The sequence below is a fragment of the Ascochyta rabiei genome, chromosome 12 (assembly GCF_004011695.2).
Source record: "Ascochyta rabiei chromosome 12, complete sequence".
Lineage (NCBI taxonomy): Eukaryota > Fungi > Ascomycota > Dothideomycetes > Pleosporales > Didymellaceae > Ascochyta > Ascochyta rabiei.
The window spans coordinates 123,832-351,544 of NC_082416.1; the positions used below are offsets into that span (position 1 = coordinate 123,832).

Below are 227,713 nucleotides of genomic sequence, written 5' to 3' on the forward strand. Positions count from 1 at the left end.
GCCTAGGTTAGGTCTGTAACTGTTAGTGTTAGATCTGTCTAACGCCTTTTACTCTATGCTGTTTTTCTAGGCCTAGCTTAATATGTAACTGCTTACTAGACCTATCTTTTTAAATACTTTATTATAACTGCATAAAAGGACATTATAAAGGAGATGCTGTTTTTCACGTACTGTTTATTAGTGTCCTATTAAGTACTAGCTATAGTAGCCTTAGAGGTCCTAAGGCAGAGGTTTATTAGTGTTTAAGTTGCATATTAGTTACTATTTTTTAGGTAAGAGTATTACCTAATGTAAGAAGGTGGTTGTCTTTAATAGTAAGCCCTAACAGCTTGCTAAGATTATCTAATATACCCTCCTAACAATCACGTACCTCTAATCCCTAATAGCCCTCTAAGCCCTTGCTAGTTTACACCCCTTATAATCACGTGCACCTAAACCCTAATGGCCTTCTAAGCCCTCGCTAGTCAACCCTGTACTTTTACTCCACCACAATAGCTAAGTTTATTAAATTTAGAGTTTTAAAATTGCGTAACGTACTCTACGGGCGAGTCGGACACACAGGCGAGTCGGACACTCAAATTCACACCAAAAATCACAATTCTTAAACCTTAATATCTCCACAACTACACAATAAAATTATTTAAAAATTAATATACTATGCTGTATGTATATAAAGATAAAGACTATAGAAGCGCTTAGCTTTCCTCCTATTAATGTAGAAGTTAGTAAGTAAGATATAAAATACAGGGATTATTTTAGCGTACTTTTAAATACCTCTATGTGTATCTATAATAGAGCTTAGTGCTTCTAGACTCTTTATTCTTATATAGATGCAGCATAGATTTTAAATTTCTAGACAATTTTATTGTGTGGTTGTAGAGATATTAAGGTGTAAGAATTGTGATTTTTGGTGTGAATTTGAGTGTCCGACTCGCCTGTGTGTCCGACTCGCCCGTGGAGTACGTTACTATTAAACTTAGAGCTAAATTATCTAAGACGCTCTGCTAAGGCTGCGCCTCCTAATTAATAAGAGTGCTTTAATTAGTTTATATTTACGCTAGTCTTTAATTAGCTGCTGGAGTCTGCTGGAGTTTGCCCTATTTTAGCGCCGACTTAGCGGAGCGTCTGATTTATGAGATAAGCTTAGGCGTAAGTAGTTCGTTCGGGCTGTCAGCGGCGCACGCAACTCCATTGTGTTGCTTATAGGCAGCCTGTCCGGGGCTGGTACGTAGACTGATGCCAGTATGTCGGCCGATGCCACGGTATTTGACCCTAATGAACCTGGCTCTCTCTGTCTTTCCCAGGCAGAAAATATCATGCTTGCACTTGCATCGACAACAGTCCTCACCATGTCACGCAAGACTCTTCATCTCAGAGCCGAAGCGGCCCCTTTAGAACCCGCGCCATCATCACCCCTGAAGTGGCAAAACAGCTCCTCTCCGACGGCTACCATTTGCACATAGAACGAAGCAGCATCCGTTTCTTCTCCGATGACGAGTACCACTGTAGACCAGCACAATCTACACTTGAAGCGGCACGGGCTGGTGCATCGTCTCCCACTCCAAGTTATCGAACCAGTTCAAGAAGGTTTCCGAGTCGACGCCGTGCTCTGCCAGCATGCTGTAGTCCATGTCCATGGCCCTGGGCGACATGTTGCCGCTCACGCCGCCGCTCATGGTGCCGCTCACGGTGCCGCTCGTGCTCATCTCGCTCCTCTGGTCGGAGCTGTCAAGAATCTCTTCCAAAATGCGCGACAGCGTCTTTGCCGCCCCGGCGCACAGGTTGTGGTTGCCGCCAGACGGCTCCGACGCCCATTGCAGCGACGCGGCGAGCACGCTCGTGTGTCTGATGACTTCAGACTTGGATATGGAGCGTGGAGGGTTAGAACCCTGCTGCATGCGCATGCGAAGGTCGATGGCAAGGACGCCGGCGCTCGGGAGCGCATAGTACAAGAGCTATATACACGTGTCAGTGACATTGGCAACAAGGTACGAGGAAGACGGCTTACCATCCACGCACGATCGCGATGTATGTTGACGCTGTCGACTTGGATGCCGGGGAGAATCATGACCGCTGTGAGCATGCGCATGCTGATCTTGATCAGCGCGTCCGAGGCGCATCTTTGTTGGCGGCAGAGCAATCTCTGCAGCTGGAATTCGTTCTGCAGATGTTCCAGGTAGACCAGCAGCAGCATCAAACATGTTCCCGGTGGGGTACCATCGTTCCAGCAGCTGTGTTTGTACTGCAGATGGCTCGGGATCCGGTTCCACGTCTCATTACAGCGAGTCAATATGTCCCTGACACGATTCATCAAACGCCTACAAGTGGCAAAGTTGGGCGAGAAGGAACTCACTGTACTTTGCAAACCAAATTGTCTTGCGCGCCGCCTAGAGACAGCTCCAAAATCTCCTCTGTGACTTTGCCAAGGGTGTGACGCATGCGAATCCAAGAAGCTGGGCGGATCTTGCAGTCGATGTTCCAACCGGCCATGTCGAGTACGGAGCGAAGGTGGTCTACACAAAAGTTTTCTTGATGGAAGAGGTGATCGTCGACGTCTAAAGGAAGACCGATGTCGCAGTAGTGACCCGGTATCCGGGGTGGCCGGCCAAAGAAGGTGGAGATGCTCTTGTCGACACGAAAGGCGGCGGAAAATAGCTTCTTTCGAGCCTGGACGAGGAAGATTGGCGAAGTGCTCGTCGCCGCGGGTTCCTTGTGCAGACCGAGGGCCAGAATGTCGGTGGAGAGGTCTCCAAGTCGCTGCCAAGAGGCGTGGCCTGCCTCTCTGTTAGAAGCTGAATGGATACAAATGGGTTGTTAGGTCTCATGCTCACTTGCTTCGCCGTGCTGAAAGGTTAGTAGAATGAGGTTCTCATAGAGACACCAGGAGAGTAGGTCGTTGGTGTGGGCATTTTGGCGGCAGAGGGTTATGCACGCGTCACTGCAAGCGGTCAAGAGCTGGGCAAAGGAGGTTTTGCTGATTCCGTCTGGGGTCGTCGCAGAGCCTTTTCCATTCAGCAGAGACATGGACAGAGACAAGCCGGCCCAGGCAAAAACGAGACCAAGAAACTCCCAGCGCAGGTTGTCGCCGGTGAAGAGTGTGCTGAAGGTGCTTGCGTGCATTTCAGGGGGTACCTGTAGCGGCTTTTGCGTATTCCTGGTGGTCTTTTGCGCCAGAACATGCACGTCTCCACTGGCCAGGTGCTGCAAGGTCTCCACAGCTTTCAGAGGGATCAAAGTCGCCGTGGGGGATACTTGGCTTGTTCGAATGTACATGTCGACGAGGGACTGGATAATGGAGACGTGTTGGAGGTTTTGCAGTATCCAGGATCCAAGTTGAAGTGAGCGGCTCAGGCCGGGGTCGTCTTGGCGTATGCCTGCAGAGAGCGTGTCGCCAGCGGGTCTAGAAGGCTGAGAATCTGTGGTAGCGGTCGGCACGTGGTCGACTCGGTCAAAGACAGAGTAGTAGCTGGTGGGGCCATAGTAACCAGAGCCGGCAGGCTTGGGAGCACTCTGCACGTTGAGCTCTACGTCACTACCACCGAAGAAGGAGGGAGGGCGCGAGTGCATGGCGTTGGCTGGTGGGGCCAGGGGGGGCAGGGGGGCGGGGCCAGGGGGCGGTGTATGAGGCTTGCGTGCGGGGAAGTGCCGGCTCGCTCAGCCTGTCACCGGACAGATCCAGGACTCCGAAGCAAGTTTGATATGGCTGCGCGGACAGCTTGTGGGTCCGCCAAGGCGAGCGCGTCAAGGGAGCCGCGTGGTAGACGCATGAGGCGCTGATGCCGCGCGCTTCGCATCTTTGGCAGAATGGGGAGCGATGGTCGCATTTCACCTTTGCCTTTCGACAGGGCTCGCACGAGCTGCGGGTGCCGTTGCGACGCAGCATGGGAGAGCTGGGCCACGAGTGTTTGCGCAGGCTGGACCGCGCGCAGAGGGCCTCGCAGGCGAAGTGGTCAGGCAAGACTGGATGCCATGTGTACGTAGTCGGCGAGACAGGCGGAGGCGAGAAAGAGGGAAAGTCTAGGTGGCATAGCGGCGCGTGGTATTCGTTTGCGTACTTACTAGATGGGGTGTTGGCTGAAAAGCACCGATCCCTGAAAGGGTTCTTGCCCTGACTCATTTCCGACTTGGTGCCTTTACATCCCGTTTCCGTCCCACATCTTGGTCAGCACCTTCTAATTCCTCCCTGTACTTAAAGTATAAAAGCATAAGAAGAATTAGTCTTAGATAATTAATTTTGAAGTATCCTTTAATAGGAATAGAAGATTCTCTGTGTAACCTATCCCAGTGCTCCCATATACCTCGTAGCGGATACCCACGCCTTTTAGAGCCTTTTATCATCCTGTGTCGTTACATTAGCAGGATTCACAGAGCGGCGCAGAATTTACGGACCATAGTTGGGCAGATTTACCAATTAGTAATCACTAAGTTGCTAGCAATTACTAGTTAGTAAGCACCAACAAACTAGTAATTACTAAATAGTAGTTACCAAATTCAGTAAACGAGTAATTACTCATTACTAATCAGTAAAAATGTAAGGGCTTAACTTAAACTTACCTTAGCTATAGTAACACAGACTTAAAATGGTATAGTAATCCATTAGATTAATTAACAAGGGTTTAAATAGTATAAATACCTGTAGCATTCTACTACTACTAACTAGTAATTACTTAGTAACTAACTAATACTAATTAGTAACGTACCCCACGGGCGAGTCGGACAACAGGCGAGTCGGACACTTTTGCCAAGCCCCCACCAAACACCTCCTCCTACACCAATGTCTTCTCAACAGCACTATTTAAACGCGTTAAAGGAAGCGCAGATACAGCTTGCGCTCCAGGCTCTTAAACAAGACGCGACTCTATCTCTGTGACGCGCTGCTGCTATCTACAAGGTCCCTTGAAGCACACTAAGCAACCAGCGCACTAGACAACCTTTACGCGCTAATTCTATAGCTAACTTACAGAAGCTGGACAATAATAAGAAGAAGGTAATTATTAAACATGTTCTTAAGCTAGATGTGCGAGGATTTTCCCCTTAGCTCTTAGATATAGCTACTATAGCTAATTCTTTGCGCGCTAAGCGTAATCTAGGCCCTATTAGCGTAAACTGGCCTAGTACGTTTGTTAAGCAACACCTAGAACTTAAAGTTAAGTTTAATCGCAAGTACGACTACAAGAGATCTCTCTGTAAGGATCCTAAGGTTCTACAGGGCTGGTTTAGCCTGGTAGCTAATACTAAAGCTAAGTATAGCATCTAGGATAAAGACACGTACAACTTTAACAAGACAGGCTTTATAATAGGCCAGATCTCCCTAGAAGTAGTTGTTACAGCTTCAGAACAACAAGGTTGGCCAAAAGCTATCTAGCTAGGCGACTAGGAGTAGGCTACAGCTATAGTGAGCATTAATGCTAAAGGATAGGCTATTCTAGCCTTCCTTATCTTTAAGGCCTACTACCACCTCTCTGCCTAGTACAAGGAGGAAGAACTGCCTTAAGACTAGGTTATTAGAGTCTCTAATAACAGCTGAACTACTAACAAGCTTGGTATAGACTAGATAAACCACTTTAACAGGCATATAAAGGAGCGTACTGTTAGCACCTACTGTTTGCTTATTATTAATAGTTATAAGAGCTACAACTCTCTTAAATTCCAGCAATACTGTAAGGATAACAAGATTATTACTCTCTGTTTGCCTTCTTACTTATCACACCTTATACAGCCCCTTAATGTAGGTTGTTTTACTGCTTTAAAGAAGGCGTATAGGCGCTAAGCTAAAGTACTTATATAGAACTAGATTAACTATATTATAAAGATAGAGTTCCTGCTATGCTTTATACGCGCCTATAACGCTGTAATTACTTCTAAGAATATCTAGGGAGGGTTCTAAGGTGCTAGATTAGTCCTATTTAACCTAGACTAGGTTATAATGGCCCTTAATGTGAAGTTGCGCACTCTATTACCACTACTACCTGTTAACAACAAGCTCTGGCAGTCGCAAACCCTAAGCAACAGCCTTAAACTTAGGTTGTAATTAATGCTTATAAAGACAAGGATTTAGAAGTATATAGATAGTTCGCCTACCTCTATAGTTAAGGCGTTTAAGAAGGTAGCAAAGGGGGCAGCAATAATTGCGCATAAGCTAGTGTTAGCGCAATAGGAGATTACTTAGCTTTAAGCTGCTAATAAGGCAGCTACACAATAAAAATTACATAAAAGAAAGTAAGTTTAGGCAGAAGGGACCCTAACAGTTAAAGAGGGCTAGCAATTAACAGCTCTTAAGGAGTTTAGGGCGCGTAGTAATAGGAAGAAGGCAAAGAAGCAGGTGTGCGCTGAAGGAGGTGAGCCCTCCTAAAGGCGCTGTGGATGGTGTAATCAGACAGGATATAACGCGCGAACGTGTAAGAAAGAGGTAGAAGTAGTTTCTGAATAGTATTACAGACTATACTGCACGTTGCAGCACTAAACTAGGTTGTTTTAGGCCATAATAGGGTGGTGTTTGGTGGGGGCTTGGCAAAAGTGTCCGACTCGCCTGTTGTCCGACTCGCCCGTGGGGTACGTTAATTACTAAGGAAAAAATATATTATTTACTAAATAGTGTTTACAATTTGGTAGTTACTGAAGCGCTAAGCTACTTTCAGCGTTACTAGCTAGTTGCAAAGTAGTGACTAAGTAATTACTTAGTAAACCTTCATCTATGTCACGGACGGACTCAGGACTGATGGTTCAGTGACGGAGTGCTGCGATCCTTGTGAGCTCCACCTTCCGCACGTGGCTTAGCGCTGATAGTCCAGTTGATAGGTACCGTCCATTTACATGTTACGAAGGGCGCCCTGCACCCGGCCGAGCATCGCAGTGCGCGGTCAGGATCACAGCAACGCCAGACGCAACGACAAAGCCCAGACGCCCCTTGAGCATCATGGCCCCAACAAACACACACAGCAGTCACGGGTGGGCTTCCTGGCGAACCCATCACCATCCGGCATGCTATCATCCGTGCCACAACACCCTTACAGATCACTAGACAGCCTTGTCCACTGCCGCCCCACGTGTTGAGGGAGTGGTGCCCCTTCAACACACCTGACAAGGTCGGAGGAGCTTCGTGCGAAAGCGCTTGTGCTGAGCGCGCTTAGCGGCACGCACGAGCGGAGCATCGCGCTTGTGGAGCCGGGAGCCGCGTTGCGACGAAATGCTGCTGCCGCTGCGTCTGGTGGCAGCTCACACCACACAACACAGCTGCATAGGAAGGGAAACATGCTAGAAACGCTCGCAATGGGTTGGACCTCGGAGCGGACACTATACCTAGTATGGTCTACGCCAACCATCTTGAAGTCGAATCGGCTGTCAGAGTCGCTCTTCTCCACCTGCCCAATTGACATGCCGCACTCCGACATGCTCGTCCCAATGGGGTTGCCGCGCATTGCGCGTCAAGTACAGTACCTACGTGCTTCAGCTGTCCACTTGCGACATTTGCAATTCAGTCTTGCACCAGCTCTTGCCCCTTATCGCCGACAACATGTTCCAGGAAAGTGCATCTGCGTTTGCGCCTCTCCAGCCAGCACAAGACACCACCAAAATGCCACCACCTTCCCAGAACATCCTGCTGGCCAGTCGCGAGGGTAAGGCGAGCAGCACCCTGAACGCCGGTAGCTGCTGACCGGCACAGGCAACGTCGTGTGCGAGTGGGCATTGGAGATGGCGCGTTCACCTCAGCCCGCCTACTATCACGTGCTCCGGGTGCACATGAGCCTTCCCCCCAAGACCGACGACTCCTTTCATGGCCAGACGATTCAAATCGCTGAACCTCCGCCTGGCTTGAACTCCCAGTGTTCTTCTGCGCTCGACTTTCTCGATTGGGCTGCACGCCTCGTTTGCGTGGGCAGCGGCGGCAGGCATGCAGCCACTGTACAGATCATCTTACCCGCCCAAGACGGATGCATTGTGCGTGCAGACATACTCCGCCAGCGCCTGGCTACCAGCAAGTCCATGGAACGAGTCGAGGAGTTGGTCTCCCTCGATCAGCATATGACTGCCTTTCAAGAGAGCCAAGGTGCAAGCACAGATCTGCTCAGTATCCTCAGCTACGCCGCTGGTGCCATTCTAGAACAGCAGCATATCCAAAGCTCGCCAAGCGTGAACCAAGAGCTGCAGGCCAGGCTTTCTTTCCCATGGATCTGTCAGCTACCTCGCATCTCGGCCAGCACTTCCGTTGTAATGCTAACCATTACCAGGCCCTGCTCCATGGACTCCGAAACGGCTGGTCCTCGTCGGCTGCAGGCCTGAAGTCATCATGGAGAAGTGGCTGACAGCAGCCTTCAACCTTGGCATTCACATCACCATCGTTGGACAGCATGGCCGATGGCTGCAACACCAGGGCTTTTGCCAGCCTGTGCAAAAGTATATCGATATCGACATGGAGCTGGACGGCGGCTTGGCTGATCGCATTGCCGACGCCCTCATCAGAGATGGCACCGCCTACGACGGCATCACCACCTTCACCGACACCTATTTCGTCGACGTTGCAAGGGTTGCAATTCGTCTCAAACTGCCCACAGCGCCCTTGTCGGCCGTGGAGACCGCCGTCGACAAGTACAAGACTCGATCTCTGTTCCCTGGAGACTGCAACTCTTTCCAAGTCGACAGCTCCGCACAACTTCGCCAATCCATGTCAGACGGTCTGGTCACAGCATACCCGCTCATTGTCAAGCCCAGCCAGGGCTGGGCCTCGGAGGGTGTCTCCAAGGTCACTAACGAGGCAGAGCTGTTTGCTGCCGTCGCTGCTCTCGAGCCTGCAAAACACGGCACTCGCATTGTCATTGAGACATATCTCGACGGCCCCGAGGTCGACGCCAATTTTGTGCTGCAAGACGGAAAAATTCTCTTCTACGAGCTGGTCGACGACTTTCCCTGCACATCGGAGCGAGACGATCTCCCCGGCCAAGAGAATTTCTTGGAGACTGAGATGCTCTATCCTTCGAACCTGCCAACCAACGAGTCAGACATCATCAGAGACGAGCTGAGGAGTATGCTTGTCAAGCTGGGATTCCACACCGGCGTCTTCCATCTCGAGGCCCGAATCACCAACTCTTCAATGGCTTTTACATCGGCCAATGGCGTGGACCTGCGGCCCCATGGCAAGCAGTTGACTAAGGCTCCAACCGCCACACTGCTCGAAATCAACCAGCGCGCGCCTGGCATCATGGCTCAGCATATCACGGCATTCAAGAGCGGGGTAGACTGGACTGCTTTGCATCTGCTCGCAGCTTTGAAAGATACTGTGCGCTTCACTGCGCTGGCGCACGAGTACGCGCCCGAGGCTCAACCCATTGCTGCAATCGTCTTCATCAACACCGAGTTTCCAGGAACTTACAACGGCGAGTGCTTTGCTGTTGATCTGAAGAGGCGGCGCCCTGATCTCGGCGCCATGGTCTACCAAGGTGGCTCCTACTACCACTATACCAATCCCATTGCAACAGCACCCAAACTCGTTGGTCATTTGCTTGTGTCATCTGACAAGGGCCGCAATCATATTCTTGCTGCGGCAAAGGAGATGCGGAGAGAAATTAGACTTCCCATTACACCATTCCGGGCGTAGCTAGTACTCCAGTGCATAGTAGATGAATTGAACCCAGAGAAAGTTTGCTCGGCGGACTTGCAACCGATAATGTGCATTCCCTTCAAGCTGACATGATCAAAGCCCTATAGCACGTGTCATAATGGCTAATGATAAGCAGTGGCTAATGCATTTTAGGTAGTGGAGCTGCCGACGGGACAGAGACTTACAGGGGCGCATTATCGGAGTAAGTTGGGCGAATTGAGCGTCTACTCCGAAAAAGAGGATTAGATTTTACTCCATTCGGCATACCGTATCCGACGCTCGAACTGAACGACCACAAGCATTGGGTAGATGCATGGAAGGTATCGGTCTCGTATGCTTAGTTCGGAGCCATATGCTCTGTCGTCTCCTATAAATCACTCGACCTGTCACTTCTCCCACATTCCTAGGATGATAGCTCCCTGCATGCTCCTTTGAGCCGCATCCAACATCGATCATGGACACGCCCGAGGAGAAGTATTCGTGAGTCTCACGTTTTTTTGACGCAAAAGATAAGACACTGACAGTACAGATTCCCCATTAATGAAGGCTCTGCGTCGATGCCCACAGCCTGCTCTCAGCAGCTTATTGCTGAGACCAATTATTTCGAGGAACCGACCGAAGAGGATCTGAGGACATGTCGACGAGAGGCAGATAAGCTGCCTAAAACGGCTATCCTTGTGGCCGTGGTCTCTCTATGCGAGCGCTATGCCTACTATGGCTTCTTGGGCATTCTCCGTGAGCATCACGACTCGTTCAAGAAAGCAACTGGCTACTGACCCACGGGCAGAGAACTAAATTCAAAATCGCAGGGACGACCCGTTGCGCCCTGGCGCCCTGGGACTCGGCCAGGACATTGCCTCCTTGATGATCAACTGTTTCACTCTCGTTAGCCAAGTCACGCCTCTCGCGACGGGAGCTATTGCAGATTCATATCTTGGTCACTACAAGACCCTTCGCACCTGTTTCTGGTTAGCTTCAACTCTCGTGCAGCCTCTGCTTAATACACCAACTTACTTGTTTGCAGCATGTATGCCGTCGGACTTACCATTCTTCTGATAACGTCTCTCCCGCCCTTGCTGAGGCAAGGCTCCGGACTTCCCGGTCTGATAGTCGCCCTAATTATAATCAGTCTTGGTGTCGGAGGTGTCAAGTCCACGTTGCCGCCATTCCTAGGTCAGTCGAATCGCTACACCCGCTTGTCGCACAATCTCGTTGCAGCTGCTAAACTATGACGACACTTAGCGGACCAATGCCATGCGTCCAAGACTAGAATCAGCATCTCCAAGACAGGAGAGCGAGTCATTGTTGACCGAGAGGCAACCGTCGAGTATGCTTTCAACGTCTACTACTGGTAAGAATTCACAATTCTCTTGAACCACGGTCGGGTCTGACACAAAAAGGTGTGTGAATATCGGTGGCCAAGCCATTGTTGCATCAACATTGCTCGAAAAGAACATTGGTTTCTGGGTCGCGTTTCTGATATGCACGTGCGCCATCTTCCTTGGCCTCACTCTGCTCTTCCTGGGCCGAAAGCATTATGGTGAGACCTTTTAAACCAGTCTGTCAAGCGTCGCGAGACGGAGTCTTAACACGCTTCAACAGTCAATCTTCCTCCAGACGGCAGCGTTCTCCCATCGGCATGGAAAGTCATCTGCATTGCCGTCAGACACGGGTTCCGGCTAGACGCCGCCAGACCTAAAAAGGTGGCCGAGGATACTGGCAAGACAGTAAAGTGGCGTGACAGCTTCATCGAGGAGATGAAAAAAGCGTTGGTCGCCGCGCGCATTGGGTGAGTGGTCGTCCTTGATCACCCCTCCAGAGACGCAACCATATCTGACTCCCAATAGCATCGCATTCGTCGTCTACTGGCTCTGCCAGAACCAACTCACCAGCAATACAATCTCCCAAGCAGCCAACATGGAGACAGGCGGGATCCCCAACGACTTGATGCCCGACCTCAACGCCATTACTGTCCTACTGTGCCTCCCACTAGCAACGCACGGCCTGTACCCGCTGCTGCGCAAGCTGCGCATCAGCTTCCCGCCGGTGACGCGCATCGCGCTCGGCTTCCTGCTCGAGGCCATGGCCATGGGCTTTGCGGCGGGCGTGCAGGGCTACATCTACGCGTCAGGCCCGTGCTACGACCATCCGCGCGCGTGCCCAGCGTCGCCAGACGGCAGCCTGCCCAATCGCGTCAGTATCGTTATGCAGATCCCCATATACGTCTTCGAGGGCCTCGGCGAGATCTTCTCAAACCCGGCCATGTACGAGTATGCCTTCACCGAGGCGCCTCAGAGCATGAAGGCTGTGCTGCAGGCTTTCTTTGCCCTCACCGCCGCAGCTGGCTCTGCGTTCGGCCTCGCTTTAACCCCAACGTACAGGGACCCTCACTTGCTGGCCATGTACGCGTTGCTGGCTGGCGCCATGTTTGTCGGCGCCGTTGGGGTGTATGCGCTTCTACGGCCGAGGCGGAGACGCGGCGATAGCGAGGCTGGCTCATGAGTATGAACGAGGCCTGGGAATACTTCACAACTCGCGGCGACTGAGCCTCCGACCATCAGCGGCGAAGATGCGTTTACTGCGATAATGTCAGGCCGCTACCTGGAGAAAAGCTTGACAATCGACCCCAACGATCCATCCGTCGGTTCCTAACACTTAGACCGTCACCATACATGTCAGTGCTTTGGCCGACACCTTGTTTCTAGCCTCCCTTGCTGTATGTTATGTTTGTGCAGCAGCTTTTCCATACTAAGAGATGAATGTAGAGATTCGATATAGGAGTGCTAGCGAGGTGATGTCGTTGATCTCGCTCTATTGCTAACAGTGGTTCCGTGGAAAGGCGTGCCTAGCTCTACGCACAATGAGATAGGTCCTATCTTACTCCTAGGTGCAACTATAACATAAGATAGAAGCAAAACAATCTACAGCGGTATGTCTGTCTGCAGTTTGTAATAGTGTATGCTCTCTGTAGCAGAACCGACTATGGAAATCAATCCGTCGCCGTTATGACCGGAGTGAGGTCCTTGTATTGACAGGAGATAAGAACAAACCAAAGCTTATTGAGGACGATTGTGGGGGAGATAGACCATGTTGGTTCAGACGAATGCTTCTTGTCTTATACACATCTACCCATCTCAAATGTACGCTTACAAACAAGAACAAGCCCAATGCAATCCTTTTGTATACTCTACAAAACACCCCAAGTTAAAGCAATGCCCAACCACTTATTCAAACTTAAGCGTTTCCCTGTTCCCGCTTCTCCTTCTCTCTGATCTTCTTCGCACCATCCTCTCTCTTGGCACAGGAGTAGACCATCTTGTAAGGTCCAGGTGAAAAGGGCGACAGGATCGCGACGACCGGTTTACTCCAAGTAAGGACATGGCCATCCGACAGTATTATGGAAACGGAATGGTAATCGTTGGACAAAGATCCACCTGAGCTATCCGCAGAGACAACGCTCGTGTTGCGGTCCGCTTCTGGAAATGTCGCAGGGTCCACCTCTATGCCTAAGGTACGCTCTGAACGGCCAGAGACAGGCGGGCAGGGGGCGGGTGCGCTGGGAGGCGCAGGAAGATACTGGAGGGCTTCTTTAAATAGGGCTTCGATGGCCTTCGTGCTCCTCACCGCCAGGGCTGGTGACCATTGGAGATGAGGATGAGGATTGGCTGCTAGATCCAGCCTTTGAGATACGCAGTTGCTGCGGATAGATTAAGATGTAAGGAGGTATAGAATGTCGTGGATTATGATATATGTGCAGCTGAACATTCACCTGTACTCTTAGAGGCTCACTAGCCTGACCAAACACTATTAACTGCCTGATTCTGTCTGCTTTTCGGGAATGGTGGGAGGTGTGCAATGCCAAAGTCGGATTTTGCGTTTGGCCACTTCCCCCAGCACTTAGCTGTCGTGTACTCGCCTACAATCCCTATTTTGCCTAAGGATCTGCGTCTGCTCTATATACTTAAGGGCCTTAGCAGCTAGCTGTGGCGTACTTAGGATAGTCTGGATGTTGTCTCATCCGGACAGGTTGCCGAAGATGCGGCTTTGGAGGTCTCTGCGCTTGCTGCAGTGGAGGAGAATGTGCGTGACGGTCTGCCGTCTCGCTCCGCAGTCGCAGCGCGGACTGGTGACGTCTGGCACTCTTCGGGCGAAGAGTAATTCGTTGAAACCAGGTTACGAGATCATCTTTCATGGTTCTCTCGAGCATGGACATTTATCACAGGTGATTTTGATTAGGCAATAACATTATGATTCAAGCGATACAAAGGTTACGAATCAGGTGCAACCCTCCCCCTCCCCCGGTTTCTTTCGCAAGCGAATGCCATACCTTAGCACTGGTCTCATTCGTCGCTCGTCTTGTTCTGCCTCTCAACATAGATGCGATGGCCTGCGTAATTGCCATTGTCATCGTGATAGATATGCACGGTTTGAGATTTGTTGCTCTTGACCTGTTCCTCAGTAGCCAACAAGACTGTGGCGTGCTGCCTAGAGTCTGTGTGACTTGTATGGGTAGGGTTCCTGTTCCAAGCGTTCAGTGAGCTGACTGACTCTTAGACCTGGTCCAAAATACATGCATACTTCAGCGTAGCTACGGTGAAATGAGCTAGATCCGGCTGTTTGGTAGCTTGGTGAATCAAGTTGAGCGTTTTGTGTCGAAGGACCGTATCTCTTATTCTCTGCGTGAACTTGACGGCACTATGCGCGATGGGAGACATGTTGAAGCTGGAATTGACGGCAAAGAGACGATGAATTCCGGCGACGTGCGGTTTGTGGTGCAATCTGGAGCGATATTGCCACAGATGTGAGAATGCATCTACTTATACGCCATCTGTTTACAGGACTCGGTAAGTGCCCTCTCCGAATCATGTTTTTGGATGTAAGCAGCTGCACATGTCTTCGTTGGTGTGCTACTACCCGCAGCCGCAGGGTTTAGCGCTTAAATGCCGCTAATTTTCTTGGCATCACATCCCTTTCGCCACTTGCTTTCAAGTAGTTAGACGCCTCTCGCAACCCAACCCGTGCGTGCGAAAGCATGAATTTTACTAGAATAAGCGCTTGCCCTCGCAGCATAGCAGCTCGGAAAGCGCTGGCATTCAGACCGTTTTTGTGGGCGCCTGCGCCTTTACGTCCACTTTCTTCTACGTCAATTCAACCCTTCCAGCCTGGTCTGCCGATGGACTGGTCCACACATAGTTGTGACATTGACGCCGAACCTTTGCATCGTTACCACAGGGGTGGCTATCATCCTGTCCATCTGGGAGACTGCTTAAATAATGGCCGGTACAAGATTCTACACAAATTGGGCTGGGGTGGATACTCGACTGTCTGGGCTGCGCGTGATACAAGGTCTTCCTCTCCGCAATATATTGCCACCATTCAGGCTGACGTACTGCTAGGGAAAAAACTTTTGTTGCAATCAAAATATCAGTATCCGAGCCTAATCACCAGAGTCAAGAGATTACCGTCTTGCGTGCCATAGCGGCGGCACATTCGAACCAACCTGGCTACCACTATCTTATGACCATGCAAGATCACTTCCAGATCAATGGTCCAAATGGAACCCACAACTGCCTTGTGTTGGAACTGTTGGGACCAAATGTGGCCGATTTCCTTGACGCTCATCCGGGCATAGACAGGCTTCCTGGAACGCTCGCGAAAGCTATTGCAAAACAGACCTTGCTTGGTTTGTGCTTCCTTCATGATCAGAAGATTGCGCATGCAGGTACGATATAGCGTCTCAGCGTTCGTACTGACTATGCTTACTACTCCCAGATCTGCATACCCGCAACCTAGCCTTCACAATTCCTTCGTTACATATTTTGCGAGAGGAAGATCTCCTTCAGAAACTGGGGAAACCCGAAACAGGACATGTTCAAAGAACCGATCGCCAATCACTTGAGCCTAGTGTACCCCAATACCTTGTCAAACCCACTTCCTATCCAATAGATGCTGAATCTTCATTTAAATCGATCAAGATCATTGATTTCGGCCAATCTTTCTTGAACCATGACAGCCCTAGCGCCCTTCACACTCCACTTCCTTTTCGCGCCCCTGAGATTATCTTCAGAGACAAATTGGATCATCGCGTTGATCTCTGGAGTATGGGCTGTATAGTAAGTTCAACTTCTGGGATACAGAGCCCTAATAAGTATCAATAGGAGGCTGACGATCTTGGCTAGTTGTTTGAGCTTATTGTCGGACAACCGCTGTTTGACAGCTTCATGACAACGCCTGCAATTCTTGTCCGTCAAATGCTTGAGACAAGTAGCGACACTTTGCCAAACCGTTGGCAAAAGGACTGGCATGCTATGAATGGAACATTGTTCAGCGACAGTCCCGCTAATACCCTCCAAAGTTGGCTGGAGGAAATGTACTATGATGGAGAGAGGACTGAGGATATGAGCCGAGAGGACATTGTACGGGTTAGCGTGCTGATCGGAAGTATGCTACGGTTGGAGCCTTCCGCCAGGGCATCACCGAAGACCGTTCTTCAGGACGCTTGGTTCCAGAGAGACTGACGCAGACGGTACGGTAATTCTGCTTCTTGCTTCCACAATGTTGAGATGGCGTGGTCACGATGGAATTTCATTGTCTCTGCACTAACGGCGACCATATGCATGCGATAAATTAGGCTGATTACAGTAATTACATTATCGCTGTTTGCGACGTTTCGTCAACGCCAGCAGTGGCCCCATTTTTGCTTTGCTGACCCTCGAGTTTTTGAAATAACAGCGGACGCAGCGGGTGTGGGGAGAAGCTTCTAGAAGCAATCGCCACGATTTGACCACTCTGGTCAAGCCGAGGTGCAGAGGTAGGTCGCCAACGTATGCCCCTTCGCTCTCGAATATTGCTACTAAATGCCAAAGGATGCTGAGCAAGAGCTCTAAAGCCCCTCCCTAGGCCACGGGACACCCTCTGCGCTGGGACATGCAAGGGGTACCTTGACTTAGAACATCTCGTTTCTTCGCACACACGGACATCTGCTTTAAATCAAGGAAGCTAAGTTCTACCGTTAGTTATACAGGTCTACAGGTCGGCATACCTCAAAATTACGTTACCTTACTACCTTTACACCAAAGTTACAAAGACTTTCTTTTGTGTCTAATGATGTTTCCGTGCTATTATACAACTTGGAGGCTTGCCGTCTCTGAAAAATGCGGTGTCTAACGACAAGAGCCTTCTGATAAATCGTCTAGCACTAATCAGCCTCGTGTCCGCTGTCACATCTAACTTCGTGCAAGATCGACACGATCATCGGTACCTTGGCCCGCGCTAGAAAGCCTTGCGACGTACTACGTAATCATCGCAGGTTAATTTACACGCAGTAGCTGACAGCTTTGTGGTGCTATGTTTGAAAAGTCTGAGCAGAACGCTACATGCTGAGTGTCTGTAGAATAGCGTAGAATAAAATACATCACCAACTCTTTTGGAAAACCCCCAATGAGCGTCAGCGGAGATGAGCAGGAAGCAGGCTCTGTACTACTTGATAAATCATAGTATAAGCCTCACCCCAGGCCTTCAGGCCTCCGCGGTCACATGCTCCGAGCGGAGAAGAGCCACGAAAGGCTTTCATGCGTTGCGTTATGGCTCTAGCTCCTAATCTTGTGACAGGATGTGCGCTTGGCGTACTATCTATAGCTATCCTAGTAACGAAAGGATATTTCATCTACATCAAACTAAGTCACCGAACCACAAGACAATCGCTATTGACGAAATTCCTCGAGTTTTCACCGTTAGTGCTCTCTTTCTGCTGGGCAGCTTACCATGTCACGCGCGAGCTCACGCTGGCAACTTCCCTTGATCTTACCTTCGTACTTGCGACGAACTGGACCAAATGATGAACCCAGACATTGGAGAAATTGGTACTTGACTCTTGAGTGTCATCTACGCGCCTGAGATCATGACATTGATCTCAATGGGAGTGGGACACTGGCATAACAGGGGAAACGAGGTAGATCAAACCTGTATTGTGATTATTATTGGTGTGTTATGCAGTTGGAACTTTGGGTACTATGATGTTGCAGTAAAGGGTCACGATCACGCAGGGCAGACCATAGACACAAGCCGGCCAGATCAGGAAGACCGAGATTACCAACCCACCCGATCTTAGTCCTAGACTAGTGGGGGATCAGACAAGTATATATTCGTGATTCTAAACCATAGAAATAAGACAAGGAACTTATTTAACTCTTTATCACTTTGATCCCCTTCTCTAGTTATCTTGGCTCTAATAGTTATAAATAATAAGTCTAGCGTTATAAAGACTATATAGTAGATTCTCCCTACGTACTTTATATAGCTAAAAAGCTAGAAAAGATTAATTATATACTTTTAAAAATCCTCCTTCATAGAAAAAAGAATCTAATTGATCGCACTAAGCCTTGATTAAGTCACGTGTCTCCTTAGTCCCTGTCACCTGACCAAGCGCTGACACTGTAATTGCTGCTTACTTGTTGTCCTGTTGTTATAATTACTGTGCCGCAGGCACATGTAATTGGTCTGATCCTTCCCGTGTTCTGAGGATCGTAACAGACTATCCCTTTAAGAACCCCTGTTACCGTGCTTTTTCCTAGGATCTAATTGAACAATTACTTACGGACTTTGTGTAAAACGTGAAACTTAACAGTGCCTCAGGCTGGTAAACTTGCTGCTCTTGTGCCTTGTATAATATGCCCCTGTAGCTTATCTGTAGGTCTTGCGCTCTGGAGGAGGTAGCTTTCTCTCTGCAGCACTCTCTTTTGCCGTCTCACATGCTCCTTCTCTACTCTCAGCTCTTGCTTCTCTCTTCTCAAGCACTCCTTCTCAAGCCTGAGCTCTTCTTTCTCCAGCCTCAGCTCCGCCTTGTCATTCTTCAATTCTTCCCGCTCCCGCTTCAAGTCTGCCTTCTCCTCCTGCAACTTGTCCACCTCTTCCATAGCCTTGTCACAGAACTCATCCATCTTGCACCCCACCCGCTCGACCTCAGCCTCCCCGCACTCCTCTATCATGTCTTTGAACTCGCCAAACCTGTACTCGGCAACGCACTCAAATTCCAGCCTCTTGCCCTCGAGCTCGTCGAAGAACTGCGCGTCCGCGGCGTTGCGGAGGTGGTTTGCATGGCTCACCGTGTGGTGGTAGAGGCTGCTGAGTTCGTGCTCAATGCGGTGCGTCATATGTTCGCCGAGGGAAACGCCGAGGGCTGAGAGGACCGGTGGTGGGGGGGTGGTGGAAGTCTGGCTTGCCATGGATTGCAGCGAGGGTGTGGGCGATGGCGATGATGCTGTGAGCAGACGTGGCAGGAGCGAGGGTATGAGGGTTTCTAGCATGCTTGGGATGATAGTCGAGGCTGTTTCTTCGATAACACGTCGGAGATCTGGCTTGTTTTGGGATAGAGGGTGCCCTGGGCAAGATGCAACGAAAGGTGCAGGCTTCTGGCTTGTGGTGTCAAGGTTGATATACGAAGGTGGACACTGTAGGCTGGATGCGGTGGACTTTGGCAGGTCTGGAGGCAAGGCGGGGAGGGGAAGAAATCTTGGGTTTGGTGTTGTTGCAGTGGAGGGCAGCGGCTTCGGACTTGGTGTGGCTACGCTGTCCTTCTCAGTTGGACTCGTATGTGTATCTGGATATGGCGAGAGCAGCACTCGCTTCGGCGGCGGCGAGGAGGGCGTTGGGGTGACTGCAGAGTGTTAGCTCGATTTCCATTAAGCGCTCCTTCTCATGCAAGACTTACCATGTCTGGGTCGTTTATTGCCCTCAGTGTACATAGGCGGTGCCTCCTCAACTGGCGCTTCGTCTTCGGTCGTGGCATCGTCTCCAGCGTTTTCAGCGTTAAACACCGACCAATCCTCGCGCCGGTACTGCTTGCTGTAATGTCTTGAGACTGGGAAGCCAATCAGTTGCTCCGGATGGTCAACAAGGGTTTGGAAGATGTTGTGGTGGTCGCGGTGCAGCCAGTTGTAGTCAAAGAGGATGTGGAGCTTGGTGGCCTTGGCAAGGTTGGCGAGTAAAGTGAAGGCAGCCTCGTGGTCCAGCTTGGGCCTCACGGGTCCAAGAGATGATGGAGTCCACACAGGGCACATCTTCTTCAATGTCAGGGACAGCGTCCGTATCTGGGGGTTGCCTTGACGCGACACCTGATCCAGCCGCCATTGGGGAAGGGGAATGGTCGCAGGTCCTAGGGAATTTTTGCCAGGCTTCAAGTTATCGGCATCATACTGCATAATGAAGACGTGCTTAGCATCGTAGCCATGAATGAAGAGCAATGATTGCAGCAGGAGGGAGGCCGTCGCGCGGCCCTCGTTAAACCTGAAGATTAAAGATGATGATACGGGCGATGCATGGGACGCTGGATAGACCAGTACAGGAATGCCACTCCTGCGAAGGTCATGTGTCATATTGCTAGGCTACGAGACTACTCACTAAGACTCCCCTTGCGATACAATCAAGAGGCGCAAGGAACCCACCCACCCGAGCTTTGCGCGTAGCAGAGCAGCTCTGACTCGGCCACAGCACTACCTGGTAGCAACGCCTTTCCGCGCAAAGTACAGGCCTGATTGTTGTCCTTCGTCCGCGCGAGGACCGGCGCCTGAGCAGGCTGAGTCGCCGGATGCTGCGCGTCCGAGGCCTGGTGAAGTCGCAAGGATGGCGGACTGAGTCTGGCGACGTGGGGAGAGGACGAGGGCGACAGGATGGTGTGTAAGAGGAGGCTCAAACCCGAATGCCTTCGCGCTGCTGGTGCCAGCCTGAGTATCACCCCTCGTCCGCGCGGGTGGCCAGAGCCTGTGCTGGGCAGAGTCTCTGAGCGGCCGCGCGAAGAGGCCTTGTGAAGTTCGCAAGGATGGTGGACTGAGTCTGGCGACGGGCAGCGACAACAGTAAAACAGTCGACAAAAAACACAGCGTCTGGGAGTTGTGGTATAGACGACAAAGATCGTTGGAGGTCGTGGCGTTCTGCAGTCGGCGATGAGAGGCAAATGTCGCTGATGATGTTGTCGAGGCTCAAGTAAGGAGGCTGGGAACACACGGCCGCTTCGCGCAGGCACGTGATACCGCTAACCAAAATGAGATGCAATGCTTGGCATCGACAAAGAAACAACGACGCGTTTTTCATGTTCTTTTCCGCAGAGATGCTATCTCTTTGCCGAACCTTAACGGCTCCTCCCGCTCTTATAAAGATGCAGTTACAAAACGACTTGAACCAAGACCTTTGATCATGACTCCCCCCACAATACAAGCGCACCACAAGAAATCATCGCTTTATCTAGTGTCGTAAAGACCCTCTTCTCCTGAGGCTGTTTTCTCTGGTCTTGTCACTTCTGTTCAATCTCAAGCTTACTTAGATCACTTGAGTCTGCCTTCTGACCTTCGTTCTCATTCAAATTTCAACCACCATTGTCCATGTTTTTCCCGCTCGTTCTTTGGCTATCCCAGCTCTCCGTATTCGACTTTTCCTCTTCGCCTTAGCCTTCTGCGCTTTTGACATCATCTTTGTCTCGTTCTTCCTCTCTGATGTCCCCTTCCTCTTCACTTTTCGCATCCTTCTCTTCCTTGGCTCCTCCATCCCCTTCAGACGCTACTGCCCACCTTTTAGGATCGCAACAATATCTCCACTACTCGCAGCATGACTTGGGTCTGCATATTGTGACCTAAATCCACTCTTTGGCAAGGTCCCAGCTAGCGGATTATCCGGAAATTCTTGCTTCCATTGACCTGGGCGTGTTTGTCAACATGGTCATCTAGCCAAAGCCCAGCACGGTCAAAGCGGCCTTTCTCTTTCTTTTCTGATGTCGCAGCAGCGATCTCATCAGCAGCAGTCCAAAGGAGACAAGGCTTTCGCTTTTTTCGCCGTGATCAAAGTCACTGTTGCAGGCAGGCACGCGCCAAATTCGGCGCAGCTGGACCGGCCGCGCCTTGCACGCTTTCGCGAGATCCCAATTACTAGTGGAGCATGCGAAGGCAACGACACGTTAATGCATTGGAGTCCAAGTACACAGGGAAAAGCTGTTACCCAGGTCGTCGGTGATAGCTGGGTGAAATACCTGTGGCTACTGAAGCACAAATAAGTTTCTTGGGAAATCTTTTGCTACTCAGATGGTTTACTAGAGGACTGCATGATGAGGATCAAAGCGGAGCTTCCATCCAGGGCCTAGCGCTGTTGCAGCTAAAAGCCCAGGACCATTGACTAGTTGAGTGTAATTCTCAGTCAAAGGTAACTAAGTGGATGACATGTCAGCTCCACTAAAGCTTCCGTTTAAACAACTCTTAAGGGGTATCAGATATTTAATAACAGACTTGCTGTTCGTTGGTCTACAGGAGCGCACTCTTCGCCAATAACCCTACTAATTATACCAAGCCTGCTGCAATTAGGATGAATGTTCCAGACATTGGAGAAAAGGAGTCAGTACTAAGACGTGAGCTTGGAAATCTTTTCTATCAGCTCAGGTGACCAGTCCCGCATCAAGACGGTACCTTCAAGATCAAGATGGCTCGCTCTTTATAGAAATTATTCCCCTTTCAGATGACCCATCTTCAATCTCGTATGGATCATTTGTTCGGCGATACTGTAGCTCCCAACCGCTCTCACGGTGTGGGGTCAACATGCGGGCAGGCTCTGAGTCATCAATCAAAGTGGGCGCCACGTGTCGCAAGAACAGACGCATGGTTGGGAGCGTACCAGTAATGATGATGAGGCTGGCTTCAATCAGGCTAGTAAATAAGGTCAGAGACAAAACCAAAATCAGCGGAAGAGCTGGAAGGAAGCAGAGCATGGATGCGTGCTCAAAAGGGAATCTTACATCCACAGACTAGGGTACACCGTGTCCCAAGACGAATCTTTCGAAGTGAGCATTGGAGGAAGTAACGCGACGCGTACAGCACTCGTGACACATGTACTAGCTCACGAGTTAGTCTATGCACTCTATACGAGCCATAGCGCACTGTGAAACCTTACATGGAGCCGGCGCTGAAGAGCAGGATCAGCATGATCTTCCGGGATTTGACCATTTGCAGTGCCAAGACCATGGGGATAGGCAATATCAACACGATGATGTCCGTAATGATGTTGAGTACCCAAGTAGCGATATACAATGCCGCCTTGTTCAAACATAGTCCTTCTCTTACTGTGACATCTGTATTCTTCGTAAATGGTCTGCAGGCTGCAAGCAGCGAAACGACGATGCCAACACAGGATCCGATTACGACGAACATGGTCAAATATACGCTGATGCGAAACCCCTTCCCAGGGTTCAAGTTCAAATAAAAGCATAGAAATGATGGTTTCGCAAAAGCCAGCCCCGGTGAGTATAACACTGTCGTTGCCATGGTTATCTACAGTGATGGCTGTCAGCAAGTAGCGAAGCAGGTACTGATCGCTAGAAACTGACTTTGGCAACAGTGTTAAGTTGGTGACCGGTTAGCTCCCAAGCATGTATACCAATCAAGCCAGCGGAAGCTCTATCTGTAGTGCGTTGGTTAGTTTACGGCTTATGTTACAATGGACTATCTCCTTTGGTCGTGACTCACAGACGATGAGGACTTGGACGGGTATGGAGAAGATCTGTGCCATGACAATTGCGATTCGTCAGTTCAGAGAATAACGACGATCGTGGGCTTGATCAAGCACCCACCCACGCGAACAAGAGACACCCTGGTGAATGTGTTAAGTTGGGTTCAGCGCAATATCTTGGAGTCAAACCTACAATCTTCGGAAGCAATCTTTTTTACCAGCACCAGCTTCGTGTACGCTCTGATTGTTAACAGAGTCGTGGCAAGGATAATGCCAACAACACCAACCCAGGTGATGATCGCTTTTCCGCGTCGCTGCGGGTTCTCAAGGTCCACGATGTAGTCGGTCGGCGCAGGAAAAGTAGGCCTGTTGAGATCAGACATCGCTACGTGGGCAAATTTACTTCCAGAAAGCTTCCACAGAAAAGAATAATCAAAGAATTTAAGAAATTCAGCTTGAGAGACGGGGGCATTGGATTGTCTTTATTCTACTTCAGATCATAGGATTGAAAGCATAAAATTGGACGGGCAAGCGCAAAACAGGAGTCAATCAGCCATAACGATGCAGGATTGTCGATTTACCCAACTGCTTACCGTATTGCTGGAAGCCGCCAGGCATTGAGGCACAGTACATTACGTCCCACTATCCTAGATGTCACTTCTTGTAGACATTAGATGAGTCTCTGACACATAAGCTTGCACGATTTCGACTTTGCTTTGTTGGGTATATGCATGACACTTCCCTCTTCCCTCTTTTCTTGACTTTGCTGTTTCGATCATCTAGAATTTCTTGGTCTATAGATTGAGACAGCCTACTCTGCGGTAAAGCACCATGCGGTGGACCACCATAACGAGCGGAGTTGAACTACCTCTAATTAGATTTCTTCATGATTACTCGTTTACTGCAAAAATCGAAATGCTTCGGAAACTCCGGTGGACAAAGCATTGGGTTTCATCTGCCTTAAAGTCAGTAAGTGACTGAGGAGTGGGAAAATTGTTCTTCTACTGGTGTTCAACAGTACAAGCAAAAATTGCGCAACTACCAAGTACGGGATGTTGAGGTATGCCAGGGTTGCGGAAACGGTACTAGGAAGCCGAAGGGGACGAAGTGACCGGGTTGTGGGGCAAGGATGTGCTCTAGGCGCCATGATTGGCCAAGGTGCCTCCATCTACAGGATCAGATCCTTAGCGCGTAGTTCGGAGACCGGGGAGGCCCTAGGGTTTTCAGCCAATACAAAAAGTTCAGTTAACTGTTGTGCCTAGTCATACACATGCCACGCAAAGGAAACTAACGATCTGTTCGAGGAAGGACAGTGTAGCTTAAGAAGATGGTGAGAAAGATGAGAGGCCAAACTCTTTTGAGCGGGTCTTTTGACAGCCGCTGTCATTGTAAATGTGCCATCAGTGCAAGACCTACCATTAGACTAGTTATAGTGTCCCTAGAAATCACGGTATGTGCGTCTAAAGACACCCTTTGCTTGCGTTCTGTTAGCCCTGGTCCGCTGGTTCTGCCCATGTCACGCGAAGGAACGCTAAGGATCCGCTTAGAGGGAAGCACAGTGTGGCACTCACAATCCTTTCGCATTGCTGTCGCCAACTTAATCAACGTAGCCCCACTTCGCTCCATGGTCGTATGGTACCGCCGACATCAAGAGGCACAGGATGCTTTCGCGAAATACTGAACTTGGTCGATCCTCTGCGCTGACAATCAAATTTCGCTCATCCCGGCTGAAACAGCCCGTCATGCTTCGTTTAAACTTTGCTGTACTCGCTGCAGCACTTTTCAACGTATCACATGCTCAAAATCAGACTGATACTGAGTCCACTGTTCAGTTTCTCCTTCCCGGCTACTGCGTAAGTCACCCCTTACCTTGAATTACTGTTCTTATCTTCTACAGTGCACCGTTTTAACCCTCAGCGCTGTTTCCAAGCGTGTCACTTATCCCGGACAAGATGCATACGAAAGTAGTCTTGATTCGTACTTTGACGGAAAGAGCCGGTTGACGCCTAGCTGTATCGTGCAACCAAAGACCGCTGAAGAGGTCTCTACAACTGTGAAGGTTCTTACGACCGCAAATCTTCTCAAGCCTTGCCAATTTGCCATACGGTCTGGGGGTCATACTCCGATCCCAGGCTCCAACAATGTCGAAGATGGTGTGACCATTGATCTGCTGCACATGAACAGTACCACATACAACGCCAGTACCAAGATAGCAAGTATCTTACCAGCTGCGCGATGGGGTTCGGTGTACGAAGCTCTTGAGCCACTAGGTCGCATGGTAGCTGGTGGTCGCGGCTCTACTGTTGGTGTCGGAGGTTTTCTTCTGGGTGGCGGAATCTCACACTACGCCCCTCGTGTTGGACTGTCCTGCGACAACGTGATCAACTTCCAAATTGTCCTTGCTGATGGGCGCATCGTGAATAGTAACAAGAACACAAACGCGGACCTCTTTACCGCTCTCAAGGGTGGAAGCAGTAACTTCGGCATTGTGACCAGATACGATATGGAGACTTTCCCGAGCGAGAATTTGTGGGGAGGTATCGTCACCTATCCCGCATCGACCGCCGACCAGCATTTCAAAGCTCTTATCAACTTCGGTCTGAATCCAGAAAGAGATCCTAACGCCGCCTTAATCGTCTTCCAGGGCTACTCGACCGCCAGCCCCACTGACGTCGTACGGGCTGCTTTTGATTACACAAAGCCTGTGGCTCGTCCGGATGCTTACAAGGAATTCTTCGCCGTCGCCAACAATCTCAGCGACACCACAAAAATACAACCAATGAGTGCAATTGCCGCTGAATTTGGCAGTGATACGACTAAGAGGTCGGTCTCCCTATATTTCGTCGTCTCCGAAAGCCTATCACTGACCCATATGCTTCACAGGGTCCAATTCCGCACTCTTTCGTTCAAGATTGACCTCGCAACCCTCCAAGAGACTGCCCGGCTTTATAAAATCATGCTCACAGAGCTTCAAGCCAAGGCCTCTGGCCAGTGGCGCGTGTCCTGTCTACATCAAGTATGGTCCACAAGTTACACTGCAAACAGCACAGCCAGAGGTGGTAACGCTCTTGGGATGGAGCGCTACAGTGAGAACTTCATCATGTACCAGTCATATCTGTCTTGGTCCGAGGCCAAAGACGACGAACTCTTCATGAATCTCGGGGTCATGTTGACCGATGGCATTCAGAAGTTTGCGGCTGACAAGGGCACCGCTGTGGACTACCTCTACCTTAACTATGCTGATAAGGACCAAGATCCTCTTTCCGCTTATGGTGCTGACAAAGTGTCGTTCATGAAAATGGTCGCACAGAAGTATGATCCTCTTGGTGTCTATCAGAAATTACTTCCTGGAGGGTTCAAGATCTCTCGTCTGTAAGAAGTGACAGCCTTCACACTCGTGTAATTATTTTAAAACGCAAGACCCTTCAGTACCACACCGTTGAGCTAGGGCATACATATAACATAGTAAAACATTGCAAATACAGTGCTTGGCCTACGAAACACCCATCGCTGGCTTTTATGGGCAGAATTTTTTTCAAATCGTTGCTTTCTGAACCCTTGTTTGGACTGCTTGTCGCTTTTGAAGGTTCTCATGCGCCACAGGAACGACCTTGGAGCAAACAGAGCAGACTCCGGGACCATGTGTGATCCGTCTACTGAGTAGATCTCGACATAATGCTGCATTTCCATTAGAAAGCTTCCCAGCCATCCTTAAAGATGTATATTATTCTTTGCTCTCGGTCGTCACAGTTGTCTTGGAACCCACGTACCAGGGTCTGCACCCTCGGTACTTCAGTCTCGTGGTCCTTTCGAGACCTTCGTTTAACGAGCATCCAATCGCCTTTGTCATTGCGCAACAAGCTTTCAGGTTCAATGGTGTGACGCAAATACTCAAATTTGAGCTCAAGCTTTGAATAGCAAGCCTCGCATGCAAAATACTGTAGGGGCCCTGCGCCGTAGAAGTGAACTCAGCAGCGGGCTCTCTACTCTGCATCGTTGGGGAATTAATATAAGCACCTAAGATATTAGAATAGGCACTCTCATTGCTCTAATGTATTGGCAGATGGCTGCACAGGCAGTTTTAACAACAACTAAATAAGAGTGAAGGTACCTACATTTCTCCGCTTTATAGGATATCGCAAGAGGTAGAAGGGAAAATTGGGTTCCCAGCTAGGGAGCGAGGTTGAGATACTCCCATAACAGTCGCAATCTGGTTCCGCGCTCTACCAACACATGGTGATTGACAACGATCATAACCCGGGATCTGACCGTGATTGTTACGATCCAGGTCACTAAGCCCAAAAGATCTAGGCGGTGCGGAGAAGATTACTCCTAGAGAATCCTAAGCAAGCCTCTCAGATGGCACGTTGTCAGTGTGGGGTTGATAGTGGCGTACAGCCGGGTAACGTTGTTTTTGCATTGTTGAGTGGTCTGCACAATGCGCCGCGGCGGCCGTAAGTGCAATCAACGAGAGATTTCTTTAGGACAAGCTGGTCTGCAAGATTTCATTCATAGTCTTTTTTAATTGGAACAGGTTTTTCTTCGAACGCCTTGGGCAATTCTCTGGTATCGTTAATGACCCGGCATGGATCCAAGACCGTGGCCTTAAGCTCGATATCATACTTGATAGCCATGGCTTTTGAGTCGCCTGCTAGACCGTGCAGAGCATAGACTTTGTCACGTATGTCTATAGAGTGATATAGCTTAAGCAAAGTTGTAAGATCTTTGCCTCCCTCCTACTATGCTTTAGCTCTGATGATGACTGCAGCCGGACTGTCCAATACAGCCAGAGCATTGATTACATGTGTCGCACGCCCCCAATTTAGGATTACTTGAAGGTTATTAAGAAGCTGTTCCAGATTGTTCCATTCGAGACTTTAGTCCCCACACATAGTTGTCGCTCTTTTTGCAAGCATGATCTCTTGCACGATCCACTTCCTCGTCCAGTACTTGCGTCCGCACAAGGTCAGAACAGCACACGCTTGTTGAGCCTTGCAGCACTTGCCAAAGTTGGTGTTTCCGGGCTTGAACGGCTCACGTCGCTGCAAGTAACGTATTGTGAGATCGCTGTCATCGTTCGCAGCGCATAGACACACGTATACGCAATGAGCACTGCTGTATATCTGACGCATCAATTGTGCCTGTTGATTGCGCTCTCGGTTGTTACTTGATTGATAGAAAGGGCGTCTATCCATAACAACAAAGACTGCGGCTGACGGGGTAGGTGACCCCGTTGAGTTCGATCTCGTCGTATCGTTCAATAGGACCCCAGGAGTATGACAACGCGACGTAGGGAGTACTCTTATCACTCAGTGTACACTTACGTACGGTGCATTCGATAAGCTTTGAGTCGTGTTGAAGCTCTAGCTTGGTCAACCTGATCTCTCGATTTCTGAGTTGTATTGGCGCCGTGGCGTAAGGATCTCCCACGATTCGATCGAAGCACAGATTGGAATACCAGTGACAATCATGTCCAGCGGATGGATTATTTGTTCGAAGATTAATGCAGGTTGGGAGCTTACGCTGCAAGACACGAGACGGAACCTGACAGCAGGCGTAATAAGCGTTGTCACGGAGGCTGTGCATTAGGTACAGAGTCTCGAGACCCGAAGGCTGCCACATTACAGCCTGAAGAAAGCGATCTGGAACAAACCTTAGGCATTACCACTGTATAGACAGATAGTAGATCACAACAGCAGCACTATTGCCAGATTTTAGGCCTTTCCTGGTCCTTCACTCATACTTGATGAGTGACTTCCTAGCTGGAATTGCCTCGAGGTTACTGTGTACTTTGGTACATAATAGATAGCTAGCTGCTACAATAACGCAACCCTCTCTTAACTGTAGATAGACGATAGAGCAGCTATAAGCATTTCCAAGATAGTATACACCACTACACACAAACCCAGCAGTTAGAAAAACGAAGAAACGAAGCGTGCAGTGATTAGCTGATTAACCTACGCATTAACGTTATCCTTCCAAGACTTCTATGCACTTACATTAGTTGCGAATACACGACTGCCTTTTAGCTTCATTCCTCAGTGTTTTGTAATGGTTGAGTCGGCTATAACTATTCGTTCTATATTATTTTCAAGCACTCAAAGAATATGCGTGTGGAGTAAGACAGAGAAAGTGCAAGCAAGAGAGCACAAGTCTCGATCTTAGAACAGTAGCGTGCCACTCTCGGCTATGGGAAAGTGATAGCAAAGATCAAAATCTCTTGTTCTGATACTTCCAGCGCACCCTCACGTGCTAACCTTCTCAAAGCGCATCCCCTCGTTCAAATCGCAATGCTCCGCCTTCCAGCTATCCTTGAAGTAATACTCCCTCGGCGTCCAGGGTCCCGAGTTTCCACACTTTGGCATCTTGCTCAGACTGCTCTTGACGTAGGTACTGCTCAAGGGGCTGATGTTCAGAGGGTCCTTCTTCTCTTCCTCGGAGATGGAGGGGATGGCAGCCGTGTATCCGTTTTCATTCATGTGTTTGATTACGCGCGTGAAGAGGCGTGATGCAGTGTCGGAGCCCAGCGTCCATGAGGCGTTCCAGTAGCCGATGATCTGGCCCATGTTGGGCACGTTGGAGAGCATGGCGAAGCGCCACATGTACTCGCTGGGTACGTCGACTTTTTTGCCGTCGACGGCCAGATCGATACCGCCCAGGAACCGCAGGTTCAGCCCGGTGGCCGTGATGATGATGTCTGCGTCGAGCTTCTCGCCGCTGTTCAAAAGGATACCATCGCTGACGACGGACTTGATGGTGTCGGTTACGATGCTGGCTTGTCCGCTGTTGAAGCATTTGAAAAAGTCGCCGTCTGGGCACAGACACAGACGCTGTTCCCACGGGTTGTATCCTGGCTTGAAGTGTGGGTCGATGGGGAAGTCGGGGGGGAGTTGCTTTTTCGCGGCGCCCCGGATAAAAGCGGCGGCGCGATTGGGGAAGTGGATGCAGAAATAGTAGAGCAGGATTGGGACAAGTGTAAACTGGAAGCCTGTGACATGTGAGCGAGTGGTTCAGGCCGGAAGTTTGAGAGGGAAAGGCAACGTACGCTTCCACTTCAGCACCATCCACTGCGGCAGCAACCTCTGCCAGAGCGGCGGCGTCGAGTTGTTGCCTGGCTGCGGCAGTCCCATGATGTACGACGGGCTTCTCTGCAACTGCGTGACATGGCCGACCCCGCCGTCGACCAGCGCAGGAAGCAGCGTAATAGCGGTGGCGCCGCTCCCAATAACCACGACCTTCTTGCCCTTGTAGTCCAGATCCTCGGGCCAAAACTGCGGATGGATCGTCTGGCCCTTGAAGTTGTCTGCGAGCCCGGGGATGTGTGCAAACATGGGCTTCTCATAGCTGTAGTAGCCGGTGCCGAGAATCATCCACTTGGCCCAGTACACGACTCGTTTCTTCTCGCCCTCGCCGCGGCCAACGTCGACTTGCACCTGCCATCGCTGCTGCTCGGAGCGCCAGTCGGCCGAGGCGACTTTGCTGTTGTAGCGGATGCGCGGTGCAATGTCGAACTTCTGCACCGTCTCCTGCAGATATGCGAGGATGTTGTCGCCGGTGGCAATCGGATTCCGCGCCTTCCATGGGTTGAACTTGAAGCCCAGCGTGTGAAGGTCCGAGTCGGAGCGCACGCCAGGGTACTTGAACTGCGACCAGGTGCCGCCGAGCTCGTGGCGGCCTTCGAGCACGGCGTACGAAGAGGTGGGCAATTCGGTTTGTACGCGGTAGGCGGCGTTGACGCCAGAAATGCCTGCGCCGATGACGAGCACGTCGAGATGCGTTTCGTTGTCAGCATAGCCTGCTGTGTGGCTTGTTGTGGTGGTGGTGGTGGTGGCGTGGCGGTTCATGCTGGCCGTGTGAACCCCTGGTACCTGCTGACTGCTGGCGCAAGGTTTCGCAGACAATCTTCCAGGCGAGCTCGTGGTGAGAAGGATTGGGCAGTTGAAGTGTTACAGGAAATTGAAGTGTTACAGGCAACACTCGTTCAATGCGGTGCCAGGGAGGATCTGGAGCGTGGACTGGGAGGCACAGACCTAAGTATGTCGCACGACTCCGCACTCCGCAGCGCCCGACGCTATCGATCTTCACCTTTCTTGACCTTTTCCCACCGGCAGCACGCTCGTCCGCAGCCAAGGCCTCCGAGAGCGAGCGCCATCATTGGGTTGTCTTGCGCGCGTGCTGGCTCGACATGTTGTTCCACTCCGTCATCGCTCCATTTCTCTCGACATGTGTGCCTCGGCACGTCCAAATGAGGCAACGTGGCGCAGTGCTGGCCGCATTTGGCCTGGCTCGCAACACCAACACCATCGCCGCTGTCTCTACCCCACACACAATTCAGGACAAGAGAGCGAAGTCTAGCTGTGCCTAGGTCCGTGGCAATTGAAACCTCCGAGGCTCTCGCACGCTTTTGCGCTCTCGGCTGCCGAGCGAGACGCGCCACCACTGATCAGCCATCGTAGAGCACATAGTCTCCCAACGTACCACGGCATACGTGGTGCACATATTTCGAGGGTACACTTGCGACCATCATGGCGAAATATCCATCATTACAACAGTCGAATTTCCGATGCTAAGAGATATCATTGCGTGGCCATCGAGGCCTACTGGTTTGATAGAAAGTTTCTTCTTTAAAGACTTCCAACGTTATCCCCCACTCAACGCAAGTCGAATATATACAAGAAGTCCGTACCGCTCACAATCAGTTCTCACAGGAGTTTCCACCCCTACAAGTACCTCGCGAACCTAGTCCTGCTGACCCAACCAAGGGCAGGGACCTCGCGCTTGCTCATCTGCTTCACGCTCTCAGCGTAATCGCTGGTGCCCTTGCTAGGCTCCGCGTCTGCGCTCTTGCAAGTAGGCCGCGCACCGTTCTTGCCCAGCTTACCATCCACGGCGGCGAAGTGCTGCTTCTCTGATGTCGTGGCAACCATGTTGGTAGCAGCGTCCTCGGTCCATCCATTGATGAAGTCGCCGTGGCTGCACCACGCAGCACCGCACGCCAGCTTACCGGGGAACGTGCCAGACCAGCCGTTGGGCAGGACCTTGCGCAGGTCGTAGCGCACCGAGAAGCGCAGCTGCGGCATCGATTTCATGCCCGTGGGGCAGTAGTTTGCGGTGCCGTGCGACTTGGACTTGTACGCCGTCTCGAGCGTCTGCTCGTTGACGCACTGCGGGAAATAAAGGAGCTGCTGCAGGTGCGTCGAGCATGCCTTGGATGGAAAGCCGTTGCTGTCCAGTGCCGAGGCGTCGTCGCCTTCGCAGAACCACGTTGCTTTGGCGTCGGCCGGCATGGCGCTCGCGCTGGTTGCGGTAGCGTCGCCGGCGACCATCTTCACGTTCTGGGGGATCGCGACTTCAGCCGGCGTCTCGCCCAGGTTGTAGTACGCACTGAAGCGCATGACAGGGATGGGCTCGTAGGTCGAGCCATCGGCGGTGTAAAGCGGTGTGGGGATCCAGTACACGGAAAAGTCGTTGGGGTTCTGGGCGTTTGTGCAGCCGGCCTGGAGCTCGGCGGACGTGTTGGTGTTGGCTGTGACGGCGTCGGAGCCGAAGAAGGAGTGCAAGTGCGACTTGTCGTACGAGCCAGGAAACACAATGGGATCGACGTTCTTATACATGAAAGGAGAGGCGACGTTGACCTGAGTATAGGCGCTGGCGAGCTGGGCGAGCAGACCGGCGCTCAGAAGGAGGACGTTGGAAGGAGACATCCTGTGTCTGTTGTGTGAAACGAGTGTGATTACTGAAGGTAAAGAACGAAAGAGGTAGAGAGAATGGAATGAGTGAACTGCTGGAGACCTAAAACGCGTTCGCACCGTGAGTATTTATTCCTCAGATAGGCGCAGCAATGCATGCCGCTGCGCAGAAACATACTCTTCCTCTTTCGTGCAGCCTCTGCTAACTCGGTTTCAAGATGCTCGTCTGTCTTCTGTTAAAGCAACCATTCTGAGCCGCGTTGCCGCGCTACTTCGCCTCGCCTTGATTTCAGCACCGATTATAGAACCACAGCCTGCCTAAGAATGATCGTGCGGTGGAGACGGAGCATGAGTGCGGGACGCTGCTGCGATCCGCTTGCTCTGTGACAGGCGCGCTGATTGGCCAACGTTGCGGCTCAAAACACTAATTCCCGTGTTGACAGCACTGAAACACACCCATTCATTTTGTTCCAAACGCCAAGAAAGGGAAGCGGCAATGCCTTGTAAGGGTGCTTCTGTGGCTCAGTCATCTTCATAAGGCATATGCTCCGCGCGCTCGCGCTCGATGCGTTCCAGATGTGATCGCTGCGGGATAGGTTGTGACATTCAACGAGATCTGAGAGCGACGCACAGAGCAAAGTCCGAGAGCGAAGTCCTTTCAGCTTCTAGCCATTCTGGTCATTTCTCTCCATTGCGAGTCGATATGCACAACGGATGACTTGTGACGACAGTTTCACTGCTAGTATTGATGTAGACTTTGCTACGCAGTGACTGAGAACGACAATCGAGACATCAGACATCAAGAAACTGACTCGATGACAATGGTCGACCGACCTTACCAGAAGCGGCTAATGCAACGTCGCTTACATCAGAATCTACCTTAGGTAGATACAACACTTCCTCTCTCACGACTTCGCATCCTTGACATCGGCCCTCTTCACTTGGAATTCCGCGCCATGAAGATAGTTTGGCTGCGTGTAAACCGCAGACTCGCTTGGCCGGGGCTACTGGCTTACACCAGAATAGCAACCAAATCTCAACGAAAACCCTCTTGACCCGGACACTTGCAACTCTTTGCGCGGCATCATCGTTTATGATTGCAAAACGTACTAAGTCAGAAAAGCCCATCGATCACGACAGCAGAGTCGACTACCACAGAAGCTTTTGAGCAAGACACCATCGACCATAATGATGATGCGGCTGAGTTCACTCCCGGTAAACAGGAACAGAAGGGTTTTTCTTCACGACATTCACCTTCTTATTTATTAGGGTCTACCACTTAACTGAAAGCATAGTTGGACTGTCTTATATCGGCTCAAGAATCGGTCTAATGAGCGATATGCTCTTTTACGGCTTGACTTCAGATCAGCCGATCCAGCATCTCACCAAAAAGTACGGCGTTGAACGACCAAAGCCAGAATACAGCCTACCTCCCACCATTTTTGGGTCATCTTTATTCCCAGCTAGCCTCTCCATCTACGGCCAGACGTCACTTCCACTAGGCGGTGATACTGCTGGGAACTCCTTCCGTCGGTTTGGGCCCATCACTGTGGTGTCGTCCATCGCCAATTATATGATCGACACTTTCACGGTTCAAGCTGCGTCCGACATGGCTGCGGTCACCACTTTATGATCAGTGTTTACCGCTGCCCTTCCCTTTGCCTGCCCTGCACATGTACGGCACATTGAACGGGGGCTGAGGTAATTGTCTGCTTGGACTCGTCGCCTTGGCAGGCTGTGGTATTCTCCGCTTTTTTGGCTCTACGGTGAGGCCCTACGTCTGGATACTTGATTTCAGATGAACTATGAAGTTGCAGTACACTAGTAGTTCGTGGGATAGAAGGTCGTTCATTCGCCTGCGCGATCGTTTCAAAGACGGCGAGTTCAAGTGCCAGTTAGGCTGTGTTATTGGAGCTTGCTTTTCGCTTTCGTTGAACAGTGCGAAGAACAATCACCCTCAATACAAAGATAGGGTTGGGAACAAAGACCGAGAAGATGTTTACGTGTTCGGCCACACAGAATCGACAGCTCTCGTCACGATGACTTTTCGCATTCATGTGAATTAAGATGGTGCACGTGCACTATGGTCTCCGGCGAAAGTAGAGTCCCATGGCCAATGCGGTGGGTCTTGTGCGGACACGCCTGTCAATGTATACAACAAGCGCGCACAGACGCTAGTACAGTTAACAAAGAGAGAAGATGTCTGCTAATTAGTGTAAAGCCAAGAAAATCTTGGAAGTTGGTCTTGCTAATCCCCTGCTTTTCCTCTACATTGCACTGGTCACGGGACTCTACATCCGCCGGAGACCATAGTATGCTGCGGGCGAACTCAGGGTCCGATCCGTAGCGCCAGGGTGGGGTGACGTGGGGCTGGGTTATTTTCCGGCAGCTTCGCACCAACAAGCTTTCGGGTGCAATCAACGAATCACGCAAAGATCGGACGTCACATGGACATGGAGCGCGTTTCTGCAATTTAACATCGGCGTAGGTTACGCGCCAGCGAGCTTTCGTAAAGAGTTCCTCTGGTGCAGCGTATGTACCGGCTTTGATGCGATTTCGGTAAACCCCGTTGAACTACAGACCTACGACTTGAGCTTTCCTTACCATCAAAATACACTTAAGAGGTTCAGGAACTAATGTAACGAATAAGAGGTATGCTTGGAAATTTGGAGTAAACGATCCTTTTTGGTGATGTGTGCGCACGTGGCGTACCAGTAAGATCTTGCTTTTGTCCTCCATCCAAAAATCCCTCAACCTCTACCTGCAGTCCCCTGCCCAAAACACCATCCGGCTAACTGCACGTGGAAAAATGCCTCAGACGATAAGCTTCCTTGCAAGGAACCAACCAAGGCTTTTGACCTGTCAAGACATTCAGTTGTCACAGATTCTGTCAGTGCTTAGGATCTGGTAGAGATAACGGCGTAGTATAAATGTCTTCTTAACGAGTAAAGATCGTGTTCGACGGTAATACTACGAAACGCGATGGAAAGCTCAGATAAAGCACCAGGCGAGACACTGCAACCAGTACGGTCCCACAATACTCAGGCTGTTGGTGGAGTAGTTCACCTACGATCTCATGCAAAGTTACCCGGTCACAAGAATTCCGTCGATCTCGCCCAGGGGAAAGAGCTTGAAGATCCCGAAGACGAGGATGCAGGTTTACGCGATGAGCGCGATTTTAAGCGCAGTCAGGTATACACAACGTGCGTTGGTTCAACGAACTTACTGACGACGCGCAGGCCTTCAGCCTTAGCCAGGTCTTCTTACTGGCGTACCAATCGGTCGGTGTGATCTACGGCGACATTGGTACCTCGCCTCTTTACGTGTTTTCATCCACGTTTACAGAGGCGCCGAACCATGCGGATCTGCTCGGGGCCTTGTCCCTCATTCTCTGGGCAGTGACTTCCATGGTGACGATCAAGTATATCCTGATTATCCTTCACGCAGACAACGATGGTGAGGGTGGTACATTCAGTACCTACTCGCTTCTGTCAAGATATGTGAGCATCCAGAGATCGAAGGCTTTAAACTCGTTGCTGAAAATGAGTAGGCAAACATTGCTAATCGCGATCCACGAGAAGCTACTATGATTCGTTCGTTTTGTCTTCACTGGATTCGGTGTTGGTACTGATGTTGTGCAGGTATGCAAAGATATGCCACCGACGATCTTGGTCGCTCCACCAAGACTATCCGATCATCCATTGAGAATTCTAGGTTCTTCCGCGGCCTCTTGAAGGCCATCGGAGTACTTGCAGTGTCCATGGTCATGGCTGATGGCGTCTTGACTCCCGCTCAGTCTGTTCTTGGTGCAGTACAGGGTTTGACTGTTGTCAAGGAAGACATTTCAAGGTCGACTATCGTTGGTGTCACATGCGCAATCCTTATCATGCTGTTTGTGATTCAGCCTCTGGGAATTAACAGACTCACAAGAGTGTTTTCGCCCATTGTCATAGTTTGGCTTTTGTTGAATGCCGGTTTTGGAATCTACAATCTGGCCAAGTAAGTACCTGGACTCCATGCCATGTACTCATCCATCTCTAACATTCTCAGGTACGACTACGCAATATTGAAGGCGTTCAATCCGTACTATGCTTTCGATTACCTAGCACGGAACAAACATCACGGGTGGAGAAGTCTTGGGGGTATATTGCTCGCTTTTACCGGTGTTGAGGCACTCTTCGCGGATATTGGTGCTTTCAGCCGCCATGCGATTCAATTGAGTTGGCTTAGCTTTGCTTACCCTTGCCTCCTGCTGGCCTACAGCGGCCAAGCTGCTTACATCAGCGAACACCCGAACGCTTACTCCAACCCGTTTTACAACTGCGCTCCTCCGGGCTGGCTCATTTTCTCCCTGATAGTGGCAATTGCCGCTGCCATTGTGGCTTCGCAAGCCATGATCACAGCAACATTCCAGGTAATTCCATCCTGCGAATTCTCTGCTTGTCTCACTAACACCACAAAGCTACTCACGCAGATCATGAAGCTCTCGTACTTCCCACAAATCAAGGTCGTGCATACGTCTACCGTTTACCACGGTCAGCTCTACGTGCCGAGTGTCAACTGGCTACTTATGATTGGAACTGTCCTTGTAGCTGCGATTTACAATAACACCACATCTCTCGGTAACGCTTATGGCGTGTGTGTCATGTTCGTCACATTCTTTGACACCTGCATGGTGACGCTGGTTGCCATCTTGGTATGGGGAATCAAGCCATACTTCGTCTTTCTTCCTTGGCTTGTTGTAGCTTCTTTGGATGGCGCTTTCTTGTCATCTGCTCTTACGAAAGTTCCGGATGGTGCCTGGTTTACAATCCTCCTGGCATCTATCCTCGCGTCTATCTTCATATTGTGGCGCTTTGGCAAAGAGCAGCAATGGTTTGCAGAAGCCAGCGACCGATTTCCGACTACGCACTTTGTCAAGACTGGCCAAGATGGTCGATTGTACCTGACCGAGCTATTCGGCCACAAGCCTGTTGGCCCTATGGAAGGCTTTGGCATTTTCTTCGACAAAGCTGGCGAAACCACACCGATTGTGTTCAGCCAGTTTATCCGCAAGCTCGCTGCACTGCCAGAGGTTATTGTGTTCTTCCATCTCCGGCCCCTAGATCAGCCATTCGTCGAACCAGAAGATCGTTACAGTGTTTCTCGGCTGGCAGTTCCCAACTGCTATCGACTCGTAGTTCGACATGGCTACATGGACGAGGTCATCACACCGGATCTCGCATCCTTGATCTTCGAAAAAGTTCGCAATTACATCGTCGAGCGCGCCCTTGAGCGCGAAGGCGAGAAGCTTGCCACCACATCCAGTACTCATACTGTCAGGCAGCTCGCTGATATGGAGGGCCTCAACAACACGAGCAATGCATCCGGCATGTCTGCAACAGGAATCTCTACACCACCGCGTAGTTCAACAACATCTTCCCGCCTGGAAGCTTTAGAACGCGCGTACAATCACGAGGTGATCTACATCATCGGCAAGGAGCAGATGAAAGTCTCCGTGGGTACGAACATCGTGCGTCGGTTCTTTATCAACGCCTTCCTATTCATTCGAGATAGCACACGAACAAAGATTGCAAGTCTCGACATACCACTCGATAGGGTCATCGAAGTTGGCTTTGTGAAAGATGTTTGAGTACGTAGCTTAGTTTGTAACATTGACACAATCACAAAACGTCTTGCCGTTTATTCGATGGAAGCGTCATATGCGAGACCAGCACTTTGTCATATCTTTGCTTTGGCCGGTGCCGTAGTCCGCCGTCCATGCACATAACATATTCCCCTAATCCTCTCCGCCGCTTCACCCCACAGCTCGTTTCTCAGCAAGCTGTACACGCCCATCTTGGCCTTTCCTTGCACCTCTCTTGCCTTCTTTAGCGCAACGTCCAGCATCGTTTTTGGATCAGCGATTTGGTCTACGATACCGTCCTCCAGTGCCTCTTTCCCCGTCCACCGATGCGCCTCAAGTAGCATCTTTCGCGCGACTTGTGGTCGCAATTTCAAACGTGGGAGGTATCCGATGCCGGGGAAGTGGAGGCCAAGGTCGACGGGAGGCATACTGAAGAAGCCACGGTTAGAGTTCATGATTCGGTAGTCGTGTGCTAGGGCAAAGGGACAGGCGCCACCGAAGGTGTGCCCGGTTAGGAGCGCAATCGTAGGGAATGGATAGTCGAGGAGTGTGGCAAGGAGCTATCAGTGCCATGTTAGCAATGCTTTCATTGGACGCCAAAGTCGACTGCTATGTGTTTGAAAAGACGAAGGGGCGTACTGGGAAGAAGCCATCACTGTTTGCGTGCGGATTGGTGTCAGACTCATCCAGCTCCAACCCCGTGCACCAAAACTTCTCATCGTTACCTCGAGTGACGACGCAGCCTTCCGAGTCGGAGCCCAACTCTCGCTCAATGTCTCTTAGTGTGCACACTATCTCTTGTGTAAACTTCACGTTGAGCCGGTTCTCAGGCGGTTTTTTCATCGTAATGACGAAAACGCGGTCATGGCGATCGACGCGCAAATTCGTATATGAGCCCAACGCCATTGTACCTACGAAAGAGTATTTCAGTGCAGATGTGCAACGAGGCTGCACTATTCAGCTAATTAAAAACAGCTTTAGGCTCGGTCTGGCGGAATGGCTGGCTGGTCACGCATCTGTTCTACGTAGGCCTGAGGATGCTGTTTGGACTTGCGAACCCGCGACAGCGGGAGCGAAACCTCGGCACAGGAAATGCGGAGATGTGGGGTACCGGTAGCTCGGATCCCAGTCCATGGGCCCGCGGTTTTCGGTAACTGACTCCCACAGATGACTCGATTCATTTTGGCCCAGGAGCGCCAAAAGTGGATTAGGAGACTATCGTGCAAGGCTGCTGGCAGTGGGTCTTGCGATGCTCTACAAGGGGGGTGCCTGAACGGAGTAGAAATACGATTTGCCACAGCTGGGGTTTTCTTCTTGTAAAAGATCACTAGATGCTTAGTGCAAGCAGCTCGTGTTCCTGCTCCGTTCAGGCACCCCCCCTTGTACCAGCCCAAGCCGCCCTGGTCCCAGTCGGTCATCAACCAATTGCCCATAGCATACGGGTCGAACCATTGTTGTGACTGCAGTAAAATAGGCTCAAGAGAAGCTTCGGTCGCAACCTGATTGTTTATCTTGTGTTGTTGAGCAGCAACGTCGGCCGCAATGTCGTGGTGGTTGTTCGGCGTACGCAGACCTTGCAGTATACCGGCCATTTCAAGCTCCCTCAGCGTGAATGTTGCAGACTGTGGAAGCCGATGGTGGATCGAGTGCCACATGTGACAGAGGTCAAGCCCAAAGCCTGAAAAGAATTGTGCTGTTGTGTTTGGAAGACTGCTGTCTGGAAATTGACCAAGACAAGGGCTTTGTGTTGCCTTCTCTCAGATGTCCATCCTAGTAGCGGATTAATACAAGCGAAAGATCCAGGAGTTGATTACAATCTTACAAATGCTTTAAACTGCCTACAGCTGTAGGCCATCGCTTGCTCAACCCTTTAAATGCCCGAGCTAAGACACTGAGATTCTGCTCGGCTAGACCTACAGTTTCTGAATATCGATAGCATGATTGCTGGGCCATACCAGCCGTCAAGCAGTAGAACGGGAAAATGGGACCTAGGTATCGGAGTTCATCGCGAGCCATAAAGTTTTCGAAGATGCCCGCAACATAAGACGATGCTAAAAGAGAGGCTGTTGAAGGTGCTAGTTTAGGATCAAGTGGTCGATTCAAGATGATCAGCACAGTGAAATAGAACGTGAATTTGCGTGCCTCGAAGTTGTATGAGTTAAGAGGCCGCCTTTCTATCGGTTTGCATAGCTGCAGGTGCTCCGGTAGGGTCCTGAGCTATCCAAAAAGCCCATCTTCGAGAGGTAGCTTCTGCTCCTTTAAGCCTTATTTCCGCAGATAGCTTTGGGTGAGATCACCTAGAGAGGCTGTCAAAGACATATCTTCTTGCGGGGAAATAACATGCCTAAGATGCACGAAACGCCCACATATGTTGAAAAGAGGTCAGCAGAACTTGTCGCGCCATCGAAATCAAGGACAGAGATGGGCGCAACAACGGCAAGTTTCCGATCGATGGCACGAGTCCTTCCATGACTAGCATTGATCAGACAATCGCGCAGAACCAACGACCACCAAATCCGTTTGCGCAGTCCAGTATCAGCTTTGCCCGTAGACTTACAAGGCTGTCGGTGCAAGCCTACCTGATAGGCAAGACCAACGCACAACTCGTACCCAGAATCCACTAGTGTCCAGCGACACACGCTTAGGCCCTTCAGGGCTCCACCATTGTAACAGGCAGGCAGATACAGTGTTAATGATAGAGTCATCTTCGGCACCCATCTAGAATAGGAGCCTGGCTTTCTTGTGGAAGTCTTCTGAGGCATAATCCTGTACTGGAGCACTGACTCTGCTACCAGCTAGAAAGATTGCATGTTGAAGTAACAAAGATGTTGTGCCAGGGCTGCGTTCGTCTTTCCAGCTACGCTCAACGACTGGAGTCCAAGGATAGCATCGCGTCTAGAATGCATCAAGCACATTCCCCCAACCTTCTGCCGAAATCGACCTCGGACCTCAGGTCGTGGTCTTCCAACAAGGGTGCTTTACCTGAAGCGAACGAGATGCTGGTTCTGTCACAGTAGCTGTCACTTGCTGCATGAGTTGTAGTCACGTCTTTGGGGACATTTTCTGGCTGTGCCGGGATAATGTCTTGTTCGACTTTTTTTTTGGTTCACGGGCGGCGGAGAACGGCTGAACGTGAACCTTCTTTTTTTGCACTCTCGAGGTACGCATCGTTGGCCAACGACTTCATCAATATCGCAGCGCAATTTCTTCTTGTGACAATTCACACACGCTTTGATGGTTCGGCGCGCCTGTTGCTCCTTATCTATTGGCGGGGCCATCTGCACACGAGACAGTCTGATCGAAAACATATTGGCATCAGGAACAAGAATTGAGTCCATCTCCAGGTGCCACAGATGTGACCGGGAGAAGCTATCAAAGGAGGTGGAAGCTGGAAAGAGTGTTCGCGTTTGTGTTCATGTTTGGCGGAAACTCTGGCACGCGACCCAGAGCGGAGCTGGCTGGGCTTTTCTGCACCCCAGTCATCTCAAGTTGACGTCAGAACAACTCTTTGATTTCCAGCAAGGTAGGCATTTTCAACGATTGCTAGAGACAATGAGCCTATTCTGGGGGGGGGGGCTGTGGTTGCCAATACAAACATGCTGCTTCAAGCTCAAGATCAGCCACCAACAACCGCCCGGCCCAGCTGCAACACCGCCCCCTTGCTTCCCTCACTGCCTCTCGCTTCACCCATCAGATCCGGCTCACCAAGCAATATTGACTTCCCTACCAGCCTCCATATATCCGCTCCATCATCGCCTTTCCCTGGTCGTAAAAGCCACACTCGCAGTGGTATGCATGACTCACCCACCAAAGCGGTTGGCACAGCAGCTCTCAGCTCCTCGACCGGCCCGTCACGGAAGTGCTTGTTGACGTGCGTTGTAGTAGCAAAGCCTCTTTGGCCGTCTGCTGTGCATTGAAGCCGGTATGTAGAGGTGCTGATGTAGTACATGGACCGCGGGTCGGTGAGCCACGTTAGGAATAACTGGGCATCTTCGAATGAGAACGTGGCAGGTGGCGGGATGCTTAATAGCATTGAAGTTGGTAAGAGTTGCGCTATGAGCCTTCGGGCTGCGACGTGTAGAGTCGGGTTGGGTGCTAGGTCTTTGAACAAGCCCTGATTGTAATTTGGACCTACGACGTCTGTTTTGAGTTGTGCCCAAAGCCTCTCTGTGAAAGAATAGCCATTTGTGATGCAAGAGGCGAGAAAACTGCGACGCGAATTATCAATTTCCGCATCAGATTTACATCCAAACGTGTACGACTCTCCTACCGGGCCATGCGTCCCTGGTCGTGTGGTCGCTATTGTCTCGGGAAATATTTGGTAGGTAAGCCTGAGTTCTGCCTCCTGGGCCAGCTGCCATGCTGCGGGTGGCTGAAGGAAAACCACATCTAGTTCGATCTCCTGTTTTGAGATGCGATGAATGCCGCGAAGTCCTCCGAGCTTGAATTTAGGAATCGAGGTATCATCAGCTGCGACGTGCCTCTGTAACCAGGTTCGTCTGTCAGTCAGCTTAACACTCGTTGTGCCATGGAACATAGTTAGCGGATAAGGTTCTCCTGCTGCAAGAGCCAATAAGGCACTCAAGTAAAGAACCTCATCTGTAGTCCTCAACGAATGTCCATGGTACGCGAGTCCAAGCCCACACATGTTGATCATCACGCTCAGCCTGTCCTCCAGATATAGGCAGCCTTTCCGCGCCACACCATTGTACCTTGCCATAAGGCTACCTCTCCATCCAGGTACTCGTTCAGCCGTGTCCATGGCTGTGAATATGGCCTGCCCTTTAGCATCTGTCACCACGCTGCTCACTAAATCAGGGAAGGTCTGCAAAGCAACCACCATGATATAATGCAAGGTGTACCATTTAATCTTTACGGTCGATCCTTTGGGTCCGTTCACAACAAATGTGGCGTTATGTATTTCGTTGCACTGTCTCTTGTCGGTCCAGGGTTCGTTGACGCTGAACTCATGAAAGCACCACGCCCTCTCCCACCACCGCGCAGCGTTGACCTTGTGGTAGAAACTTGCAAAAGCGCCCCATTCATCTTCAGGAGGAACCCATGCCCGTTCGTATTTCGTCTTCTTTTTACTGGGATCGTACTTCTCTGGCAACGCAGCTTCTTGCTCGTCAAGGTACACTTCTTCCAGAAGCACTAGGAGCCGTATGCAGGATCGATATATTACATCCATGGCTGCCACCGACTTCTGCTTATCGACGGCAGATGCTTGGTCGATGCAGAGCTGGTCCATCCAGATGCCTTGGCGGGGGTGACGTTTGTCTTCTAATATGGCGTCCACAAATGGCTTGCTGATTGGCCAGTCGCCATACCTTTCGTATCCTTCTAGCAAGAATTCCTCAGACCGCCAGCAATACGACACGGCGACATACTGTCGAACGTATAGACCCGACTCTTCGAAGGAAGAGAGGTCGGAGCTGGGGAAAATAAGGCGGAAGGGTGTGCTCAGGATTGTAGACGAGGAGCGTAAGGTGAATAGGCCCGCAGTATGTGGATCCCATCTAGCGAGGTTCTCCAGTATGGTGGACGCCTCACGTTCGCCTTCATCTAACTTGGAGAGCGCGTACTCAAAGATTTCGGCTTTGTTTTCTCGCGTTAAGATCAATTGAAAGAGATCGTTGCCGAGCGGTTTATAAGTAGCTGCACGAGGCGAGGTCTCAGGTGCCCCTTCCAGTTGTTCCGACATGGCGAATACCTGCGCTTTTGTCGTGGGAGTCGTGCGGTCTCCATTTGTTGCTCAGATCACCTTGGCAAGGCTGCAACATGTGGGTCCTGTGAATCAGGTTTTTATTTCGCTTAATAGGTCCGACTTGGTGATAGGATGTCTACTTCCTGCATATGCAATCGCGCCAATGCAGTACACTCGTATACTGGATTGTCGATGCCCAAGGCACTGCTCTTGCCTCTCAGCTTGGCAGGCCAACAACCTGGAAGTTGTAGTTGCACAGCGAAGCCGAATCCGCGACATGAAACAGGTCAGCAGTCTTCTCAAAGACGGTGATTAGAATTTTGTACCGCGATCTTACCGTAGCCTCCACCAATCAGGGTACTGCCATCCCATACCTCAAGCTGCACCTTACCGGTTGTCAAGCCACCGAACTTGAATTTGTTGTAACCCTCAACCAAGTTCTGATTACCCAGTTCCTTCGAGCCAACATTGACAACAGCGACGAGGTTAGTCTTGCCTTCTGCCACAAGCACAATACCACTGACAGCGTCTTCAGCGACTGTTTTGATGTCTGCGGACTTTGCTAGAGGGTCTGATCCACAGTCGGCATCGACAGTAAGTGTGTGGTGCCAGAAGACACCTTGAACAGGGCTTTCGCTGGTGGGTACCATGTTCGCGGTTGTCCTGTCGCCACGCTTCCAAGCTTGGATGAAAGCTGGAAGAACCTGCCAGTACCCTTTATGATCACGGTCCTTGACCAGTGCTTGAATATTGGAAGAGCCCGACATGGGCTCATCCCAGATGTTACCCATATAGTGGCCTTCGCCAGCATCGTTCCAGGTCTGGAACTCTAGCATATCAGGTTGCAAGTCTAGAGCTTGGCCGAAACGATACTCCAGGTTGTCTTCACCACGACGATACCAGTTGTTTGTGGTGTCGAGATGCTTGAATTGCATTGGTGAGATACCCATCATGAACAGCTTCGATGCACTGCTGGCTTCGGATTGGAATGTCTTATTGTCCTTGGTAGATACGACGTCCTTTCTTCAGCGCTCTCTGTGGGAACCCATCAATCAAAGTCCAAACACCACGCTGCTCAGCAACGCCGGCGGTAGGGCATTTTGCCATTAGGCTGTCGACGGCAGAGTAGATTACAGACCTATGCATCCTCGATAGCCTTTCCGGTACGATCCGAGTGGATGTGGTGGGGTGTGCAGCAGAGACGTGCAGGAGATACCTACTATGTATGTATCAAAATCGCCTTAGCAGCCAATCATCTACGACAACGCAGCCGTGTCCGAATTAAGCCTTGCACGCCCAGCCAGACTACAACTGTTAAGCTCCGGTCGTGCGCTAGAAGTTCAGAGGGGACCTTCACCCATCTTTGTGGATTAAAAACTTAGCAGGTGCCGTAAGATGAATGCCCTCCCAAGCTTCTCAGTGAGGAAAGACACGATCCGACATTCACAAGCAGATTGATTGTCGATGGGTCCAGGAGCACATGCACAGAGAGGTGGTTAAGATGGTTGTTTCGTCAGATTGAGCATTTCAATGTCAACGCACCGTGTATCTAGTGCAGGTACTCGTTGAAAAATCCAACCGCGTCCCTCTTCGCCTTCTCCAGCGCAGCCTTCTGTGTAGGATCAGTGGGATCACCACGCGCTGCAAAGCCGTGCTGCACACCGGGGAAGTAGATGTATTCCCATGGAATGTTCAGCTGCGGCAACTTCTCCAGCGTGTACTGCTTCAGCTCCTCGGTGTAGGCGAAGTCGTTCTCAGGTGCAAGGATCTGGATAGGGACCTTTGTAGCGTCGATCTCGGCCTTCTCGACCATCGACGGGTGGGCCATGGAGATTGCATCGATCAGTTGGGGGTCTGCACCGAGCTTGAAGCACGCCCACGCTCCGAAGCAGTAGCCAATTGCAGTGACCTTCTTGTACTGCTTCTTCAGGGTCTGCGCGTGCTCCTTGATCGCAGGCCAGCATTTCTCCTTGTTGTGACGACCGATGAAGGCCATCAGGTCGAATGTCTTGGCCTTTTCCGGGTCCGACATTGCGTCTGGGTCGACGACCTCGCCATCAAACCTGCAAGACGTCAGTGTGTGGTCCTCTAGCACTAGCTCCAACAGGAAGCTTACAGGTCGGGGACGTAGACGGTTGCCTGCGATTCTTTTGCGAAGTGGTCGGCGATCAAGCGGATGTTGGGAAGCGTCCAGCCAAAGATGTCTGTCAGGATGAGAATGGCAGCATCCTTGGACTCGCCACTGACGTAGGCTTTGGTGTTGCCGAGAGTGGTCTCCTTGCCAGAAGCAGTGCCGTTCCACTTGAAGCCCGTTTTGCAGTTGTCGCAAGACATCTTGTGAGACTAGTAAAATATCGAGGTGTAGATGGATCTGGTGGTTACAGCCGAGTTTCGCGGAGGATCAGGAAGATGACGATTGAGGGGCTTTTTGCTTGTACTTACAGCCGTTGGTGGGGTAGGACGTATTCCGATATTGAAAGCTGCTTCGTCAACCCGCCAATCGCGTCACAGCATCGGGATGTCTGCGGACGTTATTTGACGTTGTGGGACCTACTCCGTAGTGACGACGAGAATGCTCCGCCATCGACGGAATTAAGCTTCGGCGAGATTAAAAGCCGCCTTCAATCTTGCCGGTGTTGGCCGCAGTCCGTTCTACCGACTGATACTGTGGACGAGTCCGTTCTATCTTAGTGCACCGGCCGCTTGAGGGCTGAACTGTAACTTGCTGAATGAGGGTGGGTTCCGGGTTCTTATGCTTTAGATGCCTGATGCCCGCGTCCTGTAGTTTAACAAGTGCATTGATACACGAAGAACAACACTGCGACACCGAAGGTCAGACGACTGAACCACGCAAAAGGGTACTCTTCCGTAGGTTGAGAAGAGACCAGCTGAAGCCCTGACACTAGATTTCAATGCCGCGGCCCTTAAGGTGCTGCTAAGAGCCACCAGTCCAGCATAATTTGGACACGCGTGTTATCTCGTTCGTCAGCGATGAAGACTGGCCACTCGTTGCCGCGTATGCCATGAAGTTGTGTCCAGATATGAGGTCGGTGTTGGATGAATAGTGGCGGGGAAAATTCGTTGGTGGCAGGTGTAGTGTGAGCCGACTGAGGCATGATTCCAGAGTGTTACGCACGACCTCAACAGTCGAATGGTTCGCTCGTCCCAGGTAATTGAACAGAGGATAGCAATGTTTGGCCTGAGAGAACTGGCGTGTTGTCTTCTGGAGATACTTTGTGATGTGACCATTTGCCCGTGCATTTATTGTCACCACTCAAGACACTTTCTCATTGAACAGGGTCCATGTTCCACGGATTGTGGATGTCGATCCTGCTGCACACCTTACCAATCATCCCAGGCCGACGACAGCGATTCACGATCACAACTTTGCTAAACGTGAACGCGGCATCACCCACTGCTGCACTTCCGGGCACGTCTCATAGTCAGATGGAAAGAAGGGCGGACCCAAGACCTTCTTCTGTACCTTGTCGGTTGCTGCCTTTGGGAGCTTGCCCGGAGCAATGCGAAGCAGCGACGGCAGCTTGTACCCTGAAAGCCTGTCGCGCAAGTCCCTCCGTACATCCTCGATAGTGATTATGTAATCAGCGTCTCCATAAATTTTGAGGAACGAATCTGTCAGGTCTTCTTCCTGCAGCGCGACAAAGGCCGCAACACGTTGTCCAAATTCCTCATCAGCGACACCGACTACCATAGCTTCAGAAACGTGCGGCAACCCTAGTAGCTCGCGCTCGATGTCCAGGGCCGAGATCTTGCAGTCTCCAGATTTGATGATATCCAAGGATGCCCTACCAACTATGTAATAGTAACCACCTTCTTTGCGCACTATGTCGCCAGTCCGGAAGTATCCATCGTCATCGTGTGCTTTTGCAGTGGCTTCTGGGTCTTGCAAATACTTGGAAAACATATGCTGGTGTTATCAGTGGAAGCCGAACTGCAAAGTCGCACGCAAACCTACCGGAGATTTCACCAATACTTCGCCCTCATCGCCATCTGGCAGCTTGACGTCGATGCCGCTCACAGCCTGACCCACGGAGCCATCAGGGACGTTCTTGTCATCCAGACGGACTTTGAAGATGGCTTCAAACTCTGTTGCACCGTATCTCTGAATTGTCTTCTTCTGCATGAGAGCCGACCAGAAGTCGTTAAACGGCTGTGGTAACGCTGATGTCCCGCAAAGGCACGCACGGAATTGTCGTGCACCAGCTGTTTACTTTGCCAGTTCTTGCGAAGTTAGCTTGGCCAGGGAACGTTGGTAGTGTCGCCGCATCCGCATGTATATGGTTGGAACCCCCGAGAAAAAGTCAGCCGGCGGCTAGGATTGGTTGCGCCATGCTTCCACCGCTCCCACATACAGACCTTGTCGAAACCACCACTACGAAACTCGATACGACTTCCAGACATGAGGAAAGAGAAAAAATCAATTCCGACTCCTGCTGCATGATGGACGGAGAGGACGTGTGGTTTGACATCATCTTCAGCAAGTCTGTAATGGTCCGCGATGGACAGCGCGCAGTCGAAGACAAATGACCTTTGCATAATAGCACCCTTAGGAGGGCCGGTGGTGCCGCTAGTGAAGATGACGACCCCAGGTGCGTTTTCCTCTAGGGCGCGATCTGAGGATATCAAGAGGGCCGAAGGAAACAGCCTTGGTGCGTATGTACATGAGCCAATGGGGACTCCTCGAAAATGCTCGTTACTTGTCGATGTAATCCTTTTCTCCAGCTCACAGCACTTTCTAAGATCCAGTGAGCTGACAAGAGCCAGCGCGGCTTGAGCTTTCTCGACGAAGTATGCTGCCTCCTCTACCGGCAGTGCAGGCATTGTAAGCACAGCTGCTGCACCCATTGCAAGCACCGCCAGCATGGCAACAGTGTACTCGTAGCCACCAGCTGCTACGGTTGCGATATAAACCTCGCCTCTTTGGTTCAACGTCTCGAGAGATGCCGCATCAAGCGTGTTCAACGTCGTCTCCCGCAACGCCAACACGTCCGAGAGCAGTTCCAGGTCAGTTCTCTGATGCTCGGATCGCACATCATCGATTGCAATGTGAGCAGGCGTCCGACTGGCGTACCTCAACAATCGACTGAACAAAGGCTGTCGAACTCAGCAGGGCGATGACATAATTGCGACGAACACTCACGGTATTGGGGAGTACGTTGTGACCACTGTGCTTTGGCACCATAAACGAGCGGTCCTCCCGCCATCCTTGTGTGTGATCAATGTCGAACAGCCACCAGCCTACAGGAAATCTGCACCAACTAGCGTTTTGGAACGTATAAAGTTTGTCATCACATCACGCCGTATGTGGGCATACGGATGTCGAATCGATTTAAAGTTTCGCCCAGTTTAATGGTAAATGTCGGTATCTTGTGACGAAGCTCTCGACGCCGACGGGTTTCCGAACAGCTACCCCGCAGCCATTACTCGCTCCCGGCGCTAGCGGGCGCAGGGCCGCAAACAACACCGTCACCTGTGTGCAATTGACCACATCAACCGTCGTCAATTTTTTCAGAAGCATCAAATTATGCTGCCAACACTCTACTATCTCGGCTGTTACATGACAGCCTTGGTCAAGGGATCGCCAATGTACACGAAGAACTAGCAAACGCTTTTCACTCACAGTGCAGCTACACATATTTGCAATGCACGTGCGAAGAAGCTGGGTAGCATCGCAGATTTCCAAGTCCAAATTCAGGCAATGCTGACTCTACCTGGTACGACTGAGTATCTCCAAAATGCCTTCGTATGTTACTATCGTTATTCCAGCGAACGTCACCAAGTGACACAAGGTTGGACCAAGCAACCTCACGATGCATCTTTGAGAGCGGCCTACGGTTGCAGAATTCCAGAAGAATCAGAAGAACGAATAAGCCGGGACCGGTGAACAGAGGAGATAAGCCCTCTACCAGTTACTGCGGTCCGCAGCTGGGGGTCTGTCCACCGTCTCATCCGCATGGTCCCCGGAAGCACGGAGGAAATTCCAGCCACTTATGTTTTGCGGATTGTGCCAGAGGCCCGAACATGTCCTTTTTGCATTCCTTGGACGGTTTCCATATCAGGAACCATGCACTGTCGCGCTCCTACGCCTGTGCCTCGAGCACACATGCATACAGGACAGAGCGCCTGCATGTGGCGAGCAAACGAGTCCCCTACAACAAGTCTGACGGCTTGCAGACATGCACTAAGGCTGGTATACTGCTCATTGGACTTGTAAAGTTGCACGAGACACCCATGCGCTACGTGGCGCTTACTCTTGTTGAGTCACGATCACAATTCTCTTCATACGGCGCCCACCACCCGGCACGTGTTCTTGGGCGACATGCTCGAATTTCCTGTTGTTCTATCGGTGTTGTGCTGGCAAAACAACGGCCCTCGGCCCAAGCTCACGAACTCCACTTGCGACGTGTCTGTCTGTTGCGCGTCCACCGATGACGCATATTTGCTTACGATGTGGTCCATGTTCTCCAAAGACGGTCACAATGCTCACCGCTACGCAACGGCTGTGCTGTTTTAGATTGTGCAGAATCCACATTTGATTGTGTTGTATTCGTTTCAGATGCTGCTGAAGATAGACGCTTTCCAAGCACCTGGACGGTGGTAAGCACGAAGCGCGACATGTGTGCCTATTGTCCGGGATGTTGGTCAGTACGCGCTCGCTGCGCGATGGGCAACACGGCATCTATGTGTGGTGACGGACAGTAGCTTCGCCTCATTAGTCGCTCTGTCGCTGGCCAATACAATCAGCTGCTTGGCGTGACAGGCCCTGCATTCATATTCCAAACTCTGCCCCAGCATGCCGCGCCGAATCCAATCGATGGACGTCAGCCTAGCCAAGAAGCAGACGGGGCAAACAAAAGGACTATTGCTGCATTGCTTTGTCCTTCCCCGAACTTGCGCAGTGGCCTACGCGGAGGAGACTGTGTGTATCTCAAGTGCCCGTCACTCCGTCCCGTGGCAACGGTCGATGCTCAGTGGGCAGCCGAAATTGATCATGCCCTTGCCCTTTGGATCCAGCCTGGTGGAGACGCAAGTTGAACGATCCCACAGGCGGAAGCACATCGCCCGCATCCGCAACGTTTTGCTCAGGAACGATTGAATCGTAGGGCGGACGGGGAAGACGGGCGCTCGACGTTGAGCGCCGGGTGTGACCCTGGAGCCCCTGTCTGGACGAAGCTTGCACGGGGATGCGGCTTGAGGCCCGGTCATGGCACCGCCATGGCACAGAATTGGAATAGTGACCATCGTTAGCGCGATCGGGCCGTATGCCAAACGTCTCGGTCAACGCGGCCTAGCCGTCACACAGGCTCGACAAAGGGACCTTGCGGTGACAGCTCTCATGATGTTTCTTGCGTGTTTGTTGCCCCTTCACCGCAAGGTCTCATTGTCGAGCCCCCGCAAATCCACGGTATGTGTGACTGTTCTCCCTCTTGGTATATATACTAACGGCGGCAGGCCCCGGATATGTCCATAGTCCTCGTTCTGACAACGCGCAATCTTGACGCTAGTATAGTATATTGTCGTGAATCGTAACAGCATGATCGTCAAATCAGAATCCCCACCTGCCGAGGACGTCAAGTCGTTCCACCTTTCCTTCTTGGACCAGAACGCAGTTCGAGTGTACACCCAAACCTTGTGCATATTTCCAGTGGGTGTCGTCTTCGTCTTTACGTGGAGCAACAACTGATCAGGTCTGTGCAGTTCCCCGATCAGAACCATGCCGAGACCGCCATTCGAGCTCTCGACGATGGGCTACGCCTGACCCTCCAGAAGTTCCCGTTCCTCGCTGGCATCCTCAGTCTCGCTGGTGATGGCTCAGGAAGATTGCAGCTCCAGTATCCTGTTGACGTCACGGATCGTGGCATGACGAAGGGCCTGTTCGCGGCTAAGCAAATCCTCTCAGACGACTTCCCTCACCCTTACGAGACACTCAAAAAGGCCGGCATGCCACCGAGCGCGTTCAAGAGTGCCACGTTTCTGCCAGACGACTTCGCAAACTGGGAAGGGGTTCCCGCTACTGGCGAAGGTCTTTGCGACTTTGAGATCAGCGACGTCCCTGTCATGAGGATTCAGGCATGCTTCATTCCAGGCGGGCTCGTCTTGAGCGTTTACGTCCACCACAGTGTGCTGGACTTTCATGGTATCTCGACCTTTTGGGAATGTTTCGCCGCAAACGTCTCTCATGTCGCACGCACGCGTGGTTCCAGAGATATGGATCTAGGTAACCTCTAGCACTGGCCCCGACTATCATTTGGCTAACCTCATTAGTACCTCTAAGTATAGCCGACTATCAGTCGTCGCTACGCGCGAAGCTCGATAAACGCGTGTCTTGCAACAGAGCACAACGTCTAACAGCAGACTGCTACTGCGACGGTACTTTACAGTACAAGAAGACATTACCAGACAGTACACGGTGCACGCAACGACTCTTTGTCCTGCCCGCAGCTCGCATTCGAGGGTACCGTGAACAACTGCGCCCGCACTTCCCGGAGTCATCGCCTCCTACGCTGTGCAATGTCCTAGCTGCTCTGGTTTGGACGCACGTTACACGCGCAAGAGCAGCACGCTTGGTGGAGCACGGATATGCAGAAACTAATATTGGCATCGCCACCGACCTTCGCATGCGATGGCAGCCTCCGGTTGGTGCAGACTTTACAGGTAACTGCGCCTTGTTCTCCAAAAGCACAGCCGAGATCTCAGATCTGACAGCGGAAGAATGGTGAGTTTGCTTTTGTCCTGCATCTGTCGACCCTTGCACCTCACCTGCATGCCTGCACGATGATCACAGTCTAGCCCTTACGCTATCCCGATATGTCATAGATGCCAAACTGACCAACAATGCAGTGTAACCAACACGACCATTCTTCACGTCATCCGGAAGATCAAAAACACCATAATGAGTGTCAACAACGACTGGATCGACCGGCATTTTGCCTTCTTCAAGGGCCTTGAAGAGATCAAGGACACAGAATGTGCTCTGGCTCTAAAGTTTGGGTCTGACTGCTACATTGTATGTCAAGTAAGCCGAGTAGCTGCGCATAAAGCTGACAGCAACAGACCTCGTGGCTCAATTTCGGTGCCGACTACCGCTGGGGCATTCCCGGCACAGACTTGGCCGAAGACTCCCTCGGAGGCCGACCTGAGTTCATTAGGCGAGCATATGGTCCTGGCGATGGCGGCATGATCTTCCTTCCGAGGAGGAGACATGTTGCCAACGATGCCGAAGCGCCCTTTGAGATCCTGGTCCGCCTTACCGAAGAGGATATGGACCGCGTTTTGGAGGAAGATGGTGGCTTATGCAGCTGGTCTGAAGCTGTCGTTTTATAGGCTCTTTACTCGTCGGCAGACGCGGTTTGACACCGCTGTCCCTGTCGAGTAGTGTGGATGATTGGCCCTGTTGTGGCCCCTTGGGTGCCTGGCGCACCTATGTCGACGATACCCCTACGCTACACGCGTCCTCGAGCATCATTAAACGGATATGGTTATTGGCGTTGCATCGCCACGGTTGGGCTCTAGGGATATCCTGTACAAATAGCTGGTCGGTTTCTGGGCTAACTCTGTTTTCACCTTGATGAGGTTATTGTTGGATCCTGGCGCTCCTTTACGATTGTTCCCTTAATTCCGTAACCGCTCACCTCGGCTACCCGCCAGCGGCCAGCGCTGCTTTCATTTCAATTCATGGCAATTCCTTATCACGTCCAATGTGTATCGGGCGAAATCTTACTGCTACTCACTCACTCCATCTTCGGTAGCGTGAGGAAGCGATCCGATGTTGGTGGACTTTGATTGCCGAGAATTCCCGCCATGCGCGACACCGTTCCCCGCAGCGTGAACGCGCCTCACGAATCTTGTAGCCATGAGCTGCAGTGACAAGTAGATCATCACCAACCGAGGTTTTCCATTCTCGCATGATGATGCGCCTCCACGCTACTCTAGTGAGCCATCCATCCTCATTGCTCACCTCGGTTGTGTTCGTCAAACAGCACGCCCTTGCACGTCGCAACGCTCTGCTCAGCCCAGCTCCAGCGCAAGCGACGTGAACGCCATGGCCGACTTCACCGATCACCTCAAGCCGGCTCACGACGGCACAGCGACTCTGCAGATCGAACGAGATGGCTCTGCAATCGTGGTTGATGAGCTGGCAACGCACTTGCTGTCTCGTGACGGCTTCCTGCAGCGGCAAAAGAAAGTGCTTGGAGTTTTGAGCAACGAAGGACTGTTCCAGAAAGATCAGCAGCTCAATCTATCTCGGCCGGAGCGGTATCATCTAGGGTTGTTGGCACGGGCAAAAGCAATTCAGAGGATTCTTCGCAGGGAAGACTGGGAACATGCGGACTACAGCGTGGTGGCGTACCTGAATGACGAGATGTCGCCGTATTTTCTACACATGTCCATGTTTGGTCAGAAGATTCCTTCTGGTTATGCGACGTGGGCCTCAAGCTGACACCGCCAGTGACTACTGTCAGGGAGCAAGCCTCTGAAGAACAGGAAGCCTACTGGATGCCTAAGAATCTCAACTACGACATCATTGGCTGTTATGCCCAGACTGAGCTTGGGCATGGCAGCCACGTCCGTGGATTGGAGACTACCGCGACATGGGGCCCCAACAGCAAGGAATTTGATATTCATAGCCCCTACCTGACCGCAAGCAAGTAGTGGAACGGGTCCATGGGTCGAGCAGCCACACATGCTGTACGTCATTTTGTGACACCCCAAGGGCAGATGGTCCAGCTAATCACCACACCAGATCGTCGTCGCACAGTTACTTCTGCCTGCCCAGGACAATCCCACCGCCAACACCTCACACGGCCCGCAGACATTCTTGCTGCAGACTCGGGACACAAAAACTCACCAGCCGCGCCCAGGCATAGCCGTAGGTGACATCGGCCCGAAATATGGCTACGCTTCCAAGGACGACGGCTACATGCTCTTTGATCACCATCGCGTCCGGAAATCAGCGAGGTTGTCGCGTTACGCAGAAGTGTCAGACCAAGTTGGGGCTTTTACACGGCGCGGGCATCCGGCTGTGGTCTACGGACCCCTGACCTACGTTCGCGGGCAGATCGTCATGTATGCACGTCTCGTACTCGTGCGCGCCGTAACTGTTGCGGTGCGGCACTGTAGCATTCGTCGCCAATTCTCTGATCGGGATGCCAATTCACATCGTGCCGGAGAGGAAAGTGCTCGACTATCCGACGGTGCAGATCCGCCTCTTACCGTTGCTGGCCACCACCTTCGCCTTGCACTATACTGGGGGGTATCTCCATGAGCTCTATGCCGAGTCACGCTCCATGATTGGGAAAGGTGATTTTGGACCTCTCGCGGAACTGCATAGTGCATCCAGCGGTCTGAAGTCTCTGTGCACGACACTGGCAGCGGATGGCATCGAAACTTGTCTTCGCGCAATGGGCGGCCACGGCTTTGGCGGTGGGAGTGGCCTCGTCGGCTTGAATGCTGACTAGCTTTCGAAGCCCAGTGTGGAAGTTTTTTTTTGTTGCTTCTTCTGATTAACATACATTGCGTTGTGTCTTGAGTGCGTCCTCGATATCAGACAGACTAGCAGACGAACGACATCGTGGACCCTGACAACGCGAATGGGAAGCTCCGCAAGACGCCGCAGTATGCCATGTACCAGCAGCGGAATTTCTGGAAGAGCAACGAGGGGGAAAATCCGCAGTTTGATACGGGTCCGTCTGCATGGCTGTCCCATGCGTTCCCTGCGTTGGTGGGCAGCAAGGAAGCTAACCTGTGCAATAGATCCAGGCCAGCTGGAAGAGCAGGCCAAAGCCAAACTGACGCAAAACGGCTGGTTCTACGCCTCTTCCAACGCGGGACAATCGCACACGCACACGGCCAACCGACAGGCCTTCTACCTGCACCGCATCATTCCGCGCATGCTCGTCGACACGCGAACCTCCCTCTTCGGCCACCATGTCAACGCCCCGATCGGCTTCGCGCCGGTCGGCATCAACAAAATCTACCACCCGGCCGGCGAGCTGCCCGTTGCGCGCGCCGCAGGCGGACTGGTGCTGCCGTAAGCACTGTCGACGGCGGGATCGCAGTGCGCTTCTTCCAACTGTACCTGCCGCACGAGACGTGGCAGCTGGGGTGGCGCCACGATGATATCGCGACGAGCAATTAAGCATTTTACCACAGCATGGGCGCAGATTTAGGACTTAGTGATCCCGTCTTCCAGCAGCGGCTGAAGGAGAGGGTGATCGATCCTGTGACGCAGCCAAACCAGGCCGGTGCGCTGTGGATCGATAACGTCTGGCATGGACGCGCACACACGTGTGAGAAAGCCGTGTGGGCTACAGAGCTGTGGAAAGAGCTGTCAGGCGGGAAACCGTTCCGTCTCAGAGACGTCCAGAGCGTCGAGGATGCAAGGAAATGCGATGCGTCGAGTGTGGATTCGATGGGATCGTTGGGTCGAACCATGCTGGGCGACAGGTAGATGGCGCGGTTGCGAGTCTCGATGCGCTGGAGAAGATTGTGGATGGTGAGTCTTCGTATCTACACAGCACAAGTGCGAAACAGTCACTGACAGTGCGAACAGCCGTTGGCAACAGAACCTACATCGTGTACGACTCGGGCGTGCGCTTCGCCTCTGACGTGTTCAAGGCGCTCGCGCTCGGTGCACAGTTCGTCTTCGTCGGTCGTCTGTGGATCTGGGGCCTGAGCATCATGGGTGAGACGGGCGTGGACCACGTGATACGCGCGCTGCTTGCTGATCTAGATATCCTCATGAACGTCGCCGGCTTCACGTCGTTTGACGAGATCAAGAAGGCGGGCAGGGCGGCGCTGGAGAGCGGGGACAAGAACTACCCGCTGTTGCCGTTTCCGAGCAAGCTGTGAGCTGTACGTGGTGAAGGAGTGAGCATGGGCTGCAGATCTAGTGGAAATGCATGTTGTCGCTGGGCATGGGCGCGTGTGCGTCATGAGTGGTCGTGTGAATCATGAGGAGTGTTGTGAGTCATGAGGAGTGTTGTGAGTCATGAGGAGTGTTGTGAATCATGAGGAGTCGTGTGAATCATCAGGACTCGTGTGAGTCATGAGGAGTCGTGTGAATCATGAGGAGTTGTGTGAATCATGAGTAGTCGTGGCGAGGAGACTTCCCACACGGCATCACCAACATCGAGGAACAAGCTAGGCAAGAGGTGAATCAGAAGGATAGTAAGCTAGGATGGCGACAGAATACGACGCCAGGTATCTTTGATCGTAACTTTGCAGCGTTCTCTTCGTGCCCTCGTCCAACGCACTGCAACAAACATGCCACCCGCAATCATGATAGGGAAGACACTACTTGGGACCGTCTCGTCGTAGCACCTATTTGCTGTTTTCAGGCTTCGTCTGCTCGCCGGTTGGGTTCTTGTCTTCAGACTTGTCGGTCGCCACCGAGGACGGCGACTCGGTGACCTCGGTGGGGTTGGGCCCGGGGGTGCCATCGCGCTGGGCGTCGTCTTTGCTGAACTTGCTGACCTGGGAGTCGAGGTCCTTCTCCTCGTCATCGTTGTCGAACATTCCGTTGTCTGCGCCGTCGGTTTCAATTTCAGTGCCATCGCCTAACAGAATGGTGCGGCCACGCGTACCGGTATTCTGCCCAAACCGGCTGTCAAGGTCCATGTCATGCTCATCGGGGGAATCGTCAATGCGGTGGTGGTTGCCAGGGCCGCGGAACTCGGCTGCATTCATGTATTAGACTCGAGTTACTCTTCAGCCTCTGAGGCGGACGGAGCTGGATCTTCAGACTTGCCGTACTCTGGCGGCGCACATGGACCCTCTCCATTTGCAACCCTCTTGGCAATGTCCTCGTACCACTGCTCCTTGGTGCGGCCCTGGAGCAGACCGATGATGGTGATGGTCATGTTGTCGCAGCCAACGCCGCCCGTGTCGCTGTTGGAGGCCAGGCAGTTGTCCATCATGTTCTCGCAGATGGACGCAAGGTCCTGCTTTGCCACGATTCCGCGCCTTACAAACTCGACGACGGCCTGGGAGGACTGTACGTCCCAGATGCCTGGCGCGGTTAGCACGAGATGCCATCGGGGAGCGGGGAGCGTGGGTGTGGCTTACCGTCGCAGGCGACGACAAGAAACTCGTCGTCGGCGTTGATCTCGTGTATCTCGACGTCGGGGAAGGCAGTGACGATCTGCTGCTCGGGGGGGAGATCGGCGCTCTTCTTGAACTCAAAGTCGCCAATCGCGCGGGACAGGGCGAGGTTGCCGTTGACGCGGCCGAAGTCGACGAAGCCTCCAGCGGCCTGGATGCGTGCCTTCTCGGCTGGCACGTGTCAGCGCTGGTGGGGGGAGGGGGAGTTGGAGGTCATGAGGAGCTGGAGCTAGGGGGCCGACTCACCTTCGTTCTGGGGCTTGTGGTCGAAGGAGAGGGGCTTTGCGCGGCCCTTTACGCCGAGGACGGTGCGCGAGTCACCGGCGTTGGCCTGGGTGTTGTCAGAGGGAGGGCGGTTGCAGGGCCGGGGCGCAGGGCGGGGCTACTCACCACGTAGATCTTGTCGTTTGAGAGAAGGCCGACGGAGGCTGTGCAGCCCGAGACTTCCTCCTCGTATCGTGGATCTGGTGGACACGGGTCAGCGGGGCGGTCAGCAGCCGGGCGGGAGGGTGTCGGACGTACCGCTCAGGATGGCGCGGTCGGTGGCGAGGAAGCCGTCCTGCAGGGCCTTTTTCAAGTCGCCGGCCTTGAAGGCCTCCTGCTTTGCGATGATCTCGTGCAGGTGCTCGCCCGTGTAGATGGCGACCTTGTCGCCGCCGTGGCCGTCGTAGACGCCAAAGTAGGCCAGCCGCTTGTCGGCCTCGGTGGGCTTGCCGCCCTCGACGGCGGCCTGCAGGTCGAGGATGCAGGCGTGGGCGTCCTCCATGCTGATGCGCCAGCCCTGCATCGACGAGGTGCCGAAGATGAACGTCTCGCCATCGCCCGACTCTGAATGCTGTCACGTGTCAGTCGGCGGCGGGAAGGGAAGGGCGCGCATGGGCAGCGCGTGTGCGCAACGGCGGGCGTGGCGGGCTGGACCAGGCGCAGGTTGCAGAGCGCGGTGCGGGGGGCGGGGCGGGACTGGACCGGAGTGCGGGCGCCTACCTTGTCGACGACGGGCTCGGAGAGAGTCTGACCCATGGTGCCTGGTTGCTACGAGCACTTGCGGGCGAAGAGGGGGGACGAGTGGACGTGGTGCAGCGAATCGCGCGTTGCGGTCATGTATTTGCGAGCCGTCACTCGGGGCCTGTGTGGCGTGTGGGTGGAGGGGTCACGGCAAGCGCGAGCGGAGGCGGAGGCAGAGGCTGAGGCTGAGAGGTGTCCAAGTCAGGGGAGGGAGGGGGCGAGGTGGGCAGGAGCGAGGGGCGAGGTGGGCAGGAGCGATGAGGGAGGAGGGAAGAGTGTCTATCGCGCCAAGGAGCAGACAGGTCGTGTTGGTGTTGAGGCGGACTGACAGCCGCAGTTCTCGAGCGCTCCCAGCTAGCGCGGGCCTAAGCTTCGAGACTGCAGTGGGCGAAATGACGGCAGCACATTTTCTGCCCGCCGCCCTGCGCCTGACGACACGGGGGGGCACCGTGGGATGGGACGGAGGCGGCAACAGCTCAACGCTCAACAGGTCAACAGGTCGACAGGTCGACAGCGCGGCCTCGGTCTGCTGCCTGCAGCCTGCAGCCTGCAAAGGCCGCAGCTCGAGCGTGGACAGACTCGTAGCCCGCGTGCCATCGCACAGCGCTGCCAACGGCCAACTGCTAATTGCCAACCCAAATCAACCTCACTTCACTCCACTCGCCTCCAGTTCCAAATCATGACGACGCGCCCGCTACTGCGGCTGACAGTACCGCCTCAGGTCCAGGCATCTCTGCCCCAACGTCTCCTTCCTTGTCTGGCTGCACTCTCTTGGCCGTCTGCAGTAGCGTCAAAGTATCTTCAGGAAAATTTCAGGGGATTTTCAGCATGGTTTCACACTGCCTTCAGAGTTCAGACCATCTCCAAGGCACCCAAACCGTGAAGACGGTAGGGAAAGGAATCCCTTCTCGTCCCTCGTGCGTCGATACCGCCGTCATCGTCTGGTGTCAAAAGGCAGGAACAGCCTGTCAGCCCCACATGCACCCGTCCCACCCGTTCAGAGGCCTGCCTTTCTTGCATCCTCGTCATGGCCGTATTTTCGTGTCGCACCCACCCATCCCACGCGGCCATGGGCAATCGTTTTCTTCCCATGCAGCTTGCTTGGCCCTCGACGTGGCAGGCAGATCTGTGGCAGCACGGCTACTGTCAGATGTCAATGTCAGGTTACTCACCAGGCAAAATCGCTCACTAGCCCAATCACCGCCACAGCACAGCGATGGAGGTCATCGCAGCACGGCAATGAATGTTTTCTTGCTGTCGAAGCTCGGCGTGCAGTGGCTTGCATCCATGTGTGCTCACCTTGAACACGTGACAGGACCGCCGTTGTCTTCACATGCCTCTGCCTCCGCCTCTGCCTCTGTCTCCAGCGACGTCGCACGCAGGCTTATCTGATCATCTTATCAGCGCACGTGAGCTGCAAGTCGAACATCGAACCTCGGCATCTTGACTGGGCTTGCCTAACCCAATCCAGCCACGTCCGGGGCAAGACACACGGGGAAGCGCAGAGCAGCACGTCCGGCTCCGGAGACATCGTGGAGAACGCCGACGCGCGCTTTACCGCAAAAGCACGCGTCTCCCGAATACACGCGCTTTCTCGGCGCTTTTCTGTCCCCCAAACCAAAAGCCATGGGCTAAAGGACCTCGGTGATTGCTAGCGCGCTCCCAGCGAGATCAGCTGCCGAGGGATCTCGAACGTCTTGTCGTAATGCATACAAAGATCCGCTCTGCTACACTTCGCCCACCTCCCGTCCACCACCACATTCCACAGCCATCACCATGTCGCCAACACCAGACTGGGTCAAGCAGTTGAAGCCTTCGGGCGCTCAGGGCCACGAGCTCCTCGCCGCAGAGCGTGCCAATTCCAACATTCCCGTCCAGAAGCTGGAGGAGCTGCTCCACACCAAAGAAGTCATCCAGAGGCGGAACAAGATCACCGAGCTGCTCAAGTCGGAGCCCGTCTTCGACAAGTCACAAAACTACTTCATGGGCCGGACCGACCGATTCGAACGAGCGCTCGCAAGGGAGAAGAGGTTGAGGATCCTCAAGAAACAGCACAACTGGTCCTTTGAGGATTTCAGAGCTGCCACAGAGCTCGTCGGCGAGCCCGGTCCTTACGGGCTCCACGATAGCATGTTCATGGTAGGCTGCATGCTCTGGATAGACCAGCATCACGCTAACCGCCCAGGTCACACTTGCTGGTCAAGGCACACCCGAGCAGCAGGAGAAGTGGCTGACCAAGGCCGAGAAGTATGAGATCATTGGATGCTATGCCCAGACCGAGCTCGGTCACGGCTCCAACGTCCGTGGACTCGAGACGACCGCCACGTGGAACGAGGACGACAAGACCTTCACCCTCCACTCACCGCACCTGACATCCAGCAAATGGTGGATCGGCTCCCTCGGGCGCACCGCCAACCACGCCGTCGTCATGGCCCAGCTCATCATCAAGGGCAAGTCCTACGGCCCCACCCCGTTCTGCGTCCAGATCCGTGACCTGAAGACCCACGAGCCACTCGAGAACATCCACGTCGGTGACATCGGGCCCAAGTTCGGTTACAACACCATGGACAACGGCTTCCTCCTCTTCAACCACGTCAAGGTGCCACACATCAGCATGCTTGCCAAGTACACACACGTCGACCCCAACACCAACAAGTTTGGCCGCCGCGGTGCCCCGACGCTTGTGTATGGAACACTCACGTGGGTCCGTTCGACCATCGTCATGCAAGCCGGAAGCGTTCTCGCGCGCGGCGTGACCATCGCTACCCGCTACTGCGCTGTTCGACGCCAGTTTCAGGACCGCGACGCTCCCGCTGGCGAGGCCGAGACACCGGTGCTCAACTACACCATGGTCCAGATCCGTCTGCTTCCGCTCATTGCTGCTACTTTTGCTCTCCACTTCACTGGAAAGTCGATGATGGACATGTACCAGGCCAACCAAGCCAGGATGAGCCAGGTCAAGGACCAGGGCGACGCCAAGCGTGGTGCTGGGCCCGAGGAGACCGAGTCTGGCAGCGACTTGATGGCTGACCTGCACGCCTCGTCGTGCGCGTTGAAGTCGCTGAGCAGCTCCATCGCCGCCGAGGGTCTCGAGGTCTGCCGTCGGGCGTGTGGTGGACACGGATACTCGAGCTTCAGGTAAGTTTGCTCTGACGTCTGTTCACACGGCGGAAAGCTAACCGATTCCAGCGGCATCGGCCCGTGGTACTCTGACTACCTCCCTACGACCACGTGGGAGGGCGACAACTACATGCTTACCCAGCAGGTAGCGCGCTACCTGCTCAAGTCTGCGCGCTCCGTCCTCAAGGGCGAACGCCCCACCAACGACACGACCAAGATTCTGTCCGAGTTCCAGTCGCGCCGCGAGATTGGATGTGCGTTTGACGTGATTGGGTCGGACAAGGATCTTGTGGACGCGTTTGCATGGCGTGTGTCGTTCCTCACGTTTGAAGCGTCCAAGCACCGCGACACGGAGAAGAAGCCGTGGAACGACCTGCTGGTGGACTTCTATCGGCTGTCCAAGGCGCACGCGCAGTACATGGTCGTCAAGAACAACCTGTCGGCGGTGCAGGCGATTGCCAGCAGCAGCCAAGCCAACAACGAGACGGTGGACGTTCTGATGAAGCTGTTCCGCCTCTTCGCACTGCACACACTGGAGCAGGAGGGCAGCGAGTTCTACGTCAGTGGCGCGTGCAGCAAGCACCAGATCATGCTTGCCCGGACCAACGCGGTGATGAAGCTGCTCAAGGACATCAGGCCGCACGCCGTCCGTCTGGTGGACGCGTGGGGCTTTGACGACTGGGTGCTCGACAGCAGTCTGGGCCGCGCGGATGGCAAGGTCTATGAAGACATGTTCTACCGCGCCAGCGAGCTGAACCCGCTGAACAACATCACCGTCGATCCGTACCCGGAGAGCGGTGTTTTGTTCAAGAGGATTGAAAAGTCCAAGTTGTAGGGGTGCGATGACAAGGCGGGTTGGAGTCTGGGTACTGGATAGAGAAAGAGGACCGTTGGTTCCCACTCGTAGAAGTGGCTCAAGCCTCTGAGTGGTAGAAGAAGTGTAAAATAAAAATGGCTCATTCGAAGCGCTGGTACCGTTCTGCATCACCTGGAAGCTCTGGTCAAGGGCTGCTCTGTTGGAGCTTTGTGAGGTGATCCAGTCGAATATGCAAGACGGTAGGGCTGAGAGCTTGCAGATGACCTAGGCGGCCCGTGCGAGAGCGCAACAGGCTAAGTACGAAGTAGGCAAGCAGGCAACCACGACGGATCCACGGTCGCGTCCACGGTCGCGCAACAAGCCGCCCCAGTCTTTGGCCCACGACTGCGCGACATGCTATGAGAGCGTACTCTACGTGTGTCCAAGTCGCCCACATCCTCTGCCTACCCCCCTCCGCTCTCACAACCCACACGTAGCCCACGTCGCCCACCATGTCCGTGATCCTCTGCACAGGTGCGTCGCTCCCCCACACCTCCTCTGCACACAGCTGACCACGGCAGCGGGCTACGACCACACCATCCGGTAGGGCCCTCGCGCGCTCTCTCTGCTTTCTGGCTTTCTGGCTCTCTGGCTCTCTGGCTTTCTGGCTAACCAGCCCCCCCAGCTTCTGGGAAGCGCTGTCGGGCATCTGCTCGCGTACCATCCCCCACCCAGACTCGCAAGTGAACCGCCTGTGCATCTCGCCCGACAAACGCTACCTCGCCGCCGCCGGCCACCACACGGTGAAGCTGTACGACATCAAATCGACCAACCCCAACGCCATCCTCACCTTCGACGGCCACACGAGCAACATCACCGGCGTCGCGTTCCACTGCGAGTCCAAGTGGCTGGTGACGAGCAGCGAGGACGGCACGGTCAAGATCTGGGACACGCGCAGTGGCAATGTGCAGCGCAACTACACACACGGCGTCCCCGTCAATGATGTCGTCATCCATCCCAACCAGGGCGAGCTGATCAGCTGCGATCGAGGGGGGAACGTGAGGATCTGGGATCTGGGGGAGAACAAGTGTAGCCATCAGCTCATTCCCGAGGACGACGTGAGTGTCGCGAGCGTCACGGTGGCGAGCGACGGGAGCATGGTCTGTGCGGGCAACAACGCCGTGAGTCCTGCCTTTCCCCGCCTTCTCCCCGGTCACCAAGCTGAGGGGCGGGCGGCCTGCTGCACTGCGCTGTGCTGTGCTGACTGCCCAGGGCAACGTCTATGTCTGGAAAATGGTGATGCGCGGCGACCTCACCTCCATCATCCCCGTCTGCAAGTTCCTCGCCCACCACACCTACATCACCCGCGTCCTGCTCTCCCCCGACGTGCGCCACCTCGCCACCTGCTCCGCCGACCACACCAGCCGCATCTGGTCCGTCGACCTCTCCTCCCCCCACAACGTCCAGCCCGGCGACGCCCTCCCCAGCGCCGCCGAGCGCGACCCGGCCGCCTTCCCGCTCGAGACCACGCTGCACGGCCACCAGAGGTGGGTCTGGGACTGCGCCTTCAGCGCCGATAGCGCCTATCTCGTCACCGCCTGCAGCGATCACTACGCCCGCCTGTGGGAGCTGGGCAGCCAGAGCATCATCAGGCAGTACAATGGACACCACCGAGGCGCGGTCTGTGTCGCGCTGAACGACACCGCCGTGGGCAACTAGGACGCCACGGATGCCCCGCTCAGAGCAACCAGCAGATCTGGAGAGTAGAGGGAGACGGGCGATGATTGGGTCTTTTATGCATCAGCGCGGCGTTGGTGTGGCGTTCTCTCCGTCCGTCCGTCCGTCCGTCGTGGACGTAGAAATAGGCTTTTGGCCTGTTTTCCACTTCACAAAGTGTAGCTAAACACAGCACGAGGTCCTGCATTACGTTTGAACAGAAGCTTAACAATTCATTCAGATAAATAGTAGAATGCTAGCTCCTACACACTGTATGCATCTTCTCCTAATCTATTTATTATGTGTAGATGGATATAGTACAAGGTTCTATATAAGGTTTATATAGAAGGTTAGTAAAACAATCAGACAAACAGTAGAGTAGCGACAACAGACTATAACGGATCAACCTAAGGCTTAGGAGCTCCTGGTAGGCAGGAGTCCTAACAGCGCCGGTATGTGGCAACGTCTACCTCTAACCTGGTATTGGCAAAAGAAGTACTGTTCTGAAGACAGGCCTTGCTATCTAAGTAAGCATTGTTTCCTTTTAGATGCCTGGCATAGTAGGCAGAGCTGTGTCCTGACGATTTAGGTACTCTTTCCTCCTCTCTTATCTGCTAATCTATCCACTACTCTAGAATTTAACAGAAAAGGAGAATAAAGCCAGGCTTCACATAACATATATCTTCTTTTACCTTTTTTTTAAGGCACTTAGGTACTAGTCTCTTCTTCTCTACTCTCCTATTAATCTGTTTACTACCCAACACACTAAACCACAACAGCCTCCCCTACCCATCACTGCTGCGATAACCACTCTTCCTGCAAGCTGCGCACCTGCGTCTACGCTCTTACGTGCTTCGCTGTTACTGCCTGCTGCAATACTGCAGTAGCAGTGTTATTAAGCTGGCAGCAGTAGACTAGTACTCCAGGAGGTTGTGGATACGCGGGACGCGCAATGCCCCGCCTAACCTAAGGTCATCTTATTGTATGCTATGCCATGCCATGCACTACGTTAATCCTCGTTCACAGAGCCTTGCGTGAGGCTGTGCGCTCCCTGCGGAATGCGTGGGTCTCGCGCTGCTGGCTGGCGAGTTCGGCTGCCCTGGACTGCGCGGCTTGGGATCCTGGAGCATGGGCTCGACAGGTTGGTTGACTGGGTTGGGGGTAACGTGCTGGACGCGCGGTGAGTTGGTGTTTAGTATCTTTGGAGACCGTGTGGGAGGGTTGGTGGGAGGGAAGTGGAGTTGCTCTTATACTTTTCACTGTTTATCTAGGCGCAGAGACTTCCATGGTTTCAGTATCTGATGCAATGGCAATGCTTCCTCGTCTGTCGATATGATTAGCCTGACAGCGTCACTGCACCTTTTTGATGCGATTAGGTAGACTGGTAGTATAAAGTTTAACGCAAACTTGCGTGCTACCACATATCGCCAGCACTGAGACTAAAGGCGAGAGTACTCACACTGTATACGTCGCTGTTTTACCTATCCTAACGTAATTGTCTTAGGAGAGCGATGCGCAGTGCTGTTCCATTTAGTAACCAGCAAAGAAGGATGTTGAGTAAAAAGGGAAGACGGGACGATTTAGCGATCAATAAAAAATCAAACCCGTAAGATATTGCCCGCGCATCATCTAGGCTAGAGCTCCTTCAGCATCTAGACACAGTACTTTGTTTGTTTTGCAAGACTTGCTGGGGCTACTCAGTGTAGAGGGCTGCAGGTAGATTTGCGCGTTGACTGCATGCTTGTCGAGCTGCTTAATCTATTGTACTATGTATGCATAATGGATTTGCAAGACTTTCACTCTCAAAGTTGTAGGCTTGAGTTGGAGACAGTGTTTCTTTAATAGCGATGAATTAAAATCACCCAGCTTCCGCAGCTACGACCGATGGTTAGTATCTGCTATCTTGTGCATTTTTAATATCTATTACAAGTCAAAATGCAGTAGAGGAAGATAGAGTGCCAAGCAGTTTGGTGCCTGATACGTACATCTCTCCAATAACTCGCCTCTTCACTCACCATTTCGTCTCTTCTACTCACGACATCACCTCTGGCGTCAACATTTACGATGCCCCAACCTCGACAAGCAATGTCCGGAATAGACTCTGTATCAGACTACATATCTGAGGCCGCCCAAGAGCACATCAACATCGACTTAATGTAAGTCACCATGCGTCTCTGTTAGGTAGCGCACAGGTTTGCTAACCTGCTCAGCACACTCACGAACCAGATCGAGTCGCCGCTCCTACTTCTCCCAGCTGAGTTGCGCAACAGCATCTATACCCTTTTCTGCGACACAGTTGCTGTAAAAAAGAACAGTCGACCGCCAGTATTTCACATCACTGGGAGTGGAGCCGCTCTACAGCATACTTGCCGACAGATTCGCAGCGAAGCATCGCTTTGCGCCAAAACTCCTACCCAACTCTGCATGCTACGTTACGCCTACCCGGGTCTAATTGAGACCAAGCGGTGTGTTGCACTGCAGACGATTGAAATGGACGACTGGTTATGATCTATAATCAAGTATACAGCAGTACGAGACCATGCTTCAACCAGGCTCAGGTGGCACTGGGCCGACCAAGGAATGGTCCTGGCTACATTCCCGAACGTTCAGCGTGTGGTGTTACTGGAAAGTCTTGTGTCTGCCTATGGAGATCAGAGGACATCACTGGAATTCTTGAAAACAGTGTTTGGGAAGCCAGAGCTAGAAGTAGTCTTTCGTTGAGATAGCAAATACCATTTAACGTCAGAAGTATATGCAAAGAATAGTGGACAGTTTCAGCTGGAAGAATTGTTACCAATGCCTCACGCCATACCGACGCTTCTAATCAATTGACTTACCACTCGGCCTCACCACCATGTCCAACCTTCCAAAGTCTTTGGAACTCCTGTCAGATTTCTTCCTCAGGTGTGATTGATGTCGAGTCTACGCACCTCAATGCTAGCAAACAAATCTTGAATGATTGACCCACCGTACTGACCCTGACTCCTGAGACGCGCACCAAGATCTACGTTTCCGTTCGAAACTCTCTCATGACAAGCATCGAATGCAAGAGGCCAGATCGTCGGCGTTGTCAGGCCAATAACAACACAAAGCTGAGATGCAAATGCTAGATACCAGACCAGTGGGAATACTGGGACCTACACTGTTTGTGTACACAGTCAGATGACTCTAGGTATACATAGCTTTATCAGCCTTAGATATTCGATCGCTCAATTAATACAGTTCTGCCATATCTCACCATCCAGCATACACGGTACTCTGCTTGCTCCTGCATTGTATTTCCAGATGCATGCCCGAGTCATCAGCGCAAGAGATTGCGAACAAAGTGAAAAGACATGGTGCACTACACCATCTTCGTATCAAATTAGATGAATCGTAAGAGTGAAGGTGGACCTGTGCACGTCATGCTGAACGCTGCCACCTGCCCCCCATTTATATCTCATCCATTTCCAACTTCAACACCTCTTCACTCTAAACCCGCATCTCCACCCAAAATTGTGTCTACAGACACCCAAATCACCCACCATCATGCAAAAACCCAAGCTGTCTCCCCGAGACAGGACGTAAGTTTTATGTGTGCTTGAAAAAACAGGTGCATTCACTGGCTTGATCCAGCACCCGCAAGAACCAGCACGACTCACCACTGATACTTCTCCCGGCTGAGCTACGCAACAATATCTATTCGATCATCTCCGGTGGCAATTATATCGAGGTGAAGCAATTATCACGAAGCAGTTGGGTCATCAAAGACATCACCCCACCCCGCTTGACCTGCCGCCAGATCAACCACGAAGCGCGCATATTCGCCCAAAACTCCACAACTCTTATCCTATGGAGACCCATGAAAGAGTCTGACCTGGCGTCACTGTCTACATGGCCCAAATGTTAGTCCATCGTTACCTTCGAGATCAAGTATTTCATCAATGTGCTGCATCACTCCGTAGCGGGTGCCGCGCACATGCCGAGTATGGATTCGAGGATGGCGTTCATGCAAGAAATTCACAGCGCGTTGACGGGCCTTCTCCGAGTTGTGGTTTGGCCAGACAACGACTTTGATACGTTTGAGACGTGGCTGCCAGAACATTTAAGGAGGCAATTAGAAATGCCGGAGTTGGAGATTGTTTTCGGCTGATATCACCAGGCTTAGGATTAGCTTTGGAAGCATTGAAGGTGGATTTGATGATGGGGATGTTAGATCATTCGATCTTCTCGTTACATCGTCTCGTGTGGTCGCATATTCGCTGGTAGATGTACTAACAGCAATCTACTGACAGACGAATCTGTTGAATGAAACTGGAAAGATTGGTCTTGGGCAAATACTATGTAGGCATAAACGTCGTGTTTGCATGTTAGCTAGCATTCATAACCTTGCTTTTCACCCTAACATGGTCTACTTCACCCCATTTCCTAGACGCTTATGCGACTCAACTTTGCAAGGTAGCTACTTTCTTCAACATCAAGTACAGTATGGGGAGGAGACGAGATTAGGCTGGCTGATTTTGTGCGGTATCGATGGGGTAGACCAACGTCAGGTCCCAAAACCGAACGTCCAGCGTTGAATTTCAGTCTGACTCCTGTGTTGGCATATAGGACTACTGTCATACTTCCGTACAACAGCAATGTAAATGCTTTTCTTCTTGTTCTACCACGCAAGTACTGCAGCATTCCCAATCAATTCGTATTTCTTTTTTCTATTTCTGTCTACTTGTAGATCCATGATATGTAGACAGCTTTACTCGTGATCATGTTCGGCTATAATAACAATCGTTACTGGTGCCTTGTGAGAGTGACGGTGAAGTGAGCTGCCAAGCCGCCGCCGCCGCTTATGCAGTGTTTTAAAACCTGTAGCAACACCAGCCTTACTTTTACACGTTTAATCACCACCTCGCAGGTCACACCCAGCTCACGCTTTAGGAGATCATGGGAGGAAACAATACCGATCTTGCAACATACGACTGCGATGAGATGTAATTAGTTACTACCATTATTAATCGATAACAGCAGACTAACATTTGTTTAAGCACCATGCTCAACCAGACAGCCTCGCCACTGCTTCGACTTCCGCTAGAGCTGCGTAACAACATCAACGAATTTGTCTTCTCCACGGCTACGCTTTGGCTTCGAGTTTCATGCTCACACGGCGTGAGACATACTCAGGAAAAGCCAAGCCGTTGCCTCTGTCTCAGAAATGCAGGCCATGGTTTGACTCAAACTTGTCGTCAGTTGCGCCGGGAAGCTGCATGCGATGGGCCGCAACATCTCACGACTCTGGTCTTACCGCTCTACGTTGAACTCTCTGTTCTGATTCACATCTTAGGTCGTCGCAAGTGCGAAAGTGTGCAGAAGATTGAGGTGCACGATAAAATGGCAAGAAGACTGCGGGGTCTCATGTTTGGGGTGTATCTCGGACATCGCGTCAATCTCTGGAAAGACGGAGAGCTGGCAGGGAAGGTGTTCTGTTCGTTGAGAAGCGTCACCGTCGAGGGTGTTTGGAAAAAAAATGTACAGAAGACGAGAACTGCGATTAGGGCCTGTTTTGGGAGGGAGGACCTAGTGCTTAAATTTTGCTAGGTTCTAATGCTGAGCAAAACTAGAGACTAACAGAAGAACAGTCTATAACATTTGCAAGTCTATAGGTGAAATCCCTCTAGACGTATGACTGATTTTGGAAGCTTATAATACTGAACTCAGTAAAGTCCATTTGAAACAATGGCTTTTTCAGATACAGGACTCCCAGCAACGTAACAGGTGACGAGTTGTAGTTACAGGTGGTGTCCCCGTTTACGAAATTGAGTAGCAGTGAGACTAAAACTCTTCCCGCTCCTACCTCTCTATAGGCTATTCAGTTCCCTGTGGAATATCTGCCTCTCTGTCGAGGTGAAGATGAAGATGAAGGTGAAGGTGAAGGACTCTCCCAACTACTGCCGCCTAGCCGCCTTCCGCATTGCAGCTAGCTCTCGAACCTCCTAATGTTTACAAATCCCTTCGCTGCGTGCAAACTCACACAACCTATCTGCTGCTTAATACACCCCTTCAGCATCCTACCACCGCCATGGACGAGCTGGGCAAGAACACTACGTAAGGTCTTCAAGACTCCAAGTCAGTCGCCGCTCTCACTAGCCAATTCTGAGTTCATACTGATTGAAACAGCACTAAGCGAAACAGAAGGAGTCATCGCTATTCCGCCTGCCGCCAGAGCTCCGCAATGAAATCTACGCCTACGCGTTCGACTCCGTCACCATCAACAAACTTCCTATAGTTGTGGAAGACTGATCCGCCGTAAAGCTTGAGTTAGAAGAAAGCCGCCATCCTGTGGCAGTACTCATGAGTGAAGATGGAGGGGCACTATCCCTCGTCTGTCGCCAGCTGCGCCAGGAAGTCTTTTCGTTCCGTGGCACGAATCTTCATCTCAAGATAGACGACGATCCTTGCTTAATCTGCATCGCCAAAGCATTGAGACGTGTGAAAGTTCGCCCTATCCTGTCGATGACACTTGGATACTTGCCAAAGCCCTTACTTCTGAAAGCTGATATTAAAGATGCTGCCACAGTATGGGACAAATATGTCTTTTGGTGGTTCTTAGCGGCAGAAAGAGCAATAGGTTTATTACTAGGATGGGGCGCCGCGTAGAGAAGGGACTCCACTCTATAACTAACATGAAGCATTTAAGCTGCTTGTTAGCCAGATGCTGCTTGCTGCTAAGAAGCTGCCTAGTGCCAATGGTCTTCTTGTTCATGGGCTTGAAGAAGAGACGCTGGTTTAACCTGTTGATAGCAAGCTACTCGAAGTCGGACACGACGCCATCACGATTTCGAAGACCCGCAGCAGCGTCACAACACCACTGATACCACATAAAGGTGGAGGGATCGGAAATTGCCGTACTTAGTAGCTGTTGTTCAGGAACAGTTTAGCCCGAACAGCTTTCCGTACCTAGGTTGAGATGGATCAGCCTGCCAATAAGATCACCGGCATGCACTGTGTGCGTGAACACGATTTTGTAAAGCTGTACATCCGCTGCAAATAAAGAGCTCCCTCCATAAACACAGTCTGCCACTGAACGAAACTGATTATGAAACACAGCTTCCAAGATCCATCCTTGTCTCCGGGCAATTCTTGATCTAACTCCACTACTGCCCTAGTAACTTGTAGCTAGCCACGCCACGCAGATAATTAAAGCGCTGCCTAAATATAAGTGCTTTACTGAGTGTATAAGGCTAAAGAATTAGATTGCGAGTATTGTCTCTCCCTTCCCCTCTCCGTCTGCATGGAACGTGTATTCCTTAGATCTATCTCCTCGCTGCTTGCTGTTTGCTGGCGCACCTCTGTGTCCATTGCTCTCTCACACATGCTAGCTATTGATAGCACGCTGCACGCTTTAAGCTAATATTCTGGCTTTCTAACTTTTCCTACAGTGGTTTTTTAGTGTCCCTTTTCCACTTATTCTAGGCTTGAATTCCGACTATTGAGAAGGCATCCAGCGAGTGTCTACACGACCTCTTTCCAACGCAACCCTTTCCAACAAAAATCCAAGCCCTAGAGATGTCCAAAAACTATAAAATAAACACAGTTAAGTCTTGCCCACCGTACGCCAGTATCAACAACTAACCACCACTATCCCCAGCGACAGCAAATGTGAAATCTCGATCCTAGTTAACTAACCACACGAAAGCAAAGTGGAAACCAATTCATTAATTACAGCATCCTCTCCAGCCAACCTCGCGGAACTAGACCAGCTACACTAATCTAGGTGAAAGGGTAACTTAATATCTATCCTAGCATTAACGTACTCCACAAGCGAGCTGCCCACCCAAGCGAGCTGCCCACTTTTGCCAAGACCACACCAACACCACAACTACTTCGCGATACTACAGTACACAGCAGCAATATACTGTACTAAATAGTAAGCTGTACTAGTCTATAGTACTCTGCGCATCTTTACTACATGTTTGCGCGTTATGCCCTGTCTTGCTACATATGCCACAGCGCCTTAAAGACTAAGTGCTCCCATTAACGCGTGACCTCTTCTTTGCCTTCTTCCTATTACTACAGGCCTTAAACTCCTTTAGAGTAGTTAGCTGCACTCCCTTACTAAACTTTAGTGTCCCTTCACGCTAGATTTGCTTTCTTTTATGTAATTTACGACGTGTAGCAGCCTTGTTAGCTGCCTGTAGGTTAGCAACCTGGTTGCGCACTAAAACCAGTAAATGCGCCATTAGCTCTGCGCCTTTAGTGAGCTGATTAAGGGCGTTAACTATAGGCATTAGTGAGCTATTAGCGTGTCTCTAAATCCTCTCTTAAATCAGATTTAATTAAGACCTAAATTCTAGGGTGTTGCTTGGTGTTTTAGACTCCTATGTGCTGTTGTTTATAGTAGGTAGTGTTAGTATGCGCAGGCGTACTTTAAGCTTTAATATTACAGCCTCTAGGTTAAATAGGACTAGACTAGCGCCTCTAAATCCTCCCTGTATGTTGCTATTAGTAATTAAAGCATTAAAAGCAGCTTTAAAGTACGGCAAGAACTTAAGTTTAGTAATACGCGTAATCTTGCTGCGCATCAGCCGCTTAGCTTAGCGGCCATAGGCCTTCTTTAATAGGGAGAAATAACCCACGTTAAGTGGCTGCAGCAGGTGCGATGAGTGTAGAGGCATACACAGAGTAATAATCTTATGCTCCTTACAGTACTAGTAGAATTTAACTAAGTTGTGGCTCTTGTGGCCGTCTAGAATAAGCAGCTGGTAGCTACTAACAGTGCGCGCCTTTGTGTGCTTATTAAAGTGCTTCAACTACTTAACTCTAAGCTTATTGTTAGTCCAGCTATTTTTAGAGATATTAAGAACCTAGTTGTTAGGTATACTAGGCTCCTTGTACCAGGCTGAGAGGTGGTGCTTGCTAGAGAAGATGATGAAGGGTGGGATAGACCAGCCCTTTGCATTAATGCCCTGGATGATACTTGTCCACTCACGGTTGCCCTGCTGCACTGTCTTTAGTCTCCCTTAACGCTTAGAGCCTGTAATAACAGCTCCTATTAATATAGTGCCTATTATAAAGCCAGATTTATTAAAGTTATAGGTGTCTTTATCTAGGATACTATACTTAGCTTTGGTATTCTCTATAAGCTAGAACTAGTTGCTAATCACCTTAGGATCCTTATAAAGCGCTCTCTTATAGTCGTACTTGCGATTAAACTTAACTTTAAGCTCTAGCCAACGTTTAACAAAGTTGGCAGCCTAGTTCTTGCTAACAGGGGTCTGATAGCGCTTAGCAAGCAGAGAATTGGCTATATCCTCTACATTAGCAAGCTGGGGCAAGTATCCTTGCTCGTCTAGCTTCAGTACATGCTAGACAATTACCTCCTCTTTAGTGCTAGTTATCCTTATTATATTAGGCTTGCAATCGCGTTAAGAGAGCGTTCCTGCGCGTTAAGTGTCTAGTGTTCTTCTAGGAACTTTGTAGATTGCTGCTGCGCGTTGCACGCTTAGCGTTACGTCTTACTTAATTACCTAAAGAGCAAGCTGTATATCAGTTTTATTAAAAGGCTTTAGTAGGTTGCTACGTTGAGGCATTATAAGTTAAGTGAAGTTTGGTGTGGTCTTGGTAAACGTGGGCAGCTCGCTTAGGTGGGCAGCTCGCTTGTGGAGTACGTTATAAACTAACTTTTTCATATTAAGCTATAACCTAACGTACCCCACAGAGAAAAGAATCAACAGACAAGAGAATCACTTTTGCCAAGCCTCCACTAAACCACCCTTCACATAATAATGCCTTCTTAATAACACTATTTAGATGCGTTAAAAGAAGCTTAGATACAGCTTGCGCTCTAGGCTCTTAAATAAGACGTAACTCTCTCTTAGTAACGCGCTGTAGCTATCTATAGAGTTCCTTAAGCTATACTAAGTAAGTAACGTATAAGACAACCTTTACGCGCTAATTCTATAGCTAACTTGTAGAAGCTAGATAATAATAAGAAGAAGGTAATTATTAAATATGTCCTTAACCTAGACGTGTAAGGATTTTCCTCTTAGCTCTTAGATATAGCTACTATAGCTAATTTTTTGCGCACTAAGTATAATCTAGGCCTTATTAGCACAAACTAGCCTAGTATGTTTGTTAAGTAACACCTAGAGCTTAAAGTTAAGTTTAATTGCAAGTACAACTATAAGAGAGCTCTCTATAAGAATCCTAAGGTTCTATAGGGCTAGTTTAGCCTAGTAGCAAACGTTAAAGCTAAGTATAGTATCTAGAATAAAGATATATATAACTTTAACAAGATAGGCTTTATAATAGGCTAGATCTTCCTAGGAGTAGTTATTATAGCTTTAGAATAACAAGGTTAGCTAAAGGCAGTCTAGCTAGGTAACTGCAAGTAGGCTATAGCTATAGTAGGCATTAATGCTAAAGGATAGGCTATTCTAGCCTTCCTTATCTTTAAGGCCTACTACTACCTCTCTGCCTAGTATAAAGAAGAGGATCTGCCTTAAGACTAGGTTATTAGAGTCTCTAATAACAGCTAGACTACTAATAAGCTTAGTCTAGACTAGATAAGCCACTTTAACAGGCATATAAAGGAGCGTACTATTAGCACCTACTATTTACTTATTATTAATAGTTATAAGAGCTACAACTCTCTTAAATTCCAGCAGTACTATAAGGATAACAAGATTATTACTCTCTATTTGCCTTCTTACTTATTACACCTTACATAGCCTCTTAATGTAGCTTATTTTACTGCTTTAAAGAAGGCGTATAGGTACTAAGCTAAAATACTTATATATAACTAGATTAACTATATTATAAAGACAGAGTTCCTACTATACCTTATACGCGCCTATAACGCTATAATTACTTCTAGTAATATTTAGGGGAGGTTCTAAGGCGCTAGACTAGTCCTGTTTAACCTATAACAAGTTATAAGCAGCCTTAATGTAAAGCTACGTACGCTATTACTACTACTACTGTTCTAGTATAAGTATTAAAGCATCTCGTTAGCAGGCATATTAGGAAGGATACTTATTATTATTATTGTTAAGGGTTAAAGAGATAGGTAATACAGTAGTTAAATTCTATAAGTAAGAGTTTCTAGTTATTTTTGTAGGTGTCCTCCCTTAATAGTTCCTGTTAAGGTCTCTTATACCCTTCTGCTGGCCAGATTACATACACTAGCTAAGCATTCTAGTTCTTACTAAGGTAGGTACTATATGCTTTAGCACAAACCTCCCCCCCTTAAGAGCTTAGCCCTATTAAGCAAATAAACTAAGTTAAAACTAAACTCTAAACTAATTACTAACCCCCCTTATTACTCTGCTTGTTCCTTTCCCTTGCTGCCTCCCTGTTTCTGCAATCTTGTTAAGGCCCTAGTTTCCTAAGTAGGTTATTAACTAGAGTCTCCTAATAGCTTAGGGGTAGGAGAGTCTAGTACGTGTCTTAATAAACCCTAGTCTAAGGCGCTGCCTAATTTGTATATTATCTAGGTAGTAGCCTCTGTTGCTTTAATAGTTAGACTGTTAAATAACTTATTAAGAGTACCCCCCTATGTATGCTGTCTGTCCTATAACCCCTATCCTTTCTTATGTTCTAGTACTACTCCCTTGTTAGTAAAGAAGGACTAATTAGGGATACCTAACTCTTTATTAGCCCTAAAGCAATGTTTCTTAGCCATCTTTACCTACTGCTAATGCCTCTTTACTATAGCAACGTTGTTATCTCTACTCTTCTAAATAAATTTTATAAGCTCCTTATTATTAAGACTAAAAATACAGAGTATCTCTTGCTAGACTAGGTAAGAGTTGTACTAAGCCTAGTAATAAATAGCTTTAGAAATCTAGGAAGAGAAAGTTAGCGCTATGTCTACTAGGAAAGTATAGGGAGCACTACTATACTTGTTTAAATAACCTAATAGTAATAAGGGTCCTAGCTTAAGCATCTAATAAGAACTGGCAATGTCCTTATATAATCCTATCTCTAGAATCTCTATAGTCTCTCTGTCCTCTGTAACTAGCACGTACTAAGGGAGTATAGTTTAATGTCTTATTGTAGATAGTCTAGTAGACCTATGTGGCAGTGCTGGGTGGGAGATCCTAACGTCCCCATACTTGCAAGGATACTTCTTCTACTTAGCACCTACTGCGTCTTGTGCTAACTTAGGGTAGTCAACTGTATCCACCCACCCCTTAAGCTTTGCAAGTGCGTTGACAATAGGTTTATGTCCACCCTCTACTTTTCCTATTACTTAAGGGTTGTGTGCGGATGCCTGTACCGTCTTAATCCCGTAGATTAAAGTAAGCCTCTTAACTACTTTAGCAGAGTCTAGCCTACTATTAACTATAAGTCTTCTTATAGTACTCTACCTGTAGACAATGTCCTTATATAGGAACTTTGCTACTGTTAATAACTTATTATTATAAAGCGCCCTTGCCTCTATCCACCCACTTAAGTATTCTCTAGCTGTAACTAGGTACTAGAAGCCTCTGCTTATTAGCATGTGCACAATATTAACAGTAACTAACTTCTATAGTATATAGGAGTAGGTACTAGTTAGCATATCCTTTATAATCTTAGTTGCTCTAAGTTAGCACTTCTTATATATAGAGATTTTTCTCTTAACACTCCTATATATGTTAAGCTAGTAGTATTATTAAGAGACTATAGAGAACACTGCGTTTATACCCCTATAACTAATAGTTTAGTAGATATCCTATATAACTGTAGTTTAGATATCTGCATTATTAACTACACGCCTAATAGCAATATTCTTTAATATTTTTTAGAATAAGTAGCTGTCCCTCTTAAAGAAGTTTATAGCTCTCTTCTTCTAAGCCCTACACTCTTTCCTACTTAACCCAACTAAGGTCTTTAGGGAGTGTAGAAAAACAGCAATGTCTTCTAATTCCTAGGAGTATTCTTATCTTAGAATCTAGGTAGTCCTTGTGTTAACCTAGTTACCTAACACTACATTTGCTATTAGGTTTTTAACAAACTCTTTAACGTTAGATTTAGGTTTATCTAGGTTCTCCTACCCCTCTAGCTTTAGGTATCTTAATAGTGCGTCTGTAACTATGTTCTTCTTTCCTAGTACATAGCATATTTTAAAGTCCTAGAGTAGAATTGCAGTAAGCCACCTGTTTATAACTAAGCCTAGAAGGTCTAACAACAACCTGTTTAGCTAGGTAATTAATATTTAGGTATTAGTCTTAATAATAAAGTGTATACTATATAGCTACATCCTAAACTTCTTAAGTGCCTAAATAACTACCTTATATTTAAGCTTTGTTAAGTGCTACCTACTTTCTGCCTTAGACTAGATAGTGCTTTTAAACCTATATAGGTGTTATTTTCTGTCTAGGCCTATTTATTTAAGGCATGCTCCTGCGCCTTTATTACTTGCATTAACTAAGAGAAATACTAAACTTAGATTTTTATAAAAGATTGTTATAAGCGCAGGTGTGTTAATAATATACTCTTTTAGGAGTAATATTAAGCTCTGTTCTATATTGCCCTATTACTATACTGCGTTATTCTTTAATAACTAGAATAGTAGCTTTGCTTTTAAGGCGAATAAGGGTATCTAGATGTAGTAGTACACTACAATTCCTACAAACATCTAGACCTCCTTTAGGTTCTATCACTCTAGCTAATTTGTAATTTTATTAACTTTCTTTTATACTAGATATTATCCTTCTACTAAAACTTTATAGCTAACTACCCCTAATTAATTGTGTCCCTAGTAGCATTTAAGTTCTAATACTGTGCTGCTAGCTCTTTCTATGTCTGTAAGGACCCTGTCTAGTTACTAGATGTGCTTAAGTATATATCGCCTAACACTAGGTAAAGCCTCCTTACTATTATAATCTGTCTTTAGACTACTACTAGTAACGTTATTAAGGAAAGGAAGTGTATCTAGCTAGTAATCCTTAAGAATCTTTATTATAATTCTTAAGAAGACAGCTACTAAGTTAGTAGCCTCTTAAACTAGGGTACATAATTATAAAAGGCTAATTAGCATTATAACTACTCTTATGTCTCTGCTGTCTTTATACAGTGTTATCTGGTTATAACTAGAGAAGAAGTCTATAAGTAATATAATCTTATAGCTAGTAAACCTCTTAGAGAACTTGTCTGTAGTTAGTAGGGTTCCTACATCTTAAACAGAGACACTATTTATATATTAAGCATTATTAATAAACTAAAATCTACTATCTTTCTTAGACACTAAATGCTATAGGTTTCTGTATTAGCTGTTGTATTGCTTAAGTGTTTCTTGTTCTAACCTGTTGTTTAACATCTTAACAAGTTCTCCTTCTAGACTTCTTATAATAGGGAAGGTCTTAACCTGCTAGGCTTTGTGTAGGATTGTCCTAATTTAGTATAAAGGAGAAACCTCCTTCTAAATCTGCCTAGATTTAGAAAAAGTAAAAGCTATAGCTACTTTTCTGTTTAAGATTATTTCCGTAAAAAGTACTATCTCTGCTAGGAATAGAGTATTGCTAAACTTCTAATCTTTTATTTTCTAGGGAGTAAGCCTTTTTCCTCTTAGGAAAGGGGTATATCGCCTTTTTAATAAGTAATTAAAAGGCTTAATATTGTGTAGCCTTAAACTAAGTATTAGCTGCTGTTGTTTATATGCAACTCTTTTCTAGTCTTCCTAACTAAGTTCTATAGGTTTATTAGGTTGTAGATTATTAACAGGTTAAACCTTTACTCCTACTTGTTTGTAGAGTGTATTAACTTCTTAGTTTTTAACTATATTATGCTAACCTCTTATCCTTAATAATTATAAGTTTATTTAGGATAGTAAGATAAGGAAGTCCTTATCTGCATGTACTTGCCTAGGGTCCCCTCCCTTAGAGATCTACTAGAGACTGCTAGCATTGTTCTGTGTAAAGATAAAACTACTTAGGCCTTTTAAGATTTCTAAATCTATAGTTATACATAGGAAGTAGTAGTTTACTTCTACTAAGTAATAGAACTTTAGTGTTGTTAGGTCTTTACTAGTATTAGAACATCCCAGCCTAATTAAGGAGTTCCCCTAACTTTTTCCTTATCCTAGTTATGCTTAACTAGAGTAGAGTAGTAAGGAGATAGGTCTAATATAATAAAGGTAGCGTTTCTCCTACTATTATTAGATATAATACAGTATATAGTTCTTCTAAAGATGTTATACTATATAGCTTGGCTTACTAATAAGCACTATAGCGTTCTAAGGATAACTAATCTTGTTAGGTTCCTTATAAGTCTAAAGTGCGTTAAGGTTGTAACTTCTCTAATCTAGACTAGGACATTCTACAACGTTCTAACAAATAGATCTATACTACTATTAGCTGTAATAACACCCTGCTCTTTTTCTATTAGGTGTGTTATTTCTTTGTACACTATTCCTAGCGCTTAAGAAGCACTAAACCTTATTAAATTTATCTAAGCTCTAGTGTTAATTAAGTAGCTAACTGCATGTAACCTAATCTAAGCCTAGTATGTTAGTAAATCTTAGTGTACTAGCTTCTCTAACCTAGTAGTTTCTATAGTTTTAGCTAGCTTATTTAGAGGATCTTTATTGTTCTATGTATTGCTGTATACTTCTACTTAGTAGCTCCTATAAGTATTCCTTTCTAACCTAACGTTAAAGTATTAAGCCCTGCTATTCTTAATTATAGGGTAATTTTTGCTAAACTTAGCGCTAGTGCAGACCCTTATAATTTCTAGCTAATTAGCAGTTAACTAGTAAGACCTGTTAACTCCTAATTAGTTAGAACCCCTAGCCCGTAGGATTGCTACGTTAACGCTCCTGCTAACTATTAGGTTAGAGTCTAACTCCTTTATAAGCTTCTAGAACATTGCTTAGATATAACCCTAGAAGACTAAGTCTCTAATAGTAATCTCTTGTACTTCTTAACAAAGGATTGCAGTTAGAATCTTGTTTTTAGATAGTTTAAGTAGGTCTGCTATTCTATTGTCTAAACTAGTTATTAAATGCTTCCTCTTTTGCTAATTTAATAGTTAAATGGTTTCTAATACCCTTTCTTATAATAGTATTTTAATAATAGCATACAGCTAACTATACGGTTAACTAGTAAAAGGTATTATTTACTTACTCTCTATTAGTAAAGGGCTTAACCCTAATAAGTCTTTAATATCTGCTGCTAACTTATCTCTAGCATTATTATATGCTTACTTAACTATAGTTTATTAAAACATTAAAGGTCTTTCTTTCCTAACTGTAGCTCTCTAAGCTCTTTCTAGGACAGTATTAACTTAGTAGTTGTGTGCCTTATCTAACCTAGTTACTACGTTTAAGGAGGAGCTATCTTTAACATTATATGCCCCTAGTACAATATCCCTATTATTAATATAATTAAGACTATAAACTTTGTAATAGTTATTATTAAGGATTTAGAAGTTCTAAAGAGAGTGTAATAACTTATAGTCTAGCTTATAATTATCTATTATAGTTAGTACGCTAATACTTCTAATAACCTTTCCCTGTATGTCTAGGCCTAGCCTAGATCTATATATTACTTCTCTAGGCCTAGAGTCTACACCTTTAAATAGATTAGGCTTAACTGCAGAGGCTAGCTAGTCTAAGACATCCTGTAAAACTTTAAAGTACTCTTAAATCTTCTGTTTTAACTAATTAAGTTAATAAGTAGGCAGGACAGATCCTTAGATAGGTTTAATTTAATAGTAACTAGGGCTAAAATAGTATCTACGTTAACTGTCTTAGTTAAGTTAGAAACTGCACCACTCTATGCAGGTAAGTACTCTGTACAACTTACACTTATAGGCTTAGTAGTTTAGTTCTCTACATATATTACAAGAGTTACTATACTCTCTTTATTAGGAGTAGTTTACTCCTTATCTTAGGTTAAGGTTTCTAGGTGCGTTAGTAATATAAGAGCCATCGTTCCTTTCCTAGGTAGCACTAGTTCTAGTTGCTTAAGAAATAAAGTAAGTATAATTAGTAGGAGACTAAAGAATCTCTCTTATCTAATTATTAGAGTTTATAAGGGTGCTAACCTCTGCTAGGGATAGCTTCTACCTGCCTATTGCCTAGACAAGCTCTTTAACGTCTTTATTAACACTAGAAGGTAGGGGTGTTTTACTCTTACTACTCTAACCAGCCAGTTAATCCTTAGCCTAGGTAATAATAGACTTAGCGTTAATTAGCTCCTTAGTGCTGTTTATAAGGCGCTAGGTTTCCTTAGTATATTTATTGTCCCTTCTAAGCGCTAATTCCTATAAGCCTTAGCGCTGCTTATACACCCTTTTTATAAAATTATAGATATTATTAAGTATAAATAAAGATTAATTCTTTATGTCTAGCCTGTTTTGCATGTTAAAGAGGATAAGGTCTTTGTTAACCTTTAGCAGTTCTAAGAAGAAGTAGTATCCTTCCTTAGAGGTTAGAATTTAATTATTCTTCTAATATATATTACTATATACTATAAAGTTAGTATAGTAGTATAATAGTCTAGGGAAGGCTTAAGAGGTTTCTTTAATATAGGCTTTAAGGAATGCTTAATTGCCTATGCGTTAAGCAGTGTTCTAGTCTTTCTAGTAATCCTTTATAGTAATCTAAAGCTTAACCTAAATGTCTAAAGCGTATAGTTTTAGGTGTTTAATAAACCTCCTACAGTAATTATAGTAGTAGTTAGGGAGGACCCTAACCTTCTACTTGTTACTTAACCCTCTGTTTTCTGCTATATAGTTATAGTTATTAAGGAACTCTATAACCTTCTTTCTATTAAAGGATAGTTAGATAGACCTTCCCTTTATTAGAACAACAACCTAACAGCTGTTTCCTGTTAGGGAAGAAAGTGTCTCTATAGAGTCTAAAGGGTTATCTATAGTAGTGTATATTAATCCTTAGTAGTCTATTATATTAAGTAGATAATAGTTTCTTATGATTAAAGTAATCTTAATTACTCTGTCTGTTAGAGCAACTTAGTCCCTGCCTTTTATATTCCTCTAGTCCTAAGAAATAGGGCTAAGCGGAACTGTGTGGATAATATATATAATAAGCATTGGAAATTAGACTAAGATAGTCCCTTAGCTAAGGCTTTTCTAGGTTAACTAGATGCCTACCTTGTTTTAAGCTTATTTTTCTTATTTTCTAAATAATAGGTCTGATAGTAACGTCCTAGTCCAGAATTAACAGGATAATTCCTAGGCCGTGCCCTAGCCTTTAGAGTGGCAGATATTTAGATAATAACGTCCTAGTCCAGAATTAACAGGATAATTCCTAGGCTGTGCCCTAGCCTTTAGAGTAGCAGATATTTAGATAATAACGTCCTAGTCTAGAGTTAACAGGATAATTCCTAAACTATACTCTAGCCTTTAGAGTAGCAGAATTTTAATATTGCCTGCTATACTGTGCCCCCTAGTTAGGTTACTATTTTATTCTAGTATAACGTACTCCACAAGCAAGCTGCCCACCTAAGCAAGCTGCCCACTTTTGCCAAGACCACACTAAACTTCACTTAACTCATAATGCCTTAACGCAGCAACCTACTAAAGCCTTTTAATGAAACTGATATACAGCTTGCTCTTTAGGCAATTAAGTAAGACGTAACGCTAAGCGTGTGACGCGCAGCAGCAATCTACAAAGTTCCTAGAAGAACACTAGACACTTAACGCGCAGGAACGCTCTCTTAACGCAATTGCAAGCCTAACATAATAAGGATGACTAGCACTAAAGAGGAGGTGATTGTCTAGCATGTACTGAAGCTAGACAAGCAAGGATACTTGCCCTAGCTTGCTAATGTAGAGGATATGGCCAATTCTCTGCTTGCTAAGCGCTATTAGACCCCTGTTAGCAAGAACTAGGCTGCCAACTTTGTTAAACGTTGGCTAGAGCTTAAAGTTAAGTTTAATCGCAAGTACAACTACAAGAGAGCGCTTTATAAGGATCCTAAGGTAATTAGTAACTGGTTCTAGCTTATAGAGAATACTAAAGCTAAGTATAGTATCCTAGATAAAGACACCTATAACCTTAATAAATCTGGCTTTATAATAGGCACTATATTAACAGGAGCTGTTATTACAGGCTCTAAGCGTTAAGGGAGACTAAAGACAGTGCAGTAGGGCGACTGTAAGTGGACAAGTATTATCTAGGGCATTAATGCAAAGGGCTAGTCTATCCCACCCTTCATTATCTTCTCTAGCAAGCACTACCTCTCAGCCTGGTACAAGGAGCCTAGTATACCTAACAACTGGGTTCTTAATATCTCTAATAATAGCTAGACTAATAATAAGCTTAGAGTTAAGTAGTTAAAGCACTTTAATAAGCACATAAAGGCGCGCACTGTTAGTAGCTACTGGCTGCTTATTCTGGACGGCCACAAGAGCCACAACTTAGTTAAATTCCACTAGTACTGTAAGGAGCACAAGATTATCACTCTATGCATGCCTCCACACTCATTGCACCTGCTGCAGCCACTTAACGTAGGTTGTTTCTCCCTATTAAAGAAGGCCTATGGCCGCCAAGCCGAGCAGCTGATGCGCAGCAAGATCACGCATATCACTAAACTTAAGTTCTTGCCGTACTTTAAAGCTGCTTTTAATGCTTTAATTACTAATAGCAACATACAGGGAGGATTTAGAGGCGCTGGTCTAGTCCTATTTAACCTAGAGGCTGTAATATTAAAGCTTAAAGTACGCCTGCGCACACTAACACTACCTACTATAAACAACAGCACATAGGAGTCTAAAACACTAAGCAATACCCTAGAATTTGGGTCTTAATTAAATCTGATTTAAGAGAGGATTTAGAGACATACTAATAGCTCACTAACGCCTATAGTTGACGCCCTTAATTAGCTTACTAAAGGCGCAGAGCTAATAGCGCATTTACTGGTTTTAGTGCGCAACCAGGTCGCTAACCTACAGGCAGCTAACAAGGCTGCTATACGTCGTAAATTACACAAAAGAAAGCAAATCTAGCGTGAAGGGACACTAACGTTTAGTAAGGGAGTGCAGCTAACTACTCTAAAGGAGTTTAAGGCCTGTAGTAATAGGAAGAAGGCAAAGAAGAGGTTACGCGTTAATAGGAGCACTTAGTCTTTAAGGCGCTGTAGCACATATAGCAAGACAGGGCATAATGCACAAATATGTAGTAAAGATGCGCAGAGTACTATAGACTAGTACAGCTTACTATTTAGTACAGTATATTGCTGCTGTGTACTGTAGTATCGCAAAGTAGTTGTAGTGTTGGTGTGGTCTTGGCAAAAGTGGGCAGCTTGCTTGGGTGGGCAGCTCGCTTGTGGAGTACGTTAAGTATTAAAGCATCTTATTAGCAGGCACATTAGGAAGGATACTGTTATAGACTGGCCTTAGGGTAGGATGTAATACGGGTCGATATAGTATTGTATCTCTTAAGGAGGTAACACGTTGCGTGTCCTTCTAATATGTCTGTAGGGCATGTAACTACCCTATCTTGCTTAAGGCTTAGACAAGGTCTAAGCCTATAACATACCTCCTTTCCCTATCTCTCCCTAGCTAAATGTATTTTATAGGGTCCTTTCTGCGTTTTGCGTAGATTAGAGGGACGCTGGTAGCAGGTAAACCCTAGAGCTAGTTGTAGTTGCGTAAGGGCCTACCTCTTAGTAAGTCAGCTGCTAGTCTAGTCTGTAGTTTACCTAAGGTAGTCCCTGCGCGCACCTAGGTTGTTTTTATTTTGTTTAGCACACCTGCCTAAGTTAGCTACTATACTACTCTACACTCCTACCTAACCTACCTGTCTTACGCCTACCCTATTTTTTTTTTATTACGCCTATACTTAACCTGCTATATCTATTGTTACTTCTAGTTATAGCTACTAGGCTACTAGCTAAGGAGCTAGTAGTCCCCTTAGAGGAGGTAGTTGTAGTCTGCTATAGTCCCTCCCCTCTGCCTATAATATTCCCCTAGTATTTTTTTTTCTATAGTTTCTAATTTAGTTATAAGGCCTAATAGTATATATAGAAAGCTTACTGCTGTTATATAGGCAACTATAAGGTTAAGAGCAATTTAGACAATAAGGACCTAGTTCCTATCTCTACTAGCGCTGTCCTATGCTGCCTATACTACCTTCTTACTATCTTTACTAGTTAGCCTTATACATATCCTGCTTCTATTATAGGTCTACCTACCTACTAACCTTCTATAGCTAACTATATTCCTAGCGCTAGTAAGACGTGCTGTACCTATACTAAGTATAAGCACACTTACGTGTATAACAACAACCTCTTTACTATAAATGCTAAGCTCTACTACGCTTAGTATAACTTTAAGTAGTACATCTAAGTATATATCTCTGTCCTAGCCCTATATTCCTAACTAATAGTAGTTAAGGTGTTAGTACACGCTAGTAACGCCTATATTAAGACGCCTAGCACCTAGGGTGTAGGTAGTAATAAGGCTAACTAAGGGTATTAGCCTGTCTTCTACTATTAGTTACCCCCTTAGCGCCTCTATAGGTCTTCCTTTCTAATATAATAGTCTTATTAGGCGCCTACTATAAGCATTAGTAGGTGTATAAGGCTACCCTTAACTTAGCCCTAGCTAACCCTACGCTAGTAAAGCAGCTAACTACCTCTTATACTGCCTGTGCCCCTACTAAGCCTAGTACCTAGGTTACCCTACCTACTACGCTGTTATTTAGGTGTTATAGTAGTAACTAGCTTAATATATACCTCTAGTAGTTTATAGCTACTATAGGGTTAGCCTTTTAGTCCTAAACTAAGTATATAAACTAGATAGAGGTAGTCTAGGCCTATACTACTGTAAGTTTTTCTGCCTATATTAGGTACGTAGCTAACTTAATCTAAAGGATGCTATTAACTAAGTTAAGCGCCTACTTACTACGCTCTGCTGCTACCTAGAGTACGCTCTACTGTCCTACTTATCCTACTACTGCTGCTCTAACTCCTCTAATAAGCGCTGCTTGTCTGTCTGTTAGCTCTGCTTACCTCCCTGCTATTACTGCTCTCCTTCCCCTGTTAAGTTGCCTACACCCCTGCGCTGTTGCTACGCTTCCTTTCTTATAGAGTTACCTATACCCCTGTACTATTACTATTCCTCCTCTTCTATAAAGCTACGCTTATTTACCTACTATTACTACTTACTGTCTGTTATAGAGCTGTACACGCCCTACTGCAACTTTAAGAAGATATTATAGCTAACACGTAGCAGCACTATTAAGGTAGATAAAGTAGATAATAATAATAACTATAAGGTTAACTACTGCTGCTGTATTGCGCAGAACTAGGCCTAGGACTTAGCTACTACTGCCTGTTGCTCTCTGTCTGTTAATAACTCTATCTTTTTTAAGTATTAAGGCTTACTACTGTTTATCTAGTAGTATAGAGCTTAAGGTGGCGTTGTGCTAACGCTGTAAGGTTCCTAAGCTCTTCTGTACTAGGCTATATACCCTATACAGCATCTCCTAGTAGAACCCTATAAGGGTTATTATAAATAATAAAAGTTTCTTCTTTTCTATATCTGTTCTTAATATGCTATATACGTTACTATAATAACCTTCTATACTATTATATCCTATAATACCTCTAGTAGTTCCTATATTAGCTTTGTATATCCTTTCTATTTAACTAGAACCTATAACTTATTCTGCCTACAGGCCCTCTTTTCTTTTAGGATAGACTCTACCTCCTATTTAGCTAGGGTTAGGTTATCCTCCTCTAGGACAACTAGCAGCCCTAGTCTACTTTCCTGCAGGCGCTGTGTTAGTAACAGGTTAGAAGCTACGTGTTCTAGTAGGTCTATATGCACTATCTTGTAGAAGTTACCTAGTAAATTTAGGGTAACAGTTAGAGGGGTAGGAACTGTAACTACTATGTACTAGGCTTGTAACTAGTTAAGCTTCTAGCTTAGCCTGTTAGTTTTTATATTGTAGAGGGAGAACTACACCCTATCTCCTATATAGTACTGCTTTATAGGCCTACAGCTACAGTCTGTTATATCCTAGGTGCGTTTTTATACCTATGCTATAGCTGCCTAGGTAAGCTCTATACCCTACTAGAGGTAGTCTAGGAAATAGACCACCTGTCCCTATAGTGTGTTCTAGCTAACAGTTAGGAGCACTATTGTTAGTAGGAGGTCTATATTATAGCTGTAGAGGAGTAGGTTAAGACTAACCCTAGTAACTAAAGAATTATAATTATTAAGAGCTAGTTAGCAGGCTAGAAGGTAGTTAGGCTAGTTATTCTGTTTAAAGTTAACTATAACCTATAGGACTACCTACACCTCTTATTAGCCTACTCTGTCCCTCTGTCTGTCTAGGGGTAATAGGCTGTAGAGAGTAGCTAGTCCACCCCTATAAGGCTACACAGCGTTGTCTAAAAATATCCTAGCTATTCTAAGCTGCAGTCTAAGATTATAGAGCTAAGAAAGCCTTAAAACTACTACTACGTGTTAAAGAAGACCTTAGCGCAATATTCTATAGTTATAGAAGTTATTGCCTTAAGCTATATATACTTAGAGAGGTAATCTATAATAACTAAGAAATAGCATAGTATGTTCTTATTAGCCTAAAAGAGGTTAACTATAAAGTCTATTAAAATCTAGGACTAAAAACAGTTAGCAATAGGTAATAGCTAGAGTAAGCCCTACTATTAGCGCTGTAACACATGCGCTTAAATAAGTAGTAGTTATAGATATAACACTAAACATCCTATAATATCCCCTTCTAGTAGAAGTTGCGTCTAACAATGTAGAATATAGTATTAGCACCTAGATAGCCTATTAGGTTAGATTTATATACCCTTTAGATTATTATAGTTATAAGTAGCTTCTAATACAGAACCTATATAACCCTACACTACAGTAGCATGCTATAAGCACTAAGCATACAATCTACAATTTACTAAGTAGTCTTAGCCTTAGGAGGGAACTAGCAGGCCCTATTACAGATAGCAGACAGGCGTACTATGTGCCCTACGTTCTACTAAACGCCTTTGTCCTACAGTAATTGTATATATATATTAATAAAAAGTAGAAGTGTACTAGGGCCTGGTATACTAATTGCTAATACTAAAACTAGGGTTATTATTCTATAAACCCCCCCTAACCTCCTATTATAGTCCTGTTCCTAGCAGCTTAGCGCATCTAGTTAGGCTGCTAGGCGTTCTAGGCAGAAGTAAAGGTAGAAATAGAACTTTAACAGCTCCTCTGCCTATTAGTACTGCCTCTTACTTAGCCTGCGCGCTGTAGTAAAGTACTAGAGGTTCTTATAGTTAGTTAGGATAGTAAACAGCCTAGTAACAGACCCTAATTTAGCTACCTAGACCCCTAGGCACTTTATAACAGTAGTTAACTCCTTATTATAGATAGTATAGTTCTATTATTCTGTTATAAGTATAGTAGAGTAGTATACTACTAGGCAAAGCACCTTCCTATACTATTAAGAAAGGCAGCTACCTAGCGCCTTACTAGAGTAGTCTGCCTCTAATAGTATTTCTTACTTAGGGTCCTATTAGGCTAGGACTAGTTCTGTTATAAATGTGTTCTTTAGCTAGTAGAACACTACGTCCTCCTCCTGCCCCTACCTAAACAGGATATCCTTCCCTATAAGTTAATTAAGTAGAGCAGTAATATTAGAGAAGGCTAGGATAAAGTCCTAGTAGAAGTTAGTAAACTTAAGGAAACTGTAGACTCTGCGCAAAGACTATAGGGCTTCCTAATTACAGATAGCCTTAACCTTCTTAGGATTAGAATAAATATCCTTTCTAGCTTCTATAATATATCCTAGGTAGTATACTTCCTTTATTACAAATACAAACTTCTTAGAATCTAAATACAGCCCTGCATTACGTAGGAGCGTAAGGACTCTGCTAACCTTCCCTAAGTAGTCTGTCCTAGACCTGCTACTGTAAACAAGGACATTATCTAGGTACGCAGTAGCATAGTTACCTAATATCTCCTAAAGCACGCTGTTAATGTAACACTAGAAGGACGCTAGTGCTCTAGCCAGGCTAAACAGATAGACTAGCTACTTAAAGAGCCTAAAATAGGTATAGAATGTAGTAAGGTGCTTATCTCCTTTTATAACATAAATCTAGTAAAATGCTAAACAGATATTAACCTTAGAGAACTAGCAGGCACCCCCTAGTGTACGCAACGTCTCCTTAATAAGAGGAAGTAGGTACTGGTTAGTAATTATAATACTATTAAGTGCGTAATAGTCTACATACATACGCTACCTACTAGAGGACTTCTTAACTAGTAGGACTAGGGCCCCTGCTAGGGAAGAGGAGGCGTAGATCTACCTCTTGTCTATAAGTGCTAACACTTATTTCTATAGCTTAAGTAGCTAGTCCCTTAGTATATTGTACAGAGGGCCCTAGGGTAGAGGCTTCTCCTTTCTAGACTAGTTATATTATAATTATATATAGTAATCTATCTAGCCCCTATATAGGGGAAGGCTAAAGGCTTTGCTCTTATTAAATAGGTCTTAAAACTAGACTAACTTAGGGGGAAGAGGGTCTACTTTCTCTCCTGTCCCTTGCGCTCCTAGGGATTAAACTAAAAGGATTTTAGTAATGTTATAGAGGCTTATAGAGACAAACTAGTCCCTAGGTAGGCGCTTCTAGAGCCTATTAGCTAGGGTCTTATTAAACTTAGTTACTAATAGGAGAGCTATGTAAATATTTACTATATACTGTAAGGACTTATAGACTATAAGGTTCCCTACCTATTATATCCTTAGTGTGCCCTTTTCTACGTCTAACACTACGCCCTCTTATTAGAGCTAGGGCTTCCCTAAAATAATATCCTAGCTTAGACTTAGCACTACGTAGGCTATAGCCTATAAGTGCTACTTATCTAAGTTAACGTACCCTACGGGCGAGCCGCTCAACGGGCGAGCCGCTCACTTTTGCCAAGCCCCCACCAAACTTCTCCTCCTACACCAATGTCTTCTTAATAACACCATTTAGACGCGTTAAAGGAAGCTTAGATACAGCTTGCGCTCTAGGCTCTTAAACAAGACGCAAATCTCTCTTAGTAACGCGCTGCAGCTATCTATAGGGTCCCTTAAAAGACACTAAGCAACTAACACACAGAACAACCTTTACGCGCAGATTCTATAGCTAACTTATAGAAGCTAGACAATAATAAGGAGGAGGTAATTATTAAGTATGTTCTTAAGCTAGATATGTGAGGATTTTCTCCTTAGCTTTTAGATGTAGCTACTATAGCTAATTCTTTGCGCGCTAAGCGCAATCTAGGCCCTATTAGCATAAACTAGCCTAGTATGTTTATTAAGCAACACCTAGAGCTTAAAGTTAAGTTTAATTGTAAGTATAACTACAAGAGAGCTCTCTGTAAGGATTCTAAGGTTCTACAGGGCTGGTTTAGCCTAGTAGCTAACATTAAAGCTAAGTATAGCATCTAGGATAAAGACACATACAACTTTAACAAGACAGGCTTTATAATAGGCTAGATCTCCCTAGGAGCAGTTGTTACAGCTTTAGAACAACAGGGTCGGCTAAAGGCTATCTAGCCAGGCAACTAAGAGTAGGCTACAGCTATAGTAAGCATTAATGCTAAAGGATAGGCTATTCCAGCCTTCCTTATCTTTAAAGCCTACTACTACCTCTCTGCCTGGTACAAAGAAGAGGATCTGCCTTACAACTAGGTTATTAGAGTCTCTAATAACGGCTGGACTACTAACAAGCTTAGTCTTAACTGGTTAAAGCACTTTAACAGGCATACAAAGGAGCGTACTATTAGCACCTACTATTTACTTATTATTAATAGTTATAAGAGCTATAACTCTCTTAAATTCTAGTAATACTGCAAGGATAACAAGATTATTACTCTCTGTTTACCTTCTTACTTATTACACCTTATACAGCCCCTTAATATAGGTTATTTTACTGCTTTAAAGAAGGCGTATAGGCGCTAAGCTAAAATACTTATAAGTAACTAGATTAACTATATTATAAAGACAGAGTTCCTGCTATACTTTATACGCGCCTATAATGCTACAATTACTTCTAAGAACATCTAGGGAGGGTTCTAAGGTGCTAGATTAGTCCTATTTAACCTAGACTGGGTTATAATGGCCCTTAATGTAAAGTTGCGCACTCTATCACCACTACTACCTGTTAATAACAAGCTCTGGCAGTTGCAAACCCTAAGCAACACTCTTAAACTTAGGTTGTAATCAACGCTTATAAAGATAAGGATTTAGAGGTATATAGATAGTTTGCCTACCTCTATAGTTAAGGCGTTTAAGAAGGTAGTAAAAGAGGTAGCAATAATTACGTATAAGCTAGTGTTGGCGTAACAGGAGATTACTTAGCTTTAAGCTGCTAATAAGGCAGCTATACAACAAAAATTACATAAAAGAAAGTAAGTTTAGGCAGAAGGGACCCTAACAGTTAAGGATAGCCTGTAATTAATAACTCTGAAGGAGTTTAGGGCGCGTAGTAATAGGAAGAAGGTAAAGAAGTAGGTGCGTGCTAAAGGAGGTAAGCCCTCCTAAAGACGCTGTAGACAGTGCAATTAGACAGGACATAACGCGCAAACGTGTTAGAAAGAGGTAGAAGTAGTTTCTAAATAGTATTACAGGCCATACTGCACTTTACAGCACTAAACTAGGTTGTTTTAGGCCATAATAGGGTGGAGTTTGGTGGGGGCTTAGCAAAAGTAAGCGGCTTGCCTGTTGAGCGGCTTGCCTGTAGGGTACGTTATACCTAAATAGGACTTAACAGGAGATTATAGACTTCTTACTAGTGCCTACTACTTACGCTAAGCGTTATAGCAGTACCTTAATAAAGTCTCTTCCTAAGTATATAGTAAAGTTATTACTTACTATACTAAAGTATTTATACCCTAAGTCTACTAGTATGTTAGCCTAAATTACCCTATTAATAAATAATAGAATGTAGAATAGGGGCTTGTCTATAGAGTCTGTAATAGCTCCTTTAGCAGCCTACAACGCCCCTATACTAGTAGTCTCCCCTACTAATATACTTCTATAGCGCTTCTAACTTAGACTTATATTAGAAGTAGCTAGTTTCCCCTATATAAACTAGCCTCTTTCTTACCTAAGATTATTACTACCTATACTGTAGTTACTACTGTGTTAGCGTAATCCTAGTAAATATGTCCCCCTTTACTGTAATAGGTACACAGGTTAGCCTCCTAGCGTTGCTAAAATACCTTATTAGGAACCTACGTAGCCTAGTTAGAAGCAGACTACTTCTAACCCCTATGCTTAGCACTACTGCTAGTGCGCACTGTAGACATAACTGTTATCTTAACGTTACTATCCCTATTAGGCTTAGGTAGCGCCTAGGTAGGGCTATAGCGCAGCTAGTTTTCTATAGCTATAGTTTTAATATCTATAGTAATAGACTTATACTTTATAATAGCTGCGTTATAATCTATATAAGTTACTCCTTAGTTTATTACTATATTATAGATATTTGCGTTTAGAGCCTAGCAGAGCTTTAATAGGCGCTGTTCTCTGTCCTAGTAAAGGCTGCCACTTTGCACTAGTAGCTGCTTAAACTAGATAAAAAAGTCTAAGAATAACTTGCTAGGACCCTAATAGATGCTTTCTAGTTTTGCCTAGGCCTGTTTCTAGCTATAGTTGTTGCTGTAGCAGAATTCTAGGTATGCTAGGAAGTCCTCTAGGCTCTATACACCTTAGGTACCCCTAATCTTATAGAACAGAGCTATATCCTATTACACAGATATGTTAAGCTAGGACTATATAAAGGTAAATATATCCTGTAGCCTACTAATAAAGGACATGTCTACCTACAGCTTATGTTCTATTATAACCTGCTACGCCTTAAAGAAGGATTTGTCCCTAGTAAAGGCCTTGCCTATAGGGAGAGGTTTCCTATAGGCTGTAGACGCCTATATAGAGGTATGCAGGCCTAGAGTAAACGCTAAAAACAGTACTTTATAAGGTAGGTTAGGGGCTAGGGTAGACGTTAATAGGTACAGTGTTACTCCTAAGGAGGATAATAGGACTATAGACGTAGGTCTAGTATAAGCGTTAGCTATTTATACTAGGGACTCTACAAACACGTATATATTAGAGTTATTATATTTAATTAATACTATACACTTATTAGTAGTAGTTAAGGCTTACTATAAGTTTGTTATAAACTATAATATTTAGGCTATAAATTCCTAAAGGGTTAAGGGGACAGATTTGTCTAAGGGGTTATTCTAGGAGCTAGCTAACATAGTACAAGTGCTAGCTGTTCTTCTAGAAGAAGAGATATAAATATTATAGACTGGCCTTAGGGTAGGATGTAATAAGAGTTAATATAGTATTATATCTCTTAAGGAGGTAACATGTTGCATGTCCTTCTAATATGTCTGTAGGGCACGTAACCGCCCTATCTCGCTTAAGGCTTAGACAAGGTCTAAGCCCATAACAGATACTTATTATTATTATTGTTAAGGGTTAAAGAGACAGGTAATACAGTAGTTAAATTCTATAAGTAAGTGTTTCTAGTTGTTTTTATAGGTGTCCTTTCTTAACAGTTCCTGTTAAGGTCTCTTATACCCTTCTGCCGGCCAGATTACGTACACTAGCTAAGCATCCTAGTTCTTACTAAGGCAGTTACCGTGTGCTTTAGCACACTACCTGTTAACAACAAGCTCTAGCAGTCGCAAACCCTAAGCAATACCCTTAAACTTAGGTTGTAATTAATGCTTGTAAAGATAAGGATTTAGAGGCATATAGATAGCTTGCCTACCTCTATAGTTAAAGCGTTTAAGAAGGTCTTAAAGGGGGCAGCTATAATTGCGCACAAGCTAGTGTTAGCGTAACAGGAGATTGCTAAGCTTTAAGCTGCTAATAAGGCAGCTATATAACAAAAATTACACAAAAGAAAGTAGGTTAAGAAAGAAGGTACTCTAATAGTTAAAGAGGGCTAGTAATTAACAGCTCTAAAAGAGTTTAGAGCGCGTAGTAATAGTAAGAAGGTAAAGAAGTAGGTGCGTGCTAATAGGGCTAAGCTAACCTAAAGGTGCTGTAGATAGTGTAGTAAGACTAGACATAACACGTAAACGTGTAAGAATAATATAGAAGTAGTCTCTAAGTAATATTACAGCTTGTCTTACCTTATACAGCGCTAGTTTATAGTGTTTTAGGCTATAATAGGGTGAGTTTTAGTGGGGGCTTAGCAAAAGTAAATCTCTTGTCTGTTGATTCTTTTGTCTGTGGGGTACGTTAAACTATAATTATTTAAGTCTTGTTCTAGATATTAACGTACATTAAAGAAACCTACTTTTATAAGCATTTTAATTAGATAAGTAGCTTCTTTATACTAGTAAACAACTTATGTTAATAGATAAACCTACTATTAACACTATAATTTAGCTAGTAAGAAATTCTACCATTATTTCTTTTTTAACCTAAATATAAATGTATATAGCAGAAATAGTATAGAGCTCTACTTCTCTACTTCTCTACGTTCTTATCTACTAACTATAAAGCGCCTAACGCTCTTCTTTACCCTACCTACATCCTTAAGCCCTAAGCCCACCATCTTACAATAAATCTGCTAAACACCTATTTCTCTACTCTCTCTCTCTCTCTCTCTCTCTCTCTCTCTCTCTCTCTCTCTCTCTCTCTCTCTCTCTCTCTCTCTCTCTCTCTCTCTCTCTCTTTCTCTCTCTCTCTCTACTCTCTCTCTCTTGCTTACTCTAAAGTGCCTAACGCTCTTCTTTACTCTAATCTTTTCTTAAGCAGCCTGTTAATATACTTAAGCTCTCTCTTACTTACTTTAAAGCGCCTAACGCTCTCCTTTACCCTAAAGCCCTTCCCTAGCAGCCTACCTACATCCTTAAGCCCTAAGCCTACTATCTTAGGATAGATACGCTAAATACCTATTTATATACTAATATATATAAGAGTATAGAGTATAAAAACAGTAGTAGGTAAGGTAAATTCTATTAGTAGTAGGAACATTAGGCTAATAAGCGTGTTACTTCTTAAGTACTAAGCCTTCTATCTTAGGATAGAGGGGCTAAACATCTATCTCTCTATTCTCTTTCTCTTACTTACTCTAAGCTTTTAAAGTGCCTAACGCTCTCCTTTACCTTAAAGCCCTTCTCTAGTAGCCAACCTACATCTTTAAGCCCTAAGCCTGCTGTCTTATAATAGATATGCTAAACACCTATCTATATACTAATATATATAAGAGTATAGAGTATAAAGATAGTAGTAGGTAAGATAAATTCTATTAGGGTAGATAGACTAAACATCTATCGCTCTATTCTTTCTCTCTTACTTACTCTAAGCTTTTAAAGCGCCTAATGCTCTCCTTTACCCTAAAGCCCTCTTCTAGCAGCCTGCCTATATCCTTAAGCCCTAAGCCTACTATCTTAGGATAGATACGCTAAATGCCTATTTATAACGTACTCTACGGGTAAGCGGATCAAACAGGTAAGCAGATCACTCTGCCAAGACCACACCAAACCTCCACCTTACCACGCAATGCCTTAACAACAACATTAATCTACGCCCTTAAGAGAAGCTGCAATACAGCTTACGCTCTAGGTAATTAAATAAGATATGAAACTTACCTTATAACGTGCTACAGCTATATATAACGCGCCTTATAGTATACTATATACTTAATACATAGGACAACCTATATAAGCTAATTATATGCTAGTTTAACAGATTATAGACTAGACTAAGGAGGACGTAATTACTAAGTATATCCTTAAGCTAGATACATAAGGATTTACCCCTTAGCTAGCTACTATAGCTAATATAGCTAATTCTTTGCGTGCTAAGTATAATATAGGCTATATTAGCATAAACTAGCCTAACATGTTTATTAAGCGCTGCCCTAACCTTAAAGTAAGGTTTAACTATAAGTATAATTACAAGAGAGCCCTCTGTAAGGATCTAGAGATTATTAGGGGCTAGTTTAGGCTTATAGCAAATTTTAAAGCTAAGTATAGTATCTAGGATAATAGTATATACAACTTTAATAAGACAGGCTTTATAATAGGCTAGATATTAATAGGAGTAGTTATTATAGGCTTAGAGTATTAAGGATAGCTAAAGGTAGTGTAGTAGGGTAACTGTAAGTAGATAACAGTTATATAGGGCATTAATAGCACAGAGTAGGCTATTCTACCCTTAATTATCTTTAAAGGCTATAACTACCTCTCTACCTAGTATAAAGAGGACAATCTGCCCTATAATTAGGTTATTAGAGTCTCTAAGAACAGATAGACTACTAATAAGCTTAGTCTAGACTAGTTAAAGCACTTTAATGCCTATACAAAGACGCGCACCTAAGGAGTATACTAGCTGCTTCTTATTAATAGCTATAAGAGCTATAACTCCCTTAACTTCTAATAATACTATAAGAAAGTAAAGATTATTATACTATATATACCTCTATACTTATTACACCTCTTATAGCTACTAGATATAGGCTGTTTTACCCCTTTAAAGAAGGTGTATAGGTACTAAGCTAAGAATCTTATATATAACTATATTACTTATATTACTAAAACTAAGTTCCTACTATACTTTATAGGCGCCTATAAGGAGACATTTACTTCTAGTAATATCTAAGAAGGCTTTTAAGGCGCTAGAATAGTCTCCTTTAACCTAGAATAGGTTATAATAGGTCTTAATGTCTGCCTATGTACCCTACTGCTACCTCCTGTAGAAGATACTCCCTAGCAGTCCTAAACCCTAAGTAATACCCTGCAATTAGGATTGTAATTAATGCTAGTTTAAGAGAGGATTTAAAGGCATATAAGCAGCTTACTAACTTTAATAGTTAAGGCCTTTAGAAAGCTTACTAAAGGCGTAGCTATTATTGCATATAAGCTAGTATTAGCTAATAAGGAAATTACTAGGCTTTAAATAGCAAATAAGGCTGCTATATAACGTAAATTAAATAAAAGAAAGTAGTTATAGAAGGAAAGGGTCCTAACAGCTAAGGAAGGCCTTTAATTAACTACTCTAACTAAGTTTAGGGTGCGTAGTAATAGTAAGAAGGTAAAGAAGCAAGTGTGCGCTAAAGGAGGGGAAGTAACCTAAAGATGCTATATAAAGTGCTATAATATTAGATATAACTTATATATATATAAGAAGGCTGTAAAAGATATTTCTAAATAATATTATATCCTGTACTACTGTATATAAGGCTAAAGTAGGCTAATGTAAGCTATAATAGGGTAGAGGTTTAGTGTAGTCTTGGCAGAGTGATCTGCTTACCTGTTTAATCTGCTTACCTGTAGAGTACGTTATACTAATATATATAAGAGTATAGAGTATAAAGATAGTAGTAGGTAAGGTAAATTCTATTAGTAGCAGGAATATTAGGCTAATAAGCGTGTTACTTCTTAAGCACTAAGCCTGCTATCTTAGGATAGAGGGGCTAAACGTCTATCCTTCTACTCTCTCTCTCTCTCTACTCTCTCTCTACTCTCTCTCTCTCTCTCTCTCTCTCTCTTACTTACTTGCTCTAAGCTTTTAAAGCGCCTAACGCTCTCCTTCACCCCAAAGCCCTCCCCCAGCAGCCCGCCCACGTCCTCGAGCCCTAAGCCCGCTGTCTCAGGATAGATGCGCCAAACGCCTATCCACACGCCGACGCACACGAGAGCGTAGAGTGCAAAGACAGCGGTGGGCGAGGTGAATTCCATCAGCGGCAGAAATGTCAGGCCGACGAGCGTGTTGCAGGCCCAGTTTGTGCTGGTGGCGAGCCCGGAGCCCAGGGCGCGGACGGAGAGGGGGAAGAGCTCGGATTGCTGCCAAGGGACGCAGCCGAGGCCGATTGCGTAGGCGGCGACGTAGAGGAGGAGGGCGGCGAGGAGGGTCGGGGGCCAGAGGGAGGTGTCGTTGGCGGCGGCGGCGCGCGCGAGGCGTGGGGTGGTGGATGGAGCATCGTCTTGGCCGGCGAGGTCGAGGAAGGAAAACGCGACGGCGCACAGCGCGAGGCCGCAGACCATGATGGGGACGGAGAGGAGCAGGATGCGCCGTCGACCTAAGCGGTCAATGCACCAGAAGGCGACGAGGGTGAAGGCGAAGTTTGTCACGGCGACGGAGAGCGAGGTCAGGGTGGGCGCGTGGAAGCCGACGAGGCGGAAGATGGTGGCGCTGAAGTACATGAGGCTGTTGAAGCCGCAGAGCTGCTGCGCGGCTTGCAGCATGCATGCTATGATGAGCGCGCGGCGATGTGCGCCCACGGAGACGAGCTGGGTGAAGGTCTCGTTGATGCCGGCGAGCTTGGCGGACCAGGCGTGGTCGTGCTTGACGGACGGGGGCGCGGCCTGCTCTTCCTCGAGTATCTCGCGCTCGACGCTCCTCAGCACGGCGTTGACCAGCTTGTCCATGCCGGCAGCACGTCCGTACACGCGGCTCAGGACGCGCTTGGCGCGCACCTTGTGCCCCCTCTTGACGAGGAACCTCGGCGTCTCGGGCATGAAGAAGAGCATCCCAAACTGCGCAACGGCGGGCACAGCGCCCAGGCCCACCATCCAGCGCCACCCGCCGGCTGTGTCTGAAAAGGCCCAGCCGATGAGATAGGCAACGACCTGGCCGCCCGTGATGAACAGACTGAGCACGGTGACCAGCCGGCCGCGGAACGGACTCGGGCTCAGCTCGCCAATGTACAGCGGCACGACGAAGCTCGCGCTCCCCACGGCCGCGCCCACGACGGCGCGGCCCGCGATCATGCCCCAGACCGACGTCGTGTACGCCTGGGACAGCGCGCCCAGCACGAACAGCAGGTCGGCAGCGAGGATGACCGGCTTGCGCCCGGCGGCGTCGGCAACGAGGCCCGTCAGCGGGCTGGCCAGCAGGGCGAAGAAGGAGGTGGCGCTGGTGATGAGGCTCTTGTCCAGCGTGGTGAGGGGGCGGGAGGAGAGGTCGGCGTTGACGGAGACCAGAGCCGAGGATATGACGCCGGTGCTGGACGAGCGTTAGCGTGCACTGATGGCCGACGCGAGGCTTGGGTTGGGAGACGCACTCGTAGCCAAACAACAGCCCCGAGACGCCCGCGCACAGCGTGAGGGTCCAGATGAACAGCCCCGGCGAGACCAGCGCGCTCTCGTCTACGTGCGCATGGTCCGCGTCTTGATCGTGACTGTGCCGCGCATCTCGTCCGTAGTCGACGTCGTCGTCGTCGTTGTTGTTTTGGTGAATGAGGGGCTCAGCAGCCGTGTCCGTCATGCTCCCTAGTTGGCAAGCCCTACTTGCAGGCAGCGTGGTCGTGCTATGCGCAGCCGAGCCGGCGTCGAGAGGTTATACGCGGTACGACCTCGGCGGTGACGCGCGGACGTTGCCGAGACGGGCCGCACTGCTACGTCTGGACTCGGGAGCGTCTGCGTGGCTGCGTGGCTGCGTGGCTGCGTGGCTGCGTGTGGGGACGGAACACGGATCCGTGTTAGCGCGTGCGGTGCATGAGCTCATGCCGGTGCCTGGTGATCACGACCAGGGTCTAGCAGGAAAGCGTGCGCCCCTCACGCAAGACTGCATGTTGACAAGGACTAGTATACTAAAGCTTGTTAGTAGTAATAGAATAAAAGAACTGGCACATCCAAGCTTGTTAGTGTGAATAGAATAAAAGAACTAGCACATCCAAGCTTGTTAGTAGTAATAGAATAAAAGAACTAGTAATCTAAAGCTTGTTTGTGTAAATAGAATAAAAAAGAATTAGTACATCTAAAGCTTGTTACCAGAGCTTGTTAGCAGTAATAGAATAAAAGAACTAGTACATCCAAGCTTGTTACTATAAATAGAATAAAAGAACTGGCACATCTAAGCTTGTTAGTGTGAATGGAAAAAAGAACTGGCACATTTAAGCTTGTTAGTAGTAATAGAATAAAAGAACTAGCACATCTAAGCTTGTTTGTGTGAATAGAATAAAAGTTCTAGCACATCCAAGCTTGTTAGTGTGAATAGAATAATAGAACTAGCATATTTAAGCTTGTTTATAGTAATATAATATAAAGGACTAGTATACTAAAGCTTGTTAGTATAATGGAATAATTGAACTAGCACATCCAAGCTTGTTAGTGTGAATAGAATAAAAAGAACAGGCATATCCAAAGCTTGTGGATAAGAACAGGTAAGACTGCCCTGCTAGCTACAGCTATCATCTGCTTCTACTGTCCTCCGCACGAGACCGAACCGCCTGCCCTTGCACACTCGTCGATGCCTGGCTTGCAAACACTCCCTCCGGGCCGACTGCGAGCGCAGAACAAGCTCGCTCTATCCTCGCACACCTCTTGGACCGACACTTTTCGACGCCACCATGCCCCGTCCCTCCAACGCCCTTCGCTCATGCTTGACATGACTTCACAGTGTCCCGGGAGGCTTCCCTCTCTTCGGGAATCGACCGTGCTCTGCCGTCATCCTGTTGGAGTCGCAAAATGGGTCCTGCTCGTGGCTCATTTCGGCTCCTCCGTGCTCTCGCTTCCGTGCTTGGCTGGGCCGGTGGGGGGTGCCTGGTGTTGGTGCTGCGAGTGCTGATGCACCATCGGCTGCGCGTAGCTCGCGCTGGGTGTGCCGCGATGGGCTTGGTGGGGGAATGGGTGTTGCTGGTGCGGGGACGAGCCGTACGGAGGCTGGTGCTGTGGTGGGTAGGGACCTCGCATGGGCGTCACTGTGCTGGCGTCAGTCGTGCAACAACTCCTCTCAAACCACACCTACTGCTGGCTGGCGGCATCTGGTACATCTGCGGGCCCTGCGCGCCGGGTTGCATGTACACGACGGGAGGCTGCTGGTGTCCTTGCTGCGATCCTTGGTGGCTCATCATCGGTGCTCCAGGCCTGGGGCTGGGGAAGCCATTCGCGCCAGGAGGCATGTGGCCGGGATAGTGGGGGTACCCAGGCGCTTGCGCATACATTTGCATCTGCGGCTGGCCAGGCATGCCCATAAAGGGTCCGTTGGAAGGCTGCTGCTGCATCATGTGTCCGCCCATCTGAGGTCCGGGGCCATTGACAAACTGGCCTCCTTGAGGACCGCGAAGCGCAACATGCTGAACGCCAGGGCTCATGCCGTACTGGGGCATCTGCATCTGCTGCGGGTAACCAGGCATGGGCTGAGGTTGCGCACCGTACGCGTAAGGCGGCATCTGGCGAGGCGACGGCTGGACCGATGAGGTCGAATGCGAGAACTGCATGTGGGGCGCCTCGAAATGGGGCGGACCTTGGCCGTGGTGCGGCTGCACGTGAGGACCACGAGGCGTGTGTTGAGGCGTGTGTCCTTGCTGCATGCCCTGGGGGCCCTGGAGGTGCGGCGGCAGCTGGTGCTGATGAGGCAGGGGGCCGTTTGCCATGCCGTTGTGGGGGGCTGCCATTTGGCGAGGCGGTACATGCTCGAACAGTTCCTTGTAGCCCTTGTCCCGGTTCGACTCGGGGAAGTCCCAGGTCGGCGGGGTGCGGTGCGAGAATGGGACGCCGGCGTTGTACTTTTTGTCGGCGTCTGTAGCCACCTTTGCCAGACGATCCAAAGGACTGAAGGCTTCCTTGGCGTCGACAGCCTTTAGAGTCGGGCGGTGTCCGCCGAAGAAGCTGGTTATGGCAGGCGTCCTGCGGGACTCTTGTCGAGATGCAGAGTCGGGTCTAGGGCTGGAGGTGGCGCTGGTGTTGCCACCAGGCTGGAAGGTGTTTGCGGCAGGGTTGGGCCTGAACTCGTGGGCGCGAACATTGAATCGCGACGAAGCCCCAGAGGTGGGCGTCGGCGCTCCGCTGGACGCTTGCGAAGGGCCAGAGGGAGCGCGCGTGTCCTGCGCGGGTATCGGTTGAGGTACACCGTTGTAGGGAGGGGCGCCTTGCTGCTTGTGCTGCTGCTGGTTCATCTGCAGGCGGGTGCTGAGCGAGCCTTGGTTGCGGGCGGGAATCTGAGCCGGAGCTTGGTGCGAACGCTCGCGCATGCTGGCCGACGGATAGGCGGACTGGCCTGGACGCGGACGTTGCGCTTGCTGTCGGTCGCTGGGAGATGTGCTTGTAGCGTCCAGCTTGGCAGCAGCAGCTCGCGCAGCTGCTTTCGGGTCGGAGACGGTGGAGGGTGTCTTGGGTGGCGAAGGCTTGGTCTCCTGCGCCTGCTTAAGGGCTTTCTCCACAATCGCAGCCTGCTTTGTCTCGTCCTTGGCGAGGATGGGAACCAGATCGGTGGGAACCGGCGTGCTCAGCTTGAAGTTGAGGGCAAACTTCTTCAGGTCATTGAGCTTTACGGCCTTGTTCTCCCGCGCAATCGTTCTCTGTCGCTCGGTCACGCGCAGTTTCTCGGCTGCGGAGAAGGCCTTGAACGAGTCGAGCAGGTCATGCTCGACGTTGGTTGTGGCGTCGTGTGGGCGTGCAGACTTGCGAGGAGGGATGGCTGCAATGGCGGCCATGGCCGGCTTGGCCGCACTGCTGGGCTTCTGCGCTGGTTCCGCGACAGGCTCCAATGCAGCCGCCGATTTGGCCTCGGCCTCGGCCTGGGGAGCAGCGTCTTTGGGCGCGCTGGGCTGTGAAGGCACGGCTACAGGTGCTGGCGGCGCAGGTGCTGGCGGCGCAGGTGCTGGCGGCGCAGGTGCAGCGTCGGCCGGCTTCTCCACGATGGGGCTGGCCGTGCGTTGCGCTGGCTTTGCAGCTGCCGAGTCCGGGCGTGCGATTGTGGAAGACAGGATGGCAGGGTCGATGGGCGCACCCTGAACGGTGGGCTGAGCGCTTGGCGCACGTCGTGCTGGGGGCGTGTACCGGTTCGGCTGTCCACTCGGGAGCGGGGAGAAGTGTCGTCGAACACCGCTGTACCTGCATAGCTGTTAGCACGCTGAGCCGGTCGCGGGGATCGTGGCCCTACTTGTCCTCCTCGTCGAGGCCCTGGTCGTCCTGAGCATGGTGGCCGCCGCGCTCCTCTCGAACGTGGGCGTTTGATGCCGTGCTGGACTCGATTTCGCGAGCGAGACGTTCGGCACGCGCTGCCCTCTGCGCGTACTGGGGGTTGCTGCGGTCGATGGCGGTGGTGTACATGGTCTCGTCGTAGTTGCTCTTCACACCGGTGATGCGGTCGTTGGTAGCAAACTGGTCCCAGCCCGCCAGGCCGCCGGATCCAAGCTCGAGGCTCGTGTCGTGCTCCGAAGGCTCCCACCTCTGCAGGTTGCGCTCACGCAGGGCCAGGTTGCCGGAGATGTCGGCGTCGGTGCGGAAGGCGGCGGTGCCGTTCTGGGGCTTGGCTTGTGTCTTGTCGAGGACGACGTTGTTGACATGGAAATCGGCGACATCGGTCATGTCAAAGGACATGACGTGCGACTCGCCCTGTCCAGCGTACTCGTCGGAAGGCTGGCCGTTGGGCTGTGCATGGTCGGCGGGCTGCAGCAGCTTGACCATCTTGAAGACATAGCGCAGCTCGCTGGGGTCGAGCGAGGTGCCTGAGAGCACGCCCGAGTACCTTGCGCCGTTCTTGAGCGTGATGGTTCCCGGCAGGCCCTGGGCGAGGTTAGCACAGCTCCGTGGACACGTGTCGGCTGCATCGACTCACCGTCAAGTTGGCCAGCAGGTACATCATGCGGTCGCTGAGGTGCCTCATGGGGGTGGCAGTCTCGGCGGAGACGGCGTTGGCGGGCTTGGGGGTGCTTGCGAGGCCGTTGGAAGGGGTGGAGGTGGACGAGCGGTGGGTGATGGGGTTCGCGGATCCGTGTGACCAGGGCTTGGGCGCTGGGGATTTCCTGCGCGAGGCGACGAGTCAGCATTGCGCGCGGAGAGGGATGGACCACGCCCGTCTAGCGGCGGCGGTGTTTCTGCGCGGAGCCGGCATGGACGCGCCCGGCGAGAGTGCAGGGTAGCACTGTGTCTCCATGTGACGGGGAGCACGTGGCACGGGGGTCGTGGGTGGAATGGCAGCCGAGCGCGTTCACGGCGGGCTGCGGGCTGCGGGCTGCGGGCTGCGGCGGTGCGCGGGATGGCGGTGCACGCGAGGAGGAGCTTACCTCTGGGCGGCGTCGACGGGGCTTCCGGGCTTGCGGTGTGCGTCCATGGCTTTGGCGGACGAGGCCATTTTCAGTTTGTGGCCGGGGGTCGCGGCAGGCTGGCTTAAAGCATTGGAGGCGCTGTGGAGGGTCGAGGCAGCGGTGGACATGGGCGAGGGCGAGGGCGAGGGCGAGGGCGTGGGCATGGAGGGGACAGACGAAGACGAAGACGAAGACAAAGAGCGCGGGCGGGCTCCGTGGACCAAGACGGCGGGAGAGAGACGGGAGACGGGGGACGGGGGACGGGGGACGGGGGCCGGGCGACGGGCGACGGGCGACGGGCGACGGTCGATGTGTTTGGCTGCGGGGAAAGGGCGTGGGAGCAGCGCTGGACGCTCACGAGGGCACGAGGGCACGCGCGGGGGGGCAGGCGGGAGAAGGGCCGCGGAGAGAGCGCGGAGAGGGCGGCAGAGAGAGCCAGGCGGCGGAGGGCAGGTGGATGGGGGGGAGGCAGAGGGCAGAGGCAGTGGGAAATGTCGCCGGATGCTAGCTGGCGTGACGACAGGCTGGCTGGAGCGGGAGCTGGAGGTGCCAAGCGGATCGCCCTCGTTTGAAACAACGGAGAGCGGGCGGGAGCTAGGCTAGGCTGAGGGCGCAGTGGGCGGCGGGCGTCTCAGAGCTCAGAGGTGCTGGTGGACTCACTGCATGGATGATGGGCACTGCACTGCTGCGCCGACACAGTGACACACCGAGCCACTGCTGCGCTGCTGCACCCAGCCACTGCTGCGATGGAGCTGGGACATGGAGGCACACACTCTCTCTTCCTCTCTCCCCTCTCCCTCTCCCCTCTCCCCTCTCCCCTCTCCCCCTCTCTCTCTGCGTGTGCGTGTGTGTGCGCCGGCGAGTATGCTGTGACACCTCACGACCACGCCAAAGGGGACTCCAGATGCCAGAACGAGGCCTTGTCTTGCCTGGCCGCTCACTCTCACTCTGCACTCTGCACTTGCACTCTGCACTCTGCACTCGCACTCTGACTCTGCACTCTGCACTCTCACTCTGCACCCTGCACTCTCCTCTGCATTCGGCAACTACAAGACGATGCGACGATGCAGCCATTGTGTTTGCATGTCTGCATGTCTGCATGTTTGCATGTCTGCATGTTTGCATGTCTGCGTCTGCTTGTCTGCATGTCTGAATGTCTGCGTCTGCGTGTCTGCATGTCTGCGTCTGCTTGTCTGCATGTCTGCGTCTGCGTGTCTGCATGTTTGCATGTCTGAATGTCTGCGTCTGCTTGTCTGCATGTCTGCATGTTTGCATGTCTGCGTCTGCTTGTCTGCATGTCTGAATGTCTGCGTCTGCGTGACTGCATGTCTGCGTCTGCGTGTCTGAATGTCTGCGTCTGCGTCTGCGTGTCTGCATGTTTGCATGGGTAGCAGGCCAGCCAACAGCCACCGGCCATCCACGCCTCTCCTCTGCTCTCGCCTAGGAAGCATGGCTGCGGCAGTCATGCTGATTCACGACAGGTAGGCTGTAGGTATCCACTTCGCCCACTGCCTGCCAACTACCGTCGACGGGCGTGGATGGGCGTGCAGCTAGCTCGCCCGCTATTCCCCTATTCCCGGCGAGTGCCAGCCATGGGCGGCTCAGGCCGTCGTCCTTGACGCCGCTACACGTGAGCATGCCATGCCGGCTGTTTTGGCTGTCGACCCTCCTGAGTGCTTGGGGTCTTGGAATGGACTGACTTGGGACCATCTGACTTTGGCTGTCTGCACGCTGCCTCGCTGACCCAGGGCCACTCGCACTGCACCTCTCTCCCACGCGAATGCCCGAATTCATGCGCACGCCCATGTAACCTCGCGCACCCACTCGCACACGGTCTTGGCTTCGACCTCCGTGGCAGATCGCCCGCTCGCCCGCCGGCCGTGGTCACGTGCGCCCTCGAGACGTGGACAACGACCGACTCCCTCACCACCACCGCCGCCGCGAGAGCAGACGACGCGCCCGTCCGCTCGGCCCGACCCCCCTCACTCTCTCGCTGCGCTGTCTGCACGCCCTCCACCATGTCCGACGAAGCCTCGTCGGTGCGCTCCTCGCAGGGGTCCTCGCGACGTGCGCCCAAGAACGTGAGCCTCTCGCTCTGGCTCCATGCACCCCGCTGACACGATGAAGCCCCAGCAGCAGCTCTCGCAGATCGAAAAGTCCGTCACCCACCTGCTCGTCGCCACCAAGCAGCTGCTCGGTGCGTCCCCCTCGTGTGCCCCCCCACACCGCCCACCGCCGCCCGCTAATGCCGCGCAGAGACACTGACCCTGTGGTCGCGCGGGACCGCCACCGAGAGCGAGGTCTCCGATGTCTACGTCCGCCTCGGCTACGAATTCAACATCGCCTCGCGCGCCTTCAACGCCATCGGCGTCGACACAAACGACCTGGGCAACGTGCCCGAGCTGCTGCGCGGCATCCTCGAGGAGACGCTGAGCCAGGAAGCTTCGCAGGCGAGCCTCGACAACTTCCTCCCGCGCATACGCGACATCATCATCAACCTGCTGCACGGCCTGAAGAAGAAGCAGCAGCGCTTGCGCCAGCGCACCGGCCGAGATGGCTCCATCAACGGCACCAGTCCTCGCCAGGCCAGCACAGGGAGCACCGCCGAGGCAGACGAGCCCCAGCAGCACCAGCAGCAGACACGCGCCTCGAGCACACGCCTGCCAGCCCGCAACGACGACAACGCCAACAACCCCGATCTCCCCCCACGCTCCTCGTCGGTCGCGGGACGCCTCTCGCCAACCAAGCACGACGCCCTCCCCCCGAATTCCCGCACGAACCGCAACACAAACACCAGCCAAATCTCCACCGACTCCTCCATGTCGAGCAACACGGCCCAGCACATGCCCGTCATCGCGCCCTATCCAGCCGACGACGCCATGCCCCACACCCCCGACCCTCCACGATCAAACTACGCCACCGACTTCCCCCCAACCCCACCCCCGCCCAAGGAGGAGGATGCCCTGGCTGCCCTGCAGAGGGGCGGAGAGCTGGAGAGGAGGGCCTCACGCCGATTCTCAGCCTATCAGATCCAGAAGCACCTCGGCACCAACGGCATACCGCTTCCACCCGTGCAGAACTCGCCCATACCCAACCGAGGGAGAGACGTGCGGGAGTCGATGAATGCCGTGAGGACAAGGGGTTCTGTCATGCACAGCCGCCACCGGTCGAACCAGCAGCGGCCCGCGGTCGACACCAACCTGGACAGAGCGAACAATGCCTCGAGACGCACATCAGAACAAGGCTCACAGAGCGCGGCCCCCGTGTTCCCCCCGCCTCAAGAGCCTGGCCCAGCGCTCAGCCCCATGCAGCAAACGCCCGAGGAAATGCTGGCCCAGCCTCACTTCCCGGAGCCTGAGCAAGCCTCCGTCGGAGCCACGAGCGGTCCTCTGGGCGACCCCATCGACATGGCCGGCGAGTCCGACGAGCACTTCACACCGGCTGCCAGCCTTCCAGCAAGGAGCAACTCGCGCAGGGCTGCCAAGTCGCCCTCTCCGCAGCCGCAGCAGTTCGTGCCGGAGCAGTCGCCACAGCCCGGCAAAGAGCTCACCTTGTTTCTGCAGTACAAGAGTAAGATTAAGAAATACGTCTTCTCGGACGGATCAGAGCTCTCGCCCGGGCGACTGCAGCTCGCCTTTATTGAAAAGTTCGCCTGGGATACGCACCGAAACGGCGAACTTCCCGATATCCACATTCAGGATCCAGTCTCTGGTGTTCGCTACGAGCTAGAGGATCTGAACGACATCAAGGAACGCTCGGTCCTTGTCTTGAACGTCGAGCAGCTGGACGAGGTCAAAAACCACATCGACGATAAATTCGGTGGTCTGAGCAAACTAGTGGAAAGCATCAAGACGGTCGTCGTCGACCAGCAATCCGCCATCGACCGTGTCGCCGAGCGACAACAACAGACGGCGCGCGAGCTCGCTGGTATCGCAGCAGCACCGCCCTCTTCGGCACGCAACTCGGCACTGCTATCGTCGAGACCGCTACAGACTGGCACACCGCCCGAGGGATCGCTAACCTCGGCTGCCCAGCTCAATGAAGTCCAGTCCCTGCGCCGCGACCTGGCCGTTGTCAGACAAACCTACTCCTCGTTCGTCTCAGACATCCAAGCTAGCATGTCAGCCGTGCGGACAAAGGCGAATGCCGTCAAGTCAACTGCCGTCAAGGCTGCACTGCCTACGCTCGACGGAGACACCGGCCGCGCATACATCAACGGCGGCAAGAAGAACTTGCAAGATGACTCCGAGAAGATCGTCAACCGCGTTGACGATCTCCAGGATCTCGTCGAAGATCTCCGCAAGGACGTCGTCCTGCGAGGTGTGCGACCCCTACCGCGCCAGCTCGAAGTCACCGCAAAGGATCTGTCCAAGGCCACGGCTGAGCTCAAGAAGCTGCAAGACTTCCTGGCCAAGGAGAAGCCTCTGTGGACCAAGATCTGGGAGCAAGAACTGCAGACGGTGTGCGAGGAAAGGGATCTGCTTACCATGCAGGAAGAGCTTGCCGCTGATCTGCAGGACGATCTCGAGAAGGCTACCCAGACGTTTGAACTCGTCGAGCAGGCAACCAAGCAGCAGAACCTGCAGAACGAGAAGGAACAGGGCAAAGGCATTCGCACTGCCAGCGGACAAAAGGCTCTCAACGCTGTAGCTCTCGACAAGGCCGTGGACCCCCGACAGGCCCGAGATGGGGTGCTGGGCGAAGTCAAGGCGCTGCAACCGAACCACGAGAGCAGACTGGAAGCCATTGAGCGTGCGGAAAAGGCTCGGCAACGCGACCTCGAAACAAGGCGCGACGACGAATTCAAGCGAGAGCTCGGCGATTTCGTTCAGGAGGGCAAGCTGAAGAAGAGCGGCGGAGTCGAAGAGGTCGAGCGCATTCGCTTGATGCGAGAAGAGCGTGCTCGGAAGGAGCACATGGAGCGCGAAGCCGAACGCATTAGAAAGAAGTCCGAGAAGATGGAGCGCGAGAGACAGGCCAGGATGGAGGCTGCCGCCGCAGAGGCTGCAGCGCACGACAACGGGACCGAGGAGACCGCCGAAGAAGCCGCACCGGCAGAGGACGCACCAGCACAGGAAGAGGCCAAGGAGGAACGGGCACCGTCGCCTGAAGGTGCAAATCCTTCCTGAGACAGCCATGACCCATCCTTAGCCATCCTGACTCCCGCGTGCTAACCTGCCATGGTCAGACACGCCACAGCTGCGCTACACGGTCCGTCCGTGGGTGCAATCCGGCATCCCCCTCCCCATGCAGATGCTCGCGCACTCCCCCGGTCTCGCAACCCACCTAGCATCCAGTCCCCCGCCGCACTCCTTCCACTCCACCATCAGAGCTGTCGCACCCACCGAGACCCCCACCCACCCCGTGGAACCGCGCACCGCCACACCACTCAGCATCGACTCCCCTGCCTCGACCCTCGGCCGCCGCACGCAGAAATCAGCCTCCCTGAGCCTGCGCGCGAGGGATGCGAATCCTTCGAGCCAGCGATCCACGCCCGCACGGCACGCGAGGGGAAACACCGCGCCGGCCGACTTGCCGCACACCCCAGAACTAGCGAGATACAGAAACGGAGGTGCAGAGAGTGCGTTGAGCTTCACACCTAGCGTGCGCGGCAAGCAGCTCGCCACCTGGTTTTCCGCGCTCTTGGGGCGCTGACTACACACTTGTAGATGGAACAATGTGGCTCTGTAGAGTGCACAAGTAGACTGTTGTACATACCGTATAGATCCTTAACCTTCTAGCATAGTACAGCGTAGAATAGTACAGCATAGCATAGCATAGCGTAGCGTAGTACATAAATATTAGCGTTAATATTAGCATTTACATCTATTACCTAACAGTAATACTATTACTACTACTATCTTATATATAGATAGAATAAGTAACTTTATAGAGTGTATAAGTAGACTATTGTATATACTGTAACATACTGTATAGATCCTTAACCTTCTAGTATAGTACAGCGTAGAATAGTACAGCATAGCATAGCATAGCGTAGCACATAAACATTAGCGTTAATATTAGCATTTATATCTATTACCTAATAGTAATACTATTACTACTACTATCTTATATATAGATGTAAGGAGTGTACAAAGCGATTACAAGGGAGGATAGGGTTAAAGAGGATAGCAGGTGTATTAAGGTACGTAGTGTGTAGTAACGAGACTAATTGCTGAAGTATCAGCGATAACCTCCGACACCTTTATATAGTCTGGGCTGACTAGCCCTATAGTAGCTCGCCAAGACAGGCAGAGGTACCCCCGGGCCCAGCGCCTAACAATAGATAGAATAGGTAGCTCTATAAAGTATATAAGTAGACTGTTGTATATACTGTATAGATCCTTAACCTTCTAGCATAGTACAGCGTAGAATAGTACAGCGTAGAATAGTACAGCATAGCATAGTACAGCATAGCATAGCGTAGCGTAGCACATAAACATTAGCGTGAATATCAGCATTTACATCTATTACAGTATTACCTAACATTAACATTAATATTAACATTATTGCTAGTGTTACTATATTTCTATTACTACTACTAACCTCTATATGTAGATGAAACAGGTGTTAGGTTCTAACACTAACTCAGCCTCCAGCATGTGGCAGCAGGGGTCTACCTCTGACCTGGTATGGCAAATAAGTACTGTTCTGGCCACTGGCTTACTATCTAAGTGAGCATTGTTACCTTTTAGAGGATGCTTAGCATAGTAGTAAGAGCTGTGTCCTAATAACAGGTAGCTCTATAGAGTGTATAAGTTAACTAGTTATTATATATTGTTTTCTTAATATTTTAGTATATTTTAGTATAGTATAGCGTAGTATATAAATATTAGCATTAATCTTAGTATTAATAACGTACTCCACGGGTGAGCGGATTAAACGGGTGAGCGGATCACTCTGCCAAGACCACACCAAATTTCTACCCTATTATAGCTTACATTAGCCTACTTTAGCCTTGTATACAGTAGTGCAGTATATAATATTATTTAGAAACATCTTCTATAGCCTTCTTACATGTATGTAAGTTATGTCTAACATTATAGCACTTTATACAGCGTCTTTAGGTTACTTCCCCTCCTTTAGCACGCACTTGCTTCTTTACCTTCTTACTATTACTACGCACCCTAAACTTAGTTAGAGTAGTTAATTAAAGGCCTTCCTTAGCTGTTAGGACTCTCTCCTGCTGTAATTGCTTTCTTTTATGCAATTTACGTCGCGTAGCAGCCTTATTTACTGCTTAAAGCCTAGTAATCTCCCTTTAAGCTAACACTAGCTTATGCGCTACTATAGCTGCGCCTTTAGTAAGCTTTTTAAAGGCCTTAACTATTAAAGTTAGTAAGCTGCTTGCATACCTTTAAATCCTCTCTTAAACCAGCATTAATTGCAACCCTAATTGCAGGGTAGTGCTTAGGGTTTAGGACTGCTAGGGCTCATCTTCTATAGTAGGTAGTGGTAGGGTACGTAGGCAGACATCAAGACCCATTATAACCTGTTCTGGGTTAAGGGGGACTATTCTAGCGCCTTAGAAGCCTCCTTAGATATTACTAGAAGTAAATATCTCCTTATAGGCGTCTATAAAGCATAGTAGGAACTTAGTTTTAGTAATATAAGTAATATAGTTATATATAAGATTCTTAGCTTAGCGCCTATATACCTTCTTTAGAGGGGCAAAACAACCTATATCTAGTAGTTGTAAGAGGTAAGATAAGTGTAGAGGCATACACAGTGTAACAATCTTTGCTTCCTTACAGTATTATTAGAAGTTAAGGGAGTTGTGGCTCTTGTGGCTGTTAATAAGGAGCAGCTAGTGCACTCCTTAGGTGCGCGTCTTTGTATAGGCATTAAAGTGCTTTAACTAGTCTAGACTAAGCTTGTTAGTAGTCTATCTGTTCTTAGAGACTCTAATAACCCAGTTATAGGGCAGATTGTCCTCTTTGTACCAGGCAGAGAGGTAGTTGCAGCCTTTAAAGATAATAAAGGGTAGAATAGCCTACCCTGTGCTATTAATGCCCTGTATAACTGTTGTTTACTCTTAATTGCCCTACTGCACTGCCTTTAGCTGTCCTTAACGCTCTAAGCCTGTAACAACTGCTCCTGTTAATATCTGGCCTATTATAAAGCCTGTCTTATTAAAGTTGTATGTGTTATTGTCCTAGATACTATACTTAGCTTTAACATTCGCTACAAGCCTAAACCAGCCCCTAATAATCTCTAGATCCTTACAGAGGGCTCTCTTGTAGTTATACTTACAATTAAACCTTACTTTAAGGTTAGGGTAGCGCTTAACAAACGTGTTAGGCTAGTTTATGCTAACATGGCCTATATTGCGCTTAGCACGTAAAGAATTAGCTATATTAGCTATAGTAGCCAGCTAAGGGGCAAATCCTTATGCATCTAGCTTAAGGATATACTTAGTAATCACGTCCTCCTTAGTCTGGTCTATAATCTGTTGAACTGGCGTATAATCAGCTTGTGCAGGTCGTCCTGTGTATTAAGCGTGTAGTGTGCTGTAAGGCGCGTTATATATAGCTGCAGCGCGTTATATAGTAAGTATTACGTCTTATTTAATTGCCTGGAGCGCAAGCTGTATTGCAGCTTCTCTTAAGGGCGTAGATTAATGTTGTTGTTAAGGCATTGCGTGGTAAGGTGGAGGTTTGGTGTGGTCTTGGCAGAGTGATCCGCTCACCTGTTTGATCCGCTCACCCGTGGAGTACGTTATTAGTGTTTACATCTATTAAGTAACACTGTAATTACTCCTCCAACACCTGCCTACACTATACCTGAGATCTTCAGACAACAGGTGAGGAGCATCGAGCGACGCCCTGTGAATCCCCCAGACGACGCAGATGCAGATACCGCGAGCTTCAGGCTGAATAGTCGCGGTGTTGATTCAGCGCACTCCAAGGCGCGGGGCGAGTCCTGCTGAGATATGCAGCGCTTGACCCTGAGCTTGTCGGTGGGGCGGGGGATCTTGTTTGAGAGGCTCCACGCTCCCCGGGCGGATTGCTGCGGCGTCGAGCGTGGAGCGGTGGGGTCGTGTTGCGCGGTTCTGGTGGCGGTCGGAGGAAGAGAGGACGCTGTTGGTTGGTTGGGGTTCTGTCTGCGGCCTGTAGTCCTTCGTTGCACAGCGGGAGTCGAGAGCTACGCTGACATGTGATTGCGAGCGTTGCTGCGCATGTGGAGTAGATGTAACTGCTGTTGAAGTATGGGTTCGACGATGGAGGGAGTACCAAGTGAAGCTTTACCGTACCGTACACGTCGAATTGGTAGCTGTCGGCGATGCTGATGCTGCTTTTAGGGGCTTAGCAGTCTGGCTATTCTCGCCTTCACTTTCGTTTTCCATGTGTACTGTGCTTTGGTCCAGTCTCTGAAAGGAGCTCATGTCATACTGCTTTTCAATGTGATTGTTACCAGCATATCAAAAAATGGGCATATCAGACAACAAACTATTCTTGCATACTTCATTTTGACAGGCTTTGACATGCTATCAGCTGTGTTTGTATACATGCAGTAACACAGTGCAGTCAAGGCAATGTGTCACTTGTTCAGTGTGAAGACTTGGAAGCCTTGCTCTAGATTCGACCTCCGCAGTATCGCCATGGCTAGAGCAAGAGGCGAACGGAGACTAAATCCTATCTATGCACGTCCAAGATTGAAGACGGAAAAGTCTGGAAGCTACGCTACACTCCAAGATACAGCATATCTCTCACTTCTGTCATTAGCAACAGATTCTGTGAAGATGCAGGCTCACCAGTAAGCTGCTCGGCGGAAGCGTACTTTGATCTCCATGCTGCCAAACCGCTTCTGCAACGACGTGCCAATATCGTTTGCGTCGGAGTCGAGATCGAAAGGGAATATCACCACAATGCGCGAGAGCGATTCAAAGACGCGACCTGTGCCATCGCTCCATGCACTGATATCAGGCTCCAATGAACTTTGCTGTTTGACCTTCCTGTGGATGGACCTGGCGAGAGACATGAACATCTCAATACAGCGGATTTCGGCGCACACCGTCTGTCCAATCGAATCTACCAGACATGATATGTCCTTACCATGCGTTCTGAGCGTGAGATGGTGGTATACGGCGCTGGACTGAATGGGAAATGCCTCGTAGCGAAGCTGTCGACAGGCCAGAAGTAGACGTGCGCTGTTGAATACGACGTGGTAACGCTTAGCTGCACATGGGTTTAAATCACGCTTCACCGTTGCTGAATCGAAAGCGAGCTCGTAGATTCTGTTGCGTAGTTCGGCCGGCAGTCGTAGTAGAGGTGAGGCTAGATGGTTTTGCTTGGTACTACACATGTCAGGAAAAGCTGGATATCAGACAGGACGTATCAACTTACATTGCATCGTACTTGAAATTGTGGGAGTCGTGTTTAGTTTGGATTGGTTCATACATGTTGCCTTCAAACAAAAAGGCTGAGATCGTGTGGTTGAGTCCTAGTGGTGGCATGTATTAGAGAGGGCGACGGCGCCTTCCATTATATAGTAACTTGAAGGAAGGTGCAAAATCTTCGGCCTACGCGTCTCACCTTCACTCTCTCCATGTCCGTGCTGTTGAGTGAAGTCAGCCTAGACTCTATCTTAACTGCTCAATATGCTCTACAGGCGTCAATCCGTACTTCCCATTTTTCAATGGATGAAAACACTTAAAGTACATTGCAGTGCTGCCCTCGCTTGAGAGTTTATGATGCATCTCAAGGCCCACCATGGAGGTACTCGTAGTGGACACCGGCTCTGAGGTGAAAGCTCTTTGTGGATCGGGATGTCATGAGTGCCGTATACATGTTGTGTGCTATTGGGTGAAGCAGGTGCCTACGTCTTGGTAACTAAAGCTCGTTCACAGGACATTGATAACACGGTTGAAATTCGTCTGAGACCAAGCCAAATCGATTCAGAAAGCCAGGTATTCGAGTGCTGGAGCATGATACCTCTCGTACCGCTCATCGCGATCCGGATTTGAATACGTCAATCACGCTTGGCATTGCGTGCAAAGATTCATAATATGAGCGGATCGTGAATAATCTCAATCTTTCACAAAAGTCGAACAGTCAGTATTTAGCTTGCACTTGAAGTTATGCCTACCCACCCGCTCTCGCACCTGTCAGCTTCTTTAACACAACAAATCTCACAATCAGGAGGGTCGTCTTTCGCTTTGTCAACACGCATGGCACTGAACATCGTCGGCAATGGGTGCGCTTATGTCAAAGTCTTGATATAGATCTGGAAAAATGCAGCTACGCATTATCAATCGCCTCACCGTGTGGTGTTTGCAATTAGTTGATGTTAGAGAAAAGCAGGAATGGAAGCGAAGTGCTTGGTGATACAATCTTGAAGAACATTTACAAAATGAACTTGAGCACACAGCCGAAAAGACCGACTAGCCTGTTATATTGGGTAAAATGGATATCTGGAACGAAGCGCTTGCATCAAGCATGTATTGCTTCGTAAGCCAACCAGACAGGGTTTCGCGATTACTCCATTTCTCTTCTTGCAGTTTTATCCTGAAGGATCTCGGCTAGCCATACGGCCGCACTGGTATCTAGTGCAATGGTGATTTGGTGACATAATTAGCATGACGAATGCGGGGTTCCTTTCCCAGATCAGACAGCAATCAGTAAAACCATGCCAGGCTGTTCAAGATTTCGGTGGTATTGAGATCGTTCGCAGATCGGTAACACGTACGCTGTGCCATTCACATTGTCGCGCAGACAGCACTTCCAGTGTGCTGCCAGTCGATGAGGATTAGTGTCCGATGGAATCCTTGCATTGACCAATTGTAGACACATCAAGCACTCGGAGACTAATCCCATTCGGACCAGGAGTGGGTCCGCATTGAACATCAGGCGACGGGAAGTTACGGATCCACCTACGACAGCAGTCTTGCGAAGGCTTGATGAGAAATTCCGGATAGATTGGCCGTGGAGGTTTTGTGACTCACGTATGTGGAAGGGCGAAGATTTCATCCCACTTTCGCTGGAGCAGAGGCTCAGCTGTTCGCGAGTCCAGCCAGACTATCTCTCGAAGACGGATGACCACATCGTCCCAAGCTTGCAAATGGAGAGCTTCAACAGCTGTGCAAGCTTGAGTGGTGAACCATTGGGCCTCCGCGGCCCCATCAGAGGATGCCATCCCAACAGAGAGGAGCCATACTGCAAGGGAGCTGTAACTGTGAAGGATAGTGTACCACGTGTGCTCCAACTGTGCTTGGAGCTTGATGGCCGTAGCGTATTGGAGGTGCGCATGAGAAAAGTACGTGGGCCCTTGGATCATGAGCAAGTACAGTACCAATGCATGTCGAACGCTTCCAGAGCCTGCCAAATCAAATGGGAAGCCGTCGATTTGGGGTCGCGGAGACCAGAGTAGTAGTCGGTGGACGACAAACAATGTCAGGTCGTGGAGGTCGGTACTCGTCAGGAGGTACTGGCTCGAATCGAAGAGATTGTGCAACCGGCAAAGTACATCAGTAATCTCAGGATCCATGATGGGGATTTCGAGCGTTGTGGGAGCAGCGCTGTGTATGTTGTTCGTGGCTTCGTACCACTGCGATATAGGAGCAATACCATGGCCGCATCCGTAATCGTCTTGTGTAGGGAATTGCGGTGATTGCATGATGACCATGGAAACCCTGCATACTGTTAGCTGACGTATGTCGTCCAAGATCATGTCAACACTTGCCATGCCACCATTCTGGCGGTAAGAGGGCTTACGCATTTGACGCTGTTGATACCCCCTCTCAAATGCACCAGACGTTTGACGCCATCGATGTGCATTGCACTGACGTTCATGTTGCCTTTGCCACATTCGATAGCAGCTAGCGTGACCACTGTGTCCATTGTGGCATCTTGCAGTGCTGCTGACGGGTCGTCCAGCTTTTGTCTCACTAGCGACACGCAGTCGGCCATCAAAACCTCCGAATTCGTGAAACCCTTTTGCGCTCGTAGCTCGACGTCAAGCGAAGCAGTCTGAAGTGATACATGGAACAGAGCAGGATCTGCAAGAGCAAGTGGCCACCAAGAAACTACAAAAGGGTTCGACATAATGTCAAGATCTAGTGGATAGTATTGAAACGTGATGTGAGAAAGAACTGATTGTGATTAGAGAAGAACTCCTCCAACCCTTGCTGGACTCACAGTGCTGGATCAGACGCTGCACGTGCGATCGAGGGAGTCTTGTCTGAGGATATGTGTCGAAAGGATCAAAAGACTCGATCCCAGGATTGATAAACATGACTACTGGAGCACCTTCGTTGATGGGAGAGTCTTGTGGCGAGGGTGTTGTTTTGTTATCCGTTGATGATGCGGACAAAGGCTGATTGGCGTAGACGCATGCTGACTCTCTTTTAGCGCATCGTGAGCACCGTGGCGTCCGTAAATCACAGGACAGCTTCGACTTGGCGCAAGCATCGCAAGACCTTCGAAGCGTCTTGCGCATTGTGTGTATAGACGTGCATGACTCCGATGTTTGAAAGAGGAGAGATGCTCGGGAAGAGCGGATTGCTCAGCCGGCGACTACGACTCGCTTAACTCTGCGACATCCCTGCTCGTACAATCTCTCATCACCAAGCAACTTGTGCATCTGTTACACGTTCAGAGTTCCCTCGGCTTTGAAGGTACTTGCTACTTGCGCAACCAAGTCGGCTTACTCGGTGTAATACGGCGCGTCTTCAGCCCTGCTGATGTAGCCATAATGGGGGATGCCCAACGAAGCCTGACGGCGAAGCGTGTTCAAAGTCTCCGCCATCTGATCAAGATTCGACTTCCAGCCGCTTGGATTGATGCAAATCGGTGTTGGGAATGATGTGTGGAGGTGTGGACACAGGTGTGTTGTAAATGGATGCTGAAGACAAGGTCGAAGCCTCACGCCAAGATCGGAGAGTGTGTTGAGGCCGTTGCCGACATGACGTCGTATCATCTTCACGACCCTGGCAACGTCGTAAACACTCTTGAGCTCGAGCTTCACTAGCAAGAACGAGCGTTTATTTGTTGTGTTCAGAATGCACCCTGAAACCGTAGCGGCGGTGAGGCGCCAACGCATCGTCATCCCAGCCTCGCAATTCGCATGATTCGCCTAGCTGAGGCTCCACCAGCCACCTCACTGAAGTGTAGTAGATTCTCGGGTATCTTGCACAACATCACTCCGCATTCCTCTCCCTGCGTCTCGACGAGGCCACGAGCTTGCAACGTGCAACCCGTTTCCAAAATGCATATTTCATCCCTCTTGTCGCTGCCATCGACAGTGATTTTACTGCTCTGCGCTACGCCCATAGCAACTGCATCGCAACAATGGCCACACAACCTTCCCAAACATATGAAGTACTTTCCCGAGGACGAGCGACACGTAAAACGAGGATTAGACATCAGAGAAAGATTGCAAAACGAAAAGCCTGTGGGAATGAAGAAGATGAGCACAGACGAAGGGGAGATGTTCATGCTGGACAACTGGATCTTCGCCTCGAGCCAGAGTAAGAGATCGGAACGTGGGGATTCCGGGAACGGCACGCACCAGGCGGAACCGGCGATCAGACCGAATGCTGAAGACGAATGGATCGAGCGTTTGCGCATAAGGGATGTCTTGCTCAAGAGGCAGTTTAAATGTCCAGAAGGCACAAACAGCTGCTCCTCGATTGGAGCCCCGGACGTGTGCTGTGGGACGGGCAGTACATGTGTAAACGTACAAAACACAGATATTGGCTCCGTCGGTTGCTGTCCGCAGGGGCAGACTTGCTCTGGAACCATCAGTTGTAACGAGGCAGCAGGCTACACGTCATGCCCGAATTCCTCAAACGGCGGGTGTTGTTTGCCTGGGTTCCAATGCAGTGGTGTGGGTTGTAAGTTAGTTCTTAGGCTTTTTCGTAGTGTGTAGGCGTGCTAACAGTCGACAGGCGTCGCTGCTGGGACCTCGATCACCTATGTCCAACCTTCAACCTCCGCGCAGCCTTCGTCATCCTCAACCTCAACCGTCGTTGCCGTTCCCACATCTGCTTCAACTTCAGCCATGCCAACAATAACCTCCACACCCACGTCTACACCGGCTCCCTCCTCGTCGCCAACATCGGCCTACACCTGCTCCAACGGATGGTTCTCCTGCCCCGTCAGCCTCGGTGGTGGCTGTTGCCAGAATGGTCGCGAATGCGCTACAGGAGCATCTTGCCTTGGCGACGACCCCTCTAGCACCCAAGCACCATCTGCTCCCGTTCGCCCTACCAGCGAGGCGACGACTGCTATCACCTCAACCGCATCTGAGGGAGATGTTTGTCCTACAGGCTTTTATGTATGCAGCGCATACTATCCCTCCGGATGCTGCAGAGTAGGTCGCGACTGCCAGACCACTGGATCCTGCATTCTGCCTTCTTCAACCACAGTGATTGCGACAAACGGTGTGACTGTCCTCGCGCCCTCGGGAGCCACTGTCGCGACTGGAGCTGCACAGAGTGGGTCGTGTCCGAGCGCTTGGTACAGCTGCCCTGCCAACCAGGGCGGAAGTTGCTGTCCGAACGGGTATGCTTGCGGCGAGCAATGTACGGCGACCGCATCAGGCGTGTCGAGTGTTGAGGCGAAGGTCACACCCAGCACTGCGTCTTTTGTCCCACAATGGTCGGTGTGGGGGCTGGGGATGGCTGCATGCGCGGTTGGTGCCGCTATGATTGCGCTGTGAGAGTATGAATTACGACTGATGTTTATGATTATCATGTATCCCATTCTTAGCCTTCCATGTATGTATTCTTAGCCGGAACGCTTGGCGCCACTTGTGTTCCAGTTACCTTTTGTGACAATCACCCGCGCCGTCATGATCTATGGTGAATTACGAATTACGCCCTCTGCTGTATATCGGCATCCTGATTGTATGCTCGGGTTGGCCTAGCGGTTTCAACGGCCAATGAGGCACATCACCACGCTAGTGTGGGCTAAGCCTTAGCGTGTTGGTGCACGGGCGGAAACTGCAATCGATAGGCAAAAAAAGTCATCGTGAACACCTCTTCCAGCTGCGAATGCCAACACGGAGCCGCAAGACCGAAGCTAACAGAGGGCAACGCTAGTATGGCGCCTTCGAATTCATCGCCTGACACCTCGATATCGTCGCGCACACTTTCGATTGGCTCCGCGCAGCCCACCGCCATGGAGCTCAACTCGACCAGCCCTTCTACGAGCCTGCTAGCCAGCCCCGTCGCGTTCCTCCAGCCTACCGTGCAGCTGAATGCCGCCTTCCTTGCTGCTGCGAAACGATACTTAGATCCTGTCGCTGCCGGCGTGAGCGAGTTGCAAAAACAACGCCAGCAAGAGGAGCGCAAGAAGAGGAAGCGAGGAGAGGGGTACGACGGGGACATGCGGGTGCTGCACTTGAAGAAGGTGCACCTCGACGGCTTTGGCGTAAACCAAGTCTTCGAACAAACCCGCAAAATCGTCGAGGCTGCGACTGAGGAAATCGAGCTTTCTCTGCCAGACTCAGACGATGACGTCGTGGCAGTGGGCGGCGAGGACGGCGAAGAAGAGCCGTCGGACCCGGAAGGGCAATACCACACTGATTCGGACATGGGCGAAGAGGGAGTGGACTACGAGGTCGATGGCGTAGACGACGACGAGGATGCTGTGCCCTCAGACGAAGAGCCAGCTGACGGGGAAGATCTCGAGATGGAACATGGAGAGGAGGGAATCTTTTCTGACGAGGAAGGGTCGGATGAAGAGCCTGCCGCAGAATACCAGCCAGATCCGAACGGTCTCAACGATGGCTTTTTCTCCATTGACGACTTCAACAAGCAGTCTGAGTTCTTGGAGCAACAAGACGCACGCGGTGAAGCTGCTGACAGCGAGGACGAGGAGGTCGACTGGACAACGGACCCTATGGCAGCAGGTGCTGGCAATGCTGGGCTTGGTGGCGACGAGTCGGGAGACGAATCAGACGAGGGCGGCCCAACGTTTGGCAATGTGGACATTAATGCGCCTGAGGGTGACAGCGACGATGATGAGGACTTCGACGAAGGCGATCTTGATGGCATGGACGATGGCATGAACGCTAACAATGTCATGTACGCTGACTTCTTCGCACCTCCTGCGCAGAAAGCCGGCAAAAACAAGAAGAAGCGAGGGCGCCCGAATCCACACAACTTTCCTGCAAAGACAGCGGCCGATGAGGAGCAAGAAGAGAACGCAGAGATGGAAAACGCCATGGCGAGAGTGCACCGCGATCTGTTCGAGGACGATGACGAGGCTGAAAGCGAAGCCGCCCTTTCAGATGTTGACCCCTCAGATCCCAAATCGAGAAAATCGACACACGAACGGAGACAAGCAAAGCTGCGAGAGGAGATCCGCAAGCTGGAAGCCGCCAACGTAGCAAAGCGACAATGGCAGCTGTCCGGCGAAGCCCGTGCCATGGATCGTCCCCTCAATTCGCTCCTCGAGGAGAACCTCGAGTTCGAACGCGCCGGCAAGCCTGTGCACGTCGTCACAGCCGAGCTCTCCGAGGATATCGAAGCCTTGATCAAGCGCCGCATTCTCGCTGGCGAATTCGACGAGGTTCACCGCCGCCGCCCTGACGACCTAGCTACTGGCCCTGTTCGCCGTGGCAGAGTCGAGCTCGACGACACAAAAGCCAAGCAAGGTCTTGCTGAGATGTATGAAGAGGAGCACCTTCGCGCCAACGATCCGAACTTCGTTGATGCGCGCGACGAGAAACTGAAGAAAGAGCATAATGAAATTTCTGCTCTATGGAAGTCGCTCAGCGCAAAACTCGACAGCTTGAGCTCCAGTCACTTTAAGCCCAAGCCTGCCGCACCCAACCTAGAGATCCGCGTCGACGCGCCTGCAATCGAGATGGAAGATGCGCGCCCCACAGCCGGCAGCGACGTCGCCGGTGCATCGATGCTCGCACCGCAAGAGGTCTACAAGCCCGGCGACGAAGAAAACAAGGCCGAGATCGTCACTAAGAGCGGGATGCCACTGTCAAGAGAAGAACTTTCGAGAGAAGAAAAGGCGAGCAGGAGAAGGAGGGACAAAGAGAGGAGCAAGAAGGCTGGCCTCAACAAGCCTAAGGCGACGAAGGAGGAAAAGGGTAAGAAGGCAGGGAGGGGAGAGAAGAAGCAGCTTGTCAGTGATTTAAAGAAGGGTGGTGTGCAAGTCATTGGGCGGAAGGGTGTGATTACGGACGTGGAAGGCAAGGATGTCAAGGAGGCAGCTAAGAGGGGCGCTGGAAGCTTTAAGCTCTAGGTGTTGATTTGCCAATAAGATTGATTGATTAATTGATAAGTTTAACGTCCTGTGTAAGTCTAAGACTATATAAGACGAGAGCAGTTAAGCTACTCTAGTAATTTAAGGAGTGTGTTTCTTTAAAGGGATAGTAAATGTATGTTTATAGTCTAAAAGTAAGGGCCTGTGCCCTAGTTTGTTAAGAAGAGCTGTTGCCCTATTAAATTAGGGTTGTGTAGTACTATCCTATAAGTAGGTAGTTCTAGCGTTTGTTATTTATTGTCTATTACTAGCTATTACTATTGCAGTTAACAGTCTTTGTATTGTTGTTATTATTGTTGTTATTTGTTTGTCTATTACTATTACTAGTAGTAGACTGCTGGGGGTGTTTAAGCTGTTGCTTAGTTAATTTTGTAGGGTATAGCTAGGGATATAGACCTACTTGTTAAGGCCACAGCTCTGCCCACTATGCCAAGCATGCCTTAAAAAGGTAACAATGCTCACTTTGATAGTGAGACAGCAGCCAGAACAGTACTTATTTGCCCTAAGGCTTCCTACAGGTTAGAGGTGGACGCATCTATATGCCTAAGGCTAAGAGTAAGGCTAAGAGCCTAACAATATCTCCCCTCTTAACAAGGGCCTAACCTAGGCTAAGCACCTCTAGTTATAGGTTCTAACGTGCTACTACACTTAGAAGGATCTCTCTCTCTTATCCTAAGTACTAGACCTTCTAGCAGTAACAGCACTAGCCTATATGGGACTGTGCCTTAGCTTACCTACAGATAAGCTAGCTTAGCTAAGACTAGACCTGTGTAGGGTAGTTAACTATCTATCTACAGGTAGGCTAGGTCTGCTAGTATAATTTAAACCTATGTATACTACAGCTATTAAAGTAAGTATAATATTAAGGCTATAGCTCTGCCTACTATGCTAAGCATGCCTTAAAAAGGTAACAATGCTTACTTTAATAGTAAGACAGCAGCTAGAATAGTACTTATTTGCCCTAAGGCTTCCTACAGGTTAGAGGTGGACGCATCTATATGCCTAAGGCTAAGAGTAAGGCTAAGAGCCTAACAATATCTCCCCTCTTAATAAGGGCCTAACCTAGGCTAAGCACCTCTAGTTATAGGTTCTAACGTGCTACTACACTTAGAAGGATCTCTCTCTCTTATCCTAAGTACTAGACCTTCTAGCAGTAACAGCACTAGCCTATATGGGACTGTGCCTTAGCTTACCTACAGATAAGCTAGCTTAGCTAAGACTAGACCTGTATAGGGTAGTTAACTATCTATCTATAGGTAGGCTAGGTCTACTAGTATAATTTAAACCTATGTATACTACAGCTATTAAAGTAAGTATAATATTAAGGCTATAGCTCTGCCTACTATGCTAAGCATGCCTTAAAAAGGTAACAATGCTTACTTTAATAGTAAGACAGCAGCTAGAATAGTACTTATTTGCCCTAAGGCTTCCTACAGGTTAGAGGTGGACGCATCCACATGCCTGAGGCCGAGAGTAAGGCTAAGAGCCTAACACTACTACTTTACTAAGGCAGCAGGTATCTATAGGCCTAAGGAGAGAGCTGTTGCTTTATTAATATAGTGTTTATATTAGGGGTAGGTTTAAGCTGTTACTTAGTTAATTTTATTGTCTAGGTATAGGAGGTTAGTATAGCTAGTTATAATAGGAGGTATTTATAATAAAGTAATAGCTGTGTAGTAATTACTAGGCAGGTAATAGCTATAGCTAGGAGTTCTCTGTTTGTTGTACCTTTAACTAGTCTAAATCTTCTAGCGCACAGGCTGTTATAGAGATTTTATCTTAACTAAGACTAGATAACTACTCTGTTTAGCTTACAATAGCTAGCGCGCCTGTTCCAGCGCCTGCACTACAAAACAGATGCTGGAAATAGATATTAGGAAGGCATGTTTGTAATATTGGGATAAAAAATTGATGGAAATTGACCTTTCTCTAACTATGAAAAGTTGGTGTTTGGTGTTGCCAATGAGATGTTGTAGTGGCTCTGTGGTGGTAATCGGAAGTAAATCACTTTATTCACGATCAATCGGTCCACAGCAACGCCGATACGTGTCTCTTGCAGCTCTTCTCTTCGATTTCAATCAAATTTTCTGAGGCTCACCATTAGATCTCAATACTAGGGCGTTGCTGGCTAGCTACATGTTCCACATGTACAAGTTGTCGGTCCCTTCGACTCGTTACAGATGCATTAGCGCCCTCGGTAACATACAATCGCGTTCTCATTTTAGGAACATATTTTTTCACGCGCAAAGTAGGCCTGAGGTCAGATGTGATTGCTGATTAGGATCCTTCCGCGGAGGGCTGGTGGGATTCATGCAAGCAAAGAGCCTTTGCCTTGAGGGATTCCTGTCTACCTACCAACACCAACATCGTTGATCTTACTTCATCACCTACGACTTGAATATCAACAAAAACCATGGAAACTAACTTGTCTAGTCTTACTCACTTTATTTTGTGTGAGAAGTGCGCAGAACTATTTATTACGACACCTCAGCAGATCCCCTACAGCCGACTCAGGTCCAAGAGAGCAACCCCGCACCACACAGACTTATCCAGCTTTGAGAGGTCCATGAACGCTCGATGTTACATGTGTACACGTTTCAAGGAGGCTCTGCACGGATGGCATGGCTCGAACGATAGCCTTGGTCACTTCGCAGGCATCTCACTTAATGGCGTCACTCATTGAAATGAGTGGGACTTCTGCTTGGTCATGAATGACACTTATCGCAATGCAGCATGTAACCTTGCAGCTTCAGAGTTCTACAGCGGGGGGAAAGGATTGCTCAACACGCACATATCATACAACCCAGTGCTCCAGATGGTGATCCCTTATTGGCGCAACATCTTTACCAACAATGACACCATGTGTGCAGATCAAGGGGACCCCTCGCAAAAACGCTATATGCTGACCGAAATCAATCCATCCACGCGTATTTTCAAGGGTCCACTTTCTAAAAGAGCTTGGGTTCTGCAAGAACAGCTGCTGGTAAGAAGCATCAGCCCAAGTGGCATCACTCGTCTGACTTATCAGTCTCAACGAACGCTACACTTTGGCCGAGAACAGATATTTTGGCAATGTCATGAATTTGTGGCCAACGAGATCTGGCCACTGGGACTCGGTCGGTCAGCGCAGACGGGACCTTTGCACTTTTACCAGATGCAGAATGCCGCCATCCGCTGCGAGCAGTTGAATATCGACGACTTGCTCGAGAAGGAGGTACGAGTTCCTAAAATTCCATGCCAAAGCTGATTTGAGGTTGACTGTCTCCCACACCCTTTTTATATATTAGGTGATCGGGGATGATATCTTGGCCTTCATTCGTTTGAAGCAACTCTTCCACATGCTGACTATCCTTCTCAAAGCACCGCATAATACAAGACATCTGGAGATATCTAATGTGTACATATGCCGGACGGGACATCACTATACCGTCTGATCGTTTACCTGCACTGGCGGGCATAGCGAAAGAGTTCGGTAAAGCTCTCGACTATAGAGCGTACCGCTTTGGAATCTGGATGGGAGATCCTATCGCCCCGTTGTGGGCACATACCAATGAGGTAAGCACAGACCCAGGCCGACGTTTATCGCCAGCAACCCAAACGCCGAACTCACCAACGTGAGCGTGGGCGTCGTGCAACAAGTCAGTATGGTGGATTTACGGACCTTCTCCCATCACGACAGACAACTATGACTGCATTCTCGCTCGGCGTTCCATCCCAGAGAAGGATAGTTCTTTTCTTGCGCTCGATGTCAGGGGACCACTTATGCTACTCAATCCCGAAGATGTCTCCTTGCAAGATCATGACCCCTGGAGGCACATTGCAAGGAGTACATCCAAAGGCAGGTCGAGGACAGAAGGGTTCATTTCATGTGTGGACGGATGGTTCATGTACGAAATGAGAACGGAGCATCCACATACGGCTGCCTCTTTACCACGTTTACGTTTTATGCCAACAGTGACAATACATCAGTCGTCCGTGACCTATCTGCCGTACCGTGCGTGGGGTCTAGTGCTGACACGTCAGTCTGAATCTGGCAAGGCAGTCTACACACGCGTCGGCACAGCAGCTTTCGGGTCTGTGAAAGATAATATACAAGAGCTGTTCCCAAAGTATCGGACTGCACTGGAAGACGACGACTATATCGACATGAATGAGATGGGCAAGTGTACGATTACGATAATCTGAGAATATCTCTGGGTGTGTTCAGGGGAAATTCTACAGCATATGCTCGTCTGACTGACTCTGTTATCAAGCCCTGGGATCGCTAATCGCAGTCACTCGCAATCAAGAAGTTCTCCGCCTGCTTTTTTTTTCTAGTCGGTACTCTATACGTATCAGTTGCTCTGGCCGCATACGCACTCAATCCACACCGTAGCCAGGGATTTCCAATGCTGACCATCTAGGTGATTTCGCGTACGACTGTTTCTATAACCATCATGAAAGTTGTGGTTCTACGAGATCTTGTGGCACTATGTGCTATCAGTAGAATTTGATGAGTATGTATATCTTGGAAAGGGTTGAGATTGAGGTTTGAGGGCCTAGGATGAAGTCAATCTAGGCTTGAGATTGACCAGACATTGCCATTCAGTCGTAAAAATGACGTCGGTGTCGGTTCTTCAGCCTCTGATGTTCAATCGTGCCGAACTGTACTACCTTGGGCTTCGTTGGAGCGGCAGGTCTTGCAAGGAGTGTTGGGAAATTCGAAAGATCAAACCAGCCCTTCCACTCCGCCTCCTCCTGATCGCCGTCACCTCTTTCTCCTTCTTTTTCTTCTTCTACCTCGTCACATGCACTCCGTTCCTGTCTCCTCAACAGCAAGCTGCTGCTCCTTGCAACGTACACCGCCCCCGCGCTCAGCCTACTTTCCCTCCTCTTCTTCTCCCTTTCTATCTCGTCCATGATTCCCCCGTACCCTATATGCCTCAAACCCGACCTCATGCGCCCACCCCCTCCAGGGCTCAGAAGCTCATCACAACGGTCACCGCATCCCAGCCTCTGGCAGCACTCTTTACAGAAAAGAATGCACTCCGTTTCTCCAGATTCTCTGCTAGTTTTGAGAAGACGGCAGTCCATGCACCAAACCCACACCTCGAATCCCTGACGACCGAATGGTGGACGTGGCGAGAACCAGACCTTGGTACCGGGTGCATAAGCCGTCGAACCAAGCGGCTCGATGCCGAGACGGCGCTGCTGGCGTCGAGGCGGGAGACCTGGGTGCGGATGCGGGTAGGCGGAGAACCCGCAGTCTATGCAGAAGCGATACCTGGCGCCGAATGCCCGGCTTTGGTCTGAACTTATCAAGCCCAGTCGGGGTGGGAGGTGATGGCTGTACGCGAACTTATAGTTCGGACGCAGACGGAGACAGACGCAGCACACTCGGTAACGTCCAATGCTTGTCCAGGGTACTTGGGGCGAGCGGTCGACATCCAGGAGTAGCTCGTGCGATAGAGGAATGAGGGTACGGAAGTAGGTATTTGTGGAGCGCAGGTCTAGTATGGCTATATCTGTGACGGTGACAGGATAGCTGGCATGGATGTTATGCACGTGATTGGGGTAATAGCTGCTATCTATTTGGTTCAATTGCTTGCGGTAGGAGTAGTATTTCCTTTCGCAGTGATTGGCCGTGTTGGCTGGATAACATCTCAGAATTTCGAAAGAGAAGAAAGAGATGATGTGGAGGTGTAATTCTGTAGGAAGGCGGAGGATGGGCGGAAGCGTGGACAGGTCGATCGGATCCATGGGTTGCGAAATAGTGTGAGACAGCAAAATTTGTTGATACCTGAGAAAGGTACGGGCATTGTGCCGGTACAAGGATACCTATCAAATATTAGGATGGGTGGCCTGAACGGCCTGGGTGACTCATTCTCATCGTCTTACCGCAGAAGAAAACGTGAGTCTACAATGAGAAGGAATACCTGGAAGTGGATTTTGTGAGTCAAAACAGTATTTGGATCTTATCCCTTCTGCATCCGAACCAAGGTCGACGACGTAGGAATGCCGAGACCTCGACAGTACTGTGTACCTAATCGAGGTTAGCGCCTCTCCCGTTGGACAAACTAGTCTTCAGTTGGCCCCAGTCCTCTTGGTCAAGCAGTCAGTTTCACGTCTCTTGTCACGGCCAACCATCCTCAACAGTGCGGCTTATGTGAGATAGTCGTCTATATGAGCATCATCCATTCTCAATCTCAAAGATGCATATCGTTGAGTTGAGATCCACATCCAAATCCTAATCCACATAACCATACGCATATCCGCCACCAGCACAGTTGCTGCAAGCGCCAAGGGAGTCGGGGACTGACTCTTCGAGGTAGTCATCAATATCCAAGTGAACTTCCACAAGTAGTCGCAGGAGGCGTTGGAGTTCGTTGTCACGCGAATAATGCAAAAGTTCGTCCATCTGATTTGGGTCATCTAGCATGAGATTGGTCCAACAAGCGTACATTACACTCTCGAACATTGGTAACCGGTGAAGGGTGAGACCGGCTATACTCTTCTTGTTTGCTGACTCATAATCGCTCATCAGAGACGCATCCTTCAGAGTACGTTGAACCCCTTTTTACAAGATTTTGAACGAGACTTCGTGAAGGTAGTTGCAGATCGTGGCCATCACTTTCTTGCTGCGTCCTATAGACGGTGCATTATACAAATGGACTGGACGAGGGAAATCCAGCCGAGGGCTGGCGTCATGCGTGGGTAGGTAGCTCGCAACTTCCTCCCTTGAGAAAGCAGTATCTACAACAACCTGAAAATGGAGTCTTGTCACTGCATCAACCGTCTCAAAGAACAAACCTGATGATATACCAGAAAGCATGCATGTCCTTCATAGGGAAAGTCGACTTCTTCTAATTGAGCATTATAACACGTGGCACAGAAGAAGGGAGCTTCACGGCATCGTTTCCACAAACAGCAGTAGCAGAGCGATCGATTAACAGATCCAGTCACTGCTCTCTATAAAGTATACCATCTTCGACTTGCTTACACCTTGTTCTCTGAAGCCTCATGCCTTTCATAGTCCCTATGATCAATGCCAAACAACTTCCAAAAACACAAGCGAGCACCCACGGTCTGTCAACAAGCCACAGCACAGCGGCAACATCGCCGCCGTGCCATGTGCCGCCAGGACTGTGGCCGAAGAAAGTATAGTCCTCGGAGTAGAACATTTGTGGTAATACGCGAAAGCTTGCTGTATCTGCGAAGGAAGTCAGTACCGAGAAAACTCCATTAAAGACCAAGCAGCGGAGTCCTCACCATGCCCACCCATCCTCGCACCATATTTCCACCGCCACGCCTTCAATACATCACTCGCGAACTGCGGCCCCGTACTCCAAAAAATGGTCAGGTACGGAAACAACAGATTTTGATTTCTCCACGCAAGTGCGCTCGTCATGTCCAGCAAAATCGGGTGGCGCGGCATACTCGCCATAAGATCGTTGTTCACGCCCAGTGGGCTCGCCTCAGGGAACCAAGCGGGAAACTGTAGCAAAGGGTCCAAGGGCCGCCGACAAGCGATGTCGAGGTCCATGTACACGCCGCCAAAATGGTAGAGGGCAAAGTATTTCAGCGCGTCGACGCGTTGGATGGGGTGTTTGTACGCGCTGTATGTAGGGAGAAACCAGGCGTACTCTTCTTCGATAAAGGATTGCGCCTCCGTCTCATTCCAGATGCGAATTGTATAGGTGGGATTGAACTTCCTGCAGAGTTCAGGGGCATGGGAGCGAGAGGTCGTCGGGAGAGTCGGCGAGCCGTCGTGCAGGTGGTAGAGGTTTGCAAAGTAGATGAAGTGGATGATGCGAGGGATCCTTGGCGAGGCGAAAGACGCATTGTAGTCCAGGTCTATCAGTGCGTCTCCTTCGGTTCTCGATGCATTGAGAGCGGTTGTGTAGGATTGTGGAAAGTCATCGAAAGTAATGTACAGGTTCGAGAGGGCGCGTTGGAAGATGTATTGGCATCTGATGTGGTAAGTGGCTACAAGGAGAGAGGCCAAGAGGCAAACTTTGGCCAAAGCAGTGCGAGTACGCATTTCAAACGATGCTTGGGAGAGAGTGACAGAAAAGGAGCGACAGAAGAGAAACAGCAGCAAAGAAGTGACGTTAAAAGAGTGACAGCAGCGATGTAGCAGAGACCAAGCAACGTTCAAAAGCTCCCTGGATAATATAACTCAGACCCAAATTTCTCTCCTCAATCCAATGCAACCGCCTCGTGTCTACATGCACGTACACACGCAACGCATTGCACCGACACACCAGCATTCCCTCGCGCAAAACCAGCACTCTGCTTCGCCACCCTCTCCTAGCACCGTCGGTTCACCTCCCGGTCCACGTCTCGCCAAATCCCACCTTCAAACAAACCACTCGGACCTCAACAACCTACCTACCTACCTACCAATCAATCAACCGTCTCGGCAGTTCAGTCCGCCTAACCCAGCGCCCCAGATTCACCAGGGCTACGCGACATCGCCAAGAAGAAACCCACGAACCCAAAGCAAGCAAGTTCAAAACCAAGGATATCATCCTCCCACCTAGCAGCGCAAGGCTATCTCCGCTTCCCACCCACTTTCCCTCCGACAACCACCCAATCCACCCGCGCGCTCAGCCCGAAACCCCACACCTCTGCATAGGAAACAACGTAGCTCGCACGCGCCTCTCGCGTTTTAGATTCCCTGAAACACGCCATGTGGTCGTGCGGGTAAAGGTTATGCGGACCTTTGGCGTAGCGTGGCGGCTTTCCGTTGCGCTAGCGGCGTGTGGGTCTGGGCACTTGGCCTACAGGGCGCGGAGGGTTGACATGTCTGTTTTTTGTGTGAGTACTTAGGGTGGACCGGGAGATTGGGATAGGCGTGGTAGGGTGTGGTGTGGTGTGGTGTGGTGGGTTTCAGGAGGGGAGTCTGCCTTGGGTGGGTAGATGTGTAGGGGGTGTGTGGAGCCCGGGGCTTAGAGGTCTATTTTTAGCGCGTTGTAGATGCTTGGGATGCTTGTTTTCTTTTTTCCACCTGAGGGTTAGTGCTCTATGGGGTGCTGGGTTTCTGTGATTGTGTTGTGGGGTTCCGGGGAGGGGGTTGTAAGGCGGTTGAGCAGCGTGAGCAGATTGGTCTGCAGGGTGTGGATAGGGAGATGGTATCGTCAATTTGCATGGATGTTACTAAGCATTAACTAGCTACTATGGTCTGGGAGTTGTTAACGTGCACCCCTATATATGGTAACGTACGCCCCTATAAGGCAGCCAAGACGCGCCGCCTCGCCTAAGTGCCTGAAATAGCTTAATTACTATACAAATATAGCTGTTAGAGCGTTTTGCTAAAGGTGATATGTCTTACATAACTTTTGTGACACTTAACGCAACGTTTAACGCCTTATCTGAGGCCTTATTAACGCATCAGCTATCTCTATCTCTATCTCTATCTTGTTATTGTTATTATTAACACTATTGCTATCTCTATTGCTATCTCTATCTTGTTGTTATTGTTGTTATTATTAACGCTATTGCTATGCCTCTGTTGTTGTTGTTGTTGTTGTTACTGCTGCCAGCGGCCTAGGGCGCACAATTGTACTCGCCGTCGCGATTGCTGTCCCCTGGCGATTAGGGTGTTTTAGATAAGGATTCTGTTGTCTTACGGCTGTTACGGCCAGCAACACCAGCGTCTAGTGTTACTGGAGAGAGTACTGCTGTTAGCGACGCGTTAGGTGAAGAAGAGGACAGGTTAGAGACTCCTAGCGATCACAACAACGCTAGAGATATTATACCTGGTTGCACAGTCTGTTAACACGCCTATAGAGCTTAAAAACGTTAATACTACAACCTACTAGTTGCTAAAGTAGACCTTAATAGGTTATAGAATAACACTCTGTACAAACTCTAAGACTATAAGCTGCCTCTAGAGGCCTTATACAAGACCCTAGATAACGCAGAAGCTGCAGTGCTTTAATAGGCGAAGGACTACAGTGTCTTATATAGGCGTGATAAATAGTTAAGAGGAGGACGTTACCGTCTACGGATAGCTTACAGCAACGCTAGGCAACATAAGATACTATTAAAGAGAGTTAATAATAGTAACAGTGCAGTTAAGCGTTGCAGAGCTGCTAGCACGCGTACTAACTGTCTAATAGCGTTTTAGCTGGCTGCTAATAATGGCAGAAACCTAGAGATGTTAGTTTAGAGAGTCCTATATATAGAAGAGCGCAAATTGTGTATACACAACTATCCTCCTGTTAAGAACAGGTTTGTCTTTGCTTAGAACAGAAGAGAGACAAGAGAGCTTACTAACAAGGAGTAGGTAACTGTTGTCTCTATTATCTAGAGCTCTAGAGGGGCTGCACCCGCCCTTAGCGCGATTAAGGCAGCATTTCTAGGACAAAGTTGGACACAGCAAGACGTCCGCAACAAGTATTAGAAGGCCTTAAGGATGAAGCTAGGCATAAAAACAAAGGTAGAGCAGTTAGTGCTAGAGATAGACAAGTATAGGTAGTAGCATTAGTATATGTAATCTTACAATATTTCTATAGTGTTAAGGATCTAATATTAAAACAGTAGCCTCTAATTAGCTAGATTGCGCGCGCACGGTTGCTATACAGACTCTGCACAGTTGCTATATAGGCTAAAAACAACTAACAATATATTAGAATAGAGGTTAACGTGTAACAATATATTAAATTTCTCCTTATAATTGCCCCTAAATGCCTTATAAACTTTAAGAAGTTACTAAACGTCCTCCTCTTTAACTGTACCTTTAAGACAAACAAATATAGCATGCTAATACTTAATTTAGTAGGCTTAAACAGTAATAATTGTACAAACTACCTTAGGGTTATCCTTATGCGTTAAAAGGATAAGCTAGTATTTTAATAGGTTTTTAACTAGTTATATAAGCTGTTTAACGCAGAGGGTATTAATATACGCCTGTTTATTACAGACAAAAACCTAGCTGCTATTAACGCGCTTAATTTAGTGTTTAATTGGCCTAAGATTGTTATGTGTAGATAGCACATGAACAAGGACGTCCTTAGCTACGTTAGGCAGGTCTTAATAACTTAGTTTGGCTGTTGTTGTAAAGGGACAAGATAGGTAGATACAGAGAGTACGCTAACGTTTACAGAGCTCTATTACAAGACTCTATACTTAAAAATAGAGGAGGAATATAAGCTTAACTTTACTACTATTAAAAAACTCTCCCTAGCCGCCTATAGGTACCTCGATTGATACTAGTTTAGCTACTACAAAGACAAGCTTGTTAACTACTAGGTAAACCAGAACCTCTATTATAACCTCCTTACAACGAGCAAGGTTAAAGGAGCATACTAGGTTATTAAATTATAGCTTAATAGCAGTACTGCTAACGTACTGTAGTTGTTTTATAAGCTTAAAATATTGTACACAGAGCAATTAGAGCACCTTAACTACCTTAATTCTATACAGAATTAAGGTATCTAAGCTAATTGCTAGCACCCTATCTTTGCTGGCGTTGTTACTCAGATTACTTGCCACACGCTGGCTTTAATAGCAAAACAGTACTCTCTTACCTATAACAATCTGCGACTCTATAACTCTATAAACTACTAATTAAAGCCCTGTACAGGCACTTATACACAGTTGCTTAGCATACCTTATTAGTATAGGCTTACTGTAATATTAGAGCAATTAGGCTTGCTACAACCTAGCAATTTTAACCTACACTAGTGGGTTAATTGCTTACAATCTATAATAACACAATCTGTAACAATTCTGCTGCTATTAAGACCTCTAGAGCCTTGTGTTAAGCGTTAAAAACGCAACAAGGCTTGCTGCCACACAGCTGGCTTAGGCAGACAAGGTAATTGTTGCGATCTATTGCTATTTAAGCGGCTTAATGGCAATATACCTAGTGCCTTAGCGCTAACCTAGGCGCTAATGCCGCGCTGGATAGACCTAGTACAAGCAATACCTACTAAGAATCTTATAGTAATCAGCTTACAACTAGTAAATCTATCGCTAGCGCCTTGCCAGCCGCTGCGGCAGCAACCTTATCCATTGCCAACGCCTCGCCAGCTACTGCGGCAGCAACCTTACTTTGTAACGCCTCTACTGTAGCAGCAGCCTTACTTTATAACGCCTCCGCCGTTGTATAGGCACCTAAGCTATTAACTACTGCTACTAATAGCTTACAATCCTCTCTACCTGCCCTAACAACCTCACAACAACGCGCAGATAGCGCCTCTGGGCAGCTACTTTCAGCACCTATCGCGACAATTAGCAGATCAAACGCAGTACTGGGCGCCGCCGCCGCCGCTGCCGCCGCTAGCAATGTCTATTACTATTAACAACACTATAAACAACGTAGTTAACTATAACAATAGCTTTAGATTTGCAGTGCCAGCGCAGAGCTATAGCTAGGCAGGGCAGTTAAATCTATACAACAGGCAGTAGATAGATAATTGTTAAATTAACCTAACAGGCAGATAGATAGTTATTAAAATTAGTATTAAAAATTAACTTACCTACACTAACATGTATTAAGGATAACTAGGATTGCAATTGGTAGGTAAATAACAACGCGTGCGCGTCTAGGCTTGGTGGCAATACTATACAATACAGATGTGCCAGAGTCCCTAGCTGCCTTGCAGCCAAATCTAGCCTACATAGGCTTATGGGGGCGTACGTTACTATATATGGGGGTGCACGTTAACAACTCCCTATACTATAGTCTCTGGCAAAAGTAGAGTCCCATGGCCAGTGCGTAGGCTAGTATACGGAACTGTTAATTACAGATGTGCATAGACGATTTCTATCTTACTAAGACAAAGGTAGCCTGCTTATTGGTGTGGGACATGTTCTTAATTTCGGTAGAGGCTTCCAGAAACCCTTGTCGAATCCCTGTCTGCACTGGCCATGGGACTCTACTTTTGCTGGAGACCATAGGGGAGTTATTAACGTGCACCCCCATATATAGTAACGTACGCCCCTATAAGCCTATGTAGGCTAGATTCGGCTGCAAGGCAGCCAGGGACCCTGGCACATCTGTATTGTATGGTATTGCCACCAAGCCCAGACGCGCACGCGTCGTTGTTTACCTGCCAATTGCGATCCTAGTTATCCTTAATGCATGTTAGTGTAGGTAAGTTAATTTTTAATGCTAATTTTAATAACTATCTATCTGCCTGTTAGGTTAATTTAACAATTATCTATCTACTGCCTGTTATATAGATTTAACTGCCCTGCCCAGCTATAGCTCTGCGCTGGCACTGCAAATCTGAAGCTATTGTTGTAGTTAACTACGTTATTTATAGTGTTATTAATAGTAATAGACGTTGCTAGCGGCAGCAGCAGCGGCGGCGGCGCCCAGTACTGCGTTTGATCTGCCAATTGTCGCAATAGGTGCTGAAAGTAGCTGCCCAGAGGCGCTATCTGCGCGTTGTTGTAAGGTTGTTAGGGTAGGTAGAGAAGATTATAAGCTATTAGTAGCAGTAGTTAATAGCTTAGGTGCCTATACAACGGCAGAGGCGTTACAAAGTAAGGCTGCTGCTATAGTAGAGGCGTTACAAAGTAAGGTTGCTGCCGCAGTAGCTGGCGAGGCGTTGGCAATGGATAAGGTTGCTGCCGCAGCGGCTGGCAAGGCGCTAGCGATAGATTTACTGGTTATAAGCTGATTACTATAAGATTCTTAGCAGGTATTACTTGTACTAGGTCTATCCAGCGCAGCATTAGCGCCTAGGTTAGCGCTGAGGCACTAGGTATATTGCTATTAAGCCGCTTAAATAGCAATAGATCGCAACAATTACCTTGTCTGCCTAAGCCAGCTGTGTGGCGGCAAGCCTTATTGCGTTTTTAACGCTTAACACAAGGCTCTAGAGGTCTTAATAGCAGCAGAATTATTAAAGATTGTGTTGTTATAGATTGTAAGCGATTAACCTACTAGTGTAGGTTAAAATTACTAGGTTGTAGCAAGCCTAATTGCTCTAATATTATAGTAAGCCTGTACTAATAAGGTATACTAAGTAACTGTGTATAAGTGCCTGTATAGGGCTTTAATTAGTAGTTTATAGAGTTGCAGAGTCGCAGATTATTATAGGTAAGAGAGTACTGTTTTGCTGTTAAAGCCAGCGTGTGGCGAGTAATCTGAGTAACAACGCCAGCAAAGATAGGGTGCTGGCAATTAGCTTAGATACCTTAATTCTGTATAGAATTAAGGTAGTTAAGGTGCTCTAATTGCTCTGTGTACAATATTTTAAGCTTATAAAACAACTACAGTACGTTAGCAGTACTGCTATTAAGCTATAATTTAATAACCTAGTATGCTCCTTTAACCTTGCTCGTTGTAAGGAGGTTATAATAGAGGTTCTGGTTTACCTAGTAGTTAACAAGCTTGTCTTTGTAGTAGCTAAACTAGTATCAATCGAGGTACCTATAGGCGGCTAGGGAGAGTTTTTTAATAGTAGTAAAGTTAAGCTTGTATTCCTCCTCTATTTTTAAGTATAGAGTCTTGTAATAGAGCTCTGTAAACGTCAGCGTACTCTCTGTATCTACCCATCTTGTCCCTTTACAACAACAGCCAAACTAAGTTATTAAGACCTGCCTAACGTAGCTAAGGACGTCCTTGTTTATGTGCCATCTACACATAACAATCTTAGGCCAATTAAACACTAAATTAAGCGCGTTAATAGCAGCTAGGTTGTTGTCTGTAATAAACAGGCGTATATTAATACCCTCTGCGTTAAACAGCTTATGTAACTAGTTAAAAACCTATTAAAATACTGGCTTATCCTTTTAACACATAAGGACAACCCTAAGGTAGTTTGTACAATTGTTGCTGTTTAAGCCTACTAAATTAAGCATTAGCATGCTGTATTTGTTTGTCTTAAAGGTGCAGTTAAAGAGGAGGACGTCTAGTAACTTCTTAAAGTTCGTAAGGCATTTAGGGGCAATTATAAGGAGAAATTTGATGTGTTATTACATGTTAACCTCTATTCTAATATATTGTTAGTTGTTTTTAGCCTGTGCAGCGACTGTGCAGAGTCTGTGCAGCAACCGTACGCGCGCAATCTAGCCAATTAGAGGCCACTGTTTCAATATTAGATCCTTAACACTATAGAAATATTGTAAGATTGCACATACTAATGCTACCACCTACACTTATCTATCTCTAGCATTAACTGCTCTACCTTTGTTTTTATGCCTAGCTTCATCCTTAAGGCCTTCTAATACTTGTTGCAGACATCTTGCCGTGTCCAACTTTGTCCTAGAAATGCTGCCTTAATCGCGCTGAGGGCGGGTGCAGCCCCTCTAGAGCTCTGGATAATAGAGACAACAGTTACCTGCTCCTTGTTAGTAAGCTCTCTTATCTCTCTTCTATTCTAAGTAAAGACAAACCTGTCCTTAACAGGAGGATGGTTGTATATACACAATTTGCGCTCTTCTATATATAGAACTCTCTAAACTAACGTCTCTAGGTTTCTGCCATTATTAGCAGCTAGCTAAAACGCTATTAGACAGTTAGTACGCGTGCTAGCAGCTCCGCAACGCTTAACTGCACTGTTACTATTATTAACTCTCTTTAATAGTATCTTACGTTGCCTAGCGTTACTGTAAGCTATCTGTAGACAGTAACGTCCTCCTCTTAACTATTTATCACGCCTATATAAGACACTATAGTCCTTTGCCTATTAAAGCACTATAGCTTCTGCGTTATCTAGGGTCTTGTATAAGGCCTCTAGAGGCGGCTTATAGTCTTAGAGTTTGTATAGAGTGTTATTCTACAACCTATTAAGGTCTACTTTAGCAACTAGTAGGTTGTAGCGTTAACGTTTTTAAGCTCTATAGGCGCGTTAACAGACTATACAACCAGGTACAATATCTCTAGCATTATTGTGATTGCTAGGAGTCTCTGACCTGTCCTCTTCTTTACCTAACGCGTCGCTAACAGCAGTACTCTCTCCAGCAACACTAGACGCTGGTGTTGCTGGCCGTGACAGCTGCAAGACGACAGAATCCTTATCTAAAACACCCCAATTGCCAGGGGACAGCAATCGCAACAGCGAGTACAATTGTGCGCCCTAGGCCGCTGGCAGCAGTAACAACAACAACAACAACAACAACAACAGAGGCATAGCAATAGCGTTAATAATAACAATAATAACAATAAGATAGAGATGGCGATAGAGATAGCAATAGTGTTAATAATAACAATAATAAGATAGAGATAGAGATAGAGATAGCTAACGTGTTAATAAGGCCTTAGATAAGGCGTTAAATGTTGTATTAAGCGTTACAAAAGTTATATAAGACGTATCACCTTTAGCAAAACGCTCTAACAGCTATATTTGTATAGTAATTAAGCTATTTCAGGCACTTGGGCGAGGTGGCGCGTCTTAGCTGCCTTATAGGGGCGTACGTTACCATATATAGGGGTGCACGTTAACAACTCCCTTGTTGTAGTACCGCACTCTCTGTTAAACATGGGTTATCCTAGGCTCCTTTAGAATAAACCTCTGAGCCAGTTAGGTAACAATCGGGTAACGGTGCGGGGCTCTGCATATGCCAAGATATCAGAATCTTACCAGAATGCGTCTCTCTAGTAAACTAGTACTGTAGCAACATTAATATGCCCTATTGTGGCTCACTTTCAATACCTTACGATGTTCGAATCCTCCATCAACCCGTGCGCAACCTACTAGTATTAGTCAATCGTCAATCCCTCAGCCGCCACCGTTACCTAGTACTCTGTTAAGCCGGGGTAGCTAATATAGGTACCGTTGTGCTCACAAACACTCCTGCAATTATTTGCAGCCATTTTTAAATCACTACTTTAGCTGCAATTAATACGATTGTGATGCTAGAGAGTGACTAAAGGAGTGTCGTTAAGCGGTAGGCCGCCACTAGCGATCTAATTGGCCCTCGGCGACGTCCCAAAGGAGCCTAGAAGAGCCCATGTTCAACAGAGAGTGCGGTAGCTTGAGCAAGGAATTTTGGCGTTTGGTAAGACCGCAGTACATGCATCCGAAGGTGTGAATGTGAAAGTATCGCAGAAGACAGAAAGCATCGACGCCACGAATAAAAATCACCCAAGCCCAGCACGATACATCTACCAGCAGATGCCATATCCTCATCTAGCGATACACTCCGCAACAGGATCGAAAGAGAAGGCTCCACACGCCTAATGCAACCCCCCCCCCCCCCCCCCCATCGCTGTCACCTCACCGAAGAAGCCTGCCAGAAACCCCGCTCAGTCCTCCAGCACCACAAATGCCCTCTTCTTCGCCGGCCTGGTGCATATCCAGACTAGATCATCGTCGTCATCTCCAATGCTGGATGCAGCAGCAACGACATCCTCACGCTCGCGCTTAATGCGCACAAACGCCTCCCCGTGTTCCTGGTCACTGCGTCAGCATTGTAGCAGGCGTTGTCGAAAAAAAAAAAAAGAGGAACAGACTTTCGTCTTGGTCAGCGCGGCGATCAGCTCCTCGCGCGTCATGGTGTCGGGGTCGCGCGTGTCGAGTTCGAGTTTCGGTGAGAGGGTGGGCGAGCGGGAGGGCGAGGGCGGGCGTGGTATGACGCCGAGGGATTGGAGAGCACCTGATTTTGCCACGTCAATTCGCGCCCTGTACGAAAGAGGGTGGTTTTATTGGAGACGCACCTCTGGAGCGGTAGTGGAACGTGTAGGCTGCAAAGGGCGCGTCTTCCGTCTGGATCTCGTGGAATAGGGAGCTATGCATCGCTTGTGGCGCGGTCAAGCTGATGGAGATAATGTGATCAGTATGGCGTTCACCAGGGGAGATGTGGTGTATGTACCTTGCTTGGTGGGTGAGAACGTCGCCGAGCTTAGGTGCGTTTTTCTGTGCAATCTTCTCGCTCATGGGATCGCATTGGGTCAGTTCGAGCTGTGGCACGACGGTCGCGTGAAACTCGGTTTCGCCGATTATCTGGTAAAAATAGACTGTGATGCAGCCGATACCTTCGAGTTGGTGCTCCAGGTCTTGAATTGTGCGAGAACTACTATCATCTGCGCTACGGTCAGTCTCGAGGTAGTAGAACGGCGATGCATCGTACTTGCCAATTTCCAACTCAGAGAAACGAAAAGACTGGGCGAAGCTTTGTCTATCCTCCTTGTATATCGTCTTTGCGTATTTGTACCCTTGGACGTTGTCTTTGTCGCCAGTCTCTCTAATCGGTGCATGCAGGTAAAAGCCGTCGAGCATGACGGTTGCGTGGATGGCGGCAGTTGACTCGAAAGGTGGCCTGAGTAGCCAGCGAATAGAGAACTCCGCCCCAGAAGGTACCTCGATGTATCTCGTGACTGAGTCGTCGAAAGCTCCGTGGCCAGCAGTGGTGGTGTCCTCGTCTTCGTACTCGTGCTCGGGTAATGCGATATTGTCAACTTCGATGGTGACCTCGAGGCCCGGCATTGATGGTATGATCGCCATTTTGAGGAAAGAGAAGAGTGTTGAAGCAGATAAGATGGAGTTCATGGGGCGAGTGAAAGTCACCTATGAGTCGGGGCAAATGGCGGCGTCCGGGGCTTGCGTTGCAGGTGAGCGATGTACAGGTGAGGTAGATATCAAATGCTGCAAGACCAGGTGATTGAGCTTCAGTAAGACTCGGACTACATTATTTAGACTACCAAAGTAAAGAAAAGCGCCATCTCCAGAGCTGTTGTCATTGTATCATGACCTTCATAAGCTTCATGTACCCGCCGCAAAGTGTTGGAACCGTGAAAATCGTGAATCACTCTGGCTGCACCAAAAGGTGTGCACCGTTCAGCTCCGCTCAAGTCAGATCGATCTCTTCCATGCCATCCTTGTTGGTGTTGGTCGGATAGGTCTCACGTCGCCGCTTCGTTGACACAACCAGTAGCTCGTCGTCGTCGGTATTGTCCGGGAGTGCGCTACTTCTCTCATTAGGACGTTCGCGCTTGACGCCCGCTTCTTGCTTTACAGTGCGAGATGCAGCATCCCGTACCTGCGCGAAGTTAGACAATACCAGATATCAAACATCGAAGGAAGATTGAACGTACCCGCTGTCTACGGACGAGCTCCCGTAGCTCCTCTGGGCTAAGCGCGTCGACGTCTTTGTCCTCTAGTGGCACTGGGGTGGGGCTTCGTGGGATGAGCAGAAGAGATTTGAGTGCATCTAAGTAACATTAGTGGCCTGTTCGAGGAGGAAAAAGTTGCGGGTTGGCTTGTTGACCTCTAGAGCGGTACTTGAAGGTGTACGTCCCGAAAGGCTTTCTTTTGCGGCCGACGTAGTCACACCTACATGTTGAATACGGAGCTCTGACTTGTGGAGCTCGAAGGCTGCATTAATTAGCAAATGGACGAAGATTCATCGAGGCCGCTTACGATATCTGATGCGATAGCGTTCTACCCTTGAGTGCCTTCTCTGGGATTTTCCCGACTTGTTCGATCTTGTTTGGTAAAGCCTGGTCGACTGTGGCTGAGGGACTCAGATTCTTGACAAAATAAGCCTTCACGGTTATCTCGCCCATTTTCTGGATGTCCTGCATGATGTTTTTTTCCAGCTGACCGGCCTTGTTCTCATCTGTCAATGGTCAGCACTGTTGCACAGAGTCTAGACGTAGTCAAGGTACTGACCAACAGTGAGCGCGGCAAAACAGAATTTGTGAAGAAAGCTTTGACCGTTGATCATCGAGGTCGCTCCTTCGATGGTGGAGCTATAGGAAGGATCATTGAAGTGCTTTTGTTGTGCAAATTCGCTATCAGTGTACTTCTGGTCAAGCCAAAGCTCGAACAAGATCGTATACTGAGGCCATGGTTTTGTGATCGTCCAACGGACATGAAACTCTGCGCCTGAGACAGCTTCGACGTACTTGGTCATGACGGTACCGTTTGGCGCATCTTCATCATCCTCGTACTCTTGCAGGGCCGCTCCGTTGCATACGACGGACACTTCAATGGCAGGCTGGGATGGAAGGACTGCCATGGCGAAAGCTAACCTAGGATGTTGCCAGCATACGATGAGACCAGGGCGACTGTGGGAGGTGTGGGAGCTTGGAGGTTGAGAAGGCAGGCGAGGGTGCAGGTGAACTTGGGCGCCGGCGCAAACAAGCCAAAAGTGGGGCAAACGCGTTGTCACGCGGATCACCTTCACCTTCACTCTCATGCTGTGCTCATCTGCAGGTCTAAACATCACGGCGAGCAGGGAGTGGCGTATGACCGACTCTTTCGTTTCCGTTGTGCTACTGTCCGAGACCCTCCACCATTCGATTACACACGACAGCCATACACTAGCAAACTAGCAATACAAACGAATCTATCTGCTGTTCCTGCGCGCTGCGCGCGCCCAAACCACCCTGTAGGCTGGCAATGATTGCAGAACATTACGCCGAAAGAGGTGGGATAAGCCCAGGAACCTCTAAAATCGCGTCCAATACGCCAGTAATGACAAAGGAAAGACCCAACCGCCTAATGCTGTTGTGCGGTGGTATGTAAGTAAGAGAGAAAAGGAGACGCTATGCAAGTCATGACGGTAAAAATGAACCTCCATGCAATGGTGATGTTTGTTGTGTAGGCGGTGGGTGATTGACCAAGTTTGGCAATCATAATTTCGAATCGAGATGCGAGGCGGTGCACAAGCGGGCGGAGGCCTAGCCTCTTCAGCTGCCGGAAAAGCAGGTGTCGACCTCGCTGAGATGGTGCAGGGATTCCTCGTAGCGGCAAGCGGCGGGGTATCCTGGACCGTGTCCATCTACCAGGCTCCGATGCTAGCAGAAGAACCGAGACCATAGCTGCCGTTCAACAGTTGCTGTCGAATAGACATGGCATCGGCTTGTCCCGCAGCCGCAGCCGCAGCCGTGGGTGTCTCGGTGGCCATCCAGCCCAGGCCCCCTCGCAATTCGTTGACTGCATCTTGCATCTTGCCGCCTGAGATGTCATTGTGCTTCGCAATCTTCTGGTCCCACCCTCCGTACAGCAACTGCATGCCGCCGGCTTTCTTGGCAGCCTCGCGGATGACCATGGCCCAGGCTTTGGCCATCTCCTCGTAAGCCTCCTGCTTGTGGCGGTTGTGCTGGTAGGTGTGCCAGTTGGGCAGGCGGTGGATGACGTCGGTGGCTCCGTCGAGGAAGGCGAGCGATGTGGCGGCTTGTTGTTCGTTCGGCGGGAGGAAGTGGGGTGTGAAGTCTTTCATCGACTCAAGAAGGTCAATGAGCTCACGTCGTACGCGGTTGTAGGCATAGTCTGATGACGAGCTGCCGCCGAATGGGAAGGCGGCCTGGAAGGCGGATTCGTACTTGGACAGCACCTCCAGCGTAGACTGGGTGCTTGGCCGAGGCGCCGTGGTGACCACCTCGTTGCCGATGTCTGGGTGGCGCTGGCATATCGACTGCAGGAGGTTGCGCATGTCGTCAGGGGACAGCGTCTCGAGAAGGCGGGGTAGCGGGAGAGGGCGGCCGGAGATGTTGGAGCGCATTCGCTTCTGCATCGAGCGAGGCGGCGGTCTCGAGGAGAGAGCGGGGGAGCTGGACGGTGACTGGGACATGCGCTCGTCCTCGATGTCGTCGTCGGCTTTTCGCTTGCGGCCAGACATGGCGGACGGGGGCGAGAGGACTGGGGGCGTCTTGTCAGCCGTTGCAGGGCGGTGGGGGTGGCAGGGGTGGCAGGGGTGGCAGGCAGACGCACTGTTGCGGATGGGCGAGTAGCGGTTGTGCAGCTGGTGTGGAGCGGAGGGGAAGCTTTGATTGATGTCGCACATGGCGGCCGCCCGGCAAACAAAGTGAAGACGCCCTGTCGGCGTGGTCGGCAGTCGGATCGATAGCGCGAGGAGTGGCTCGCCGGCGGTGACGGGCGGTGCGGCGGTTGGCGGTTGGCGGCGAGAGGCGTGTGTGGGTGGGCGTGGGCGTGTGTGGGTGGGCGTGGGTGCGTGCGTGTCGTTGTTGTTGTTGGAGGAGAGCGACAAGAGACAAGACAAGACGAATGTCAAGGTCCACGCTCCTGCGAGCCTTCAGGCCGTGCGCCACACCGCCCAATCATGTCACATGTCTCGGTCAGAAACACTCCCAGCACGGCAACGGGCAACACATCCATCAAGCAAGCAAAAACGGCACATCGGGGGATCCTTCACCGCGAAAGTCGACGGTCTCAGATGGAGTGAATTTCTATCCAGATAGCAATCGCGCCGCAACGCCGTTGGGTGTGCCCTGCGCCGATGCATCCCTCGTGCGCCTGAGACACGGGTATGCTCCTGTGGCGTCGACGTCTACCATGCATCGAGAGAAGCAGCGCTGGAAAGAGCAACCAAACGTACCGTGAGAATGTTGAACATGCTATACAAATCCCTCGTCGTACACACAACCGTCCAAGGCACGCTGGCCTGGCGCCCGAATCAGAGGTACAAGGACTGGGCTGCCACCAAGTCTCGTCGGACCAGCTCGAGCGCGGCGGTGAACTTCTGCTCGAGCTCTTCACTGCCCATCACTTTGGCGGCCTGAGCGATCTGCCGCAGCAGCTCTTCGAGCCGTCGGAACAGGCGAATCAGACTGCCTTCGTACACATCCGTCATTTTGCTGCGAATCGATTAGTGCTCTCTTCTCACGCCCAGGGACAGTCCGACGTACCAAATCTGAGCAAACGTTGCGCCCTTGGACCACGCAAAGACAACATCCATCAGCTCGTACTTGAACGTCTTGAGGTACTCTTCCTCGTTGACCGTGAGCTTGCTCTCCTGCGATATCTTCGCAATCACCCTGGCTTGCTGCTGGATTTCGCGGTACGGCTTGGCAAGCTCCTCCTTCAACGCTGGAACTTCGCTGCTCTTCTCTTCAAAGATGAAGCAACTCAAACAGGCAGCACACTGCTCTGGTGTGAGCTCGTTGAAGAAGCGATTGAACAGCAACTCGCTGAGGACGAGTTCGTCACCGGTACTGATCTCGCAAGCAACGCGTGCCTTGAGCTGAACCACGTCGGCTTCGTCAATGAAGCCTAGACGTCGCAGCACTCGCTTCCTGCTCTTCAGCTCGTCGAGCTGGATGACAGACAGGGCGTCGGCAATCTCCTTCTTGATCTGCTTGATCTTGTCCGTAAGCGCCATCTTGGTCGCGTACTGCCGGTACAGCTCCGGCAATCTGGGCGAGTTGTGAAGAGGGTTCGACAAGAGGCGAGACTCAAGCACCTCGATTTTCTGTGCACGTTAGCGGATAGCCAGAGCAGAGGAAGACACTTCTGTTACCCTCAATAAGCGCTTGAAGCTTTCATCTGTAATCTTCATGTTCTCAATAGGGTCGAGAATGGCGATACCATCCGGGAAACGCTTCCTGACTTCATCCAGCGCCTTGCGAACGCCGTTCTTCTGTTCAGTCGACTTCAGCTCGTTTGGCAAGAAGACACGCAGATGTCCTATCGACTCGATGCAGCTCAGTAAGACGGGTACGACCTCCATCTTACCCTTCTCTCCTGCGGGTGGTGGGCGAACGCCTGGTGGCAGCCCGTCGTTTGCCTGTGGTGCGAATTTGCTATCGCTCGCGACCGACAGCAACACATCGACAACATACGACTCTTGTGGTTGCAGACTCTCACCCTTGTTGGCCCTCCTGGGCGTGAAAGCGACAACAGCACCCCACCCAAAGTCATGGTTCTTGAACTTGATCTTGACTAAGCGACCAGCCTGCAAGAACGGGAGGCAGTAATTGGGATGCATGATGACATCGCGCATGTCTTTGGTGTGGCTGTCCAGCTGCTGTCGCAGGTTGTAGTAGTCCTTGACCGTGGCCTCGTCGGTGATGACTGTGCTGGCCTTTTCATTCTCGAGCTCTCCAAGCTGCTTCTCCAAGCTAGACACACCAGCCGTGTTCTGGAACTGGAAGAAACAGCGCTCCAGCATAAACTCCGGTGAGATGCCTTCGACACGCATCAGGTTCAGAATCATGTTGTATCCCAGATAAAACGCAGAGTTCAGGTTGTCTTGCTGTCCACGAACAATCTCCTTTGCAACGGCAGGGTCCATCTGCTGGTCGATCATCATAATGACAATACCACGGTCATCGAGACCACGACGACCAGCACGACCAGACATCTGGATGAACTCGGACGGGGTCACCCATCTCTGAGCCACACCATCGAATTTGCGAACACTCGTGAAGACGACGGTCTTGGCCGGCATGTTCAGACCAATGGAGAAGGTTTCGGTCGCGAACAGGACCTTGATCAGACCCTCCTGGAACAGAATCTCAATGGTCTCCTTGAGGATGGGCAGTAGGCCCGAGTGATGAACGCCAATACCTCTTCGCAAAAGGGGAAGAATGTGCTGGATCTGGGGCAAAGCACGGTCCTCTTCCGACAGCATCTCAATGGCGCTGCTGAAGACCTTGGAGACCATGGCTTTCTCCGAGTCATCGTTGAACGAAAGCTGGCTCATGGACAGGGCATAGTTCTCGCAGTCGCGCTTGCTGAAACTGAAGACAATGACTGGGTTGTAGCTCTTGACCATGATCATCTTGACGATCTTGTAGATGTCGGAGCCTTCTTTGTTGCCGCCAGTGTTGGTCTTCTTGTCCTTGCCCTTGCCCTTGCGTTTGGCGAGGAAGTCGTTGGCGGCGGATCCGGCCTTGTCTGCGATCGACGTCATGGCCTTCTGGAAGTTCTCCTCTCGGAACACGCCCTTCTCGTCGACGACCAGGTGGATACCGTCTGCACCCTGGGGGAAGAAGTAGTGCTGCAGGGGCGTCGGGCGGAAGTCGGTGTAGACGACGTGGCACGGCTGGCTGTGTGTCTTTGTGATCCACTCGGCGAACTGCATGGCGTTGGGGATCGTGGCGGACAGGAAGACGTAGCGGACCTTGTCTGGCAGGAGGATGATGGTCTCCTCCCAGACGACACCGCGCGACTTGTCACGCAGATAGTGGACCTCGTCGAAGACGACCCAGGCGACTTCGCGCATGATCTCGGAGCCGCGGTACAGCATGGAGCGCAGAATCTCGGTGGTCATGACCAGGCAGGTCGCGGTGGGGTTGATGGTGACATCGCCCGTCATGAGGCCAACGTCGCCGAACTCTGCCATGAACTCGCGGTACTTCTGGTTGCTGAGGGCCTTGATGGGGCTCGTGTAGATGACTCGCTGGTTGTTCTTCAGACACTGCGCGATGGCGTACTCGGCCACGACCGTCTTGCCGGCCGAGGTGTGCGCCGAGACCAAGACGCTCTCGTTGCGCTGGATCGAGGCAATCGAGACCTGCTGGAAGGGGTCGAGGGTGAAGGGCCACACGCGTGCAGGCTCGGCGGGGGCCTTGTGCCCGGAGATGGGGACGTAGTCGTAGTCGGGCGGGAGCGAGACCTGGTGGCGGACCTGGTGCGAGAGCACGACACCCTGGCCGTCCTGCACCGTCTGGGCCTGCAGGCCGGCGGCGGCGGCGATCTCGCGCGTCTGCTCCGTCTCGAAGTCGTCGGTGACAATGGCCTCGGGCTCGACGTCGCGCTTCTGCCGCTTGAGGTGCTGTGGCGCAGCGCTGCCCGTCTCGTTGTCCTCGGACGGCCCGTCGCTGCCCGCTGCCGGCGCGTCTGACATGGGCGAGTCGGCGACGGGCGACTTGACGGCGCCGTTGGCCTGGCGCTTCTTGGTCCGCTTGCTTTTCTTGGGCGCGTGCTGTGCGGCGCCGGCGGGCTCGCCATCGAAGACGTCGAAGAGGTCGTCCATGGCGGCGGTGGAGAACGGGAGCTGTCGCGGTGGCAGAGAGGCGATGGGTGCCGGGTCCTTGGGTGCAGGGTCCTTGGGTGCAGGGTCCTTGGGTGCCGGGTCCTTGAGTGCCGGTCCTTGAGTGCCAGGTCCTTGGGTGCCGGGTCCTTGGGTGTCGGGTCCTCCTCCCTGGTGTGCGCCGTGTCGAAGCCTGCACACGCGTGAGGCTGTCGTGGTGGGATCAGGCGATGCCCGTGACGTTGTGTGGGTGGAGATCTAAAAAGTTCACGGCCGGCGCGCGACAGCAGCTCGGGCGTGTCGGGGCATCGGTGCATCGGTGCTTCGGCGCTTCCCGGCGCTTGGCGCTCGACCAGCTGCTGGCGCGCCCTCGTCAAACCGCATCACTCCACCGCGCCCGACTCCTCTGCCCTCCACCACCACCGCCAGAGTACGCCCGCGCCCGCGCCCGCGCCCATTGCCCTCCCCGCTGACTCCCCAAGATGCTCGCCCGTGCCGCCTTCCGCGCCGCCTCGGCCCCCACCCTCGTCGCCCGCCGTGGCTTCCAGTCGACCCGCGCCCGCCTCTCCAGCCCCTACCACTACCCCGAGGGCCCCCGCAGCAACCTGCCCTTCGACCCGCTGAAGAAGGGCTTTGCCTTCAAGTACTGGGGCTTCATGGGTGAGCCTGGCGCGCCGTGGCGAGGGGAATGACACAGGCTAACCGCAGCAGCTACCGGCTTCTCCCTGCCCTTCCTCCTGGCTGGTAAGCTATCTCCCGTGACGGCGTCTCGGGCGCGCAGTCTGCTAACCGCGCCCCCTCTACAGTCTGGCAGACAAAGAAGAACAAGCCGTAAATGCTTCGACACGAATCATGGACACGGCGTGAGGGCTCTGGGAGATGGGGGAGGGAACCTGTAGCATAGGTGGAGATCCCGACGACAACTGTACTAGACACAACAGCATCAATTTCATTGCCTGTCACTACTGCCGCACTTGTCCGTCTCGTAGCTGTCGCTGCTGCGCCGTTGCCACACGTGCGTACCTTCGTGATGATGCGGTCTTGGCGCTGAACCACACTAGCGTGAGTCGTACCTCGAATGAAAATTGTTTGATTTCCACCATCGTGCCAGGCGAACTGGGAGATTGCCAGACCCACGAAAACGTAGAAAGATGCGAAACCTCAAGATCGTGGGCAGGGCGCTCCTGCAGTTCTCGGGCGAAAATCCCCTGCCCCTCACTGCCACGGCCTGGGACGCCGCATCGAACTCGTTGATATGCGCCTTTGGACCATCCGAGTCACGTGCTGCCATGGAGCTCAAACGACTCCACTACACACGCAGCGGTGCCGAAGAGCGACTGGAGAGCATAGCCGCGTGGGATGCACCGTGCCCGCTGCCGTCGCTTACACACGACTCGGTAGCAAGCTTGCACCATTTCGCCGACACATCGACGACATGTCTGATTCTAGCTGGAGGCGACATCATCCTAGTCAGAGAAAACCCGCTCTCGAATGAAGACCTGGTCGAGATTGTGGGTTCGGTCGACGCCGGTATTTCTGCTGCAGCATGGTCGCCGGACGAGGAACTTCTTGCCATCACCACCCAGGCCGACACACTTCTTCTGATGAGCCGGGATATCGAAAACATCGCAAGCATCACGCTCGCACCGGCGGATGTGAATGTCTCCAACCACGTGTCTGTCGGCTGGGGGAAGAAGGAGACGCAGTTCAAAGGCAAAAGAGCCAGAGCACTACAGGATCCCACTGTGCCCGAGCATATCGATGCAGGAGAGTTGAGTCCGTTCGACGATCGCTCTGTCACCATCACTTGGCGAGGAGACGGTGCGTACTTTGCCCTCACCAAAGTCGAGCAGGAGCAGCGCCGTATGATTCGAGTGTACTCGCGAGAGGGCCAGCTGGATAGCGTAAGCGAACCAGTCGACGGACTTGAGGGTGCACTCAGTTGGCGCCCTTCTGGAAACTTGATCGCCAGCGTACGCCGCACCAGCGAGAAGCTAGAAGTCGTCTTCTTTGAACGCAATGGTCTTCGCCATGGCCAATTTGATTTACGCCTCACGCAGGAAGAGCTTGCTGGTTGGAAGTCACCGTTGACTGTAAAATGGAATAGCGACTCGAGTGTGCTGGCCGTATCGTACGCAGACAGAGTCCAGCTGTGGACTATGAGTAACTACCACTACTACCTCAAACAGGAGCTCACCTTTCCGTCGCCAGCACGCCATACGCCGTTGTGCTCATGGCATGCCGAGCGACCTCTTGCGGTCGCTGTTTCGACGCCAGGTTTGTACATCTCGAGTCATATGGAATCTCTCTCACATTTTATATCTAGAAGCACTGCAGATCGTTGAGTTCCTGTCTACTACTGCGGTCGGCTCAGTCGCACCACCAAACGACTACGGGCTCGTTGCTTCGATTGATGGCTGTAAGTGGACACGTGCGCGCGCTCTTCGATATTGTACTAACGGCAGAAGTGTCGCTGAAGCTCACACCACTAAGAATCGCAAACGTGCCACCACCCATGGCGTTCTGCACGCTGTCACTAGAACGCAAGGCCATCGATATTGCGCTTTCCCAGTCTGGCACTCGGCTTGCAGTGCTCTCAGATGACAGCCTGGCAGTGTATGAGCTCGACGTGACCAAGAGACCTATATCGAAACCATCAATTCTGTGGCGAAGCCATGCACTCGCTGGAATACTACCACGTCATGTCAGTTTCGTTGGCGATGATCAATTGTGTGTTTTGACAGATAGCTGGCATGAAGACGAGAGCTCGCTCTGGAGAAGCGAAGGCGAAGAGCTTCTTGGACGCTATCCTATCGTAGAAGCAGACGATGCATCGTCTCTCTTCAGTGGTGTAGACTACCAAAATCTCTACGTACAATTGCAGAACGGCGCGTTGCACCAGGTCGACACGAAGGAGATGTCTTTCAATCAGCCAGCACAAACCACGTTAGTGCAAAAATTTCCGGCGTTTGCGCCCGAGGCTAGAATCATCACCGTCGATGGACATGTGAGTAGACTATATGGAGGCATGTAAACTTCGCTAACCATCAAAGGACATTGCATTTGGTCTCACCAAAAGTGGTGTGCTATTCGCCAATGAACGCGTTCTCGTCCGCAACTGCACCTCGTTCGTGGTCACGCCAGCTCATCTCATATTCACGACTACACAACACCTTCTCAAGTTTGTGCACTTGGCGACTATAGATGGTAATCAACGCTCCTGATGGGAAGGGTGTCAAGCTGACCATTGCCAGAACTCGAAGTACCAGGGGACGAGCCGCAAACGGACGAACGCTGCCGAAGCATCGAACGTGGTGCGAAGCTGGTGACGGTCATGCCAACAACCTACTCTGTCGTCCTGCAGATGCCACGAGGAAACCTAGAGACCATCTACCCTCGAGCGCTCGTGCTCGCAGCAATTCGACGCAGTATCGAGGCTGATCAGTACAGCGAGGCGTTTTTTGCTTGCCGCAACCAACGTGTAGATATGAACATCCTCCATGATCATGACTCGGAACGCTTCATGAAAAGCATCGAGTTGATTGTCACTCAAATCAAGAAGGTTGAGCACATTGACCTGTTCTTGTCTCAGCTTCGGTAAGCTCATGTTGCGGGTAGTGGTGGGCTCTCCGACTAACAACTTTAGTAATGAGGATGTGTCAGAAACGATGTACCGCGAGACTCTCAAGACGAAGGACCTCGTGAGCAAGCCGAAGCTTTCGCAAGAACAGGTGGCCAACAAGGTCAACCGCATTTCTGATGCATTCCTTGCTGTGCTCGAGCAACAGCAGTACAAGGACGAACATCTGCAGAACATCATCACCGCTCATGTGTCCAAGGTGCCACCTGCGTTGGAGGCCGGGCTGGAGATGATTGGAAGATTGCAGTGTGAGTGGCCACCTCTGAGTTGCTGTTCACAAGCTAACGAACGGCAGCGTCCCAGGACCCTCTTACAGACAAAGCTGCTGAGCACATCTGCTTCCTTGCTGATGTCAATCAACTTTACGATACCTCCCTTGGTTTGTATAATCTGGATCTCGCTTTGCTTGTCGCCCAGCAGTCACAAAAGGTATGAGACCCGCACTGTTAAATAACTAGCTACTGATATGCCCGCCAGGACCCTCGAGAGTACCTGCCTCATCTTCAGTCTCTGCAAGACCTCCCTGACATCCGACGGAAGTTCCAAATCGATGATCAGCTCGGCCGTCGCGCCAAAGCACTCGCGCACCTCAAGGAACTCCAGGCATTCGACGAAGCGCAAGACTACATTCAGCAACATGTCTTGTACACCGAGGCCTTGGCCATGTATCAGTACGACACAGCATACCTGAAGAAGATTATGCGTCTCTACGCCGAACACCTCAGCAGCACAAACAAGCACGAAGAAGCTGCCTTCGCCTACGAATACCTCAACGACCACGCCTCAGCTTGGCCCAGCTATCGATCCGCTAACCTCTGGCGCGAGGCTCTCTCGTCTGCAACACTGGCCGGCGTCTCTTCTGAGGAACTCTTAGATCTCGCTTCCTCACTGGCCGAGGGCCTCAGCGAGTCGAAAGACTATTCTTCCGCTGCAACGATAACCCTCGACTACCTCTCTGATCTGCCTTCTGCAGCAAGACTGATGTGCCGCGGCCACCACTTCGCCGAGGCCACGCGGCTAGTCATCCTCCGCCGTGATCCTTCCCTCATAGAATCTGTCATCGATCCGTCTCTCATCGAGCGTAGTGCAGACATGACGGAGTTCCTCGCCGACATGCGGTCACAACTGCTCGCTCAGGTACCTCGTCTGCAGGAACTGCGAACCAAAAAAGCCGACGACCCAATGGCATTCTACGATGGCATGGACGGCATTGACAACAACATACCGGACAACATCTCGCTCGCACCCACCGATACAACAAGCGGAGGCACTTTTATGACGAGGTATACGAAGCAGACTGGTACGGTAAACACGACCGCGACACGCAAAACCAGTAAAAACAAGAGACGCGAGGAGAGGAAGAGAGCCAAGGGCAAAAAGGGCACTGTCTACGAGGAGGAGTACCTCGCAAACTCTATCGAGCGTCTCATCGAACGCATAAACAGCATGCAAGACGAGATCCGACGCTTGATTGAGGGGCTGATGAAGAGGGGCATGAGAGAGCGTGCCGACGCGGTGAGTAGAGCGCACCAGGACGTTGTAGAGCGGTGTAGAGAGGCGGTGCGCGAGATGTACCCTGTTGATGTGGAGGCGAAGAAGGCAGAGGATGGTGTTGAGGCTGCTGGCGTGAATGGAGAGACGCTGAGGCCGACGGGTGGTGACGCCACGCTATGGGATAGTCTGCAGGAGGTGGAGAGGAAAAGAGTCGCGCCGATTGTCAAGGGGGTTGACAGGTTAAGTTTGCTTTGATGAGTCTGTTTGAAAGACTGCGTATCCCAAAGAGATTGTTATACTCTAGCCACGTTGCGACGCATCTCTCCCGTTCGTGAGACATGACTTTCTATCCAGACGCAGGGAAGAGGCACTGCACAACCACGTGCACGAACCACGTGCACAACCCACCCACGTATAGGTACTACCATCTCGTCAACTCACGCAATCACTCCAACTCCCTTGTGTCCCATACACTTGTACAGCACCGTCTTCCATCAGCTGTCTTGTACGTGGGGCGCAGACGGTCCGGGTAAGCAACTCGGACCGCAACGCCCAAACGACTCGATGGAAATTCACATGTCGCAATAGGCCACGGATTGACCTCCGGAAAGTGGCAACGATGCGCTCCGGGAGATCAGACCCTGTTCCTACCCACTCCCCACCAGCACCTGAAGCTCACCCAGACTCTCGGAAAACTATCGGGGTCTCAAGCTCCACCAAGTCGCGAGTTCAAACCATGTCCGCACCCGTCACACGCGTCCACATGGTCGAAACAGCGGGGATACCGGCGTGCTGTTACTACGCGCGACGCGGGACCCAACGTCAAGGTTTCGAAAAGCACTCGTCGTTCAAAAGGCCAGCGTCGCCCACGCGCAAAGTTTCGGTTTGGGCTGAGAGAAGCACGCGATCTAGACTGCGTGGTGGACGCTGTCAGGGTCTACTCCCACGCTGGGCGCGACGTCATACGGGTGCTTTCTCATCCGCGCTGCGAGATGCAATCTTGGTGTCAGCTACCAACACTGCCTGGAGTGGACATGTCGTGCTGGCGATCAAGCTCTACACGATATTTGATCCCAGATGGCATGCTTGTTATTTGGTGTTTCCATCCTCCCGGCACGGAAGGAGCCGAGTCAAGTGCGGAGATGTTGGCTAACCGCTTACCGGCGCCGATCACGCGAACAAGGCCAGCGCCTAGCCTCCCGTTCCATGCTGCCACTGACCAAAGGCGTCACCATGATTGGCCTCGGTAACTTGGTCTCATCTCGACCTTGGGACTCTGCAGATCAACGCTCCAGGCACGACGACGTTTGGGACGGAGCCGAGCTTCCCAGATCCATCTCATCTTCATGTCTACATGTCGATCTGCCCCAGCACTCTCAGCTGCGGTTTGTGCGCATTTGGAGAGACAGCGATTCGATCCCGCTTGATCGGGCCTTCGAGTCTCATCTTCGGTCCCGGTCCTGGTCAAAGCAAAGCAGGCGACGCAGCGTGAGGAGGAGAAAGGCTACTAGACGCGTTTCGCGTCACGCTTCTCAGCTGGGGAAGCCCGTTGCAGAGCCTCAGCCACCCACGGACGTCGCTGCTCTATATTGTTATAGCATCTCTCCCACATACTCGCCGGGTTCATATCGTTACCAATTTCGTCGACTATACCTCTTTCAGTCGCACCATGTCGTATCGCGGTCGCCCTAGTAGAGGGTGTGAGCCTTGTAGAGCTCGGAAAGTCAAGGTAAGATCCAGTCAGCCCTTTTCATCTGCCGGTGGCTGAATGGTTTATTTGATCCTTCCTTCCTTCATTCCTACCTGTGGCGGCCGCTGCTCATCTGCTAGGACACGTCACTAACATTTCCGACCTAGTGTGATGAGACGAAACCTGCCTGTAACCGGTGCAGCAAATCAGGCCATGAATGCAAATATCGCGATCAGGCAGATCTTCTCTTCCGAAACCAGACTGCGTTTGCTGCGCAGAGGGCAGAGGACTCGTGGAGAAAAAGATCAAAATCACACCAACGTGCGCTCAGTGACAGTGGCAGCGGCCAGAGGTCTTCTCTAAATGACAGCAGACCAACAATTGAACGCGCCCGCCACGCTTCCGTGAGCGGTGCTCGACGTTCATCGGAAATCATCCATCACGCGCATACGTATGTTGTCGATGGGTCTTCGTTTAATGACAACACACCAACAATCGAACGGGTCCGCCACGCTTCCATAAGCAGTGCTCGCCGTTCATCAGAAATCACTCATCACGCGCATACGTATGTTGTCGATGGGTCTTCGTTTAATGACAACACACCAACAATAGAACGGGTCCGCCACGCTTCCGTAAGCGGTGCTCGCCGTTCATCGGAAATTATCCATGAGGGGCATACGTATATTGTCGATGGTGCTCCAGCTGTCTCCCCTTTTGACGACCTTTGCATTGCACCGGAATTGGCTCTAGACCTGCGTCGTCTGGCTTACGAACGGTTCTTGTACGACTTTGTTATACTCGAGTCGCCGAATCATCCATCAAATGAGCCGTCGGATGCATTGTGGAGCTTCATCCCTGTGTTGTACCAGAGAGCCGCCGAGGACTCGTGTGTGGCGACTATCATCAACGCTGTCGCTTACTGCAACTTTGCACATCGATGCAACGCACCTCAAGCTGCGACGCTAGGGGAAGAGGCCTTGAGCCGAGGTACGGTCTTGTTGTCGAAGATGATCGCGGACAAGGAACAAGCAGTCACTGACGAGGCGCTATGTTCGGTATATCTAATGGGAGTGTACGAGGTAGGCAAGTGCGGCTCGCAGCATCGAACAACTGCTGACGCGGATGCAGAACATCAGCTCTCAACAACGACAGGGGACTTACATTGCTCATTCAAACGGTGCGAACGCTTTGTTACACATGCGTTCCATCAAGCAGTACTACAGCAACTCGATCTCCGCCAGATTGTACGAGGTAGCATACTCGCAAATGGTAGATTCCCACTTCTCCTAGTTCAATCCTTTCATACAACTGACAGCCTGACAGCTGCTTGGAAACTTACATGCCGGAAAGCCACCCCCACTACCGGTGAACAACGCTATCGATGTCAGACAGCATTTGCCCAGCATGTACAACCAGTCTGGTCTTTTTGTGATGCAGCTTATACACCGGGAGGCGAGACTGCACGCCAAGTGGCACGAGATCAAACAGAGCGCCAACCCGCCTACTACGCGGAGAGATCTCGCTGAGCTACTGCAAGCCGCGCTGGACCTGGATCACAAGTACCAGGCGTGGGAGGGTACCCTACCGCTCATCTGGAGATATCAGATGATGCCCAATACGCCCGAGACTCGAGCCACCTACGACAGCAAGTGGCAGAAGCTTATCTTGAACAGCCGGGGCGCGCCAGAAGAGATCCACTCGTACTCGAACCTCAAGAGATGCTGGGTCTGGGGCTTCTACCGCACCAGCCGCATGTTCCTGCTCCGCGATCTGCTCGAGATGCTGAACTGGATGTTCCGTCTCCCAGAAGCCGACCTTGTGACCGCCGGGCCCCTTTCCCCCAACTTCGCCAGCCCGTTTCCGCTGGAGAACGAAGTCTCGCCCGTCACATTTGACAGCGCAGCGCTCCGCATCCACCACTCTTTCGCAACGGTGCACCTCGTCAACACCATTGAGAAGAGCTGCTCCGCCATACTAGGGAGCTTCACGGTCCCCGTGTACGGCAAGTTGTACGAGGACGTCATGGGCATGCGAGGCTACGTCAACCTGTGGCCGTTGGGCATCATGGACGCCGTGCTACGATCCGGCCTCGTCCCCGACTCACAAGCCCACGCCAGTCCGCCCAGCACGGGACAGCACTCGCCGCAGCCCCAAGGCTCGCCGGCCCCCGTGCCAGACGTGCTGATGCAGAACATGCACCACCCGTATCCAACTCCACCGTACCAAAGCCGCAGTCCCGCCAGCGTCAAGCAAGAAGAATTCCTCCCGCTGATCCCCGAGGCGCCGCACGAACACCAGTCCCTCTCCCACTCCCACCCATGTCCACAATCACAATCACAACCACAACCACACCCCAGGCGCGACTCGAAAACAACACCCATCTACAACCCGGCCATGCCCAAAACCCACGTCTTCGACTCATCCGCCCCACACCCGTACGACCACCCAGTGCCCCTCCCGTCGCTGGAGTACGAGATCACAAGACCGCGGGCTATGGACGTGGCCGCGCGCAGGGAGTGGCTGAACTGTCTGCTATACTACACCGCTACGGATCTGGGGATCAAGAAGGGCCTGTACGTTCCGCTTACCGAGGGCATGCTGCCGACAGTCAGCGCCAAGGTGAATGCTGCGCTGGGGCGGTACTAGGACGGGAACAGCGTGCATCATGGGTGAAGGTGCGAGCGATTCCTCCGGTGCGTCGGCACCGCGTTGGGCTGTAATGTGCACGCTGCTCTACGCACCGTGTCGAGTAATAAGACACGCGGCGTAAGAAACAGGATTTTCATCTTCTGCGCCGGCGGAGTTGCATAACATTACTTAGATATCGTATAGACATGATATAGACACAAACTGGGATACGACAGGACACGATATGGGATACCACTGCACGTTGTAAGCTGGCTAGCTTTAAGTACTCTGTCTATGAATTACGTAGTTGTACTTCTTCTTCTTCTCCTTCTTCTTCTCCTCCTCCTCCTCCTTCTTCCTCTCTACATCTCTACATCTCTACATCTCTACATCTCTACATCTCTACATCTCTACATCTCTACATCTCTACATCTCTACATCTCTACATCTCTACATCTCTACATTGCTAGACTCTCAGCCTCAGACTCTCAGCCTCAGGCATGTGGTGCGTCCACCTCTGACCTGTGATACCAACAAGTACTGTTCTAGCCACAGGCTCACTATCCAAGTGAGCATTGTCACCTTTTAGGCACGCTTGGCACGGTAGGCAGAGCCGTGGCCTTGACATACATCCCTGCATCTCCCTAGTAGATAGATTCTATTATCTAGCATCTCGCGGTTCTAAAAGTCGGTAGTTGGTAGTTGGGAGTTGGGAGTTGGGAGTTGGAATACCTATCTAGCTTAGATGCTAATAGTATATGATGTTTAAGGGATAAGGGATAAGAGATGGGAGATGATGAGTTGAAAAAGAGATGACGGGTTTTAAAGGAAAAGTAAGAAATTCTGCATGTCTAAAGTGTTTTAACTATCTGGGAAATAATTATTACTAGGGATTGATGTTGTAGAGTAGCTGGCTTCTACTTCTTAGTTACCTTTACTGGATTTGTAATGCTTCTCTAGCTTCTAATTAGTGCCTTCTGTAGCTGTATACTTTAAACTACTTTACTTTACATTTTCTTTTTTTTTAAACTATGCTATCTCTTACTAATGTTATGTAGAGTCCTAGACAGGGTTGTGTAATATATAAAAAGTAGGTATTCTTATAACGTACCCCACGGGCGAGCCGCTCAACGGGCGAGCCGCTCACTTTTGCTAAGCCCCCACCAAACTTCTCCTCCTACACCAATGTCTTCTTAACAACACCATTTAGACGCGTTAAAGGAAGCTCAGATACAGCTTGCGCTCCAGGCTCTTAAATAAGACGCAAATCTCTCTTAGCAACGCGCTGCAGCTATCTACAGGGTCCCTTAAAAGACACTAAGTAACTGACACACAGGACGACCTTTACGCGCAGATTCTATAGCTAACTTACAGAAGCTGGACAATAATAAGAAGGAGGTAATTATTAAGCATGTTCTTAAGCTAGATGCGCGAGGATTTTCCCCTTAGCTCTTAGATGTAGCTACTATGGCTAATTCTTTGCGCGCTAAGCGCAATCTAGGCCCTATTAGCGTAAACTGGCCTAGTACGTTTGTTAAGCAACACCTAGAGCTTAAAGTCAAGTTTAATTACAAGTACGACTATAAGAGAGCCCTCTATAAGGATTCTAAGGTTCTATAGGGCTAGTTTAGCCTAGTAGCTAATATTAAAGCTAAGTATAGCATCTAGAATAAAGACATGTACAACTTCGACAAGACAGGCTTTATAATAGGCCAGATCTCTCTAGGAGCAGTTGTTACAGCTTTAGAACGACGGGGTTGGCTAAAGGCTATCTAGCCAGGCAACTAAGAGTAGGCTACGGCTATAGTGAGCATTAATGCCAAAGGATAGGCTATTCTGGCCTTCCTTATCTTCAAAGCCTACTACTACCTCTCTGCCTGGTACAAAGAAGAGGATCTGCCTTACAACTAGGTTATTGGAGTCTCTAATAACAGCTGGACTACTAACAAGCTTGGTCTTAACTAGTTAAAGCACTTTAACAGGCATATAAAGGAGCGTACTATTAGCACCTACTATTTGCTTATTATTAATAGTCATAAGAGCCACAACTCTCTTAAATTCCAGCAATACTGCAAGGATAACAAGATTATTACTCTCTGTTTGCCTTCTTACTTATTACACCTTACACAGCCCCTTAATATAGGTTGTTTTGCTGCTTTAAAGAAGGCGTATAGGCGCTAAGCTAAAATACTTATATGCAACTAGATTAACTAAATTATAAAGACAGAGTTCCTGCCATGCTTTATACGCGCCTATAATGCTGCAATTACTTCTAAGAACATCTAGGGAGGGTTCTAAGGTGCTAGATTAGTCCTATTTAACCTAGACCAGGTTATAATGGCCCTTAATGTGAAGTTGCGCACTCTATCACCACCACTACCTGTTAACAACAAGCTCTGGCAGTCGCAAACCCTAAGCAACACCCTTAAACTTAGGTCGCAATTAATACTTATAAAGACAAGGATTTAGAGGCATATAGATAGTTCGCCTACCTCTATAGTTAAGGCGTTTAAGAAGGTAGCAAAAGGGGCAGCAATAATTGCGCATAAGCTAGTGTTGGCGCAACAGGAGATTACTTAGCTTTAAGCTACTAATAAGGCAGCCACACAACAAAAATCACACAAAAGAAAGCAAGTTTAGGCAGAAGGGACCCTAACAGTTAAGGATAGCCTGCAATTAATAACTCTAAAGGAGTTTGGGGCGCGTAGTAATGGGAAGAAGGCAAAGAAGCAGGTGCGCGCTGAAGGAGGTGAGCCCTCCCAAAGACGCTGTAGACAGTGCAATCAGACAGGACACAACGCGCGAACGTGTCAGAAAGAGGTAGAAGTAGTTTCTAAATAGTATTACAGGCCATACTGCACTTTACAGCACCAAACTAGGTTGTTTTGGGCCATAATAGGGTGGAGTTTGGTAGGGGCTTGGCAAAAGTGAGCGGCTCGCCCGTTAAGCGGCTCGCCCGTGGGGTACGTTATTGATAGTGTTTTAAGTTGCCTAGCTACAACATTAGTGGAATCACGCAGCAGCCACCTCACGCTTCTCAACCACCTCAACCAGATCCGCAACGCCCCTCTGCCTCCCAATCGCCACCTTCTGCAGCCTCTCGCTCCCAACCGCCTCGCCCTCGTCTTTGCCTGCGCTATGCTCCTCGTCAACGTCGCGCGGGATCTTGGACAGGTCCATGCGCATGCTGTACGCGTCCTCGCCGTCGGCGTAGTACTTTGCTTCGACCTTGTCGACGCTGAAGCCGAGGGTTTCCTTGTACAGGTTTAGGGCTGCGATGTTGGACATGCGCACGTGTAGGGAGACGTATTGCGCGTCGAAGGTCTCGGCCATTGCGCGTTCTGGGGTTGTTAGTGGGGAGGGGAGAAGAGAGGGGAGGGAGAGGAGAGGAGAGAGGGAGGGAGAGAGGGAAGAGAGGGAGGGAGAGAGGGAAGAGAGAAAGAAGGAGAGATGGGGAAAGAAGGGAGACGTACGACTCTGACGCATCAACTTCTCTGCGAGACCAAGGCGGCGGTGCGTTCGCATCACAGACAACGAGGTGATGTGGCCGTGCGGGATGCCGTCGGCCGGGTCTTCTTCCATCTTAGCCAGCACGTAGCCTACGATTTTGGGAGGGTCGTAGGGTGTCTTTGGCGGGCGGGAGACCTGGGTGTGGTCAGCGTGGTGGTTAGATTTCGTTGTTGGATTGTTTGAACGCGGGAGGGGTTTGTATCGCGAGCTGGAGCTGAGATGCGAGGGGTGGAAATCCAATGCGAACATCTCATCACTCCAAGAAGGACGGTGAAGCATTCCCCATCATCACAGCTTGGAACTCAACACAGCTCTTCTCAGATTTTCTTGCTTTCGGCTCCCCTCCATCCCATTCCCTCCCCAAGAACAGTAGCTCCTCCTGCTTTCACCTCTCCTCCCTCCCACTCCCCTCGCAAGCGCAATGAAAGAAAAAAAAAAAAAAAACTCACATCCACAGCCACATAGCTCAGCTGCGGCCAACTCATAGCATGATAGAGATAGTACTTGCAAAAGTAGTTCTCGGGCAGATTGGTAATGTTGGCGAGCTGCACGTGCGGAATGTCCGAGGGGCGGAGGACGCGGATATCCATTTTTTTTCTTTTCTTTTCTTTTCTTTTCTTTTCTTGGTCTTTCGGCCTGGGTCTAGCTCTTGACGTCCGGGTTGAGGGGGATTGGGTCGAGGCGCGGGGGTTGCTGATGTTTGGTGGTTGATGGGGTGGTGGTGTGTGGATTCGTTGATGTTGCAGTGGAAAGTTGGGTGTGCGTTACGTCAGCGGGAAGTAGAGTGGGGCGGCGAACGTCGAGAGGTGCGCGAATACATGGGGGATTGAGGCACTGCACAGGATGCTGGTGTGGAAGTGCGGTTTTTGTTGTAACGCGTAGATATTCTGCACAGGATGCTGATAGAGAAGTGCGGTTTTTGTTGGGTAGTGTGTAGATATTCTGCACAAGATGCTGATAGAGAAGTGCGATTTTTGTTGGGTAACGCGTAGATTTCTGCACAAGATGCTGATAGAGAAGTGTGATTTTTCGATAATGATTCCATCTTTATATACAATTGCACGGGATGGGCCTGCACGAACTACAAGATAAATAGGAACATGAACAGAGCTGAACCAACAGCAATTCAAGACCCAGACATGGCCTGGCATGTCGACTATTCACAAACGCCATCGCTATGCAGCGACCCACATGGGTATCATAAACAGCAGATCCTCCTCGTAACATTCATCGTGGCTGAACACGACGACTACATCAACCCGCCCAGCACGACCTTGCCGACGCCGCCGACCTCGCCCCTGACGCCTGCGCGACAGCTCTCCTCAAACTCACGGACGACGCCGGCGAGGATGATCTTCCTGACGCGGGCGTCGGCCTTGCTGAAGAGATCGCCGACGGTGGTCGGCACGCCCTGGCCGGCCAAGGCGACGCTCTCGGGGGTGGACAGCATGCTGAGCATCTTGGTGTAGCAGTCGATCAGGACATCGCACAGGGTGGCAAAGGTGCTGAAGAAGTCGGGGTCGAAGGGCAGAGACGGGGTTTGTAGGTAGAAGTAGGTCTCGTTGGGCAGCAGGTCGTCGGTGGGCGGGGAGTCGACGTGGAAGCCGCCGGCGGTGGAGTCGCTGCCGAAGGAGGTCTGTGGTGTGAGGAGGGGGAAGTCGCCGGTGGCGGAGCTGCTCCGGCGGCCTTTGCCGCCGAGGTTTGCGCGCTTGAACATGTGCGGGATGCGAGCGCGAGAGAGGGAGCCGGGGGCGGAGCCGTCGGGGGGGTGGATGGACTGGTACTGCTCGAACTCGAGGAGCAGGGCGTTGAGGGCGCGCAGGTATTCGGCGGGGGAGTTTGCGTGCAGGTCGAGGATGGTGGGCAGGCTGAAGCCAAGGAGCAGGTAGTGGGTTGCGCGGCGGGACTGGTTGCGGGGGGTGAAGGAGGGGAGGCGGGCGAGGTCTGTTTTGGAGAAGAGGAGGGTGTTGAACCAGTAGATGCGTCCTTCGTGGCTGTGTTTGTCAGCCAGTGAAGGGATGGAGAGGGAGGGAGAGAGATGGAGAGATGGAGAGGGAGAGAGATGGAGAGATGGAGAGGGAGAGAGATGGAGAGATGGAGAGATGGAGAGATGGAGAGATGGAGAGATGGAGAGATGGAGAGATGGAGAGATGGAGAGATGGAGAGATGGAGAGATGGAGAGGGAGGGAGAGAGATGGAGAGATGGAGAGATGGAGAGATGGAGAGATGGAGAGAAACATCAGAGAAAGAGAAACGAAGAGAGAGACGCACGCTTTGCGCAGATAATCCAGCGTGGAAATGCGCTTCGAGGCGAGCTCGTGGATGTGCTGGAAGACAAGGTTGGGGTTGGCGCCGGCGGGGGCGGGGATGGGGGCGGCCGGAGCTAGGGCGGTGGTGCTCGGCTGGCGGTGGGGGTGCTGGGTGTCCTTGTGGGAGGGCGGGTGGCGGATCTGGAGGGGCACGGCCATGGCAAAGGGCGTCTTGGGCTTGTCGAGGGCGCTGAGGGGCGCCTTGTCGTAGTGGTGCAGGGCGCCGGGGTCGGGCTTGACGTTGTCGCTGCTCTTGGCCTTTGTGCGGGCAAAGGTGGAGATGGAGAGGGTCGGGCGCGAGGCGGAGATGGGCGCGGCGGCGGGCATCCCTTTCTCCGGCGACGGGGAGAGCGAGTGCATGGTCGAGGCCGAGGGGTTCCTCTTGTGGTGCGACGGGGCCGAGGCGGCGCTGCGCAGGGAGGTGGAGCGGCTCCTCCGCAGCTGCAGGCCGACGGTGCTGGAGAGGCTGGAGATGCTGTGGCGCGACGCGGGCATGCGGTGGTGTGGCGTCGTGGGCAGTCTCGCGGGGGGGTTGGGGTTGGATTGGCTGGCGGTGGGAGGGGTTGTGTCTGGCGGAGGGGGAGGGGGAGGGGGAGTGGGCGGATGGGCGTCGTGCTCGTGCTCGTGCTTGTGCTTGTGCTCGTGCTCGTGCTCGTGTTCGCGGATGGGCGAGGCGGGCTCGAGGTGCAGCGTGGGCGGGATGGACGAGCGCGAGGGCTTGTGTCTGGATTTGCCGCCGAAGAAGGACGGGCGACGGCTGAAGACGCTGTTGGAGTTGTTGGAGTCCATTCCAGGTCCAGGTCCAGGTCCACGCCCACGTCGACGCACGGTGGGACGGCGCTGGCGGGAAAATCAGAGGCCGGGCATGGCTGCTGGTCGAGGGGCGAGGGTCGAGGGTAGGCAGGGCTACCCAGGGCACGTATAGGTAGTCTCGTGTAGGTACACCGTCGTGACGGACTGACGGTGCAGAGCGCCACGAGACGAGACAGGACAGGACAGGGCAAGACAGGACAGGACAGGGCAAGACAAGTCAAGACCAGACAGTCAAGACCAGACCAGACAAGACCAGACAAGTCAAGACTAGACAAGCCAGACAAGTCAAGACTAGACAAGCCAGACAAGTCAAGACCAGACAAGCCAGACAAGTCAAGACCAGACAAGACCAGACCAGACAAGTCAAGACCAGACTACCAACGCCCTAATTCGACTTGACTGCCCCGGCCGTCCCAGGACCCAGGCTACGGCCGCTCGAGTGGCTACGCGCGACACACCAGACACGCCAATCGAGTCACCTCGGCCCAACTCTGCACTTGATCGAGTGCCGCCCGCTGCTGTGCCGAGCCCCGGTGACGTCTCTCTGCCTGCACAGCCGCCAGCCGCTCCTCTGTTGACTGTCGGTGCATCGTCCGTCGTGCGTCGTCTCCCTACCACCACCCATCATGACCGCCCTGCAGCGTCGCCAGAGCGCAAAGGTTGCCCTGCCTCGCCGCCCCCACTCGCCGTCTCCCTTGTACTAACGGCCGCAGGGAGAGTGGATTCCCGCAGAGGGCGTCTGGCCTGTGGACCCCCAGCACGACGTCCCCGTCTCCCAGGACCGCATCTGGGTAGACGGCTGCTTCGACTTTGCCCACCACGGTATGTTGAACTCCTCTCCTTTACACACCCTCACACCCTACCTCAACTCACACTCCCTCTACTTCACACGCACACTCACTCACACTCACTCACACTCACTCACACTCACTCACACTCACTCACACTCACTCACACTCACTCACACTCACTCACACTCACTCACACTCACTCACACTCACTCACACTCACTCACACTCACTCACACTCACTCACACTCACTCACACTCACACTCACTCCCAGGCCATGCCGGCGCCATGCTGCAGGCCCGCCAGCTGGGCTCCGAGCTGCTCGTCGGCGTCCACTCGGACGAGGCCATCCTCGAGAACAAGGGCCCCACCGTCATGCGCCTGAACGAGCGCATCATGGCCGTCGAGGCCTGCCGCTGGGCCACAAAGGCCATCCCCCACGCCCCCTACGTCACCTCGCTGCCCTGGATCTCCCACTACGGCTGCCACTTTGTCGTCCACGGCGACGACATCACCTCCGACAGCGACGGCAAGGACTGCTACCGCTACGTCAAGGCCGCCGGCCGCTTCAAGGTCGTTAAGCGCACCCCGGGCATCTCCACCACCGATCTCGTCGGCCGCATGCTGCTGTGCACAAAGTCGCACTTTATACACTCGCTGGAGAAGCGCCTCTCCGGCGACGAGGGCCCCGGCGGCGACCTCGAGCGCCAGAAGGAGGGCCAGGAGATGCTGCAGCGCATCAAGGACTACGCCACCGACGCGAGCGGTCGCGCCCCCGGCTGCGACGTCTGGTACTGGCACGCTTCTCGCCCCGCCAAGCTGCGACGGACGACCACCAGCAACGCAGCCACGGTGACCAACGAACCGCGCCCGGGCGTGGCCAGGTCAGAGACCGCCAACTCAGCCCTTGGCCCCGTCAAGGAGGAAAAGGGTAAATTCCATCAACTCGTCCAGGGCAAGGGCGTCAAGCCCGGCCAGGTGGTCGTCTACGTCGACGGCGGCTGGGACCTGTTCTCCTCGGGCCACATCGAGTTCCTGCGCAAGGTCACCGAGACCGAGGAAAACGCCGCAGAAGAGCGCGGCTGGTTCACCGACCAGGCCAAGGCAGACAGACTCTCCAGGACAGGCGAGGACTACGGCCCCGTCTTCTTGATCGCAGGCATACACGACGACGACGTCATCAACCACTGGAAAGGCATCAACTACCCCATCATGAACATCTTCGAGCGCGGCCTGTGTGTGCTGCAGTGCAAGGTACGTCCCAAAATCCACACAATCACTCCTGACCAACACAACCACCCAGTACATCCACGCTGCCGTCTTCGGCGCCCCCTTTTCGCTCTCCAAAGCCTTCCTGCTCACCCTCCCCTACGGCACCCCCATCGCCGTCTACCACGGCATCACCAAGTTCATGCCACTGACGTACGACCCCTATGCCGTCGCCAAGATGCTGAACATCTACCGCGAAGTCGCCAACCACCAGTTCCAGAACGTCAACGCGGCCGAGATTGTCGCGCGCATCATGAAGAGCAGAACGCTGTACGAGGAGCGGCAGCGCAAGAAGGGCGAAAAGGGCGCGGGCGAGGAGGCGGAGAAGAGGCGGCAGGAGATGGAGCGGGAGCAGCAGCGGAGGGAGGTCGAGAGCCAGTTCGGCATCTAGTGACGTTCTGGCCTGTCTACGCGCTCAACCTTCGGCGATTAGCTAGCGTATCTTTATCTCCGCATTAGCGCGTCTTTGTCGCGACTGCAATGGACAAACTTGATACCCACCAACAGATCGCACCACCACAGAACCACGACACACGCCTGAAAGCCAAACCCGTCCACCCACGCCTTGAATCTCATCGTTCGCCTACCACGCCTGAAGTCTAAAATCGTGCATCACGCCTGAACCCTAAACACGTCCGCCTACACCACATTCACCCACAAAATGCCACCCCCAAAACGCATGAGCGACATCCTCGCATCCTCGTCCATCGACGCCCCCATCGCCCCCTCCCCCTCACACGCCCGCCCCTATTCCAGCGATGGCCCCACGCTGCCCCTCCTCAGCGCATCGACCCTGCAAGTCGCCCCAAACGACCGGAAACGCAAACGGGCACCTGCGTCCGAGGTACAGGGGCGCGAAGAGGGAGGGCGGGGTGGTGCGGAAAAGGCTGCGGAAAGGAGGGGGACGCATCACCCTGCGTTGTATAAGCCGTGGACGCTACTTCCCCCGAAACTGAGCAAAGTAGTGGAGGAGATGCAGCGTGGGCGTGAGAACGGGGCGTCTGGGGTCGAAGTCGTGGTGTTCAGCAAGAATCAAAATGTCAGATCTGGAGTCAACAGATTGAAAAAACACATTTCTTCGGCTCCGCGGAGAGGTGATGCTGATACGGCGGACTTGCTGGCCGTGTCTGCGCAGGGCGCCGCGGTCGTGAAACTCGTTGGCATTGTGGATGTTGTGCGGAGGGTGGTTGGTGCTGCTGCTGCTGCTCCCACTACAGAGAAGGAGGGGGAGGAAGAAGGAGAGGAGAAGAAAGAACGGGAGGTCGTCAAGTGGTACACATACCCAGTCCTTAGCCACGTCCTTGTCCCTGCTGGACCGCGACGACGGGGAGGATTGGCAGATGGACAGCCGGGGTACGAGCCGGATACAATCGACGTCCTGGATCCTATGGATGTTGACGAAGATGGCGATATCGACTCCCACATTAACAACCCCGCCACGAAGACCACAGACTCGGGAACCGCACAGAGCAGCACGAGAGCCGGCGATGGAGAACACGCCGGGGCCGCAGATGGAAACAGAAGGGAAGATGGGGGTGCAGATGAAAAGCAGAAAACCATTCCCGTCCTCACAATCTGGATCGCGCGGTCGCGTATACCGAGTTTCGCCGATGCCTTTGGGGAGGGCCAGGTTCTGGTGTGCTGAAAGTTCCATCTTGGTGTATATCGTCATGCTGCATCCCTCCTGGCGTAACCCTGGCCTGGCTCGCTGGGGGCTGTGGACGTAGACGTACGTGGCGAGCGAAGAGGAGAGGTGGTAGATACCCATACTAGATACCCATACTATATACCCATACTATATACCAGACACCCCATTCCACACACCCCATATCCCATACCCAGATTCAAACACACCACAACAAACACACCACAAAAAACAGCCCCGCGCAAAGCTAGACAAATCGCTATCCACCCCCCCACCGTGAACCACCGACTCCTTACTACCTACTACTCACTACTTCTCACCTCCTACCTACTTACGTACACACACACGTACCGAAAACCAGCAGCCAACATGGCATCTCTGCTCCTCCACCTATCTAAACCCCCCATCTGTAAAAGCAGACGCCCGCAGAGGACCGCAGAGGACCGCAGAGGACCGCAGAGGACCGCCGAATTGCGATGGCCTAGGTACAACCAAAAATAATCCAGAGACGGAGAATAGAAAGGAGAAAGAAAGGAAGTAGAAAGAGTAGCTATTTCTTGTTGCGTCTTTGCTTCCGGGTAATATCGCGTTTTTGCTTGGTCGTGTGCTTTGGTTTTGTTGGTTTGGCTGCTCGCGTTCTTTTTTTGGTTGCTTGGTTGGCTTGGTTGTGCTCGGTTGGTGCTGAGATGGGTTGGGTGGTGTGTGGTGTTGTGTGGTGTGGTGCAGTATAGTACAGTATAGTATAGTATAGTACAGTACAGTACATTACAGTACATTACAGTAGAGTTCAACCTAGTACAGTCCAGTCCAGTCCAGTTTCAACGTGGCATGTAGTCCGTGTCCGCAGCGCTTCGATTGTGCAATTTGCGCGCGTGGCCTTTCGATGCTAGGACTGGAATGCGTGTGGGTGAGCGGGCCAACAGATGAACACCGAAGGCTTCGTCGCGTGGTACAGTGCAATACAGTGCCGTGCCTTGAGCCTGGCTAGGGGAAGCGTAGGGCTTTGCCTTGGATCTCGTTCTGCTTTCGGCTGGTTCAGGGGTTTCTGGCTGTTCTGTTGAGCGCTTTTCAGCCCTGGGCTTGTCGGTGGCGTGGTATGTTAGGGTACTTCGAGTTGTAGAAGGGGTAGAGGGGTGGTAAAAGAGGAAGTAGATGGAATCAAGAGAAGGTGTGTATTAGGAGGTCTGCAGAGGAAAGGCGAGTAGAGAATTAACAATCCTCTGGTCGTTATTCTTCTAGAAATCTCATTAGTCATTTTTCCCGCTTGGAACAGAAGAGTTCTTTCTCTACACCATCTCGCTTTCTACGCTTCTCTCAATAACAAAACCCTTGCCTTCCCGCCTACACGCTAATGTTTGGCCGAAGATCATAACTTCAATACACTTGGTATCTAGTCTTCTGTGCCTTCCCAGGCTGTTTTTTCTTCTCTCATTATCATTGGTCAGCTAGGATTTTAATCCCGCGCAAACATTTAAAAGCGATGGTGAGAGTGGAAGACAAGACCTTGCGACCACTTTACCTCCCCACCGCACCCGCTTTCTCTTCTCCTTACTCTACTTTACATCGCCTCCATGTGTCAGGGTCTATCGCCATGGCTGACACGAAGTCTTCGATCAAACTCAGTGATGATCTCGCAGCTAGAGAGCGCGACACAGCGTGAGTGACTCCAGAGCTTCTTGCCTGGGCTTTGCCGACAATCCTGCAGCACCGAGCACCAGATAGACTGACCATTCCTGCGTCTTCCCGCCGAACTACGCAACAAGATCTATGGCTTCGTGTTGGAGTCGGCGACCATTCGCGTACTCCTGGAAGGACTTTCGTTCGCGAAGACCTTCGCCTACCCCGAACTTGTCGACATACTCACCATGGGACATGAGATTGGCGGAAGGCTTTATCTCACTTGATCTTCAGGGATGCTGCCGCTCCATTCTCTTCGAAGATGAGCTGCGCTTTAGGGGACACTGCTTCAGCGCGGTAAAAGAACTCAGGCCTTCATTTGACATAAGGATAATGATAGAGTCCTGGGGAAAGAGACACCGTAGAGACGCCTATGCTTGACAGCAGTGCTATGCAATGCACAGGGTCCTTCCGTGCCTCGAAAAAGTGGGTTGGGACCATGAATTCGACTTCTCTAGCGATCTTGGTTCTGTCTTTGATGTTTTCAGCAATCTCAACATCAGGTACATCTTCTTATATATAAACAGGTTAAAGTGATCTCCCCAACAAAGCCCCTGTAAGCCCTGAAATAAGTGCCAGATGGCTGATAAAACTCGCCGCTACCTGCCTATCTGCTTGAGACAAATTAATCAGCCCTGTAGCGGGCGCAGCAGACGTGTAAAGTTGTCGTTTTCTGGCCGTGCACCCTCTAGCGTCAACTCTCAGCTATACTGACGTCCTACACCGCCCGTAGCGGCCCTATATTGTTCCGGTAATCTGCTCCTGTAAACTCCTGTAAAAAGCTTTACAGGTCCTGTACAGGCTCGCTACAGGTTCGTATGGCCCGTCCACGGCGTGTTCTAGCCCCCCCCCCTCCAGTCTTTTCCCTAGCCGTCAGCCAGCCATCATCCCAAGTATTTTGCAGCAGCTGTAGGACCTATCTCCCATCTGCTAACTTCCGCCGCAACCGGATAGGGGGCGTCTACCAGCCATGTAGCAACTGCAGTGCCGTAACTACTACCTCCCCCTCTCTCTGATTACGCTTACAGTCAGTAGACGTCCCGTGCAGGCCGCCGGCGACGCCGTCTCTCTACACCTCCACGTCCATCAAGCCCCCAGAGGGACCGCCTAACTGCCTCCCAGCCAGCGCCCAGTGCTAGCGCCCCTGAACAGGCCTCACGCCGTGAGGGCAGTGCCAGTAATACTCCTAATAACCCGGCTGCTGCTGCTCCAGCTGCTGCCCCTAGCTCCCAGTATAGTGATAACCCGTTTGACGACCTGCCCGAGACAGTCCTTGTAGGGCTCCAACAGGACACCACCCCGCTCCTGCGACGTCGTCCTGATGGTGTATACTACGATATTGGCAGCATGCAGGTGCCCTGTTCAGCCTGCGGCGCCTTACACTGGATAGATGAGCGGAAGAGCACTACCTCTGTAACAGACCCGCGATTTACTCTCTGCTGCCTGGACGGCGAGGTCGACCTGCCAGCCCTCACACCGCTGCCGTCGTACCTGTATCAGCTACTCAACACGAATACTCTAGCAGCGCGGCACTTCCGTAAGGAGCTACGGGCCTACAACGCTGCCTTTGCGTTTACCTCGGTAGACTGTACACCTACCAGCCGTGGGGCGCAGGGCCCTGGCGTGCAGGTGTTTCAGATCCACGGGGCCCTATACCACCGCAGCGGCCCTGTAGAGGTTCTCAAGGGAAGCCTGCCGCAGTACGCTCAGCTATACTTTTACGACCCACAGTACGCTGCCAACGCCCGCCACCAGCGGAACAGCCACTTACAGCTCCAGATTCTCCAAGATCTAACGGCAATGCTATATGAGATCAATAACCCATATATATCTATATACCGCACGGCCCAGGATCGGCTCAACAGTAGCGCTGCAGACGCCCGCGTCATACTAACCAGCAGGCTTACACTAGCCCTAGAGACTAGGCAGGACCGCCGCAGGGAGAACGTACCTACTAGCGATGAGCTAGGCCTAGTGATACCTGACGCAGCAGGTGCAGAGACGTCCCGTCCCATCGTCCTAGCGGCCCGTAACTCCAGCGCCCTGTTTACTATCAGCGCCGCCCACCCATCTTACATGCCGCTACACTACGTACTGATGTTTCCCCACGGGGATTCTGGGTGGCGGCCGGGGCTAACGCTCCGTAACCAGGACGGATCCCGTCTGCAGACGTCGCTGACCCAGCAAACCTACTATCGATACTATCTACACCCCCGCCCTGGGCAGACTACAAATCCGTTCCGCTTCTACAGGCTGTTTCAGCAGTACGTTGTGGATATCTGGGCTATCTGCGACCAGGCCCGGCTGGCCTGGATCCGAGCAAACCAGGCACAGCTGCGGGCAGACCTGTATAGCGGTGTTGCTGATGCCGTTATGGGCAACAACGACGCCCAGGCAGGCCCTGTTGGACGCCGCGTTGTCCTGCCGTCGTCCTATCTAGGCAGCTCACAATTTGTCAGCCAGTGCTATCAGGACTCTATGGCTATCGTCCGTCGATATGGCCGCCCTACCCTGTTTATCACTTTTACAGCTAGCCCATACTGGCCAGAGGTTGCCCGTGAGCTCCGCCCTGGGGAGACAGGCCTGAATCGGCCTGATCTAATCTGCCGGGCCTTCCATCTGAAGGTGCAGAAGCTAGTAGCCGATGTGAAGAGCAACCTGTTCGGCACCCATCTGGGCCACGTGTACACGATTGAGTACCAGAAACGGGGCCTGCCCCATATACACCTGCTGCTGTTCCTGACCCCACACGACCGCGAGGCGTTCACGGATCCTGTAACAATTGATAGCACTATCCGGGCTGAGATCCCTTCCCCTGTGGATGACCCAGACGGCCTGCTTACAGAGGTTGTACGGACCTTCATGCTTCACGGGCCATGTGGGGAGCACAATCTGCAGGCCCCGTGTATGGTGCCTCAGCGCGACAGCGCCCCGCCGCGGTGCTCTAAGAACTTTCCTAAGCGTTACTGCCCATCTACAGTGGTCCATGAGGACGGGTACCCTGAGTATCAGCGCCGGGATGATGGCCGCACGCTTGCTGTACGGTGTAAGGGCCGTATTGTACACCTTGATAACAGCTGGGTTGTCCCGTATAACCCTGGTCTGCTCCGTAAGTACTGGGCCCATATCAATGTAGAGGTTTGCGGCACTATCCACGCTATCAAATACGTCCACAAGTACATCTACAAGGGCACTGACAGGGCAGTACTAAACGTCTCAGAAGCAGATGAGGTTAAGCAGCATCTAAACGGGCGATATATCAGTCCATCTGAGGCTGTTTGGCGGCTGTTTGAGTACCCAGTACACATGGAGCGGCCCACTGTAGTGCCCCTAGCGGTCCACCTACCGAATGAGCAGATAGTTACGTTCCCTGCTAACGCTACCACTGCAGAGTTATCAGCCCGCCTGGAGCGATCTGTAACTACGCTTACGGCGTTCTTCCAGCGCAACGCTGACCATGAGTATGGCCGTGAGGTCCTATATCAGGACTATCCATCCCAGTTTGTTTGGCACCTCCCGTCACGGACCTGGCACGTGCGTCAGCGCGGCACTGCGATTGGCCGCATGTACTTTTGCAGCCCGCTACAGGGTGAACAGTTCTATCTACGGCTTCTCTTGACTACCGTACGGGGTCCACAGTCCTACGCGGACCTGCGTACCTTTAGCGGCACAGAGTATCCTACTTTCCAGGCCGCCGCAGCTGCCCGCGGGTTACTGCTACACGATGGAGACTGGGTAGCCTGCTTCCAGGACGCCGTTACGTTTGCCACAGGCCAGGCGTTACGGTACTTCTTCGTTGCTGCTCTCTTAAATGGGCCTGTTACAGATCCAGCTGCTATCTGGGCAGCCTTCCAGGCGGATTTGTGTGACGACTTACCTGAGGCTGCTGCTGCCCTGCTAGTATCCGCAGATCCAGACGCGTACCTTGACTACGGCCTGTATCTGATAGAAGGGCTGCTGGCAGAGTCTGGCAAACGTCTTACGGATTTCTCACTCCCTGCGTGCCAGTTCAACTGGGGAGTACGGCTGCAGAATCAGCTTCTTGCCGCTGAGCTGGCCTACGATACAGACGGGCAGGACACTGCCTTCTGGGACACTGTTACAGGGCTGAATATGGACCAGCGCGCCGTATTTGATGCCGTTACTGCCGCTATTGAGGCTGACCACAGCACTGCCCACTTCTTCGTACAGGGCCCAGCAGGCACAGGCAAGACGTTCCTCTGGCGCTGTATATGTGCCTACTATCGCTCTACAGGCCAGGTGGTCCTGTGCGTTGCGTCGTCGGGTATAGCTGCTGTCCTGCTGCCCGGCGGCCGCACTGCCCACTCCCGTTTCCGGATCCCGTTGGATATCCACGACGATTCCATCTGCCCTGTTGCTCCAGGCTCGGAGCTTGGGCGGCTGCTGCAGGCCGCTACTCTAGTTATCTGGGACGAGGTGCCTATGCAGCACCGTTACTGCTTCGAGGCAGTCCACCGTATGCTGCAGGACGTCCGTAGCTCCCCTGCCCTGTTTGGCGGCCTCCCTGTAATTGCCAGCGGCGATTTTGCCCAGATCCTACCCGTCGTCCGCCGGGGCCAGCGGCCTGCCATCGTCAACGCCTGCCTGCAGCAGTCTACGCTCATATGGCCGCACATGACCGTACTGCACCTGCGTCAGAATATGCGGGTGCTATCTGGGGCTGACAACACCTGTTTTGCAGCCTGGTGCCGGGGACTGGCTACCCGTGAGATGGATGGCCTGATCTCCATCCCAGACTGGATGACCGTCTACTACAGCCTACAGGGCTTCCTGGATCACGTCTATCCGCCGCACCTCCTCCAGCAGGCTGCTGCGGACTATCAGGTCCTCAACGGCCGTGCTATACTGGCCGTACGGAACGACGCAGTGGCTGTAATCAACGCCGCAATGCTTGCTGCCTTCCCTGGTGAGCTAGTAGAGCTGGTTGCAGTGGACTCTGCTGAGGTTGAGGACAATACAACACAGGATCTGCCTCCCGTAGAGCTGCTGCAGTCCTTTGAGCCCCCGTCACTGCCCCTGTCACGCCTTCTGCTCAAGGTAGGCGTACCAATAATGCTTCTACGGAACCTGTACCCAAGCCAGGGGCTCTGCAACGGTACCCGTTTAGCGGTTACACAGATATCCTCCCGCTGTATCCAGGCCCGCATCCTATCTGGCGAGTTTGCAGGCCAGCTCCGCCTGCTGCCACGTATCAGGCTCACTTCAACCAGTAGAGAGCTCCCGTTTATCGTCAGCCGGGTCCAGTTTCTAGTTCGCCTCTCCTTTGCAATCACTGTAAACAAGTTACAGGGCCAGTCACTCTCTGTTGTAGGCGTTAATCTGCGTTACGCTGTGTTTACACATGGCCAGCTATACGTAGCTATGTCCCGTGTAACTACACTTGCAGGCCTGTCAATCCTGCTGCCAGCACCTGATACTAGCGATGAGCCATCCCGTACGGTCCCTAATATCGTATACCCAGAGGTGCTCCTGTAGCCAGCCACAACCTACTAGTATATCAGCCCGCCAACGTCGCCGCTACCAGTATATCAGCCCGTCAACGTCACTGCCACAACCTACTAGTATATCGGGCTAACGGCTATCAATAGTACGTCACCGCCTAGTTATTCTGCCGTTACAGGTGCTATTGTGCCCGCAGGTTGACCTTCACCGTGAGCTTACAAACCCCCCGCGTACCAGTATCCAGCACCAATCAGGCCACGTACAGTGACCGTACAATCCAGATACAGTATAGCCACAGGCCCTATAACATCATTTAATGGCTGCCTATTCACTGTTTTGGCCCAACAAACAGAATATACTATTCACGGTGAGCTACAACACCAAAATATCGCAGGTCTTGGCAGCTGCTAGCTGGCTGCGATATACTATATAGGCAGCCGCCCTCCCCCCGTTTTACTACTCTCTAGGTCATCAATATGGACTCCTCCGCCCCCGCCGACGACGTCGCCGCCCCGCCAACACCGCCAACACCGCCGCCGCTGACGCCGCCGCTGCTGCTGCTGCTGCCACTGCTGCTGCTGCCACTGCCGCCGCCGCCCTCGCTGCCGCCCCCGCCCTCCCGCCGCTCCCCCCTGCCCCCGGCCCGCCCACCGCCGCCGCCCTGCTCGCCATGCCGCCCGCCTCGCGGGCCTGCACAAGGCTGGCTTCTCGGCCAGTCCAGCGCCAGCTGGAGTTCCGCGCGGGCTACGAGCCCAGCAAGTTCAACCTCGCTGGTAAGTAACCCCCTGTAAGTGTCCTGTAGAGCCCTGTACTGACAGTAAGCAGTTCGGCAGCAGAACCTCGAATCTGCGCTCGCGCAGGTTGTCGGCCGCGTCGCCCCCACTGAATGCGACTCCTGCCAGCGAGCAGCTGGCCTGTATACTACCTGCGTGGTAGTTACAGGCCAGCTGCTCGACTTGTGCGCCAACTGCCACTATGGCAGTGAGGGCGCCCGCTGCTCCTTCCGCCGTAAGTTTACAGCCTCCACATTCCCCATACAGACCTTATTGACCCTGCTACAGCCACGCCCGCCCCCGTCGTCCCCGTCCCCGCCATCGCCACCCCCTCCAGGTCCCGCCGCCAGGTCGCTGCCGCTGCCGCTGCCGCTGCTGCTGCCCCTGCCCCTGCCGCTGCCCCTGCCACCCCCTCCAAGAAGCGCCGCCGCACCACCGCCACCCCTGCTGCCTCCCCCGCCGCCGCCGCCGCCGCCGCCACCACCGCCACCGCCTCCAAGAAGGAGAAGAAGAAGGAGAAGAGGAAGAGGAAGAAGAAGAGTAGGTTACAGGCCTGTAAAAGAAATCTACTGGCTGCTAACATTTTTTACAGAGGTCCGTAAGTGCGTACGGGACGTAAAGAAGTCCGTAGCGGCTCTAGAGCTTGCTATGGATTCCTCCTCCTCAGAGGACAGTGATGAAGATGATGAGGATTAAATAGTTTACAGGTCTGCACATGAATGAAACAGTGTTTACAGTGCTATTTACACTCCTGTTACTGTTGTGATTTTCCCTTGCTTACTAACTCTCTACCCCGCTACCCCTGTAAACGCAAAGCTCTGCACCCGCTGGCCCAAACACTGGCATTTGATCTATGAACCACTAAGGATACGGCGCTGCGAACGAAGGAATGCCAAAAAGGGCCGACAAAAAGTACGGTGAAAGGTACATTGGTTCGATACTTTCCAGGCCACACTGCGCGACGCAGAGTCTTGTCTGTCTCGCCCATGAAGGCTACTAGATGTCTCTTCTCTCAATTTCACAAACCACTCCACTCGTCAGATTAAAGCTCGCATTGAACGTTCTCCACACCCTCTCCTGGGGCATACTGATTGTAAATCGGCGCAGAACTTCAGGTACAATCTTGTAGATCTCCGCCATTGCTAGCTGGAATAATATAATCAGTGCCAATCTCACAAGCTTTCGCAAGTTGTTCAGAAGAATTGGAGCACTCACATGTTGACCCGTACACGTCCTCGTCCCCGCTCCGAAAGACAGCATGGCTGCATTCATCTTTCTCAGTTGACTCGCATCAGCCTCCAACCAGCGCTCGGGCCGAAACTCCTCCGCGTCTTCTCCAAAGATGCTGGTGTTGCGCTGAACAACAAAAGGGTTCATGCCTATCTGGTATCCGCATGGGACCAAGAAGCCATTTGGAAGCTGAAGACCCTGAGCTGGCGCGTATCGCGGCATAGTGACTTGGAAACTCGGCCATACCCGCGCTGCTTCTTTGCAGACTGCCAGCAGGTAAGGAAGGGCCGTGACTTGGGAGTGCCGAGCGGGGTGTGTGAGGGCGTCGCTTGCGTAAGCTGAGTCGATCTCGGCGGTGAGCTTACACATGACGGATGGATGTTTGAGAAGGTGGTAGAAGACAGCACGAAGGCCGCCCGCTATAATCTATTAGTGCTTGTTTGGTATTGATTTCACGACAGAAACTTGTTAGCGAGTCGTAAGGAGGGGCTTACAAGTGCTCTCAGCTCCAGCCATGACAGCGACCCACATCTCACCCGTAACCTCATGGTGCGTGACACCCGTCTTTTCGCCCGAAACCTCCACGACCTTCAGCAGCTGGGTGAGGATATCACGGTGATGAGAGTCCGACTTCCTCGCCATCGCCTCATCCGTCTCGCGAACTGTTGTCTTGCGGATGTCATCCACTGCCAAAACCGCCTGAAGTAGCGACGGCACAGCAGCAGCAATCAACATAAGAACAGATCGCGCGTAGGATGGAGCCATAGACAGGAAAGATAGGAACGGCATAGCCTTGTGCACAGCAGCGATATAGCCTCTATGGTCGCTGCTCGACTCTAAGAATCCGAACGGTTTGCCAAAGAACACCGAGCCAATGTTGTCGTAAGCGTACATCTCCAGCCAAAGCCCAAAGTCAACCTCTTCTGCACGCTCTACAAACCCATCAAGGCGATCGAGCAGCATGACGACGTTCTGGTCCATAAGCTCCTCGTACTTCAGGATGTTGGTCAGCGAATACACTCCGCCGACAGTACGTCGGTAAGCTGCGTGCCTTCTCTCGTTGGTGATAGTGAACATGTCGATCTGGGACTTGAGTCCAGCGCCTTTGAATGTGTGGTACCAGTCCGTCTTCTCCAGTGGATTGTTGATTCGGTAAATTACAGGAACGCCGTCTGGATTCGAGTATGAAAGCTCGTTGGGTGCGATGCGAATCAGGGGCCCATATCTAAGGCACCGTCAAAGGCACTCGCGTGCTGAGAGAGAATCAGGAAAGTACCTTTTATGCAGTACTTCTTGGGCTAGTTGGTAGTCGCCAATGTACATGCGATACATGAGCCATGTTCTCGATAGAGACGGCCAGATCGGCCCAGGGACTTTTGCAAGTGGATGGTACGTGCGACTGTAGACTATCCATACGAGCCAGTATACAAGCAGCAGTACACCAGTCTGCGCTGCAACGAACGCGATGTTGTCTTGCAGCGAGCTGGAGGGCGCCATAGTCCTCGAAGGCTGAGGTCTTGAATGTAAGTTGTACGCGACGCGGGAGCTGTAGACTTATAAGACACCTCTCGCCCTGGAATTCTCCCACAGACTAGAGATTCCTTTGGCAATGTCGTTGCGCAGAGTCCAGCTTCAAAGCCAATCAGATGCGCTGCTGAAATATCTTCTTGATTGCGTCAACGCTAGATGCTTGTCTTGTATATGCCGGAGGACGCCTGGCTCTAACCGGGGACAAGTGATGTTGTGTTCCGCTGGTTTCGAAGTTCTATGGTTATCGTCAATGAGCTCGTGGCATGCCGTTCGGTGTTCGGCTCGCCAGCCAAACATCGATCCAGGAGTTTTGTTGCCTTATCTAACACGACAAAGATAGGCCTCCGGTACGTTGTGCAACAATAATTGATTGACTGGGCATAGTTTTCGTGCAACCATTGTCGTCATTGTCTGCACACCATGGTTGACATCTAGAATTCGATAGGTGCACGTATGGGGTCGGCACGAAGCTGTCCAGGATTTGAATCCTTCGCTCTGCACGACAAGTATCTAGCCGTCCCAACGAGCGATTTTACGATTATGAGGGACGGACATCTCAACCCGAGGCTCCCCTCGGGCCTCAGATTCTGTCCCTTTTACAACGAAATACTGCTAATGTTGCGATGAAAGAATCTGACTGACCTGCAGTCTACGAGAGGATATTGAGGACAATGTCCGGTTTAGCAAATGCAGAAGGTCCAAACAATATTTCGGCCTTTGCGAGGAATGGTGAAGACGTCGTGCTTTGGCATCTGCTGCTACGAATTAAGAGTGAAGCTGCTGACGTCATGGGTTCTGGAAGCTTCCCGTTTCTGATTCGAGGGCCAGGCCATTTCATGCGTACAGTGTTCATTCAACAAACAACACTGCTTGTCAGAAACGTAGACGTGCTGCAACATCTGTTATGAGACAGAAATTGACGCAAAACTTTCGATACGAGGACGTCCCGTCACGCTTCGCATCCTTCGACACAAGACACGACATGAAACGCGTTTGCGGTTTGCATCGCCACCACGGCCACAACAGAGACGACTACAGCCAGAGCCGCAGACGTGGTATTCAGGTCGATCACTCGCGATAAGCTTGTCTGGAGCTGTGCAATGCTTCAATCGATCTTTTAGAAGGCATGCAACAGACTAGAGTGGCATTATATTGGATCGGTTCTTCGAATCTAATTTGCGGAGGCGTAAGGCATGCTCTTAGCTTTGTCGATCATGGTTGTTTCCTCAAAATCTTGTTGCGTTCCTCAGGCCTTCCAATGTGTTCTTCAGGCGTTTACAACAGTGGGCACCAGCGTGTTTAGCGGTTCAGGGCCCAGATGAAACACCAAGATCGTACCCGAAAGGTCGCAGATCGCCTCGGATCCACATATCCGGCCCATCATGCAACACGATACAAGCGTAGAGTTCAATGCTTGGCCAAAATTAAGCATTCGGGTGGAGTGCATGGTAGCTTTCGCATCCTTTGAGTGGCTTCGTCGGCTGCTGACACGATTAACTACTTGATGCTCCCAAACCGGAGGCGACAGGGCATAAGATCCGGCACGAAACTTCCACCAGATGACTGCGTCCAGACGTCTGAATATCCTTCGTAGCTGTCTCGCGGACGAGAAGTGCGTTTGCGGTCAGCCTCAAGCCCCGCTTTTGTCAATGGCTTTACAGTCATTGTCGGGAACCCCTTCTGCTCATGTGCGTTCAGCAAACTATATATCTTGGTCGTGGGGCGGCCTCTTCCTGAGGATCAGAACTGCAGGTCATTCGCATCAACTTCCTATTCAACCACTTAATACCTTACTTTTAATTATCCAGTCTGCGACTGTCCAATCATATACTTTCGACACATCTGATCTCGCTCATAACACCCTCCAAAATGCTTTTCTCCACGATCCTCGCTGCCGGGCTTGCCCAGGCCATGACTGCTTCCGCTGCCACTATGATGGTCACCGTTGCAGCGAACAACAAATTCCAGTTCACCCCTAACTCGATTACTGCTCAGCCCGGAGATATGGTTGCCTTCAACTTCGTTGCTCAGGTAAGGCATCACCATTCGATACCCTGGCCGCATCGCTAACACGTACCAGAATCACTCTGTTGCTTCGTCGACCGCCAACAACCCTTGCCAGCCCGAGAGGAATGCCATCTTCTCCGACTTCCAGCCCATTCCCGGTAACCCCAATGGTAGCCCCAACGGCGGCGGCAACGGCGGCGGCAATAACAGGAACAACAACCGTCAAGCCGGCAATACGCCCATGTTCATGGTCCCCATCACCGACACCCAGCCTATGTATATATACTGCTCTCAGGCGCAGCATTGCCAGCAAGGCATGGTCATGGTCATCAATCCTCCCAACGCCAATGCTGTCACCCAGTACCAGAACAAGGCTGCACAGGCCAACAACAACGTCTCTCCCCAGGGTGGCATGTCCGGTGGATCTGTCACCAACAACAAGGCTGGTACTAACCCCAAGAATGTCCTCGGTGCCCAGGCCGGTGATGCTGCTACCCAGACAGGGAAGGGTAAGGGTAAGGGTAAGGGTAAGGGTAAAGGAAAGGGTAAAGGAAAGGGTAAAGGAAAGGGTAAGGGCAAGGGCGGCAAGGGAAATGGAAACTAAGAGTTGAGGTTGTTTAGAAGAAATTGCGATGCCTATAATGAAGAGAATAGAAGTACCTAAGCAGAGTGCGAAAACACAGAGATTATGTACATAGAAGCTGGATATTCTATCGATATTAATACGATATTGCAGACCATTGGTAGCTTTATATGTCTCATGCGCGAGCGTGAAGCGCTCGATATTTCCGCAAACGCTCTCTTTCTGGCTCAGTGAATGTCGTTGGTATGTCCTCTTTCGGGGTGAAAAACGAATAGCTGTAAACCTCGTTTTGCGAAACTCTCATTTCCGGGATGGAAAGCTCCGAGTGGTAGTGCCTTGTTTGTTGCGATGATCAGTATCCGCAAGCTTGATGCGGATTCGAAACATGCGGTTTCAGAGCCACCAGAGCTTGGCCTGAACCGAGATCTTCGAGATTCTAGGTCTACCCCGGGCTAGCAGTTTCTCTGACCAACATCATAGCGTTAAAGCCGGAGTGGATTCAATTTTTCACACTCAGTGTCGTCCGCAATATCGTCATGAGGCTCTACACAGTTCGAACCATTCGAATATACTCATGGAGGATATACGGGCAGCTCCAGTACAGAATTTCCATGCCATACATCTCATACTGTCGCAGTTCTTTCGTAGAGCGTTTATTATCGGCCATAGAAAGGTGTGAACAGCAGCGCATATGGGTTGAAAACACCTTCCTATCCCCCCACGAATGGAGTGCTGTGGCACATGGCGCGAATTGCTGGAGACAACACTTTACATGTCAATGATCTTCAGTTCGAACCAAGTGCTTTTGATGCATGATCGTGAGCTATATCGAGTAAGGAATTGACGCGATCGCGAGAGTCTGTGCATTCAGCCTGCGACGTACCCAAGAGCTGGCCCAGGGTGATAATTGAGGTAACGTATGCTCTGATAAGTCTGCGCAACGACAAAGAAATGCTTGATGAACTACTACAAGCGGAATAGAACATGACAGCCTGTAGATTAGTATACTGGGGGGTGGTGAAGTCTTGCGAGTAGATACTGTGTCGCAACGCACGGCTCCTGAATGATCCTAAGACGTCCCCAGAAAGTGAGCCACGTTCTAGTATATTAATTGAGGCCCGGGAGTCGTTCTCTGTTATTCCAATGTCGTTTTCGCTTATCTTTGGCATGGCCTGGCTATCATCGTGAATCCCTGTAACCAATCACGTGACAGCCAAGGCTGCCTTCTCGAAAATTTCACACACGATGCTCATTTGACACCGGCCAACATTGGGGTTCATGCTTGAATGTCTCGCAGGTGAAAAAACGCTTCCTGCAAACTCGGAGTGTTCTTGATTTGCAAACCATCGATACGAACAGCCGTAGTAGCCATCAGCAGATATGGTCAAAACTTTTTGGTATTCAGAACGACATACGTTCGCAATGCATAATAATGGGTAAGCAGGGTCGTCATCCGTCAGGTGAGGTGCTCATGTCTGGATTAGCCTCGGGCCAGCGCCGACCTCCAAATTTCCCAATGCCCGGGACGGCGCGCGTGACGAGCCGGGTTCATTGACGGCTCCACACGACAGTGACGACAGGTACCGTATTTAGCAACTTTGTTGCCCGTGACTGCCTGATTGAGATAAACCGGGCAATGATCTTCAAGGGATTCCCCACAAGATGGTAGCATCTGCATACAATGTCCACTCCATACTTCCAATTGGCCACCAATCAGAGCACTTGAGTTCTTCTCGATAACCTAAGAGAGGAGTGACCAAGAACTAAGGGGAGAAAAAATCGCCTTGGCGAACCGCTCGGCACTATGGGACTGGTATGAGCTTGAACCGATGCGATCAGTACCGTCTTAAGCTTGACCCTCCGCTCCGTTCAAGTTATTGGATATGCTTCCTCGAATGGAAACCGGAGCGGACACTATATTAGTAGAGAACAAGCTGACTGACTGGCAATCTATGTCACGGCAAGAATGTAAGGTATATATATCTAAATCCATACAGCAATGAGAGGTCACAATCACCGCGTTGTCAGTCGCGCAAGATGCACTTCTCCAGCCTACTGTGCGCTGTGGGCCTCCTCGCAATTGTTTCCGCATTCCCTAACGTACCCTTTGTAACCTCGGGTCAATGGGTTCACGACTCTACCGGTGAGAACTTTACCTACGTGGGCGTCAACTGGCCTGGTGCCGGTGAGGTGATGATTCCTGAGGGACTTCAGTACCAGAGCATTGCGTCGATTGTGTCAGATATTAAAAGTCTGGAAATGAACTCAGTCAGGTTGACTTTCGCCATTGAGATGATCGACGACATCAAAGACAATGGGGGAGATGTCACAATTCAAGATGCGTTCAGGAAGGCATTGGGTGACACAAACGGTACCGCTGTATACCAGCAAGTGATCGAAAACAACCCACAATTCGGGCCTTCGACCACAAGACTTCAGGTACTCAAAGATGTGCAGTAGAGACGCAAAGATTCTCTGACGCCTCTCAAGGTCTACGATGCTATCGCTACCGAGCTCGAAAAGCAGCAAATCTATGTTCACCTTGATAACCACATGTCCAAAGGAAAGTGGTGCTGTTCCACCAATGATGGTAACGCATGGTTTGGCGACGCTGATTTTGACGTCACCAAATGGAAACGTGGCCTTCAGTACATGGCTGAGCATGTAAAGTTCCTCGCTCATGCGACCCATAAAGCATACTAATTAAGGATTCCAGAGCAAGCAATGGCCCAACATGGTCTCAATCGGCCTTCGCAATGAATTCCGCGAGCCGGACGATGCCAGCTCTTCCCTTCCATACGACTGGCCAACCTGGTACGAGCAGAATATTGCGGCTGCCGACGTCGTCAATGCTGCAAACCCAGATATCCTAATATTTTTGTCCGGTCTAAACTTCGACACGACACTTCAACCTATTCCCGGAGCCGATGATCTAGGTGATGGCAAGAAGTTCCTCCTTACCGATTTCAAGTATGCCGACAAACTCGTCCTCGAGATGCATAACTACCAGAATTCCGCTACGAACTGTGGAGATATCGAAGGCGGTCTGTGGAACAACGGTTTCCGTGCGACCGGTGAGGAGGCTGTAAACAAGATGCCTGTACTTCTGACTGAGTTTGGATTCACCCAAGCAGATGGTAGCTATGACAGCGTCTATGCGACCTGCCTGCGCAAGCTGATGCCGCAGTGGAAATCGGGTTGGATGGTGTGGGCACTTGGCGGGAGCTATTACATTCGCACCGGGACCCAGGACTATGAGGAGACGTGGGGCTTGTTGAATCATGACTGGAGTGCATGGAGAAACACGGATGCGATTGAAGCGCTCAAAAGCATGGTAAACGCCACACTCGCGGCTGTACAATGAAACTGGATCAGATGATGAAGGGTCGTTGGATGTCTCAATCAGGGAATTCAAATTATGAGGAAAGTGATGTTGCTGGAAAATTGCACAAGCCTTTCTGCCACTAGATTAACATTGTACGTATACACAGCTACTGCGTAGGGCTGTAGAGATAGCACCAGGCACACACCGGGATACTTGTTATCACAACAGAATTCCAGCTATCGAAACAATCGACGCAACCATCGGTACGGCTACCCCCGCTTTGGAAACTTATATCCATATGGCATCCACCCTGCTAGCTGCTCCGGGATAAGTCTCATTTTTGTTCATTGTGTAGTTGACAAGCGTAGGGACGCATCTAGGACGCAATAAAGCATTTGAGTCTGTCACCCAGCACTCAGCTGGTGTGTTTCTGTCGCTTGGCAGAACTTAGCTCTGATTCATCGTACTCTCTTCGTCGCTGAGAATTCCTAAGAACTTCCCAGGCCCGATTTAAAGCCTTGGTGATGGCCTCGTTTTCGGCTTTCTTACTATCTACTAGTTCTGTGCCTTTATCAGGGTGGTGCTTAGAGATCAGAGCTCGGTATGCATCCTTGATCGCTGCATATGAAGCATGTTGCTCTATGCCCAATATCTCATAGAGTTTCGACATGTTGAACTTGGGATTCAGTACAGGAATTTGGGGCGCTATGTAATAGACGCGACGAGCAGAAACGCTTGACCAAGTGTCTCAAAAAGCTTGTTCTTCCCTTGACATTGGCTGGTAGGTAAAGGAAGCTTCAGCCAGAATGTGCGGTAACCGGGTCGCTCTTTTGTTTTGATTTTTCAGATGAGTTGACTTGGCGTGTCGTTCGTTTTCTGTGATCTGTCTGAGCGTGGGTGCTAGGAGACGAAGGTCAAGAGGTTTTGGCAAGAAGTGCGTTGTAGCCGGATGGTACCATGAACCAAGCAAAAAAGAAAGAACGTGGACAAGTACCTCTGCTGTACAACGTCGAATCACAGGAAATTTAAGCGCCTAATCAGAACTACTTGTGTCTCTCAGATTGTGAATAGTCTAACCAGATCTAGAAAACTGCGAACCGTAAAATGATAAATTTTTATTGCTTTCTATCGTCTTCACTCCGAGTCTAGCGAGGCAGAATCATTCTAGATCTTTCCAATACCGGCACCCCGCTTGACGACCTTGGTGACGTCCTTGAGCGAAGTAAGCTTGTACTTGTAAGGAGCCTTGGTGAAGTTGCCAACCTGGGTGATGTTGACGCGGGCCTTGCCAAAGTCGTTCTCTGTGAATCTGTCAGATATTATCTTAAATTTTGCATGCCAGAACACCTACTCGCACCAAGGTTCGCAAATCCGTCAATCTCAAAGTCGCCATCAGGGCTGGTGTTGGGGCTGTCCTCAGGAACAACGAGCCCGTAAGTGCTCAATGCCTCCCGTGTGTTACCGGTGAAAACATTGCCCTCAACGAGAACCTGGTTGTCGCTGCGGCTATGGATAGCCTGGTACAGGAAGTCTTGATACAAGTTGTTGTAGATGTGCTGGTGACCGAAGCGGCCAGCGGGTCCTCGAGTGCCAGAGTTCCTCCAATAGTTGTGGTGGTAGGTAACGTGGAGATGGCCAGTGTCGACATCCCTCAGGGCGTCGCTGTTACCAATCAAAGAGCTTTTCCAGTGGTCGTGGAAGTAGTTCCAAGAGACAGTGATCCAGTCCGAAGCTCGAACGATGTCCAGTTGCCCATCATAGTAATCCGAACCAATCGCGACAGAGATTTCGGAGCTGAATTCTGGTACTTATCAGCGAGTGGCCAGAATGTCAAAACTGAAGGGCCTTACCGTTATGGTCAATCCAGACGCGAGTGCTGTTCTGTATGGTGATGCCATCGTTGTTCACAATCTTGCGGATGGCGAAGTTGCGGAGGATGACGTTTGTCGCATTGACGATCGAGATACCTGCTCCTGTGATCTCTGCGCCCTTTCCGACACCGATGATTGACTGAACAGGTTAGAAGACACGGGGATAGGTTGTCGGATTCACCATGTACCTTGTTGCTGCCAGGTCGCAGGCGCGCTGTCAGATTGAAGTTGCCCTTAACATATATGATCTTTGGCTCTGTGCCAGCAACAGCTGAGACAAGAGCATCGACAGAAGAGACTGTCACAGTCTTGCTTTCCTTGCCAGCGCCACCAGTGGTCGGTCCAATTGGGTTGTTTTTGGCGAAACCAACCAGATCGTAGTCGGCTCCTGAAGGGGCAGCTATAGCTACGAACGCAAGAGAAAGAATCGAGATGAGCAAGAGCTTCATCTTGATTTTAGATAATAGTACACGAGAAAAGGACCGAAGAAGCTCTGGCTACATTGGAGTCGGACCGCTGAGAATGGTACTTATACTGCCCAGAATGAAAGCATCTTCAATCCAGGTCGCTGGAACGCCCTCGTAAACCTTTTGCAATTCTTCCGGCACAGCACGCCGTGGCGCACACAGGGCGAGGGGGAAATAGGCTGCATGTCCGCATATGCCGTCGATATCGTTGCTGCAGAGCTGATGCTCATCGTCTACAAGCCGGGTCGTGGCATCTAGCAGCAAGATGAAGATGTACCATGGCTGAGAGAGGTACTGTTGAGTGGTGGAACAATCTATCCCCAGATTATCCATCGTTGAAGAAGGAAGATCGCCCGTCTTGGAACGTCTTGGCAACTGGGGAAAATGCGGGATGAAGGGCCTCGGAAGGCCCGTGCCACACGTTTCCGCTTGCAAGCACACAGGCTCCACCAGTGCTTGACCCGGACCCCTGCAGTGCCTTCTCCGTCACCTCATCTTCCATCGTCATTTGACAATATGAGCAAATTTTCGCTGCCTTCAGCCACTGCTAATCCTCGATTACGAATGTCGCTTACCGTGAGAATTCACACCTTCCTGACATCTCTGTAGTCTGCGTCATCGAATAGCCTGGCTCAATTAGAAGCCGAGGCCCGTACTCTCACGGCAGACTTAAGCGGGACCGGGCCTTCATCCAATCCTATGGTACACTGGACACAGAGCAAGAAGTCCAGCTCCTGTAACAGATATGGGATCAACACCTGTAATTCAAAGTTTGGTGTTAAGTGAGATCGTAAGAAGCATGTCGACGACAAGTCAAAATACACGTGCAAGCAACTGTCGTGTGGCGGGTATGATCTTCCAGTATCATTTGTTTCGATATTTGCTATTTGTTTCTGTCTTCTTTTGAATTTCAATTGACACTGTTAGCCATAGCCGCTCCTGGCTACCGCTCCGGTGCCTGTCTTCCTCTCCTCGTCCGCCTATTTCGGTTCAGCTTGCAGCTTGCTCAGCCACTCTGGTCGAGACATGCACACCATCAGATAACCTTAAATGTCTGCAGAAATTTGTCCGTTATCTGTTATCACTGTCTTGAAATGCTTGGTTAGCATCTTGAGATCTCGCTCGTTCAGTTCTTGTGCTAAAATCTGCTGGTATCTTGCTGATGATTGCGTATGGAGGGAGACATATCTCAACTCCTGTTTCCTTCCACTCCTCCCTGTGATAGATCTGAACGACAACAACTTGTCATTGTGCGTATTTGACATGGAACTCCAGGCATGTTACCATCACCATGGTGTTTGACACACATGAGCTACTATTGGGTGTCCGCCAGCGATCCTTCCACTTCACTTCGCCTAGCATCTATCGGCCACGTTCCTGGCCACAACAATTTTGAATGAACTAAGTCAGAGAAACTCGGGATGTGGCCCACTCAGAATTGTCAACAAACAAAATTGATCGCCTGTTGGATACCATTTTGGGCGTGCACATTGTACAGCTCTTGCTTGGTCTGTTTACGAATCAAAACGTCGATCAATTTTGTTTGTTGACAACTCTGGGCCCACTACGTACTCCTGACGATGCTTTGCCGCATTGCTGCCCCCAACCTGCTCACCTCCCACCTTCCCTATTGAATCAACCTTGAGAATCGTGTCCAGACGATCGAGGTAAGTCCTCCGCCTAAGTCTTTTTGTGATAATCAGAGCCAGTACAGATTTGGTTTGCTCACAAAACCCCAGTTATGGATATCGATCCTGGTCCTAGCCCAAAAGCGCCCGCACCAACGGGCCAAACGATTTCAGGACCACAGGGTTGAGAAGCCGTCCGAATTCTCGAGAAGGTGCGCCGCACTAGAACTGATGTGCCGCGTGAGCGCGCGCAGGCAATAGGCTATGTGAAGGACCTGCAAGCTCCTGAACAATCGTCCACGTACTGGTGCTCTACCACTGTGAAGTTACCTGATGGAGTCTACAACAACCTCGGGCAACTGCGTAAAGATTTGCGTTCAGTCCTTTTGGCTTGTTTAGTGGTGCAGGGTATTCCCCTACAGTTGTTCAACGAAATGTTGCCCTTGTGGTGTCTACCGAAGAGGTATGTATACGTACTCATAAAATCGTCGTAAATGTGTCCATTATTGAAAATGAGCAGTCTTGACCAGCAGAATGAGTGGCATCTTCTCCTCGAAGATTCAGTCACTGTTCCGACGTCCATACTCCAAAACATTATCAATCTGGCACAGGTCACCCCAAACAACAAGTCAAACAAGGGAAAGGAAGCTGAGTTCAAAAGGACTATCGCTTCAGTCTACTACGTTCGTGAGTTCGTCCTCTCTGCTGTCGAAGCTCGCAAGGTCTCTGAGATCATGAACCTCGATGGTTACTACATGAATCGAAACCTGTATGTCTGGTGGGAAATGGTTATAGCGATGCAAAACCCTGCAACGATTACTCTGAGATACTGTGTTCAGACCATTAACAACCCATGGAAGCGGCATTCAAGCCTTGTACTCGTCATCGCTTAGGTCTTTTCTTGGCCGGTCTAATGCTACTGCAGTCACGCATTGCCAACATGTCGTGACCGCTGCCAAGGTATTTGAGGTCTTGATGCAAGATCATACAAAAATACGCCTCAGAATCGGCAAGACACGACAGAACAGGTGCTTATTGCACCGTTTGGTGATGGCGTCCTAAACACTGAGCAGGATGGAAAGGACTTTATCACCCTTAGTAGTGACGATAAGATGGTCTTCGATACGCTCGAGACTGCCACATATAACCTGCTCAGTTCATTGACAGCTTGTTCAGAGCTTTCTATGAGAAACCTGGGCAAGTATGCGGATGCTGTTGCGAATTATGTTGCTCAAAATGAGACTACCCGCAAAGGCTACAGGTCCATGCACGAGTTCACTAGGACAGCCCAGGATATGCTAGTGCGACAAGGTGCCTTTCAGGAGCTTCCAGATATATCTGCTCTCGTGATCTCCCTTAGTTCTGATCTTAGCGACAACCACGAGGGAGACGAGAAGCCGTTCTTTGAGGCTGTCGGTCATATTGCGGATGTCATGACAGCACTGATCAATCACTTCGGTTACTGGGAGGATCTGTTGACCCCGTACAACGGGGATCTCACCGGGCGTCTGGCAGCGCGCCCTCTATAGCCTTTTGTTGACTACTTTGCGTGGTTTGTCAAGCATAGGAACAATCACTCAGCTATTAGTCGGTTTACTGCTTGTTATACGCAGGTTCTGAAGCCGTGTGCTGTTCTAACGTAAGGAGGCATGGTACACTTTCCAATCTTAGTGATAAATTACCATATGCTTGCTAACTTAAACGTAGCCTGCTTAGGCGGCCACGAAGAACTTCGCATCATTCGAAGCCAAGGAACCTGTCAACTTCAGATCCAGCAAACGCGGAGCGCCGTGGCGGTGACGCAATTTTTTTTTTTTTTTTTTTTTTTTTTGGCTCAACAACGTGCTTATTCGACCTCGAATCGCTGCATTCAACCGCATCGACGGCACTGCCAACGGCCAAGAGCTTGTTCTTATCCCATATTATCACCCTGGCATGCTCTGTCACCCCGGTATCTTGATAGACAAAGCTAAAGGCTAGATTGCCATGGTCGTCGCTCTCACATGGGATGCCATGGGCAAGCCGATATCTCTCCATCAGAACAAGCCGGTCCCTTACGCGAACGGTTACAGGCTGAAATTTCGAGGATTTAATTGCGTACTTGTTGGCTAAACTAGACGTCAAACACCCTTTCGGACAAGTGTTTGCGCGCCCCAAGTCTGGGTGCGCAATCACGTCGAAAGCCGACGAAGAAGCTAGGCGAGCACGAAACCTGAACGAGGACCTCGTGAAGCCCAACAAGGGGATTCTGGAGGCGAAGATTGGACGCGATCAGAGAGACAGAAGGGAAAAGAATATTGTGATTGCCGCAGGCTTAGCTGGCCCATTCAAGCTGGACATCCGAGCAAAGCCTTCAGTGGGACTTGGCGTACGGCAAGTTCACGAGCTCCGCTGGACAGAAATTGGTGGGCAACAGCAATCCCTTGAACCTGTTTGTTTCCCGAGCAACACTATCCCAGAATTATTGGACTCTGAGAAACGCTTTCTGGTCTAGTAAGCCATTACAAAACCTTTGCAGTTAGCAGCACGAGTGCTAACATACAGTAGTACTGCTACCGGGCTTGATATTCGCAACCATGTTAATGTCTCTATGGGAGATCGAGGATGTATGCCTAACGAGCATGGCAATCCAAAGCTGAGACGCTTTCTATTGTCAGCCTTGTTCTTGTGTTGCAGACCCAAGCAAACAGAGACCAACTTTTGGTTCATTGGGAGCACATCACAGGCCAGTCTGTGAACCAGGTGATTGGTCCCACCATTGGTGTCGTCAGCTCTGAGAATCTTTCATCAAACGAGCCTTACCTCCCTAAACGTTTCTTCGCTGATCTCGACACTAAAAGCAGTCTTCCTATCGTTCCAACCACGTCAGGCGTGCTGCGGGCAAGGTGGCTCCAGACACATGTTGAAGAAGTCAGAAACCGCCGCTCTGCCCAACCTGGCGATGTACTCTGGCTTCTGGATCGGTTCCTCGCTGATATCTACCCCAATGGGAGTGAAATTGATCTTTGCCCGGGATCCTTACATGTGAACTCGGTATACAACAAGATCAAGGCTTTCTGTACAAAAAGCAGCCTACAAGCATCATCCACACTGGCGGACCTTGCTTGCTCTTGCCAATATGACAGAGATGGATCTATACGAGCGCCACATCCCAGCCACTTACCTGATATTGGCCACTCAAGTCCTATGTCAACCATTCTACAGCGGCAATGTCAGGAACAAGGGCAAGTTCAAAGGCGTTGGGTCTGGAATCGATCGACAAGTCATGAAAGTCGGGACAACGTGTCCTGCTGGGGTCATCGCCGTATTCGACAATCTGCCATGGACTCAAGACGTCACAAACGAGAGCGACCAGGCTGCTGAGGAGCTGTCCGATGACGATCATGATTGGATCGAGACTCAGCAGAAGACTTCAACCCGTGATAAAAGCAAGGCTAAAGCTTCATATGTATCCGACATTGGGGGTAGGCCCTCTGCTCCTGAACGCAAGGGCACGATTGAGGGCCAGCTCATGATAAGGGTCCTGAAGACGAAGACGAGATGCTCCTGGATCTGCCGATAAACCAGAATACAAAGAAGGCAGCTGAGAATGACGACACGATGCTCTTCGATCCAATACCGGCGATCGAAGGACGCAAGAAGGCCAAGCCTCGTCGCTGCAGCGCCAAAAACAAAGATATCGACATCGGCTCCGCTGACTCCAGCTCTTTTGGCGTCGGACCTGCCGCTTCAGCAAGTACCAGCCTCCGAAATTGAAAGCTCCGACCCAGCACACGGCCGCGATGTCTACCGAGTTTGTTAAATTACGAGTTCCCGTGTTTCTCGCATGCAGTGGTTTGTGTCTTATTTTTGTTTCTGGGGGGGAAAGTTGTTTGTAGGGTGGCGAGCAGCAGCACGAACTTTGATGAAATGAGCAGCATGAAGATGCCTAGGCGCACATCTTTTAGAGAATTGATAAGGGTCAGTGCTGCAGTGCATCAAATAGGTCCAGCCTATCAGGCGAAGAGCAGTAATGCCGACCGTAGTAAAAAGCGCAGCAAACATCTCCCGAGTAGGCGGAGGATGGCGCAAAAGAGATCGACGCAGCAAAAACGAAAAAAAGGGCCTGGCCGGGATTCGAACCCGGGGCCTGTCACAATCAACGATACCGAAGATATCTGGGCATAGGACCCCTGATGAATTGTTATTATACGATCCTGAATTGTCGTGACTGGATCTAACTTACGAAGCGACAATCATACCACTGGTTGGTTGTTAGGGAGTGAGTTGCATTGACTGATGCTTGTTGAGCGTACCTAGACCACCAGGCCGGTCTGAACTCTCGTCCGCCTTGAGAGATATTGATGCAGACGATTTGAAATAATACGAAGATATAGTAGATTCATCACTTGCTGCTTTTTAGCTAGCCTACCCCGCCGTTCATCGTTCGTAGGCGGAGAGATGGCACCTAGTGCCCCACTGAACATCAAGGGTCCAAAGGAAGCAGGATCAAACAGCATGATGACTAGGTGCTAGTAGTTCCTTTTCCAACTTGCTCATGTTGCGGATCGCACGGCCGTTGCTTTGCGTGACTGATTCTGCGTTTGTGTAAGCTAAGCCCTAAGACGGCCCCTGCCCAGCCTCGTTCCTGACACCGACACTGCCCCGCTGCCAGACCTGATTGAGCAGACTTTGCGAACGCTGCCGTAACACTCCCGCGGGAGCAGCCTCGCGTATCAATCGGCTGCCGCGGGAGCTTGCGCTCGATCCTGATTGTGCAAACATTCAGCTGTTGAGCCGCCTGTTATCACTCTGAAGACCACATGACGACAGTCCTCCACCAGTCGCACTTCATCGGGATCCAGCCTGATCGAGTGTCGTGATTGGCAACTTCTTATCGCAACCGCATTCGTCATGCTTGAATGAGGCGAGCGGTGCTCGGGCGGAGAGCCGATCTCCAGGCACAGCACCCGCGGGAAGGCACAAGCATTCCCAACCTTACTCACGGCAGCCAGATGAAATGATGCGATTCGCGAGAAACCCTTGTGGCATTGTACGTGCGCAAGGTCGACGGAAGTGATCGCCGTGCACACCGACTTTGTTGCGCGTTGCTGCAGTGCGCTGGGCAACGTGTGCCAGCAGACACAATGCCAGACCTGCCAAACCGAACCAGCCAGAGTCTCGCAAGTCTCGCATATGGCCGCGTGAGACTCAGGTGTTCTGAATGCATCGATCGTGCTTTCAGACAGCAACGAAAGTGCGGGGTGCCATCTTTAGCTGTAGAGTGGATCATTACCATTGGCCCGGGTGCAGCAGTAAGCCCATTCCAGCGTAGACGGGCGGTTTCAGCGGGCCCAAGCTCCCTGCGCATCCATGTTGAGGACCAACTCGCATGCTGTGTCCAAGAGTGCAGATCACACCAATTGCTGCTGCGCGTTTTATGAACGTTTAGTGCGAGTGAAACGCAATTCCTATCTCACGCCATCAGAGGAAGGAGCCAGGGAAGGCTAGGGTTCCGAGGTGACGCTCAAAAACCCGAGGTCCCCTCCCCTCGTCACTGCTCGATCCACCACTCCTCCTTTCCTCCGAGTTCACTTGATAAGAAGCTTCCGAGCCTCGCCAAGCTGCACCTGTTCGAAGTGCGCAACATTCCAGCCATCCGGTACTACTACAACTTATAACCTCTACTTAAATACTGAGCTTATCTGCTCCTGCCACACCTCCTACTCTTCTTCCTCCACCTTGCTCTCAAATCAACACCCCAACCACAACATCATGTCTGGCCCACGTCTTCTCCGCACTCAAGGCCCTCGCCTTCTTGACGCCCAGGGCCCTCGTCTCCTTAAGACAGAAGGCCCACGTCTACTCTGCACTGCTGAGGGTCCACGCTTGCTCAAGACCCAGACCCAGACCCGTAGTATCCACACTGAGGGTCCCCGCCTTCTCCGCACACAGGGGCCACGCCTCCTCAAGACGGAAGGCCCTCGTCTTCTCAAGACACAAGGACCCCGTCTGCTCAAGACCCAGAGCCGCAGCCTGCACATGACCGGAGCGACCAGCTCCTCGTCGCTCCTTACTTCGGACAAGCCGACGTTTGGCTCTTTGGGCCCAAAGCTGCCCTCATCTGAAGCTGCGGCCTGGACCCACGAGACTGGCAATGTCATGCGTCACTTCAACACAAGTCGGAGCTTGAAGGCTGTCAACGATACCTCCACCATCGACTTCATGTACGTCCCGGACTTTGACCCGGATGCGCAGACCACACCCACCCAGATCCGTGTGCCCATCATTCTGTCGACTGCCACGTCTTCAGCGACACAGGCTGCTGCCGCCGAGGCTGAACAGCCGGTACTTCTGCCCACTGCTTGATACGAGAGCTTTGGACTGATCAAGCAGGTCATGCAACCGACCATCCACACTGTCGCTGCCGACGGCACGCACATCCACGCCCCGTCCGCCATGTCTGATATGACTGAGGGCAACCACATCGACTTCCAGGGCATGGCTGCGCAGGTTGCTACCAAACTGCAGAAGCCTGTCGAGGAAGTCGAGGGTATGGCCAGACAGATCTGGAAAGGTTTCGTCGACGATGTATTCGGCCCTAAGCATGGCGGTGCCCCGAAGGTCTGAGGTCATGGTTCAGTGATGCTGATGGCAAGGTGACGTAGGGTTACGTCTACCAAGTTTCGGAGTATACATTATGAATTTCGGTGGTGGAACAATTAGGTCCGCAAGAGCTTGAAGTGCTCGAGCTCACGAGACATGGATACTATCTATTTTAATCCTTTATTCGATCTAAATTACTTGCTTGTCTCTCCAAACAGTCTTGAACCAGTGTTCGTAGCCTCACTCGCTCCAGACCTATTCCCACCTTAGACGACTCTTGAGGCCATTTGAAAGCAACTGAACTAATTCATGGAGAAGGTCTTGGTCGAATGAGGTTACTCTACCTCATGATTGACCTCGATGGTTACATTATTAATGCGTATCGTAATACGTTCGGCTCTATTAGCTGTGCCGCCAAAGTCCTGCTTGTTCAGCATGTGGGACATAGTCAGTGAACACTCTGCCTCGGTGTTGAGATACCACTCTATGGACACCGATATGGTTGTGTGATGCGATCAACGGTCGATGTTCGGTCGACCTTGCGAGAACTGCTTTCTTGTTGGATGTGAGACAGTAACTGCACGTAGATGCGACGCCATCCACTGACCCGAGAAGGGGAAGCGACGAAAGTTCTGGGCAATTGCCTTGTGTGCTCTTCGCGTCTGCTGCAGCCCGGTCTACAAGATGATGCAGGAACCTGGATGCCGCCGTAGTCGTCGCACGCAGCGACAATCGTCCGAAATGAACACGATCGGATCCTCAGAGTGGGCTGGTGCGCAACTGCAGTATGATAGTAGCGATGAGTAAAAGATGGCATTAGTGACGTACCCCTCACGGTCTAGCGTGGTCGAAGCTTCACCTCGACAAGGCTTCCTCGGCTCTCCCATAGCAATCGCCACCTTGCGTGTAAGGCTTCCCAGCTCCGACTATTTTGATCGTTCATGCCATCCTAGAGGTCCGCAGTCGTTGTTAGCTCGATAATCTCACATTGCGACGACCAAGTCCTTTACTGCCGTGTTGCCGCTCACATGTGTACGACGCCTCGATCAGGTGTCATAACTGAGTGACGAAGACCGCGTAAGACTTCTTGCGGTTTCACAATAGCTGCTCGCATGCCTCGGTCGCAATATCAAACCATTGCCGTTGAGGTTGCTAAATATACCTTACGCATCCGTGCCTATTGATTCAGAGGCAACAGGACATGCACGCAGAGCAGGTGGCTGAGCAGAAGGTTGCACTAACTGCATCCGGCACTATTGCGCGTGTCTTCCACTTCATATACAAAATTGCCAGCGGTGTCAGAAAGCTCTCTACATCTCGATCCAACGTTCCAAGTCCTTGCTCACTAGGCCCGAGCTAAAAGCTTTTCGTTGCGCCTGTCACTCGCTCACCTTGTTCCAGGTTCCTAGTTCACAGCCTCACTCGGCTCGCTCGGCCCATCGAACACCTCCAGAGCCGCAATTACGATCTTCAGTTTCCGAGTCGAAGAACAACAGAATCCCTGCTAAATCGAGGCGGAGAAGAACGTTGAACGTTTTGCTCTAACAGCGTGAGACGTTCCCGGCTTCTTGTCTCGGTTGAGCTTCATATTTTTGCACCATTCTGCACAACACAAATCTCACATTACTCATCGATATGCCTTCAACACCATGCTGCAGGACCTGCGATCATCGCAATCACGCCGTTCGCACTTCGCAATCAGCGCCTTCGCTTGTCGATTTGTGCCTTGTTGCACTTACCTTCAAGGAGGATATCTCACACCATACGAGAGCTTACGCCGCTTTGAACACCTTTCTGAATGACATCATTGATGCAGCCGACTCTTCATCACACCCTTCAGCATTCACATCATGGTCTCCATGTTTGTTAGATCCCAGGACCGCCTTGGTTATCACGACAGCGAGTGAGACGTGTTCACACGCAACATCGCCCATCTACAATGAGATTCTTACTTGTCTCGTATGCCAGCCAAGCATACACCACATCTATCTAGACTACTCTATTCTATCACTCGCTGCATCATCATCGGAGCAGATGATACCTTGCGAGATCATGGCGCTGAAAGCACCTACTTCCGGTATCGCCGCAGCAATCGGCAAGCACTTTGGTTGGGAGCCTAAGCGCTCGTCTCTGTCCTCGCATATGCAGATTACAGCATCAGCAGCTTTCAGTCGACCAGGCGATCTGATCAAGGACTTTTGGGCATGGGCGGAGCTACCCCATGATGGCTCGGTATCGCGCTCCAGCTCCCTTGGATCAAGCAGTACACACTTACCACCAACACTAATGAGCACGAACTCCGATGAGAAGAACATGTCGCTTTATTTTCCTGAAGACGAGGATGAGGATTGGCATAAGACGGACGACGAGTCTTTGATCATGATATTCCAATGGCACGACCATGCAGCTGCAGATCGATTCAAACACCCTCTTCAAAAAAGTTACGGACCCAACGGCGAAGCGGTCAGGAGTGAATTATGGGACGAGCAAGTTGCACACCCAGTACGACACTTCCAAGGGCTTGGTGCTAGATTGGACTTGTACAAACTTGAACTCAGAGCTGTTGAGCCGCGGATTCAGTCGAGAGTGCGGGCAAGCTCGAAATCTGCGGGCAGGGACAGGAGTGGAAGTAAGCGCTTGAGCATGATGGCGGTAGGGCTGGGAGAGAGAGTCAGTGGGATATGGAGAGGATGATCAGGGGAGTCGAGAGACACACTCGTCAGGCACAAGGGCTTGAAGATGCCACATTCGGGTTGTCAGTATTCAGGAACCCGTTCAGCTTGGGGCTCTGCGATGGTCTAGAACTTGGCTTTGACTGCAATATGTGCGATGTGCAAAAGGAGCCGGGCATTGTCAGCTGGGACAAGATGAACACTTTACATGAAAAGGATAGGAGCACTCGTTCCCTACGTACATATTCGGGCCTTCACAGCATGGACGGGAAGAAGTCCGATCCAAGGTGTGTCAATGACGCCTGCATATCTTAGACATATACTCTCGGTGATCGCAAAAGGATCGCCACCACTAATACAATAAATCGCATGTAAAGATGATATTTTGTTGTCCGGTAGTCACCAGCCAATGTGCAATACGGACTTGAGCATGTGTTGCAAAGTGGAAGACGGAACTCCGGATCAGATCAATAGCATGTAATGACCGAGTACAACCTCATATTTCTCCACTGAGTATTGATCTGATGATTCTCAGCAAACGTGCTCACCTAGCAGTCGTCAAAGAGCCTTTCGTCCGCAAGCACTCCCACAAGGAGTAGATTTCCATAGCCTCAATGTTCGTCAAGACACAGCCACACGGAACACGCCACATGTGTCACAGCTGGTCTGATTGGCTCAAAGCCCACCCCTGTGCCGGCCTACGTGGACTCACCGAAACACAGCCTCCAATCCAATGCTCTCCCTCCGTCTCCAGATCCTTAAAATTTTAAACAAACCTGGTACACAAGTGGAAAAAGCGTGATGTTGATACCGCTAGGCCGTTCAGATGGCGGCTCTCGACGCAACTCTTGGACCTTGATGGATCATGGCAGCTGGACGGCGTGGCTCATGCTGCAACGACAACATGCATTAGGTACCGAACTGTCAGGCGCGTAGTCCCGGGTCGATGATGACTCGGTCCGTTTCGAGGTCCGCATGTCAGGGCTCGGTGAAGGTATAAGGTATTGAGAGGGACTGTCAGGTTGACCGACGCGTACATCGACGACCATGGCGGCTGCAGAGTATTACTCGGGCGCGTGCATGGAGTTTGTGCCAAAGCATTTACTTTCGCCAACTGTGTTGCAGAGAGCGCAGACGGAGCTGCTTGGGAAGAGAACAGACAATGTCGAGGTCGCGCAGGGCCGGATCATGTGGCTACCTTCGGTAGAGGGTTTGCCTGAGCGCGCAGTGAGGAGGGCGCATGGAAAAGGTGTTGTCGAAGACGGTATCTACAACCATCCAGTGGTTGTCGTATCAAGGCCACTAGACGATGAGCGAGTTGTACATTTCCACCTTGTAAGCTGACCGCTAGGACAGTATGATCTACACTGACTTATTCTAGATTACGTCTCTGCATGGTAAGAAACTCGACCAACTCTACCCCAAGTCGAATGAATTTCACACTAGTCGACGCTCCTGGTATCTGCCAATCTCACCCAGTCCGGATCACCCTGACGCACATTCGAAGAAGGCAAAGAAACGCTTCCCAACGCTCGCGCTGGCTGACGGCGCCACTCTGCGATGGGACTCGTATGTCAACATCCGACATGTTTACAAGATCGACTGGACCCTGTTGAAACCATACGTAAACCTCAACACTCCAGGAACATCATACTTTCGACTTGACTGGGAGTCTACAGTCCGCATGATCGCCAAGGGGAAGATCCTCACACTATACGAGCCTAGTGCGCAGGTTCTAGTTCCGGAAATACAAAAAGCACGCACGGCACCGACAACACGTACATCGAATGACTCGGCTTCGTATATGGTGCGCGACATGCGCAGGCTGAGCCCTTCGGAATCTGAAGACGAGAGTACTGCTCTACCGGCAGCTTCTCGAACCTCTCGTACTCATGGGTTGACTTTTTGGACGTCAAACGACCGGCGTACAGATCCGCTGCCGGAAGAGCTTCCAAATATCAGGAAAAAGCCATCATTTCTAGACCATCTTCGCAAGAAGCTGTTCAGACGCGGCAGAAAGCTTCGATGACCGTGTAGACAACAAGATCATGCCCGTTTCAAGGAAGAGATTTCCACTTGCCACCGGTGTCAATCCACAGCAAACTGTGCTTCACGTGCTGTGAATACGCTGATTTCGGTTCTGCTACGTTCGAATCATTGACACCGTTCTGAAGTGTGTGTAGAAGTGCTCCATGGTCCTCCAAAACCGTGGGCTGCGCCAGAGCATTACGGACGAAGACCCAGAGAGACTCGTTTTCGGACCTTACTCTGCTGGCGTACTGCAAGACCTTATCCACAATTTTATCACGCTCCCCGACAGGATCGAGTCGTGCGAGCAGGAAGAGGAGGAACGACCAGCCTGAGATATCGCTAGGATGCTTAAAACACCAGGCACACACTTTGTCGGAGAATGCAGATACGATCCCGTCGACCGGAAAAGGTGCATCCATTTCGTTGGCAACAAGGGCGAGAGCATACACTAGTCGACGACCATATTGCCACGCGTAATAGTTACCCGGATGCCGGTCTCCAGACCTGCATACGGAATTGAGTGCACCGGATACGATCGCAGCGATTTGTTTCCCTGACGCATTTCTCATTTCCAGAGGAGTTATCAGTCGTAGCAGCCACAATCGATGATGCCATAGAGTTGGCGATTTGGTCTGTCGGTGCAGTGGGGAAGTCAAGATGCTATCGATGAAACAGAGCTCTGTGTGTACACCTTGCCGGAACTTGAGCAGGTCACCTGTATCCCACAGTGCAAGCATTCTGCGCTTGCGGAAGTTCGCGGCCGTTAGGTGTTCTGGGTCAAACAAGAGCATGGTTTTGGTTGCTTGGAGAGCCTGACATGTGAGTCAGCAAGGCTGATGAAAATTTCGTGGACACGGCTGCCAGCATTACATCCTGCCTCTAGCTTGTTGTACCTTTGGATCAACTTGACTGTTGGTTTTATTGTCGAAGAAGGCCTGCCGCGCTGCCAGAAAAGCAAAGGCAAGCGATTTCTTCTGTATTCCCAAGCTTGAGCCATCTTGCATCAAGACTCCGTCTGGAGGCAGAATTGCAGGAGGCAGAATTTCAATCTCGATAACTTCGTCCTCATGCTCTTCGAAGTAGCGGCTCAAAGACTCGTATATGTGCTGTTGTTGCTCACGCAAGGAAAGATTGCTATCCATTTTGAAAGCCTCAGAGGCAGTTATTTCCACAATGTGCGTAGGATCGTTCTATATATATTGTTTTAGGAATGTTATCTGTCTAGACCCCGGGCACATGCAAGGAAAGAGCTAGGCGTGGCGGGCCTGCCCGCGCTACCTACCAATTCCACTGGCACTGATGACATAACGTGGCCCCTCCACCTTCAACACCAAACACAGAAGTATGTGCTGAGGCTACTCCACGCAACGAAACCCCAGATATTCGCAGCCATGCCGTCTCTTCTGTTGGTAGTCTTCACACTGCAGTTCGTTCTCCATTTGGTCAATACTGTAGGAGCAAGCACTGTCGATGAGCTGGTAAGGCTCCTGTCCTGCTCTCGAAGTACCATGATGTGCTGACACTCCACTAGCTATGGGTTCTTTACAACAAGCTACCTACACCGACCTCAGGATGTGCGCAAAGATGCGAGGCACTCAAGAAAGAGATCGTGCAGCTGAAGCGTGAACTTGGAAACACGTCGGCGCAAGACAACTTTGGCAAATGGGCGAAGCTCGATCGACAGCACAACAAAGCCGTGGCTGAGTACCAGAAGCTGGGTACGTACTACATCGCGACTCTTGATCACACTTTCGGTACTGACAAGACATGAACAGATGGTTCTCTGCGCACTCACCAAACGACCTTCAATTCCGCCGTCAAGACCTTGCGCTTCCTGGGTACACAAGGCCTCCGCTTCGTCCTACAATTCTGGTTTGCTAAGTCGCCCATGTTCTGGCTGCCGGCCGGCTGGGTGCCATATTATGTGGAATGGATCTTGAGCTTCCCGCGCGCACCTTTGGGCAGCATCAGCATTCAGGTGTGGACTGCTGCTTGCGCAGCCATCATTGCGCTGGCATCGGAGGCGCTCGCAGCCATTTGGGTGCTTGCAACCAAGAAGCCTACCCCAACAGCGAAGCAACAAGAGAAAGAGCCTATGGCCTTCAAGGCAGACCAACAGCCTGCGTCAGACGCTGGAGGAAAGAAGGAGCTCTAGCTGGTGGGCAGGGAGCTTTCACGCCATGGCGTAAGCATCACAGCAACATAGAAATTTAAAAACATGTCATATCATGAGAATGTCTCCCAATGCTTTAGACGCAAAGTCGTCCTGGCTTTCGCTCAGACACTGCAACACGAGTGGGATGACCTTGGCAGGTCGTTGGGCTCGCTATAGGCTACAAATTGAACTCGTGATCGTGGAGAGTATCATATCGCCGAGTCTTCGAAAGAGCCAATCTACATGACAAAAGCGCAGAGATAGCTGACATGAAGCTGCTCGTTGCTGGTGTGATTGCGAATTGTTTCGCTGGTGTTTGATGAGATGCGCAGAAAGCAGAACGAAGAAAAATGTAGCTCGGCCGGCTTCCTACGCGGGCCGACCATGCCGCCGGCGCGCTCAGACACTTTTGTTGACTGCCCGTCGAGTCCGATGTGAAGCCAGCAACATTCAGCCTCGTAGTTAGTTCTAAGACAAGAACTGTTATCTGGACAGTGTATGATAATACAAGATTGGTTCAAAGCATGTACAGGTCATCCGAAATGAGCTGCTTCCTACACCTCCACGCCGACGCCTTGCACAACTAATCGGTCCTACACATCGTCCCTGCTGATTGGCTTACTCTTCCGCCATCGCCCACAGCCAGCAACGCTGGCGAACGGTCATTGGTCGCCTGCTCCCTATTATTGCGCCAGATTTGCCCTTCGATGCCGCAGTGTTCGATGGATTTTGAGGCCTAACTGAGCGCGCCTGCCGTTAAAGGAAGGTTAAAGGGGCAAAGGGCGCGTTGATGGCGTGCCTGTGCCTCCAACTTGCGTCTTCAGTTGGAGGGCAAAGGGCAAGACGGCTGACATGCGAGATAAGCTTGTGTCATGGGCGCTTTGTTTGGTGCGGGATCGTGGATGCTCTCCTAGAAGGCCTGCTACCAGCGCCAGAGCGATTTCATACATTTTAGGACTACCGGTACTTCAGCTTCAAGTCTAGACTAGGCACCACAACCTGCCTAACCCGACTCTTCGGAGATCTATTGAGACCAAGATGTGGTCTTATCCGAACTCAATCTAAGCTGCCTATCGGCATCGAGACGGGGTTACCTTAGCGCCCTCACTATGCGAAAAGTCGTATGCTCTCCACTGCCCAAGTTCTTGAACCATTGAGATGAAACTTAGGAAGACAGAACATAATCTTTCCTTCAGATCGACGGCCTACACGTCTTCATCACAGGTGCTGCGGAGGGGCATCGGTAGCACAATTGTGCAAGAATTCCTAAAGCAAGGATGCAAGATATCAGCGCAGGACCTGAAGCCGAATCGTTTGGCTTCTACTGCCAATTCAAATCTGCACTTCCTGCAGGGCGACATCAGCCACGAGACGTCTATATCTGGCTCCTTTGAAGAAGTTGTTAAAGTATTTGGCCGATACATATCCTTTGCACCAACGCCGGTATCACGGACGAATCTAAAGACTATTCAATATGGAACATGCCGACTGAATTGTGGGATCGTACATACGCTGTAAACGTTCGAGGCACCTACCTGACGATCAAGCACTTCCTTAAGAGCATCGGATCTTGTCAGACTCGTACAGGGAAAGAGCTGGATAACGTCAGTATCATAGTGACTGGGTCAGAGTGTGGTGTCTTTGGCCAGGCTGGGCATGTAGAGCACGCACCCGGCAAAGTTGGGCTATAGTATGGCCTCGTCAAAACTGTCAAGAATGATATTGTCAGATTGAACGGCATGGCAAGGATCAAGGCTGTAGCACCAGTATGGGTGGACACCAAGTTGATCGAGGGCCGGCTGGACGATCCAAAAGAGATGTGGCGAGAGGCACAAGCTAAGTACGTGTCTCTGCCTGCACAGCGATGAACCACGTGCTGACATGCAACAGTGTCCCACTAAAGAAGGTTGCACAACCAACAGACGTTGCAAGAGCAGCAGTGTTTCTATCTTCTCACCGAGCGGCCGGGAATATCTTGGGACAATGCATCTCAGTAGAGGGCGGGACGAGGGCAGGATTGTGTGGTCTGAAGAGGACATTACGCAATCACAGAAGCCAATATCAGCAGCCGCAACATCACTGTCCAGTGGATCTCTACCAACAGAATCATCCGGTGCTCAGAGCACACTATTGCTGCCCATTACCCGGTCTCGACCGAAGATTAGAATTCTGCTTTCTGCCAACTTCGATGCCGTATCCGGTTGGCTGGGCACAGGTCAACGTCCGGACAACAATCTTGCGGATTACAGCTCGGGCTTTTTCTCTGCACACGTCGGCGTGCATCGACTTCTAAGGCTATTCAAGAAGCTTGAGGTCCAGGACAAGGTTACATGGTTTGTACCGATACACTCGGCAGAAAACATTCCATAAGAGTTTGCGAATATCATGGACAGTGGCACAGAGATTGGTCTCTATGGCTATTGTCACGAAGGCGCGCCTTAGTTGACTATCGCCCAAGAACGCGAAGTGCTCGAGCACTGCATCACACTTTGCCAAAAACTCAACGGCCGCAGACCGGTTGGATACCGCTCCCCACTGTACCAATTACGTGAGTCAACCGTAGAACTGCTAGAGGAATTCTCCTTTCTCTATAACTCCTCACTTTCGCATCACGATAGCAAACCATACTATCTTCCCAATCTTCCGCCTACCAAAGCACCCACATACGAAGCTGAAGCGTCGGCAAAAGACTGGATGAAACCTCTTTTAAAGCCGTCGCCTCCAACATTGAAGACGCTCATCAAGATTCCCTCAAATTGGTACGCCGAGGACATGACGCCAATGCAATTCTGGCCACACTCTCCGAATTCCCAAGGATTTGTCGATGCTCGTGTTGTGGAGAACATGTGGAAGGACAGATTCGAGTGGATCAGAACCGAGGTGGATTGTATGAGCGAATCTGATGTCATGGTGTTCCCTTTGGTGCTGCATCCTGACATGAGCGGTATGGCTCATGTGATTGGTATGATTGAGAGGATCATTACCTATCTAAAGGGCTGGGGAATGAAGTGGAGTTCTATACATTCGAAGCTGTTGCGAAAGAGTGGAAGAGGAAGAACCCGGTTGTCTGATAAAGTGGCTAGAACTGTGCAGCTCAAGATCCGGTTGGGCGGATATTCACGGACAGCCCTATCAGCGAGGCAGTAGTTTGCGAGACAGCAAACCCTGGGTGTAGAGCGCAATTCGCGTTTAGTCATACTGCGGTTAGACTATAACCGGAGCAAACTCAATATATATCCTCAGCACTTTGTTCAGCGAATCTGCTTGATGATTTGGATGCCTCTTCTCGTGTGCTCTTGCGCAACACCATCTCATTATTACCCACGTGCAAACCACTCCCTCCCACTTTTCAAAGAACATTTCTCCGCAGCCAATTTATCACATCGCTCACGCAGTCTTGCAGAATGGCAACCAAACAACCCTCTCTAGAGCCACGGATCACGCCCATCAAGCATAACGATTTCGATGAGTGGGAGCGGCTCTTCAAACTATACATCGACTTCTACAAGTCCTCACTTCCAGAGATACAGTATCGCAAGACATTCGATCGAATTCTTGATCATCAAAAAGATTTGTACTGTCTTGTACTGCGAGATACGAGTGATCCTAAGAAGTTGTACGGACTCGCGCACTACTTTCCTATGCAGACGCCGTGGGCCGAGGAGCAACTCATGCACTTGAACGGTATGCAGACAAGCTCCCATGACGACCAGCAACCCTGAATATACATCAAGAGTGAAGGCTAACGGTTTGCAAGGCCTCTACATCGACCATGAACTCCGAGGCAAGGGTTATGGGAGGAAGATTATTCAGGCGGTGGCAAAAGAAGCCCAGACTCAGGGATGCACGCGTCTGCAGTGGACTACACAACATGGAAACCCAGCGAGGAAGCTATACGATGAGCTGGCAACCTGTGAATTTGTGCAATATCGCATGAACTTGAAAGATTTGTAAACGAAAGGCGAAGCGAGAAGAGCAATGAAGAACCTCGCTGTTAGCGCTCGGACATCGACCCCACCTTCCCAACCTCTCTAATGATGCTCTTCCCAACCTCCAAAACAGTTCGCAATGCCTGGACTTGGTCGTCACTGTACTCGAAATGATGAAAGCTGCTGCTCACAATGCCAACGTCGCGCCCGCAACGCCCACAACCGCCGCCTTGACCTTCGCAGATCCCAGCAGCGTGTACGTGTATGGCACGCTCGCGAGCGTACCAACCGGCGCCTCGTTTGTGCCAATGCCTAGATCAACATCCCTCACAACAGCGTACCCGTTTTTCGCAAAGATACAATCGTTCGTGTTCTCAAAGACGCTAGACTCGATGAGCAATTGAGCACCAGCACGCGTTCGGACGGCATCGTCCATTTGGTTCCAGTAGTTGTTGAAGATATGACCTGTACCAATGCGGAACATGGGTCCACGGCTGGCGATGTTGAAGAAGTGGTTGTTAGCGTATGTTACCCGCAGATGGCCGCCATCCTCGGCTTGGTTGTTGTCGGAGTGGCCGACTAGAGAGCCTTTCCAATGGTCATGCAAATAGCTGTTGGAGATGGTGACAAAGTCCTGCATTGATCTGTCAGCTTGAACCAAGTACGGTTCTTTAGGGATCCATACCGAAGCTCGGGTCACATCGACAAGTCCATCGTAAAAGTCCTTGTCATGATCTCTGTCGGCACTCAGGTCTACGTGGTCCACCCACACATTTGTAGAGCGGAAGATTGTAATCGCATCCTCGAAAGTCGATGGCACTTTCTGGTGGATCGTATTTCTGATGATAACGTTGGTTGCGTTAACAATCGAAAGGCCAATACCAATGATTTCTATAACTCGTTAGAGATGGTTTATATAAACACGATAGACAGGACTCACTGCCAGAGCGGCCTATGATCGACTTGTTGCTCCCGACGTACACCCTCTTCGCACCCGAGATGGTACCAGAAACCACTACAATGCGAGGATCGTTTCCTGTGACAGCATTCTCTAAAGCTTCGAGCGTTGATACGATGACGGTGGGTCCGCCTTGACCTCCGGAAGTACTACAGGTCCTGAGTGACTGTGTTCAACGGTTGCAAGTCGTATGGGCTTACCCGGCACCTAGAGTACAGTAGCCGACTGTGCAAACGTCGGTCAGTGAGGCAGCAGCTACCGCACCAAGCTGACTGGCCAGACACACAAGGAGCGAAGCGAGACCGTGCATGTTTGTTCCAGAATGAACTGCAAAGAGGGTTGATGTATATTGAATCTTGTCAAGCTCATCCAAGACTTTATAAGCATTTCTAGCATTTTGTAACGCGATTTTTACCTGCGTGCTTTACCCAGACTGAGCAGTTCTTCCGGGCGCCAAGTCCTTGGCTACTATGTGGTGCGCAAAGGTTGTTGCTACAAAGCTCGATGTGGAATCTCAGATCTGGTATTTGGGAAGTTGTGGTTGCCAAGCGATGTCATTGGCGGAGTAACTCGAGAGGTAATATGGGAGCCAAACGCGTTGGAACCGAACACCACGAACAAGTGCGAAAGCCGACAATGGTGCACGTGGAGATGCGTTACGAGTTTTCCGACAGGAGAAAGTACCCGAGTGAGCCAGTGAAAGCTATCTGTGTTCTCTACACCCGGAAATACTATGATAGGCTAGAAAGAGACAGTGCTGTAAGTTAAGATCACCAAATCTTCAAGTATGCGTGTACGAACGGTACAGAGCCCCATTGGCCTGTGGTCTATCTTCGGACGTTGCACTCTAATCACGAAACCCACGTTGACCCTCTCTGTGGCCTTCTCTATACAGCTCTACGAAACAAGTGTCTCTACACAGCAATTTATTCCTCGGGATGCACTACCGCTTGACATGGGGGTTATGCTGATTCCAGACGAAGACATGACCCAGTCCTCCGTCTGGGCCGGGCTCTTTATCATGTCATTTCTTGCTGGACTGGATCTCTGCTCCTCCATTGACTTCCTCCTTCTGAAGCCCTATCACTTAAGCACCCGCGCATGTCCAATCTCCTTGACCCAGAATGTATGCGTCACCTTCTCGCCAGTGATCTGGAATCAGTCCCATTCATTATCCTTGAAGAGGACGCCGCTCGGATGCCGTTGGCTTGATACGCAGCCTCGAGGGTTGGACAGTGCGCTCGGGCTCAACAGACTGATTGGATAGTGACACGGTTGGATGGCGGAAGGCCGACTTCATGATGATGGAGATTATGGGTTTGGTGGGTTGCCAAAGACTGGCGGAGTGCTTTGCGTGGACACCCATTTTTGATGGTACGAAGCCGGTAGGAGGGAGAGATGATCGGGCTTTCATCTCTGACGGTATGTAGATGGCGTCGTAAGGACTTCCCGAAGCGTTCTTGAGCACCGAAAAGTCAAGTTGTCTGTAGCTGCTTGGTTATGTGAGCTGTGTCCGATGAGCTAGTAGTGGTTGCTGAGAGCGCGATGTTACATAACATTAGAACTTCGATTAGGAGACTAGTGAAAGACCGAGGGTGTTACATTGTCAAGTCACACTCCTACGCAATTTGCATATTCGGCCTCTCACACGTGCTGTCTGCCGAAGCTCGGTTCTCGTTTTCACAGAGTTGAGCTGTAGAAGACTATAATGTATTAGGAAAAATGTCCTGGTGGAAGCTGAGCCCCGATGCAGCGGCTTGGGACTTCTAACACTCTTACAGTTCGCTGGAGCTACAATGTACGGCATCCTTGTACACGATCACAGGTAATCAGCCTGTCAGCCAAGGAACGTGAGCCGCATTTACCGATGACAGTCATTGAATGAAATGAACTGTAAGGATTGACTGTCAATAGAGAAAAGAGGAAAAGATTAGTCGCTGAAAAACAATCGGCATATTGGAGCTTGAATAAACATGGACTGGCTGTGAAGCAGTGAGACTAGGGGCTGAGTGAGAGTGAAGTCAGAAAGAAGAGCTTAGAGGGGGTAAGCAAGATGATCCGAAGTCCTGTATGGTCTTGCGAAGTATGTGAGCAATCGTACACGTTGTGGAGGCATCGCAGGGGAGGCTTAGTGTACGTCGTAATCGTTTCGGTCGTTTTCATGGCGCATCACGCCAAAGTGTCTGAGTACCCCAACACATCACAACAAGACTCCAGCTTTTGCACTTTTTGGATTGTTCCATTGACCAGCCGACCTATACATATCTCATGACGCCGTCATCGTGTTCCGGTTCGGCCGGTATGTAAGCCGCGTCACTGAAAGGTCGTGACTATTTCCACCCCAGTAATGGGAATATGCACCGTTGATCCGTGTTGAGCACCCCCGAGAAAGGCAAATGGCGAAAGAAAGGGCGAAAGAAGGCGCTTAGTCGAAGAGACCAAAGCCCATGTCGTCGTCTGACTCCTCCTTCTCTGTAGTAATTTGTCAGTTTCTGACTTGCAAACGTCGAGTGCGTGCGGTGTAGCGTACCCTCAGCCTTCTCCTCAGCGGGCGCGGCCTCAGCAGCGGCGTCACCACCAGCGGCAGCGCCGCCAGCAGCAGCACCAGCAGCGGGCGCGCCGCCGCCGGAGCCGACGTTCAGGAGCAGGTCCTTGACGTCCTTGCCCTCAAGAGCCTGTCCATTGTATCAGAAAAGGTATCCCATGTCTTCTTTCACCCGCGAATGCGCACCTTGGCGAACAGGGTTGTCCAGATGGGCTCGACCTCCTCGATCTTTGCGGCCTTGATCAGGGACTGGAGCTTGTCGGCCTGGAAGAATTAGCACCTGCGCTCTCATCGCGATGTTCAAGTCCACTTCAGGAATCGTACAGTGATGTCGACACCGTCATCAGCGAGGATGAGGGCTGCGTAGGATGTGGCGAGCTCGGAGGTAGACATTGCGACGGTGGTTATCGTGTGAAGGATAGGTGTCGGTCGAGGTGTTGCAGTTCGCGATACTCGTGGATTTCGATGGGCTGTGTGAGATTAGGGTCTCGCTAAACAGAAGGTGCCTTTACCGCTTTGGTGCTAGAGTGAAAGGGACTGTGCTCGTGCACGTGATCAAGTGACGTATCAGCTCCCCCACCATGGATTCAACTTGGCTGCCGAATCGGTCCACTGGCACATTGTATATCTGAACGCAGCAGACCACTTCGTCCCAGATTATCCCTGCCCTGTTGTTCGAAGAACTGCTCTGCTGCTGCCCATTGACGTTTGTAACGCACAATGACAGACTCCCCACTACCGAGGATCCCGCTGGACCCGAAAGAGCAGCCCATCCTCGACAAGCTGCAGGCGATACGCACGCAGCTCGAGTTGCTGAAACGCGACCGATCGACATATGTTAGGAGCCAGGATGTCCTCCAACTCTACGATCAAGTCATCGAACAGGTGATGATCCTTAACGAGATTCGGGTAACGAAGCGCCTCGAACAGAACAAGGGTACGCCTACTGGCCGGACTTTTGGCGGTGCAGTCGCTCATATGATACGACAGTCGATTACATGCTAGACGATTGTTTTCAGCTTATATCACTGGCATACATGACAATAGGGAAGAACCATGAGCCGCCAGCTGTGTAAGTTGCCACTCTTGCCGCCACCGTCAACGAATCTACTGACCACGTGCTGCAGCTACTCTTACGTCTCCACAGCAAAGGTACCCATAACTTGACACTCGTTCCATTTTACAGTTACTGACTCGACAAAGCGACTGCTGGATCATCTCAAGGAAGCAATGTTCTACTCGCCCAAGGATCTGGACGGTATTGGTGGCCACCTGAAAGAGTGTCGGCGCTATGTTGACAGGGGCTCGGAGGAGTATAGCCCTCATCTCTTGACTTTGCTCGACGCTCGCATCAAGGTGTGCGAAGAGACAATAGCAGCACTGCGACTGAACCTATCAGACCTAACGCCAGAGTTGACGCCGAAATGGGACAAACTCGTGTCCTTGCTTCGTTCGTTGGCAGGCTGTAACGCAAGGTCGAAATTCCCCAACGAAGAGGTTGATGCGTATGCGAAGGAGCTTTACGAACTTGAAGAAGAACTTAGGAAGGACGGAATTGTGGCGTATGAGAGCACTGGTTCGACGGAGGACAAGCTCATTGAGATGGCCAAGAAGATGCAGTTAAATGACGCACAATCAGAAACGCCACCAACAGCCACAACATTGATTTCGCAACTCCTTCGAAGAAACCTTCTGTGGGTAGCTTTGATCAAGGAAAAGTCAGCGCTCCGGATCCACCTGGCAAAATCCGCGGCTAACAGTCGAACAGGCAAGGGCGAATCAATCCTGCTTTCCAAGACGTGTACGATAAGCTTCTGTCCATCCGAAACAAGCTGGAGAAGCTCTCGCTCACACAAGCATGGTCTTTACGCGAAACGGACCTTTGGGACTTTCAGCGGCAATTGGACCGTGTAGACGAATCTCGAGTTGATGGCAACTTCTTCGATGCACTTGGCAGGCCCGCCGAAATCTACGAACAGAGGGTAAATTTCGATATCAGCGCTGAACATACACTGTGCCTAACAAGTGCCTAGACACTCCTCTATCTTCTGCGCAAGAGCTACGCTATCATCTACCAACTGCTTCTGACTTCCGAGCCTGTTTCCGAAGCTCTTCTACCGATTTACAACCAATTGACGACCCTGAGAAAATGCTTGCTTGAGGTCAAGAAGCTTGGCGGGGTCTCTTCGCCACGGGAGCTGTACCCATACAGCATGAAGGTACTTGAGTCGTGCAATTCTATCTTTGAATGCCATACTGATGAAAACGTGTAGCTCAACTCCATTGACAACATGCGCATCGACGGAAAGTTCATGGTCGGCGATGAGATCCCAGACGGGCAAGGGAGCGTTACCCAACTCTTGGAGGAGTGTTTCGATCTGGCTTACGAACTGAGGAACGATGCGGAGGACAGCAGCTCGGCAGAAGCAGAAGCAACGCCACAAAGCGAGACTCCCAGCGAGCCTGTTGTCGCGGAGTCATGATTTTTTGATCGTCCTTGTTTGGTGGCGTTTGGTCAAATTCGGATCATTGGCAGCCCGACGTCAATGCGTTAATACTGGAGTGGACTGAGGGGGTGCTCGGTGGCTTTTCGCGCTCTGTGTTAATGTTTTGTACATGTATTCGCGTATTCAACGCTCAATCGAACTGTATCTGGTTGAACATTTCAAGCTCTTCTTCGGGCGGCGGGGTGATGGGAGCATCTGCGTCCTTGAACGTGAGGTAACTCCCGTATGATATACCTTTTGTTTTCTTGTTAAAGAATGATGCGTCGATCTTGATCATCCACTTACAGAGCTCCTGGCCAACGGGAATGTCGCGTAACGCTCTGTACGTGATGATCAAGCGTTCTGGGTCTCGGTCCCACACAATGTTTTGGTCTTGGGCGGAATGATTGAACATGGAGCCCAAGCCCAGTATTACGGCCTGGGCCACTTGCTTATCACCATTGGAGTCTACGACCGGCCAGTTGCTATTTTGCACGTGAGCAAACATGTTGCAAGCGAGCGATCTAGAAATCCGCTTACTATGTGTAGTGGTACAAAGAAGTGTGTTCGATGTGGGTCTTGTTCTCATCCAGCCCCAGAATTAAGACCGGACAGACATCGATTACAGTTTTTGCGGGAATTGTCTTGGTTGCATACACTCCTCGACCTGCATACAGTCAGCCCATCCGGCTCGTCCAAGTTGGCAGATGTTGCGATTGACCTTTGGGTGTATCCACTTTGATGTACAGATCTGGACAGCGCTGTAAAGGAACATCGGATTTACTCGATGGCGTAGCCATACTGTATAGATAGGAAGAAGCATTTCTCTCCTCAAGAGCGGCTTGAAAAGTTTTGAGCGAGCCGTGCCAAAATTTAGCACTTGCACAGTGGGCTCGATCCGTCCTCCCGAGCAACGCGCGCGGGAATGCCCCACATCCTTCGGCACCCAGCTCCCGCACCTGATCTTCGACCTGGAAGCGTTGCAGATATGGCTCACCAGCGCAACCAGCCCTCGATGGGCGACTCGCTCAAGACACCTCATTCGGTGAGCCTAAAGGTGCTGAGGTAGGTTCTGCCCAGAGCCTGGTTCGAAGCAAAGCTGACTGTACCCCTACAGATTGTCACGTCCATCGCTCGCAACACAGTACCCGCTGCCGAACTCGCAGGAGCTTGGAATCTCGCCCAAAGCCTCGCTCGCATATCCATCCGACCATAACACGGCCGACAGGTTCATTCTCAGTCCGGCTCTGAGCCTCCCCGAGGCTTTTGGCAGCGCCTATGTCGGCGAAACGTTCTCGTGTACGCTATGCGCCAACAACGAACTGCTTCCCTCGGACAACACCAAAGCAATCAGTGGCGTGAGGATACAAGGCGACATGCAGACTCCGTCGAACCCCACAGGCGCGCCTTTGGACCTCGCCGGTGCCGACGGCGAGCTTGACGGCGACATGTCTCCCGCGCCCGGCGAGTCACTGCAGCGCATACTGAGATTCGAGCTGAAGGAAGAAGGCAACCATGTCCTGGCGGTCACAGTCACATACACAGAAACACTGCTTGGAGAGGGCAGGGCTTCCGGTGGCCGAGTGCGAACATTCCGGAAGCTATACCAGTTTGTTGCGCAGCAGCTACTGAGCGTGCGCACCAAAGCTGGGGGGCTGAGCCAGAGAGACGGCGTGTCCAGATACCTCCTGGAAGCACAGTTGGAGAATATGGGCGAGGCTGCTGTATGCTTGGAGGTACGTCTACCAGCTACGCAATTTTGTTTACAAACGTTCGACTGCACGCGTCTCCGCAAGCTTCATCAAACTCAAACACCTCCCCTGCAACCGCATAATGGTTACCATCTATTGCAACACTAGCCCCTTGATGATGCATGCACGATTTTCGCGCATCATGCATGCGGGCCCGGTGTTTCTCGAAGAGCCCGTCCCATCCCTCCACCACCGTCAACCAGAAACCTGGGTGTACAGGCGTGCGCGACTGACACACGACAGGCAGTCAGCGTGAATCCAAAGCCGCCCCTGAAATCGACATCTCTGAACTGGGACATGCCTGCTCCAGGATCTGACCAAGCCAACGCCCCTATACTAACGCCTCGCGATGTCATACAAGTAGCTTTCCTTCTCGAGCAGCCAGACGTCGATGAGTCGCGTGACGATGCCTCAACGGCAGCAGGTGGCGGCAAGAAGGTTCTCGGACAGCTGGCCATTCAGTGGCGGAGCCCACTGGGCGACCGAGGATCTTTGAGCACCGGTTGGCTGACGAGCCGACGATGAGGCTACGATAGAGTTTGGCAAACCTTACCCTATTCTCCGGCAGAGTGTTTGGCTTTGGCACCTGCAGCGCCCCCCAACTCGTTGGGTCTGTCGGTGCTACCTGAGTGCCGAGTTGTTCGGAGGCGTCTCCGGATGTCTCCTCCACGCTTGATTGGAGAAGGCTGAGGCGATTCTCGGTAACGGACCGAGCGAGACGACGATGCACAGATACGCTGGATGCAAAGCTACTGAGATAGCAGGCTTGAAGACTGGTGCCTGGATTTCATTGGGCGCCTCGGAAGCGAGGTTGCAAGACCATCGAAGCTGTCATCCGGCGAGGTCAATTTACTCCAGACATGGCAGAAGGGTATGCAAACATGAGTTTGAAGTCGCGAACGTGTGCTCGGGTGTACAAGAGGCCTGTGTGTGCCTCCAACACACGCTGTACGTTGCGATCAAGATTGAATCGAAATCCTCAGGGTTCTCCCATGCGCATCGTGCGGATCTTGTCCCTTCGCTGCCGTACTTTGTACCTAGCTGGAGCCTGATTGCGGAGGACGGGTGGCCCCTCGCCTATCCACACTGCCAGACGGAGTGAGCCAAGCAAATGCCCTGACGGCAACAATCTACACACAGCACTACACTCCAAGCACTCTACTTGCCGCGCAAACCTGCAGTGCGCCCCCAAGAAGTTGCAACCACGTACCCTGTGCGCGAGTCGCAGGGCCCCCTCCATAGGTAGCCAGGTCGGCGACACAGATCTGCCACTTCCCCGCTAATCCGCCTCGGAGGCTGAATCCCACTGCAGTTGCGTCGCTCGGCAAGGTACCCCAGAGTTTGGCGCGTTTGCGCGGTGGGGCATCTTGGTGCGACGGCAGGGGGACGGCAAAAATCTCCCCAGTCCCACGTTGAGTGCGCGGCATTGCTGGCGCAATTTTGCGACTTTTTAAGATTGCAAGATGTGAACCGTTGAAGGGTCTTGCGAGGGTCCTGGGTGAGATCGTCGCGGGCTGTGATGAAAAGTGGGATGGCCGAGGTGACCTAGTGGCGCAGGACATTGGCGACGACGACGATGGTGATGAGGACGAGCCAGGTGGGTTCGAATGGAAAGAAAATTGGGGACAGGATCAAGTGGTTGATTGGACGCTTGTCATGTACCTATGGGCCTGCTGTCAATTGATCCCAGACTGTACCATCAGTGATCAGTGGTTACGGACTTGTCTCTGCATTATCGAATCTGACATGAGTATGTTTTGATCGTTGCCAGGCCCTGACGCTGACCACGTTCACATTACTCTCTTGCAGATTCGGAGACATGCGTCCGCAAATTGTCACGAGCTGCCTACTCGGGTTGCCTGTCTGTATATGCGCTGGGCATTGTGCCTGAATGAGACGTTGAAAATGCCACATGCAGGGGGGTGGAACCACATTCGTATTACACGCACATTAGCCACGGTGATCCTCCTCTAGATTACGAGTCTCCTACCAACGATTGCGTTCCCAGGCTGATAGGCAGTCGACGGTCACGCACCGGCTTGAAAAGTATGCATGTGCGCCGCTTGTGCTGTGCGCAACGGTTGCAGGAGGCGACTTGCATTGTGTCAGCGGCAGGACGCAGGTTGACATTTGGCAGATGGTACTGTGCACCGTTGACGTTGCACGCAGTGGTGGTTTGGCTGGGCTCCTATGGGCAAGGTAGCAGGCGCTCTACAGCTGAAACAAGAGGCGCTGATGCTGGCAGTGGGATGATTGCGTGTAGATATGGCCGTTGGACATTATCCGTAGTTGGCATTCAGTCGACGAAGCAGGGATTGGCGGGTACTGACTGGAGCATCCTTGTTCGCCCTCACGTTCACGTCCACACTCAGGACCACGTGTGGAGGATCGCCAAACGCAAGTCAGGAGAGAGCGCAGAAGCTGTCCTGAGCTGGGAGCCAAAACGGGCTCCGAAGCATTTGGCGCGTCTGCCTGCCTGGCTACTCGCGTTTGTTGGTGGCGTGGTGGCTTCGTCGCTCGCTGGTCGTCGCTCGTCGCCCGCTGGAGTGCACGCCAAAGATAGCCGCGGTTGCGCATCCTTAGCCCCTGAGCCAAACACGCGTCCCAGATAGGCAAGGGCCGGCCAAGCGATTTCCAAATGCGTGCCGTGTCGCCAGCACCCCTGCCGTCCAAGCGTCTGCACCTCCTGCCGGCGAGCGGTCAACACCGCGTGCCCCAACCACAGGGCAGCAGAACGGATGCTTTGTCCGTGGAGAGCCAGCGCCCGCCGACGCGTCGCTCCAGGGCGTGCTCAGTGGCTCACGACGTCGGCGCTGGCGTGCCTGGCGCTCGTCCGCGTTCGTGGACTGGGTGGACTCGCAGCCAGGGTAGGGCCAGGTCTGACAGGCCACTGAGCGTCAGAGGAGCGGGAGGTGTCGCGCGCCAGGCCCAACGCGTCACAGCCACGGCACGATAAGGTCGCGGATGGTGTGGGTCCCAGAGGCATTGCAGGGGATCTGGGCAAGCAGCTTGGAGCCCTCATTTGTATGGCCTGTGACCGGCCGAGAAGCCCACACGGACAAGGACCCTCTTCTTCTTGCTACTGCTGCTGCTGCTGCTGCTGCTACTGCTGCTACCGCTGCTGCTGCTACCGCTGCTACGGCTGCGTTGCTGCGTCTGTTGCGTCTCGCTGCATCATCCACTTGCTTTGTTCATTGGTTCACTCGGAGCCACTCTCCTCTGCTGCCCGCCCAACGCCCTGCAAACGCTCCACAACACACGCCTTTCACCCACGCACTCGCCCCGGCCCCGCGTGCACCTGCCCTCACCGCACTCGCTTCTGGCTAACCCCCCCGTCCTCGTTGTGCTTTGCGCGTACGCAGCCGGCGCCCGTGCAACCGCTTTCTCCCTCTGCCACGGTCGCACAATCTCAAGCCTTCCCGTGCACGCCGTCTGCGCTTCATTACACAAACAAACCGTTGGAGCTGGCGTCCAATCCCCAATGACCTGACGCCGCGGCCACTCTCGACGCCCTACAGCCTGCCACCGCGCGCTCGACACTCTTTTGGCACTCGCTTTTCTTTTTTGGATCTCCCATGCCCTGTTAGCCGCCCGACATGGCTCCCCTTTCTTCCGCCGAGGGCTCCTCCGCCCCGCTCGCCGACTACTTCTTCATATCTGGTATCGAGAGCTCGCAGGTCTACGACGAGCGCCTCCAGCCGAGCGGCGTCGTCTCCCCGCTTGCGTCCCCACCAGTCGATGAGACGATCGAAGAGGACCGCGCCCTCGAGACCGATTCGATTCGCCCAACATCACAGGACGGCCTGCCCAATGGCGGCAGCACCCACCGGCGGTCCGGACAGCGCATGAGCGAGCACCGCCAATCAATCGGCACCATCACTGGCATCGACAGCAAACCAACGGTGACAGCCAGCAACCGCAGCAGCGCTACCATCAAAGGCCTGAACCTTGGCGGGCCCGGCCTTAGTGATGTCGACTTTGAGAATGCGCTGCGCAAGTTCGCCTCGGAGCGAGACACCTTCCTGGAGGAGATACAGTTCAGCGCAGGAGTCACGCAGCAGAGCCGCCAAACGCCCACGAGGCCACGCCCAAGACCCCCACGCGTCTCACAGGCACCGAGCGTTAGCGCAGAAGATGGGATCGCGAACCTGCGCTCAGGCGTAGGGAGCATTCGAAGGCGCCTGTCGACCATGCAGAGCAGTCTGAAAAGGCAGCCTTCGACAGCACGTCAGTGTGAGTCTCGTCTCGAGAAGCTTCGTGACACCAGCCGTGTGCAGACAAGGATTACTTGCTTTTTGGCCGACCAATACTGACATCCTTGCAGCCTCAATACGAACGTCCAAGCGCATGTCAGGCTACAATTCGGTGATTCCAGCGCCGCAACCGTTCAATCCAGAGCCCAACATGCACCCGCTCTTGCGCCGCTATGAGCCCGTGCTACTGGACCGCTATCCGCCCAGGAACATGGTCGAGGAGCTCAAGCGACGAAATCCCTTCCCGGACTATGTGCCCATGTTCGCTTTCCCAGATGATGTCAGCGTGGTTTCCTCTGACGAGCGACCGAAGACGCAATGGCATGGTTTCGCCATGACCAATGGCGACAGCTCCAAGCTCTACGGTATCACCATGGTTGTCTGGTTGCCACTGAACGCCACTGCAGCAGAAGGACTCGAGCGTCAGTGTGAAGAATGGAGAAGAAATCATATGAATACAGAAGAGAGGGAACTGGCAAGCAGCCTAGGTGAACGTCTCGCACTGGAACGGGCGAAATTGTCGCAGCTCTTGGCTAAGCTGCCAACCGTCCAGCCGGACTCCGATGAACGAGACAATCTAGATGACGAGATAGGCGCAGTGGAAGAGAAGATCCAGCTCATGACAGACCTTCTTCGACCAGTGAGGCACGGTGCAGCATCGAAGATCGAGGGGCTGACCGACGGAGAGACCGGCCTTTGGATTCCACGTGCTTACGGTGTGATGGGGAGGGAGGCCAGTCTCACGCCACTGTGGAAAGAATGGCTAAAGGCGATTGTCGTCCCCATGACAAACGGTGCTGTCCTGCGTGTTCCTCCAAGCTCACCACGAGTGGGCATGTGGCAACCACTCGAACGATACGTTGTCAACCTCTGCGCAGAGGCTCTTAGTCCGATTACCTCCATCACTCAGGTTGAGCTGGCTGTACGTGAGCTTCGAATGTACGCCCGTAAAGAAGCTCTGAACGAAATTCCTGGATCTCGCAACATCGACCTCTACGCCCTCTTCCGTTGTCTGTCGATACCGAACATCGTCACGCTCTTTGAGTACGTCCTCTCCGAGGCAAGGATCATCCTTCTTTCATCTCACACAGCTATGCTCCACCTCGCAAGCATGGCCATCACAAACCTCATCTACCCGTTTCAGTGGTGCGGCGTCTTCATTCCCGTCTTGCCAGCCCGTCTTGTGCAAACAATCGAGGCACCGTGCCCGTACATCGTAGGCATTGAGCGACGATACGAACCTACCGACTACCCAGATGACGACTTTGTGCTAGTTGATCTGGACCAGAACTCGATCGTGTCGAACGGACCTCCGCCCCCGCCTCTGCCTCGCCAGCAGCGCCGAAAGCTCACCTCTCTCCTTCAGCACTCGGCACCGCACCATATGCGCTACGGTGTTCCCACTGGACCTCCAGCTTATGCTGTGGAAGCATTTCCATATGACACCTTCTGTTCAGAGAATCCAGGTATCTTTACGCCTAAAGCACACGCATCGACCGTACAGACCTACGTCGGTCTCAACTCCACATCGTTTGGCTCTGTTACAGGACCAGCCAGCGGACGTCCACTAATCTACAACGCATTTTTGCAATCAGGTGCCCATAGTCGTGGCAGCGACAGGCCCTCCACATCCTCCACGGTCAGGACCTTCTCGAACTCACCACCTTCACCGAAGGTTTCTCCTGTGTCGACGGTCTTTCCACCTATGCCTAGCACTCCAATTTCCCGTAGTGATTCAGGCTACGCGCTGCAGGCGAACCTGCGCGAGAAGCGCTCAGCCCATTTCGACGCTCAGTCGCGGCGTAGTTCTTCGGTAAGTTCAATGACTCGGCTTCTTACTCGAGTAGTTTGTTGACAAATATGGTTAGTTTGGGTTCGAAAAGGTACCACAGACGAGGAGGCCCAGCCAACCGATGCTGGGCCATGCGCCGAGCGCTTCAACATCTTCGTTGAGTCAGGAGTTGCGCGCGGGATCTTCTTACGCGCCGTCGGTGTACGCTCAATCCACGCTGGCAGCGTCGACGATCATGCCTGGCATGGCGATGCAGCCCGTGCGCAGTACGGCGAGTGTGCAGTGGCAGGAAGGCCATTGTCTGCAGTGGAGGCCGCACGAAGACAAGGCTACCTGCTCCATCTGTGAGGAAAAGTCGGATGAAGGGCTGTATCGATGCTCTGGTAAGTTTCAGATCACACCCTAATATAGCTCCTGTCTGACCCCGCACAGGATGCACCACCCATGCTCACGCAAGGTGCGCCCCTTCAATCTGCATTGTCTGCCCTGCGGCTTTTCGACCCGATCAAGTGCGCGCATCGTTTGTGCGATGTTTTGCCAGCCTGCTGTACACTTACCGCCGCTACCTTGTACCGGCGACTGGCGACCGCAAGAAGTCCGGCATGCACTACCAGTTCAAGATGGATGAGTTTATGAAGAACCAGCCAGCCGAGAACGTGCAGTATCTGACTACTCTGCAACAAACCCAAGCTTTGAACGAGTTCATCCATGAACGCGAGAGCATCTCCGGCGAGGATCCTAAGATCAAGCTCTTTGACGAAGTCATTCTCGCAAAGAAGAACCGCGGCGCATCTTCATACTTTTACAAAATCAAGGCCGACTTTCTCTCCGACACCAGCGACCATCTTTGGCGCACCGCACATGCCAGCCCTCCAACTTCTCGTTTCCCTGGGGATTATCGAGCTGTTGTCAGCCGAGGCAAGTCGTCTTTAAACGTTCACGATCGACATCTGCTGACTTCCCTCAGTCCCCGCTAAGCTTGACATTACACTCATGAAAGAACCGCGCGTCATCCAAGGCGTGCCTCGACCTCAAAACGCGAAAGCACGACGAAAGCCGATCCCCTCTATGCTCTCAAACGGCTTCCCTGCATCATGAGCACCGCTCGAACCTCACGCTTTTCCGGCGACAATCCCACTCAACACGGACGCTTACGCCGCCTCCTCACCACTATCACTCTTGTTCCTTTTCTGTTTGTGCTTGTACTATATCAGCGATGGAGTTCTGGGCGCACCGGCCACCCATTGTGGTAGCCTGCATTGGCTTGGGTTGATTTCTGGACAAATCAATCTGCAAATCATCTGCATCTACAGTGGCTGGATGGGACCTCTGGGGTCTTTAAAATCTTCCCGTCACATACTGGGCCAAGGAAAAACGGAGGCTTGCTCGAACGCACGATATCACTTGTAATGCATCTTTTCGACTCACTCGCTTTGGCGTCCGCTTGTAATACGCGGGCTTGCTTTTTTCCGTAGTATCCTGAGCTTGTAGATGAAGGGGTCATTTGGCCTGAGATAGAGTCTTGTCGTTGTTGGATACCACAATGCACCACACGTCTCAATCGCTTACTGCTTCCCTGCCTTGTTTGATGGGCTTGAGCTTATTTCGCACTTTACGACCCTCATGCAGGAACACCAATTATATCCTTGTTCCGCTGCGGTTCCTGACTAACATATTAGCGCCCGAAACGGTAAGCGCTGATCTGCTTGGCATGGGGATGCCACGGCCCCTATCACGCCTCTTCGCTCTCTCAAGCCCAACCACAAGCCAGACTTCTACAGTCGTCATTCCTTACCTATCGCTTTCTGTCGTCGCTCTTTAGCTTAATATTCTTATACGCTCATTACCGCTATCTAACCCCAGTTCCTACGAGACCAATCGAACCGTTCCGACCGTCCAAACAAGCCATAAATACCGTCGACATGCTCGCCAAGTCCGTTTTCGCCGCTACCATGTTCGCGCTCGCCCAGTTCGCTGTCGCTTCGCCTCCGGGTTGTCTCCTTGGTGCCGTCAATGAGTACGCCAACCCTGCGGATATGAAGTCCGTCTGCAAGGACAAGGATGCTGCCACAAAGATTGCCAGCGCCTGCGGCGACGACACAAAGGCGGCCCTGAGTGCGTTCGCAGAGGTCTGCGCCGACCAGGGCGTCAAAGTTGGTATGTACACCCAATCCACACCGGAGCGAAAGGTCGTGAAGCACATGGAGAACAGAGGCTAACCGTTGCACAGCGACTGACGCCCCTACCTCGACTTCCGGCAGCAGCATCAAGCCCAGTGGCACTGGCGCATCTGCTTCTGCCTCTGGCACAGGTTCGATCATCGTTTCTCCCTCGGGCAACGCGACTCTGGCTACCGCGACTGGCGCAGCACCCACGCCTACCAGCGCCACTGGCACATCCACCACTGGCCCTCCCGAGTCCACTGGTGCCGCGGGGAAGCTTGAAGTTAGCCTCGTTGCGGCTTTTGCCGGCCTGATGGCAATTGCTTTGTAGTGAGGATGGAGGAGTATTGTGGATAGAGAAAGGTCAGGAACCCAGAGGAAGACATGGGAAGGATCTGAAAGACATAATTGTACATGCAGGATACCATAGATCATCACAATCAAGCTTTGAGACTCGCTATTGGTCTCTTTGAGTGGCACTCTACATGCACGTCATGGAAGGAAGACCACTTATCGTGATCGCGTTCAGCTCTTGAGTCTAGGAAGAAACACGCCGGAATGGTTTTACTACCATCTCCCACCCAGCAAAGGCAGTACCCACAAACACCCCCCAAACCTGGCACTACTTCCCAAGCCCACCTAGAGTAGAACACACCCTCCAGCATCCAGAATCCAGCGCCCCGAAAACTGACCCGCACCAGCAAGCCGCCCCAAGTATCGATCTCGCCCAACTCCACTCCCGACTAACTAAACATAAGTATATATATTTCACCACCCACTACACTTTCATCCAATCACCAGGACAGATGGGTAAGCTCACACAACACCACCAAGCGTCTGCAACAGTTCACTAACAATTCTACAGCCGAGCGGTTAAGGCGCTAGCTTCAGGTGCTAGTAGAGTAATCTGCGTGGGTTCGAATCCCACTCTGTTCACCATTTCTTTTTTGCTTTTTTCCTTCTCCCCCCCCTTTTTTTTTCTGCTTTGTCTTTTTGGTGTGCACTGTGCACAGTGTGCAGAAGGGAAGTGATGTACGTGTTGCAGTACAAGGATAGTGGTTCCATAGGGCCGTCGTTCTTCATGCCTGGCTGGCTACAAGGATACGAAGCAGATTTTACTTGTACATTGTGGCTTTGCTGTCTTGTGACAGGTGAAGAAGCTGTTGCTGGGATGATGCTTTTTCGCTACTCTTTCTTGTCTGGCTTGCTGCGAGAGTACGGTGTAAGATTGCTGCGAAAGGAATATCTTCCATTGTCACTCCACCCAATGCTAATGGTATCAAAGTCTATGAGCGCGCCCGTGACGCAAAAACGCCGAACATACCAATACTGCACACGTCCAACGTGCAAGCTCAGTGCTTTGTGCGCTCAACCTGCAGCTTGACGAGCTTGTCCATGTTCCTCAGCCACTTGTCCGCAAAGCCACGGTCTGTGAACCGCTCTGCAGACTTGCGCGCCCGCTGTCTCATGGCCAATGTTTCCTTCGGTGATAACGTCAACGCCTTGCGGAAGCCCTCGGCATACTCGTCTGCGGTAGTCGCATGGAAACCTAGACACGTCAATCATGAATCGAATCCAAACCATGCAGATAAGACTTACCGGTAGGCTTGCCATCCACTTCAACGACAATGTCCAGCTTCGGGCCCCCAGAGTCGTTCACAACCGAGATCAAACCTGCGGCCTGGTACTCGACGACGCCAATGCCAAAGTGCTCGTTCCACATGCCGTTGACACCAACACTGGCTCTGCCCATCCATTCCAGCATCTGCGGCCATGGCGCATCGCAGAGAAACTCGACGTTCTCCTTCATATGGAGCTCGTGAGCCAACAGCCGCAACTTGTACACGCTCTTTTCGTCGAGGGAATCGCGGACGGAGCCAATAAGGATAAGCTGTGGTTTCTCGTTGGGGTATGCTGGAAGTTTGGGGTCCGAACGCAGGAAACTGGAAAAAGCCTCGAGGATGAGCTGGTGGTTCTTCTCCGGTCGGAACTGTGCAATGTAGAGGATGTACGGGCCGCGCTTCTTCTCGCTGGCTTGAGAGACTTCGACTGCTTCTGTCACCTCCTCAACTGCGACCGGGGGGAAGACTACGTCGATGTCGTTCCCGGCCGTATGGTTGCGCTTGTTGCGAGAAGGGCCCCAAAGCGAGCTGACATGGGCCTGGGTCCAGGTAGAGTTGGTCATGACCACATCGATGGTGCCGCCAATCTTGCTGTAAAGCTGTGCGAACAGCTGCCAGTACTTCTGCTTAGCCGCGCCTCGGTATCCCTTCCCAGCACCAGCGTTGACGCCCTGGCCACCCGCGTGCAAAGAGTCCAGCATGTCGGTGGAGATGGTGGGATAGTGGACGTAGGCGCCCGTGGGCACGTCTGGAAAAAAGAGCGAGGAGAGCGCAAGGGCAAAAGCATAGCCCATGGTGTCGACGAAGATGTCTGGAACAAGCAGAGCAAAGGCGTCATAGGCCATGACCAGCGAGCCCAAGGACTGACCAAGCAGGGTGAAGCGCGGCCATGTGCTGGCGAGCACCCAGTGGCGCGTGGTGAGGTAAAGGAAGTGGACCGTGGGTGGGTGGAGGTGGATGTTGAAGCGGTCCTCGACGCGCTTGAGGATTGCGGCCTTGTCGACATCGTGGTCGCCGGTGTAGACTACACAGACGGCCTTGGGCCAGCGCTTTTGTGTCGCGCGGACGGCTGCCCAGAGAACTCGTTCACCGCCGCCGCCGGCGTTACTGGAATCTTGGTCAACAACAGTCGGTTGGCAGTAGAGTGAGCGGGCTACCAAAATGGGTGGAAGAAGCCCACGAAGCCCTCCCAGTGCTTGTCTGCCTTGCTGCTGCCCGCTCGGCCATCAGTAGCGACCGATGCAATTTCCTCCCAGTCGAAGTCCTCGACCTCAGCATGCTTGGCGTCGCACTTGTTGGTCTCAGCTGCCACTCTGGCCGACAGCAGCTCTCGTCTGGTGCGCGACGACCGGCGCAGATAGTGGCCCACCTGCGCAGCCAGGAAACGCACGATCCTAGGGAAGAATAGAGCAGAAACAAGGACAGAGAACAGTAGCGAGAGAAGCATGTGAAACAGAGCCATGGTGGGCAGCGCTGGCTCGGGTATCGCCGTGGAGAGAGGAGCGGGACGCTGCACGCAACAACGTCGAGACTCGAACCACGAAGCCTCGCACTGGACACGAATACGACAGGTGGGATGACGCGCCGCTGCAGTGGACCCTGTGGCTTCGGTCGGTGGATCGTGGCCGTGCGCTTTCCCGCGGCGAAGACTCGGGGACGCGACAAGCTGCAGCGAGCAGCAACAGCAGCAACGGCAGCAACCAACGAAAACACAACCAACGAAAACACCACACGTCATGTCTTCCAGACTGCTGCGGCGTCCAGCGCGCCAATTGCTGTCGCAGGGCTGTGGTGCTGCACCCAGTGCACCGGCTACACCTCCGCCAGCACGTTGCTTCCATGCATCTGCACCGCGGCAGGACCCCGTCCTCGATGCCATCCTCTACCTCCCGCACGAGATGATGACCCTGATCCACACCCAAGTCCCCTGGTACGCTGCTATCCCGGCCTCCGCCTTCCTGCTACGCGGCGCTCTTGTCACCAGCTTTGGAACATGGGCGCGCTCGCTCATGGCGCGCTACATCGGCCTGCAACCACTCCGCCAGGCGCTCGCACGCCAGAAGCGGGATGAGATCACGCGACAGGGCAACTTTCGAACGCCTAAAGAGGCCGTCGTTCGCATAAAGCAAGAGGTCAGACAGGAGGTGCTCAAGCTGGACAGCAGGTGGAAGGTCACGCTCAAGGGTCAGATAGGCTGGACCCTCATACAGATACCCATCTTTTTCACCATGGCCGAAGTGATCAGGAAGATGTGTGGCGCACGAGATGGACTCTTGGCGTTGAGCACTTCGGTCTTTAGATCAAAGGCAGAGGCGCCGACGACTGAGGCTGCTGATGCGTTGGCGACCACAGATGCAGTTGCGGCAACTGATGCATTCCCTGCTCTTGACCTGCATTCGACTGGCGATGCCATTCGAGCCACCGACACCGTTGCGGTATCCAATGTCGACGGTCTAGCGGCCATGACCACGAATCCCTTCTTCGAACCGTCACTCGCCAACGAAGGCATGCTCTGGTTTCAAGACCTGGTTCTGCCCGACCCCACAGGCGCTCTGCCGTTCATTGTGTCAGGCCTCATGTTTTCAAATATCTACTTTACCAAAAACACCGTCACGAACGAGAAGACCTGGCCAAACTACATTCGGAGAGTCTTGCTGGGCGTCTCTCTGCTGATCGGTCCGCTCTGCCAGGGGCTACCATCTGCTCTGATGTTGTATTGGGCGTCTAGCACCTCGTCGGTCATGATATGGAACGCATGGCTTGACTGGAAGTACCCTGCGCCAAGAGACTTCACGGCCTGCAAAAGACCTCTTCAGATGCCACCAACTGCAAAGCCACGAGCCACAAGGCTATGATTCGGGGACAATTGAAGATGCAAAGCTAAATCTAAGACATAATCTCTCCAGATTGTACGATCGATATCACTTCCACACAAGAGAAAAACCGCAGACTTGGTGGCTAAGTCGAGACCGATGCGTGAGGGAAGTGCATTCACTAGGCCGACGAGTGTTCCTCTGCTACATGCGTAAACAGAGCGTGAGGTTTGTCCAAGGACTACCCCACTCGACATGCCTCACCGCAGACCCTCCCATATCGTTGCGTCTCGGTATCTTTCTATCGCGGTCATTACTCGATAGGTGTCGCATGGAAGTCGTGAAGAAGGGCGATGTGCAGGATTTGAGGCTTTCCATGTGGATGTAAGAACTCCCATCAGTTAAGATTGAGATCTGAGCAGAGTAACAGTAGCCCGAAAAAGAAGACATTGGGGACTTCGCTTTACGAGAACGAGGAGATACCAGCAGATGATAGTAACGATAGCGAAGCGAAGCGAAGAGAAGAAAAAGGCCATGAATTTGCTTTACAGATAAGAGATCTGCTCACAGCTCAGCATAATGCAACGCTACAAGTCATTTTGATTTTCCAGTCACTTTGCTCAGCTGCTATGTTGACACCAGCGACGTTGCAAGCATAACCAGCGCCCCAGGCCCACCCATACCCGCACACCACTCCTGCCAATGGCTCGCACTTTCCTCATCTCCAATACCAGCGGAAAACTCATCTCTGCGGCGAGAACAACTTGCTGCTCTTGCAGCCTCATCATTTGACCACCCGTCAAAACACCAAACACACCCGGAATCGGCCCGTCTCGACTCTTCTCCGCCATCCACGCCTGTGCATCATCGGGCGCCTCCCACAACTGTTTCCTGCCCGGCAAAGGAGCGAGCAAGAAGCCATCGGGCTCTGCGCAGAACGTCGCAGGGTCGAGGGAGTAGAGCATCTTGAGGATCTGGTAGACGAGGGCGAGCCTGCAAA

At 50.9% G+C, this 227,713-nt stretch overlaps 72 protein-coding genes and 1 non-coding gene across 77 annotated transcripts, besides 153 other annotated features; 40 read left to right on the top strand and 33 right to left on the bottom strand.

The window, feature by feature from the left end:
- Positions 1-481: part of a dispersed repeat that runs on past the window's edge.
- A 48-nt stretch (positions 482-529) lies between these two features.
- Positions 530-970: a mobile genetic element.
- Positions 969-1,140: a dispersed repeat.
- Positions 1,141-1,520: 380 nt separating this feature from the next.
- EKO05_0007134 (uncharacterized protein) lies at positions 1,521-3,567 on the bottom strand (the record flags this gene model as incomplete). Of its 2 annotated transcripts, XM_038944525.2 has the most annotated exons (4): positions 1,521-1,955; positions 2,009-2,297; positions 2,354-2,774; positions 2,832-3,567. In XM_038944525.2, the coding sequence occupies 4 exons, from the start codon at positions 3,565-3,567 to the stop codon at positions 1,521-1,523; spliced, it is 1,881 nt and encodes a 626-aa protein (XP_038792399.2). The 2 variants fall into 2 exon arrangements, with proteins under 2 accessions (XP_038792399.2, XP_059492950.1); XM_059636967.1 differs by having other exon boundaries at positions 1,521-2,297.
- Positions 3,568-4,293: 726 nt separating this feature from the next.
- Positions 4,294-4,355: a dispersed repeat.
- Positions 4,356-4,409: 54 nt separating this feature from the next.
- Positions 4,410-4,527: a tandem repeat.
- Positions 4,528-4,534: 7 nt separating this feature from the next.
- Positions 4,535-4,637: a dispersed repeat.
- Positions 4,638-4,643: 6 nt separating this feature from the next.
- Positions 4,644-4,691: a tandem repeat.
- Positions 4,644-4,700: a tandem repeat.
- Positions 4,693-6,562: a mobile genetic element.
- Positions 5,061-5,254: a mobile genetic element.
- Positions 5,556-5,767: a mobile genetic element.
- Positions 5,562-5,767: a mobile genetic element.
- Positions 5,565-5,761: a mobile genetic element.
- Positions 6,490-6,573: a mobile genetic element.
- Positions 6,574-7,513: 940 nt separating this feature from the next.
- EKO05_0007135 (uncharacterized protein) lies at positions 7,514-9,592 on the top strand (the record flags this gene model as incomplete). Its single annotated transcript, XM_038944546.1, has 3 exons — positions 7,514-7,616; positions 7,664-8,173; positions 8,229-9,592. The coding sequence occupies 3 exons, from the start codon at positions 7,514-7,516 to the stop codon at positions 9,590-9,592; spliced, it is 1,977 nt and encodes a 658-aa protein (XP_038792398.1).
- Positions 9,593-10,049: 457 nt separating this feature from the next.
- Positions 10,050-10,371, top strand: EKO05_0007136 (peptide transporter ptr2; the record flags this gene model as incomplete). The annotated part of the gene is made up of 2 exons (XM_059636968.1): positions 10,050-10,075; positions 10,125-10,371. 2 exons carry the CDS (start codon positions 10,050-10,052, stop codon positions 10,369-10,371), a joined length of 273 nt encoding a protein of 90 aa, XP_059492951.1.
- A 249-nt stretch (positions 10,372-10,620) lies between these two features.
- On the top strand, positions 10,621-11,388 carry EKO05_0007137 (peptide transporter ptr2; the record flags this gene model as incomplete). Its single annotated transcript, XM_038944576.2, has 4 exons — positions 10,621-10,768; positions 10,838-10,946; positions 10,996-11,135; positions 11,198-11,388. 4 exons carry the CDS (start codon positions 10,621-10,623, stop codon positions 11,386-11,388), a joined length of 588 nt encoding a protein of 195 aa, XP_038792397.2.
- Positions 11,389-11,512: 124 nt separating this feature from the next.
- EKO05_0007138 (peptide transporter ptr2) lies at positions 11,513-12,097 on the top strand (the record flags this gene model as incomplete). The annotated part of the gene is made up of 1 exon (XM_059636969.1): positions 11,513-12,097. The coding sequence occupies one exon, from the start codon at positions 11,513-11,515 to the stop codon at positions 12,095-12,097; it is 585 nt and encodes a 194-aa protein (XP_059492952.1).
- Positions 12,098-13,935: 1,838 nt separating this feature from the next.
- Positions 13,936-14,310, bottom strand: EKO05_0007139 (uncharacterized protein; the record flags this gene model as incomplete). The annotated part of the gene is made up of 2 exons (XM_059636970.1): positions 13,936-14,113; positions 14,174-14,310. The coding sequence occupies 2 exons, from the start codon at positions 14,308-14,310 to the stop codon at positions 13,936-13,938; spliced, it is 315 nt and encodes a 104-aa protein (XP_059492953.1).
- Positions 14,311-14,627: 317 nt separating this feature from the next.
- EKO05_0007140 (Non-specific serine/threonine protein kinase) lies at positions 14,628-16,113 on the top strand (the record flags this gene model as incomplete). The annotated part of the gene is made up of 4 exons (XM_038944556.2): positions 14,628-14,941; positions 14,992-15,317; positions 15,368-15,708; positions 15,775-16,113. 4 exons carry the CDS (start codon positions 14,628-14,630, stop codon positions 16,111-16,113), a joined length of 1,320 nt encoding a protein of 439 aa, XP_038792396.2.
- A 1,855-nt stretch (positions 16,114-17,968) lies between these two features.
- Positions 17,969-18,126: a mobile genetic element.
- Positions 18,127-18,225: 99 nt separating this feature from the next.
- EKO05_0007141 (uncharacterized protein) lies at positions 18,226-19,968 on the bottom strand (the record flags this gene model as incomplete). The annotated part of the gene is made up of 2 exons (XM_059636971.1): positions 18,226-19,250; positions 19,305-19,968. The coding sequence occupies 2 exons, from the start codon at positions 19,966-19,968 to the stop codon at positions 18,226-18,228; spliced, it is 1,689 nt and encodes a 562-aa protein (XP_059492954.1).
- Positions 19,969-20,323: 355 nt separating this feature from the next.
- On the bottom strand, positions 20,324-20,683 carry EKO05_0007142 (uncharacterized protein; the record flags this gene model as incomplete). Its single annotated transcript, XM_059636972.1, has 1 exon — positions 20,324-20,683. The coding sequence occupies one exon, from the start codon at positions 20,681-20,683 to the stop codon at positions 20,324-20,326; it is 360 nt and encodes a 119-aa protein (XP_059492955.1).
- Positions 20,684-22,049: 1,366 nt separating this feature from the next.
- EKO05_0007143 (uncharacterized protein) lies at positions 22,050-23,137 on the bottom strand (the record flags this gene model as incomplete). Its single annotated transcript, XM_038944497.2, has 5 exons — positions 22,050-22,278; positions 22,368-22,463; positions 22,523-22,899; positions 22,956-23,029; positions 23,095-23,137. 5 exons carry the CDS (start codon positions 23,135-23,137, stop codon positions 22,050-22,052), a joined length of 819 nt encoding a protein of 272 aa, XP_038792394.2.
- Positions 23,138-24,738: 1,601 nt separating this feature from the next.
- On the top strand, positions 24,739-26,453 carry EKO05_0007144 (uncharacterized protein; the record flags this gene model as incomplete). The annotated part of the gene is made up of 3 exons (XM_038944571.2): positions 24,739-24,930; positions 24,975-25,900; positions 25,961-26,453. 3 exons carry the CDS (start codon positions 24,739-24,741, stop codon positions 26,451-26,453), a joined length of 1,611 nt encoding a protein of 536 aa, XP_038792393.2.
- A 2,869-nt stretch (positions 26,454-29,322) lies between these two features.
- EKO05_0007145 (uncharacterized protein) lies at positions 29,323-30,921 on the bottom strand (the record flags this gene model as incomplete). The annotated part of the gene is made up of 2 exons (XM_038944560.1): positions 29,323-30,065; positions 30,123-30,921. The coding sequence occupies 2 exons, from the start codon at positions 30,919-30,921 to the stop codon at positions 29,323-29,325; spliced, it is 1,542 nt and encodes a 513-aa protein (XP_038792392.1).
- Positions 30,880-30,917: a tandem repeat.
- Positions 30,922-31,797: 876 nt separating the features above from the next.
- EKO05_0007146 (uncharacterized protein) lies at positions 31,798-32,781 on the bottom strand (the record flags this gene model as incomplete). The annotated part of the gene is made up of 1 exon (XM_038947611.1): positions 31,798-32,781. The coding sequence occupies one exon, from the start codon at positions 32,779-32,781 to the stop codon at positions 31,798-31,800; it is 984 nt and encodes a 327-aa protein (XP_038792391.1).
- Positions 32,782-34,846: 2,065 nt separating this feature from the next.
- Positions 34,847-35,079: a dispersed repeat.
- A 669-nt stretch (positions 35,080-35,748) lies between these two features.
- Positions 35,749-38,398, top strand: EKO05_0007147 (uncharacterized protein; the record flags this gene model as incomplete). The annotated part of the gene is made up of 6 exons (XM_038944517.1): positions 35,749-35,958; positions 36,006-36,266; positions 36,317-36,359; positions 36,408-36,765; positions 36,817-37,180; positions 37,229-38,398. 6 exons carry the CDS (start codon positions 35,749-35,751, stop codon positions 38,396-38,398), a joined length of 2,406 nt encoding a protein of 801 aa, XP_038792390.1.
- Positions 38,399-38,487: 89 nt separating this feature from the next.
- On the bottom strand, positions 38,488-39,235 carry EKO05_0007148 (uncharacterized protein; the record flags this gene model as incomplete). The annotated part of the gene is made up of 2 exons (XM_038944543.2): positions 38,488-38,952; positions 39,032-39,235. The coding sequence occupies 2 exons, from the start codon at positions 39,233-39,235 to the stop codon at positions 38,488-38,490; spliced, it is 669 nt and encodes a 222-aa protein (XP_038792389.2).
- A 2,773-nt stretch (positions 39,236-42,008) lies between these two features.
- EKO05_0007149 (uncharacterized protein) lies at positions 42,009-44,096 on the bottom strand (the record flags this gene model as incomplete). The annotated part of the gene is made up of 1 exon (XM_038947610.1): positions 42,009-44,096. The coding sequence occupies one exon, from the start codon at positions 44,094-44,096 to the stop codon at positions 42,009-42,011; it is 2,088 nt and encodes a 695-aa protein (XP_038792388.1).
- A 302-nt stretch (positions 44,097-44,398) lies between these two features.
- EKO05_0007150 (uncharacterized protein) lies at positions 44,399-45,052 on the bottom strand (the record flags this gene model as incomplete). Its single annotated transcript, XM_038947609.1, has 1 exon — positions 44,399-45,052. One exon carries the CDS (start codon positions 45,050-45,052, stop codon positions 44,399-44,401), a length of 654 nt encoding a protein of 217 aa, XP_038792387.1.
- Positions 45,053-45,648: 596 nt separating this feature from the next.
- Positions 45,649-46,433, bottom strand: EKO05_0007151 (uncharacterized protein; the record flags this gene model as incomplete). The annotated part of the gene is made up of 2 exons (XM_038944559.1): positions 45,649-46,162; positions 46,216-46,433. 2 exons carry the CDS (start codon positions 46,431-46,433, stop codon positions 45,649-45,651), a joined length of 732 nt encoding a protein of 243 aa, XP_038792386.1.
- Positions 46,434-47,478: 1,045 nt separating this feature from the next.
- EKO05_0007152 (uncharacterized protein) lies at positions 47,479-48,243 on the bottom strand (the record flags this gene model as incomplete). The annotated part of the gene is made up of 2 exons (XM_059636973.1): positions 47,479-48,027; positions 48,076-48,243. 2 exons carry the CDS (start codon positions 48,241-48,243, stop codon positions 47,479-47,481), a joined length of 717 nt encoding a protein of 238 aa, XP_059492956.1.
- A 107-nt stretch (positions 48,244-48,350) lies between these two features.
- EKO05_0007153 (uncharacterized protein) lies at positions 48,351-49,302 on the bottom strand (the record flags this gene model as incomplete). Its single annotated transcript, XM_038944515.2, has 2 exons — positions 48,351-49,214; positions 49,261-49,302. 2 exons carry the CDS (start codon positions 49,300-49,302, stop codon positions 48,351-48,353), a joined length of 906 nt encoding a protein of 301 aa, XP_038792385.2.
- A 2,352-nt stretch (positions 49,303-51,654) lies between these two features.
- Positions 51,655-53,444, top strand: EKO05_0007154 (uncharacterized protein; the record flags this gene model as incomplete). Its single annotated transcript, XM_038944533.1, has 5 exons — positions 51,655-51,765; positions 51,819-52,338; positions 52,386-52,836; positions 52,962-53,127; positions 53,175-53,444. 5 exons carry the CDS (start codon positions 51,655-51,657, stop codon positions 53,442-53,444), a joined length of 1,518 nt encoding a protein of 505 aa, XP_038792384.1.
- A 718-nt stretch (positions 53,445-54,162) lies between these two features.
- EKO05_0007155 (Acyl-CoA oxidase) lies at positions 54,163-54,773 on the top strand (the record flags this gene model as incomplete). Its single annotated transcript, XM_059636974.1, has 2 exons — positions 54,163-54,517; positions 54,571-54,773. 2 exons carry the CDS (start codon positions 54,163-54,165, stop codon positions 54,771-54,773), a joined length of 558 nt encoding a protein of 185 aa, XP_059492957.1.
- A 970-nt stretch (positions 54,774-55,743) lies between these two features.
- On the top strand, positions 55,744-56,155 carry EKO05_0007156 (uncharacterized protein; the record flags this gene model as incomplete). The annotated part of the gene is made up of 2 exons (XM_059636975.1): positions 55,744-55,804; positions 55,875-56,155. The coding sequence occupies 2 exons, from the start codon at positions 55,744-55,746 to the stop codon at positions 56,153-56,155; spliced, it is 342 nt and encodes a 113-aa protein (XP_059492958.1).
- Positions 56,156-56,507: 352 nt separating this feature from the next.
- Positions 56,508-56,972, top strand: EKO05_0007157 (uncharacterized protein; the record flags this gene model as incomplete). Its single annotated transcript, XM_059636976.1, has 2 exons — positions 56,508-56,616; positions 56,674-56,972. 2 exons carry the CDS (start codon positions 56,508-56,510, stop codon positions 56,970-56,972), a joined length of 408 nt encoding a protein of 135 aa, XP_059492959.1.
- A 471-nt stretch (positions 56,973-57,443) lies between these two features.
- Positions 57,444-57,809, bottom strand: EKO05_0007158 (Protein-serine/threonine phosphatase; the record flags this gene model as incomplete). The annotated part of the gene is made up of 1 exon (XM_038947608.1): positions 57,444-57,809. The coding sequence occupies one exon, from the start codon at positions 57,807-57,809 to the stop codon at positions 57,444-57,446; it is 366 nt and encodes a 121-aa protein (XP_038792382.1).
- Positions 57,810-57,823: 14 nt separating this feature from the next.
- Positions 57,824-59,243, bottom strand: EKO05_0007159 (Protein-serine/threonine phosphatase; the record flags this gene model as incomplete). Its single annotated transcript, XM_038944498.1, has 6 exons — positions 57,824-58,131; positions 58,188-58,394; positions 58,470-58,554; positions 58,614-58,687; positions 58,746-59,058; positions 59,208-59,243. The coding sequence occupies 6 exons, from the start codon at positions 59,241-59,243 to the stop codon at positions 57,824-57,826; spliced, it is 1,023 nt and encodes a 340-aa protein (XP_038792381.1).
- Positions 58,413-58,452: a tandem repeat.
- Positions 59,244-59,363: 120 nt separating the features above from the next.
- Positions 59,364-59,418: a tandem repeat.
- Positions 59,419-59,743: 325 nt separating this feature from the next.
- Positions 59,744-59,780: a tandem repeat.
- Positions 59,781-61,004: 1,224 nt separating this feature from the next.
- On the top strand, positions 61,005-63,183 carry EKO05_0007160 (Acyl-CoA oxidase; the record flags this gene model as incomplete). Its single annotated transcript, XM_038944532.1, has 3 exons — positions 61,005-61,367; positions 61,414-62,366; positions 62,418-63,183. The coding sequence occupies 3 exons, from the start codon at positions 61,005-61,007 to the stop codon at positions 63,181-63,183; spliced, it is 2,082 nt and encodes a 693-aa protein (XP_038792380.1).
- Positions 63,184-63,656: 473 nt separating this feature from the next.
- Positions 63,657-64,863, top strand: EKO05_0007161 (TOR complex subunit lst8; the record flags this gene model as incomplete). The annotated part of the gene is made up of 4 exons (XM_038944534.1): positions 63,657-63,678; positions 63,726-63,747; positions 63,830-64,325; positions 64,417-64,863. 4 exons carry the CDS (start codon positions 63,657-63,659, stop codon positions 64,861-64,863), a joined length of 987 nt encoding a protein of 328 aa, XP_038792379.1.
- Positions 63,772-63,814: a tandem repeat.
- Positions 64,864-64,971: 108 nt separating the features above from the next.
- Positions 64,972-64,993: a tandem repeat.
- A 318-nt stretch (positions 64,994-65,311) lies between these two features.
- Positions 65,312-65,439: a dispersed repeat.
- Positions 65,440-66,924: 1,485 nt separating this feature from the next.
- Positions 66,925-67,368, top strand: EKO05_0007162 (uncharacterized protein; the record flags this gene model as incomplete). The annotated part of the gene is made up of 2 exons (XM_038944538.1): positions 66,925-67,016; positions 67,071-67,368. 2 exons carry the CDS (start codon positions 66,925-66,927, stop codon positions 67,366-67,368), a joined length of 390 nt encoding a protein of 129 aa, XP_038792378.1.
- A 2,412-nt stretch (positions 67,369-69,780) lies between these two features.
- On the top strand, positions 69,781-70,431 carry EKO05_0007163 (uncharacterized protein; the record flags this gene model as incomplete). Its single annotated transcript, XM_059636977.1, has 2 exons — positions 69,781-69,827; positions 69,882-70,431. 2 exons carry the CDS (start codon positions 69,781-69,783, stop codon positions 70,429-70,431), a joined length of 597 nt encoding a protein of 198 aa, XP_059492960.1.
- A 304-nt stretch (positions 70,432-70,735) lies between these two features.
- Positions 70,736-70,768: a tandem repeat.
- Positions 70,769-72,637: 1,869 nt separating this feature from the next.
- Positions 72,638-74,505: a mobile genetic element.
- Positions 73,432-73,541: a mobile genetic element.
- Positions 73,438-73,541: a mobile genetic element.
- Positions 73,702-73,853: a mobile genetic element.
- Positions 73,708-73,853: a mobile genetic element.
- Positions 74,506-74,536: 31 nt separating the features above from the next.
- Positions 74,537-75,813: a mobile genetic element.
- Position 75,814: 1 nt separating this feature from the next.
- Positions 75,815-77,031: a mobile genetic element.
- Positions 77,023-81,203: a mobile genetic element.
- Positions 81,204-81,214: 11 nt separating this feature from the next.
- Positions 81,215-83,245: a dispersed repeat.
- Positions 82,271-82,322: a tandem repeat.
- A 10-nt stretch (positions 83,246-83,255) lies between the features above and the next one.
- Positions 83,256-85,126: a mobile genetic element.
- Positions 84,221-84,462: a mobile genetic element.
- Positions 84,221-84,516: a mobile genetic element.
- Positions 84,221-84,546: a mobile genetic element.
- Positions 84,224-84,462: a mobile genetic element.
- Positions 84,227-84,477: a mobile genetic element.
- Positions 84,257-84,462: a mobile genetic element.
- Positions 85,120-85,147: a mobile genetic element.
- Positions 85,148-90,672: a mobile genetic element.
- Positions 85,159-85,162: a direct repeat.
- Positions 85,163-85,318: a long terminal repeat.
- Positions 85,163-94,249: a mobile genetic element.
- Positions 85,557-85,601: a tandem repeat.
- Positions 87,288-87,296: an inverted repeat.
- Positions 87,288-87,365: a mobile genetic element.
- Positions 87,357-87,365: an inverted repeat.
- Positions 90,673-92,540: a mobile genetic element.
- Positions 92,508-94,257: a dispersed repeat.
- Positions 94,090-94,249: a long terminal repeat.
- Positions 94,250-94,253: a direct repeat.
- Positions 94,250-94,455: a mobile genetic element.
- Positions 94,440-95,051: a mobile genetic element.
- Positions 94,971-95,061: a mobile genetic element.
- Positions 95,062-95,394: 333 nt separating this feature from the next.
- Positions 95,395-95,515: a tandem repeat.
- A 200-nt stretch (positions 95,516-95,715) lies between these two features.
- Positions 95,716-95,719: a direct repeat.
- Positions 95,720-95,887: a long terminal repeat.
- Positions 95,720-98,276: a mobile genetic element.
- Positions 96,234-98,100: a mobile genetic element.
- Positions 98,099-98,276: a long terminal repeat.
- EKO05_0007164 (uncharacterized protein) lies at positions 98,248-100,024 on the bottom strand (the record flags this gene model as incomplete). The annotated part of the gene is made up of 2 exons (XM_038944548.1): positions 98,248-99,763; positions 99,822-100,024. The coding sequence occupies 2 exons, from the start codon at positions 100,022-100,024 to the stop codon at positions 98,248-98,250; spliced, it is 1,719 nt and encodes a 572-aa protein (XP_038792376.1).
- Positions 98,251-98,306: a tandem repeat.
- Positions 98,277-98,280: a direct repeat.
- Positions 99,953-99,987: a tandem repeat.
- Positions 100,025-100,176: 152 nt separating the features above from the next.
- Positions 100,177-100,215: a tandem repeat.
- A 1,029-nt stretch (positions 100,216-101,244) lies between these two features.
- Positions 101,245-104,953, bottom strand: EKO05_0007165 (poly(A)-binding protein binding protein; the record flags this gene model as incomplete). Its single annotated transcript, XM_038944509.2, has 5 exons — positions 101,245-101,459; positions 101,507-103,593; positions 103,643-104,268; positions 104,321-104,507; positions 104,769-104,953. 5 exons carry the CDS (start codon positions 104,951-104,953, stop codon positions 101,245-101,247), a joined length of 3,300 nt encoding a protein of 1,099 aa, XP_038792375.2.
- Positions 104,698-104,729: a tandem repeat.
- Positions 104,918-104,951: a tandem repeat.
- A 74-nt stretch (positions 104,954-105,027) lies between the features above and the next one.
- Positions 105,028-105,095: a tandem repeat.
- A 478-nt stretch (positions 105,096-105,573) lies between these two features.
- Positions 105,574-105,620: a tandem repeat.
- A 4-nt stretch (positions 105,621-105,624) lies between these two features.
- Positions 105,625-105,661: a tandem repeat.
- A 66-nt stretch (positions 105,662-105,727) lies between these two features.
- Positions 105,728-105,827: a tandem repeat.
- A 42-nt stretch (positions 105,828-105,869) lies between these two features.
- Positions 105,870-106,175: a tandem repeat.
- Positions 106,176-106,807: 632 nt separating this feature from the next.
- EKO05_0007166 (Bud site selection protein 6) lies at positions 106,808-109,918 on the top strand (the record flags this gene model as incomplete). The annotated part of the gene is made up of 3 exons (XM_059636978.1): positions 106,808-106,870; positions 106,917-106,986; positions 107,046-109,918. The coding sequence occupies 3 exons, from the start codon at positions 106,808-106,810 to the stop codon at positions 109,916-109,918; spliced, it is 3,006 nt and encodes a 1,001-aa protein (XP_059492961.1).
- Positions 107,377-107,428: a tandem repeat.
- Positions 109,919-110,036: 118 nt separating the features above from the next.
- Positions 110,037-110,444, top strand: EKO05_0007167 (Bud site selection protein 6; the record flags this gene model as incomplete). Its single annotated transcript, XM_059636979.1, has 1 exon — positions 110,037-110,444. The coding sequence occupies one exon, from the start codon at positions 110,037-110,039 to the stop codon at positions 110,442-110,444; it is 408 nt and encodes a 135-aa protein (XP_059492962.1).
- An 83-nt stretch (positions 110,445-110,527) lies between these two features.
- Positions 110,528-110,580: a tandem repeat.
- A 3-nt stretch (positions 110,581-110,583) lies between these two features.
- Positions 110,584-110,659: a tandem repeat.
- Positions 110,660-110,739: 80 nt separating this feature from the next.
- Positions 110,740-110,789: a tandem repeat.
- Positions 110,766-110,817: a tandem repeat.
- Positions 110,818-110,819: 2 nt separating this feature from the next.
- Positions 110,820-110,869: a mobile genetic element.
- Positions 110,823-110,856: a tandem repeat.
- Positions 110,870-111,073: a mobile genetic element.
- Positions 111,074-111,143: 70 nt separating this feature from the next.
- Positions 111,144-111,223: a tandem repeat.
- Positions 111,223-111,333: a tandem repeat.
- Positions 111,334-111,378: 45 nt separating this feature from the next.
- Positions 111,379-111,518: a dispersed repeat.
- Positions 111,519-111,640: 122 nt separating this feature from the next.
- Positions 111,641-113,510: a mobile genetic element.
- A 1,029-nt stretch (positions 113,511-114,539) lies between these two features.
- Positions 114,540-115,245, bottom strand: EKO05_0007168 (uncharacterized protein; the record flags this gene model as incomplete). The annotated part of the gene is made up of 2 exons (XM_038944545.2): positions 114,540-115,086; positions 115,136-115,245. The coding sequence occupies 2 exons, from the start codon at positions 115,243-115,245 to the stop codon at positions 114,540-114,542; spliced, it is 657 nt and encodes a 218-aa protein (XP_038792373.2).
- A 1,484-nt stretch (positions 115,246-116,729) lies between these two features.
- On the bottom strand, positions 116,730-118,226 carry EKO05_0007169 (uncharacterized protein; the record flags this gene model as incomplete). Its single annotated transcript, XM_059636980.1, has 3 exons — positions 116,730-117,420; positions 117,471-117,879; positions 117,926-118,226. 3 exons carry the CDS (start codon positions 118,224-118,226, stop codon positions 116,730-116,732), a joined length of 1,401 nt encoding a protein of 466 aa, XP_059492963.1.
- Positions 118,227-118,853: 627 nt separating this feature from the next.
- EKO05_0007170 (uncharacterized protein) lies at positions 118,854-120,449 on the top strand (the record flags this gene model as incomplete). Its single annotated transcript, XM_038944501.2, has 2 exons — positions 118,854-119,622; positions 119,677-120,449. 2 exons carry the CDS (start codon positions 118,854-118,856, stop codon positions 120,447-120,449), a joined length of 1,542 nt encoding a protein of 513 aa, XP_038792371.2.
- Positions 119,709-119,753: a tandem repeat.
- A 383-nt stretch (positions 120,450-120,832) lies between the features above and the next one.
- Positions 120,833-122,995, top strand: EKO05_0007171 (U3 snoRNP protein; the record flags this gene model as incomplete). The annotated part of the gene is made up of 1 exon (XM_038947607.2): positions 120,833-122,995. One exon carries the CDS (start codon positions 120,833-120,835, stop codon positions 122,993-122,995), a length of 2,163 nt encoding a protein of 720 aa, XP_038792370.2.
- An 18-nt stretch (positions 122,996-123,013) lies between these two features.
- Positions 123,014-123,177: a mobile genetic element.
- A 28-nt stretch (positions 123,178-123,205) lies between these two features.
- Positions 123,206-123,431: a dispersed repeat.
- Positions 123,244-123,348: a tandem repeat.
- Positions 123,423-123,567: a dispersed repeat.
- A 314-nt stretch (positions 123,568-123,881) lies between these two features.
- Positions 123,882-124,032: a dispersed repeat.
- Positions 124,033-124,340: 308 nt separating this feature from the next.
- Positions 124,341-124,486: a dispersed repeat.
- Positions 124,487-124,967: a dispersed repeat.
- Positions 124,968-127,600: 2,633 nt separating this feature from the next.
- Positions 127,601-128,755, bottom strand: EKO05_0007172 (uncharacterized protein; the record flags this gene model as incomplete). Its single annotated transcript, XM_059636981.1, has 1 exon — positions 127,601-128,755. One exon carries the CDS (start codon positions 128,753-128,755, stop codon positions 127,601-127,603), a length of 1,155 nt encoding a protein of 384 aa, XP_059492964.1.
- Positions 127,772-127,801: a tandem repeat.
- A 1,462-nt stretch (positions 128,756-130,217) lies between the features above and the next one.
- EKO05_0007173 (uncharacterized protein) lies at positions 130,218-131,036 on the bottom strand (the record flags this gene model as incomplete). The annotated part of the gene is made up of 1 exon (XM_038944500.2): positions 130,218-131,036. The coding sequence occupies one exon, from the start codon at positions 131,034-131,036 to the stop codon at positions 130,218-130,220; it is 819 nt and encodes a 272-aa protein (XP_038792367.2).
- Positions 131,037-131,371: 335 nt separating this feature from the next.
- Positions 131,372-131,399: a tandem repeat.
- A 450-nt stretch (positions 131,400-131,849) lies between these two features.
- Positions 131,850-131,886: a tandem repeat.
- Positions 131,887-132,183: 297 nt separating this feature from the next.
- Positions 132,184-135,678: a mobile genetic element.
- Positions 132,393-132,465: a tandem repeat.
- Positions 132,466-132,529: a tandem repeat.
- Positions 135,261-135,284: a tandem repeat.
- Positions 135,679-135,681: 3 nt separating the features above from the next.
- Positions 135,682-135,904: a dispersed repeat.
- Position 135,905: 1 nt separating this feature from the next.
- Positions 135,906-139,054: a mobile genetic element.
- Positions 136,300-136,323: a tandem repeat.
- Positions 139,055-139,082: a tandem repeat.
- Positions 139,083-139,406: a mobile genetic element.
- Positions 139,101-139,197: a tandem repeat.
- Positions 139,407-140,144: 738 nt separating the features above from the next.
- Positions 140,145-140,163: a tandem repeat.
- A 41-nt stretch (positions 140,164-140,204) lies between these two features.
- On the bottom strand, positions 140,205-141,447 carry EKO05_0007174 (uncharacterized protein; the record flags this gene model as incomplete). The annotated part of the gene is made up of 4 exons (XM_059636982.1): positions 140,205-140,351; positions 140,412-140,554; positions 140,616-140,713; positions 140,771-141,447. The coding sequence occupies 4 exons, from the start codon at positions 141,445-141,447 to the stop codon at positions 140,205-140,207; spliced, it is 1,065 nt and encodes a 354-aa protein (XP_059492965.1).
- Positions 140,488-140,525: a tandem repeat.
- A 298-nt stretch (positions 141,448-141,745) lies between the features above and the next one.
- On the bottom strand, positions 141,746-143,125 carry EKO05_0007175 (uncharacterized protein; the record flags this gene model as incomplete). Its single annotated transcript, XM_059636983.1, has 5 exons — positions 141,746-141,937; positions 141,993-142,108; positions 142,166-142,272; positions 142,318-142,516; positions 142,570-143,125. 5 exons carry the CDS (start codon positions 143,123-143,125, stop codon positions 141,746-141,748), a joined length of 1,170 nt encoding a protein of 389 aa, XP_059492966.1.
- A 558-nt stretch (positions 143,126-143,683) lies between these two features.
- EKO05_0007176 (Tethering factor for nuclear proteasome sts1) lies at positions 143,684-144,688 on the bottom strand (the record flags this gene model as incomplete). 2 transcript variants are annotated; one of them, XM_059636984.1, is made up of 2 exons in its annotated part: positions 143,684-144,543; positions 144,616-144,688. In XM_059636984.1, 2 exons carry the CDS (start codon positions 144,686-144,688, stop codon positions 143,684-143,686), a joined length of 933 nt encoding a protein of 310 aa, XP_059492967.1. The 2 variants fall into 2 exon arrangements, with proteins under 2 accessions (XP_059492967.1, XP_038792364.1); XM_038947605.1 differs by having other exon boundaries at positions 143,684-144,688.
- A 126-nt stretch (positions 144,689-144,814) lies between these two features.
- Positions 144,815-144,863: a tandem repeat.
- Positions 144,864-145,318: 455 nt separating this feature from the next.
- On the bottom strand, positions 145,319-148,621 carry EKO05_0007177 (RNA helicase; the record flags this gene model as incomplete). The annotated part of the gene is made up of 3 exons (XM_038944551.2): positions 145,319-145,499; positions 145,551-146,113; positions 146,162-148,621. The coding sequence occupies 3 exons, from the start codon at positions 148,619-148,621 to the stop codon at positions 145,319-145,321; spliced, it is 3,204 nt and encodes a 1,067-aa protein (XP_038792363.2).
- Positions 148,622-149,100: 479 nt separating this feature from the next.
- EKO05_0007178 (uncharacterized protein) lies at positions 149,101-149,453 on the top strand (the record flags this gene model as incomplete). The annotated part of the gene is made up of 3 exons (XM_059636985.1): positions 149,101-149,278; positions 149,330-149,362; positions 149,425-149,453. 3 exons carry the CDS (start codon positions 149,101-149,103, stop codon positions 149,451-149,453), a joined length of 240 nt encoding a protein of 79 aa, XP_059492968.1.
- Positions 149,454-149,769: 316 nt separating this feature from the next.
- EKO05_0007179 (Putative elongator complex protein 1) lies at positions 149,770-154,007 on the top strand (the record flags this gene model as incomplete). The annotated part of the gene is made up of 8 exons (XM_038944519.2): positions 149,770-150,895; positions 150,945-151,037; positions 151,087-151,625; positions 151,672-151,825; positions 151,873-152,215; positions 152,265-152,506; positions 152,554-152,687; positions 152,736-154,007. The coding sequence occupies 8 exons, from the start codon at positions 149,770-149,772 to the stop codon at positions 154,005-154,007; spliced, it is 3,903 nt and encodes a 1,300-aa protein (XP_038792362.2).
- Positions 154,008-155,421: 1,414 nt separating this feature from the next.
- Positions 155,422-158,088, top strand: EKO05_0007180 (uncharacterized protein; the record flags this gene model as incomplete). Its single annotated transcript, XM_038944540.2, has 4 exons — positions 155,422-155,481; positions 155,610-156,521; positions 156,571-156,711; positions 156,766-158,088. 4 exons carry the CDS (start codon positions 155,422-155,424, stop codon positions 158,086-158,088), a joined length of 2,436 nt encoding a protein of 811 aa, XP_038792361.2.
- Positions 155,534-155,557: a tandem repeat.
- Positions 157,765-157,831: a tandem repeat.
- Positions 158,089-158,382: 294 nt separating the features above from the next.
- Positions 158,383-158,428: a tandem repeat.
- Position 158,429: 1 nt separating this feature from the next.
- Positions 158,430-158,534: a tandem repeat.
- Positions 158,535-158,550: 16 nt separating this feature from the next.
- Positions 158,551-158,692: a dispersed repeat.
- A 71-nt stretch (positions 158,693-158,763) lies between these two features.
- Positions 158,764-158,797: a tandem repeat.
- A 261-nt stretch (positions 158,798-159,058) lies between these two features.
- Positions 159,059-159,090: a tandem repeat.
- Positions 159,091-159,173: 83 nt separating this feature from the next.
- Positions 159,174-161,041: a mobile genetic element.
- Positions 160,037-160,248: a mobile genetic element.
- Positions 160,040-160,248: a mobile genetic element.
- Positions 160,046-160,242: a mobile genetic element.
- A 41-nt stretch (positions 161,042-161,082) lies between the features above and the next one.
- Positions 161,083-162,170, bottom strand: EKO05_0007181 (N-terminal amino-acid N(alpha)-acetyltransferase NatA; the record flags this gene model as incomplete). Its single annotated transcript, XM_038944574.1, has 3 exons — positions 161,083-161,411; positions 161,544-161,715; positions 162,030-162,170. The coding sequence occupies 3 exons, from the start codon at positions 162,168-162,170 to the stop codon at positions 161,083-161,085; spliced, it is 642 nt and encodes a 213-aa protein (XP_038792360.1).
- Positions 162,005-162,024: a tandem repeat.
- Positions 162,170-162,205: a tandem repeat.
- A 624-nt stretch (positions 162,206-162,829) lies between these two features.
- On the bottom strand, positions 162,830-164,678 carry EKO05_0007182 (uncharacterized protein; the record flags this gene model as incomplete). The annotated part of the gene is made up of 2 exons (XM_038944557.1): positions 162,830-163,574; positions 163,852-164,678. 2 exons carry the CDS (start codon positions 164,676-164,678, stop codon positions 162,830-162,832), a joined length of 1,572 nt encoding a protein of 523 aa, XP_038792359.1.
- Positions 163,614-163,815: a tandem repeat.
- Positions 164,500-164,546: a tandem repeat.
- Positions 164,673-164,710: a tandem repeat.
- A 154-nt stretch (positions 164,711-164,864) lies between these two features.
- Positions 164,865-165,077: a tandem repeat.
- Positions 165,078-165,265: 188 nt separating this feature from the next.
- Positions 165,266-165,310: a tandem repeat.
- Positions 165,311-165,328: 18 nt separating this feature from the next.
- EKO05_0007183 (Ethanolamine-phosphate cytidylyltransferase) lies at positions 165,329-167,151 on the top strand (the record flags this gene model as incomplete). Its single annotated transcript, XM_059636986.1, has 4 exons — positions 165,329-165,361; positions 165,416-165,524; positions 165,766-166,745; positions 166,795-167,151. The coding sequence occupies 4 exons, from the start codon at positions 165,329-165,331 to the stop codon at positions 167,149-167,151; spliced, it is 1,479 nt and encodes a 492-aa protein (XP_059492969.1).
- Positions 165,595-165,753: a tandem repeat.
- A 270-nt stretch (positions 167,152-167,421) lies between the features above and the next one.
- On the top strand, positions 167,422-168,405 carry EKO05_0007184 (uncharacterized protein; the record flags this gene model as incomplete). The annotated part of the gene is made up of 1 exon (XM_038944568.2): positions 167,422-168,405. The coding sequence occupies one exon, from the start codon at positions 167,422-167,424 to the stop codon at positions 168,403-168,405; it is 984 nt and encodes a 327-aa protein (XP_038792357.2).
- Positions 167,949-167,967: a tandem repeat.
- Positions 168,406-168,517: 112 nt separating the features above from the next.
- Positions 168,518-168,598: a tandem repeat.
- Positions 168,578-168,632: a tandem repeat.
- Positions 168,633-168,685: 53 nt separating this feature from the next.
- Positions 168,686-168,698: a tandem repeat.
- Positions 168,699-168,737: a tandem repeat.
- Positions 168,738-168,828: 91 nt separating this feature from the next.
- Positions 168,829-168,872: a tandem repeat.
- Positions 168,873-169,128: 256 nt separating this feature from the next.
- Positions 169,129-169,188: a tandem repeat.
- A 1,405-nt stretch (positions 169,189-170,593) lies between these two features.
- Positions 170,594-176,670: a mobile genetic element.
- Positions 171,280-171,302: a tandem repeat.
- Positions 171,395-175,503: a mobile genetic element.
- Positions 171,398-175,572: a mobile genetic element.
- Positions 171,413-175,572: a mobile genetic element.
- On the top strand, positions 171,430-175,578 carry EKO05_0007185 (uncharacterized protein; the record flags this gene model as incomplete). The annotated part of the gene is made up of 1 exon (XM_059636987.1): positions 171,430-175,578. The coding sequence occupies one exon, from the start codon at positions 171,430-171,432 to the stop codon at positions 175,576-175,578; it is 4,149 nt and encodes a 1,382-aa protein (XP_059492970.1).
- Positions 172,505-175,500: a mobile genetic element.
- Positions 172,772-175,392: a mobile genetic element.
- On the top strand, positions 176,022-176,336 carry EKO05_0007186 (uncharacterized protein; the record flags this gene model as incomplete). The annotated part of the gene is made up of 1 exon (XM_038944567.2): positions 176,022-176,336. One exon carries the CDS (start codon positions 176,022-176,024, stop codon positions 176,334-176,336), a length of 315 nt encoding a protein of 104 aa, XP_038792356.2.
- Positions 176,029-176,227: a tandem repeat.
- Positions 176,671-176,725: a tandem repeat.
- Positions 176,726-177,163: a mobile genetic element.
- Positions 176,741-176,815: a tandem repeat.
- Positions 176,816-176,858: a tandem repeat.
- Positions 177,164-177,314: 151 nt separating the features above from the next.
- On the bottom strand, positions 177,315-179,045 carry EKO05_0007187 (uncharacterized protein; the record flags this gene model as incomplete). The annotated part of the gene is made up of 4 exons (XM_038944554.1): positions 177,315-177,464; positions 177,534-177,967; positions 178,043-178,773; positions 178,825-179,045. The coding sequence occupies 4 exons, from the start codon at positions 179,043-179,045 to the stop codon at positions 177,315-177,317; spliced, it is 1,536 nt and encodes a 511-aa protein (XP_038792355.1).
- A 1,902-nt stretch (positions 179,046-180,947) lies between these two features.
- Positions 180,948-181,689, top strand: EKO05_0007188 (uncharacterized protein; the record flags this gene model as incomplete). The annotated part of the gene is made up of 2 exons (XM_038944521.1): positions 180,948-181,109; positions 181,159-181,689. The coding sequence occupies 2 exons, from the start codon at positions 180,948-180,950 to the stop codon at positions 181,687-181,689; spliced, it is 693 nt and encodes a 230-aa protein (XP_038792354.1).
- Positions 181,266-181,287: a tandem repeat.
- Positions 181,587-181,667: a tandem repeat.
- Positions 181,690-183,705: 2,016 nt separating the features above from the next.
- EKO05_0007189 (uncharacterized protein) lies at positions 183,706-185,032 on the top strand (the record flags this gene model as incomplete). The annotated part of the gene is made up of 3 exons (XM_038944531.1): positions 183,706-184,107; positions 184,159-184,332; positions 184,385-185,032. The coding sequence occupies 3 exons, from the start codon at positions 183,706-183,708 to the stop codon at positions 185,030-185,032; spliced, it is 1,224 nt and encodes a 407-aa protein (XP_038792353.1).
- Positions 185,033-186,157: 1,125 nt separating this feature from the next.
- Positions 186,158-187,313, bottom strand: EKO05_0007190 (Pectate lyase; the record flags this gene model as incomplete). Its single annotated transcript, XM_038944550.1, has 4 exons — positions 186,158-186,294; positions 186,345-186,794; positions 186,844-187,003; positions 187,053-187,313. 4 exons carry the CDS (start codon positions 187,311-187,313, stop codon positions 186,158-186,160), a joined length of 1,008 nt encoding a protein of 335 aa, XP_038792352.1.
- A 3,451-nt stretch (positions 187,314-190,764) lies between these two features.
- Positions 190,765-190,790: a tandem repeat.
- Positions 190,791-194,713: 3,923 nt separating this feature from the next.
- Positions 194,714-195,568, top strand: EKO05_0007191 (uncharacterized protein; the record flags this gene model as incomplete). Its single annotated transcript, XM_038944514.1, has 2 exons — positions 194,714-195,286; positions 195,335-195,568. The coding sequence occupies 2 exons, from the start codon at positions 194,714-194,716 to the stop codon at positions 195,566-195,568; spliced, it is 807 nt and encodes a 268-aa protein (XP_038792349.1).
- Positions 195,569-197,179: 1,611 nt separating this feature from the next.
- On the top strand, positions 197,180-198,177 carry EKO05_0007192 (uncharacterized protein; the record flags this gene model as incomplete). Its single annotated transcript, XM_059636988.1, has 2 exons — positions 197,180-198,068; positions 198,125-198,177. 2 exons carry the CDS (start codon positions 197,180-197,182, stop codon positions 198,175-198,177), a joined length of 942 nt encoding a protein of 313 aa, XP_059492971.1.
- Positions 198,178-199,263: 1,086 nt separating this feature from the next.
- On the top strand, positions 199,264-200,245 carry EKO05_0007193 (uncharacterized protein; the record flags this gene model as incomplete). The annotated part of the gene is made up of 2 exons (XM_038944511.1): positions 199,264-199,551; positions 199,598-200,245. The coding sequence occupies 2 exons, from the start codon at positions 199,264-199,266 to the stop codon at positions 200,243-200,245; spliced, it is 936 nt and encodes a 311-aa protein (XP_038792347.1).
- Positions 200,246-201,638: 1,393 nt separating this feature from the next.
- On the top strand, positions 201,639-202,402 carry EKO05_0007194 (GET complex subunit get1; the record flags this gene model as incomplete). Its single annotated transcript, XM_038944558.1, has 3 exons — positions 201,639-201,725; positions 201,779-201,965; positions 202,023-202,402. 3 exons carry the CDS (start codon positions 201,639-201,641, stop codon positions 202,400-202,402), a joined length of 654 nt encoding a protein of 217 aa, XP_038792345.1.
- A 1,739-nt stretch (positions 202,403-204,141) lies between these two features.
- EKO05_0007195 (uncharacterized protein) lies at positions 204,142-204,772 on the top strand (the record flags this gene model as incomplete). The annotated part of the gene is made up of 2 exons (XM_059636989.1): positions 204,142-204,242; positions 204,325-204,772. The coding sequence occupies 2 exons, from the start codon at positions 204,142-204,144 to the stop codon at positions 204,770-204,772; spliced, it is 549 nt and encodes a 182-aa protein (XP_059492972.1).
- A 1,034-nt stretch (positions 204,773-205,806) lies between these two features.
- EKO05_0007196 (D-amino-acid N-acetyltransferase) lies at positions 205,807-206,356 on the top strand (the record flags this gene model as incomplete). Its single annotated transcript, XM_038944522.1, has 2 exons — positions 205,807-206,086; positions 206,160-206,356. 2 exons carry the CDS (start codon positions 205,807-205,809, stop codon positions 206,354-206,356), a joined length of 477 nt encoding a protein of 158 aa, XP_038792343.1.
- Positions 206,357-206,518: 162 nt separating this feature from the next.
- On the bottom strand, positions 206,519-207,599 carry EKO05_0007197 (Pectate lyase; the record flags this gene model as incomplete). The annotated part of the gene is made up of 4 exons (XM_038944502.1): positions 206,519-206,965; positions 207,017-207,222; positions 207,272-207,438; positions 207,490-207,599. The coding sequence occupies 4 exons, from the start codon at positions 207,597-207,599 to the stop codon at positions 206,519-206,521; spliced, it is 930 nt and encodes a 309-aa protein (XP_038792342.1).
- Positions 207,600-209,714: 2,115 nt separating this feature from the next.
- Positions 209,715-210,227, bottom strand: EKO05_0007198 (60S acidic ribosomal protein P1; the record flags this gene model as incomplete). Its single annotated transcript, XM_038944523.1, has 4 exons — positions 209,715-209,761; positions 209,820-209,964; positions 210,021-210,098; positions 210,159-210,227. 4 exons carry the CDS (start codon positions 210,225-210,227, stop codon positions 209,715-209,717), a joined length of 339 nt encoding a protein of 112 aa, XP_038792341.1.
- Positions 210,228-210,554: 327 nt separating this feature from the next.
- On the top strand, positions 210,555-212,317 carry EKO05_0007199 (uncharacterized protein; the record flags this gene model as incomplete). The annotated part of the gene is made up of 7 exons (XM_038944507.1): positions 210,555-210,771; positions 210,825-210,906; positions 210,962-210,986; positions 211,038-211,552; positions 211,603-211,816; positions 211,868-212,053; positions 212,108-212,317. 7 exons carry the CDS (start codon positions 210,555-210,557, stop codon positions 212,315-212,317), a joined length of 1,449 nt encoding a protein of 482 aa, XP_038792340.1.
- Positions 212,318-212,471: 154 nt separating this feature from the next.
- On the bottom strand, positions 212,472-213,120 carry EKO05_0007200 (uncharacterized protein; the record flags this gene model as incomplete). The annotated part of the gene is made up of 4 exons (XM_059636990.1): positions 212,472-212,575; positions 212,627-212,805; positions 212,861-212,987; positions 213,042-213,120. 4 exons carry the CDS (start codon positions 213,118-213,120, stop codon positions 212,472-212,474), a joined length of 489 nt encoding a protein of 162 aa, XP_059492973.1.
- A 188-nt stretch (positions 213,121-213,308) lies between these two features.
- On the top strand, positions 213,309-214,596 carry EKO05_0007201 (uncharacterized protein; the record flags this gene model as incomplete). Of its 2 annotated transcripts, XM_038944503.2 has the most annotated exons (3): positions 213,309-213,385; positions 213,438-214,056; positions 214,315-214,596. In XM_038944503.2, 3 exons carry the CDS (start codon positions 213,309-213,311, stop codon positions 214,594-214,596), a joined length of 978 nt encoding a protein of 325 aa, XP_038792338.2. The 2 variants fall into 2 exon arrangements, with proteins under 2 accessions (XP_038792338.2, XP_059492974.1); XM_059636991.1 differs by having other exon boundaries at positions 213,438-214,596.
- Positions 214,597-217,148: 2,552 nt separating this feature from the next.
- Positions 217,149-217,200: a tandem repeat.
- Positions 217,201-217,667: 467 nt separating this feature from the next.
- Positions 217,668-221,214, top strand: EKO05_0007202 (uncharacterized protein; the record flags this gene model as incomplete). 2 transcript variants are annotated; one of them, XM_059636992.1, is made up of 5 exons in its annotated part: positions 217,668-218,304; positions 218,396-220,137; positions 220,193-220,499; positions 220,549-221,034; positions 221,084-221,214. In XM_059636992.1, 5 exons carry the CDS (start codon positions 217,668-217,670, stop codon positions 221,212-221,214), a joined length of 3,303 nt encoding a protein of 1,100 aa, XP_059492975.1. The 2 variants fall into 2 exon arrangements, with proteins under 2 accessions (XP_059492975.1, XP_038792337.1); XM_038944552.2 differs by having other exon boundaries at positions 220,549-221,214.
- An 824-nt stretch (positions 221,215-222,038) lies between these two features.
- EKO05_0007203 (uncharacterized protein) lies at positions 222,039-222,609 on the top strand (the record flags this gene model as incomplete). The annotated part of the gene is made up of 2 exons (XM_038944575.1): positions 222,039-222,273; positions 222,347-222,609. 2 exons carry the CDS (start codon positions 222,039-222,041, stop codon positions 222,607-222,609), a joined length of 498 nt encoding a protein of 165 aa, XP_038792336.1.
- A 532-nt stretch (positions 222,610-223,141) lies between these two features.
- EKO05_12t1 lies at positions 223,142-223,206 on the top strand. The gene has a single exon. It is a non-coding gene; the product is annotated as a tRNA-Leu (tRNA).
- Positions 223,207-223,630: 424 nt separating this feature from the next.
- On the bottom strand, positions 223,631-225,362 carry EKO05_0007204 (GDP-Man:Man(3)GlcNAc(2)-PP-dolichol alpha-1,2-mannosyltransferase; the record flags this gene model as incomplete). Its single annotated transcript, XM_038944549.1, has 3 exons — positions 223,631-223,827; positions 223,878-225,007; positions 225,058-225,362. 3 exons carry the CDS (start codon positions 225,360-225,362, stop codon positions 223,631-223,633), a joined length of 1,632 nt encoding a protein of 543 aa, XP_038792335.1.
- Positions 225,363-225,564: 202 nt separating this feature from the next.
- Positions 225,565-225,599: a tandem repeat.
- A 37-nt stretch (positions 225,600-225,636) lies between these two features.
- EKO05_0007205 (uncharacterized protein) lies at positions 225,637-226,755 on the top strand (the record flags this gene model as incomplete). Its single annotated transcript, XM_038947604.1, has 1 exon — positions 225,637-226,755. One exon carries the CDS (start codon positions 225,637-225,639, stop codon positions 226,753-226,755), a length of 1,119 nt encoding a protein of 372 aa, XP_038792334.1.
- Between the last annotated feature and the right edge of the window lie 958 nt (positions 226,756-227,713).